Source organism: Anopheles gambiae, chromosome 3 (assembly GCF_943734735.2).
Source record: "Anopheles gambiae chromosome 3, idAnoGambNW_F1_1, whole genome shotgun sequence".
In the NCBI taxonomy this organism is placed as follows: domain Eukaryota; kingdom Metazoa; phylum Arthropoda; class Insecta; order Diptera; family Culicidae; genus Anopheles; species Anopheles gambiae.
In genome coordinates, this window is record NC_064602.1 from 59014225 (window position 1) to 59302582 (window position 288358).

The following is a 288358-nucleotide window of genomic DNA, read 5'->3' on the forward strand; positions in this document are numbered from 1 at the left end:
AATTCCTTGCTAAAACTAAATTAAAACTTTGATCGTAATTAGCAGCGCTCGTTAGCAGCTAGGAGCAGCCGCACTTGACTCACTCAGGCTATGCTGCAATCTTCGTTTATCTGCGTTGATGCCTGGCAGAAGGTATTTTCTCCACCGTGCAATTAATTTAACAGTAAACTCTTCGTCACTGGCACAGAATTGGAGCTTTACTCTTCACTCCATGGAACACGTGGCTTTAGAGCGATCACTGGTTGTATTTATACCCGTGTATTGGCCGGGTTCGTTAGCATTCGTAATGGAGAAGCACTATCGAGCAAAGTTGTGTTGCTCAGAAAGCACCAATCCATTTCATCGGATCCTCGGAACGATTACACGGTTCAGGGTAAGAGAGGAGCTTGCAGCTTGTGGTAGTAGCGAGGATGGCAGTGGGAGCAGGTGGCTTGTGGAAACCACCAAAAAGCAATGAATAATTCTTTACTGGTTGCATTTATCAAGCGAAGCTCAGAAATGGAATAAAAAGCCGTCGCTTTCGAAACCCGCATGCTTCTGTTTTCATTCGAGATGAGTAAATCATTACCATTTGGAAATGCCTTTCAGGCGCTAAGCTAAGCAGCTGTGAATGTGGAATGGAGCCCATCGTTCTATCAAATTTAGTGAAACACTCCCCAGCGTAGCGAAGAGTAATGACCCATGAAAATGATATTTTAATTGACGGTAAAATTGAAGTGCTTTACGTTTCGTGCATGATAATTGAACTATCACGTCTAAAAACAGTCCATTAGTGTATTCGTTTAATGAAACGTTGTTAATTTTAAAGCGTAATGAATGTGTTAAGCTTTCCAATTAACTCAGAATGTCATAAGGAAAATACTCGGTTTCGCATCGTACTAAGTTCGGTGGCCCCACAAATGAATAACATAAGTTAATGGATTGAAACTTTATTCAATTGTTTCTCTATTAGACAGAAGAGAATGTAAGTAAACTGCAGTGGAACCCCGCATAACGAATTTAATCCGTTTCAATGTCTCACTCGTTATTCGAAAAACTCGTTATGCTAACAAAACTAAGAGACTCTTTACCATATAATTTGAATGAAAAACGAAAAAATTGTTTCCAGGATCTAAAATGTGCTGGTGAAAAGGTGCATGCAGCTGAAGGATATGCAGCTGAAAAACTGAAAAGTATCTTCATAATACTAGCAATTGATAGATAATGTTTTTATCAAATATTAGTATCCAAACGCAAAAAACTCGTCAAATTACTACACTCTTGTCTTGTGCTAAATTATTCGGCACTTCTCCTCCTGGCAATAGTTTTATTATGAAACAAATTCGAAACTCATTTGCCTGAGCGAAAATCAAAATTCTTCATTCATGTTCCCGGTTTACAAAAATGGAAATAGAAATGATATACGTAATTACCGTGGTATTTATATGTTATGTGCAGTCAGCAAAATTTTTGAGATCACCATTTCGAAACACCTATCTAGTGGTTTTAAAAATATAATCTCCAATGATCAGCACGGCTTTCTACCCAACCGCTCAATTGAAACAAACCTTCTCTCTTTATTGAGCACTTGCTATCCTGCAATGGACAATGGTAAACAGGTAGATGTAATCTACACCGACTTCAGTGCTGCCTTTGACTCCGTAAATCACTCAATGCTAATTTCAAAACTATCAAGCTACGGAGTAAATGGGGCGCTAGTTCATTGGCTCTCCTGTTATTTAAGTGATAGGCATATAACAGTGAATATTTCCTCCTCTATATCTGCACCATTCACCAACACGTCCGGGGTTCCACAAGGCAGTATTCTCGGACCTATTCTTTTTAACATTTTCATAAACGATGTTATTTATGTTATACCAGATTGCGAAAAATTGTTTTATGCAGATGATATGAAAATGTTTCTACCGATATCAGATCAAACCGATTGTTTTACCCTTCAAAACTGCTTAACTCGATTTAACTCATGGTGTAATTCAAATTGTATGCGTCTTAACATATCTAAATGCTCTGTTATATCCTACACTAGAAAAAGAACCCCCATTGTTTACGATTATAAAATTGATGATAGATCAGTGCCGCGTAAAAATGTGATTCGCGATTTAGGCGTCCATTTAGATAGCAGACTAACGTTACAGAACCACTATGAAGCAATACTTTCAAAAGCCTTCCGTTTGTTAGGATTCATTTTGCGTGTTGCGAAAGACTTCAAAGATCCATTCAGTATAAAAGCTCTGTATTGTGCAATTGTCCGTCCTACCTTAGAATTCGCTAGTATTATTTGGACTCCGACACAGCAATATTTAATAGATAGGCTAGAATCGGTTCAACGTAAGCTCACTCGTTCATTGTTTTACCGTCTCCCGTGGTCTCGTAATTCTGTTTGTCCCTCTTACCGTACAAGGTGCCTGTTATTTGGACTAGAACCACTGCAACATAGAAGAAAGACGGCACAGTGCTTATTTATACACAAACTTGTTACCGGATCTTTAGACGCCCCGTCAATTCTGAGTAAATTGAACTTTCAGGCCCCCAGTAGAATCTTAAGAACCAGGTCATTATTTAACATAGAATTCAGATCGACTAATTTTGGATCTAACGATCCTTTATTAAAAATGATAAGTGCCTATAACTTGCTAGGAAACAATGTCGACTTGAACTCAAACTTAAACAATTTACGGACCTTTTTACATAGCTTAATATGACGCTTCCACAGTTTATGTTGTTTTTTTATTTTTATTTGGTTGATTGACAGTTAAACTTGTTATGTTTTTTGATGCGTTTTTGTTAGCACTGTTCTTTAGCATTAACTATAGAAATAAGTTTGTTATGTAAGCTTATGCCAGCTGGATAACTTTCGGAATAAATAATAATAATAATAATAATAATAATAAAATTAAAGAATTGTTCAATATTAACTCATCGTGATCTAGATATCAGCTTAGCTCCTAAAATAGATTTGCTAGGCACGAATTAAAATACTCATATGAAGTACTTGTTATTGAAGTGTTCTTCAACATGAAGCTGTCCGAATTACAGCAATTACTTGGAGGAAATTTTTAAATCAGATTGAATTGTTGCAAGCATTAAGTAGATATATGCAATCGTTTGGCGGAATTTATCAACCGAATAGCAGAATGGTGCAAGTTTATTATTGATTTAAACTTTCATTTGCGGGAATCGACAAAAATTGTTGACAGTTGTAAATTATCCCGGTAAACGCTGTCTTTTCAATAGATTATATAAATACAACCGAGGATAATATTTGAAGTAATTTCTTCAATGCCATGTTCAATGTCAATGTTTACAATTATTGAATTTTGGTTTAAGTATCATACCAAGTGTGTTAAATTTAATTACTTAATTAAATTTAATTAGCAGAGACGGAGTGTCTCATTTTACCAAATATAAAACACATATTTTACATACATATAAACAACATAAACAAACTCCAGTTTATTTGTCTGTTGTCACTGAGAAGCTTTATTTTCAGTTTCGTAATGTCGTGTTTCGTTGCGGAGAGTTTTTGGTGTGTCTGGTAGCGATCCCTGAATCCATAAAGAGGGTAAAGTTCGAATTAGCAGAACTCACATATGGAACCTCTGGAGCATCTTATTTAATGTCAAATAATACAGCATTGTATCTCATCCTCCCTGTGAAATAAATCGTAATACTGGCTAGAAACTTCATCTTGACAAACCGCTCTACGTGACTTTACATATAAATGGAGATAGATGATGAAAAAACAAACAACATTGGCATCAGCTTTCCAAAAATCGTTGCAAAGATTTCATTTAGTTAGAATCATGCCTTAAAGTTAGTTTCATAAAATTCTTGGAGAGCTACTAGGATTTCATAAAGTTTTTCAAATTATTATAATACGAGTAAATTTCTTTCGATTTAGCAAAGTGTTATTTGCATTTAAAATGAAGAGATCTCGGCAGGTAAGCTAATATTGCAGTTTGATTATATTTTGTATTGCCATAAAGTACGCTCTTGTCGTCAGAGCTCGTATTATAATGTACTTGCAAATTTCTACGGCAGACTTTTTTTTATGAAAAAAACAACTGTTCGAAAACTTTGGACCCATAATGGAAACGTAAACGTATTGCGACCGTAAATCGGAATATCGTACTATTTCGCATGTTGGACTGCAAAACGACAAGACATAAAAAATCATTTATTAAAGCGATATGTCAACCAGCACGACTCTTGATTCGTATTCATATCGGAGTGACGCATTGAGTTTGTGTACGTACAGCACATACCACGGGCCTAAATAAGATTTACGAGCCTACCAGCGATGTTGACACGTTGGAAAATGTCAAGCTGCGTTCGTTACCTTTTCGGTTCGCTACAGCGTGTTACCGTTTTGTCGCTGTAGTGTTCCTTGCGGCTTTACTCCTTGTTTCTGCCGTGTGCCGAGGTAGGTTGTTTTTGTTAGCAAGATGAAGAAAGAAAGAAAAAAAGGTCACGTCGTCCTGCGTCTTATCATTTCTCCAAGGATTCTATGTAGCATCGGGGCAGTATGTATCTATCGCTTTGGTGGTTGCCAGATGTGTGACAGAGGGAGAAGGAGAGGGGGGGGGGGGGAGATTTGTGAAGCTATTTCCGGTAATTTATCGGTGTTCGTTTTATTTGATGCAAACAAATTTATGAACGGAATGGTGCGTGCGTTCTTTCAAACAAAGGATCAGATGGTGATGTACTATCGAAGACGTTTTAATTTTTATTGTTTCTGATACAATTCAATGATTTATTATATGTGAGGACTCAAACAAATCGCAATAAATCAAATATAAATAGAAAGAGCAATGTTCGTCAATCGATTATGATAATCAGCTTGGTTTAAAAAAAATTGTTTCTTCCAATTTTCAAGTTTTTTAGACTTTTTGAGAAAATTGGATCTAAATGGAGGATCTGAGATTAAATGTGAGCATCAGTGAATACAGGTTTATTGTGCAGGTTTCGTTTACATCAATAAATTGACTTCGTAAATGCGTTATAATGAAACACCATTATATTGCCATTTTAATTCACAAAGCATTACAGCATTCATACGTACTAGGAAAAATAATATTCGGAGTCATGGCATATATTACAGAATAGAGATAACACTCAATGGCCATTAGCGAAACTATCCAGTTTACTTAGAACTGCACTAAACTTATGGGCCCAACATGCCACGGAACCCATAGCGATGGGCATAATTGGGGATATGGGTCGATACGATCGTCTTCGTTCCAGTATAGCAGTAATGTGCACTGAACTCGTAAAAGTTCATTCGTGACACGGAAATATTATCTAATGCCGGAGGTCATAAATCCTTGAAGGCTTTTATGCTCAATTTACGATAAGATACTTATCCTATCCGTGCGTTGAGAAGGTTTTGGGGATTCATGTTCCTGTGTCATGTGTGCTTCTACCGGCATAGATTTTCACGATGAATTTTTAGATATTCTAGCCGGTGCTTCGAGCATGTTGCAAAGTTTCGGGTTTTGTATGGTTGTTTAGTTGCATTGTAGGGTTAAAGTTTAACAAGTGAAATGAGTTTATTCTGTATTGCATATCTGTGCACCGTTTGCTTTTGTATGGTAATTGTATTGCAAAACATACTTTCAATTGTTCAATACAACTGTAATTTTCATAATAATAGTACATAATTTTCAATAATCTTTATGTTCAAATCGTTATTTTTGAAATTATTTTAGAGTAATTAATATACATATAGTACCAGATGTTCTTTAGATTCAAAAAAGCATGAAGCAAATTTGTTGCATAAAGTTTACATAAAATTAACGATAAATCAGAGCAAAGGTAAAACGCCATAGCGCAATAATATGAATAACATTACTTTGTCTTGCTTAAGATTGTTTTTGTCTTTGACTCTAACTTTTGGCTTGCATAAAAACAGCCCAAAAAGAAAGCAATTGTTAGGTAGAGTAGCAATCAGAAGACGAGAAGAAGTGCGAAACCCTCAAGGTATATTAATCAAACAACAGAAACATTTTGTTAACGCTACGCATGGCTCTGTCTATGCTCTATTCAGCCGTTCGTGTTGAGTGACAGCGTGGACCGTGTAGTACTAGAACCACACAAAAAAAAGTCACAATGACTCTTAAAACTGAATTCTTGAATACTGGTCGTGTTTTTTGTTGTTGTTGTGTGTGTATGTGCGATGTCTGTGTTGATTTCTCTTTTGATTGTTCTTTTCGATTTTTGTACCATGGTCGGAGAAATGGTACTTGATCATTTTTCAAATTCCCTCCACAAGACAACTTTAGAACCGGAAACAACCGTGGCAGCATTCGTCAACTTGATGGCAAATGGAACACTCCCGGCAGCAGGCACAAGTATCGTTATTTTTCACATGCGCATCGAGGGTGTTGTTGTGCTACATAACAGTAGTAAAAGCGTGACAAAACATTTCCCTTGAGCCGTTGTTTTGAAAAAAAAAGAAAGAAAACGGCATAAAGAAATTGTCATTGTCCCTTAGTCTTCAAACCATCCGCCGGATTCAGAGTGACGTAATGGATGGCACATTTTCAAAATGGCATGCATGGAATGTTTTCTTTTTTTGTGTTAGTGTTTGCTGTCACCATGAAGTACTTCAACAATCAGAATCAGTTGTCTTTCTGTGTCATTGCCCTTCGGATCGATTCACATACATATTCAATGCACTAGACGTCAATTCAGCAAATGGATGCTGTTTATTGAAATCTTTTCATCTTTTGTTTGGTAGTTGACAAAAGATAAGCAAATACTTTGTGGGAAATCCATCGGGAAGCTTATTTTTGACGCTCTGTGGCAGTCAAAGCATTACATATGTTCCAGTACTATGCTTTAATAACTACTCGGTATTTCAAAATGTTACATATGATGGAATCGGACCAAAGAAAGCTGATTTTGACAAACACAAACACAAACACCACTCTTCCAACAACTTGACTTACATCTTAATTCAAGAGTTTCCATCGAAACGTACAGTGTGTGCGCATTAAATGTCAATTTCTTTCCCACTAATTAAACAAGGCTCGAGCTTTTCAATTAGAACAGTACAACTCATCAACATAAATGGCTGCAGTGGGACCACTTGAATCGTGCGGTAAACGATTTTACCCCAGTACCCACCAGGCTGCTACTAAAGCATGGTATTCAACACAATTTGACTTTTCTTGGGATAGTGTTTAATTAATGACATCGGCATCGTAGGTTTGAACGCATAAAGGGTGTACCGTGAAAAACGATAATGCTTTCTCCCAGAAGGAATAGCTTGTTTGATTAATTATTGCCGATCTAACCTAAACCCGGCGAATATGTGCGATTTTTAGCAGTGGTTATTGGGGAAAGTACGAGTAGGAATAGGCTGTTTGATTTACTACTATCATTTCCCCAAACAGAAAATGGAGAGCGAAGAAAGTGGAGCAAATTGTGGGTTCCGTCACCTCTTGTCAAATCGCGTGTAAAAACAAATGCGAGTGCTTCCCTTACCTTCAGGTATGTATATGTGTGTTTGATTGCTGTTCTTTTAAGGCTCTTCTTCTATTTAGCGTAACGTCCTACGGGGACATGCCAGCCTTTACAGGCTTTCGAGACTTATTCAGTATCACGCAGCCAGATAATCAGTCTTTGCTACGGGGCGAGGTCCATTCTAGGATTGAACACATGACAGGCATGTTATTTAGTCGTTCGAGTTGACGACTGTACCATAGGAAAGCCTATATCTTCTTTTAAGGTGTCACTTATAAATCGAATACATCTCCCCATGGTCGCTTATGTGTAAAATTAAACAGCATGGTTCTTGCAAGATTTATTGCTCATACACGAAATGTCGTTTCAAAAGATAGAAACATTAGATTCCACGACAATTGTCCATATCAGCTAATTACTATTCTGTATTTTCAATTCACATGATCGTTCACAATATTTAGATAGATTAAAATGATCCTTAGATCCTTAGAACACATAGATTAAAATGATCCTTATCGTTGTTGTAAAACTTTTTATACATAGAATTAATACAAGATTTAAATATCAGTTTAAGTTTAATGAACAATTTACTGTACAATGCATTTAAAAAATACTTCAATGCGACTCCTTACTTGTATCGATAGCAATCCACACGCCTGGGAGATACGGCCACTAACAACATAGGCTTGGCTTACACTGACCTACAGGCCTATAATCATCACATTGTGTAATGATGAAATTTTAATCTTCACCATCAGAGATTATAATGCGCGGCCATATTTGAAAGCAAACTGGGAACATTCGCAGCAAGTGCGCACCAGAGAAGCATGGCCAGTTATTGACCAACTGAATGGAGTAGTATGGATCGAGGTGGTAATATCTTACGGTAAATAATATGTATTGGGTCATGGAATCACGGAGGGTGTACATTGTGTACATAATTCACTACCAGTTCTCTGCCACCGAGGCAGGTTCGGAGGTTCAGGTGCAGTAAATACATGGTGACAAAATTAATGGGCTCGCGTGCATCCGTTCCCGCCCGAAAACTGATTTACGGAGCTGGAGGAAAAGGCCTGGTGCTCGCGGGTCCATGGAAGTGTATTAAAAATTCTATTCATATTAATGAAATGCAAGTAATTTAGGCATTGGGCCAGAGCTTAAACAGCAAATTTAGATATGTTGGTCATTGCCGTTCATGGCGTACACCAATATTATATAAATAACAGAGCAGCAGGAAAGTCCATGCAGAGATGTTTGTACTTTACCTGAATTATGACTAATGATAAAACATTGTAAGACATAGCGGAAGCAAATAAAAGTTGAATTTCTAAGTTGGAGCAAATTTTCTCAATGCCTTGGAGTATGTGGAAATTGTGTCGTAAAAATGTGTTGCGCTTCTCCAAGGAAATAACATTTGTTCACCTGTTATTTCCTTGCGCTTACATGACTTGAAAATCTCTAGAGCTGTGCTTGCAAATTTAGATGTTCTTTCAGTTCGTTTTTAGGAGTATAATGGGCGGGATGGAACAAACTTCCTAAAAGTCTCTGGAGTTTCATACCTGCTTAGTTTCTGCATGGTGGTTTGGGTGATATGGGTCACAAATCTAAAAAGCGTTGGGAAACATGGTTTGAAATGTTGACCATAAATCTTTCAGTTTGTTTTGTAGTGGGTAAGCTCTTACAGTTGGGTGAATAGTGTTGGGGAATTGTCACCAGACATGGCCATGTAATGGTTCATTTTTCAAATAAAAATGTTTTTGGGGACTTTTCTAACGCAAATGTTTTGGGGAGATTCAATGCCACCTTAGAGATGAATTATGTCCAATCCGATTCAAGGTATTGATTTGTGATTGAAATATGTTAATATTTGATAGTGGTCAGCATTTTACTGCATATTGAAAAAAAGAAACCAGAGTGCTTGGTTAGGGAATCTTGTAGTTTTGAATTGGTATGCATTTTGCAAAAGTTCCTTTCCCTTGCAAATTCAATCAAGCAGGACCGGGTCAAAGATCATCTGTAAACAAGGTTTCCAATTCTTATCTAAGCACTGTATGCGGTGATGATATCGACACAACGAATGAAGGAATTGCAGGAAGCTTGATTCCTCTTTGACAGTGGCTGATGGCATAAGGATATAATACGATGAGCGAGCGTCATCGACAATAAGAGACTGTCGTAAAGTTTTTTTTCGTAACATGATTTAGTGCTTTACTGCTTCGTCGCTAATGCAGCCGGGCGTTCGAAGACATGACACAAAAATACCAACCGGTACCGTCCGCTCGGGGTCCGATTCAAGATGAAGAACCCATAAATCATAGAACAGCGTCCTGCGGACGAAGGATGAGGAAAAAACTTCTTAACAACAGTGTTACGCTTTCAAACGCTCATCTTCAACTGGAGTCTCTGGTGTAACGACCGAACGAGCCTTCTCCAATCGCGCTCGGTATATGGTTGATGCGAAAGGTTATACGCCGTTTCTATGGGGACGGAAAAGCCCGAGCCATTTGATATCCTGCCATTTGACAGGCAAGTACTGATAGATGGTTAAATACAGGGCATCATGTAGTCAAGTCGGCAAGAAAAAGTTGAAGCAGATGACTACGTGTTTGAAAGGGATTAACTTTAGTATATTCTTTTTCCTTTGTAGTGGTTTGTGCACTTTTGTATGTAAGGTAGGTACAATTTGTAATTGCTATAAATATTAAAAAAAAGGTTTTCTAATTTATTATGTTTGGTTATGCAATTTACGTGAAACTGCACAGCACTATCTTAAAGCATGTCTAAAACATACAACGGAAAAAAGGATTAGACAACATAAAAACGCTTATTATTATACTATAACAAAGTAATCAAAGCTAATTTATTATGTTTGGTTATCCAATTTACGTGAAACTGCACAGCACTATCTTAAAGCATGTCTAAAACATACAACGGAAAAAAGGATTAGACAACATAAAAACGCTTATTATTTTACTATAACAAAGTAATCAAAGCAACGCAATGAAAACATAAATACATACAAAAATTACTTACCCATTACTCATTACCCAATTACTCGATACTTGAAAATAAAGTGAAACAAATTATAAATAAAAAGATAAGTGACAAAACATAAACAGTAGCCACGATATACAGAAATATGTCCTCTAGTAGTGTAGACCTAATTTTCGTACCAGAATAGATCTAGATTCGTACCAGGATAGACCTAATAATCGTAACAGAAAAAGGAACAATAATTTATGGTTGTTTTCTCCGAATAAAAAACATTAAAACATAGATTTAAAAAAAACCATGCAAATCAGTCTTATCATGATACAGTTACTGATTAGATGATTCGTTTCCAATAAAAAGAGTTGAATAAATGAAAGTAATCAACACCTTCTACGGTATCGTATTGTTTTTACATTTACCTCTCTCTTGTAGCACTAAACCATTGGTCGTGTTTATATTTACACTTGCTGGTTTATTCCCTTCCTCGGATGAAATGCTTCATCAGTTGATAAACTGTAGGTGAAAGTTTTTCTTTCTCACACAAACAATAGGCCGTATAAAAGGTAAGGAACCTTAAACAAAAAACTCGTTACTTTAAATAACAAACGATACTTTTTGATCCGCTTTCGCTAGCAGCACCTATCAGGTGTGGTGTGGAACCTTGCTACGTGTTTCCAGTGAAGCGGGTGTTTAAAAAAAGAGGTTAGGCGTGTGCTTTATCAGTTGGCAAAAACAAACACGCTGCCTCATTGTCCGTCAAGTGCGTGCACGGGGCACATGCCGGAAGTAGTACTACAAAGCCCGTCACCGTCATGATGAAGGTCGCCTGACGTTTCCCGATCGGCGTCGTTTGGATGGTAGGACTTGATTGAAAAAGTTTTTTCATTATTATTTGCGCGCTATCGATGACGGCTTCCTCTCGTGCGAATACCGTCAAAGCTGGGCTGGAATCGGGCGAAAATGATTACTGGCATAGCGGCTGCAAGTAAATGATGTGGAGGGCTTTGTTCGTGTTGGGTAGGTAGCATACTTTTTTCATTCTTTCTTGTGCGTTAAAACAATTCGTTCGTACGCATTGTTACAAATTGTGAGTGTAACCTTTGTTCTCGTCTGACCGTTTGTCGGTGATGGCTGTGCATTGATTACTTCAGACAGTAGATGGTGTAGCTTTTGAACTTTTACTTGTACTTTCCTGGTCCTTAGTAATGAACAACTTATAATGGAGTGAGTCATGTTAAACTGAGCCCAATTTAATAGACTGTAGCAGACCTATTTAGGATCATGTGAATGAGTGGTAAAAAGTAATACAAACGAATACAGCTCATTTAACAACAGTAAAACAAGAGTAATGTTTAGGTTTTATGGAAATAAGTTGTGCCACAGACAGTGTTCCATACAAAACACAAAATAAAATAAATCATGTTGTTACAACTTTTACGTGTACTTTATAAAGATTTTAACCTTAATCTGCGACTTTTACAATGCTGTATTATTATTTCCGGATTTCTATGGTTATAAAACTTAAAAAGCTTTCCGTAACCAAGTTACCTGGTCAGAATCATTATGCGATTTGTTTTCCCGTAAAGAAGTATTTCCAAAGAACTTTTACTTGGCTGTTGCTCTACAATTTAAGGATTACTTTGCATTTCTTTCAATCGTGACTCTTTCAAGTTTATTTTTCTCCACTTTGATTGATAGCCTTTGGCAATCATAAGAAATCGTAGCGCCGGTGAAACTTTTAACCGTTAATTAGCCATGGCCGGCGCCGTCTCCTCTGCAGCGGAGTTATTACTTGCCATTTTAGCTGGCAGCAGTAAAACAGGTTATATTTTTTTTCGCTTTTGCCCTTTTTTAATTCTTTTCCTCCAGAAGGCTTATTCATCATTGGCACGAGAGGCTAGCGATCGCAAAGTGCTGGTGCAGTAGGTTTTACGTCATGGCGATGAGAACGAATTGTGGGGAAGTTAAAATTAAACATTTACCAGCTTTACCATTTCTGCGCATCCGTCCTACGACATTCGACGAAAATAGGTTAACATCGCTTCTGTTCAGACCTAACCTCACGACCTAGCCTCTTCCTCCTTTCTTCCCATCCCCATGATGGAGCTGTAAGACCAATTGTAAGCTACAATGTACTTAAGCGATTCAGTTCACTATGCTGCCCTGCGTCCAGTATTGCCTAGCTCGTGTCATGTGATGAAAAGGGCGAGAAATCGGGAAAGGTTTCACTGCTTCAGATATATTGCCACCTTCATTTTCCATCCGAGTTTCCGACGGTTTCTTCCGTCTTGCGCTAATTGGATGTCACAGTCGGGTTTCCGGGTGGTAACAAATGAATACAATTAGCAAATCTGCGCGATAACCACGGACGGTAGTACGGGGGGCTTGTGACAGATGATGCCCGGAATAGCAACTCGTTGTCGACGCTGTTTTCTGACCGTCCTGTTTCGTTCTGGTCGGAAAACGGAAATAACAACAATTAGTAAAATTGTCACTAAGCGAGAAATGGAATGTATCATAAGAAAGGAAGCTGAAGTGACTTTTTCCATGTTAGAAATTATTCTTATTCAATATAATTAAAAACCGATAAAAAGGTTTTACATGTTTGGTGATATGATAAACGTTTTCATGATATTTAGTGGACATTCGTTTGTTAAGTTAAAAAAAATTAATCGATAGCCTGTACATGTAGTACTTGCCTGCGATTGACGAAAAAATATTTGTTTTTAAATAAAATATGATATGCCTTTAATGTTTATTTTTTTATTGCAATTAATGGATTATTATTGGGTACAGATGTATTCAAGTGCTATGACGATTGAAAGGAAATACGGAAAAACGAACTGCTATTACAGATTCTTGGATATAATAGAGATCTTACTCATAGTTATACTGTTGAGTGATGAAAAAAGTTTTTCAATTTATCCCCTAGCCCCGTTCGATGGAATGTGCGTTCAAGAGTGCACAGTTTCACCAGTTTGACGTGGGACTAACACTAACACGCAATTTCGTTCGATGACAGTTCGGAAAAGCTAGATATGATGATGAAGGTACAGTCTTGGCAATTTTCAGCTAACTTTCAGAAGCTGGCGTGAACGAATAAGATTAAAAAGAGCCTATTGCACGATGGACGTGACGGGTTGTCACTTTCCTTTCCCCAAACCCATAGACCAATTTTGTTTGCTCTAACTCAAGCTGAACCCGTTTTTGAGTGCTGTGTATAGTTATCAACCTTGTCAAACCTGGCGAAGGCGTAAAAAAACTGAACTACCCTGTTGCCCTTAGCCAAATTTACGTTAAAGTCAAAAACTTTAGGACTGCTCGTTAAAAAGTAGCGGATAGCACGTGTTTGGACTGGTCTAGTGTTGACCAAGGCGAAAACGTATTTTTTATGGCGATGTGAGTTGGAATGTTTGATCGCCAAATCATGATGGAGGATAATATTTTGATAGTATTAATGGATTTAAGCTTCATTAGTGAGTCCATGAAGTCTGCTAAAAAAAAGGCAAGGAAATGTTCAGGCGTGTTAGTTACTTTTAGTTTAAACAAAAACAAAATACCATCATTATCGGATACGTTGTTGATGAAAAACTCAATCACAAAAAGAGGAATTTACAGCAATTGTGTGTGAAGATACATCAATCACGAATGGAGGTGAAGAATTTAACTAGTTTTGCTGCTTTGATAAAAACTGACATCATTAAATGCTCGTTAGTGTTTAATCTGCTAGTGTCCATTGGGCTGTTTTTCGTTTTTACTTTCTATTCATTATGATACGCTGATCATGTTTGTAGAAAGTTATACGGTTTAAGATAATTATTTAATTTAATGTGATTTAGGTTTTGGTTGTATTTTCAAATTCGGTTTCGGATAGTTAAATAAAAAACGGACAAGCTAAATGGACAGTTCTAGCGTGACTGGTATTTCTACCGACACAATTGTCTGAAATAATTGAATAATTGAAATTTTATATTTTCCATTCTGGCTTGTTACATTTTTCGAACCAGCTGCATTCAATTTTTCTGCATTTAAATTTTTCTTTGTCATCATATGTTGCTTCCTTTTCACACCTCATACAGTACACAAAACACAATTTACTGTGTAAGGTGTTTGGAAAGCATTCCATGTTGCATACCAATTCAATAGGAGCATTGAATCGAAGCGATGACCTTTCTCTACCGTCGGTAAACAAGAATGAGCTTGTTGACCAACGAGCTCAGTGCGCTGCTCTTGGTGAAACCTTAGATGAACGAACGATTTATCAGGCTTTTAACAGAAACCCGAAACCGAAACCGACAATTCTTCACCGATTCAATGCTAGATCTCGGACGCTACACATCCTACTTGAGGAAGGTTTAAAGGGCAAGCATGTGAAATAGCAGCAATCTTTTGCACTTGTCGAGCAATACTGTGTGCCTGTAGAAATTGAACCCGTCTAGAAGGAATTCAGATTCCTACATTCACATTCACATAGGTCTGGTTCCTGCACATATGAGGGCATGAAACCGTAAGATGCATATGATTGTTTGATACACGATTTTGCTTACGAATGGCATTGAGACTGACACTGTTTTGCTGAAGAGATCAAGAGGCTCTCTTTGCTGTATTGCATTCGATTTGAATGGACAAAATAGAATATTGGCTAAATGCTGGTTGATTTTCAATCCGTTGAATCGGTTGAACAAACTCATTCAATTGATCGCTTCACATGATACTGGTGTTTATTTAGAGAGGCAATAAAAAAAACTTTTGACAAGTTTGATGACTGTAATGATACATATGTTATTCTTTCGTTATTTAGGTACACCTTATTATCTTAGGATTGATTTTACCTTATGCACGTAATAATTGTTCGATGTTATCACTAAAGTTTTAAATGAAGATCGCGATGGTTTTTGAGAAAGCGGATCAAATATCTTTCCAAACAACTAATTTCTTCTTGTTGGCGTAACGACCTAGGTGGTCATACAGGCTTTCGAGGATGATTAAGTACCAAGCAGGTGGTTAATTCATTTTTGCTACTAATTAAACTCCTTTTTTTAATGTAAAAAAAGTTTCGCTAGCTAGGTTATAAATGGTAATAATGAATATAAAATTCTAAAATGTATTATCCTTACATTTTTTGTCAAAAAAAACATACTCCCTAAGTTCCTGCTATAACAACATTTTTATATCCACTGAATTATATGAACCGGATTTCAATTTATATCGATGTTATGCACAATTCAGCAAAAAACCACTCTACTACTTGTTGGTTTTACTGGTGGCAGTACCACCGATACAACCGAACCACATGAAGTATCAGCAGATAGCAGAGTTCAATTTTCATTAGCCAAAAACAAACTACAAACATGTTCATGGTTTTGCAATTACCTTCCTCCTGTATCAAACCAGGGGAATAGAATGCCTATGACATGAACGGTAGGTGGAAACTATGTACATACTAAAGAAGTGCTTTTGGAAGCGTTGGCACTACTGCCGGGTTGTTGCTTCGATAATTTATGCAAAACTTGCTAGAACTATCATCATCGACATCATCGTCAACTGCGGCACCTTTAGCGAGTTAGTAACCACAACGCTCTGTTCATTTCAGTCGCTGGAACTTAAGGGAACAGTTCGCGGTGTTTCGCACGGAACTAAAGACCCGGAAGAAATAATGCTCAAGACATGATAGAGGGAAAAATGAGTAGAGAAGGAAACTGAATTACCAGTATCTGAAATTCGTCGCACGTTACTTTCCTCGCGCCTCAGTCACATTTTACCTGGCCTGGTGCTGGTCTTTAGTTTCATATCACACGAGCGGAAAGCAAACGTACTGCATATGATAAAAATATGCTAATTTAATTCATTTTCCACTCAGCCGTAAACCTTTCGTTCGCTTCTGTTGATATCGAACGCTGTTTGTCGTTTGGGCTGATTCGACTTTACGAATGAGAATTTCGGTTTGTTTTTCTGAGATGCTTTCCCTCTGAGAGTTTAAATTCTCAAAAATATTTCTCATTTAAATGCATGGGTGGCTTGAAGGCTTCCGTTTGAATTGGGAACGGGGAGCTTCCGTTTGAATTGGGTTCCATATTTATATTGAACGATTATGGCACCTGTTTTCATCATTTGCTTATAAAAGGTATGTATTTTATCGAATATCAATAAAAACGAAACGGATCACTATTAGCGCGCATGGCTGTATGTTTACCATTTTTTTCTATTCTGGCTGTATACAAGGCATGTTTTTTCTTAAATATGAAACAGGTTTTAGCTTAAAATATGATTGAACACACAAGTAAAATGAGAGGACGAACATCTTCGTGATAGTTGTATTTGTGTGAGCTAGTAAGTTATTTTAAGAATCGTTTGGAATCTCCAAGATGTATTCCCGTCTTTATGAAATTGAGACATCTCAATGGTATTTTATAGAGCTGGTAACATTGTAGTTTTGTACGTATATTTAAACATTGCTTTTGTTACACGTATGATATGATAAAAGTTATGTGTCATAAATTGAAAATCCGATTTGAAGTCATTCATAAATTGATTCTTTTGCCTTGTATGTAGTGAGGTCATTTTTACGAACATTCCAGTATGCTACATTGCTTGCATTCCCCATACACTACGCTCGCCGTCAAATGTGCAGCTGCAAGCAACCCTACACCATCAGAACCAAATTTATATTGCTATAAATTTTACCCCAAATCCTACCAAACTAACAGAGCCGTTATTTTTGTCCGACTGTGCCCAATCTAAGAAATGCCGGGCTTCTTTACTCTTTTCACTTACCAAAATGGTGGCAAGTCTGCACATCGGATGCTGGGATACTTTTTTTTATTTCCAACGCTCTGCTTACCTTGGCTTACCGAACAAACGTACACCATGCCATCTCTGGGTGCATATGGCCAGGTGTCCGAAAGGAATGCATGCAATTCTTCTGCAATGCTTTTAGCACACATTATAATCCAGTTCCCATTACTAGTGGTGATTGCAGGACGGGAGCAGAATATTCCCACTGGGTTGGCAATACTCAGATTGCTTGGTGGGAGCTCTGTCAAGTGTAGGAAGAGATCGTTACAAATGGCTGTTCAGTTGGTGAAGTTCATTTCTATTGCATGACAAGAAAGAGGATTCCGCTAGAGGTAAGATTTTCGAATGGAATCCAGAGGGTAGATAATCAAGACACACTGAACCACTATCATTCACAGATAATAATTTTATGCTTGCAAAGAAGCTTGCTGATACGCTTTTTCAGAGACATAGGTACGCGAATAATGCTGTAGCAGTCTATGTAAATTATAAATTCGTAAACTTGTTAATTAAGATTATATTAGTTCGCAAATATTGTGAGGTAATCAGAGCAGTAATATTTATACTGGAATCAATTATTCAGTGTAGTAGTATCAGTTCATATCACAAATGCTTAAAATGTCGTCTTATATTGTCTAGCGCAACTCTAATGAAGAAAGAGAGAAATTTATTAAACAAAAATGTAGCAGTTTTCGTCTAATTGTATCATAGGGAAGCTCACTTATAACAATAGATGGTAGTTTGAATTCTTGATAAATTATTATGGTTCTGCATAATTCATTCATGCTGTACTATGGAATTAACCCGTTGCTTTTTATCGTACCAATATCCATAAAATCTTCCGGTTGAAGGAATCCGTTTCATTTATTTACCTTGCCCGGAAAAGCTGCTACGAATAATAATACATTCTCATTACGATCAATCCAACCGCTCGCCGAACGATGCAACATGCGTTGGGTCTACGTCCATCCATACGAAATTAATTCCAGTCCAATTAATTAAGCCATGTATCACCATCACGATGAAACAGATTTACCAAAACGCGCCAATGTGCAATCTATATTCATTATTTCCACTGTCCATGGTTTTGTCCATCGAGGAGAACGAAGGATCTCGCCGTTAACGGAAAATTTGTTAGAGTGAGCAAATTCTATGTGCGAAGGTCTAGAGTACACAAGGATTACGTTGAATAGTTATTGTGAAAGATGTGAATATGTCCGTGTTAGGAGGCCTGTTTAACGGATTGTCGGTAAAAGCTGGCGTTATATTATCGGAAACAATCTGTTAATTGCGAGCAAGAATGCATTGGCACACTTACCTAAGTTCTAAATAAGTCTTAAAGTCCCGTAATGGTAAATGAACTCGTGATTTCATTTTAATTCATTGTGCGTTCATATCAACCAGCGATAAATATATTAATATTGTATTATTGTGCTTATGTAATAATACTTCTATCGTCGATTATTTAAACTTTCTCAGTTTTAAACCGGACCATAGTAATGGTATGACGTATTAATTGATCCATAACATTAATAAATTGTATAATGAAAACACTTATGTTTCATCTTCTTTTCTTTTATTTGGCGTATCACTCATGTTTCAATGTAATATTTTTATGTTAAAAGATACATATAGTTAATAACAAAAAAAAAATATTTCCTTCTAAGATTCAATAACATGTCCGTCATAAGTTCAAGACCCATATAGACCGTCCTCTTCTAGCAAGGACTGACTATCCTGCTGTGAGTAATCAATAAGTCACTGAGAACTAAGCTCACTAGTGGTACAGGCATGTTTTGACTGATAACGGTTGTTGTGTCAAAGAAGAATAAGATACACACAAGAATGCCTATAAAAAAAGATTTTCGATGTATTATGAAAGATGCAATTTAAAAAAATCATGCTCAACACGTACAGTCTTAAAAAATAGAAATGGAGATGCCCAGTAACTGTTATTGTGCTTTTTGATGGATGGGATGCTGAAGATTCAGCTTGTCAATGGAAATAAGTTCATTACTCAATTCACTGTTGCAAGATGCTGCTGAAAACTTCTAAAAATCTTTAAAATAAAATGCAAAAGCATTTTTTACCGCTAAACAGTAATACAACGTGTAACACATCTTAAGGCATCGTCACAAATTATGTTTAAGTAAAAAATATCATGCATGAATTATGTTTTAATTTGTTACAACCACAAAAGTCTAGGCTCCGGGTCTAGGTCCTAGTCTAGGGGGATAATTGGTTTACCTAGTTTACCAATAAGCGTTGTTTACCAATAAAATAGCCAAAAGACTTCAAACGAGAGAAAAGCTATTCAAATATTCATTAATCATCTCTCCAAACATTTTATGAACGATCTGAATACATTTCAAATCAGGTATGAAGCCCGCTCTACAAAATTATTTAACTTAAGCTATAGTGGTAACTCTAAATCACTTATGCAAATTTCCGTTTATCTTAGCTTCAATGTTATATGATTTAAAAATTTGTAAAAATTTAGTTTTACCAAAAGCAACTACATATAGAAAAAAATAAAATCAATTCTCAAATAATAGGCTTCCGTACAAGCCAGCATAACATTCAAATTTATCCTTTGTCTCATATTTTAGACGCATTTTTTGTTATTTCCTTTTCAACGTAACACTGTACACAAGTGTTATAAAACAAAACAATTACCAGCTATGTTCATGCTTTGTTTGGTTCTTATTTAAACATGCACAAATTTCGATCGCTGGATGAAAGAAGCCATACGGTAGCTTTTACTGCTCTGGCAACGCATTGGAACGCTAGCCCCATCAGGCGTAGGTTGTTTGTAGCCGAATATAATGGTGGACCTGAGAACCACAAATTTTATGTTCGCGTTCCGTAGTTAGTACTGTTTTACGACCAGGAACGGATACATTCATATAGTAACAACCGGTGATGCCTGCTGCTTATGCTTCTACTAAATTGCTTTTCGCAGTTTTGCAAAACAAGTTTCTTCCGAATAAAGGAAGTGTTTTCCCCATTATAAATATTTATTTATTTATTTATTTGTTTATTTATTTATACAAAGTAATGATGAGTAATGATTTATACAAAGTAAAATAAGAACTTTGATGAACATATTTAAAATATATATATTTCCTTGAATGCCATACATTACCGATTAAGTAATAAAACACGTAATGTTTTATTAAAAATATTTATCTGATTTTTCGTTCACTATTACATGAGTGGCAATTATAACTAACAGTGTTGTTCACCTGATAAGAATCCGTTTCACAGCAAACTCATTTCTTCAATAAAAGTACCTCGTTACCGTTAATGAGGTCGAATCGATAACCATCGGAACATTAATTACCATTAGTATGATCCTTGATGAGCTTGTGAAATAGGGTGTTAAGATAGGTAAAAATACCGATATTCTACTTACATGTTGACGTCGACCGTGTGCGTACCATTAAATAATGAAAATAAAACGAGGGTGTTATCATGTTAGTTTTATCACTGAATAAATTCAGGTTTATTATATTTATTTAGAAAAATAATAACTCTTTGATTGGTTGGAATAATATTCTTTATTATATTACATTTGAAAACTATTTGTCAATATTTAAAAGGTTAAAGTGTGATTGAGTTTTTGTTTAAGGCGTAAATTACGTAGTTTGTAGCATGCTTTAGATAAAGTTAGATAGCTAAGATAGCTAAGCTAATATGGATAGCTATGTCGATGATAGCAATGATTAATCGAAACTCAAACATTCTTTTGTATATGTCTCCAGATATTAAAAAAAAGAGAACCATAAAGTTAGGGTGAAATTACCGCTTTATATTTAGAACGGCTACAGCAATTTTCCTTATCACATTTCAAGCACTTTTTTGAAATTTTTGGACTTCATGTATGCAAAGGATGATGGCTGGTGGATGCTCACTATTCATGAAATAGTTTAAACGATTCACTCTGCTACATTGTAGAGTATTAAGAAGAATCTATTATAACATAAAAAACATTAAAAAAGGAAGTACAAGTAGTAGACAATATTACAAAACAAAGTAAAATATCATATGTCCGTCAATGTATATAACATTTATCCAAAATCAAACGAAATACCAAAAACAGCGAAAAATCGATGTCAAAATTATCTCGAGTATTGAGTTGAAACAGATTTGATAGGCATTTTACCGAATATAAATTGACAGTGACGAATGGCGTTTGCCGGACAGTTGATTTTACGCTGATACCTCGACCAGATTGAAATTACAGATTTAGCAGCAGAAAAGCAGGATGTTTGTCATGTACGTGTCGTTGTTGTGAACAAAATGTGAGTTTGATGGCGTAGAACGAAATATTTACATTTGGGCGAAGATTTTTGATCATTTGATTGCCGAACAAATTCGAAACATATTGATTCAATGCGTTGATTGCGCGCATGTGTCATGTGAAGGTTCTGTGAGCTTACTATAAATGTTTATGCGGCGCCACATTGGGTTCGGGCACATTATGTGCGTCTATATTTTTGCACGTATGTTAAACTGTGTGTGTGTTTTTTTTTAATATTTTGTTTAAATGATGGTTTTAATGATGTTTTAATGTTGCTGTTGATAACTTGTGAAAAATTGAGCACGCAGTTTCAGGCAACATACAGACTTTCGTGATATATTTAGTACCAAGCAGCCGAGCAGTCAGTCCTTGATACGGGGAGACGGTTCATACGAGGATTAAACCCTCGACGAGTATGTTGTTAAGTCGTGCAAGTTGACGATGGTACCACTGTACAGACCTTGAAGCGTAGAACTCGTGCAAAAAAGTAGTAATAGTATGACACAAAAACATCCGCACAAATACGTAATTAAAGAAACGGGACATACGGAAAACTGCCAGGAGACCACTCAATGCTTGTAATGTATTATATTCCGGATGAATCATATAAAAGAAATGTCTATGTATGTATAGAAATAGGATTTTGTTTGAACAAGGGAGTCACCTCATTTGAGACACCCGATTCTAGTACGGGTGTTAATATGGCTCGATTTGTAAACAATGGACCAAATCAGGCAATGCAAACATGCACCAACCTCAAACAACATGTAGAACGGAGGCAACATGTTGCATTGTCACTTGAGGGTGACAATGTTGATCTAATTTGGTGACGACGTACAAATAAATCAAATCTCACTGATGTTTGCTATCATCGCTAATTGATAGCTTTGAGTCGGTATTATATGTTTCGCCCCATTACATCTACAAACCTGCCACGGAGAATTTGTTGTATCTGTTCACACTGATACCAAGCATAATAAATTGTTATACAAAAGTACTTAGAATGTTGTAAATGTTATATATAAATTATTTTTGATTTGTTACATTGCTTCGAATATGATTTTATCGAATCATTGTATCAGAATAGAAATGGCCTGCCTATCAACAGCAATAATCCAAAACCCAACAGCAAGTTCTATTTTTAAAGCAATAGTTAGTTCTTAGTTGGTTAGCAGTCAGTCCACAAATAAATAAAAAATACAGCAACATAAACTGGAATAATGTATAGCGTAACAGAAATGGCGAGCAAATTGAATTCTTAACAAAAAAGCTCTATATATTTGTTAGCAAATGAAAAGATATACACGAAGGAATAAAAAGTACAAGTCAAGTACAAATTAGCAAAAAGTCTAAATTGTGACAAGTATGTCATGAGAGCTAGTGACACTGTGCAGTAGCAGAAGAGCTTAAATTTAAAGTACTGTAGATAGAAGTAATTAATAAAACCAGAACATAAAATGAATAGCGATGAATGAAAAAAACTGATAAAATTATTGAGCAATTACGTGATAGGTTTAATGAAAAATGAAATTCGCCCGTAGGTAGGAAATGAAACAAGAAATGAAGCAATTATTAGATTTAGTTTAAAAATATTAAATAGATTACATTTAAGTGAATGTTATAATAAAACCGGAACAAATTGATTTTATAAAAAAGTGAACAGTTACCGTTTCTACCGAGCTGCATTTTCTTATTTGTGATTACATTTTCAGGTCTTTTTCCAGTTTTTAAGCGTAGTTTCTTTGTCAATCGATTTTTAACGTTTTTTATTGTTTCTATATTTTACTCATTTACGTTTAAGATATCTAGACCTGTGTATAAACAAAGCTCTGTATAAAATCAAGGGCATATCTATATACTAGTAACCGTCCCTGGCTCCCTGGGCAATGTCTAACGCGCTTTCGAATGGCTGCGTCTTGAATGCAGCTCCGGAATACATAAACCATACCATTCTCGCAATCGGAAGGTTAGTTCAATCGTTCGCTCCCTGACACGGTCTGATTACGGCATCAATTCTTCCCTGTCATTAGCTTTCTATCGGATGCCATTCGAGAATGAAATCATCCGCACTGGACGAATACCGATTTCATTATTCAATTAGTGCCTTCAATTTATTGGCAAAACTCTTCCACCCTCGACTCGGTGCCGTGCTTTATCGTTCCTCATCTGGTGTAGGAATAGCGACCCTCAAAGTTCTGTATTTGACTTGCTGTCCACGACGACCCCGAGCAACACAGCGAGGTAACCTCGTGCAGCGTCATACTCTTCGGCTTGCGGTTCGGTGTCACATTGCGCTCCGACACAATGCGATACACGATCCGTACCGCAAACTAGCGGGAAGAAAACCTTTCCTGAAAACTGAAAATACCGGCATTGGTACGAGCTGCATTTTGTTGGTGCTTCGATTTTTCTGCACTTGCTAACGTGGGAGCATTTGTACATGAGCGTTCATTGCCAACGGCTGTGATCTACATAGCACTCCGGATACCCGATTGCGAATTTCACTTCCCGATTCAATGTCTGTGTTTCCCGTAGCTGTCTGTTTCTACCTCCACTGCCCAGACTCCATGCACCGTGTCTCTTCAATGGTGCAAACATGATACAATTGGGGTGGATGGTAAGGTGGTATTAGTTCTTGTTTGCATAAGCAATCCCATTTTCGGGCTACCCCTTTCGTGCTAGTGTGACAAGCTGGAGAGCAACTGTACGGTATGTCCTCGTTTGAGCGCATCTACACTGAGCACTCGAAACACATGGAACTATGGAATCCGGGTCCATACTTCATAAGAACATACTGACGCACTCATCCCGGCAATCTCATGCCATTATGCGCTGCCTCGCCCATCGCTCTCCCTACCACTCTGGGACACAGTGGTGAGGTTGATTCAATTATCCTTGGACACTTCTCACAAGAAGGCAGACCCACAGAAAAGCATAGAGTGGAATGGAGTAACAGAAACAGAACTCGAGTGCTTTGCTGGTGCGGGTGAAATCAATTAATGTGGTCTTCCTTTTTGATTTACTTTTTTTGCTGGCTTTGGGTTTTTGTTTGTTGCAGCTTTTTACCATTTCTTGTCATGTAAACAAAAATTAATCTCACGTTTCTACCAGACCAAACCGTTAAATAATAATTCAAAGGGAATAGCGAGACTATTCCTGAATACAAACAAGCATATACAACGTTTTTGATGATTCCGGTTGTCGTGTGTTTCGTTCAGTTATTCTAACAATCTGTAATTTGTGCTATGCTATGATTTCTTGAAATCACGCTCCAGTTCAAATCGTTTCTGGTACAATCAAACAAGCAATCAAGAAAGAAGGTCACGCATTTTCTCATATACAACATTATGTGTATTAGCAATTTTGTTTACGAAAAAGCTGCATGGTGGAACTTTACAAATAGATAAAATATAATCCTAAATTGCAGTGAAGTTTCGATTATATAATTTCATTTTTGCAAATGAAAATTCAGCAAGCATATTGTGCAAATGAAATTAACAGGAATTTTACAAAAATAACGCATGAATGTTATTCATTCCTACTAGTGGTGAAATCTATTTGAATCGGTATAATCGCGGTATCGCTTTAAACTAAACTATGCTAAACTTTCTCAATTATCCAAACGAAAGAGGTAAAGTTTTTGGGATTCGATAGTTATTTAGCCAGAAATAAACTTGCTATAATCCAGCAACAAATAGTACGTTAGGTACTGAAATAGCTTCAGAAATTAACTGACATCCGTACCATGTTATCATGTCACTAGTTTTTTTTAGAAATAATACTTGGCAGCTGACTCGAATCAGACTGTAATGCTTGCCCATGTTATAGATGGTAAAAAACAATAATGAAGGCAATCTTCATTAAACATGACCGTTTACTGAAAATGAATCTCACATTTACATCATATGCCTTTTACATGCGTTATAAAATAGTTTCACCAAGTTTTTAGTGCATTTCAAGGGACATATTTATAATGATTTTTTACAGCGGTTCCGTGGTACAGTGGTCAACTCGAACGGCTTAATAACATGCCCGTCGTAGCCTAGAATGGACCCCGTCCCCCCGTAGCAAAGACTGACTCTCCGGTTGCGTGGTATTGAATAAAGTCTCGAAAGCCTGTGTAGGCCGGCATGTCCGCGTCGGATGTTTACGCCAAATAAAAGAAGAAGAATGATTTTTTTTACAGTTTGATAGATTTCAGTTTCCTAATTGAATTAATTGTGACAGTGCTGTGGAAGAATGTTTTATGAGAATTGTAGATTTTTTTTCACACACACTGCGTGAATCTGCGCAATCAGTTCATTTTATTCAGTTTAAATTAACAAAAATAATTGAAGGTAAAAGAATAACATCATGAGGGATTTAGGAATTAAAATACAAATTTTCTTCTTTTTTAACTTAAAGTTCAATTTTAATAACATAATGGTAAGTATTCGATCTTGCGATGGTAAGTGCACCTTGCTGTAATGTTTGGGCAACCACCATATCATATTCTTTCTATTAGATAGAGTGTAAAATCGGGGAAATCCTAGGAAGCCTGTTTAGGCCGGTATGACGTTATACGTTTTTAAAACAAAGAAGCTGCATATTTAAACAAAATAGGAAAATTATGTAACGATTAAATGTTACACTACCGGCAAATCATGTTGATTGATCATATTGATGGTTATTTTATCTATCTATCTATGTCTATCTAACAAAGTAAAGGTGCTAATGTACAACATCTTTTATTTAACAAGAGATGTACTTGTTTGCCGAGTCAAATTCCCATACTTAAGTAATAGAGTAATAGCTTGAAAACTAACACACATATTAACGTTGTCAGGTGGTCCAAATTTCGCAGCATTTGGACCGTATCCTCAACCAAGCACCGTTCGACACGAAAAACCACTTCCCTTTAACCTTAACCAAACAGACAATGACTATGAAAACAGTCTTTTGAGCTACAGTTACTAAGTTATCGTTAATTTTATGATGATTTTTACTGTTATTTTTATGTGCTACCAAAACTGCTACCCGTCGCCAGTCTTTTCGGTTTGGTACAGATCCTTCCCTCACTTCATACACCACGGTTCATTTGTCCTTGCTGGGAGGACGAAAAAAAAGCTTCGAACGATGTACGGAGATGGAAAATCTAACGTTAGCAATCTCGAAATAAAAGCAAAAACTCGCCAGCACGATATGGTACCCTTAACGATCATTTCCGCTGAGAAGCGCCACTTTGACGATGCCTCAGTGAGTGCTTAGCGAAGCAACTGGAGCGTTGAGGTGAGACTAAAATCACCTCGCTAGATGGATTTGGGAGAGGTTTTTGGGTCCCATTTTTATACCAACTCAATCCAACGAACATTATCTTAATCGACCGTAAAGCTTTCGTCCGCCACTTCGAATCTGTCATCACTGGTGATGGTGATGTTCGGTAGGTAGCTATGTTCCCATAACTACTAGGTGTATTCCCCGTAGGCAGCGTTGTGAAGCAGAATGGCGTTGTACCTGCTTCTCGGCTAAATACCCTTGGGAGATTATTTCATACAACTCACCTGTTTTTTTCTTTCTTGAAAGTACAACCATACGAGCAGCAATGTTGGCATAGAACGATCGATTGTCAATTCAAGCATTTCTAAATAGCTACCATATCTATAACACCTTACCTTCGAACTGTAAAATTAACTCTTTTGCTATTTTTTTATATTTTGTCATATACTTAACACACCAAATGCAATTCGCATGTCCCTATCCTTAGTCGAGAAAATTAAGCAAATAGTTTATGAAAAGTGTATTTAATGATACATTTCTATTGTTTCTAAACTGAAAGATTCCTCAACTTAAGCAATACAGTTGTTTTTTTAACATTTGTTTTATATGTTATATTGTACCTCGCAACAGTTAAGCAGCATTTTTTAACCATTTCTACACGCGTTGAATATTTTCTATCCAATTGAGTTACCAAAACTTCATCGCAAACTTTACTCTGCGTAGTTACAATTTGTCGAAGAGTTGCAGACAAAAGCTATACGAAAGCCTAAACTGTGCAGAGCAAGTTATGGGAAAGTATACGCGTAACTTCGGCCAAACGTGACCATGGAGGACGTGGGCTTTCAATGTATGCAGCTTTCTGACAGACCATGTTTGCCCATGTCGTACGTACTTGCCGTTAACTAGCGTGTCAACAGAAAAGTTGTGCTGCGTATTCTTGGACGAGGTGGTAAAGGCCATACTGTACACACGCACATACTGCTGCCCAATTCGGAGAAGCAAGTAAGTTGTACCGTTCGATGCATCGGTTCTATGTGGCCAGCGTTTTGAAGATTTTATGGCAGCCAACGTCACCCACTGAGTCGACTGATTCGTTAGACTTTGTGGTTATTCTGTTCTGCTCATCTTGCAGCAGTAGCAGCAGATGCAGCAGGAGCTAGCACGGTGTGATAGGGCGTCACAGAGTTCGACATGATTCACAGGTAGGAGTCGATGTAGTGAAAGTTTCTTACGCGCGCTATAGCAAGTTGAGAAGAATTTTGTGCTACAATTAAGATTCGGTGCTAACTGATCACAACTACAGGTGAACAAACTTTACAACGAATGGTAGCTATTCTGTTCAGAGTGGCAGTTCCCCTGACTAACTAAGTTTCAGCCAATTTTCTGTTCTTTTGCAAGCAAAACTACATTACCCAACAATGGAGTGTAAAGGCAACACAATTTCGTTGAGGTAACCGATTGGAAACATCATTTTCCAAAGTAATGGTATAGCACGGTAGAGAAACTTGACAATGCGATAAAACTTTGCATCGAAAATCACCTGCACAAAAGGTAGCAAAGTTTCATAACTATACATTTATTATCAAAAGAATTTTGCGTATGATGTTCGACATTCGATTTACGGCATGATATGGAAGTTTGTATCATATTATATATCAAAATGTTTATCATGTTCGGTGCATTTTTATACAATTTCATTACAGGGAAAGTTGTGCTTGATTCATATCAATCGATTATAGCACTCATAAGACGTATTGCAACAGCTAAATTTGCTATGAATATCTCAGTGCATCGAAACAAACAATGAAGCATAATCAAAACACATCACGAGCTACAACATTCAAGTAAATTTTGATTTTCTTTAGTATTATTCAGAAATCATACCAAAATCAGACCGTATTTTATTCAAGAAGGCAATATAAAAACCAATTTATATTTGATATAATTTTCGCTATTCATTTTTAAATTTGCTTCAACGTTTTGATTGCCTTTTCTAGTTTTGTATAATTATTGTATTGGCTCATTATAAACTGTTGAACAAAAACTCAAGCATTGATGTCATGTATGATTCAAGAAAACTAGCTTGTCTTTTCTACGTAGTGCTGATTAAACAAGCAATGATGCGCATGATATCCATTAATAGAAGCATATTCATTGCAGAAAGCTAGAAAGGAACACCATCCGAAAGCATATCCGTCAGATAAAACAGCGACCGTCGATTGCAAATGATGGACGTGTTCAGTCATATGTTGCCTTCGTTTCGGCCTTGTTCATTCGAGAGAAATAGGATCGTTAGTATTCCCTAATCACTCCACATCGTCGGAGATGGACCGGATTGGCCGTGAGTGAGAAAACTTGTTTACGGATAAAAGCATCATTCCGATATTTGACCTATAGTGAATCATTGAATAAGATAGTGAAAGCACCATCCGGGTTATGGTTGTTTGTCAAAATAGCCATATTTCGGAGAAGGATGACCCATAAATTCAGAAGGCAAAGAAGTTTAATTTTAGATTTACTTAAATGAATATGTTTGAAGAAACTAAGTAACAGGGAGGTAAAATAATAATCATTTAATATTAAGTCCTTCATTAAATACATGAATCATTTTCTAGCTCTCTAAATCATTTTCCATATATATTGGATAATATTTTGCATATATTATATTCATTAACCTCATAAACCCACTCGATATATGCAGGTTACAATACGATTTCATTCATGTGTCTACTACCTGTAATCACGTAACTTTTCGGCCAACGTAATATTCGAGTCACATGCAAAATTAAACTATAAATCATGTGATTTTCTGTCTCGCACAAAATAAATTGCTCCACGTAATGAAAAGCACAGCTTTGAAGGCTTTGAGCGTATGTTGTGCTTCTTAATGTGAAATCGTAATACGAAATCGTTATGCGCTGACATTTGAACGCATACTGAATGCCATGTCACGGTGGTGTGGGAGACCATCACCAGAAAAGCAGTTATGAAACATCATGGTTCATCGCTATAAGGTCGTTTCTTTTGATAAGTTTGTTTTGCCCTGCTTCGTTTACGCACTTTAAATGTCGTCGTACCCTTTCATGCAGGACGTATCAAATACGACGCACCGTTGTGATTCGGTTTGGTGGTGCTATGTAACGATGATTTGTGAAATCATTTTACATAATTTATGACGTGCCGTTTAATTTGATTGTTACAAATTTATTTTCATGATAAATGTGTAGCGTATTTATTTTTGGTACCAAAGTGTAACGACAATTTCATATATGGTGCTACAATAGCGGGAGGCTGAGAAAAAAACTGATGTGGAAAAAGGGAAAAATTGTAACAGGATAAAACAGTTATAATGTTCTATTGCTGTATTTATAATTTGGCGGTCCATAATTCAAAAGATAAATGATAACATGGGCCGTTCTGGTGGTACAGTCGTCAACTCGAACGACTTAACAACATGCCCGTCATGGGTTCAAGCCCCGACTATCCTGCTACAGTAACAAAAAGTCACTGAAAGCCTTCACTAGTGGGTACAGGCAGGCCTTGACCGGCAGCCTGTCTGTACCCGTCTTGTTGTGCGGTTGTTGTGCCGGCAGCGGTTGTTGTGCCAAAAAGAAGAAGAAGAAGTGTTTAACATTGTTGTAACATGTAACATTGTTTAGCTAGCCATACTTACGCACGGTTTCAGTGTTTCTGATAGTCGCAGAAACTATAGCAATAAATACATCAAATATGCTAATCTGTTTATAAAAAAACTACCAATCAATCAAAAATTGAAATTTCATTTTACATATGTATGTCAAGTGTGAAATATAGTAACCACAGTTACTATTGTACCGTATAGAAATGTACAAAAGGAACAAGGAACATATAAAATGTATGCATATAACGATGAACACGGGTAGAAGCATTCTTGTCGTTCTGCTAATCGAACTGGCTGTATGAGCTACATTCCTTTCTTTCCGAAGCATCAGGTAACATGTTTTGAGTTATTTCACATTTTCTCTGGTATGCTGCCTCCCCCTCCACCCCCCCCCCCCCCCCCGATGCTGCATATCGCAGACAAAAGATTCTTGTTTCCAAGAGTTGAAGTTGTTGTCTTTTGAAAATCGTTGTCATTCGTACAACGGTAGATTCTAATTCCGTTCATTAAGAAACAAACATACCATGCTCATGGCATATTAAGGAGGATATATCTGCTAGCATCGAAGAATACTGTTAGATCACCGGGACTACAAATTACCCGATAGGTCTAACGGTTTCATTGAAGACATTTAAATCATGCCCTAAAAATGGCTTACATCTCTTTCGGAGTTATTTGTTCCAGGAGTGTATTGTTGAAATTACCTACAATAGCAATATGATGTGGTTAAACATATTAACAGAAAATGAAGACAACAGAAACAATTTGGGTATTGCAATGCTACAAACAATCATTTAACCAACGCAAAACTTTCTATACCATGTTGTTTAAACAAAAAGTAGTTGTCAATTTATTTTATTTAAGATTGGAAATAATAACATTAGATAGAAATATAAAAAAAAAACAATCGAAACAATACTTCTTTTTTTGTATCAGCATTCACATGCTATTTCACTTTATTTTTCACCGTACCCAACAGGGTTCACCGACGCTCACAATCACTACATACTCAATTTAATAACATTTTCGATCTATTTTCATCACTCCACCCATTAAACAGTTCATAGTTCCTCACTCCAACAATGTGCTACGCTGAATATATGGCATTCCGTTAAGAGTTTGTTTTCAATTTTACTTCCCTCTTCGCTCCGTTGTATATAGTAATTGAAATTGATTCATAATATTCCCTAGATTTGTGATTTTACTACTTCCATTTTTTTTGTTTGAATCGTGTTTCCTTTACGCTTCTATTTGGCCTAAGTCCACTCTGGTTCTTATTTGTTTGTGAGTTTTGTTTTGTTGTTGTTAGGATTCTTAGTTTAAAGTTTACTTATGTACAAGTTGTGCAAAGATTTGTTGTTTTTTAAATTTTCTTTTCATTATCGTAAAGAATTGCCTTTTATTTGCCTATAGTTTAACTGCATCCAATGTCTGCACTGCGCTCAACAACAATGTATGTTTCGGTGAAACGATTGTTAAATATCGCTGTAATGCACCGTGTACAAGCTACCCTGCAATACTTTCCGATGCACTTTCATTTCTGTCTAATAGAATCCACCACCACCTCAAACACTACTTGCTTCTTTCAATGTCGCTCATGAAATGGGGCTCTTTCGTGTAATGTCAAATAACAAAGAATCTGAACTATTGTTTACTACGGAAAAAAGTAAAGAAAATGTTCTCTAAACTAGTTTGCTTGGTGCTCAAAACTTTGTCACAGTTCATACTAATTTTGTGTGTGCCATTTTTCTTGTGATAACTGCTTTCTTATCAGTGAGAGGGATTCATTTTCACCATAAGATAATTGCTGTAATACAATTTCAAAATTTTCAAAAATCAGTGCATAAAGAAAGTTCATAAGAAATGGAATATTTCTGTAGTAGTAAATGGTGGTGAACGTTACTACTCCAACCCTACATGCTGTGTTACTAGTCCTTTGCTATGTTCCTAGTACCTTTGCGCAACACACAATAAGCTCGCTCGTTGCGTCTACCCATGCTGATTAACTAATGAAGGAGCGAAGAAAACGGTGTCGGGAATGTGAAAAGAGTCACAAAAAAACCTAACAACTTACCTCATCAGAGATAGTCTATAGAGCGGATGCAGGGACGCTACAACCAACGCTAGTGTGGTTCCTCTCATTCGTAGTACTTCTGCCCGTACAGACGGCAGTAGATAACGAACGCAAGAATGATTAGCGCACTGACGATGATGCCAGCGACAACCATTTGCACCACCGGAAACTGGAAGCACTCTACCACGTCTGGTAGCTCGACCTGCCCAGGCCGGCTGCCCGGTATGTACTTGGTCCGGCAGAGCTCCAGCGATTCGTCGGTCAAATACTCGATATTGAGCAGGAACTCCTTATCGAAAAGCCCGGTGCGTAGATAATTTTCCTCGATGTACTCGTAGTTTTTATCGATGTTGCTTTCTACTACGCGCAGGCCAGTCACGTTGGGACAGTTAAGCACGCCGTTGCACAGCAGATACTCCGGTATGCAAACGTGCTGATCGCCGGGACAGTAGAAATCGCAACTGTCCTTGAACATTGCGGAAGTTGCCAGCGTTCCGTCGGCGTTGCGAGGTAGATGGAACAGTTCTGTCCAAACGAATTTAAATGCGTTCTTGCCGATGGCACTGTCACCCGTGTACTGTATTAGCACTGGTAGCGGTTCGTTTTCGTTCTCCACGGCACCCAGCTCGGCCGCTGACAGAATGGGCAGATCCCGCGCAAGGCTCACATTTTCAGGGCAAATGATAAAGCGTGGCTCAAGCCGACCGGCGAGATACACCTCGATACGGCCGTGCTCACAGCTTCGCTCAGCAAACCGTGCTTTATCCAGGTGTAGCCAGAGGTCACGCTGTGCCGCTACCTTAAGCTCCCAGATGCACTTTTCTTTACGGTTTTCGGTCAGCTGGAATCCCAGTGCATTTTTGTAAGGAAAAACTAGCTCTCCATCGGGCGAAGGACCTAACGTTATTGGTCCACATATCGGCCCATGTGCAAACTCGTAATTCGCCTCGAACAGAGTGTTTGGATTTTTAAAGTAGCTTGTCGTGGCGTGCTGTCCTTGAATGATAAGTTCCAGATTCATTTGATCCCCCGAGGATATGATACGCACCGGTCGGGGAATGTTGTCACAGAAGCAAGCCAATCGGTTTTGGCTCTTGTCACGTTCTTCCCATAAAATTAGCTTATCCACTCGCTCCTCGTGGCATCGGGTGCACGCGCTTACCGAGTAGGGTACTTCTTTGAATGTCACCGATGTCACCTCTACCACTACACGCGAGAACAAACGTCGATCCGTGATGAACTTGTACTGACAACGCACATCGCTACCGGAGGCACGCTTGTAGATGAGCGTATTCCGTGGCGATTTAAGCTCGCCCCGGCTGTACTTCCAGGCATAGAAGACTTCATCGCAGAGCGTGTTTGGCACGGGATCGCCAAACCTGGTGTTGTTGAAGAAATCGTAATGAGCCCAGTAGTATAACGAGCTGCCACTATATGAGCCGGTTTTGCTGAGGAACTTTACATACAGCGAACGACCTGTGCTAACAAAATCGATCTTTTCCATTGGCCGGGAGAAGGTATCGCAAAATGTTTTAATGATACGGGCCGGATCAGGATTGTTTGCATCATAGATCGTGAGCGATTCTGCGCAATCCTCCTCATGCTTTATGATAGGCGCTTCGATACGGTTTATTCGGAAGCTGTACAAATAGCAATGAAATGTGGAATAGTTTGAATAAGCAAAATAGCTTACAATGTTTAGGTCAAACGTTTGGCAATGAAATATAGTTACACGAACCTAGGAAAGTAGAGCCGAACGACCTCGTCCTCGTTCCCTTGTATATGGTAGCTGCAGGATGTGTTTGGTGGGTACCAATGTGCTACACTTAGAAAAATGCCTTCGGACGCACTGGTAGCGCGTAGCGCATCAGAACTAAGTAACCAATCGCATGCGCCATGTTTTGTTCCAACCGTTTCCACATGCCCGGGCCAATTTCCCACATTGAAATGGAAACCCGTGTTCAGTAGTGGCCCGGCTGGTGACGATACAAACTCCACATACATATGTTGCGATGTTCCTGGAAATATAAAAATAAATTTCACACAGCTGAAATGTAATGCCGCTTAACCCCGTTGCTCACAAGTAGCATGTGAAACCGAACACCAAAGGTAGGCTGGCTGCGGTATTGAAGTATTTGCTCGGCAAAACTACTTGTTTGCACTTACCAATGATGCTGAAGGGGAATTTCCCCATCCCACAGAACTTTCCAATTGGTGGTGCATGTTCGTCTCGTCCATCGTACACCGCCAACCAATCGTAGGGGCAGTGTTCGGAGCCGGACCCTATCTCCTTCATCGGACATGTCATGATGTTTTCACACCTGGGGTAAGGTCGAAACATGAAAATAGAGAGGAACGCTCAATACATTATCGACATCAAAGATCAAAGCTCCACAGTCCCGACCGATGAAGAATTCAGAACTCGTGTTCGGGCAAACTGGTCCATGAAGCCACTTACCTCTGCCCGTCCACGGCAAACTGTTCGTTCTGGATGTAGAGCTTGATGAAAGGAAGTCTCGTGTGCAACCGATAGCGACACTTCAACGCTCGCGGATATATCCCTGGATAAGCGGGTGACTGCACATAGCACGTCTGTAGTCGACAGTCGCGAAATTCTCGCTCACAGTACGACCTGGTGCAGCAAGTGAATTGTAAATAGTTGCGGCCAGCGGCACAGTCGACCAAAATAATAAATGTATGGAAATGAAGCATGGAAGAGAAAGAATCATACATTAGCACATCGCTTTATAAGTGTAACAGAAACCCGGTAGAGGTATCGAATGATTCAAACAGAAAAACAAACACGACTATCGGGTAAAATACAAACCAATGGAAAGAATTTAGCATCTCGCGCACTTTCAATCAACTCTTAAGTAGTCATTTATATTCATTGAATAAATCAATTTTGGCGATAGTTTTGAATAAATGAATGCACTTCCACTAAATCCCCAACGGTCCGCTCAATGCAGACCGGTTTCGGTAGCAACGAGTGTAGTGATGCTGCACATCGCGCATATAAGCTTCTGCCAGCAGCTGGTACTTACCCTTGCACCACTTCTCCCCGACGATTTGGATAAAGTTCCGGGTGCGGGCCGTATCGGTTGAATACCTCCATTTGTTGTTCTGCGCCAGAGTCGAACGCGAAATATGTCTGCAACGAGCAGGGGCACACCCCAACCAACATACGCCATTAGTGACAGGTATTGATCGAATGCGTTGTGCCAAAAGTGGCAAATCAGGTTTCCACTCTAACGCAGCTTCATTTCGCAACTGAAATGAGCAATCCGAATGGTTTGCAGGGATTGATTGAATGCGAAACCGTACCATTTCTTTCATTGCCACCAATATGCTCAATTTGGTGAAATCAAAGTGCAATCGACCAGACTCATTGGCATAATTTGTTCATATAGATAGCATGGGATGCAGAGAAACAATGATGAAAAACTGTGGCGTTTTTTTACATGAAATTTAAAGCTTCTACTAATAACTTTGCACAATTGGTACTATATTATTCGATTTAACTCAACGATTTCATTGAATCATGCAGCCCACATTTCTGCATTAAATAGTAACGCAATCGAGGTTTTATCGAATGAACGAAAATTGAATCATAGTTAATTCATTTAATGTTGTGATTTAAAAAAATATAAGTTGCATTAAATTTTAGTAATGAGTATTATTTTTTCTGTCTCATTAAATTATCGAAAAAATAACTCCATAACCAAAAAGATCCAATTGCATGTAAAATTCTAGTAAAATGTACACTTGTAAAATTGCAGTGGCTTATTAATTATCATAGCAGGATAGTCAGTCCTACGTATGGGGGCACGATCCATTCGGGGATTGAATCCATGAGCATTGAGCATTGAGATCTCGATTTATTTTGTTACGTTAATATTTATGTGCGATAAAAATTAAGAGTTTACTCAGTCATATATATAATATAGTCAAGTAAAAGGAAACGCAAAAAAATTGCAACAACAATTTAATAAAATAATAAATTATTACAAACCGAGTAGCACTTTCAATTGTCCATGGTCTAAACCTTTTGGTGCAAATGGTTTGTATGGTTGATCATTAATTATTTACTATCTTTAAGTAGAATACCTTGTTTGCTGTCTATCAGGCAAATGATATACTCGGCAACACACCATCGACAGCATACATACACTCCCTAGCACTAACAGTTCTAGTCTAGTATGAAAAGTATCGCCGATTTAGTGTGTAGGTGCATCACTGGACGATGGACTTTAAAAGAGTACGGCTAGCCGCTACGGCAACAACAAATTCAACACTAAAACAAAAATCGATTACGGTTGTGCTTGCAACGGTATTTACCTGGTCGGTGAAGTTATCGGTGTGAAAGACTATTTTGACGGCACTTGTTTCACTGATGAACGTTTGCGGTTGCTCCGATTCGCCGCAGAATTGACCCGGTTCTCGACGGTTTGACACATCGGTTTTGGCATTGCCATCCACTATCTACGAATGAGAAAAGAAAATAATTACGTAAATTCGTTTAATTAACATGATCAGCACAATGTAGCTGGACGTGGTTGGGATTATGGATCCTAATAGAAAAAAAAACAATACGAAATTCACAATGTGTATGATGTTGATTGAACTTTAAAGATCGAATGTGAATGATAAAATTTTGAATCTCAATAATTATTATATTGAAAACCAATCAAGCTCAAATGATTAAATTGATGCCTATCTGGACTGCCATTGCCTCACAAACAGATTATCTAATTATGGGTCAAGCAATACGACCCTGTGAGTATTAGCCAAATGATAAAGATTAGGCATGTTATGAATAACATGTTTGGATTCTCTTACTCCTAATTATAAAAAAGAAAGTAATTTGTAAAAATTCATTATGAGTATACAACCAAGCTAGAAAGTAAAGCGAGGAGTTGGGTAGGAATAGTTTATATGCAAAACATAGTTCAATGATGAAACTTATGCGGGATATTTCGAGTTTTTTAAAAAGTTATTAAAAATATTCGATTTGATCGATCAACTGATGAATAAGTGGCAAATATACACAAATATACTGCCATTAATCCATTTTGTGTTATATAAAGTCGATGAATGCGATTTTCGATAAAATATTCATATGATACAATGAAGAGAAATGCAATCACCTATACATTATTTAAAAGAAGAATGCTGATTTGAAAGCTGACAAAGATTGAAATAAAAATGTAACAATGATTTGAAAATAGAAACTGTGTGTTTTTATTTCTATCGTCTAATGCAAACATAATATAATGCAAAACAATTGCTATTGGAAAAGAATCGCTGCGTTTTTGCGTAATTGCTGCGTTTATAGTACCTTAAAATTGATTTATCAGTATGGGCGTATTAAAAAAATATAATGGTTTTTTGTTGTTACTTTTCAGAGTAAAACCGTTAGGAAAATATATCCTATATTTTTTAAGCTGATCAATATATGTTGAAATTTATTCCCAGCAGACGTTTTATTCGTGCAAGAGTCTCCTCTTTAACACTGAATGTATAATTCAAGACGATGGTATCCAGTCCTGTCTTGAGCATTTCCAATATCGACTATTATTTTCCGAGAAAACGGTGAAGGAATATGATTTCGCTAACGAACCAAAATTGGAAATCAGGGCACCGTTTCGTAGCGTCGGGGAATTGTTCATAATTTATGAAATAATTTCATCTCATTAAGAGGATTATCCGCATTTCACCGTCGTGAAATATGCCCGCACCGTCGGTGTCGAGTGAGAATGCAAACGAGCACCGTTCTGAAGCTGCGGCAAACGATGACGAGGTCAATCCGAGTACATTTGCTTGTGCCATTTGCGCATATCACATTGCGGGTGCAATGATCCCGTTTTTACGAGCATTCAATACAAGTTTTTTTGTGGGGTTTTGCGACAACCTCAACAAAGCACAATAGGTGATTGTTGGTTAAAGTGTATAGCACGCTGCATACGTATTATCCAACAAAGATTTGTTTAGTGATAGTTAAGCTATTTGATGATATGACAATAAATTTGCAAACAAATTATCTTGAGATATGTGTACTCAACCGCAATGCATAGTGCATTTCATAGAAAAGAGTTCCGATCGTAGCTCTATCGTAGTACGTTAGTTTAAACCCCATTTCGTTGAACTACAACCATATCTCTATCATCCTAGAAACGTCAGTGGCTACGTTGAGAAAGGGAATTTTTCAACTGTCATTTTCAGCCACCAGCACACCAGTCATTGGTGGTGTACTGCACCGGAACTGAGATTACAGCGCAAGTAAAACGACAACTTTCGTCATCCAAAAAAGGGAACGTTATTCTGATCCATTCTGCTTCGCACTGAGCAAAGCGGGGAATCCGAATGGAATGCTTCCACCAGACTGATGGAACTTTTGGCACCAAATTCCACCATTCGATTGGTCGTGTTGCACGAAAACGAACGATGCAAGTTGAATTGGACGGAGTAAATCGGATGTTGCCGTTGGCGTACGTGACAAGTTGCTCCAACGAATAAATAATGTACAATCCATTGGATGAAAATTCATTTCCTGGAACGAATGCCAAATCGTCGCTCCGAGCTGCCAATTCATCGGTTCCGGTTGTTTTTTTTTCCCGTTCAACTATGTATGTAATGAAGAAAGATGTACCTTTCCTAGCAGTGTTTGGGTTATTTAGTTGCCCGTCAAATTGGGAACGAAAATTTGTTGTTTGGTACGCAGGGTTTTAGAAGCGAAAAATGAAATCTGCTTTGAGCGACATAAAACTATTTTGGGCAGAAAAAGGATTTTACAGAAAAGTCTGATCGATTAGTTTGTTTTTGGTTAACAATCTCACCTGCAAGTAGCCTCCATCGCAGTGTGTCGCATTTAGTAGAGTTCCTACTTTAAACTTTTTGAAATTCAACCGTAGCACCCAATCGCGGGGTGCACCCCGGAAGCTGCGAAACCGATACCAGCATGTGAGTGGTCGGTTGCGATTAAGGTTTGTAACTTCTGGTGAAGAAATATCCTCGTAGATGTCAACAGTTTTGTTGCAATGGTCTTTGGCACCGTCGGCAGTGTTACCGGCTAAAAAGAAAAAAAGTTAAAATGTATAACAACACCTATTAATTTGGCTATAAGAAACATGGTGTATAGCACAGAAATGTAATTTAAGGAGTATAATTCAATGGTATAAGAGTATATTACTTCCAAACATAAAACTGTACGGTCATACTTTTGGATGTGCCTTTGAAATACAATAAAAATATAAACTCCCATATTCATGAATTAATAACGACCTAAATAAAATAAACAATTATGTATGATATAAAAAACATAAAAGTAAAGACAATTCACCTTGAACCACAGTTGGACTACAGCTATACAACAAACTGTATAAAAATTAAAAACATACACAAGAGCAATCATTAGACACTTTTGTCGGAGCTTCAGATTGTTTCAATAGTCATTTATAATTTTCAAAAGCGAACATAATTGCATTATTGCACGTAGCCTGAATCTACAACACTAACATTTTAAAGCATGTGCTTCACACTTGTATAAGTTCAATGTTTGTCTTAAACTAGGCGTGGTTAGGAAACCACTTTTTTTGGGATAAAATCTGCCATCTCAAACTCCAGGGCTCTGTATAAGAAACGAATGGCTTTTCCGACTTTGAATCACGTCACGTGTTCCGTTTGGTCCGAAATTTGTACTTCACTCGAGCTACACTGCCCGCTGTGTTAGAACAATCTACAAGTTAGTGTGAAACGACGAATTTTTCCAACGCTCAGGTTAGCTTAGATTTCGCTTCAGGACACGTTCCCTAAACGGGCACTCCCAGCAGGCAATGAATATCCGATGAGGAGCAGATTCCGCAACCGGAAAACCATATTTCACTAGGGATTTGGGAGTCCACACTTGCCGCAAGCGAGCAACACAGCGAAGCACAGATGCCATGTGCACCACCTCTATGGTGGCTGCTCCTTTCTGTGTTTCGTATAAATTTAATTACCAGCCCAAATTATGTTTCGCCTTTTTATGAACGTATTAATAATAACAGGAAGTATAAATCATACACAAACGGCCGATATATACGTGATCCTTAAATTCGGGACGGTACCATATGCGAATTAAGCAGAGAGAAACAATCTAAAGCAGCGGAGACGTGAGAAAGATTCTTGTAAAAAGTACAAGCGGCAAGAGCAAAAGGGAAATTGGTGGGGATGAAATTTGTACTGAACCAAAGACACTCGCGCTATAATGGAGGCGCATGGTCTTTCACGCTTAGCCTGGTCGCCAACGCCGTTCGACAAGCAGTGCCTGTAGGGTGCAATGATTTGTAGCGCTTCATGAATTTGTGGGGCGTAACACAAAGTTGGTTAACGAATTTGTTGGTGCTGAAGAAATTAACTTGGATTCTCTCGTGCATTTAGTAACGCCAGCATCTTGACATACAAAATTCCTTAGGGAACGATAAATTTATCTGTTATTTAGAATGTAGGTGTTGGTTACACATGAAGAAAAAAACACAACACTGAAAATGATTCTAATTTTATTTTTTAATTAAAATGAGAACATAATTTAACACTGGACCTCAAAGGTTAATTCAATAGTTAATTTTGTTGTATGTTATTGCAGGAGTTACCCAAGTAAATCTTTTTCTTCTTGTTTCAAGCTAGCTAAACCATCTAAACTGAAACCATCCATGGTTTTGACTATACGTGACTGAATAGTGTATCTATAGCAGGACAAAGCAAGCATAGTCCATAGAAGGCTTGAACCTATGGTTTCATCGCTATAAGCTCTAGCAATTTGGCTGTATCATGGCACCGACCTTGCCAATAATACTTTCAATTTAAACTTGATCATCACTTACTAATATTAAAACTAAACAACACTAGTGAAAATTAAAATTGTTCGAAGATTAAATAATACATTTATGCATATGCTATTATAAAAATAAGAAAATTAAAAAAATAACAAAAATAAACCACTTTATTTGTAACCAATAAACTCGTTAATAGTATTACTAAAAAACAGTATGTTGGTTTAATATTTTTGCTATTTTTTATAAATAAGCATGTGTTCAGATACATAGCCGTGTCATACCGTAATATTCGATGAGAGGTATGTATATACAAACAACCTATTTCACGGAGAATATTTTATCACAATGTGTGAGCATGTGATAAATATGGAATTTTCGCGAATCTTGTCATACCCTATTGGGTGCCCGTTGGACATAATCACACACATAAACTGTATTTGTATGTATCACTCATGTTGATTTGGATACTTTTTCATGCTTCGTGGCGTGAAATCGTCTATTATTTAGTAACTTAAATTATAAGTGTATATGTATAAATAAAACATTTTTGTAGACCTGAGTAAGACTGACAAATAGTTAATAAACTACATCCCTTGTTCCACAATTTTTCTCTTACATGGTTTCCTACGACTTATTGGTCGGATCCCATCATTTTTTGGGCTCGTCTCACGATTTGTTCATCTTATCCCAGAGACTGTTGGTTCGTTCCCATATATTATTGGTTACGTCCGATTGAATATCAATACAGTTGAAACAAAAGTCTCTGGGAAATGCTCAAAAAATCGTAGGAACACACCAAACAAATATGGGAAGCAACCAACAAATTATGGGAACCAACCAATAAATCGTGGAAAACCCTGTATCATTAATGTTGTTTCACTTGTACTTAACTTGAAAAGAATTGAAATTAAATCGATGAAAATAAGTATTGCTTAAGTTTGATAAAAAAATGCATGTTAACACTTTGACGGCCGCACGATTCGCTCTCGTTTCTTCGAAAAGCGCCGTAGCTATTGTTAAAAAAAACTGTGCGTGTCGCCAGCTCGTTTTGATGGTACATCGCTATGATATTTTATTTCTAATCCTGTGTGTTCTTTTGTTCTACTCTGTTGTGAGTAATTTGGGCAGGCTGAAGATGTAACATTCTAGATGTAACAAAATGCCATTAAATAATGAACAATTATCAATTAAATATCCTGCGCGCAGTGAAAACGCCATCGCACCACTGGGGTGCGCTCGGATGTCAAACGATACTTTATTCCATCGCACCACAGTGGTGAGCACGGCCGTCAAAGTGTTAAAAATGTTAACTAAACTTGTGCAGTATCACCAAAAATTACAAGAATAACTAAAAAATACATGAAGCAAACAAAATGGTTGAAGTAAACACAATCGTATACTGAAATTCATATGTATCGAGTTTCATACTGCGAAGTCGAGTAGATCGAGCATTTCGTACTGCAAATAATTCCTGTATCTGAAGAAATATGTTCAATTTTTTTGTTCGGGTCGAATGGTAAGAACAATGAAATTCCCTTTGAATTGATTCCAATGCACCCTAATTGAAAGATATGCAAACTAACGATAAACATATCAAATATTTACATATTTGTTTTACTTTACACCGTTACAGCGATTTTTTTCATTTAATTTCACACGATCCTGTTAGTATACATAATAGCACAATATTTGTAGTAAAAATCCTATTTTTAACACTCTGTAATTAATCTATTTTCAACAGCTACTCTCTGAAACGGCTGTACAGTAATGCTATGAAAGTAAAACAGAAGGCGTCACGGTCTCATAGTAAACATTATCTCCCAAACCAAAATAATTGCAATGCAGTGAAGTGCACAAAACACAGAAGAAACAGATTCTCTATCACCACTACCACCGCAATCTATCCTTTCGGGCTTTCTTGTTTTTATACTACACGAGCAAAAAGTAGAGGGCAGTAGATCATAATGAAAGAAAAAGCAAAGTTACATGGCAGCACAACAGTTTTCATCTGTGCATGACCGTTATCTACAAAAGAGATTGCTGCGTTCATGGAAGGACATCAAGCAGCGAATCATGCGCGTGGTGTATCCTGCCACGATGCACTAGATTACTTTTCCAAGTGAATGCAGTGCTCTCGTTAATTATTTTTTCATCATTCAACCGCAACTGCTTTGAAAACACAAGGACACACTCAGAATGGAGACATAGGTATCTTTACATTGCACAGGTGAGGATGTGAAGTAACACGTCACACTGCATTGCATCGTGTTGGTGACCTCTACTAACCGGTCGGAGCTTCGTATAAGTCGTATCATTCTTGCATGGTTATACCTTCTTCTTACATGTGGTAAGCTGTAGATAAAGCAGTTTTGTACAAATGTTGGCATGTCGTTGCACACTTCTTTAAGAAATTTAGGTTTCATTTAGCAGAAGTTTAACTCATAAATTAAGTTTAGTAAATGAATTTTAGATTAATAAGTTAAGTTTAATGCATAAATATTAAATTTTAGCGAGGAAAAAATGTAACGTAAAACGTATATTCCTTAGGTATAATCAAAAACATAGAAATGCGTTTTGTGTTTGAGCACTACATGATTTGTGAAACCTCATGCATAATCAGGAGTAATAATTTTTTAGCTCAATATTTTTCACTTTTACTCATAACTGAGTATTTTACTGATACATTAAAAAAAAAGAAGTAATGCACTATTTTTAGTAGGTTATATTAGTTAGTTTAACCATATAAGAAAAGTAAATTCCATTCTTGGAGGTTCGTCTGTTCGTTTATGAATTTGTATCTGGTATATATTTTGTTTATTCGACTTCACATGCCACAAAATCATTATGTTTATCATATTGTTTTCGAAAAATAATGAAATTGCACTTATTGAATTCAATACACTGTGTATATTGTTATTGAAAATGTTTTGTCGTTGATGATGCTTTGGATGGACCCAAGATACAGTCGTCAACTCAAACGACTTAATTACATGCCCAAACCCAAATGGGTTCAAACCTCGTATAAATTGTCTCCCGCGGCAAAGACTGACTATACGGTTGCAAGGTGATTGTCTCTTGAAATAATAAGTCTTGAAATCTAGTATATCCTGGTATGACCACGTAGGTCGTTACGCTAAAAAGAAGAATACCTTATGGAATCGATCGGCAAAGTCCGTCGAAACATTTAATCCGGCCCGCGAAAGAGTTAGCCTGATTAACAACTGTTGTCGGTCAAGGCCTGCCTATACCACTTGTGGGATTGACTTTCAGTGACTTATTGATTCCCCCCAGAGCAGGATAGTCAGTCCTACGTATGGCGCCACGGTCCATTCGGGGCTTGAACCCATGATGGGCATATTGTCAAGTCGAACGAGTTGACAAATGTATCACGAGACCGGCTACCTGAACCCGTCTAAATTAGGCCGTATGGCCCGTTGAAGATTAATCAATAAATAATAATAATAACAATAATAATAATTTAGTAATATGGAATGACGAATTATTCATTTAGGGAAATTATGTGTTACAGAAAAAGTGTCAAAAATGTTGATTTTGTATTATGATGCGTGTTAGACATTCGATTTGTCTCCTGTTTGACATATCTAACTGATCAAAGGATTTTGTCAATCATTTGCATTGCCTAACTCAAACGACCCTGACTCAAGCTACGGAAAGTCTTTTATCTACTAGTTTACTATCAGTTTAATATCAACTATATTAACCACACTAATAGCAAGTATTTTTATTCAAAAAGGAATAATTACCATTTATTTGAGAAAAAAGTGTGAAAACAATAAAAAACACTGAAAGTATATAAGGGAAGGTAGCTAAAGACGGACACTGCGGGTAAGATGGACACTTCTCATAAATGCATGAAAAAGGTAATTTTCGAGTAATTCAACAATGTAGAATCCAAACTGAAGGTAAAACAACACATTTGAGAACATTTTTTTCATAATATATATAAAATTGGTTAAATCCACGAACAAAACAAATTTTCAATCTTGTGCACCCTTGTGGATCTAATCTGACTACTGCCGATCTTAAGCTCTACAACTTGTATTGTTTATAGTTCCGGAAGTTTTATTTCATGAATGGGTTGTCGCAATCATTAATGAAAAAACTTTCGAAAGAACGAGAATGAAAGCTGTTAAATATTAAAAGCAAATATTAACGGTCAATTCGATGGTACAGTGGTGTTTTCCGTCAATCCCGATAGAGGACACTATCGAAGTGGAGTCGTGCTGATAACGATCGGGCCGAGCAATCCCGATAGCACGCAAATTCCCGAACGTGGCAAAGGTTACGATCTTTAGCCATTCTTTCACCGATCCCCGAACCAAGCGACTGATTTTTTAGCTACAATAAACTAACGTTGCTTAAAAAACGCTTGTGTATCTAATATTTATTGTACATTCGGGTGAAAGAAAGAATCCTGTTGATAACGTCTCAACAAAAGCAATACAAAATATTGTTTTCTGGTGGTTTAAACATCCTGACACCAAAGCGGGAAAGACGGACACTTTGCTGTAGGGAAAGATGGACACCGAATTTATTGATTTATTTTGCTTCGTATATCAATTGGTGATGAATAAATTTCTTCAAATACCTTAAATATGGGTATTTCGAAGTTATAAACCAATCAACAACTTGAGAAAATATTGAAATAAGCGAGAAATGAAACACCGGTCAAAATAGTAGCCACTCGTTATGCTATTACACGCTCGACGCTGATGAGGCGCTTCACGAAATCCAATATCTTATCACGACTTGGACAACTTTAAGCAATAAAAAGATGAGAAATTGATACGACATTCTTCAGGAAAAGATGAGAAATTCTATGAGATTACAAAAATCAAATGTTGAATTTTGACATGGTGGAAATCCAAACTATTAACATGTCCCTTATAAATACTGGAGTCGTGGGCTTTTGCGGAGTAATTTCCTAAAAGGAAGTTCAAGACTGTTGTTCTGTACACTGGAGCAACTTCAGCTGTAAGTGCGCGATATGTCAATAATGCTTTAGATGCTGCATTCTACGATATATTGCAAGCGCCGTTTACAATTCCAAAATTCATGGCTGAATGAATCGCCGTTGCAATAGGCCAAGAATTGGTTTATAAACGTACCAGGACGTGGAAAGCGATAGAATTTGTTAAAATACTGTAAAACTCTTCACTTTCTAACCTTTTCTACAGGTGTCCATCTTTCCCATATCAGGTGTCCGTCTTACCCGAACATTTCAAAACTGCACGAAAAAAACCATTTTTTTCATTCATGAAAAAAAAAACGCAAAAATCGATGGAAACTTAAAAATTTCAACACATTTTCTGATAAAACATGAGTGTAAGATAATGTATGCACATTTTCATGGTCGTTGCACTTATATATCCCTAGATTTTTACCATTTCCCTTAACGTGTCCGTCTTTACCTACCTTCCCCTACATTATAGAACCGTTCTCATCCAGGATAGGTTTCTAAAACCTAAGACAATTTTCGAGCTCAATGTTAAATTTCCCGTTACACTAACATTGTAACTAATATTATTGTTGTTCTTAAGAGCACGACGATTGCACACTGTTCTTTTTTTACAAAAACAACGATTGTCAAAGATTTTTCATTAAACGGAATTAGTTTTTACTTTTTCTGAGAAGGCATTACTTGTTGGGGAAGCATTTTGATAGTTACAAAATATACGTTTGTCTCGATAATTTTTCGCCCATAATAGCCTTTGTACCACCCTCTACAATATCACCAACAATAGTCCAATAATTTTGCGTCTTGGATGGAGACGACATCGCGTGAAAGGCGATAAAAAAGCGATATTGCTCTTGCTTTGTTGTTTGAACTAAAGAAACTTTTGCGCACGCTGTTCCCGATTTTTAACTGATGAATCTTTGCAAATAATTTTAATAATAGGATTTCCTATTTTGAACCTTGCTGGATTATTTGGCCTTTCAAAAATTCAAAAGATAAATCCAGCAAAGTGACGCAAACGACGTGGTGGAGCTCTGTATTGCTCTGTTTGCTAGTATTTTGATAGATCCTTTGCAAGTTAAAAATGTGAAACTAGAAAACTCAACCGTTGAGGAGTACAGGAGGAGGAGGAGGAGGATGCGATACATTTCTCCAACATACTGTTCCACGCTCAGGAAAACGAGCGATAAAAAAGTGTTTTAAAAAACCAAAAAAAAAAACAGTCTTAAGTCATTTATAACTATAAAATGTACAAATGTATAAGTTATAGGGTAAGTGTACCAATTATGGCAGTAATATGTCATCAAGATACCGATTTCACCCCTGTAACAATAAGTACTGCGAAAAATGTCAAAAATCTATATGTTTTCTTGCTGCCTACAATGTGTAGACAATGAGAGTATTTTTTATTTTCACTCAGTATTTATAAAAATACTTGAAAAATTCAATTAAAAATTGCATCTCAAGGTACCAATTCTGGCTATAGTGTTCCTAGCAATTCGCCATAGCTGTACCAATTGTGGCTGTATTCTAAAACTCGTGGATATTTACACCAAAAATTACATTGTGACATTGTTTCTACTCAAATCAAGTAAAAAAAAGTTCAACACACCAATATAAGTATGTAGCCAGCATTAAATACGTAAAATTAACATTTCCATATATCCTGCAGTCCTGCTCTTAGCAAAATGACAAGAGATACCAAAAATCTTGGCAACACATTTTAAAAGGATGATATTTAAAAAAACAAAAGTTGCCAGCACGGAACTAATGAAGCACAAATGTTGAAAAATGGTCATATTTGAAATGAAATATCCGTCCGTGGTTTTAGAATGCAAATAGACTGTTTTAGAGCGAAAACAGTGTTTGTTATAGCCATAATTGGTGCTATAACCACAATTGGTATACTTATCCTATTAATAAATAAATAGCAATACGGTTGAAGCCACTCCTACTAAATAAAAAAAAAAACTATTATATTTTGTATAAAGAAACATTTCTTTTAAGAATAAGAATTTGCTATCCAAGTTGTTTAAGTTTACACCTTTATTTAATTCGTTACGTGATGCATGAAAAATGATTGAAATCACAGTTTTATAGATGTTTACAAATCTTCTTATCCCACGGTCCAAAGCTGTAACATGGTTTGGACATGTAGTCCTGTCCAAACGGTGGCACAGTCATAACATTCTCTTTGGTGTCCATTCTTTTACACGTGGAAAATGTCACGTAGCTGCGTATCGTGGCCAACTTCTCCCTTTGGGCTTATTTGGCGCAATAAAAATAAGCGATACGCTTAGTTGACTTGAATGCCTTGTACCTTGTACATGGAAAACAGTCAGGTAAACCTGAACAACTACTGGCGTAACACGCCGTGCTCTCATTCTTTAAAATAATCTTTGAAAGGATGTTGGTAAATAGTTGACGGTTGCGATTTTATTGGTGACTTTTATTTTACAGAAAAGCTAAAACGATAATTTTGAGATTCGTTTAAACAGGCTGTTAGAACAAACATGGTTATACTATGTACTACAACTGTTGAGTGTGTAACGGCAAAAGATGGTTGGGAATATTTATTTATATTGGATACATTTGAAATATTTATTGTTTTCTGTCTGTTTAGCTTTTTCCTTCAGCGACGACCTTGATTTCGAAATTAAATTACTTCTTCATAAAGAAGTTCTTCACAAGAACCAACATACACAGAGTAGAGAATTTTAGAAAATTATTATAACTGAAGCTAGCAACAATTTTGCTGCTAGTGTGTGGTTAACCATTTTACAAAACAATGTTTTAAGAGCACTAAATTGTACTTGAAATAAAATTGAATCAAGATTAATTTACAGACGAGCTTATTGTCAACTGCTAATCTTTTCAACTGAACAGACGCTGAGAATGACTCTGCTGGTCATGTAGGTCTTAAAACGACACAAATTACCTACTTAAGATCAATTTCTTCCATTGATTGGCCTTGTTATTGTGAGTTGGCTTCAGATATTGTTGAAGGTTTTCAAATCAACATTATGACTACTTCAAGACATGTATGACTACTTCTTGCTTGTTTCCAATAAACATAAAAAAATAAAATAAATAACAGTCGCTTCAAAACCAAACAAACCAACGTTGTTGTAAATCAAATTATGTTAACGATATGTTCAGATAATTTAAATCCCGTTTGAATTTCCTTTTTTTATACAATGGTATTACAACCAAATACGGATGTATTTTGTGCAAATTTATGTTGTTTATGCATTGTATCTCGTATTTCTTGTATAACTTGTTGTTGCATTGTTTGTTACATATAAGTAGTTTTTATGAACAGAAGTCAGTAGTTACTATCTAATTACACGAAAAGTCCTGTTTCTATTGGAAATACTTAACATTTCATTGTATCTGAGCATCATTTAATAAACAACTTTCTTACAGATGTGGACTGTTAACCATCCCGTTGAAACACAATTACGAGGTCATTATGGGTAGTTTATGATAAATGTGTGATAAACTAGCGAAAAACTACAGTTTTGTTTATTTTGGAGGGCCATTATTTTACTATACTTTAGACTAAAATAATGTTTTATCTATACCTACTATATTTGATATCTTATGTGGTATATTAATAGATAGATAGATAGAATTGATTAAATAATCTAATGTTCTTTGAATAGTTGAAACTTATAAAAGTGATGATTGAGAAAATGTTTTTATGATTAAAAACTTGAATCTAAAACTTCAATTAAAACTGAAACAGTATAAAACTACGAATGTTCCAAAGGATGTGCACAAACACGGATTTAGTATTAGCATAATTTTGTACGGGTTCAAATCACGTACGTTTTGAGAATTTTGTATGCTATACACTGTTCTACGGTCGTAACCTTTCAAGGCAACGAGAAACAAGAAGGTTGGGAGAGTCCTGGATACTCTGAAACAACAATGTTTTTTTTTCCCAGCAACCTGCAACAAACGTGGAACGAGATGTTTCGGCAGTGCTTAAGATGAATAAAATTAGCATACGCTTATCATACGTTATGGCACTTTCGATGGAGATGCACAGTAGCTTTGTTTCATGCCTAGCAATGGTTGATCTTCCCATCTCTTTTGTTCATTTTTAGAAAGATGATCTAAAACCGCCACTACTTGCACGCATCGCTTCAGGGATACCGACCGTTTTTATCTTAAGCATTTTCCATGAATTATCAACACGACACCTAGCATACGGAGTCCGTAAAAAGTGCTTCGCTCGTTTAGAAACGTACAAAACCTCTACAAAAGCGTAGGTAGTAACGTTTTCTGCCAACGATTAAGATCCGTATTCAACAGACGGCTGTCTAATTATTTGAAAACCTGTTTTGCGATGCAATGTGTCCTTACAACACCTTTAGGATGCCATTTCTCTTTCAAGTACGATTTCAAACGTGTTTTAAATTCCTCAATCATAGTCCCATTCTCGTTAGAGTGTGTATATCATGAATAAAAGAAAAAATACGCCTCATCCATTTACAGCACATCAACCAACCAATATACCGGGCATTTTGCACGAGCTGGAATCCTTCTACTATTTCTCTAACCGTGCGCTCTGCCAGACTACTGTGCGTAGTCAATATTGGCTTCTATTTCGGTCCGTTCCATCGACCCAATGGCCATCCGGATTGACTTTTCCTTTTTTTGTTTCCTCTTTCCTCTTGGACTTCAAAGCTATATCGACATAGACGAACTGAAAACTGGTTGCGATTCCTGTCTCATAGAGAAGCAAAGAAAATTGGTTAAAAACTCCCGATGAAAATAAAATATCAGCTTTCTGGCGGACGACAGCCAATCACAAATGGACTAAGCGTAAGTCTGACAGAGAGATAGATAGAAAGAGCGAGAGAGAGAGAGAGAGAGAGAGAGAGAGAGAGAAACGAACCATCAATATGTCCAACAGCGTGCGGTGCGAGATCGAAAAGCTTTAATTGAATTTACCGTTGACGAGGGTTTGATGTTTGGTGCCGTTTAGTAAAGGGTTTGTAGAATATAAACTATCTCACAAAATTCCTTGAATATATTATCTTAGGAAAATACTTTTGCCATCATTGAATCTGTCAAAGCACAATGGATCTATGTTTAGTTGTTGATATTATTTAACAGTTCATAACATAACAAAATAATAGGGCACAGAGTTCGGTTTTGTATAATAAATTTATTTTACCGTCAAATATACGTTAACACGACTCGCTAAGAATTAGAACAACGACATGTCCAGTTATATAATGTGTGCTATATAATCTGCCTTGCATAAACTAAGAATAGGGGACGGTTGCGCGATACAGTTCTCAACAGTTCAAACCTCATATAGACCGTTCCCTCGTAAACGTCGCTTTAAACGTAGCATGAAATTGAACGTGTTTTTTTAGCTATATTTCATTGAATATTAATCAGAATGTGGCTTATCGTACATCAAAACAAAGGATATTAAATTCCCCAAACTATTTAGAATGTAAAACATATTGTAATAATTAATTAAATGCATTTCCTTGTGATTCCCCGTTGACCATTATTTTTTCACCGTGAACAAAGCGGGAAAATAAAAATAAAATAAAAATAAAATGAAGCATAGCTTAATAAACATATATTACCAATCGATACCAATTCCTGGCTTAGTAAACCAATTTAAACTAACCAACCAATTTCAATTTAATTTCACTTACACTGCCATACATAAGAAGGAGAATTTATGGTTTCAATCACACTGGTTATGATGCACAAACTCTTTTACCCGTAAACTCTTTCGTTAATCGTTTGCATAAAATACTCTATTTTATGTACCAATCATAAAGTCATGGTTGCTGTGCTCATTAAACAGCTAAGCATAACAGTTTGGAACTGTTCATACTTGTCCCATCTGAAGTTATACAAAAGTGTGTAAATCGGATGAAAGCGATACTTATGTTTCAAGCCGCAACATAACTTGTTGCTGTTCATTAAACAAAAAAAAAATCTCTTCTTAATGGTCAATGTAAAAAAATCAAAGAGATTCGCAATAGCAAGGCATCGTCCTCACACCGTACATCGTGTGCTTTAAAGGCGTTTTTGAGTGCCTTTCCCACAGAAACCGCCACCGATGGGTGGAGGTATGTCTCATCAAAATTTTCTCTTGACAGCACTTTGATTTGCATACGAACATATTCTTCTCGGACGAGGTAGTAAAGAAGTGAAAATAACGGGAGTACACAACAAAAACTACACTTTTCATCAGGTGGTGAAAAAAAGTGCTCACAGCCATAGCAGAAAGGTTCATTCACATTCATAACGTTGATGCAGTGCAAGCCAAACCGTGGAGTCGCTCTTTCCCTGCACTAGCCCGTTTCGTGTATAGTTGCTCGAACATTTTTCAGTCTTCGAACACATTTCATGGCAGCAATTGGAAACAACCGAGCAGCGGAGATGGAGTTTTTATAATGCCTGATGGTCTTTTTTGCTGCTGCGATACTGTTTTTACGCCTTTCCTTTCGCTATAGCTTGCTGGGGTTAATTTTTATTTAAAAATGCTCCATATCAGTCGGCAAGGCTCTGTTCTTTGATTCCCCCGCCCGGTATAAAATGCAAAGGAAAAGATACGCACGCACAAACCCAAACACATGCGGTACAGCGAACAATCAGTGTGTATGCATACTTCAAACAGCGCTTCTCCTGAACGCTTAAAATGTGTGTCAAAGCCAACCCGTACGACTACGAGCGTTCGGTGCGGGTCGGAAAAGCCCGGAATTTTCACACGAGCGTTTTCCTTTTAACCAACGAGCAAACACACTTGGCTTACCGCCTCGGGTAAGCATCCTGACAGCAGTGTGATGATGTGGTGTTTGGCGGCGGGAATGTGCGTCAAGTGAGGAAAAATGAGTGTTTACCTCGTTTTTGCGGTGATGGCAGGTTTGTGGGCAAAAGCTGCTGCTGTTGTTGCTGCTGTTGATGTTGCTGATGTTGGTGTTGGTGCTGCTGCTGCTGCTGCTGCTGCTGCTGCTGCGATGTCACAACAAGCACATGCGCATTCAGCACGAGTATAATGAACAGAGCTTTTATCCATACTTTTCGCGACCTGTGTAAATTATTCACTACACCTTTCGATTCTTGGCACAACATATTTTTGTACCCTGCTAGCACTGGCTACTACCCGCACGCACGGACACTCGAATGCTAATCGTACGGGACTGGCACCGTGGCACGAGATATCAAACGAGCGCTAGTCCCCCCGAAGCGCTCCAACCCGACAGACACACACACACACTCTCTACGTCACTCGAAAGGACACCACCGTTCACGGCAATGGATCACAATGCTGGAAAACACAACCGAAGGAGCAACTGAACAGCAATGACGTTTACGGTGATGACATCAAAACACCGTATGTATGTGTATATGCGCTATTCCGGATGGAAAATGGAGCAATGCTTCTCCTCGCCAGCAGTCGATTTTCCACACTCAAAGAAAGAAGCATGCAACGAAACGAGCGGTCGTGAAAACGCTTCCACTGACGCTGGTTAGACTAAGGCAAGCAACTGTAAACATTCATTTGGAATTCACTTTTTACTTTAGAAAGCTGTAGTGGAAGGTCACACACACACTTCAATTGGCAGTATTCGCTTTTTCCAAAATTTTCACACACTACTTCCATTTGCTCTAGTGCACGGGTTGAAGAAATATATTTCGCAAAGACGGTTTCACACACTCGTGCTGAAAATATGAAATAAATCCAAATAAAGGATTGATTTTGCTGATTTTCTGCAAATACACCATTAATAGGCACACTGTATTATTCGTCACTTTAAATAAAAACTGGCTCGAAAAACAGACACAATGTTAAGCTGCACTATTCATCGTACAAACATAATTTTCCCTGCTTGGGAAAATTGGGACGATACTGCGCAAACAATATTATTTGCGTTCTGTTGCCGTACAAATAATCACAAAAATCGATTGAAAAGCACTTTTTAGCTTTGCGAATTGAAAACTTTTCTTCATTCGACCGACCAAAGTGAAGCTATCGTACAAGCCAGATGGTAAACAGATGTGTGTATCCTTGCGACCAGTAACTGTTCAGAACCGTTCCAATCCGAGAACAACGCGACACTGACCAACGAAGTCTAATCGGTTTCAATTGGAAGTGTTTTGCGCTCGGCAAAGCGAGTGGAGGGGATAATACAGCCACAATAACATTGCTGATTGAAGCAGTGCGCATGATTGTCTGTTTGTTAAGGGGAAGATAGAATAATGAATTCCTTACAGCTGATAGAAACGCTTGGATTGTTCGCATGGAGAATAAGAATAACAAGCTGGTTGAGAATGAATAGCTACAAATAACACTGCGCTAGCCTTCGAAGTCTGAGGTGTTTGTGAAAATGTGTACGGTTTAGTTGACTGGATGATTGACTGGTGGATGTAGTACATGGTGATAACAATCTTGCACTTAATGGTTTGCATGATCTTGCTTTCTGCCATACAAGTTTGTAAAACACAAAATCAATGACATTACAATTATGGTCATGCTTTATACGTTAAAACAATTTAGAATATTGTAGACCCATGGAGAGTTCGAGCTTGCTAAATTTTAGCATGGCGATTGAAAGTAAACTAGGAATGAAGGAGGGAGATGGCGTTGATGAGCGTGTAGAAGCTACGTCTTACTCTCAGATCAAAAATAGATTTTGTGAGTGAGTGGAAAGAAGAAGGTAGTGCTGTTCTCTTTGGAACACCTATTAATCTCGAGGGCTTTTTATAAACCTTCTTTTTCCTTACTTCTCCCTTTGTAGCTAGCCCGTGGCTTCATCATACGGTCCCGTTTGATCCGCTTATATAAAAGTCTAGATATGATTGATTTTGTATAAAAATAATCATCTACATCAGCTGTGTCAAACTCATTTCATCAGAGGGCCGCAAGTACAGATTTTCAGTGATTCGCGGGCCGCAAAGTTGAGAATAAAAAATATACCTCAATATTTATATAAAATACTGTAAAATCATTATTGTTAAACAAATTGACTTTTTGTACTCCTCGCTTCAAATCTGGAATCGTTTCTTATTTAAAAATTTGCAATGTTAGTTTTTATTGGGCTCTTATTTTAAATGTTTAATATACTTTTAAAGTCACATGCAATTTCTTTTATCCTTATTATTGAAATAGGATATTTTTTATTTGTCGCGTTCTCACACGGCAGTTATGTTAAAGGTAGGGGAAATCTAGCTGCCTGTTGCGAGTTTTTTTTATAAGCAATCCGAGCTATCCATCGCTGGATGAATAACAAAAATATTTGCCTGCAATTTTTTGACAGTTCAAGAGAAAAATTGTAATAAATCGTGTTTAAACATTAGTTTTCGCTAATTTCCAAGTCCCAAATGTTCTGGTGGTATATTCATTTCTTATAACAAGAACCCCTTGTTTATGAATAATTTTGTTAAATTACGATAATTTTATCCGACGCAGATTCGTGGTCTCGGTTGTTCTGTACGTACGTGTAGTATAAGTTTGTTAGACAATATGGGAACATTAATGTTAATTTAGAAAAATATAGCGACACAATGGTTGTTCTTCTCTGGAAAATTGAATACACTTCGACAAATAGTAAGAAGAGATTTTTGGTTTGCAGTTCTTACAGCACTTCTCAAAATATTCTCGCGGGCCGCATTCATTGTCCACGTGGGCCGCATGCGGCCCGCGGGCCGCCAGTTTGACATACCTGATCTATATCATCTCTGAAGTAACGATATTTTTTATTGTAAAATTTGGAAACCAATGGGTCATTTAACTATTGTTACATGTGTACATGTGCATGTGCAGGATTCAGGAACACTATTAAAAATAACGAATAAAACAAAAACGGAGACATCTATGAAAAGCATAAGCACATGTAAGGGCAACTTGGAACCCCTTATATCTCACATTATCTTATGGCTTGGTATTTGTTGTATAGGAAACGGAATCCCCACAATCAGCAACAGAAATGCAAGGTAGGAACTAAAACGTGCAGAATTAAATTAACATATTTTCACAGTCCAGTAGGTAAGCTGGGTCGTGCGAGAATCGACTTGAAGACGATGGCAAGCTGCCGACTCATGCCTCTATCTTCAGCCTGTCGGACAACTTTGACATGGGTTGTAAAAAGTAGACCAAAGAAGTCAGCACAACGGAGACGGCAACTACGACATGCTCGACAGTCCGTTCGATTTAATCTAATGGAATCGAGAAGATTTGTCCTGTACCTGTGGTTTGCTACAAGCAGATAAGTCTTGCCTCGTGGTGCTATGCTTAAGAATGATTCAAGTATTCAACACTTTATGATAGAAAATCATGTGGCTTTAATCAGTAGCTGGTTAATGTTAATGGTTAATGGTTAAACATTATATTTAATAATTTTTGAATTCGAAGTCTATAGTATTTGATATAAACGAACATTAGCATACTGTGCACAAATTATCATACTGTATAGACTGTATCAAGTTTTGAAAAGTGCTTAAAGTGCTACATCACGATAAAATGTCGATTTAAATGGTGTTTTACTACAAAGAACAACGACAAAATGTTGTGTGAGACGGTTGCAGTTCTAGAACTAACTTTCACCCGAGCTGCAAGGTCAGTGAAAGTGAAATAGATAACAGCTGAGCCATTTTATACGGCGAGTCTGAGATTTATGCACTTTATTTAGATTAATGTGGCCCAGCGAGAAGTTAATTTGGGTGGTAATTAAATTCATCGCCATCATTAGAAGCGAACTTGCCGTCGCTGCTCACGCTGGTCTCACCCAAAATGCCAAACGAACTTGAATGCGCTAAACTTTTGAAAGCAAAATGGATCATCATCAGCAGCAGAGTTCACGCCGTAGTAGTAGCCAGAATCAACCGCCAGGTATTCGGTGCTATCTGCGATAGTAGGTCATAAATCACGTTTGCTGCGTTACTGTTTCTACCAGTCAGACTAAAGTCACTTGATAAGAGAAGATGTACGTTACGATTATCGTTTGTATCCAGTACAATAGGTTTCATTCTTGAGAATGTTTTCATACCAACGATGGATTAACTGTTTCAACACCAATTACTCGAACTACAGTCCGAACTTACTGGTTGAGCTTCGATTCCCTGCCAACTATTGAATATATGCTTTTTATTTGGCTCGTTTTTCCCTTACAAAAATTTCTGAAAAATTTCTCAACAAGCCATGAGAAAACCGGGGTTTCCATACAAACGCATGCTTTTTAATTGAACTGTCAGCCAACTATCGAGTTCAACTAAAAAGCATGCCAACTAAAAAGCGTTCAACTATTAAATTCTGACTGTACTGTACAAAAGTTTTGATTTCATACATCTTGCTTCATGTCGTTCAATAACACAAAGTCCAGCAATGAATGCAGACAGTAGTTGAATGAATAAAATAGTACAAAAACACATTAGGTAGTGTATCGTTGATGTTTCGAAATTATACAAAGTCAGCACAAAACAATAGCTTATGAACAGATTTACAACAATTGTTTAACCAAAGCAATTTTTAAAACTTGCATTTTACTCAAAGAGCGTATGAGTGTTCTTTAATTAACGGCTTTAAGCATTATACGACACATTGTTGTACGAAACCACCACTCATTCCGTCGGCAGCGCTCACTTGCTGCTGTCTATTTTAGTGAATTCGTGGACCGGGCAACCGTTTGTTATCTGTGTATGCTAACTGTAAGCATGCCAAAGTCGGTGGTAGTTCACAACGAATCAACCAGAACCCCACCGGGATGGAAAGCTTAGCTGACCATATCGAGCCGCAACCGCCCAGTGGCGGTTGCCGTGTTCTAAAAATCAAGCGGTATGGAAGTAAATAAATTAAACTTTTATTTAAATTCTACCTCAGTTTTTCGTTGCTTCCCTTCCACCCATGGTCGTTTTTTGCACGCTGGATACGTGCTGCTGGCGAACCACCGGAAGGATATTGTTAGCTAAACCAGACGGATTTTTGCCACAGGGAGAATTGGAAAAGCTCGTTATTTAAATTGAATTAAAACACCACAAAACTACACATAAAGTTTCAGCTGGCCTTCGGCTGTTCTTGTGCTCGGCTGGTCAGTTTTATCATTTTCCCTCTCTCAGATGCGTTGATTTAATAGGCAAGGCTCATCGCCACGCTCGGCCCCGTTTATCGATTCGTATGTGTTGCAGTGGACGCAGCATTTCATTATTTTTGTTCATCATCATAATCACCACCGGTTTGTCGTATTGATTTACAGGAGATTCGTCAATTTAGATTGCAAAACGCGACGTCATGGTTTTGAAGTATGATTAGAAGTCGATAAATTATGCTCTTCACTATCTCAGGAAAATAAACGGCTCTATTCAGAAGAACTACATAAAAATCCTATAAAATCATTTTTCCTTCCCTGAAATTGAAAACAAAATGTGTCACATTTCATTCTATACAAAGGATTTTGCACCTGGCCGAAAGAGTATGGCCGGCGTAATTCTACGGCTAAAGGCGTACAGTTTCTCACATTGTACTAGCTTAGATTTGGAACCAGTGCACACCTTGCAAACTCTTCTCCACAGGTTGACTTTCGAATCCTATGGTAATGGTCGCACGACATTGCTAAGACGAAAGCAATAAGCCGACGTCGATTGTATGTTGACCATTATATTTGCCCCACAGAGAAATCGGTTGTGGAAACATGGATTACCTTCTGCTTGCTGTACGTTGGTTTCAGCTGTTAGGAAGCAAATATTGGCCCGCTCTTGTTCCACTGTTGCTTCCTTCTGGTCAGGCGTGGTCAAGTCAGCGAAAGAGTCCTGAAGGATTTGCTTCCGAGCTGCACCGTACTGCCGGCCCTGCACAATAATGCTAGTGCATGCAAGCACCGTCCAAACGATGCGGTTGGTGTCGTTTTCTTGTTAAGCTTAATAATAAATCGCACCCGTTCCATTGTTGCCAACCATCAGCTCAGTGCACTTTCGGTTTAATTCTATTTACCACTCAGCCCCAAAGACCCCGACGACCCAATCGAAAGCTCTCACCGATGCCGAGCTATGCAAATGTGTGTGCATTTGATTTCTGCTTGCATTTGCATGTTTCAGTCAGGTCGAGTGTGTATGGTAAGGGTCGACTTTTCAATTTCCTGCCCACAGCGCATATTTCAGTGCTACTGCCCAAAACGCACTGATCGCCACGCACCCAACATATCAGCTACACATGTTTGCAATGAACCATTCGGTTAGACAGCGTAGGTTTCACTACATGAAAGCGAATTTTACCTCTGCGCTTCATTCTACATGATGTTATCGAGGGAAAATCAAATAGCTTGTTTATGGGTTGAATTGTTTGTTACTAATTTCCCTCAAGAAAAAGTATTCCTCGTTCATACAATACATTAACAGCATTCATCGCTGTAGCCCATTGAATGGTTCTGCTTATGCTTAGATGATGTTGGCAGTATTAGGGCAAAACAAAAGATATACAAAACACTCGGTACGAGCTGTCATCGACCCACACATCGTCATTTAATCATTTATCTGGTTGTCTGGCATTGGATGTTTTAGTAGATGCATTGGCTCCTAAAGGGAAGTACGTGTTTCAATTCCCATTCAAACGACGGTTCTAAGAATATCATAATCGTTTGATGGTACAAACAAAATCTGGCTCCATGTAAGCTAAGAATATGTTATCTCGAGGACACTATATACAATAGATTGCTTCGGAAAAGAACCCCATTTTAACGAAACGGAAGCGAACGGCCAAGTTGAATGGCCAATTTAATGGCGAAATGTAACATTTAGCTTACTGATAGGTGTTAAAGTTTGCTGCTAAACATGAGGAGAAAATAAAAATATCATCGATAAACATATTTAGTGCTCACTCGTTGAGGTGAGAGTTTCGATACAAAGTAACGATGAATTAATTAGATACGTGGCTCGAGGTATTATGCTGTGAGATATATTGCTGAGTTGTTCCTGTATTCGCTCACCCAGCACATTAAGATTGGTTTTAGAACCATGCTAGGAAAATTAAATGAACTAACACTTTTATTAAGTTAAAAAACAAACATATAATCTAAAGATTCATTACAAAGAAAGTGTGATTGATGTTGGAGTAATAAAATGAAGCAAATACAGAGGTACCTCTCATAACGAGTTCAAGTGACTCACTAGTGATAGGAAAAAGTCGTTACGCGCGAGGTTCTTTTGCATGTGGTTTGTATGAAAAGTGAAATAATTGGTTCCAGGACCGCAAATTTGCTGATAAAAATGTGTAGTTCACATCGTAGTCGTTATTAAAAAATTGATCACTGGCGACATTTGGCCCTTTGGTCTATTTTGTATAACTTTGTTACTAAAAAAACGCAAAAATGTATTCTCCGTATCCGCGGCTCTCGATCATTTACAATATTTGGCCCTTTACGTACAAAGTTTGCCGGACAATGGTTTAGTCTTTTCTTTAATATTTCCCAAATACATCGCTTTTAGAAAGATCTATTTTGTTTTTGGGTTGTTCTAAGCAGGTTTTGTCGTTCGCAGATAGACATTTCCTGCTATACTTTTTTCAGATAAAGCCAGTTTTGTCATAATTGTATTATTTTTGTGTTGAATATTCTTTAGCACGAATAAGGTTCTAAATATTTTGTTTAGTCATTAGCATCAAATATTTAACCCACTTGCAGAACACATATGTAGTCACAAGAAAGTCATCGAAGTGGCAGTGATTAGCAGAGGAAACTCTCACTTCATGAATAAGTAGATCCAGAACTATTCTTAGTATCGAAACTTTCATTTGCCTGAGCGATAATTCACATTAAAGAAATGATCAATGTTATCACGATCTTGATTCCACTTCGATGCCGAAAAATACCAAGACCGAGTACCGAGTTATGAGAGGTATTTGTTCAGCATTTAGATTTGATCGTTATGCGAAAAGCTCATTATGATGGGTACTCGGTAAGGAGGGCTTCGCTGTATTTATTACCATACATATTGCATTAGCCGGTCTCGTGATACAGTCGTCAACTCGTGCGACTTAACAACATGCCCGTCATGGGTTCAAGCTCCGAATAGACCGTGCCGCCATACGTAGAACTGACAATCCTGCTATGGGAGGTAATCCAAAAGTCACTGAAAGGCAAGCCCACAAGTGGTATAGGCAGGCCTTGACCGACAACGGTTGTTGAGCCATAAGAAGAAGAAGAATATTGCATTACTTTTAGAAACTCCATTATATAGATATATGATGTATGAAGCATTGGAACGAATTGATCATTTATTAAGTTGGTAAAAGCTACGATATTAAGTTTTAGTAGTTTATTTTAAATCTAGTATCAACATTCAATTTCTCACAGGCTCATATTTTGTAAGAATCAATTTAAATATTGATACAAAATGTTGTCTCGTTTTTATGCACACCATATTCAATACAACCAGAGACTCCATAGCTAATCAAGTTACGGTGTTTTATACTACAAGTATAATAAAAACGAAATATCATCGCTTATGAAAACGATTCTGCCCCTCGTCGGAAATCTAACCAAACGCCAAAAATGCACAATCCGTACCCCATCCAACATGCTAGAAAGGGAAAGGGAAAGGTTTTAGTGGTGATACGTGCCGTCAAACCGGGACCGTTGCTCCCGAAGCTCAAGGATAATCGTAAAATGTGCCCTGTGTAGGATCATGATACAGGTGTTGACCGGGAGGTATAACGTGTTATTTTACGACGAGCGCGAGTACGCCCGTCGTTACAGTCCCATGCGAGTTAAACCTTCGCAAAACTTCAGGTCGAATGGAAAAAAGCATCGTTATAGAGATTTGTGGAGGCATTTGAGATAATTTATCGGCGTATGTTTTGCTTGATTGAAGTGAATTTATTTTATCTTGTGCTGGCGCCTAAGTTTCAGTCAGGAGGGATAGCAAATACGTGTGGCTGTGTATGAAGAATCACGGGGTCCTTTCGGTACTCGGTCAATATTTTATGCAAAACTACCAAATCATTGCTGCAGGTGAGATAGCATATTTTTACATTATGTGTAGTTATTACATACGTTTGATTTAATACGTGTCTGTTTAAATTTGAAGTTACTTTTTTTGTTTCGCTTGTACTTATCATTAATATCTTGCTGTTTTTATTCGTTGTTATTAGAAATATACTGATATTTTATAAATTGAAAGGAGACGCCCATTCTCATTTGACAGCATTTTAGTTCAGTCACCCCATGTAGAAGCGAAAAGACAAAATAAATGAGAAGATATTACCAAATGGCGTCAGCCCTATCAATCACCAAGACCTAGCCTCGATGAAATGCGCATCGAATAAGCTCGAAATGGTGTTGGAGTGCTTGATTTATGTGAAGGCTTGGTTGTATGTACCCTAAACCAAGCGTATAAGATCGTAATCTGTGAAACGAGCAAAATTGACAAAAACTAAAGCTTCAGGACAAACGAGCAAGAGTAACGTCATTTTTTTCTAGCCGATAATGTTAACAGAATGAGTCATACTTCGCGCACCATAACGGATGAGTAATTTATTTTATTTGGTTTTTCATTCAAGCGTAGTTAATAAAAGTTGAGGAATCAACATGCTCTTCCAACAGCTGAACGGCGGAACAAGAACAATCGATGGTTTATGGCAGATTTTCAGTCAATTATTTTTGCCAATCATCATCGTCACAGTTACTTTCGTCAACTTCTCTGAATCCTACATCAATGAGAAAATCAATTAATTGTGTTACGTTTTTTTTCGGCAAATTGCAAGCATTTGTTACTTACTATTGTTTGGCTCACATTTATTGTGACCTTCTAGTAGACATCTGTTGGAAAAATATTTAAAATTTCGTCCATCAGTCGCACACACCGGGTCAAGTATATGAGGACAAGCGGCGGTACATTCATTGTCTTCACCAGCCCCAAGCTGCAAAAGCAAAAGTACAACTGCAATGGAAACACAATCGAAATAATAATTGTAACTCATTTCATTATGCACTTCATTCACCTCCAAACCTACCGATTGTACTGCAAAAAAGTTTCTTTTCCATGTTTCGATTATTGTATTCGCTTTTGTTTTTAGCCACTTAGTTAGTTAGTCACTGGTAAGAATGCATCAGTGTGGTTTGTTTTTATAGCTGCGAATGCAAATTGGCAAACGTTGCACCGCAACGTTGCTCAACAGGTATGCTAACGCTCACCGATAACGAACAGGTTATTTGAGTTTTCAAGCGTTGGGTAACTTAGTAGTGATTCAACTAAAAAGAAGTTATCTTTTGAGTATAAATCATGTTATTATGCTATCTGAATGTTGTTCGCATTCAAAAAGCAGGCTACAAATATCATTTCACTTTAATGGTAGACAGTTTCGACTAACCTTAACAAAACAAAACATAATGTGAATGAATATTATACACTCGAGAGATTATCTGTAGCAGGCATAAGCAACCAGAGGTACGTGAGCTACATGCAACCCGCGAGCTTCTTCGATGGGTGCTACAACGTCTAATAGAAAGAGGTTAAGCACTTGTATGAGTATTAGCGTCAATGTTAATTGATCATATGATCAAAGTTAATTCATTAATTTTTTATGTCGAGAAAAATTCGGTTTGCGGGCGGCTCTTTCCCATATACCTTTTATAAAAGTTACATAATTGGTTCCAAAACCGCAAGTGGGCAGGTATAATGGCAAAAATGGCAAATTTATAGGAAATTGGAAAAACAAAATTGGAAAGAAAAAAAAGGGAAATGAAAAAATAAATAATTTCGAATATCTCTCTTTAGCCTGAGGAATAATCCAAATAGGAGAAATGCTCAATGTTAAACGATCACGATCTTCATTCAGATTAGCTTCTTCAAAATCTATCAGTAACATAAATGACATTGCTCTCGTCATAAGGGATACTTGTTACGAGGATTTCCATTGTACATTCAGTTCGTGAGATTTTATGTTATTCAAAGTTTTTGATTTGATCAAAAATATTACTGATCGCAATAGATGCGATGCAGGAAACACACTTTTAAGATAGCTATTTGTAGTAGATTTGAATTTGAATTTGAATCTGAGTGACATAAAAAATCGCTCAAACAAAATCCGAAAAAAGCAAGCACACGTGTGCTACCTGAGTTGTGTACAGCGGTACTAGTTGCATGTTTTTGTACAGCGGTTCACAATGTTTTGTTCGTATGGATTATGCAAATGTTGTACAGCATTAAATTAGCATTAAATTAAATTAAATTAGCGCGTGGCCACGGACGTGACAAAATGTTGAAAATTTTTCAAACTTTGTCAACATTCCATGTCAACTGTAAAAAAGAGCTTTTCTCGTGGCCGCACCAAAAAAATACACAAGAACGACAAAAAGCTCCAACGTCTGAATATGATCGATATTTTGTTTAAGAAGCACGAAATAGGTACATAAATCAATAAATCAATCAAAAGCTCACGTTTTGAAAAATTTGTCAGCATTTTGTCACTCTCATGGCCTTTCGCCTATTGATTAAATTTAAATTGTCGCGTTCTCAACAGTGCTCCTGCCGAAATCTGCCAATATAATCTGGCCACAGTGGCAAGCAGGGCAAAAGCTCGCTCGAAAGGTCAAAAACCGTCGCAAATCGTCAAAAACGACCGTCGCCAGCGCTTTCAAATCGTTGCGAGTTTCCCTCGCTGGCGACGTCAGTTTTCAGTACTTGTCCGTATTAATACACGATGCGCAATCTCAGATTGCGCATATATTCGTTTTATCAAAACATAAGTCATTTCGCGTAGCCAACCCTGAGCTATAAACGTCATTTCCATACATTTTCAGATTGCGCCAAGATTGCGCATAAATTTTCAAGATTATATGTCCGAGATATATATATATTTTTTGACAGATAAATATATCAAACCGACCCGTTTGACAGATAGATATATGCGCAATCTGAGATTGCGCATCGTCTATTGCTACGGTGTGACGTCGGTTTTGACGTTTTGCGACGGTTTTGCGAAGGTTTTGCGACGGTGGCCGACAAAAAGCTCGCCTTGACCTGTGGGCAAAGTGACCAGAAATACCGATGTATTTAGGGTTTGAAGAAAAAATCTCAATTTTTTCAATCATTGAACTATAAAACTCTGTTTGGCCGAGTTCATCAAATCAATCTAAATAATCCAGCGAAAATCAAATGACAACACGTACGATAAAATCGTATCCAATGGAGCACTGCTGCGGCCCTAAGCGGTCGCGTGGAGCCCCGAGAAAAGAACTTGCCACCACTGAGAAAAAAAAATAGCATCTTAGTCCTTCTTTGACTTAGAATTCCTAGTACAGTTTTCAGATCGACACTTCAGAAAGACCTTCATTTGTGTAACCACTGAACCAAATCTAATCCATGTCTTAGGTAAAGGATGCATATTCTCGTGAGATGGAACTTTCATTTTGCGCATTAGCACCCCCCCCCCCCCCCCCGCTTAACACTTCGTTCGCTTTCACTTCTTTTAACTCAATTAAGTTTCGAGTTTTAACCTAGGGTAACTGTACCACAAAACATTTTTCACATAAACTGCTCACACATAAACATTTTTTTATTATTTTTCATGAAAATGATGTTATTCTGGTTGATAAACTATCATACCCAAGCGCCACAGATTAAGCCTAAACGACTGGAAAATTGAATATCCATAGAAAAAAAATTAAAGCTCCACAGATTCAGTGGTTTGATCAATAGATGGCGTATTACAACTCATCATTATATTGCTATCCTTTTCTTGCAATGTGTTTCGACAAGTTTCATCTTATCATGACCTATATAGCCTTCTAACTTTCTAAGCAAAAATCTATGTGAATGGTCGTGTGGTCAGATACGTGGGTATCAACACCAACGACCATTACTCAAATCTCACTTCCTTCAGTGCTGGTGGTTTCCGTTGGAGTTTAGTATTTAAACAATCGTATCGCCGTTCTAGTTCTAGCGATGCATAACTTCAATGCGAAACCATACAACAGTACAGAGGAAATGAGAAAGCTCTCCTGCAAGCGATGAAGCTCAACTAGTTAGGGTATCCCACCAACAGAGAGCGCCACCAGCTTTTTCGCTATTTTTAGAATGCATGAGTCGTTTGCCGTCTGCTAAACGAAGTCTTTCTATATTCCGTTTAGGTAGAGAACTTGAGTCGTTTAGAAGCCGTTTAGTGGTCGTTTAGTGGATTTGTGGCACTTGGGTTGGCTGACAGCAAAGCTGCCGAAAAAAAGCACAATTTATTTGATACAGTAGAACGTCGATTATCCGGGAAGCTCGGGACCGGACGGTTGCCGGTTAATCGATTTGCACGGAAAATGGTCCAAGAAATGTGAAATTCATATCAAAATTATAAAATCCACTATTTTTATGATTAATTCACCTTGAATCAATCGATTAATCGTTAGCAGAATATTATTTTTAACAATAACTTTTTTTTTAACTAACAATAACTAACAACAACTACAGTCTTTCCCCGAGTTACGCGACACTCGAGTTACGCGAATTCGAGTTACGCGAATTTTTTATTTTTGACAGTTCAGATGTCAAATCAGTACAATTTTTTCCATCAATTGTCAAATGAAAAATAATTAGCAATATTTCAAAATTTTAATTCACTAAAAAGTCAGAAATAACTGAATTCTCCACACCAATTGAATCAAATAAGTATTAAATTACATAAATGAACTAACTTCAATCAAAAATTATGATAAATAAAGTATATTTTTGCTGTAACATGTGATATTCGACTTACGCGAAAATCCGAGTTACGCGAATGTCTCCGGAACGCAATATTCGCGTAACTCGGGGAAAGACTGTATTCATGAACAAAACTGAATTTCGAAAATACTACTAGACACTACAGAGCTGCAAAAAACTGGTTGCCCATTTGACTATCGCTGCAAACGTTCGCCGTACGTTCGAACAGCTGTCACATTTATGCGCACGGTTAAGCCGCCCGCCGGTTAACCCGCCCCTGGATAATCGACGTTCTACTGTATTTTGAAAAATACGTAATGAAATGGTATGAAACTCTGTATGTGAATAACAAATAAGTACACTTTCACTTCAAAATTGTGTTTTGTGAATTTTTTCCGCATTTGTGCAGAATTTCACGTTTTAAGCTACCCTGCCGAAAATAGGTACACTGCCGAAAACTGGTACAGTTACCCTACCGATAAAATTTTGATGCGCCTACCGAAAACCGCCAAAATAATCTGGCCACACTGGTGGTGCTATCGTGAAACTTCGTCAGCAGCTGTTTTCCTTCGAAACTTCTCCTGCCGCTCACATTGTTTACAAGTATTTTTCCAATCGCTCGTAATTCTACCAATTTACAATGGATGATAATGAAGATTTGGATTATGTGGAGGAAGATTACTATGCCACCCTAAATTTACCTCGTAGTGTAAGTTTGTTTCTGTTATTCATGTGTTTCTTTGCACCAACGTGCGGTGTGTCGTCATCCGGGCATCCGATTACATCAACAAACTAACCTACCCGGCATGTTCCTTTTGTTTTGATTGCAGGCTACGCAAGAGGAAATCAGTAAAGCGTATCGTAATTTGAGCAAAATTTTCCATCCCGACAAACACGGCAATGGCGAAAACAAGCAGAAAGCCGAACTCATGTTCAATCGGACCAAGAAGGCATATGAGGTATTGTCCGACCCACACCAACGTGCCATCTATGACTCGCTCGGCGTTAAAGGTCTCGAAACCGAGGGATGGGAAATTGTGCATCGAACGAAAACACCGAATGAAATTCGTGAAGAATACGAACGGCTAGCTCAAGAACGTGAGGAACGCCGGCTGCAGCAGAAAACGAACCCGAGGGGAAACATTTCGGTGCATATCAATGCGACCGACTTTTTTAGTCGCTACGATGATGAATACTACGATACTGGATTGCTACCGTCGATCGAGGTATCCGGCATGAGTATGTCCCAATCGATCGAGGCTCCATTATCGCGAACAGAGATTGCAACGTTATCCGGAAGTCTCCACCTGCAGAATGGCGTGGGTAGTGGGAATTTCCTGCTCTCCGGGAAAAGGTTGATCAACAAGGGATGGTTCGAAGTTGATTGCGGTGCAGGCAATGGGCCAGTGTTGGGTGCGAAGGGCTCACGAAACCTAACCAATAGAATATTCCTTACCGGTGGAACAACGTTCCATTTTCGACCGAACGCTATCATACCAGGATTGAGCGGGAGTAAGTATATTTGTGTCTCATTGAACGTGAGTTGATTTGAGCCCGCTAAGAATGTTTACTTTCGTTGTAGCTATGGCTATTCAGCTCGATAAGAACACTTTGGGGTATCTAACGTATAATGCTGGCCTGCAAAGCTCTATGTCGACTGTCGTGGAAAGGAACATGGAAAAGTATCATTGCAATCTAACAATTACGCTGGGTATTCCTCACTGCTATATAGCTGCCGCTTACACGAGAAAACTTTTAGAACAAGGCCTAAAGCTGAGAGTGGCACTAAAGTGCGTTTTACTGTGTGATGATGTATGGTGTGATATTGCAACATTCTAACAAATATGTGTTTTTTTTTTATAATTTCAGAGGTGGAACATTTGGCTTCTTGTCTGAATGTGGCGCAGAAAAGAAAGTATCTAAGTACAGTTCGGTATCGGCGACCGTATGCGTTGGTGTTCCATCCGGTGTGACGCTTAAAATTAAGTACGTCCCTTTTATTAACCTTTGGCACTATTCTACTGAACACATCAAAAATGTGTGTGTTTTTTTAATATTTCCACTCTAGGGTCGTTCGTTCGACGCAAACGTATCTGTTTCCCATCCACCTTTGCGAAGAAATTATACCCGCTGCCGTGTTTTACGCTACTGTAACACCGCTGGTAACGTATTTTGTTCTGAAAAAGATGCTCTTCGATCCAATGAATGAGGCAACGAAGCAGAAAAACATTGAACGGGTGAAAGAGACCAACAGTGCTCGGATGGCGGAAAAGCGAAGGGAGGCAGAATCGGCCATTTCCCTGATGGGTGCATTGTTTGAGCGCATTCGCAAAGACGAACTGAAACGGCAAGGTTTGATTATCGTGTCTGCATTGTATGGCAAATTTTCGGACGCTGAAAACGTGTCATTAGAAGAGGCAGACGATATGGGTTTTGTGCACCAGAATCCGCTAGTGATTGATGTTCGAATTCCTTTGCAGTGTTTGGTGAAAGATTCGCAATTGACTTTGTATTCGTCTAGCAAGGTAAGGTCGACTCAAAGCCAACAAAAGCAAAAAAATATATTGTTCAATGTTGTGTAATTATTTTCGTTTACTATTGCAGAGCGAATTGCCCGGATTCTATGATCCATGCTTCGGCGAAGAAAAGCAGCTTAAAATTGATTACGAGTTCAGAAATAACTCCTACAGCTCAGTGTTTTCCGACACGGACCCCGTTCGTCTTCCGATAGTAACGAACGAGGCAGAACAATAAGCCAAAAACTTTTAAAGGCATCGAATGAAGTGAGCAATAATGGCAACACGAACAGCTTTGTTTACGATTATTTAGTCTCCACGGTAGAGATATGGATTGCGATTTTTAGTGCGTCGTAGATACAAATTTGTTGTTTAACCAAACAGAGAATAGCAAACGAGCGGCTAAAGCTTACAAGAGTGTTAACCAAAATGGGTCTTGAGCAGTCTATGAAATCCGAAAAATGTTTCTAGTTTTATTGACAAATATGAGATATTCAAATCTACTTGAAGGATATGGTATCAGTTTTTGTGAAGATAGAAAGTAACAGAAGTGAAATGGTGTCAAGAAGGACATAAATGTTCTACGTTTGCTGGATAAATGAACTCCTGCTCAATAATACAAATGTGTGAAACGGTCGTTTTTGATTTTGTTCTGGCACATGTATAACAATTTTTAGTACAAATATTTGATATCCGACATGAATTTCCAATTTATGTCCGTTTGCACGGAAACATTGAACGAAATCTCACTGTGCTTCGACTTGTCAAACTACTGTCCAGAAATCTTTGTTTATTGTTTTGCTGCCCTTGCAATCGAAAGTGATCGGGAAAACATGAATTACGTTGAAAACTTACTAATTTACGCAAGAAATCTTTCACCTTTCTATATCTTTAGCATGGTGATTTCTATTTGTGTTGTACTGTTGACTGCCTATTTTGGTTTTACGGGATGTTCGGCCACACTTGACCGCGACGAGCAGTCGGAGAAAAACGAAAACAACAATTCTTCAAAATCGGTAAGCGATAAAAAAATCATCTCTAAATACATTTCAGGTTCTTTCGTGCCGTGGAAATAACCCGAATAATTTGTTGTAACTTTCACAGAAAGTCAACAAGCAGACCGATGATTCAGCGGACGAACCCGACAGCGAACTGGAGGAGGAAAGTGAAAGAACCCGAAGACTGCACATCGAATCCTTGGGACAACTGAAGTCTGCTAAACTTAAATCGATTGAAAAGTCTCTAACTGAAGAACAACGGCAAGCGGAAAAAGAGTAAATAGATTGCAGCCAGAAGTTTTCGTGCAGATGAATTATTTTTCATTGTATCAATTGTTTCAGAATTGAACGAGCGCAGCTGGCTGCTATATTTGAGCTTTTGAAAAAGCAAGCCGATAGTTCCAATATCAACGAGGACGATTTGAAAGAGCAGCTTAGTTTGTATCGCTAAAATTATCGACATAGATGCTTTGTGGAAATATGTCGTATGCTAGTCAATTTTTAGAATTTTACATTACATAATTTCTACATTGTGTGTCCATCCGATAAAGTAAAATTTAAGAACGAGCAAGATTTTATGTTACAGGGGCCATTAGGGGAAACGGTAAACAATCACATCACCATATCGAAGCAGATGCATCGTTTGCACTCATTGAACTTGCGCCATACCCATGAGTCATCAAACTCTAAATGTAACTAATTTTAAACTAACTAAATGGAAATTAGTACGTAGAAATACAAAATTTTATTTACACTGACTGATGAAGCGATAGGCGGTTTAATCTATTTTGTAATTGTACGCAATATCATAGTTACTAATAAGCATCTGCAGAATCAGTACGTTAGAGAAGAAGAAAACGATGCTCTGTATCCAAATGAATTCGAACGTGTTCCAGCCTTTGAACTCCAGTAGATAGGCGGGTAAGAGCCATCCACCCTGCGAAATAAACCACATCACTGGAATGAAAACTGCTTTGCGGATGCCGATGTTACGGAAGTTCTTCACACACAGAGGCAGGAGAGACAGAAACCAGACGAAGTACTGCGATGTAACGACCGGATTGTACGTGACCATTACAAAGGCGATGGCAAACAGTCCAAAAGACAGCGTCTGTCGATGTTGGCCGTATCGCACGGTTAGCATCAGGATAAGTATAAGCTGTGGTAGAAAGGTGAGAACCTTTTCGAGCACAGTCACGTCGAACGTGGAACTAAGATATTGCAGATAGAAGTAGAGTGAAAAGTTGTGTCTCGTGTCCTTCCGCACCAGATGGTAGAGCATTGATTCGTAAATGAATTGATATCCGTACAGCCAATAGAATAAGGCGCTTGTAGAACCCAAGGCAACAACTGTTCCCAGCACGAGGGCAATTTGTTTTGGATTCGGTTTTAGAATGCTGCGGACGATATCGTGCCATTTTTCCAGCGTTCGGTTCTGTGTGGCTAGATAGAAGGCTAAGCAGAATCCGATGGGATAGAGTCGGAAATGAATTGAAAGGCCGAGAAACAGCCCGGCGACAAAGTATTGCACAATGGTTTGTTCATTCTTAAGCAGAAAGTAGATCGATAGAAGAACTAGCGAGCATGATACGCAATCGCCATTACCGCGTGTTGCAATGATCATGGTGAGCGGGTTGTACAGCCAGCAGTAGGCACTGATTTCGGCCATCCGGATGTACTTAGGAGGCAGCGCTTCGTTGTTGCTGTTTAGAATTTCATTTTTTCGCTTAATCAAATACTTGTTCCGATTGTTCAGGGTTTCCAGCTTGAGCAGCTTCGTTTCGATCGATATTTTGTTGCTGCGGTAGCAATTCAGCAGGATCCACTTGATCAGCACGCCAATTAGGATGTCAAAGAGGGAAAAGATGAACTTTCCAAAGCTCGGATGCACCAGCAAGTTTGGCAGCACCAAGTAGGCTAGCAGCGGCGTATACCGATAGGTGTGTCTTTTGAACGGAGATCCCAGAGCCAGCACATGGTTAGCACCGTCAGTGACCACGCGGTAGTCCACATCTGTATATTGCACGTCCGATAAACTGTCCTGCACCTCGCCGTAGTATATGAGGAAAACACGTATCAGCGTACTGATAATGAGATGCTTTTTGAATGACATTTTTATGCGCACTTCACAGTTGGTGGTGTGTTTATGAAACTATAACCTAGGTTAGTGTTTGCGGCATTCGTTATCTAAACTGATTTCTACGTTTGTTAGCTTCGTTCACACAAGTCAACTTTCTACAACTTTGTTTTCATTTCGATAGCGGCTTTCCTCATGCACTCTTTGAAGTTGTTAAATTCTTTATCGCATGAACGATGCGCTACATTAAGATCGGTTGTCACGCATGTAGCGTACGCGGCGGCGGCCACTGAGCACTTGGCCATTAACAGTGGATAACTGCGAAGCCGCTGGTTGGCCCGTTTCACTGATTCCATTGCGAAGCACGGTACGGCAAAAGGAGCTAACAACACCGCGATTCTCCTTCACTGCCTACTTCGGTCCAATGCGTATCGAACGAATTTCGCGTGGCGGCAATGCACCCGGTACGGGATCGGCAATAAACGCGTCGTATAGAGGTTTGGAAAAGAATATCAGTAGGGCGGTGCCGGTTAGAAGGGAACTGAACGTACGGGGATTTCTTTGGAACCAGTTTCGTTTCGGGACTCGAAGCGGTCGTCTCGGGTCAGGGTGCATTTCCCTTGCTGGTTGCTTCTCGCTCCCGTAGGATGCTTTCCTTTTCGGCTTTGTAATCACGATCTAGTTGAATGCCGGAACAGCAAAGTGATACCTTGTGCCACTTCAGACAGCATTGCCTCATATCGTCGATGACATCGTAGCACTTTACCTCGTCGTAGTTGTGTTCTAGGGACCCGGGAGAAAATTCATGTTACGTAAGCATTACTTCTCGTAACATCGCGAAATTAATGCTACGATGACTTACCTCTCAGACAGGTTTGAATTTTACAGGCAGCCGGTTTGCACGGATCTTTGGGTTTACTTTTGGACATGAAAAAGTATTAATTTTCCACCCTAGAAAAGTTCCTGTTTGCTGAACTCAAAGACAGATGTCAAATGAAACACAGTCGGCATTTCCCGTACAACATGGCGAGAGTTTTTGACGTTGAAGAATCGCTCCATCTCGCTCATTTTCTCAACCCTTTTTTTACTTGCCTACAGTGCTCGTTTCAAAGTGAGCCCTCTCCCACTTCACTTCAAACACTTCGTCCACCTTTGTACATATGCTTTTCGTTGTGTTGGTGACAATTTACGGTCATCATATACCGATGTGTGTATGTTTCGCACGTTGTGTTATGCCGTCTCTTTCGCGCTTGTGAACGTATGGAAAATGTAAACAAACTTGGTGGTTTTATGCACAAGTGTGTTTAGTTTTTTACATTAAAATGAATTGAAATTAAACCATTTTTTCAGATCTCCAATGATCACCCATCCCACGCCCTCATGCACGTATATGCAGATCAACGAAATGCAGCTAAGCAACCGATCGGGGAAGAACCATGGCCAATATATTCCGTAAGTATTGTTGTGTGTGCGGCGAGATGTGAAATTATATATAAGTATGACCGAGGCGAAAGAACTCCGCAGGAGCCAAAGCCTCTCTAAACCATACTAACAACAATATAAGTATGAATTCGTTTGGTTACATGTTTGCTTGTTCTTCTTTTTATGTGGACTGCTCCCGGCTGACCAATAAATAATCAGAATCTACATAGGCGTGACGCACAGATAAGTGAACGCACTTTTGAAGTCGTACAATTCACCTATCTTGGGTCAAAGGACAGCAACGACAATAGCATAGAAGCTGAGTTGCGCGGAAGGATGCTGGCTGCCAACCGGTCATTCTATAGCCTGAAAAATGAAGCTGGAACTATATAGTACATATATAGTACCGGCAATCACTTAGCACCGGTACGCCTCTGAGACATGGACACTGTCCAAATCTGAAGAAACCCTCTTAGCCGCGTTCGAGAGGAAGAAACTCAGAAGGATACTTGGCCCTTTATATGTGGAAGGACAATGGAGGAGCCGCTATAATGACGAGCTATACGAGATGTACGGCGACCTCACTGTCGTGCAGCGTATCAAGCTCGCCAGACGTCGGTGGGCTGGCCATGTTGTATGCATGGAAACGGACGATCCAGCCCGTAAAGTCTTTTTAGGCCGGATGAGGTCTAAAAAGAGTCTCTGTTTCACAAGAACAGAGGAGGCGTGGTAGGCCCAAACTGAGGTGGCAAGATGGCGTGGAGGCGTCCACCATTAAGGCCGGGATAACGGACTGGCAGACGAAGGCGCGAGACTGTGAGCGGTTTCGGACACTCCTGAGGCATGCCAAGACCGCAAAGTGGTTGTAGCGCCGGATAAGTAAGTAAGTAAGTGAGTAGCTAAAAGTAAGGCTGAGCTTGTCGTGCTGGCATGGTCAGGATTCCAATCATTCTCCAGGTCTCTCGGCCCAGACATGTCTTCCTCCATCCTCCTCTGTTCTCGATTTACGATAAGTGCTATTCCACTAGGAGCCCTCTAGCTCCCTGTGCGGTCCTGCATGTAGTGTCATGCGGCAGATTAATGCGTAGAGCGCTCAAGCACCTTCTTGGCGCGGCACGCGGCCAATGTTTTACTTGTCCTTGTCTCCGTCAGGAAGATCATCGATCATCGTCAGGACGGGTCAAGTTAGGTACAATACCCGACCCTAACTCGCTGCACCATCGGGTCGTTCCGAAGAGCGAAACTGAGCGAGGAGTGCGACATTGATGATGGAGTGCGACACTGATGGTAAAGTGTGGTATTGATGGTGCAGCGGAAAATACAATATGTGATCGACGAAACGTATAGCGATGCTGGGAACTGATGGTGTAGTGTGTGTTGAAAGCGTTGCGGCGTAAATCAGAGCGGGACGCTGATAGAAAAATTCCCTCAGCGGGATTGCGATAAATACGAACTAAGATACACGCGCTTGGCTCTCTGCTCTCAAGTATTGACTGGTTATTGATAATTATACCGTTATCTTTGATACAGCGTGTTATCACATCGGTTGATCGGTGAGAGTGTGTCTATATTTGGACCGTTATCGTTCGTTTGAATGAGAGTAAAGAATATGCACGTTGCAAATTGCATGTCTAGTGAATAAAGTTCTAGACAAGAGGTGAGCAAAGAGCCACATCGAATGAAAAACGGGAAAGCTCAGAGCTTTAAAGCTCAATTTAAAGATTGAAGCCCTCCGTAGTAGCTCTTGCTCTTAGAGCACAACACTAATAACGATCATGCATTTAACATGTCCACATTTTTTTTACTTATTTGAGTTCCACCTACACCTGCGCTTGTTTGATATAGCTTCGTAACCATCATGTCACCACCGGATCAGCTGATGCGATAGCGGAACATGTATGAGCAAGTGAGCCGGCGGAGTGCAGATGCTAAGATGCGTGGGGTCAATGAAGGAGAGGTGGAGGAGTGGTGGAGTGTTTTTTTGGCCAATTAATTTTATCCACCAACACAACATCACACCGGCCCGAGCTTTTTATTTATCTTGATCCCTCAAAAACCCTCACAACGGCTATCAAAAATGATCGCCAGCGAGGGAAAATCGCACCGATTTGGAGCGTTGGCGAGCTCATGAAAACAGGTTTTTGATCCCAGGAAAAGTTCCTAACGATTAACACCGTAAAAAATTGTATGATGAAATCAACATTAAATTGTTGGATAAAACAAAAATTTCAAATCGAACGAGCGAGATGGAAATAGCACAGATAAATGTCAAACAACTTTCCAATTTAAACAAACAAAGATAACAACAAAGTTTTGAATGTGTTCGTTGTAATTATTTTGAACCTACTTATTTTCAATTGCCCTACAACATGGACTGGAAGTATTGTGCGTCGAATTGTAGCTTACGATGCAGTTTTCAAACGTGGTAATTCGGATTAACATTAATATTAACATATACTAAATATTTGCTTACAAGACTTCTAGCAATCGCAGTGCATGCCTTCAAAACGTTACAGTATTGCCATACATTACTTTGATTCATATGGTTTTCAAAGGCTAGAAGGTAATTCCTTACCGGATTTGCCTCTACCGGAAATGGTTTAGAAAAATACACCTAGAAAATGTCTTGGTAAAAGCGGTGTGCCGTATTGGGGCAAAACTCGAAGTATTTTGCGTATCACATGTCTAAACATTTGTCTTTCCAACCGTTTAATTGCACTAGCTACTTTCACGAAAATATCGTTGTAAAACTTTAGTCTCGTAAAATAAGCATCGTTTGAATTTTATTTTTTATATGACAAGTGATTTGCCGCGTACGGTTTATGTACAGAGCGTGATGGTGTAAAACACAGTAAAAACTCCGTCATGTTCAAGTGTGATATATATTTATTTAGTGATTTTTCCACTAAACGTTACTTTTTCCATCGCCTCAATCTCTATGTCTGCGAAAATTTCCCTTTGCTTATGAGTTAAAAATGCAGTCACAGAGTTATACGAGAGAGAAGTCAAACAAGTGTCCTTTTTGTGGTGTTTCATTCAACAGACTATTGAATCTAACGTATTATGTTTCACGACGTCACAATCTTAGACAACCACTCATTTGGGAAAGTAGTCAATTACTGAGAAAGTATTTTTCTTTACTACATTAAGATTGTCAATAAATATGACAGATATTCGAAAGATTGTAAATAATACACAAAAAAGCTTCGACAAATATGCACAATATCATTTGCACAAACGGCAGCATGTAAAACGTTACCAAGTTAGTGTGGTATACGCATGGCTCAGTTGCGTGCTTTTGAAGATTAGAAAAATAGTCAAACTGGGTAAAAATATATAAAACAGTATATAATAAAACGCTCTTGCGAAATTCGAAGTAACACATCGATCCTAGAGCCAGTTCCGTGATACAGTCGTTAACATCCACGACTTTACAACATACCCGGCGTGGGTTTCATACGAACCATGCCCCTCCATACGTAGGACTGACTACTCTGTGTATTGAAAGGTAATAATCATAGAATTGCTCTATATAAACCTAATATTTCTAATTGATTGATGGAACACTGTAATTTTTAACAAATGTCCAGAATACTATTTCTTCATATGGAATGTAATTGTTGTTAAAATTATTTTTTTTCATCTTGAAGTTTGGTTATTAGAAGTAACTGTATAAAGTTTTATGACACTTACAAATCGTAAATTGAAAAAACGAGGCTTTAATAATGCATGAATGCGTTTGACCTGTTAGACCAATAGGTACGTCTATTAAATAAATAAATAAATTTAGAAATTTATAAATTAAAATATAATAAATTAATAAATCTAGAAATTGATAAATTAAAAAAAAAATTAATAACTTAATACATATCAATAACAAAAAAAAAAGTTCTTGAAGACGGTCAATAATTCCTCGTGTATTAAGCGAATGAAAATTTAACCGTAATGTGAAAAATAATACTCATTCATTCATGATAATAATGATTCATAATCATCATTTACTCATAATGTAGATAATGTGTTTTTTCTTCTTAGAGTCAAATATGTAAAATAAATTTTAGCTGTAATTTTAATTGTTCATAAAACTCCATATTAGACAATATATAATAATAATAAGATGTTGTTTGGTTCAGTGCTGTAGGTGCTCTAATTTATTGAGAAAGTATTAATAATTACTATTCCTAGTTATTGATTATTTATATGTCACAAAGAAAACACCAAACAATTGCTACAGGTGCAAAAAAGTACACGCAAAACCGTTTTTAAAATATAGTACAACAACAACACAATCACACAATTAAACTTGTAACAGTAAAGCAACTCCAGCGAGCGTCCATTTGGCTGGTTTGTCCTTGGTTTTAAGATTAAAGGTCCAAATGTACGTTGGGCCACGTGTCCTGGTTTTGTAGACCGGACATTCATACATGTTACGTAGATCCTGTTTGTCCTGGGTGAGTGCCTGATTGATAGAAAAAAAACACAGCAATATGAAGGTGAGAAATGTGTCTAAAAATATAATGGGAAGGGAAACAAATCGCTGCGTTACGCTTCCCTAGCAACATTACCCTAATGTTTATGACCGGCATTTGGGGATACAGTTCCTTCAATTTCGATTCCATAATAATGCTCTGCTGTACGTCCCAGCGTGCACCTTCCATAAATATACCATGAACGTACGCGCCTTCGCGAGGACCGGCAGAAAAGTCGTCCTTTTGCTTTTTGGTCACGTCACAGTGCAGGCACATCTTGTCTAGCGGTAGCTCGTTCTTACGTGCCGTCGACTGCATGATGGCTGTTAACAGTGACTGGGGATTAAAAAATCCGGCCAACCATACCGAAATGGGCAGCTGGAGAACGGGTGTGAAAAGAGGCGATCAATTGTAGGGAAGGATGGAGAGAAACATGTACGCTCAACTGACGCAGTACTTACCACAAAGTCCGCCGACCAGGTTTCGAGCTCACGCAAACGAAGTAGCAAATCTACGAACCACCCGGTGAGGCCTAACAGCGAAGGATAAGCACGAGAAGCCCATACGGCAGGCACCTGATCAAGGAAGAGAGAATTCTCCAGTTCTTCCATATCGGACGTGATGGTGAGTTCGCCCTTCATACCAAGGTCAAGTTCTTTCAAGCTTCTCTTTATCTCACCGGTAAGGTAGTTCATACGTTCGCACTCTTGAAATGCTACGATTACGTAAGGCGTGCGCTCTTCAACTTTGCCCATGATTTCCGCCATGTTAAATTCTTCCGGTAGCTTCTCCATGATTTCATCCAGCACTTGTTTCACTTTGTCTTCACGGGTAACGGTGGTGCCGGATCCCGATCCTGCGTCACGGGGCTGCATCTCAAACACCGTGCGGAAGAGGTTCTCCGACGTGGTAGTTAGGAAGCCGATTTCTGCATTAGGATGAAGCCCATAGAGATAAGGTGATTCCGGAGGCATAGCTTCGTCGATATACGCATGGTAACCGGCATAGTCAGTGTTGGGAGGTGCAGCGAATCCCGGCGCCAGGAACAGCTCTCCATCGACCAGATCTGGTTGCATCAGCTCCTCCAGATAGGTAATACACGTGCGCCGATCCCAATCGTCTGTGATATGCCCGCCGTACATGATTTCTCCGAACAGGTAGCGCAGATCCTCCCAGGGCACTTTGGTGTTAGCCTCTAGGTAGTTGTAGAGCACGGACACCGAGATGTTGAGATCACCTACATTGAAGGGATAAATTTTGTTCCATCCTTGCGGCCCAAACTTGCGTCTCTCCGCAACGACTGCGTGGAAGTAGCAGAGAGAAAACAAGATCACTTTAAATTCTGCCTCCTTGCCACACATTTCGAGTGTTTCCTGCGTAAAGTTGTCCAGAGCTTTGTGTATGTTTGCCTGCATTCCGGTTGGCGGTTCATTGGTGATTTTAATCGACGACTCCAGAATGCCCTGGGGAATGATGTGAGCCGATGCTGTAGCAGCCGGCTCCGCACTCATAAACACACGATAGTTATCGTGTGATCCTTCGGAATAAAACTCCAGCTTCTTTTCTAACGCTGGCAGCCACTTTTTAACTAGATGAATGTTTTGCAAAATAACCCAGTGACCGGAAGATGCTGCTTTGTCCATAGCGGACTCGGCTACCACTTCCTGGCCCTGACCTAGCGATACATTATAGAAGTTACCATTATCCGCCGAATAGCCCAATTGTTTCCCCAGCGTTTCCACATCCTTGAGAGGATTAACGCCGGGAGACAGGATGAAGAATATCGGTGTCGAAGGGCTGGTTTCTTCGAACGATTTGGCAAACTCCATCGTTCGATTCTCCACGTATCTTGCTCCGAGTTTTTCCTCAATGAAATCTCTGAAAGTAGCAAATTACCCAAAATAAGATCAAAAGCATGTCTACTGTGTCGGTACTTACGTCATGGCATAGGTCATGCGATCTGGACGCAAAGCGCGCATCATACACAAGCGCTGAAGTGCAGTTTTGTTCTTCCACTCTTGGGGGAACTTTTCCTTTTCCGGACATTCCGATTCGATGAGTTTTTTCCATCGCTTGGAGGATGTTTCAATGTCACGATCGAGATTTCTAAATTCATCCTTTGATGCCAAACTGCAAATCCCTCCCCAGGCAGTATTTGTAAGAAAATCCACCGGCGATGTCACATGCGGTTTGATCGGAAAACGCAGCAGGAAGTCCAACTCAGCTGGGGTAATTTCTTCGTTTATCAATAGAATCTGTAAGCGAATGTGAAGGAAGCTAGTGGATACATGCATCGAGTAACTCTATATTTGGCTCACCTGAAATGTCATCTGGGACATGAAAATCAACTTGTCACATTCGAACAACCCGCGCGTAGTGTACTGAAACACTGAGAAGGAAATGCAATCGATCAAATTTCGCACACGCATTGGCACTTCCTCCGCTGAGTCCGCTTTTGAAATAGCCTTTTGAAACACAACACTGAATGCTTTGAGCGAAAACTGGTAAATGGGATTGATGGTGTTCAGATCATTTAGAATGAAGTACAACAAGCTGGCCCGGGCCGCTGCCGGTCGGTAGTGTTCACGCGCTTCGTCGATCTCCTTGGAGGTGACTTTGGCTTCAGACACTTTCTCCTCAATTTCTGCTGCGGTCTTCTTGGTCGTCTCGAGATTTTCCACCAGCGCAGTGTCGCCAAGAATGTTACCGCCGGCCGATGACAAACGCGATAGCAAATCGTCCTCAAGCCGTTTGAGCATAATTTTAAAGTCATTCTGTTGCTTGGTTAGATCTGCCTTCAATTCTTCCAGGTCAGGTCGTTCGGCCTTAACCACCTCTGCCAACAGCTGATCCTCTAGGCCGTCTCTGGTGACGGTAAAGTTGATCAAAGTAGTTTGCGCTTGCATCTCCGGCTTGTAATGCGGATTAGCCAATTTAGTGTGCAGGATAAGTCTAAATTTGTGATTGTACTCGACCTCTTTGTCTCCGATTTTGATCGCTCTGTAATTTAAGACAAACTTGAACTTAAATCGGTTTCGTAGTTTAGTTGAAATGGCTTACCGTCCCTTTTTGATGAGATTGCGTCCAAGCAAAGAGTCCAGCACTGGATCAACATTTTCGCTGATGTTTTCAATCAATACCGTACTGCCTTTGGCAAGCGCCTTTTCTAGCACCTCCAGGTATCCCTTCGAACCTAAGCGTATAACTTTCAACACATCGCCATACTTTTGCTTGATCCATTTGATACCCTGTAACTGTGGATCGATCATCAATGGCCAGCGGTCCGAGTTGCTCAATATAGTGGCGTTTTCAATCGACATCCGATCGCTTGGGAGTCCTTCATTTTGCCATGTAGCAATTTGTGTGTCATCAGTGAGCAAACGCAACGGATCAAGACTGTCGGTAATGGGAACGGGTGGTTCCAGTGCTCGCAAGAACGGGAGCCACATCTTATTCATCATGTCCAGTCGGAATTGCTTGGTGAAACAACCGACATAGGAAATAAAGGCCGTTACGAGTAAAATGTCTCCCGGGAGCGTAGTGGCTTGTTGCATGAACCTGTTATTTGGGAGAAAAAGTAATCACTCACTACATGTTATGCCAAACAAGTAGTATTTAAGGCTTACTCTGCAACTGCTTCAGCCCAACGAACATTTTCACTAGCCAACCCTCCGACAAGCCGGTTAGCTAGCTGGATAGTGGCTTGCGTGGCATCGGCTTCCTGCTGACAGCGTAATTTATCAGCAGTTGCTTTCTCGAAGTCGGCTGTTAGTTTTGCCAGTTGCTCCTCGAGGGACTGTACAGAAAAGAATAGGAAAAAAAGTAACAAAACAGTGGCGATGCATCTTTCCGGTGCGGTGATACTTACAGCAACTTTTCTCTTAATGTTGGCCAATTTTTCCTGTGAAGCCGTAAGCTCAGCGTTCGCAGCCGCCAAAGCTCGCCGCTTTGGCTCCACGTCGCAATAAACGTCGTAAAATTTGATAATGTTGATAACCCAGGCACAAAGGCCGGCTGCAGCAGCAGATTTGGAACGTACAAAGTCGGGCTCAAACTCGGAATCTTTTAAATACGGCTGAATAGCCTTTATGATTTCCGGATGTATATGTTCCTTATCGTAGTTGATCAACGCATCTAAGAACGTATCAACCTTAGCCATCGTTATTTTTGCTGCTTTCCAGCTCCGATCCTTAGGGATTTTCCCATTTGGTGCCAACAATACCATGACAGCGGCGGTGACATTCGTCACCACACCCGGCGGGGAACCGAACGATTTCAGCTCAGTCAGGTTGGCCTTGTTGAGCGTGTTTAAGGCTTCCTGAGCTGCTAGCAAAGCTGGTTCAGCTTTGACTAAATCTTCCTCACAATCACGTTGCTTTTTGGCGACCTCTTCAGCGATGATAGCCACCTTCTGTTCCTCTTCGTCAGCGATCGCTTTCTCCGTCTGCACCTTTTCCGTCTCTATGCCGACAATTTCGATCAAGGCGTCGGCTGCATCATTTTTTTCTTTCAACTCAATCTCCTGGACGGCCAACTTCTGCTTGAGGGCCGCCACTTGGTCAGCGGTGTTTCTTAGCTTCTCCAAACCATTCTCCAGACGTTCAACTTTTTTGCGCAACTCGCCATGCTTTTCCTTCAGCAGTTTGTCGTACAGGCTGATCTGCTCCAGGTATGACTTGGGCGTGGTATAGTTGTACCGTCGCTCGTTCTGAAGATAGACCTTCGACATCGAATTGACGGAGGTATGTACGTACGCCATGAAGCGTGCAATCGAATCCCTACACTCAACAGGTAAAACTGTCAACTCCTGTAAGAACCTCAACGACACCGACATTAGGGCTTCTTGTGGCCATTCGTGGAACCAGTTGATCTGAGTGCACGTGATGATGGCGGGGAATTTGCGTGAACGTACACGGAGCGTGACTCCGACCGGCGAGAAGCAAAGCACCACTTTCAGCTGTCGTCGCACGCGATCGATGAAGAACTTCCAGCAGTTTTCGCGCGAATCCACCAATCCAGCACCCTTGACTTCGTTTCGCACGCCGGATATGATGTTTTCTACCTCGTCGTCCGGGAACAGATCCGGTATCTCACCCGAAGAAAGCAAATCATTGATTATGACTAGGAAGATCTCGTTCGATATCTGTGCGTCTGTCATGAGGAACATAATGCCGACATTTTTCATTCCTGCTTTCAGATACAGTCCGGACAGCTCGTTCTGGAAAGAATCCGGGAAGGAAAGAGCAAACAGGATGATGCATGTTAAACTGTTGTGAAAATAAAAACAACAAAGAACTTCCTTTGATAGCACTGCAGTACAGGTTCAAACGGGACAAATGTCCAAAAACCAAAACGCCCGTTATCTGAAATCGCGGTTTTTTTACCAACTGCTTCGTTTTGCTTTATCAAAAGGAAGTTGGGGTAGCTGTAGGATTAGTAGATTTTAGCAAACCTTTAAATCGAGGACACTGTAGCCTTTTTTTAGTTGAATTTGAGCAACTTCCAAACTGGAGATGAAGGCGGCCAATCGACTCAGGGATTGTTTGCCACTGCCACCAACACCAACCAGCAGGGCGCTACCTCTAGGCGACTCCAATATTCGGTTGATTCTGGGTATGAGAATAAAATCGTTATAGCCTGTGGGTTGATGTGAATGGGTTCTAAAAGCTCATGCTGCTGTGTGAGTAGGTAAAGGAGCTGCCCGGAACATAAACGGTGATGCCGATCCTATACTCCCATTACCGCTTCACACACATTCGTGTAATTCGCCAAGTATAGCCTACCTGCACACGTGCATCATGGCGTCTTCAAAGAGCACCAAGTTCATGGCCGAAATGAGATCGTTGTACGACATCATCGCTTCCTGCAGAAGCTTAGTCAGCACGCCCCAGTCGGTAATGGGCATGTACTTAGGTTCACCAATACCGCCAGCAAAGTGGCAGTAAATATTGGGCTTATCGAAGACGATCGATTCGTCGATCTCTTCGAAGGATTTTTTAACGAGATCGTTTTGCATTTTGGTGAAACTGTCAATATCCTTGTCGTCTAGCAATTTGTCGCCATACACGCGTTGGGTCTCATGAAGCCACAGTCGGATGAAATCGCTCGACGAAACCAAACAATCATTGGTGCTAAATAGCAGCCCCTATGATAGGATGAGCCAGAAAGGAGAGAATCCGTGTTCCAAGGCAGTTGCAGCGAATGGAAGGTAGGCGTTGTGGGGGAAAGAAATAATTCCAAAAAAATCAGTTCGATCGTTTGCTCGTGCTCCCGCGCAAGATAGTAATCAGCGGACGAATGCATGAGCAATCCAGTATTCTAACCTGAAAGACGTTCGTCAAGTCGCGCAGATTGAAGACATAGTGAAACTTGATGGCCGTCGGTAAAAACACTTGTGCCACTTTAGTGTGTAATGCCAAACTTGCTGCGACAATATTTTGTGATATTTTCGTGACGGCTATGTTGAACTTCTGCTCAGCATTCGTAAAATGCTGAACCAAAATCGAATGATAGATCGTTGTAACGGCGTCGGAACCGGGGAAGCTGACCGCGAACACGCAAAAGTGTCGCTGCAGCCGGGGATTGATGGTGAAACTGCCGGAAGTAGGGTTCATGCAGGACACGTACTGGCAATTGTGAATGTCTTTAAGCGTTAGCTTGTTCCGATCGTACCAATGGTTGTAGTCGAGATGTTGTCGAATCAGCGTGTGCGGCTGGACAGTGCCGTAAGCGTCTACTTCCGGCATGTTCATATCGTCGATGAAGTAAATTAGAGTCTTGCTACCGGGCGGACCATAGTTCCGTCCAGCTTTCTTCTCCAATGGTTTCTCCATCACTTTCTGCAGCATCTCCGAGGAGGTGTAAAAATTGAACGGAATGTTCGCAATGGCGTAGTTCTCCGAGAGGCTGCCAAGCTTCTCGTTCACCACGACGGTCTTCCCGCAGCCGGCAATGCCAACGAGCATCACCGGATGCGCCCTGTCCATAAGCAGGTCGAGGAAGAAACGCAATCGAATTGACTCGGAGGTATGCACCAGAACCGCCTGTAAGGGCTGATCACAGTCCATCTCGAACTTGGGTAGAATCTCCGTCCAGGGGGTCCACTGTTTCGTTTCCGTGTCGATGAAGTAATCGAACACGGTTCCATTCGGTGGGAACTTGACGGTTTTGAACTCGTTCACCCACCATTTGCTAAACTCGATGCGGTAATCAATGGCCGCATCCTGAAACATAGCCGAACCGAATGCCCAAACGCACGAGAACACAAAATATAGGTCATGCCACTCCTTGGGACAATCTGCTGGAGTATTGGTTGGTATCAGTAAACACTCCAATAAGTGACACAGCATTTGTATGTGGGCCATCTCGGCAACGGGTGTGATTTTTTTGAAGCGCGTTCGAATATTGTCCAGGCACGCTGGGATGTACTTGTCGAAGAGAATGACCAGGTTGGATTTTTCCGCAGGAATGGTCCTCGTTTCAATCCAACTTGTAACATACCTGAAAGTACACATGTATAGTACACTCGTTTTAGTACGCCGGTACTATCGATCGGGGGATGTAGCAAGGGAGGCTGCACAGCCCCCGAACTACAGCCGGCCTACTAAAAGCATTTAGTTCTCACGGATTCCATCCAAGATCCTGTGGGTTAATGTAGAGAATGCCCGCTCTCGATACCGTGGCCGGGGTGGCGGTGCGAAGGTTTGAAATTTCAAAGATCAACCGCATGTAGGGTGTGAGCGCAATGCGCTCGTTCGAGGCAAGCGTCAGCACCTTGTTGTCGTCCATAACCGTATTGAGACTCTCGATCCACATGGGATCAATATCACCGTCCAAGATGATCCATTTAGGATTGTCCCCACTGAGCGATGCCTGGTCACGCATAATGACCGAAAACAAGCCATCCTTCCATTCGCGCGTTGCGGGATTAATGATACCGAACAGTTCGTCATTCGTTACTGCCTTTGGATTAAGATCGTTGAATAGTGGTTTTTTCTTAACATTTTGGTAAGTTTTGTAGAGTGTCTTCCAAACTTGTGTCTTGCCCGTGCCCGCATTGCCGACAATAAAGACGGAATGGCGGACTTCTAACAGTTCTTCCAGCTGAACAACCTTCAGTATGAAATTATCTTCCGGCTGTAAGGCCAAATCTAGCGTAGCCTGTTTGACGGTTTTCTCAAATTCCAAATCGCGCTTTCTTGGTACGTCCAGCGCTGGGAACAGATCACCGATCAAACCCATAAATACAGGCATATCGTCAGTCACGATTTTGGGAATGTTGAAGTCACGAAGAGCTCGCATCAGCACTTCCTCCTCCGGTCGACCAGGATCACCGCGCTAAAAGTATAGACGTAGTAGAACGATTAAACATGGCCATGAGGCTGTTGATTGCACATAGTAGTGTAGAATGCAAAACATTACTTACTTTCAAGGAACCAGCAACCACTAGAACAGATTTGATTGCACGTAGACCCCAATCGTAATGATCCTGCTTGGAGAGTAACTCTTTGCACAGCGTGTACAGCGTGATAAACTTCCGTGCTAGTACTCTGGCATCTTGGAAACCTTCAGCAACCAACATAATTTCGCAGATAAGCTCGAAATCAGGGACAACCATAGCACATGGGCTGAAAAATTATGTACAACAAAATAGCTTACAATTTCAACTTACCACACTGCAAAACTTACCGAAACAGGGCTTTTAAATTTTCCGGCAGCTCAGTTCGTCCAGCATAACCTGGGTTCATGGTAATAAAGATACCAACGGTTGGAACGCAGGCAATGAACTCTCCCATAAAGTCAAACTTGGACTTTTTGTCCCGAATGGCATCCTGCACGGATTTCACCTGTACCGCAACGACAGATAACACTTCCACCGAAATTCGGTTGAATTCATCGAAACAACCCCAGGCACCGGTTTGGGCTAGTCCTTTGTAGATGTTTCCGCACGATTTGTAGTCCATCTGCTCGGAGCAGTTGAACACGTACACCATGATTCCAAGAGCTCGTCCAAGATCCTTGGTAGTTTCCGTTTTCCCCGTACCAGCAGGGCCAGCTGGACCACCTCCCATTACCAGATGCAGCGACTGGGTCAACGTAATGTAGCAACGATCGGTCAACGGGGTGATCACTAAACGTGGAGTATTGCCCAGATATTCGTGGCTGTAGCAGAACTGTGCATCACAAATGTTAGCGAAACAATCTTTTTCCATGTCGTCCCAACGGTGTCGCAGCTGCGATTGCCACTGAAACGCGGACGCAAATTCCACCTTTGATTGAATCAGCTTGCTAACAACGTCCCGTGAATGGACGTCGATGGTGCAGATGGTCATAATTTTTTGCCGATCGCCTCTCGTAAGCTCCCCGAGCAAGAGCGTAATGAGTGTGCTGAGTTGAGAGATTTGCTTCTTGTAGTAATCCTTGATAGCATTATCGTATCCTTCCTCGAGCCGGCTGAAGGCAATGTTTACTTCCGTTGACCACCAGATTTGTGTGCCACACAGCGATACCTGGGCTGGGTAATCGAACAACCAGTGCTCGCGTTGCTTTTCTTCATAAGCTACCACGGCTTCTGCAATATAGTTGCGCAATGATGTTCTCATCGCGATCTGGATTCGATTTAGCCACACTTCCACCTAGAAAATACATATACATATACCCAAACCAATGGTTAAGTAAGGTAAGTAAATGTACACAGCCGTATATGCACTTACAGCTCCCGTGCAGTTACAGAACTCGAAAAATTTAACATATTCAGTATCTTTTGCAATCATTCCCAATGCTTTCTTGCTGTGACCATCATCATTGGGCTCTAGCTTGAGCTTAGCTATCGAATCGAACAATTTGGTCAAATGTTTGCACACGACTTCCGGTCGATTACCGTTGCTAAGAATGTCCAACAGATCGGCAGCTGACACAAAATAAAATCGGGGAAAGTAAAGTCGCTTCGTTTCCAGGTACTCGGCCAGCGCTTTCTCGCACAATGCCAGCTGACTCTGTAGGTTGTCCAGTTTGTCGACCAATCCCTCCCGGTTGGTAGCATGAATGACGTTGGAGTTTTTAGCCATCTCCTCCATCATTATCTTAAACTCTGCGTCGATATTGTCGAAACGTTCTGAATCGACTGGTAGTTGCATTCGAATGTCATCCGAGCTCATGAAGATTGATTCGAGATGGGCCCAGGTACGCTGTACCTCAAACCATACCGTAATGACTTGATCAGCGGTTGTTAACTTCTTCTGCCACTCGGACACCTCCTCTAAGAAGTGTGCAATGAATTTAGATGTAATTAAATTCTGTAGCACAACCTGCGTATCATAAGATATTAGTTAATAGCCAAAAGTCTGGAAGCAACATATAAATGAGATCATTACCTGATTTTCCTCTAGCGTTTCGATCAACTCCTCGGATGCTTTTAGCAAGGTGGAACCGGTTCGAAGATGAGTTTCGTATTCAAATTCCATCATTTTGGTGTTTGGACTACCATTCCACACAGAATGTAGGTCGCGTAGAATTTTTTCCATCGACATTTCTTTTACAGCCTTGTCGACGATATTTTTCACCTCTTCTTCACATTCGTGTAGATTCAATGCTAGCAGATCAGAAAGGGTTGTGTTTTTGTCCATGATGAATGTTACCTGTCGTGTGTAAGTTGAGTTCAAGTGTACAATTATATCAGTGGATTTATTAGCAACGGCGGGCAATACAGTTGCATTAATATAACACAGAATAAAGTAAGACAGCTTTTGGAAGCTTATATACATCGCTAAGAAACTTACTGTAATTTCAGGTGGAAGATTTGCTAAACTCTGGAATACAAGCAACGATATGTACAGAACAATTAATATTTGTGTATATACAGGGTACACATTTTGACATTTGTGTAATGTGGCTGGATTAGCGGAAAGGTAAATAGTGTAACACCGTTATTTACAAAGCAATCCTGAATAATTAGTACATACTCACATTCAAGGTTGAAATAAAAAATAGAAACATTGAATCACAGTAAAATAATCAAAATTAGAAACGCGAATCGCTTGGAAATTGCTTCATAGCGGTGCAGTTGTGCGAGCATAATCGGTGTTTCAATCAAAAGCGAACTACGAGTGTTTGTGCTGTGAGCAAAAATGGTACCAATTTTTAGCACAGCAATCAGCAACCATGCAGTGGTAAGTAGTAAAGGTGTTATGGTTTCGCTTTGCATGCTTTTTTTTAGTTCATGATCGGTATAACCTTCGATCAGCACATTGTAATAAAGAGCCTGTAGACGTTTCAATTTTCTATTATTAGATTTATGATCTTTTACGATACGGTAACGGCATGTATCAACATTATGATTTGAATGTGGTTGACTTTTGATTGAAACATCGCACTTGGCTCGCTTGGTGAAAAGGAAAAGAACACACAAATGGTTTAAAATGCAATTTCAAAGTAAATAATAAAACCCATTGATCGGTATCAAACAATTGACGACATTTTTTCCATAGTGAATTGTAGTAGTAACCTTTGTGGAGGACATCAGTTGATTCCAATGCCGCTCACGGATGGCGGGATTTTGCAGCTCGCCGACGGCACGCAACGAAGTAAGCATGTTCTTGACCGTCGATTCAAGTGTAATGTATGTATCCCAGGGGCGCATTTCCTTGTCGAGGAGGCGAATATCCTTGGCAAACTTTTTGCACTCAATGTCCATGTTTTCCACGTCCACCTTACGCCAAGGAGTCGTTTTCCAATCCTCGATACTGGTACGGACGATAAATACATAATCCCACAATTGCTGTAGGTGAGGGTGGAGAATAAAGGGGTGAAGTTGGCAGCGATTGGCAACAACAAGCGTAATGATTTTAATTTCACCCACCTTGAGCATTTTCATTTCCTTGCGGCATTGGCGCAGCAACTTAAACTCTGGTACAGATACTTCAAACAAACTACCCGATTCCTGTATGTCTGACATATCTTTTTCCAACCGATTGACATCGCCATCGATACGATCGAGAAGAATGTACGGTTCTAGGCAATCATATTTGAAAAATTCATATGTACGAAACACATCACGAAAAACGGTAATATGAACATCGAACATGGCAATCCGATTTCGTATGCCGACGACCTCATTAGCTTGCAGTGGCGCTACCTGCTGCTTGACGGTGAGTGCAATTTTCTTCGTGTTAGCCCACTGCTCCGGCAGTTCCTGAAGGTACACGTTAACCTCTTCTGGAATATCCATATCATAGTACTTGAGCAGCTCGATGGTGTCTTTCATCGGTTCAAACATTTCATCCGTAGTTGCAGTTCGCTCCTTTACGTGCAATAAATAGGCCATGATGTTAACCAATCCTTCATAGTCACCTTCTTTCACGATCTGAAGCAGCCCTTCGTCTGCCTTGCGAATAAAGTTGCCAAGATCGGTGAGGCTATGGGTAACGTTGTTTACCAAATGTTCTTTGAACATGTTGCCCCACTTGCGCACGATATTCATCAGAGACTGCCGGAAAGGACGCACGTCCACTTGAAACCATGAGTTAAATATTTGGAAAGATTCAATTTTTTCTATTTCCTGGTAGAGGGACTCGTAGTGATCAATTTGCTCTCGGAAGGCTTCAATTGTTGGCGGGCACGGCTTGGGCGCATCCGGATCTTTATTGATGATCAGCTCAATCTCATCCGCTTCCAACTGGCGGCCATACGCGAGGAATGTTTCCATGCTGTACTCGCGATCCTCCAGCCAGAGATAGGAGTAGCGCTCAAAGTCTCCGCAAAACTCGGCTGCTTCTTGTATTACTTTATCAACGCCTTGCAAAATTTCCACTTTCATCTCCTGTATATCGTTGTTCTTAGTGATGATCTGTTCGTACGTTTTGTTGGCCGTTTTAAGCAAACGCGGAATCAGCGAAGACATGTACGTTATATCGTTAACTAGCCCAGCTAGCAGTGCAGTAAAACCATTAACATCATTTGGATTCAGTGAAGGTACAAACACTAGTTGGGGCTCTAGTAGCTCTAGGCGTGATTCAAACAGCGGTGCAAGATTGTTACCTACGTCCATATTTTCGGCCAGATAGCCAATGCTAATGCCAATCATGAAGAGTAAATTTTCGTACACTATGTTATCGACAAATTTCACATATTCAACCCAGTTGGGATCTTCCTGGTTATCCTCCATTCCGAACAATTTCAAGTTCATGTCAAGCAGCTGATGAACCTTGACTGCCGCCGCCTCCAATTCTGCGTAGCGTTTAGTTTTACGATCGTTACGCTCCTCTAAGCACAGCACCGTGTCCTTCTTAGAGTCTTTCCGCTCAAACAAAGGTAGCTTTGCCCAGGCAGACATGGTGGTACGAATATCCTGTAAATTGTTTTGAATGCTTTGCATTCGCTTTTGCAACTGCTCGACCGGGTCGCGTATTTGCATCATGTAGTCTTGAATGTCTTCCGAGTTCCAGGTAAGTTCGTGAATCGCCCGCTCCAACAGAGCATCGATGTGTTCGATTTCACCCTTGATCAACTCTAGTTCAACTTTGGTGCAATTTTTACGTATTTTGTTATACCAATCGACGGTCTTTTCCAGGTTAAGCGTGTAGGAGCGATAGATTTCACTTCTGTCCGAAAACTCAAGGCCTCTCGGTGGGATGTCTTCCTTTTCCATTAGCCGTAGGTAATGCACTTCCCTCAGGATAGCGAACAGCTGTGGGCTAAAGTTAAGCAGAAGCTCGGGAGAGTTTTTCTTCCGTATAATCAATGGCGTGTCTAGATGTGCTTCTATAGTTTCAGGCACCTCCTTTGCCCAGCCATCGAAAATGGATCGTTCAAACTCTTTCAGCTTAGCAATCAGCACATCAAAACGAGCAATCAGCGCTGCACCTTCGTCGGATTGCACGACTCTGCAGAGGAAAGGAAGATGGGTGTCAAAAATAAAAAGCAGATATGAATATAATGTATCTTTCACTGTACGAATTATAGGCATTAGACTTACGGATGCTGCAATGTTTGGAATTGTTTGATGGGGGAAGTGATCCGATTCGTGAGCTGCAACACCCAACGAAGAGCAGCAGTAACCGGCGGTGCACTACGATCAACGAAAATGTATCCTTCTTTGCGGTAGTGTTCCATCTGCTGAGCAAAAATATTTTCACATGTGCTGAGCTCTTCATCAATCATTACCAAAATTTGTCTGTATTTGTTGGTGAACTCTTCTTTAATTTTTGGTCGATCCAACACAGTTCCAACGATGCTAATTAGCTGCAAAAAGAAGCAATGTTGCATTTGGAACGTAATAATTTTACCAACTTACCTTAAATACACTTTCCAAGTTGTGACAATCGTCAAAAGCTTGGCATAGGATTGCAGCAAGCTTGAGATCAAGCTCAAGGATACGATCCTGGAACTTGAGAAAATCTTCCTTGAACGTTGGATCGTCGGGATCGAGAACGTCATAGGTTTTCGAAGCAAATAGTGAAAAACACTGATTGAACTCAACAGATACACCTGTAATTCGCGCACTTAACGCCCGTCCTTTAAGTCCACCGATTTCAACTTTCTCTAGTTTGAGAAATTCAATGACGGTATTGAAAAACCATTGAATGGTGAATAATCGATCAAGGAAAGCATTATACCGTTCGAACACGGCATTAGGATGGAATGTCCAGTTTACCACGGGACGTTCTTGAAAGAAGGGAGCAATGTTGTCCTTATATTCATCGTATACTGTGCGAAAATATTTAAGAATTTGTATCGACAGGGATATTCTCTGCATGGCTTCGTCGATATCAGTATGAAAGATAGAGGATGGGTCCAAAAAGCGTTTGGCCTATAAGAGATGCAAATGAAATAGTCAAAATAGTCGCGCCATCGAATCGAAGCGACATTTATCTTACCTGTTGTATGATTAAATTACATATTTGACGAAGGAGTACTGTTTTGGAATAAAATAATAGAAAATGTCTTGACACTGCTCAAGACACTGCTTACCAATTGCTAGTAGAACTTACCAATCAATTTTGCGGAATGACAATAGTATAGAGAATTAGACCAAATCAAACAAACGACGTGCAGCAGTGGTTTTAACAAAACTTTGCACTCTGAAAACTCGGTGTCTTCCAGTTGCTGGAAGTGTCTCGTGAGAGGGTTTAAATAAAGTGTTATATCACGTGCTTCAGCCAAAGCTATACAAGAAAGAACGACAGCAAAGTAGAGGATGTAATAAAAAAAAAGAAATATACTTTAGAAAGTAGACACCAGTACGCTATACAGGACTAACCTGTTACAACGTTCTTGAAGAGTGTTTTAAAGCAGGGATAGTATGCACTATCTGTGTATTCTAGAATTAGTGCCATGCTGCGAATACGTTCGTGGCGTAGTTGCTCGTAAATGTATGTAAGATTTTTAAGACGATTGTTCCAAAAGTTTATTTCTGTAATGTATAAATATTATACGCAAAGGGGATGTAAAATTGTTTGGGAGAAGTTTTTTTTTTCTGTAATAAATGCATGTAATTTATGTAAAAGTAATATTACCGACAGAGGGAACAGGATTTTGACCGCCATTGAATGCATTTGCACTAGACTCCAGCATGACATCATTTACTTGTGTGGCCCATTTAATAACAACACCTTCGATTGCGCTCTTCAGATAAAGATTAATCGAACATTCAGAGTTGACAACCAGTTCTTTGGCCGTCTGCACACATTTATCAACTCCCACGGGCATTGGTAGAACGGTCTGTCCACTAACTTGACCCTGAACTTGATAAACCGTGCTCTTAAGACTGTGAACTTGCTTTTGTACGTCTTGTGCTACCATTTCAGGCCATCCGAGGTGGTTGTCTGAGTTCGAAAGAAGGGGAACAAAAACTTCATCGACCAGACAGGACAGCTGGTCGATGGTTCGCGTAGCAAGATCACCAACAACCAGCACATCTTTGCAGCCATCGCGAGGCACATCAATTGGGTTCTTCTTAACAAAGTAAACACCTGTAAAAATGAATCAAAATCGTTGGTATTGCAAAGTTATACGTTATTGCCATAAATAGCATGGTGAAGTTTACCTTTATTTTTAAGTTGTTGTATTGGAAAACTCACAAGTGGAATCAACTGTGCAGATGGTGTAAGAATAATAATCATAACGACAGTCTGTGCATTGTCAAAAAACTCTTTCAGAACTGCCTTGTGTTCCTCTCTGCACAGAATAATCAGACAGGTGGCAAAAGGGGAAAATGGCAAAGAAAGAAAGAAAATAATTAATTGAAACGATTTAGAAACTGTTTGCTTCAAATTGTTGGGAAAAGCACTATCCGTACAGTGTAACTAATCTGTGCCATTTTTCTGGTTTCAACTTGAGCGTTTTTTGCACAAACGATCCCAGGAACTCAAATCGTGGATCAGAGTTGCTACTTCCTCCGGCTCCTTCCATGATTGTAGGTGTTGGTGTGTAATGTTTTTATATTTGAAGCTCTATACAACATGAAACGAAAGGAAATCGAAAACCTTCTTATTATACATGTTTAAATCATCCAACAGTAAAACTTGTAATTTTGTGAGTTTTCAATGACTGCAATTTGTGGGTATGTGTGATTTTTTAAATGTTTTTAACAAGCACGCTTACACACTTCACTTTATATCTATTGTAGTTCCACTGTCGACGATTACACATAATTTTTAATTTTGGCCGTAAGATACAAAGATAACGAATGATAAAACGAAGCACATAAAAACAAACTGATTGTACACTTATGCCCAACAATTGTAATTCACATCCTGAGCATCTTTGGCTATTTTTTTAGTTGAGCGAGTGTTTTTATTCTTAGCTTTTTCCGTCGGTTTGCATAAATTATATCATAGTTTCATGGTCGTAATAAGTTTATTGAAACAGAACGCTTTGAATTGAATTTATTAATTGTTAATAATAATTATTAAAACAAATTAATTATTTTAAATATTTAATTAAACTTGAAGTTTAATGTGTGAAACATATTATTAAGGATGTTCTGATCGATTGGAAAAAAGAAAAAAGAAAGAAAAGTAATGTGTACTTTCAAATCATAAATAGAATACAATATAAAACAAAAACAAAAACACAAAAACAATATAAAAAAAACTTTGCAGCTTTTTGTTAAAATTAGCATAGAAAAGTTTTTACCTAAAATCAAGCCAAAGAGGAAAAAAACCCCTCTTGTTCCTGAAAAATATCATAATACTACGATAACCTGGTTAATGCACGACGCTTTAATTGTACACAACGCAAATTCCATTTATTTTCTGCTTTAAGTAACACATTGCTCCTCAGCCCGCTGTATGTATCCGAGAGATTGGATGATGATTAGCTCAACGATCCATTAAAGTCACGAATTTGATTAAATCGAGTCAACAAAATGGAGCAGTTGGATTTTTGTAGCATAGTTTCGTACAAACTTGTTGCTGGTCAAATTTTTCTGTTGCGTGTTTTGTCTTAGTTTCAGGGTTAATAGAACGCCCCGCTCCGTGTGCTGGTACGTTTAAGCTTTGAAAAATTTCGACACGCGATCTGGCAATAACGTGATCTAAGCCACGAGCTACGGCTGTATATCTTTGTTGGCGCGGCAAAAAAGGGTATTCGTTAGTTTTGTTTGTTGGTGAGCACCAAGCACCATACCAACGATAAACGGTGAACAAAAGTCGTAAGGATCATAGTCACATTATGGAGAAGTATAATATTAGCATAGCGGATTGGAAACATCGCCATTAAGGGCACGCTGCATAATTTTGACACGCTAGATTGTTTGTCAGTTGAGTCGCTAACGAATCTTCCAAAAGAACTGCTATAAATATTTCAATCGATAAGTTTTCCGGTTAGTATGTCTTTGGTAAAACTATTACGGCGCAATAGTTTTGGCCAAGTTGATTGAGACTGATGTTTCGAATTGAATGGTTAAGAATACGTAAAACCCAGTTATTGGAACCATATATTGCACTGCACTGTTAATCCTTTGCATTTTATTCATTGTAAATAATTAATTTCACACAATATTTTATTCTTATTGATAAAACGTGTTTTATTTGATTAGTAGTTTATGCATTTCGAATATGTTTAATTTTTGCACAATATGTAACTTTATACACTTTATTTTGAAATATGGTTTTGAGCCATACATTTTTCTATAAGAACTTAATTACTTGATGATATCAGTTACAAAAATATGAACTGTATTTTTTTTGTATCAGCGTAACAACCATCAGGTCTTATCACTTCGCCACAATTTGGTTATAGGTTTAAAAAACTGATATTTGATTTATTTGTTAATGCTTACACACTTTTCAAGATTTTTTTATAGTAAAACCGTGAAGAGGGTTTTGTGCACTACGATTTAAAGATATGAACAAAAACTTTAGAGATATCACACACTAATGACACATTTATATATATAAATAGTTTAAAATAACAAATCTTCCTTCAGACACCCGCGCGCGAAGGTTTTAGTCTATGCGAGTGGAATTCTGGTAGCCGACTGATCAGATCGAATGCTTCAGGTTAAAGCTTTGCAATAGATATAGGAGGCTATGCTCACTGATACATTTATATACACCTTACCCATCTTCCCTCGCCTGTAAACTTCATGCAAAGTGACACGAGACATGATAGCTATTCTTTGTGTCACCAGCAAAGCATGGTGAGCTTCGTGGCCGAGGCTTTTATAAATAAATTCGTAACTAAGATACTGATATTGTTTTGTTGATAGAGCCCAACATTATCTAGGGAAAGTGAGATAGTCGAGGAATGGAATCGTCAACCGATGCGAATTGTTTGGTTGGTTAGTTTGGCCTCTGCACCTTGTTTTTGATATCGTAAAAGCTTTACGTACTGTTTAGAAGCGGTTGTTAGGTCGATCGTGGCCTAGAGAAGGGTTTCTCACTGTCAGTTTAAATTCTTGACATATTTCAATAAAGTTCCTGTTTCTAGGTTGGTTTGTTGCAAGCAATTGCATTCGGTATAGAGCGACACGAAAGCGAATTACAAAACGGTGTGCAGTGGTTGCTTTCAAAGGCCAATATGCTCATTCATGCCTGAAGCTGTGTGCAAATTTTTGCGTCTGAATGAATTGTGATACCTTTTGAAAAGCTTTGAACGGCTTAGGTAGTCCAATTTGTAAATGGCATAAAGCATATTAAACAGTAGGAATTTACACCATCTGCAAAAATATTTCGAATTTTGCTATTACAAAATTGCAATACGTTGTGAGCCAACGTTTAAATTACGATGTTTAATGGTAAGGATGTGTTTTTATTTATTGTAAACCTTAACTATCTAGAAGAAAATAATTTATCGCATTGGAACACGCTTGTATGGTTCATTTAAGCTCTAATACGTCAATACTAGTACTATTTCTACGCTAAGGCTAGAAGCTTACTCAACACAGAGCTAGTTTGAGCTTGCCTATTGATATCGTTTTTCCCCGTGATTGATTTTGATTGGTTCAACTAGGTTGATGTGAAGTGTGAAAGCTGTTCGCACTAACTTTAGATTACAAGAATTAATAGCCAATTTAATTTGAAAGGCAAATTGATTGAGCGTCAATTGTCAAACAATACTCAATGAAGAGTTTAAGCTGTTTTCATCATAGGATGGTTTGCAGAAAATACAATTTTGAGAAAAAAAAGTATTGCCTCAAGCGGTCAATCGGACACTTATGGATTCTCTTACTTTAAAACAAGTAATACACGTTATCCTTAATAACCATATTGATGTTTTTCAACATTATTGTAAAATTGTGATTTATCACCCCATACTGTTCACACAGTAGTAAAATACAAGTGAGTTAGTTTAAAATTGTTTCGATACGTATTTTGGTAAAATAATACAAGGACGTCAATTTAATCTGAGATCGGTCCTTATGTTTGCTAATGCTTACCACAAGTGTTCTACATTTCATTCAAAATTCATTGAGAAAGTGTAAGTTCATTGACAATGTAATACCATCTACAAAATGTATTACGCGTGGGTAAAAGTTTTCTTTAACATTGGCAAAATATCAGTTTACCATTAACCTGGGTGTTCTTGGGTACGAAAGACAGGAAAATTGAAAAGCAAAAGTTTTCACATTCTCTGAGGACGAATAGTTTGTACAAAGTTTTCGCATAATCAATTGCGGTACCTCGTGGATGGCATCCACCAATATGTACGTAACAGGTTTGTTGGAGGTTTATTTTCTTGTTACCGAGGATGTCATCTAGTTGATAGAATACATTACAACGAAATAGATATTACTAATATCTGAGAAAGATACTTACTACTAGTTACTTATTACTAACATCAATATTATATAGAATCAAGAACAGTTATTAATTGTAATGTGTATGATTCAACATACTACTCAGTCTTCTTCCTAGCGGTGGATGATAAGACATATATCTTTTCCTTCTTTTTCTAAAAAAGTTAACTAATTTCACAAAATTCCGCTTAGAGCATTGTACACAATACGCTTATCAAATTTTGAATCTTGAGGTAGCGGAGAAACTCAATCCACACAACTTTCAACACAAACGCTCTGCCTATGAATGATATGGACGTAATGTGATATGGACGCAATATGAAAAAAGGCTTTATGAAACGTTGCGTGATGTAATAATGTGGCCAATCCTCCAAAATCTGGCAAATTAGAAGCGCTGTAAACTTGTACATCATCATCATAGTTTAATATTTTTGTACCCAGCTTCAAGATAAAATAATTTGGTAGCACTACCTTAAGCTGTGTGTTGCTTGTGTTTATTTTGAAATATATGTTTGATAAAAACTTGCATGATGTTGTTGTTATTTGTGCAATCCAAACACTAAAATTATATCACTGTAACTGGGTGTAGGAATAATTCGCTACAAAAAATTTTTTTTAAATATTGTATCGTATGTTTCTTTTCTGAAATTCAACCAGCAAATAAAAGTACAAACTAATGGATAATTTTTGATTAATTTGTATTGAATTTGTATGCTCAGTTGTGGTGCTTGAATGGTATGTATTAAAATAATGCAACTGCAATAAAAGACTGCAATAAAATAATGCGTGGCGTAAAAAAATTAAAAAATAATTTTATGAGACAACCTTATGGAGACGCCCAGTATTTGATTGAGTTGTTCATTTTTTATATTTTTTTCGGATACTGAGCTATTTCAATAAGTATCCGAATGTCTATATTGTATCCGTCGGATATGTTCGGATATGTATAAGTATCCGAATGTATATATTTTTATGAAACATTCGTACCACGACTGTTATTTGTAAACATAATGTTATGCAAGGTTTTTTGTTTTTGTGTACATTTTTAAATAATTTTTGCATTTTTTAAAAGCTTTGTGAGATGTTTTACAAAGATCTTCTCTTGTCTAATATCAATTGTATTGTTTGGTATTTAATGTGTTGATATTCTTTGGAACGAATTTATGTTTAAAAGGGAAATTTTTCTCGCATTATATTGAATAGAGTTCTTCTTCTTCTTTTTTGGCCAACAACCGTTGTCGGTCAAGGCACTGAGCAATAGTAAAAGAAATGGATGTATATTGTTAATTGTTGCTTGTTGTTGTTAATTGTTACAATTTGCTTCGTGCGTCAAACTAATACATGTAATTGAGTACTGATATCTTTTTGAGTACTACCTTGTTAATATTTTAATTTACCTAACTGTACAACTTACTTCATTTGTTATATTGAATTGGCTCATTGGCTCCAATACCGCATGTGGAGCTTTGATCCATCTGTTTTCTATGATAGTGATTGATGTGGTAACAAGTTTTCATAAAGCTGGTAATTACTGGCAACAAATTGAGTTTAAGTCACTTGATCGCTTCATCGACGGTGTTAAGTCAATCATCGACAAAGTTTGTGATTGGAATCAGATTGTCAATCATTGAAACACTACTTCTTGACTTTCATTGACGTAGTTGAACTGTTTAAATCGAAACATAAGTTTTCTATTGCATGCATTAGCAGCTCCCTCGCATATTTGTGTGTGTATGTAAGTGAAATGTCGGAACCGAAGAAACAAGTTGTTACAGCATCCCAAAGATACTGATTCCAATTGTGTAATTTCAAAGTTTATTATTTTTTTGTTTGATCAGCATTTGGATAAAGAATGCTTAGTTTGATATTAAAACAAATACATGAGTAGGAAAAGAAATGAGTCGTTTTGTACGTTAATACAATTACCTTTAATAAAAAACACAATTTAAACGACAATGTTTACAACTGCGTCATATTATAAAAAAAGTTATAAAATTGTATCTATTTGTATTGTTTTCGTATTTAATTTGCAAAAAATAACTTTGTTGAGGCTGTAAAGTTTCATGAAAGAATAGTGACCACGTGTAATGTTAATGATGCGGTTTGCCTTCAGCAAGATAATCGAAATATATTGCATTTATGCCGTGGAGTGTGTCAGATAACAGCTCTGTTTTTCTAAGTTGATAATGGTTTCGTACGCATTGTCATATTCCGGCTTTACTAAGCAGAGGTTTAAGTGGTGTATAGCAGACAAAAGGTTCATAAGGGAAAAAAGCTTTCGCCGATGGCTAAAACCGTAATCGCATTTCTTCTCACATGTTAGGGGAGGTTTTATCGTGCGATATAATTCTGAGTACGGTGGTGCTTTTGGAGCTACCCAAATATTTCTTGCACACGACCATTACAGTTAGTGTTACAGGTGTGGAGTGCATTCCAGCTAAAAAAAAATAATAAAAACAGCTTTGGCTATACTTTTTGTTGAAGTTTATAATCATTAGCCGGTTACGGTGAACTTTTTTATGATTTTGCTACTTAACCAATTGTAGGAATTCTTATTCCCTATTTGTCATCTGTATAAATACGGAAAAGTAAGGTGAGTAAATAGCAACATATATCATGGTACCTGTGACGGTTGAACTATGTATGTGTTCTATCTGTACCATTATCCTGGAACCCTCCTACATTAGGGTAATGGTGCCCTCCAAGATATTGCCACGAGTAAAATTCCCTTGACATTGGTATGCCCTTTAAGAGCGTCCTCGTTTTCAGGTAATAGAGCAACGTAATGGATTCACTCTGTCTTTAAGATGAACAAAATATATTATACTGCCGTTTCAGAGTGGAGTGATAAAATTGGCGTAATAGAAAGGCAGTGTGATGGAGATTTGTTCTTACCTTACGTTTGTTCAGTTTCTTTCAGCACAAGGCACTTATTGGCGGAATAAACAAAGTAAATGAAATATGCTTGCTATTTCACAGAACAACATCTGACTTTTATAAAGGTTAAATTTATTTGGCTTTAGGTACAATGGAATCGAAGCATAGGTTGATTATGTATACAGTAATTTCATCTAAAAATTTCTTCAAAATAATAAAAAAGCTCTAAAAATGTATTTCCGCGGTAGTGTATTTGTGGTAGTGATGAAACAATGCAGAGAATGGAGTCGATGGAGAAACTATGGGAGTTTTACATTCTATTGTGATAAATGATTGCAAAACTGCAGTGCAAAGTTGACACCAAAGCTAAAGACTATTTTGCCACATATCGAGATAACCATTATGGTTGTTTAATACCTTCATAAGGTACGTAAATGACCAAACGTAGCAGATTACGAAGTTTATGTTTCTATGCTCAATTCTATTCTAAAATCGCATCGTTTGTTTCGTAATACTGATTACGACGTTTTGTGTATGTCTTTGGTGTACGTTTTTGCATGTAACTACAACACTGTCTTTTGGCACATGTTATTTAAACTACGCCTAAATACGTTCATCAAATGGTGTTTTAACAAAGTAAGTCGTCAGAATTCCTTTGCCTTTGACATGAATAGGTCCTCGACAATCGCACGAATAACCTGCTGCCATAAGGACTTTGGCCGTGTTTTCTGTAACCTGTGGATTTTAAGAACGAATGAAAGATATTACGAAATTGAGGCAAGCTAACATATACCATTGGGGTAAATCTTTATTTGTTTCATAGTAATAAAATTGATTCTGCAAAGAGCAAAACATGATTGAAATAAATTCAGAAAAAAACTAATAATAAATATAATTTTTAATATAATGAATACACTCCTGTTTAGAAAACAATACCTCTAATAGTAAACCTTATCTTTCGTTAGAATGTCCATTGAACTCTTTCCACATGCACTTGAACGGAAAAGTTAGCACATAACGTTATATTACCTGTACTCGTCCCATCACTCCACATGAGTCCATACGGGACGCCACGTTAACTGTGTTGCTCCAGATGTCGTATTGTGGCTTTTGGGCTCCTATGACACCGGCTATCACCGGACCATGGTTGAGGCCGATCCGCAACCGGAATCTTTGGAACGATTCACGATTTATTTGATCCAACGCCGTCATGAGAGCAATGGCAAACTCCACTAGCACGACCACATTGTGTTCCTCGGTACGTTTTTCATCCTACACGGGCGGGCGGGAGTTCATCGTTGTGTTGGCCACACCGGAAGAACATTGTTTCCAGTGCGAAGAGAGGGAATAGATAATGATAGACGGATGGTGAAAAATAATGAAATTGAAAAGCTGCTCTAAAAGAGCGCTTATAATGCAGAGAAAATGGCGAAAATAACGATAGGTCATGATGTTGCTGGACGTATAAAAATTGATGGTATAATAACGTCACCGTCCACCGGAAGCAAACAGTAGGGAATACGTGGGAAACACTTCGATCAGTTCCATTAGGGAGTAAAGGTGAGTTGGGTGTAAGTGATGTGCCTCCCTAACGTCATTTAGATGTTTCAACCGTTTACTAACATCCTGGTGGAGGTGACTAAAATCAAAAGTCTAACAAGGTCTACCATTCCAGCAGTTGGTGGTGATACGTACCAGCTCATTATTTTTCTACCGGGTTGGACGTGGAAACAAATGCACAATCATGAAATGGGAAACAAGTGAGTTAGTAAACATAAGTGAAAACAATTCAAACAATTTGTGACTGTTAACAATAACGCTTGTTGAGGTGGTTAACAAACAAAACAAAACACATTTTCTATAAAATTTGGTATACTATACAACGATGTACAAATTCTTTAGATATAGTTTCAGTTTGTTAATTTGGCGAGCACATTACCTAAAATAGGAAGCAATAAATTGGGGTTTCGTAGAAATAAAACTGCCACATAAAACAGACAGCGCAAACATTGATTCTAGGTAATGAAAAAGTTTTATGCTTAAAACGTGGCAGCCATTTTGCCGGGTCGATTTGCATGCGATGGATAATAATTTCCAATTAACTTAAGAAAATTCCTTGGGCGTCGCTTTGCACACGTTCCAGTAATGAAACGAAATGTGCAGAGAGCGGCGACCCAAACAAATAAACCAATCTGCATATTGGCCCATAGCGCTGCGGTTGGTGGTTGTGGCGGTTGTTGGTTGATGAATCAAGCAAACTTCGGAAGCCCTAGACCTTTATGTCCCTAGCCATAGATAGAAACCATTCTCAATTAGGACTCAGTATGAATCCATATTGGTATATATTGAGTTGGGTTGCTATGGGATGGTATTAATGCATACGATTCTAGTGCATCGTCAATTCTTGAGAAAATATCATCAACTAGCATCTGTTTTTAAATTTTACATGTGCAGTGGAAGCACATTTCATAGGGATGTTTTGATATGTTGAGGTAAAGAAATAAAATTCATGCAAAAAATATTTTTGCTTATTGCTATTCATAGCTCATGCGGTATTGAAACAAGCATGCATGCACAGTACAAATCGACTTGGTAACATCAATATAGTACAGTTTCGCGATCCAAGTACGTTGGTAATAGCACCTTTAAACGTGGATGGAAAACAGTAGAATGTATTATAGATAGGGAGCTTACCGTGGCACCCTCTTCCTTGCCGGGGCGCAGTCCGGATGCAATCATGTAGGTACTTCCGATGGTTTTTATCTTCTCGATACCGCTGAACTTAGGCTTGAGCAGAAGCTTGTCAAAGTCGCAGATAATCTCGTTCAGTAACCGTAAGCACTCAAGCCCCTGCTTGTTCACATCCGTTTCGTCGTAGAACTCCTTGTAGTTCGGAATCGAAGCAAACATGACCGCAACAGACGAGTAACTCTCGTGATAAAGCTCCTGCACGGCACGTTCCTTCTTGAGAAAGTGCTGGGCGACGTGCGCGGGCAATATGTTTTCCAATAAAATCTACTCAACCGAAACAGGTTGAGCATACCGGCAAGCAAGTGGAAAAGGGCAGAAATCGTGCGTTGTTGGTTTGTGGGAAGAGCAGTCAAGAATCGGAATACGGTGAGCAGCAAATGTTGCGGTTGGTTGTCCAGAAAAAAAGTGGTGGAAAATGAGCAAACGATTCAGGTTGCATGTGGCACGTCCCGGGCGAATAAATGCATCAGCCACAGGAACGCGATTAATTTATAGTTTTTATGACTCCCGCTGCTAGTAAATAGTTACCTTATTGATTCCTCGCATAGTTTCGACCTCTTCTTGCTCCACCTTTAGCTTGGCTTTCCACAGGAAGTCGGTTCGAGCGGCATATTCACCTTGGCGATCGAGTGTATGCAACACAGCACTTATCAGTAATAGGAATAGCAAGCCTTGAAATCCTAAAGGCCACCTGAGGAAAAGCGTAGACAGCTCATTGAATTTAGCATGTTCTGGGAGGTGGGATTATGTATCTACCAAAGATTACATATTGGAACCATTCTGATGTCGAAATATTATTAGTAAACATTATATTTTGATATTGTTATTCATATTTGCTATGGGATAATTTTTGAATCAACCCGTGAAATTGTCTTGTTTTTGGAATTGGCCTAACAAATTTAACATGTTTATATTGTACCTGTAATTTCTTATTTATTAGTGCAAAGATATTTGATAAAAAAAATCTAATTTATCGCGTTTGCTTTTATAAAGCAAAAAATAGTAACGTCTTGTTGCATTGTTGCATAAAACTTACGAATTGCCCAACGTCCCGTAAGCCTCAAACAGAGAGCTTGTCCATAAGACAGAAGACTGGATAGCGACGAATATTGCCATCAGCATTCCTTTGACAAGAAAGCCCGCTTTCAGGAAAGCGGAGACTGCTGCCAGGCTGATAGCGCACATGTAGAGGTAGACGGGAGCAACAGGAGCAAACTCATCGTCGTACATGATATCCTCGGTGGTGTTGTTCACGAAATGAATGTCGGCTATAACTAAATCGTCAAAGTTTATCTGGCATGGAATGAATGAAATATGGGTTAGTAAGAAAAAAAACACGATGAGCAAGGTATTTTGTTCCGCTTACGAGCTTCAGGCGCAATTTTCGACTTACCACACTGAAAATGGCACAGCTTGCAATGAGTGCTGTGGTAATAAGGAATATTGCTAAACGAAGACCACGGCTGGCAGCTATGACCTGTCCTGGGCCGTTGTTTCCCGGCGGCGAAAGGTTCGACATCTGGTAGTTACTTAAGTATAAAAACAATCCTAAAGCTACAGCTGTTGCGCTGAGTGAACCAATAACGACTACATTGCTGTGAACGTATACCGTTGGGATATTACAGCGCAATACATGAAATAAAATAAACCATTCGATTACATCTATGAAACTAAATTGCCATAAATACGTGTTTTCTACCTTTTAAATACTATGATTTGTATCAGTCCTATCGTCAGGAAAAGAATGAAAGAGCAGATGAGATCAAAGCGAAACGTTGGCTCAGGTTGTGCACGAAAAAGCGTCTCTCGAGCTGTATTCCGGTACCACATAGTGACGGGTTGGAGCTCCTTCGGTGGTCCCCAGCACTTGCATTCACCGCAATACCCATCCTCCGGTAACAGATTCGACTCGATCATCGCGATGCTCTGGAATGGAGCGGTATCAATCAGTCATTGCAACCAGAGGAGAATGTATATGCATCTTCTCACACCTACCGCCAAGCCAATGTTCTTAGCCATTTTGGAGTCGGTGATGTTTGCGAAGGGTTTGTCAGCGCCCCAGCACTCCACGTACTTAGTCATCTTTGATGAAGGGCGAGTGCGTAGCAAAGGTCCTCCTGGTGTGGCTACCATGGGCGACCGGAGACAGTCGATGTTGGAAATCGACATTTTGCGCATATCGCCGAAAATGGAACTCGACGATTTTCGTCGTTCGGCAAATGCAATCAATCCTATCGAAAGCCGAAAAGTAGCGAAAATTATACGGTAGTATTCGGAAAGTGATTGAACGAGATTAAGTCCTTAAACAGTTCTTCGAATTAAAACGAATGGAAAACAAAACGAAAATCTAAACGAGGTATCATGTTCCCGTTGCAATGTTATTCTAGGAAGAATTTACCAAAATTCAATTTAGTTTATAATTGTCCTGTTCCGGGCTTGATTTCAAGATCATTTTTCCCTTACTGACTAATAATACCGACGTCTTGTAGGTAAGCAAAACCCTTACCGATGGAATTAATTCTGTTTCCTATTTGAAAGTAAAGAAAGGCACGAACACAAAGCATTTCCATTGGTGGTTCTGGACAGCCAAATATATGTTTTGCTATGATGGCTCTGAGTAACTCTGAGTATTCTACTGATTAATGCTGCAAAACCGGATCGTCAGATTACGCAATTTATTTTCCAAAATGGAATCGAACCATAACTTGCCTTTACAGGAACTAACACGTCTGCTATAAGACCAACCGACTGTATTATTCGACTCAAAGTTTTCAATTTTCATCGTTTCAACTATTCGATCTGTCTTACACAATAATAACAAGAAAGCATGAAAGATTAAAGGATAGAGCAGAAGAATGCTGCTGGTATCTGCGGCGTACCTTGTACGGAGAGCTTGCGACTTCCGACACGCTCCGGAAGGTGTCCGTTGGTGGTAATTGGTTCGACGGGAAGCGTCAGGCAGGATTTCTTCCTCGATTCTCCCTCATCCGCTTCGCCGGTCTCGTCAGCTGTACCATCGTTATCCACAGTCTCCTCGTTAATGGTGGGCGGGTTAATTTGCACAGTTTGCTTGGAGTTTGGAGATGGCGGTGGCAACAGCCCGTGCCCACCGGATGCAATATTGGCCGGAGATGGTGGCAGCAGTTGCTCCTGCTCCTCGGGAATAGTTATAGGGGAGATGGAAGCGTGCGAGCGCCGAACGTCATCCGGAGTTTTAGGGGCTCGTGGTGTTTTCGGTGTCTTCGGTGGCTCCAAGGCCGGAAGCAGGTGCTCCTGGTCGGGCTCGGTTATTTGAACCATGGTTGTTGGGGACGGGGTGCCGATGTTGGAAGTTGGTGTGTGCGAGTCGGCGGTGGCTGGTTTACCCAAATCGGTTGGAGGTTTCTGTGGCAAGGTTCATGATCCGTTGAAAAACCGGGAAGAGAACAGAAAATTTCATTTCATTAGCCACTCGCCAATCGTTCAAACATCCTTGAGCGCTTTCGGGGGTAGCGACACAAAGGTAGAATTTATGTGCCGCTCTCCGTAATCCCAGGTTTAAGGTTCTATTTCTCGCTTCAACGAAGCGGTCAACCTGATGAGAAGGAAAGTGGGATCACAAGGGTTCGTATTTACATTGTAAGTCTATGTGCTCGGGTTGCGAATCGGGTTGAGCTAAGATTGGCTGGATTTTGTTTAACAATTAAGAAAGGTACGAATAAACACGATTTAATTGCGCTTTCAGAATTGTTTGATTATTGAGAAAAGAATCGCTCTTAATACATTCTTTTATTTACGAGTGTATGATTTAAACTACTGTTTAATGAATATAATAAATGTACGTTTGCTTTATATTTCGTGTAGATGGCTCTTTGTGGCCGTCTCGTAGTACAGTCGTCAACTCGTACGACTTAACAACATGCCCGTCATGGGTTCGATCCCCAAATAGACCGTGCTGCCATACGTAGGATTGACTATCCTGCTATGGGGGGAAATCAATTAGTCACTGAAAGCCAAAGCCCACTAGTGGTACAGGCAGGCCTTGACCGACAACGGTTGTTGAGCCAAAGAAGAAGAAGAAGAAGGCTCTTTGTGGCTCATCTAGGCAAAGATCTTTCATCGCAACAACATTTATATTTAATGTGTTCATCTGGTACATATTAAAATGTAAATAGTAAAAAAAAAAATAATGCAAAACATTGCAGTCAGTTTATAAAGACTTCAAGGGACGAGTCTAGCTACCACTTAATCTTAGAATCGAGGGAGAAAACTCTGTAACCTTTGTAATGTCTGTATAAAGCTAGAACATCGGAAAGGTTCCTTACCTTCGGTGGTACGATAAGATATGTTTCAATTTTATGATCCGCCAAGTAGGACTCTCTGGACGCACCCCCGCCCGGTTCCACCTCGAACATGTCGCCTAGGTAATCCAGCGTTGCCTTTGTGATGTGCACCCGGCTGGAGCGATGCAGATAGTATTTTGTGTGTGTGTGTTTTAAGTCAAAACCGGTACAGTGTTGGGGAAATGAAAGAAAAACAAAGTTAATAATGGGTTAGGAGTAAGGAATCCTTTCCCGGGGCGGAACATAGCAAAACATCGGGATATAAGTTGTCCAGGAAAAGCTGGCGACGAGCGCAATGGGAGCGGCTAGAACGGTAGAAACGGCTAACGATTATGGTCTTACCCTGCAACTCCACCGCTTTCCATATGGTTTGCCAGGGTCACGTCATCACTCCAAACGTCGAACTGCCATTTCCGCAATCCCAGTACACCGCACAGCACGTTGCCAGTGTGGATGCCGATCCGCATGTCCACATTGAAGCCGGTTGCCTCCCGTACGAATCTGGAACGGGAGCAGTATAGAAAATATGATTTCGTGAAGGATTGATGGTTTAGACGTACGCTATAATTCAATTTGGTCTTGTTAGTGTCATTGCGATGAGGTGGAAATGGCACAAGTGCACGGTGAGTGAATGACACTGTATCGATTTTTAAGCCTTTTCTTAGGTTCTAGTCTACCTGAGGGAAAAGCTAATCCTGTGTATACGCTTCATCAGAATTGGTATGCCAATTGTTTTTGCATAGCTACTATATTGAATCACGTAACTGGCAATGTAAAGGAAATCATATAGGTGTTGTTTTATTTCGCACTTGTACAATAATATGTTTGAAGAAATCGAGCAAGGTACATAATTAAAAAAAAAAATGCAAAGCTGCAGTAATATGAGATGGGTTAATAAATCTCTGTATCGAACATTATAACATTGGAGTTGGACAGTTAGATAATAATATTTGAAATATACGTCAAAAAATCTGCCGACTGACCTGATGGCGTCTATCATTTGAAGTCCCATGTTGACACAGTTAGCAGCATGATGTGGTCGTGATACTGGCAATCCGGAAACGCAATAGTAACAATCGCCAAGAATCTTTATCCTGAGACATTGGTTTTCCTTAAATAAAAAAGACGAATAAAATGTACTCAATTCTCATCGAACAAAACATTCTCATATCCTATAGTAAAGAGCGTGCATTCGTTTGGAGCGACTGCGCCTGTAGGGGTAAATATTTGTAGAAAAGACTACAACATTTAATTGAAAATGTGCTAATCTACACATACTTACTTGAGCGATCTGATCAAACCGTCCGAATAACTCATTTAGTGTCTTAACCAGATCGGATGCTGTCAGCTGCTCAGACAGTGGTGTAAAGTTGACGATGTCGGCATAGAGAATGGACACGTTGTTATGTCGCTGCACGTGCATTTCGTGGAATCTCGTCTGAGTTTGTCCGCCGGCTCGCTGGCAGGCGTCAGCCATCTTCAGCATTATGCTGCGCTTCACCTCCGCCGCAATGTAGGCCGGTATGACGCTCAGCAGGAGCTGCTCTTGCTGTTCCCGTTCGCATTCCAGCTTCACTCGTTGCTCGATCCCCGTTCTCGTACCGTCAACTGCGTCGATGTGGGCCGCATCAGACATTATACGGTAGTAGAGACTGGAAACGGAAGCTGACGCTAGGAAGACAGTTTCCGCGAGCAGCTGAGGGAAGAATGTGGGTGGAAAGTCGTGGACTTGCGATAGAATGCGATATCCAATGTGGACGATGCAGAGCAACACAGCCAGCACCACTGATACCGGCCAAGATATTGGTAGCATCGTGTGGACACCCTTGAGTTTGAAAAAGAAACACCAAAAACTTTGTGAAAAATCCGGCATGTTACTTGTTTTTTGCTGTTTTAAAGTAGGGGTTTAAAGATAGGAAACCTACGGCGAGCAGAATTGCTGCTAACCCTTCTTGGTTGATGTCAGCCAAGCACAACGGCCTGGCACTGTGAAAATTTCGTTTTTGTTTGTTTCAAAAAGAACTCATGCAGAGCTTGAAGATATACACTGGATGTAGTGTAGAATTAACGTCCTGCTGTGTGTGTTACCCTCTTGTCATGGCCACATGCTGCGGTTAGAGGGAGCCGTAGTGTCAGGCAGAGTGTGCAGCACTTTGTGACACGAATTGGAATTGGGTATGCAAATGACAGATGAAATTGTACGGGCGTAGAGAACTGTGTTTGCGGAGTAAGAAGAAACTATTTGTAATGAGTAAGTGTTGCATATTAGTTGAAAGACAAAGAACCATAGTTGTTGAAGCTCGGACTGTATGATGTAGAGAGAGAGCGAGTAAGAGCTCTACTGTAAGCTTGTTGAACTTTTTTACATGTGCCGTGTTTCAACGGCGACTAATTAGTCGCTGTTATTCCGTGCATTGCTATGGCATGGTCTTATTCACATCATTATTTGCCTCATGTTGTAACAGGCACGTGAGGGAAAAGGTGTGCTCAGTGATAACGTTAAAAAAGCGCTGAACAATTATGTCATGCATGTCATGTATGAAGAAGTTTGTAGTGAATGTTATACAAAACTACCATTATTTTTAAGCGTTTTATATAAAAAAGCTTTTGCGCTGATTGCAAATAATGAGCCAATAATGCAATCCTAGGAAAGAAACTTGCCGTAGTAATTTTACATGTAATATTTGAATTAAAATAATCAAAAAGAAAGTTTAAATATTAAAACTATCAAATAATTATAAACTATTCTTGTAAATGAAAATCAGACAATAAGAATATATTTAGTAATTTAAAAAGTATGAATAATAAGCACCAACATAAAATTTGTATACTTACAAGTATCAATGCAAACAGTGGCAAAGGCGCGAGCTGTGTACCGACGAACGTGGATATGGCACCAATCGTTCCAGTGGTCAGAATTGCGAAGGAAAGAGCAGCCAGGGGCGAGTTCATCACTGCCGGGAATTGTAAAGCCACCAGGATTCCACATAGCACTGTGGAGGCACCAGCCAGCAGCGCTACATCGGCCAGAATCTATAAATCAACTGTTTTCAATTTGGATCTCGATTTTTCTTTTTCCATATGGTTTGTGTAGGTGTATGGTGTATAGATTGGTGAATAGTGATTCGGTTGTCATGTGTTGCGTTATTCAATGGCGATGAAACATAAGCGCACAGTTATGGTACATGGACGCGTAGGATTACACACATAGTTCATGCATGTGGTAGCACATGAGAAATACAGAAAACAACAAAAAGTAGGTAGAAACAAACAGTGTAAGAAAGAGAAAGAGAAAGATAGATAAAGAGAAATAGAATATTCTTAACAATCGACTTCTTCAAGAAGATTCGTTCGGAAGGAAAGTGTACGATAAATTAAAGGAAACAGTTGATCATGATTGTCAGACATTGTGGAGAGGAGTAGGAGGTTACATTCAGTTTAACGCATAGAAAGAGGAAACGTTTTGGAAAGAGTGCAAACAGGATAACAGGACCACATCAAGAAACACACCGATAAAACGTTGTTACGCCATGAAAAGAAGCTGAAAGTAGCACCTTACCGCATCATGAAGGGCACATAGGACGATTGACGTGATGCAGGAGAGTATCGATATTCCCAGGCCAGTGATGAACAACGATCTTCGCAGTCGTTGCCGATATCTTGTGTAGAGGTCATCTAGATGAGAATTTTCTGTAGGGGTGAGAAGAACGGATGTAATGAGAATTTCAATTTAAATCTATCATTCTAGGAAATGAGTTCAACAAGAGGAATAACGATAGCGAGAAGTTCACAGTACGAGATGAAACTTGCTGTTGATAGGTCTGATGGTTGGTTTGGTCAAAGATCGAAAATATAGAGTGAGGGGTCGAAATTGCCATCTGAAAATGTTATTCAGACCGGTTCCTGCTTCAGCATTCGAAACAAAATTGCCTATTGAAGTAGCAAAGTGAAAGTGACAATGCAAGGAATGAAATACTGAATGTTCAATGGGATATATTGCCTTATACGTCATGGTCAATCAAACGATTGGATTTTTCTCATGATTGAAACCTAATGACCTTCAGAAAATTGCAATGACAAATATCCTCTTCTGAACTGGCAGAGAGTGTCTACTTGATATCTTTATGAATAATTAGGACAATATCTATCTATATCTATCTATTAAGATATCTTTAAGTGTACAATGTTCGTCAATCATCTCTTCGATGTTTCATTACATATTTTATAAAAAAATCAATATGTTATAACCAATAGTTTGAATTCTTTCTGAATAAAAAAAACCAATAGTTTGAGAGCTACAAACCCTACACAGCAAATTTTCTCATCCTGCTTCAGTAAAGTTTTTTACTGAAACGGTTCAGTAATAGAATATTTTACTGATTTTCAGCATGAATGTCATGTTTTTACTGACTTTCAGCTGAAGACTGAAAATCAGTAAAATCTCAACTGAAGACTGAAAATCAGTAAAATAAGTGTCAAATAAGTCGTTTCACTGGATATCAGTAAAACAAATGACTGAAAATGCAGCAATTCATTCTGTCAAATCGACCTGTCAGTCAGAACATCAAAACAAAACAATGCGGCACCTACTTGCTCGTGATGTGCAAAAAGTTGATTTTGTAGGCGCTTACAGGCACCCTGGTGAAATTTCAGGTGATATTACGGCTTACGGGATTAATTTAAAACAATTGGCAGCCGTGTTGGTGTGTAAAATGTTTGCTACAATCCACTGTGCTTGCTGAGATTGCGTGGTGTCTGTACAGTATAAAAACTGTATAAAACAACACAAAACATGTATGAATATGAACTGCGGGACTGGCAATATCAGATCTGGTCCTCCACGGTACCAGGCAACCGGATACTCAGTCCTTATTATGGACAGTATACATGAGGTGTGAACCCATGGCGAGCATGGTCTTAAGTTGTGAAAGTTAACGACTGTACCACGGGACCACCCCCATTTGAAATGGTATAGTGAACATATCAAACATTAATTGATTTATAAAGAAATCGCAAAAAACTCAAAGTTTAGTTATGCTATGTATGTGCACATTATAATTCAAAAGCATTTGATGGAATAAATAAACAAAAAATTATAATAATTTAATTTTTATTTTGTTTGATATGAGTATTGAAGATATTGATTAATGAGAATAGAGAGTTTAGCACTGCACATTATGAACTATACCGTGAAATCTGATTACTTCAGTTGCCAATTTTGCATTGTGTTAGATCTTTGGAATTTTTATGATAAATAGTTTATATTAAGGAATTTAAGCGACGTAAATTATTCATTTTTTTCAATTTAAACAGTTCTTGCAGTACTTTGGCCAAACCTACTAAAAAATGAGAAAACATTGCATAGAATTGAGTTCTATGCAAATTGAGAAGAATTTGAGCTGATGTTTGGAAAAGATTCCATTTTATAAAATGTGCTTTAAAAAGTATTTGTTTTTATAATATCGTTGTTTGGTGGTACTGCGCAAGGATAATAAATAACGAGTTTGTGAATAACATGTTAGAAATCTAAATGTTGAGATTGAGAAAAAAAGTTTATTTGGCCAGTTATACCAGGTCATACCAAAGAAGACCAGAGAACATTTCATTATCCTAAAAAACTTACAGGATTTCTCTAGCCAGTTCAACACTGTAGGCTTCATTTCCAATCCGTTAAATCTCAATTCAACATTGTGAAGTGCTTGTTGAACGTACATAAAGCAAGTAATGACAGATCATTCGAGCTTCTATTGTTATTGTTATTGAATTGTTTGCTTATGGTGTTGAGCTGGCTACAAAAACCCTGTAATTAATTATGAACTATTATCTCGAACAAATTTTTGATCACTAACAACATTTTTCATAACGTGAAGAACGATTGTCTTATTTATATTTTAAATACTTCATTAAAGGCCACGTTATATGTCAAACATGGAAAACTAATTTATTTAATTTTAATTTAAAAGAGTATTACTGTATCTAGAGTCTAGAGTCTAGACCATGCTGCTTGCCCTAAATAATTAAATTGATTTACGTCATAGATGAATGAACAGGTTTTTCCATAAAACTAAAATAGGCCCCGCGTAGATGGTTTGTTTACCGATCAGAATATCAACAAAATTGTAAGAAAATTGAAAAAGTACGAAGAAGTATTTTTGCGCGCTAAAGTTTTTGTTGATATCGAGATTTTTTGATAACTGACACGCTGTTTTTGTTGAAGCACTCATGGTTCTTGATGTCGAGAGCAACATCAATATTTGCTGAGGTTTATTTCCGAATCAGCTCTCAAGAAATCTCGTTATTGCTTGGCTTGGTTTTTAGGATGAGTTTAGGTTAAATAATTGGAATTGAAGATCAATTAGAATGATTTATGTAATTTAAATCATGACATGCTGTGACATGATGATGATGAACAACAAATTTGATGAAAATTGGCAGAACCGCTTTATTTTTGGCAAACCTTTATTTTTTCATTGGCAAAGATGAAAACTATCTTAACTTAGCAATAGTTTTACTAGTTTTTTTTACGATTTAAATATAGCTAGGTTTGTTTTGCAAATCGAAATCTTTCTTCTTTTGATTAGCTCTTCTGGTCTTATTTAAACATTACAGTTCATATCGGTAGTGTGCACATATGTTCTTCGCGGGATTCACTCGATAATTTTTTGAATGTTTCGCCTAAGCTTTTTTATTCAGGATAAACTGTCCGTGTTAGATGCATTGCTTAAGTTCTCGTGATATTTAAAAACGGGACTTAAAGGAACTTCTATAAGGGATTAAATCCTTATTGATTACTGATATCGGTTTGATAAGAGAGTATTATATGTACTTGTACAGTTACTGTCTGTATACTGGTTTCCATACCACTCTCAAATATACTACGACTTTAAATATTCACTTTACACTGTTCACATCATGATATTTACATTATAATAAGAGAGTCTGTGTTCTTGTTAAAAAGACCAGCACAAGTAAAACGGTCTGCACGTTGATGCTTTCTGAGCCATTCCGAAATTGTTAACTAGTCTTAAATCTCAGGAGCAAATATGCACCGACTCATGTTTGGGTACCGTAAACAATATGCAAATAAAACTCAGTCAACAACTATCTTTAGCATGTTTTAAGTGGAAAACATATTTGCATGGTTAGACATGCCGGAGGTTGAAAGCATTAACAGAGGTTAGCCTGCAAAAAGGGAAACTTAGAGATTATTTTATTATGGTCAATATTCTTATGCTGACTTCATATAACTTATAAAAGGATATTCTTTGAGGACTAGCAGCATAAATATTACAGAAGAGCAATTTTAAAAATCATAGAAGATTGAGCTGGTACAGTTGTCAACTCGTACGACTTAACAACATGCCTGTCATGGGTTTTACTGTAGAATGCTATTGTAGAATGATTAAGTCATTAGTTTTTATAACATTGAAGATTTTATAACATTAGTTTTTAAAGCAATTTTCTTTTTTTTCTATATTTATGCTGGTTTATTCCACACAACATATTATGTTTTTTCAGCATTCTAACATTTTATGCATATTGCAAATATATAGTGTTATGAAGGTGCATATTCAGAGATTTAGGAACAAACAATACAAACATCGATTTAACTAGCCTAGTTGTATATGTCTGTGAAGTTAGATTCCTACTTATTCTGTGCATACTTTGACTGTCAATCGCTTCCAATAGTTTCTCATGCCATCTTCCATGAAAATTTGGTTACAATTTCAGGCTATTGATTTAAAAATAAATATACATACATACATACAAATTATTTGTAACATCCCATCTGTGGATGGATGTCTGTATAAACAAACTCTTCATTTTTCATATAAATATATTGAGAGTTTAGAATTGCATCAAGTAGGTTCTAGAACAAAGAGGCAAAAGAGATCCATGAGGCCCAAAACCTCTATAATTCTACAATAACAACAACTACAACCTATCGAACATAGCATATGCGAGAATGGTGAGAACGGATGAGAGCCCGTACATCTACTAATAGACACCATCATATTTTTGGGGTATGGTTTCTAAGATTATTCGTTCATAGACAGCAATATATATTAATAGCTATAACAACATGCTTAAAATATAATTGACAGAAAAAATCAACGTCTGATGTAGTTTTATTTATTGTTAGTCCTGCAATGACAGGGAGGTATGGCAATATATTTTCTTTAAAAAAGCTTGTTTTAACTGATTAGTTAGAGTTCATTAGGAAACTGTAGTGAATGAATGAACTGGTATGTATTGTTTGGTTAATAAAAATAGAATGATTGAAATGAATACGTTGGAGTTCAGATTGATGTATACAGAGTAAGATTCATTGTGAAGTGTAAAATTGATTGTTTTGTTATTATAAATGCGAACAAAGTAATGTGTGTATGTGTTGTAAAAAAGGAATACAAAGTTTAATATTTGAACGGCTTTTTTGGATCCTTGCGACTGATTTTTTTAAAATAATTTTTTGTAGATTATCCTTTGTTCAAAACAGTCCTGTTTATTAAATATATTATGCTACGATTATTCACATACTGATAATTTCATAGCCTTATGTTTAGGTAAACTTTGTTTGTGAGAACTAGAAACGAAACTAGCGCTAGCTAGCCATAACGATAAATTCGTTTGATAAATGAAACATTGAAGCATACCATTAATTACCTCGTAGAATGAGTATGTTCACTGTTACACACTAAATATGAATACGTATCTACATAATACGCAAAATATACTATTTAACTATCAGCGGATTATTAAAACATAGTAATTGCGCAATACTAATTATCGATGACATGAACACGTGAACGCATATGAACTCCGAAATAGACACAAAAACAGTTCAGAGCTTATATCATTCGTTATAATACTAACATCTGAATAATTTTTTCACATGTGTATGTGCAATGGTAATGGTGTCCCTGAAGTGTAGGTACATGATTAATTGTGGAAATGTGAACCCTCCAAATCACAGAGAAAAGATATCTTTAGATTTGGGACAAATTTTCAAGAAGCATTGCCATGGCCATGATCTTGCGTGAATTCATATTTTTGGCATCGCTTTCGGCCATTAATGTCATTATGAAATGGGGAACGAAAATTTTCCGGAGAAAGCCAGATAGATTGCGACATCTGGTAATTGCCTTTCGCTTTTTAGTGCGTTGGTAAATTGAACGCATAATTAGATGTAAATTGGACCTTTTGAAATGAAGCATAGCCTGTACAGCCACTTTTGACTCGCCACGGCCTTGAAATAATGTAAGGAGTCTGTTTTAAAATCTTTTAAAGGCGAACTATTTTCTTCATTTTTTTGTAAAAACAATATAACCATCTTCAATAAACGTCTTACACTCATGACATATTATAAACAATATGTTATAACACAGAAATAGCTTATTTATTAAGTATCATTCAATTTACAATATGCGTTAAAAAGCTTATTAACCTGTAATAACGTCCTCTGCTTTATCATCATCGTCATCCTCGTTCGGTTCTATTTCTAATTTATCCATTGCACACTTCCTGATTGAACCACTTAGGTAAGTATTGAAAGAAAGAATCACACGCTCTGCAGCTTAATCTTTTATCCAAGAGATGCACATGAAGCGATGTATAGTAGAATGACTGTATACATAGTGCACTGATTTCTTCACAATAATAACACTTTTTTCACTGATTTATTCACAATTACTCAACGTTTTTCACTGTTTTCTACACTCCTACATAATCCTACATATGGTTAATATGAAACACCAAGAAACAGATCATTGATGCCCCATTTTGCATTGTAAATAATCTCATCACTATTTCATTAAGCAAAACACATTTTGAATTTTTCTCTCTTAATAAAGTTTCTCTTTTATACTAGAAATTTCCTAGTACAACGTTACACTTCACATAATTAATTCTGACAAATATGACCAAATATGGTTTTGGAGAGTATTTTATAATTCACAATATTTATGTAATACAAAATGAACAAACAGGAAACAGCACTTCAATTGGATTTGTTTTCACACTGTAAAAACAAGCTAAAATGATAGACATATTGATCCTTGCATAACAAATAATTGATACCGTCGTGGGTATAGTTGGTAGAGCACAAAAACCAATCATTCCATTAAAATGAAGAGTGTCATGCCTGAATGGTCGAAGCAATTATGCAGTTGTACTTGCAGATTCACTCACGTTTACGAAGCGTTTGATTAGTGCTATTATCATTTAACTCGCAGGACGTAATTGTTAATTTAATTGCAGGACGTATCAACAATTATCCTATCAACACAATCTTCCGTAGCACTGTAATCGAACGGCAATCATTCACTTGTAGTACCATCGTGGTTCAAATTATTCCAATCCATAGGCAGGTTTGACTAGTAATAAATCAATATTGATACTATTTTTATTTGCGTTGCTTTTAACATCAAGCACAACACATTCACTTATGTTAAGTAGACTCTCTTATCGATGTTTAAAAATGTGTCACTTTATGTCACTTTTTTATATTTTGTGTAACCGAAGGCACAATGCTGATTGGTACGTGCAGAATAGAAATTTATTTATTTTCTCGCACTCAAAATCTACCCTTGATACAACATAATGACACAAGTGCCTGCACAATAGAACTGGAAGCTATAAATATCCTGTTTGAATGAAGCAGTCAACTTGAAAACATGTCAGTCATTGTTGGCACGGCCAACGCGTTGAGAGAGGCGCAGTTTGGTACATGGTACGCCGGGAGTTCTGGAGAACACAAACTGAGAAATCTCACGAGAAATAAGAACCGTTTAAAGTGGCGGATTTTGCGATATGATACTGCATCTACGACTGGGTGCACACTCGCCTCTACCATCGAGCGCGTCGATTTGTAACCAAGCTGTCAACAGCACTGCTGCACTGTGCACTCGAGCTGAACGAACGTACTGGTCCAATTACAAAACTCATTTAAAGCCCTTTGCCTGTTACGGACAAGGAACGGTTGTTTGACTCATCGTTGCGTTCCTACCCTCGAATGGCAAGTTCGAAACACTTCCGGTAGCCGAATACGAGTGTAAAGTACACCGAAAGACTGTCTAACACCACATCCAACGACCTACTGAGCGGATCCCAGTACGAAGGGCACAATTTTTATAGATGCACAGTACATGTGGCACCGCAAACAGGTTCGTAAACCCGAATGGAGAACCAGACATTGCCGAGGAACTGTTGCACGCTGGTTTTTGTGAGTGGTTGGGTGGGTATAACGGTTGCAGAACGGGCTTCACATGGGGATGGTTGGAAGGGCTTCGTATTTTACGAAACTGCTCGCCTGCGCAGTTCGTGCCGCAGCGAGAACGCGACCCACCGTGAGTTAAAATAATGTACAAAAGCGCACTTCGCAAGCAACACGTGCTTGGGGCAGTTCGGGTTTGTTTTTTTTTTGTTCACTCTTTCAATCTTTTTCCCTAAAGCCACATTGATTTGTATTGTACGAAAGGATAAACAAACTTGTGTTGTTTAACATCAGCTACAGTCGAAATACCTTTGGATCAGCCTTTGACAGCGCTGTCAGCGAATCCTTAGCACAATCACTGCGATGAGGTCACTTTAAGGTCGCTGGTGTACAAGGCCAGGGTCATGGTCTTGCTGACTTGGATACGTTTCCATTCATAAATACTGTTGAATGGCATAAACCCAAAACCATATAACATTCTTCAAAAAATGTGAACTACTTGAAATAGATGTTTACTGTACTATCAATTTGATATTATTGAAAATATGGGAAATAAGTGTTTATTGAAATTGGAACAGGTTGTATCAAAAATTACATTTTCCAAATGCTGCAGATAATAGTATTTTTGGTGTTGAACACATGTTTGAAACTTTTTTTTCTTCTCCAGAATACAAATAAACGATTCCACGCTCTAGAGCTTACATTATGAAAACTTTGTGTGCGGTATGTGTAGCTCCATTCACCATAATCAGCAGTCGGTGGCTAATTAGTATTATCTATGCAAATATGACTACTACCTACGCAACCCTTTAGCGATATTTACAGCTTCAAACTGGTGTTTATATTGTACCCGGCTACATAATGTAAATGGAATGATTTTTTCAATGTTGTATCACGAAGCCAGCCATTTTCTTCTAGTCTAGTAGAGCTCTTTAAACAACACCACGGTGGTGGCTTCATAAATTGAATCAATCCCGTCGAAGGTGCGCTTAAGAGAACTCTTAATCTAGTATCGCCGCATTCATAGCATGATAGGGTAAAACTTTGTCATTTCTCCGCTTGGCATCCTACTTCCAGCAACCACTAACTGCAAGGGTATATCTAAATTGCCATTGTTGCATCCATTTTGCTCGTCTTGCATCCAAAGTGCGCGTGACATAATCAACTTTCTTGCAGTATAGACGAAAGAGAATCAAGTTTTAAGGTGAGGTTAAAACACGGAAAGTAACCTTGGTTCACCTTCCTACTGATCGTTTTGTCCATTAGGGTAATAACTTTATTTATGAGCCAATAGATGAATCTAGGATCAAAATGGCCTACTTGTATGTTATTTGAGAACGTAATTTAGATTAGGTTGTTCATTAAAAAATAAGATCATATTATATGTTTGTTATTGGCAAATATGTCAGAAAGTGTTTTAAGGCTATAACGGACTGTCAGACCTGGCGATGTTTCGGGGCGAATTTTAGGAGTAAAAGGGGAAAAAACAGATGGGAGCACATATAAATAAGAGTGAAAAAAAATGTTTTGGTGCACCATGAGTGCTAATGTAGCAATTTTTTTTTATATTGTTTGGTTATAGCGCCAGTTTCTAACACAATATAAATGTTTTTAGTGAATAAGATTGGAAAGAATATATTGTTAGTTATAAATCATATCTTAAGGTCGATGTAGACCCTGCGTGAAAGTGAACGTAGAGTTTTTTTGCTGTGCTTTATTAAATATTTATCAAAATATGGCTTTCGTTACCCAAAAGAAAGGATATTCAAATCTCCAACTATTTGAGCTGTAAAACATTTTGAAATAATGAATGAAATACATTTCCTTGTGATTCCCGGCTTACCTTATTTTTCATCGTGAACAAAGCGGAGAATCACTAACAAATGCATTTATTTTATCAATGTATGAGTTTAATTACACAACATACATAACATACTCAAAAGAAAACTTACCAGAAAGGATATCATCTTCGATTCGTTCTTGCATTGTTCTGGAATATCTTTCAAACGTCATTGCTGTAGGCATGTTTAGTTCGTATATCATCGCTTGATTCTTAAGTTGAAGTTGGTCACTCAGTCACAATTCAGCAACATACGAATACATTGAACACTATTCTATTTCAACCGTTCAAAGACTGTTGCAACACTCATCATCTGCTATTTGAATTTGGTAGATGAAATAAAATTATTATCTCCTACTGCTCGTAGCAAATGCTGCTTTTAGAATTTGCCATCCATTGAGTTCAATTGATTTGGTTTGATATTCGTTATAAAATCTCCTCGTCGAGTAATTAATTTAAATAAATAAATAAATAAATAAATAAATAAATAAATAAATAAATAAATAAATAAAATGAGTTTTATTGGTTTGGTTTGATATTTGATATAAAAATGTACAAGATCATATGATAGCAAAGCGTAAATATCGACATATTTACTTATTAGAAATGTGCTCTCAAAGTTTCTGTAACCATCTTGAACCTTGGTAAAGATCTGTGGTTGAAAGTGTCATCCGTTCTTCCTGCTAATCGCGGCAAATGACGGAACTGAAGGAGGCCGTTGAGCCCTTTCTACCGGCCAAAAATACCCAAACGGTGAACGGCCAATGGATTATGTCTATAGACCATGAAATTTCCGCTAGACCACCATTATGGTTTAGATTTATTCTAAAACCACCCGTTTTGCTTCCAACATCCCAGTCTTCCATCGTCGCTCGGACCGTGGAGAAACCACGGTTTTGCACTCGATTACTTATGACGCGCGACGAAAGAGTAGGTGACCAAAAATAGATCCAGAAATAAAATGTAAATGAAATAGGGAAATTATGGGACGCACACGGAAGATGCGGTTTTGGTAAATTTTTTCATATTTTGTGTTGTTGTAATAAATGGCAGTGTATTAGTAAGTTCATGAGTAGTCATTCAAGTTTCGTATGAGCAGAGTCGATCTGTCGTTTATAAATAGAAAAAAAATGTAAAATGGTTGCATTACTTTGAAAATAATTCAAAATATAAGCAGTATGACTATTGCACAAAAGCTGCACAACATCATTGGCGAGAGTCATTACTATACGGTGAGCGGTTTCAAGCTACACGGTTTTCAAAAACACCGGCTCTTAGTTTCTATCAACATGTAAATAAACAGACGTAATGGAACACAAATGCAAATAAAAACGTAAACAGTAAACGAGAGCGTATTTCCTTCACTGACTGTCTGAGACCGTAGCAAACGTCACTAGCATTTTTTATACCACCACCGCATTAGTAGCAGCTCTGAAGGCCGCAACATGTGGAACTCACACTGACACACTGGTTTATCATAAACATTTCCGCTGCACGCGATAAACATGGATTCGGGTGGTCGTAAACGATTATCAGCTTGCCATTTTTGCTCAGCTGTTTGAGTGTGTTACATTCTTTTTATTTTTTGCACCACCAGTGCTAAAAGTAATTCACAAGCGAGATTAACTTATGCTTTGAATGTTCCACCACCTCAACGCAATTGGTGCAGAAATACGCTAAATTATCACCACTACAACTACACAACACTCGGCGACGATATTCGTCTTTCATCAGCGAATGATGCTCAGAGCGGACACTTCAACGAAATCTTGTGATCTGTGTTGCACCGCCCGAAGTCGGTTGAGCGCGGTAAATTATTCGTACCATGCTCACTTTGCATCACTCCCATCGAGCTCTCGCTTTCGCTCAGTAGTGGAAGATCTTATTTGAATTGATTACGCGCCCCCTCTTCGAAGATCGCCTTAGTTTCGCTGAACTACCCCTTGCTGTTTTGAGCGTGTTGCGAGTAGGGTCTGGTTATTTTGGCACGTTTCTGTCGCGTCATTTTGCAGCATCGCACTGATATTTAAACACACTATCTCAAATCACCGATCGCCATCCAGCGCTTCCTTATCTGATCGCGAATATGAGTGGCGGTAAGACTTCACTGCCAAGTTTTGATTTTTGACGAGCGTCAATTTCATGCACATAACTGGTAGGGAATACCTCTGTTCAATACCATTAACGCGACCGCATCCAAAACTGTTAAAACGATCACACGCGACAGTGGCGGTACTGATCAAGTCGTGATTAGATTGCTTTTTTTATTTCAATAATCGCGGATCGTTGGCAATGGTGGACTAAAATACATTTACATGAGTGGGGGAATGGATACAAAGACAAGTAAACGGCCTGTTTGAATGGCAAAAATACTGCTACCATGAGTTATTGCCTTCGCAAGGTTAAATGATGTATAATTCAGTTTTGCATATGGTTGTAGTTTTTTTCCGTGTTGTTTCCTTTTCATTAAACGTTTTTGTGTTTTGGCATGTTTGGTAAGAATGTATCAAAAATAATAAATGGTGGACGGTCAGCAGTTTAGATAGACATAACGTTTATATGAGATCAGCGTTGCGCGATTCGTGTTGTCGTTGTTCGCTGTTATTGTTGGTGCACGTGTGCCGCACAATTATCCAGCCACAGAGCTGCAAACTCGTTTAGTACCACAAGCCTGATATGATTTGAGCCTCTACTTGACAGGGTGAAGGGACAAGTCGAGACATACGGCTAGAGACTACGAAGGTGATTTGTTTGAAGTTTTCATTAATTTGCTTTGGGCAGCTGATAAGGTTGGTAGACACAGTTTGTGGTTTCTATTTATGATTGGTAGAGAACAGCTGGATTGATTGCAAAACCAATCATAAAAAACGCGGTAGATGTTGTTGCAAAGTCGGCTACGATCAATTGAGACGAGAAACTTTAATGCATAAGCTGTGTAAACATTCAGAAAAGTTATAAAACAAACTCTGCTTATCAATACTTTGTAGCATCTAGACATCTATCCCTTAACGTCTGAAGTGTAATCGATAAGCACTTTGATTATATTCGTATCGCGTGTAGTACGGTACAATTCAAGATAATATTGAACGAACGAAATGAAACAGGTAGAATAAAAAAATGTTACGTCCGCAATCAATTTTGTTCCGGTACATTGAAACACTTCGCTGGTCAGCTTTGTGCGATGGCCTAACTCGTTGTTTATTACGCTAATTTTTTTTCTCAGTTTGAACCATACAGCCGACGACGCACGATGCTGCTATTTTCACGAGTTGCGCACGACGTCGCATTCTATCCTTTCGTTAGCAAGTGACCGTGAATGATGAAATATGGAGGCGTGTTGTGATGACGCCTGGCGTCATGTTTATTAGTTTTTATCCGGCCTATCCTATCACTTGCAGAATTAACTTCACTATAGTTACGAGTCATTGACTTCCTCACGGAACGAACGATAAGCACAAGGTTCAGTTAGGACAATCTAATGCACACGTGATCACCAGTGTTAGGTTTCTTCGAAGGATAACTTTAATCTTACTGTTGTTTCTTTTTAATTGAACGAACGAACGCGCACAGCAAACTCAGTGCCAGGTTTCCGAGCTGGTCGCGAAGCAACTGTCGTCCTCCATCCTAATGAACCGCAGCAGCAACGGTGTAGCAGTTTGGCGAGATAGCTGCGCGCATGCGGTAGCTGCTTGCCGCATTACGATAGTGAGAGTGCGATTAGAGTACAGTGAGTGCGCAGTTTTAGCATCACTGCTAGTGCAATTGTACAATCGAGTGTATTAGATTAAAAAAAAAATCATACTCAAACTACATGTTCAGTAAAAAAACTTATTCTTCAATATGTAGAAGCGTTGCTTTTGTTATGTGTTTTGGATATGAAATATATTATCGTATAAATTGGTAGCGCATAGTACTTTGATGTTGCTAATGTCTGTCTCCCCACCTTACCACTTTGGCGTATTCTTTTTTTTCGCTTTGGCTCGAGTTCAATCAGCTTGCTCTGCACGCAGCATCATTGATAGTTGGCACCCACACATTGAATCGTTTGGGAATTGGGGATGGAATTTTTACACCTTTTTTAACTTAAATACATTTTCTTTTTTTCCAGTAATCAGAATAGATGTAGCATTCTGTTTCTGAAGCACACTTTTGACCATTTTTCACACTTTCTCAACATCGATTCCGTTATTTGTTTTGTTTATGTTGCGACATATGCGCCCAGCTGTTTGTTTCAATGCGGCTCTGCAATTCTAAAAACAAACAACAATCATTTTTATGAGATCATGGCGTGAAACGAACGGATATAATTTTCTTTTTAAGCATGATCGTTCTTGAAACACCTGTTCATCTTTAGTAAATATGAAGATTTTGGAAGAAGTTGTATAGCTCCGTAACTTTGTTGTTCCGTAATTCCTTTATTATTTTTCTTATTGGTTTAGTGCAGTGGTCGGTAAACTTTGCAACTGAAAAAGCCAAATTATTAAAAAAATGTTCGTAGAGATTGTCACGAACCAAATTGTCAAACTAAGAGCAAAAATGGGTGATTTTTTTTTTATTAAAACAATACAATAGCGTGAATGGTCTATGGAATATACGAACGGTTAAGACCCGCTATCTCTCTATCAAAGTACTTTGCCGATCGCTGGTTTAGTGTATACTGCAGGTATCTTTTGGCGCGGTCCGTATATTGTTAACATTTTAAACAACTTTGTATGCCTTGAGTTGTGTTCTTCTACTATTTGACACAACGTCTTACGCGGACATTCCGGCCTATACATGCTTTTGAGACCTTTTCAGTAACACGCAGCCGGATAACCAGTCCTGGCTACGTGGGGATGGGTCCATTCTAGATTTGGACCCACGGCGGGCATATTGTTAAGGTGAAGTTCCTAGGACTCAAACAACTTTAGAACAGACATCTTAAGCTTAAAACGATTGATAATTTGATGCATTTTTAGATTATGTTATGCATCAGATGTTATGCCGGTCTCGTAGTACAGTCGTCAACTCGTACGACTTAACAACATGCCCGTCATGGGTTCAATCCCCAAATAGACCGCGCCGCCATACGTAGGACTGACTATCCCGCTATGGGGGGGAATCAATTAGTCACTGAAAGCCAAGCTCACAAGTGGGTACAGGCAGGCCTTGATCGACAGCTATTGTTGAGCCAAAGAAGAAGAAGTTATGCATCAGATAAGAGGTAAAAAATACTAGAGTAAAAACTTTGCAAAATAACAAACAAATTTAATTTATTGTTTCAATGCATTACGTACTAATGAAAAACGGGTTTTTGTAGTGAAAATTGAGTTGTAACCAACAGGCTCAATGAAAATAATGGTCTCGAACTAAAGCATATACAATGCAGCGGCAACATTATTCCAGTGTATGAAAATAAAATGAATTAACGGATTGATGATGCAAACCAGCACTATGCAATAATTGAATTATTCGTTCCATTGTGTTCTCGTAAATTATGCCATTCTCGAGAGCATGCTTTTATTTTTAGCATGTCACACTGAAACCTTTTTTTGCTGTTTTTGCTGGTATTAGGAACTATACATTAAACGATTCCCCCACAATCCAATTGCTACAATAAAAAATATTTGCTATATTCAACGTTAATACATATTTGAAAAACTATTCGTTTTTTTATAAATCTATTACAAGGAGAAAAAGTGTTGTATAATTGTGCGAGGTTTAAATGTGTGGTATATTGGCGAAAGTTTCCCCTGCCAATTGCTGTCAGTTGAAGGAGTTTCGTATTACTACATATGTGGGTGTAAGTGGGTTGTAGATTTGATGATTGATCTATTGAATGTAGTGGGTGTGGAATATAAGTAGTTGTGTAAGTTAAGTGATTGCAAAAATAAAATTCAAATAAATTAAAATGTAAGCATTCGGGTAATGCAATTTTCTTAAAACTCCCAACAGTGTGATGTTTTAGTAAATAAAACCCGAATGGAAAAACTTGCCAACTGAAATATTCAATTGATATTCAAAAGTGGAAATAAAATCGACATTCAAAAATGATCCTAATCTTATTGGTCGTTTTAATAAATAATATTATGCTAACATTATTTGTCGTTTTCATTTTACTGCTTTTTATACAAAGTTAGCCGGTCTCGTGGTACAATCGTCAACTCCTACGACTTTACAACATGCCCATCATGGGTTAAAGCTCCAAATAGACCTTGCCGCCATACGTAGGACTGACTATCCTGCTAGGGGGGCAATCCAAAAGTCACTGAAAGCCAAGCCCATAAGTGGTACAGGCAGGCTTGACCGACAACGTTTGTTGAGATAAAAAAAAATATAAAAAGTAATATAAGGAAGTAACCTTGTTTAGTTCACAATCTTTCAAATGCGCTCTACATATTTTGCAACATTTTTACATTTTTATAAAAGAAATGCTTTAATTGATTCGAGTCACTAGCTGATTTATTGCTTAGCAATTCGTGTATATGTAGTATTTGGCCAGTGTAAATGAGTTAAAAGCTAGATAGACGAATACTTTTAGTGCGCCCATCAACAAATTTTTGTTTTGTTTTGTACGTGTTTAATATCAACTATTTCACTATTTTAATTGTTGTTTTAAGCAACACTTATTAACACTGATTATCTCTTAATAAAACGTTATCATTACTTTTACCGACCCATGCCAATTGCAGTCATAATACGCCTTGTTCTATGACATATTCAGCTAGTCAAATTCCTTTTATACTCACTGTAAGTAGGTCGAACATTATGTGCAAGGAACGTGTCATAAGTGAATTTTGAATGTTTGTTCTCCTAGTTCCTTTGTTTTGTGATTTTTTACAGCAGCTCCCATGAATTTGCTTTTGGTACTCAACATTCTTTTTCAAACGTGATTTAACGCTATTTCATTGTTATTAGACATTCATCTATTCATTTTCAACATACACTCTTAGGCGGCGCTCTAGCAGCAATCGAACACGACATCCGAAACGAACAAACCCATATAATCATATGGAGGTGCACTGTCAGACACAAACAAACAAACAAGACAAACGTCGAGTCGAACATGTCAGTTGATTCTGTCTGTGATGTTCGATACCCACCTGTGCTGTGAGTACCTTGGCTGTCAAACGCTTCACAGCTACAGTAGATAGAATTCAATTCGGGACATTTTTAAGTTTGTTTGCGTATTTTGTCTCTTTTTCTTCTTAAAATTGCGTGCAAAATATTTAAAATAGCTATCAATAATTATTGTTAAACTTTTCAATCAATTATAACATCAAATATAAAGGATTGAAACGTATTAAACTATTGTGTGTACATAATCCATGTGTATGCACTGTATGTGTTTTGGCATGGACGTTTGTTTACATTTTTCAATATTAAATTTGAATGATTTCTATGTTATTATAGATGTGAATAACTAGTAAATTATGAGTTGAATCTTCCCCCTGTAGGTGGATATTCATTTAAACAATGAAAATGCTTCATTTTCGAGACGAAAAGAAAGGCGTATTGCAGTGCATCATGACAGGTCTATAAGACATCGAACAGCTGACAGAGCACCTATCGAACAGAGTCGTGTTTGTTTGTCTCGTTCGATTGGTCCCAGAGCGCCGCCTTAAGCCGCCGCGCCACGGGGCTTTTTAAAGCAGGGAAATATTTCTCAATCATTTATTAATTGAAGCAGAAAATCTGTTCATTTTTTACTATTTGGCGCTTTTAAACTTTTAGCAGGAAATTAAAATAAATTAAAATAAATTACGTTTGAAAATTCCTGCAAATGCTCGCGGAAGGATTAATCTCTTTCCTCGGAGAGTAACTGCTAACGGTTCTCAAATCGCTCAAAAAAGACACTCATTTTGCCGGACGTCACCTTCCTTAGCACTCATTTATCTTAACTGAATTGTCAATAGGGAACTGAACTCAAATGTGTACTCAGGTCTCAAAGATGAGTGACCAAAATTCAATTGGATAAACCTTGCGGAATTGGTTTATGTCTTGACTAAACTCTCATGTGCCCACAGTGGTAATTGTCCGTTGCAAATTATTGCATGCAATGAAAAATCTTTCAAATCAAGGATATTTTTTAAATAGTTTCAAAAGTTAGTTCAACTATTGTGTTAACCGGCATAAACGATTTTCGCGAGCTCGCCAACACTCCAAATCGGTGCGATTTTCCTTCGTTGGCGATGCTTTTTGAAAGAAGTTGTGACGGTTCGAGCGAGGGTTTTTGAGGAATGGCCGCCAAAAAGATCGCCTTGCCCTACTCGAATCAAATTTACTCACTATGTTGGCAATCGGTATACCCGGGTATTCCATACATACGTTTTGACGTATACAATTAACGGGTTTCGTCGGTAAACAATGCTTTCTATCTTTATATATCTTTGCGATTCTTTGTAAATCGTAATGTTGAATAAATATAGAACTATGATGCAAAATGATATACATTTTTTATGACACATAATATAACATAAAAAGAAATCAGTAATAAACAATGCATTACATTACAACAGCTGCGTCAAACTCATTTCATCAGGGGGCCGCAAGTAAACATTTTCAGTGATTCATGGGCCACAAAGCTTAGAATAAAAAATATACTTCAATATTTATATAAAATACTGTTTAAGATCATTATTGTTCAACAATTTGACTTTTTGTACTCGTTGCTTCAAATCTCGAATCGTTTATCGTATGAGAAAAAAATGTTAATTGTTCTTTCAAAATCACATACAATTTCCATTATCCTTATTATCAAAATGGGATATTTTTCATTAGCCGCGTTCACACACGGCATATTCTGCTAGAAAACATCTGTCAAAAACAAATTTTCACTAAAGTAGGGGAAGTCTAGTAGCCTGTGGCGAATCGAAAGAGAAAAATTGTAGTAAATCGTGTTTAAACATTAGTTTTCACTGTTTTCGAAGCCCAAAGTGTTTTTGGTGATATATTCATTTCTTAAAACAAGAATCCTTCTTTTAGGAAAAAATATGTTGAACTACGATCATTTTATCCGACGCAGATTCGTGGAGTGTGAACGCAAAAAGATTGGCGAATTTTTTTTGGACACTTTAAGGGGAATGATTCACAAATTAAGGTTTGGAATGTGTGAGGCATTTCGATTATTTTAATCATTAATCTGAATCCTTTTATCTTAAATGTAATTTTTTAATCATGGTTTTCACTTTTGGGGAGGATGGAAAGTACATTCGTCTTGCAGTATTTTTGGTTCGAATAACTTCAAATTGGCTACAAACACTTTCAATGAGTCATACATATTCGATATTAAATGATTTTTATGGTGGCATGATTATGAAAAAAAAAAAAAAAAATACAGAAGTGGTTCCAATCGACATCAAAGATGTAACATACTAGGTCAAAGACGTGCATAGCCATTCGGAGCAATCCAGAGCCGACGGAGGCCGCTACACGGCAGTCAAAGGCGTTGAGATCGTCAAAATCGATGGGACCGACCGGAGCCAGTTCAAACTGCAGAATAGCCGCTCCGAGGGACAACCGACGACTCCAACGGTTCCTAACGGCTCCGGCGGCATTTGACGGCACCGAGCGGAACTATCAGTTTGATTTGACCGGATCCGAAGTCGGAGTAACGATGATCGGAAATGGTTATGGATGCGATTCTGCCATTCCTTCAAAATTTTGTTGCGAAGTTTCCAAGTGTGTGTAATTATTTTCATTCCTATTTCGTTACTAGACAGTTGACGCAAATCTGGTTTTCCATATACAATGTGCAATCGAGTCTACACAAAATTTTGCTAATATTCAGGTTTTAAACGAAATCTAATACGACAGAGTTTGAATTCGATTTAATATTTGACAATTGATTGTAATCAGTACATTTCATCATTACATCATTTAAAATGTTTAAGAGTCAATATTGTGTTGTTAATTATATTTCATTAACTAGTTTTTCCTTTTCTTGGTGTATCAAACTATTTGGAAATGCTGATGTATTTCATTCATTCATTATGTTTTTTGTCATCATATAAACTAATCTTACATTTGAAATTTTATATCGATTGCGATAACAGGTTTTGCCCATTACGAGCAAATTTTAACGCTCAACAAATATCTGTTTTAACGCGTAAAATTTCACCTAACAATATTGTGTGTGTTTTTGATACATTTATCACTGCCGATATTTAATCAAGTTCACAATTATTAACAAGAGAATTTCTTTAACTTCAATTATCGCCCTAGTAAATCTAAGTTTCGATAAATCGTTTAATATAAATATATTACCATGAGGAGCAGTGTCGAAAAATTATGCTCAAGTGTATGATATGTTACGAGTGTTTCTTGCGTATCGATACTAATATTTCATCAACGCATGATCTGCCACCTGCTTCGTTAATACGTATGACTACATGCGTATTGTATATCTGCCAATGAATTTATAGAAATCTTAAAAAAAAACATTCGTGTTGAAGAACTGTACCAAATTGTTTTTGTTTTTTTTTTTTATTCAGGAGGAACGGTTCGAAAAGTTTTTTTTTTTTTCATTATAATGAAACTGGAAAAACATTAAAAATACAAACGGGAAATATCTAGCAGCTGAAAGTCAAAATGTTTATTACATGCTCTATGTTTTGAGCGACTGCTATTAATTTATAACATTTGTGGTCGTGGAAACTTTTCATATAAATAATATGGAAAAGAGTCTCTCGCATAACCATATCTCCGTTTTTGACACTTTTTCTCACATAATTGCCCTTTACATTCGAACTGAATTAAGCAGAACTGAATAAAAAAAATGAATAAGCAATTGAGCAAATATATAGCAAAAGAAAAGTACAAGTTCATAAAACACTGTGAAATGATATTTACTCATTGATGACAAAAACAAATAAATAAATAACATAAAATGTAAGAAAATCAAAAAACTTTCTACAAATTACCATACGGTTACTTGTTTACGCTACCAAGATTCAATGTACATGTAATACTAATAATTTTCCTTTTATCTGTAAAGCTTTAATGATTTGGGACTGTCCTTGTCAGCTATAAACAGTTGTGTCAAAATAAACGCCAAACACCCCTTCTGTTGTATTCTTCTACAAATCACTTCACTTCCCTATTCTCATTGTTCCTTTGTTCAAGGACATAAACCGGGTGCTGGGGATGGGAAGCTACAGGTTCTAATAGGGTCGAATACAGTAAATGTACCACGGATCGAAATGTGCGCTACTAGAAATAGTTGATTAATGGACATTTAGCCGATATTTATTAGCGTCAGTGATGGTGTAAATGCTAGACGACATTTTAGCCTAAATGGCGTTTCACTTTTTCTTTCTAGTCGTTGGAGGGCTGTGTGCTGATGGTTTGCAGCCGTAGTTTGTTTGCGTTGTTGGGACGCTAATTCTTGTCCAATCTTTCGGGCGGAGCTATCAAAAAGGCGTTAAACTGCACGCGTTTAGGATACGTTAAAATTTATGTTGACAATCTAGAGAATCCGGAATATCCTGTCGCATGGTGAGTGTGAAACTGTAGAAACGCTAGAAGTGTTAGCTAAAAACAGCAAAAACTTAGTGCTGGGGATGTGCGTTAAGTGGTTCGTGTTAGCCAATGTTTAGCATTAGGGAATATCATTAGGGACTTATGCGTGTTAGTTTGATTTATAACTCGAGTAAAACTGGATTCACAAGCCTCGAATGGATTTAAAGAAGCTCTTTTGAAGTGCTATTTGTTCAACTACCATCACTAGCGTACATTAACATTTCAAGCATCGGAATAATGGTCAACGATGAATTGATAACAAATTCAAATAAAAAAAATGTACGAATGTGGTTGCAACCTGCAATATGAACGATTTTGGATACGGTTTATTATTGCACATGTTACTTATTTGCATCATTTGGAAGGCACACCTTAAGGCATGGGGAGGATTAATGACACATGGTAAGAAATAATACGACTTCCTGAAAGGCAAGCAACGTGGAGCTTGAAGCTGTATTTGAGGTTATCACCCATTTCGACTGTTGCTCTTGTGGGGAAGATGCCAAAAAGTTGAGGATTTTTTTTAAGTTTCGTCAAAAAGGTAAAGAATTTCACAAGTGCACGATGCATCACACCGTTCCCGTAAAATGTACGAAACATGACCAAAGCGTCCGTGAGTGATAGTGTTATTGTTCCCATTATTCTTGTTATTAAAATTTCATCGCGTGAGCATTTCGCGATATCATCTCTCCCGCTTAAATCACAACGGGCTACGGTGTACGACAGCTTGGCCTTTTTTCGGGACCCGGTTCGTTCATTTGGGTTGGTAAATAATTTATCTTCGTTTTATTTTATTTACCGTTTTTGCCACCTTTTGCTTGAGACCTTGCCGGAATGCTCATTATAAGCAAATTTGACATGTGAATACGTGTCGTTGACACTTGTGCTACGCTACGCTTACGCGTGTACCCCTATCTGGAACGAGACGTTCAATCGAAAATGATGATCGACTGCCTTACCGAAAAAAAGATGCTCAGATGATATTCAATTCCTTTGACCCCCTTTAAAATAAGTGACCCACGATGGAAGAGCAGTTGTTCTTGTAGTTTTCAATCAGTACAGAGCGTGTAACAATGAGCAGCATTGACGTAAAAGTAGTGCAAAGCAGTGGCATCCGCATGATCCGCTTAAAATCTCAGCTATAACCGGTAGTGTAGACGGATCATGATGAATATTCCCACGCTGATTCATGTGCTGGCATGAGCAGGTAGATGAAAGAGTTTCCTGTGAGCGTTAACTTTCTGCAAACTGTAACGTTTTAATTTAAACGGTCGCACTTGCACGTGAACCATTTAAGAGTGCTCTGTACTGGATCTAGAGCTGCGTATATGTTTTATATGTGCCCAGCCTGTATCTCCCTGTATCTTATCGCGCTAATGTAAGGTGATGATACTGTGGCGGTAACGCATCGCTAAAAAATCACAGAAAGACGGTGGTTGTGCTTCATGCCCATTAAAACGCCACCAGCGTACAATCGCCCTAGAGACCATTTTGTGGTATTTTATGGCACATAGCAGATAGAGTTGTAAAGAATCTTCAAGATTTAAACAACATGCCCAAATCATATCGTAGTGTTCATTTTCGTAACAACTGCTGAATCAATATGAATAATATTAAAGCTAATTTCAGACTAAAAAATCTTTTTTTCTTGTAAAATTAACATTAACATTTTATTTATTTTATTTATTTAGTCAGTTTTTAGAGTGTAAAGCGTACATTGTATGAACACATTTTCCACTAACGGGGGTGTTAAACCCACCATCAGAACATAACTATGTCGAGCATTTTTCGAGGGCACATACCGGACACATTCGGCCTGAACGTTTGGTGCACATCTCCATCATCCATGTTGAAGATTCGGTTTCTTCTTCCCATCATTCGTGAAGCGGTCAATAAATAGAGCGTGTTTATGGTTCACGTGAATTCATTAATTCAGAAACACTGCGACCAACTCGAAAGATGATCTGGTCGTCACCTGACTGAGTTCCTGAGAGCAGATTGTTACCTTAAGGCTTGTCGCAAATATCACTACAGGCGCATAAGCACATAGGGTGCTCTTACGCTTTGGGTCGAACGCATCTCTTAAAGTTATCTCGTTAAATATATGAATTTTAATTGTACAATTAAGATAGATAGCGTTCTTAGTTAAATTCGTACATTCCTCATTGATAGTCAATATTTGTGGTAGAACTTGTAATTAGCTTATTTTTAATATTGATTTAACTCGATCGTTTCTATTCTTCGGAGTTGAGTGAATGTAAGAAAATAAGAATTGGCGTATGTTTGTAATAATGTTAACACGACAATGCCGAGTAGTAACTATAGAACGCCATTTTTCACCAATAGCATAGAAGAAAATAACCATTATATCTTCTTCATTATTATAAATTTGATGAGCTACTAGATCAAAGAGCAGTACGATTTGGTTTTATCATTACATTAGGATGAACGTTAGTTTTCATACTATGCGCCATCAATCAAAACAAAAAAAAAGCAATTGACAAATGAGACATCTACATTTCTAACTGCTTTATATTGAAATCTGTTTTTCTATTTCATATGTAATATTGTGATCTTGGTTCAAACTGAAGGCCGGCAAAGAACGGTCCAAGATTCGTTAGGTTCATTTGTTACATGGTTCGTGAAACATCTCTCTTACTCTCGAATAACGTATATGCGCCAAGCTTGACTGCGAAGTAAATTACTTGGACCGCTAAAAGAGATAAAATAATGAAGAAGAAATGTGCTGGTAATTCAAAGTAGTAGCAATCAAAGTTATTAAACTAGATTCTCGCTAATGAAACATTTCAGCATCGTAATAATTTTCATTTAAAATATCACCTATCACTATCGGCCGTTAACAATCGTCCTCAGTCTGTACAACTCATCGTTTGTCTAGGTGAACATTCGCATCCCACGACCTAGTTGTGGCAAATATGTTGTGGCCCTGCTTATGTATGAATCAGCACAGGTTCACCCTGAGAAAACGGAGGAGCCTATACCTCCCTCAGCATGGTCTATCGAGTTAATGGATCGCCTCACACCGATTGATTGGCCACCTTTAGACCAGCGATCACGTTGGATCGCACGTCAAGCTGCAAACAGGGAAATGATGATGTTCACGATGATTGAATCTAACAACAGTGAGGTCCTAGTTAAAGTAAACGGAAAGTTTCTAAATGCTTTGTTTTGTGCTTAGCATGAAGCGCATAGATGTCTCCATCGGTAACCTTCCAACATAACGACAATACCAACTAACGGTATGCAGTCGACGGATGAAACGTAAGGTGGTTCAATTGAGAGTTGGAAGAGTATTCTGTAGTGATTAATAGAAGTTATGTGTTCCTCTCAGTGCACTTGAATGTGCAATATCGCTGTGCCGTTTCACATAGTGAATGTACAGTTTAGTAGTTGTAGAAGCAGGTGTTGATAATGTTTAATTTTAATAATTTCATATGATTTACCCAAAAATGTTGATGCAATAAAGTAAATTGGTGTTATATCAAGCATTTTTTTAAAGATCGCAGCAGCTTAGCTACATAAAACAAGTAAAAATTATACAGAAAATAAATAGAAAGAGTAGCACAGCAATCAACTGGACGGCAAGACGTGTTAAAAAAGTTGCGCTGAAGAAATAAAATCATAAAATGGTTATCCTTATACCCACCTCATTCCCACCCAGTATCGTTAGTTGATTGATCATGGAAAGATTTTCTCTTTCATTTTTTGCACCACCTTCACGTGAGGGTGCCATTCCAGCTTCCGAACGAATCAGGCAGAGGTAGCAGTCTATGGACGAATGTGAAGGTAAATGAGAAAATCTACTTGCTGGCTAGATAGTAGCTCGTAAAACGATCTGGATAACATAAAGTTTTGATATTATTAAATTAGTTACTTTTAATGATTTAGATTCCGATACGGGACGTAGACCGGCTGAGAGTAGACCGTCCGAATGAAGCCCTCCTCTGAGATTGTATGCAATAAATTCCCTACAAAAAATAGGGTTTTAATTGACTCGCTAAGATAATAATATGGATCACTAGGTAGGGGTATAAAGTTGGAAGCTGGTCCTTTGCTTATGAACGTTCTCTCGAAGCGGATCATCATACGTGGGTCCTACAATTCAAGCCCACAATTCAGTGGTCTGAGGGTTGTGAGACAGTTGGCGCAGTTTTGCGTATCGGGTGCAATAAATCTGCTTGCTGTCGTCACTGAAAGTTCTGCCACTGACGAACTGAAACCGGTCAGGAATCCGTCTCGGTTGTGAATGATTTTGGTTTGAAATAGTTATTTCGCTCGTTAAAAGGCTTGCGACGCATTAAAAATCATGCGGATTCGCTCAGAAAGGTCAGTTTTATAGCCACTGGAATGGGGTTGATGATAACAATCTGGGCAGTAGCATTGACCCTGACTAGCAGACTTGAAATTGTTGCACAAGTCAGCAAAAAAGGTATCTCACAAACTAGAGCACAAACAACCCGAAAGAAGCTTCGACTCGTTAGCAGCGTTTTTGTATCGTCTTCCGTTTTGTGCTCTCTTACCGAACCTTAGTGAATGATTAATCACTGTTCGATGTTGGTGTATGTGTGTTTATGCGAGACGCTGGTCAAAATCTATCCAATCATACATGCAGCTGAATGTGAGTCGCAGTGATTGTATGCGACGAACGTCTGTCCTTTTTTCCTTTACGATAATTCGTCACAGGTATAGGATGGCCTTCTGATGAACGGCAGCTTGGTTATCGAAAAATCATTGAACTGTTCCGATTCATCTTTGTCGGTCGTAGAAGAGAAATCCTCTGCCGAATCTTGCGCTGACACAGCGGAACCGAAACAATGCAAATGCACTCGAGAATGAGTAATGACCGGTGCAAATATGGACTTCGTGCTGTGGGACAACGACCGCTCGCAAGACCGTATCGGGCGAAACAAATGCATCATTCTTGGATGCAATTTTCGTGCTTTTTGTCGCTTTCGGTGATCCGTTGGACGCTCCTCTTTATTTGCCCTCAATAGAACAGCTAATCGGTTCTGGTCAGTAGGTATTTGACATGGTTAAGGCAGGGCATTTGTGCACACTTTCGGCACCAATCACCAAGAATGTCCTGTTAATGATCAAAGAATCGAGGGTAGCGAATCGAGAGAATCACACAACGACCAGTTGTTGTGAAACCGCAGACGGTTTGTTTTTGTTTGGATTGCCAGGTTTCGCACAGCTGAAACAAGTTAGATATTTGAAAATGTATACCACGTATAAAATATGTTGAAGATGCAAAGGTGTCTTGCATGACGTTGTATGAAGAAGTAAACTTCTTTGCTAAGATGGATTTTTTTTATCTAAGTAAGAACAAACTATTAATGAGGTCAAAAGAATCTGTCAGTATGACCCAAATTGCACAATATGCTAAGAATATGAAGCAAACGTTATCTTATTTGTTTTGGTTACTGTAATTCGTATATTATAAACAAATAAAAATCATAGAAGTAATATGTAGCACAGATAGTACAGGTGGATATTGTTTTGAAAGTTACACTTCATTAATATTAACTCACACGTGAGATGGTTGCAATGTATAGTGAACAAGTTATAAATTTATTGAAAAAAGGTACTAAAATCCGTAAAACTTTGTAAAAGGAATCTGTCAGCTAAAGTTACGATCTTTTAAAGTTGTAATTGCAAAGTTGCATGTCACATGCCGTTTGGTTGCCCTTAAAATAATTCACTCAAATTTAATACCTTCTCGATGGACACGCTTATGCCGTCATCTTGTTGATCTTTTGAAGATCCAACAATCACTTATAGTGCTGTTTTCGGTAATGATGGTAATGAACACCGAAAAAAAAGTTTGTTTTTTTTTTGTTCAATTCGATATTATTTTTTTTAGTATAAAAATGATGAGGTGCATGGAATACGTGCGTGCATTACGATTGGTGAATGGCGATTCATGAACTTATCGGAATCTCGAAAAGTTACAGTTCACAGTTTCCCGTGCGGGGCCTGGGATATAGGTACTGCAGAGCGTAAAGTGGATCATGAAGTGTTAAGCTGTTAAATGTTGCTTGCTGGAAATTTACATCCCTATAGATGTGGATTCAAATTTTAAACGGTGCACAATATTTACCAGATGTTGAAAAATCAACATACTTTTAGGTATTTCTCATATAAACAATGTTTTGATTGCAGCCATTACATGTTCCTATAAATCAAATTGTATTACTTAAATTGTATTATTTAATGATGTTACACAATCCTATACAACATATTGATGAGCCGTGATGGGATGATTTAATATGGGTCAACATTAGGACAGAAGAAAAGATCCAAGGGATTTGACAATTTTGCATTGATGGAACGCATTGCCGAGACTAAGACAGGATCGATCCCTTATAAATAATCTCAAACCATCGTCTAGATCAGCTTGTTACAAATTGTTTAAAGATTGTCCGTTTTTCTTTTTTGGGATAACGATATAAGCGATCTTGTTGATCTTATCCAAGGTTATTAGATCTTTTTATATTACGTAAAAAGATAGTAAGTACATACTGAATGGTGCTGACGAATTGCACTTGGCTGATCTTGTAGGTACCGATGTGTTTATCCAATAGAGCTCCCGCCCTATTTTGAGGTGATTTATTTCATTTATCTTGATTATCTAGATTTATTTCAAAATCTCGTTTCGGTAAATAATTTACTCTCTTGTGCGTTAAGTGTTTCACTGATTTTATTTCGTCGCACATTATACTATATATTTCATATTTTATTAATTACTTATTAGTATTATTATGTGCTCAATTTTGAACCCATCACTGGTTGAAACCTCGAATGGACTCTGCCCCCATACGTGGGACAGACCATCCTGCTATGTGTAATTAGTAAATCACTGAAAGACTAGCTACAGAAATCTAGTCTTATTATTGGTTGCAGGCTAGTTCTGCATATCGCATCGTTCTTTGATTTAAACATGTTTATATGGTTTATGTTTTTACAAGTACAAGATAGTTACATTTGAAGTGTAATGCAACTGTTTTTGAATTGGGCTTACACATTTAAAAACTTCAGTTTATGAGATTATACACTTCTTCAACCAATATGAAAAAGTTGAACACTTACAGAATTGTTTTGAATAGCAATACGGCCTTTTTGGACCGTTTCTCCTGAATAAAAAAAAGAATTGTTTTGAACATGTTTTGGTTTAATTTTAATATTTGTTATCTGCGCGTTCAGAAACCGTATTTATGAGCAATTAAAAACATTGGAAGAATTGTTTGCCTTTAAAATGTCCCTCAAAACTAGATCGATTGTCATATGAACAGTCACGGATCAATAGAGCAAATTACTCTGTGCGTGCTACGATTGCTTGACTAATATTTACATCCCAAGTGCCAAGGTCCATTACTAGACGGCACCACAAAGTGCAAGGCAACAAAGGCAAGGCCCACGTGGAGAGCTGGGCACAAGATGAGCTGGTTCTTATTCGAACTATTTTAATGTTATGCAAATATTTGAGCAGAGCCACGCACTCGATTCCCGATAGCTTTTTAACTCAAAACGGTCTTTGGTTTGACTTACGCTTCATAAGATTAGGCCAGATTCGTTGTGTACAGTATGCTTTCAGACAAACGGTTTGGGACTGTTTGATCGCAACGCTGATGGAACCGCATTCGCTGTTTCGCTCTGCACTCACTTACTATCATGCGCACCTTTCCACCAAAATATTCAGCATTTTTATCCACCTTTTAATGTGGGCTGAAAGAATTTTTGAAGGGACCTACAAGGATATTGCACAACCGTAAGTACACACCGTCCCTTCCAACAGCAACCTCACATATGGGCATGTGAAAATTTATTAACCTCATAAAAGTCGCTCTGCTTGTCGGTCAGCATACAATGTTGACTGTCGTGCGTTAAGAGCATTGAAGGCAACGATTTGTACAATGATTCCCCTAACATTCTTCGTACGGAAGCCCGCACTCGAGGCTTTCATTTTAGAAACACAGTACTGCGATCCTGGGTTGCCCTGTGAAAAGCCTAAACAAAAGTCAGACCAACAAGGGACCATGCGAGCAACACATCAAAACATTGTTAGAAATTCATAATCAATGCATGCGGCCGAAGGGTGCTGTACTGTTTCTCTCTTGCCTGGCTACACACGAAGAGATCATTTATTGTATTCTTACCTTTTGGGTATCCTTTTCTTTTCCAAGGGATTTTTTCACCACTGCTCTGTTTGGTGTTTCTGCGGGTTTCAGCTTGGTCGGGTTTCACAGTTGACACTTTGGGATCATAAATTATGCTCCGTTGAGTAATGAAAAATTGTCACGATGTCAAATAGAAGAGAGGTGGTATCGCTGAATGGTTCAGCTTGCTATCCCGAACAGCGGTTCCATGACGAAGGCACTCGTAACGAACTAACGCGTTTTGCGAACAATGCTATTTTGGTGGTGTGTTCGAATATTTGTAAATATTTACCCATATGTTAAGATACAATGCTATCGTTTGTTTTTGAGCTCGGGTCAAAGTTTTATTCCACTTTGATGAACTTTGAGCCTACCTACCTCAATCTGGTTAGAATGGATTGACTTTAAGTTGAATAAAGGTTTATTTACTTGTAGCAAATACGAATTATTCGAATCGTTGAAATTGAACATGTGATTTGATCGTTAGTCTTGTAATGTAATTTACAATTATCAATATGTAAAAAAATTGTAAGAAAGTCATACTAACTATTAACTATCACATTAACATAGCAAATACGAAACCTGAGTCCAACGGTAGACGCTGACTCCATGAGACACCAGAAGTACAAATGCAAACCGTTCCTTTGAAACAAAATTGTGTAAAGTGTAAAGTTTACATAGTTTGGAGGTAAAACAAGGCTCTTCAAAATGGAACTTATATTCAAACTTATATTTATTTGAACAAATAACTTTCGTTTTCAATTTAAGATAGTGATTATCTAATCCAACCTACATTTTTTACACTTAAAACTTTATCAAAAAAAACTGTTTGCCATGGTGGTGTTAAATCCATTCAAAAGTCTCATTTCCATTTAACGCCTGGTAAAATTGATGCGAAGCGATATTGTTGTTCAGTTGGCTTGAAAGAACAAAAAAAACATCAATAACATGCATTCAGATTGACCCATTACACAAAACAAAGTGCACCATCAAGACGGTGTACGGCCGCTCCTTATTGTTTAATCCTTCAGGGTTACTTACTGCCACGAAAACAACATAAATTAGCGTCACAGTTTATCGTGCTGCGTATATTGTAGAATTAATTGGAATACATATTTTTCAGCTTCAAATTTTCTACTTTCCTTTTTTTGGGTGTCCACGTGTCCTGCAACTTTTCTGCAATGGGATCAGATTTTATTGGATATTCAATTGAAATGCTCACGATATCATATGAATGTTTGAGTCAACTGCTTACGAGATCGTTCAAAAAAAAGTATTTCTGTTTAGCCTTAGGCACAATTTAAATAGGTGGAAAGTATTGCGTGATGTTTGTTTTGTTGTATTTTATTCGTATGCTTTATGAAACTGTATATTTTATTTTTTGTGTTAATTATTTATCTTAATCCTCCCTGAGTTGCTCAATGGTTGCAATATCAAAGAAGCATTGAAAAAAGTATAGGTAGAAACACATTCTGTTTAATTATGTTTTCATTATATTTCCACACAGAGTGGGCAAAAACTGAATTGAAAGTGAATCATAGTAAACTTCTATTTGATTATCAATAATCAAATTGTTTATGTCATGGACAATCTATATTTCTCCTGTTAAACCTTACAGGCTTTGTATGTCTTAATGATTTTAAATGTAGTGAACTATGCACTGTGCAATTATTTTGAGGGTTGATCAATGTTGTAATAGAATTATTCATATATTTCTATGTGTGTTAATGGTGCGTAAATAAAAAACGACAACACACACACGCGCAGCGTAGCTCAGCATAAGTAAATAAATTACTAAGTAAGTAATTAAGTAAATAAGTAAGCAAATATATTATATTTTATAGCAAATACAAGAATTTTGTAAACCTTCGTCCTTTTCCATTTTTGCCAAAAACCTTGTGTTTACAAGCTCTACAGGTAGCAGCTATTATTTCGACAGTGTTGAGGCTCAATCAGCTTCCGAAGAATTTATGTACTGAAACTGTTTTAGAACAATACATTGCTTCAAATATTAGAATGAACAGCGGTAACCATAATATAAAAGCTACGTTTTCACTGCTATAATATTTTTTATATGAGTTTATTATTTGATTTAAATATGTTTACCATAAAAAACGATTAAGTAATAGAACGGTTCATTAGTATGTACTCTTTAAAACATCCACTAACTCATTTGGCTATAGACATCTGGCTGTGATTGTGCCGCTTAAAAGAGTTTTTCAGCTAATTAGTTTTTAGCACTACCTAAAATAGAAAGCAACAAAACTTACTATTAAATTATGACCCAAGAAATTTCAAGTGACAATTTCAACTTGAAACCAGCCGATTTGATATGCACCGGAAGTGGTCTACTTTCGTTAAGTACTTGGTGGTAGGTTATAAAAAGCACCCTTCTGCAAAAGTTTGGGATAAAGTTGACGGTGATGGAGAGTGATGGTGAGAAGGCTCTTTGATTGACGCTCCATTGGACTATAATGCATTATCTTTATACTGGTGCTCGAATCGTAAACCTGCTTGTTTGGGACGAACCCTGGATTTTTTTACAGCAAAAACTTGGTGATGTAAGATGATTTTAAATGAAATGCGTTTGTCGCTACAGTAGCCTAAAGTATTGTGGGAGTCAACATTAGTTTGACCCTTTATGATTTCTCACACTCGCTCGAGGTCGTCGTGCTAGTTGAGATAAGTGGCAAAATATTTCAAATATTTTTGTAAATAATTGAGGGAACCAGTCGTGTGCAGTATCACGATTTCGTGATTGCGTTAAATCATTGCGTCCTGTTTGGTAAGGTGGCGAATGTCGATAAACATGAACATAGTTTTTCGCTGATAAACGCACTTTCTTCTCGTGCATCTTGACGTACGATCATTCACGAGCGTCGCTAAGCTGAAGTCCTAATGCCCGTTTTTGACTGTAGGTATATTGGAGGAACCATATCTCTCCCGTTCGGGAGAGAAAAGCAGGAGCTGCCTTTCCAGGAGCTGACCACAGTCATCTGGGCCTGGTAGGCGCAAGCCAACCGTAATCACCATTCAATAACTAATCGCGCCAACTTGAAAGTCAATTTGACCCACAAAAATAAGCAGACATCAAAATGGAAAAAGGCTTGGATCCGTAGCGTCGATCCGAAGTGAAGAGGAAGCTTTCGTTCGCAGCCACAATATCTGCGTGAAAGGGACTCGTGAAGCATCATTCGCGGTACTCGCTGTCGACGGAGCAGAAAACACGCCAATACGCTATCGAGGAATCGCCAACAGTCGCCAAAGTATTCTGGGATGACACCGGTAACTAGGATAGTGGCGGAGAGTTGAAATGTTGGCGTAGCGCATACTGCTTCATTGCGAGGAGGCGACAAGTAGCCGCTCCGGTGGTGTCCAGGCTCCATCGCACACGACTATCGTTTTCTTCATCGGTGCAGATTAGTTGAACAATCCGAATGTCCAGTGACTACGTTCCAATGGCTTCAGAGATGCTTTCGTTACAAAAATCGGGTTTGGCGGGCCTGCTGGTGGCATGGTATAGAGACGGTGAGAGCAAGGTATGGTATTGGCGGGTAAACATGAGAGACAGGTTGCTGTGTGTATCCGACGTTGGCGATGGCCCCGGGCAATCGTTTCTTGGTGCCTTACGGGTATAGCAGATGCGCTAGTGTTAACCTGCGCCGTGACCGCGGAATGGTGCGCTTGAATCTGAAACGGGAATGAGCAGCGAAAGGAAAGGACAAATCTTTATGGAAATAAATACATTCGAATGGCTTACTCTTCGCGGCACAACGTTGAAGAAGAGGAAGATGTAATGGTTGTTTTTTTTATATTAAATTAATTTGTCTAGTATATGGGCTCTTTGAAACATTCCTTTGAAGAAAACCAAGAACTTGAAAAAGCTAAAGTATAATTATTTCTTTTGAAATATAAACTGGAATTTTTGCAACATTAATTTCGTTTTATTTAGCAAATATTAAAACAAGCATTTTAGAATTTTCCAATGAATGATACAGTGTTGTAACTAAATTGGACAAGAAAAAGCTAATGGTCGATTCAAACAATTTAAGAACGATTTATGCATTAAGAATGATTAACTACTCTGCAGTCACCCGAAAGGTTTGATAACTTTCAGCCATCGTTAATGTTGGACTGAAGTATGCAAAATAAAGTATGAATTAGTACAAAAACAGGCATATTACGTGAAACTATGTATACATTTCAGCACACAATTAGAAATAACACGAATTGATTAAAATTTATATTACAAAACGGTATGATAGAAATAACTCAAAAGTAGCAAAAAAAGTTTGCAGCATAGTTTGATTGATTTCGTTTAGCTGTTGCACATGAGTTTTATCGAGATGTACTTAAACAAACGCTAAGATAACAGCTCGAAAGTGTCAAACATGCGCATCTCGTGCTATATGAAACAAGAAGCACACATTATTCCACTGAGACCGAGTCTCCAAAGGCACTCGTAAGTCTACCTCGGTAGCCGAAAAGCAAAGGGATCGGATGCTGTATCTCACCTGCCGGAACTCAGAAGATGATCTCTTGTTTAGTTTCACGTGCGCGATACAGGTTCGTCGTCTGTGAAGGACAGAGGCTGCGACTGTTTGGCTCTCGCACATTGTTGTTTAGCAAGCCGAGCGAGTGCCGGGTTCTCACGGCTTCGCGGTCTTCCTATGGCGGTTGGCTTGCGCATCCGCACGAGGAGACGAGTGATGAGCTCGATGGCCTACGGCGAGGGCGATACCGAGCGATGGTGAGCGACGTAAGCAACAAAGCATCAGGGAAAATAATAATATGGGTTTACCTTGATTTTACTTATATGATTCCCCCAGTCGTGATTTGACTCTTCTCCGTTACACATCTCATCAGCTACGGTGCTCGCTTGTGTGTTCCATTTGTTGTGCCGCTTTTGCAACTGCTATTGGCCGGCATTGCTTCTGCGCTTAGTGTGTATCCGGTTCTGACGCTGGTTCGATCGGTCACCGATTCGCGTTCCGCGAGACCCGATTACGAGTTTGATGGTGTTCTCCTACGTCGTAAGGGTTTTGCGGTAGTTCGCGGAACAGCGGCGAATGTGGAAGACGTACCTTCGTCAACATACCGAGCCGGTGAATTCACATCGGGAATCGTTAGTATTATGATTCATAGTCATCGGCAGCTTCTCGATCTCTCGATTTCAAACACCTCTCAATAGAATTGCGTAGGTTGCTGAGATTGTTCCTGCAATTGTTCTGTGTGTTAATTATAAGTGTTCTATGTAATGTAAACAAGCTGAAAGGGTGTTTGTGATTTGTTGCTACTGGTGTGGTGTGTGCGTAAATTAATTTCGATCCGTCTGCAATTTGGAAGTCAAATTTGATTATATTTTTTTTGACAGTGGAGTGATCCGAAAGAACAACAAGCCAACATTCATATAGGACAGTATTTCTGAATAATGAGTCAACTGTTATGCGATACTAAATAAAACGCCCAAAATTTGTTAAAATACGTGTGATGTGAACGGAAATGAAAATAAAAAATGAATGGTTTATATTAAACATGTGTGTTGTTTGAGATAACAGTTTGAAGAAAAACAAAATAGATCAATGATCACCTTTGTTATGCAAAATGCTATAACTTGTGGAGGAGCCACATAAAATGTGCTGTTGGAAGAAACAAATGATTTCACCGCTACAAAAGTGACGAACCTGTTTGAATTTGAGCCAATTCGTGTGTACATATTTGTGCATTGTAGTGCGTGTATTGTGATACGAAAATAGATTGTGCCGTAATCTTAAAAATGCATGATTGTGAGTGTCTTATTTTGTTCTAGTAGTTATGAATGCTGAATATTGAAGTGAGACACTCCATAGTTGAAATCGTTAGCTTTAACCCAAAAAAACAGGAGTTCATCACTGCATACAGCATTGCCAAAAGCTTAGATGTAGCCTCGGAATTGAAACAACTCGGCGCTATATTAATAATCTGCTGAAGAAAGGTAAGCATATCCAAAGCTACACATACGTACGCATATACAATACACTTGTTGATGAATTTTAGTTCAGCATGAAAAAGAAAACATGCCGACGGGGTTTGCCCGGAGATATTTACACCGTAGGGAACACCATCGTTGAACAGGAAGAGTTCAAAATTGACGTGACACTTACGAGACCTCCAGCGAAGACGTTGGACGGCATCGACATTATGGTGTTATGAAGCCTTCAGCAATCCAGTTTCACGCCTCGCTTGTTTAGCTCGTGCGCAGTGATCTTTACTTGCTTCATTTTTGGGTAAGATGTACCAAAAAGAGGAGAACTTTTATGCTTATGTTAATTACGTTGCGAAAAATTATACCCATGAGCAATTCAGAGGATGTTTTCTCTTTGGTCGAATTTTGTCAGTGGGATTTGGACCGATCCTTCGTTTGTAGAGCTGTTTTTTGTCATTGGAACATTCAGTCATCGTGGTTCGCGGTAACTTAGGTTTAACGGATTTATTTTCCTTGAACCCGTTTACGTTGGGTCAACCGTTCTGCGAAACTATTGTCTCGGGTGCCCGCTTTTATGGGTGTGTTTATTTTTGGTGTTAGCATGTGATATTCTTCAAGACGAGGGTCAGAAATCAATTGCTTTAGTTTGGTTTCCTTTGAACCGGATAGGATGGTTTGACAAAAACTGTCCGACATAAAGTCAAGCTTCGTGTGAAATCGGGTGGGTGTTCGGGCTATAATTAGTTGATAATAGCTTTAATCAACAGGAAAGCATGGGCCATTTTTCGTACAGATTGTTATACTTGTTCACCTACACGTAAATCTGATCACTGATAATGGTGTAGCAGTAGTATGGTATTCTTGTGGGAGCGGTTATGTTAATAGACGGTGTAGCGATTTTTCTTATTTTTGAGGATGACAAAATGTTAATCTGGTTGTTGAAAATGTATGAAGAAACAATTAATAACTGTCAAGCTACATTTTCTAAATGAAATAAACGCCAAATAGATTCAAATGAAAAGTAGTTTTCAATAATTGTATCAATTTTAAGAGGTATCAATTTCTAATTGTACTGCCATGCGATTATGGTATATTGAATGAATGTACTGCCACGCAATTATGGTAAAATTAATGAAAGAAATATACTGCTATTAAAAAAATCTGTGATAAATTTGATTTTTTTTCGATTCGTAGATTAGTTCAATCTATAAGAAAATAGGAATGTTAAAATTGAAAGAGCCAATAGGTTGTATAAACTATAAATAAATTGCAAACCGTATTTCGATATTAGTACATGCGCAAAAGTTAAATGTTCCAGTAGTAGCCCATCTAGGAAAACGACAGAAACATCACTCCCTGTGGTGAAATGAGCATCCAAATCACAGCATTCCTAAGATCACCAGCGGCCTAAGTAAATGGGAAACCATTATCTTGATCTCTTGATCACCTGCCGTTGTAAAAGCAGCGGTGCGCTCGCAGGGCTGCAGTTCACTTTCAAAAGTCAAATTCCTTCGCGATCATCTCGCACAATGTGCGCTCGAATGAGATCAAAATGTCGTGAGACGGATTCCGGCTCCAGTCTGCAACTACACACGAATCTAAACTGCACCGCTCTGCAACGTTTGGTGCCGTGGTGCACTACAGCTTGACTTTGTGTTTTTCTGTGTGTTTTTGTGTGATTGTTTACACTTTGAGAAATGCGAGCTGGTGCGCGCGAGAATGGGAAAAAAGATTTATCGCATCGATAGTGGCAGACGACATCATGATCATAAATATCGACAAGCGTAAAAAGGCGGATCCAAGGCGATGAAGGAAGCAACAACCAGCGTTTGCATTGGGTGGTAGGGTCGTAGGAAGCCGAGTATTTCCTTTTCCTGTCGTTCCCCTTGGCAAGTGGTGGCTGCGATAATGCGTCATGGTATTAGAGAAAAGCGAAAGGGCAGAAAGAGTAAAAACTGCCAACTTTATCTTTCACTCTGAGCCGCAGAAAGTGACTGTCAACAAATGTGTTTTCTCGGGTTTTCATGCATCGTTCCATGCCGTTTGGCTAGGCGTCAGTGAACGCAGTCTGGTGAGGGGAGGGTCAATTTGATAACCTAGCAATGGAGACAAGCAACAAGGCAACCATGGTAGCAAAACCGTAACGCTCGATGCATTTTTCTAATGGTAGCTAGAAGTAGGGGCAAAATGTGTAATCATTAGCACAAATTGATTCGTGTTCACAAGCTCCGCCCATTGTTGGCTCTAAATTATGCTTACGTGAAATACTACAAAGGAAATTGGAACGTGAATTTAAACGACATTTAACGTGATTAGTGCAGGGTTGGAAATTTAAATTTTGAGCATTAGTTTTTTTTTATTTTAAAGGCATTTCAAGAAAAAAAAGATACCCATTATTTCCGGGAGGCTTAGTATTAACTGTTTCATGACATCGTCGATAGAAACGCAGTCTTATATTTAAAAAGACATATACTTAGTCGCATTACTCTTAACTAGAAAATAAAAAGAGTTATTTAAAGATTTTGAAATATGCCTACGCTCAATCGTTGTAATATACAGTCAAATCTATGATCTCCTTGATTAAGCGAATAATGACAAAGAACACAGAATTACGTACAAGCTTCTGTATTTGAATTGCCCCTCTGTAAGCTAACCTGTTGGCGCGACCATGTTGTATCTCAAGCCACTTGTACCGTGTAAACACGGCACAGCAAGGACGCCGCATATGAACTAGCTGGGCGACCAACGTGAGAGCAGTAAAGTGGCTGCCACTGATGGATGAGACAAAATGCAAGTCTGGGCATTAGGTCAGTGATGCTAATTTGAGTGCGTAAACGAATGCGGAATACTGATCAGTGCGCTGGAATGGCAAATGATTTACGATCTTACGCGGAAATTGGCTTCGAGTATGCTATTCAGTGAAGGTCTTGATCGGCGTCAGAATATTCCTACATATAGAACACGCGACTGGAGATGTACAATCGTATTTGATTGTTAGTATGATAATTATAATAATGAAATAAATAAAGTCTATGAATCTCAGGAAAACACGATTCGAAAAGATCGCCAAGAGATTTAAGATGATGTCTTTTATAGGACGTCATGTATGACCTTTAATAGTTGATCTTAAAATCTTTTAGTCGATTAGACATCAGCATTGTTTTATGTATAATGGCAATGAATTTTATTGCGAAATAAAACAATACATATAATTATTAGAATGCAATGAATTATAAAGAATTTGACATAAATGAAGGTGATGAGAAATATGTATGAGAAATATGTATTGGTATTAGCATTATGTTATGATGATGGATAGAAATATAGATATAATAATATACTAAACTTTCTTAATAGTAGAAACGATCGTTAAAGATCTATTAAATAAAATGCACTTGATGTGCAATTGATAAAATATGTAAATTATATTTGTAGGATATGGATCTATCAATTACCATCAAATTAAGGTTAGACTTATTTTGACACTGTGATAGATTCAAAAGGACACTTTCCGAATACATGGTACTCTTTTATAGGTGATAAATATTAAATAATTTATTGCTCCGTTTTCACTGACATTTGTACTATGCAAATGCAGCCTATGTCGTTTGGGCAATGTAACACATTGTTCAGTTGACGATACCCAGCTCAAACAAAAAGCATTCGGATGAGCATCAGGTCAGGAAGGTTCTGCTCGAGCCGGCTGTTGTAAGGGAAAATATATTTACCATACTTCGTTCCTCCTTTTTGGATCGTTTGTGTTCATGTTACGACGTCTGCGAAGCCGCAGCTGCAAGCAAATCGATGGGTTGGCAATTCATTGGAAATTATTAGTGATACCATTTTATATGCTCACGATACGAGCAGAAACGTTACGACGAAGAGCCTTATGGGTAAAGAACGGCATTGGTATGATTTTTATTCCTTTCGTTATTATGCAGGGAAACAGCTAGCATTTTCTGAGACACATCCGCTGAATGTTTGTCGCTAACCTAAGTGCCAATCGGAGGAGCTACATTATCATATTCTTCCGTTTTTGCAGGCACGAATTAAAACGCCCTCAAAAGGTTGGCGCCGTTTGGTGTTTTTCGTAGCGCAAGGTTGAGCGAGTTGATTCTTTGCCAAGGCAGTACTCATGGATATGATCTTAATCTGCAACAAAACGGCTTAGGACGCAGAAGGGCGAATACGAAGTACGTGGGGGGAAACATTACGAGATGATATGTTTTCATTCAAGAAACAGAACATGACTTCTGTTTATGATAATTTGCTCACCGAACATATCATTGCTCTACGAGTTACGATAGAGACGGCTGGTGTTGAGGTTCTGGGAGCAAACTTGTTCACTTGTGGAAGCACTGAGCTTTGTGATGAAAGGAATTCGATCGTGTTCGAACGATGACATCGATCGAGGCAATGTTTCGCCCGGTAGCGGTGAAATGTGTGTATCCCTCGTGTCGATTGTTGTGATCAGGCTTTGGTAAGCTAGTTGATGGTGGGAAGATCAGCTACGAAGCAATGTTATTCAAATATATTTGTCTGGGCCGGGGTTGTAACAAGATCACGAGTTGATCGGTAGCAAAAACCAGAAGCTAAGGAGCATCGCTCCAAAAATAGTGTTCTGCTTTGTTCCTTTTTACTTTTCAAATTCATTTTGTTTAGATATTGCAATTTCTATAGGTCATAAAGTTGCTATATTTTGTAATATATTTTTTTAAAGAATTGTACTACTTCTTATTGGATTATATAAAATGTTTAGCAATACGGCCGTTTTGAACCGTTCCTCTTGAAATTACAAAGAATACTATATTGTACGAGGAATTCAAAGCATTATATTTTATGGGATTGTTATGGTGACGACCTCCATCTATAGTTAATACAGCGATGTGATATTTGAATAGTTCCTGTACATAATTGATGTATACTATAAAAATAAGCAAACACAAAATTATATCTACTTTTTTACTGAAATACATAAATTGATTCATACGCTGCCTTGATGGTAAAATTTGCTAGCTACATGAGCCGCTTTGTAAAGCAGTATATAGACGGATAAATTTCTCCAAAGTTGACGTGGTTTGAATCTCTTTAGGTTTAAAATCAGATATTTCCTTCACGCTAATAAAGAGAATGAAAAAAACCAAGACTGACATACTGCTTGATTTTGCTGAAAAAAGGTTTCGGACAAAAATGAAAAAATAAACGAAAAAATAAAACCGTGTTTTTAAGGCAATTTCATTTCGATTTAAGTGCATTCAAAAAGTGATGGATTTTTTTTGCAGTTTTATGTAACAAAGTTTGATATTTCTTTAATCAGACTCATCCTACAACACATATCACCAGAATTTGTACCGTTTATGACGTAACCGTATTAATACACGATGCGCAATCTCAGATTGCGCATATATTCGTTTTATCAAAACATAAGTCATTTCGCGTAGCCAACCCTGAGCTTTAAACGTCATTTCCATACATTTTCAGATTGCGCCAAGATTGCGCATAAATTTTCAAGATTATATGTGCGAGGTATATAAAATTTTTTTGACAGATAAATATATCAAACCGACCCGTTTGACAGATAAATATATGCGCAATCTGAGATTGCGCATCGTCTATTGCTACGGTAACATTTATGGTTCAATGTACATGGTTACTTGGATCATGTTAAGAATATTGCGCAAAATAAAACATGGAGAGAGAAATAAGAAGCAAAAGAGAAAGAAGATACGTTCATCTTACCAACGAATAGAAGCAGGGGAGACCGAAATTTAGAGCGAGAGCTGCATTTGAGAGAACTACTAAGAAAAATGCTCTCAAAATGTACCGATGTGACGAGCATTACATTTTCATAGCCAAACAAGTAACATAAAAAATGTGTAATAATAAAAATGTGTAATAATAATAATGAAATTAAAAGAGCTTGAACCTTTTTACAGGAAAATTATAAATAATAATCAGGATTCGACAATCCGTTATGCATGACAACACTGTAATGTGATTCTAGAATTGGATCGATAGTTTGGTGCATTAATGCAGAGCCATACGTAAATAGATTTGAGACTCCATAAGCCAATATTAGCCAATATTTCATTTCAAAATTAAACTGGAGAGATCGAACCAATTTCCAAAACTCCAGTGAACGGATAAGAACAGTTTGACGATTCTGCAGAACAAATAAGTAGAATATGTGTTTATTGATGTGTAAACTATTTATTTATATTATTCATTTCAACGGTACAGCTCTCGTCGATCTTGCATGGACGATTAAGTATGATAATTAACAACAAAAAAATCAAACAATAAAAACATTTCCACTAACATTTACACACATTTACTATTTCCATAAGAATTTATGTTCGACTTACTTTTATTAGTAGAACACCTTCAACATTTTTCGCACACTTTGGTTTTGAAACTTTGGATAGTTCATAATCTCTTGTTATACATCGTAAATCGGAAAGAGATGTATGATGATAGTGCAAACGTAATGAGACAGCAATGTGCAGTGTGTTGTTGATCGCCTCAAGTAGATCATAATCTCACAAATTTTGACATCAATACCCTATGAGGATTAGGCACACGAAATGCAATCATGTGTGTACACTTTTTCTTGTGCCGCAATGTAGCAGCTTCAGCTCTCTACAAAGTTAACTGGATCTTTGCTTCCATCCCGGTTGGATCTATAATTAGACGAACGTTTGCGTTCGTCCACCGGGGCGGGGCGTTAGTTCACAGTAACCAGGTGCAAATTGTGTGTGGATTTGAAAAATTCATACTATGGAGCCACACCATACTACATTGCCTGCCGTATTGCGTCGAGGCGAATACTTTCGCCTTCCACCAGCGCTAACGAGCTGAGAGCGAGGACTGTTATGACATCTTAATAATAGCCGAACGGTATCAATTTCGTGGATCAATATTTGCTTAGAGTTTGCTCCATTTTTTGTTCGTCTCAGAGATCTTTCTCTTTTTGATTTCTAGGAAAAAATAACACTCCTACCTATCCACCACGTTGCAATTTGAAGTATCCCAACACCAAAGTCCGATTGAAAACCAAACACCGAAAAGTGTTCTGTTTTTAGCTCTCGAGAAGGTATCTGTTCGAAGAAATGATGGGTTTCTCAAAGGCTCGACGTGTTAAAGAAACGACCTAGAGATTCACGCTAACCGCAACGCTGTGGATAAAGTTGAATGAGTTCGTGATGTTGACCATGGACACACGCGATCATCGACGCATCGTCCACGTCGAAAGTTTTAAAGCTAGCAAGCACAGATCCCAACTGTGGGGATCCAGTGGCAAACGGCAGTAGATAGCACGTCAACAGCGTCATCATCGAAGCTGTCACTGAAGATGCTCGTTTTCACATCGGTTTTTTTTGTACGAAGAGGTTTTGTTGACTCAGGCGTTCAATATCACCAACAGCAGCCAGGTTTGTTGCATAGTGTGCTTATTTCTTTTATGATGATAACTTTGGCTCAAGTACTAAAGGATTAAACTCTGTTTTTTAAGGTTCTTCTACGTAAGGCAGATTCGGAAAACTTCCTTTGCCGTTATGTGTTTCTAACAACGTAATACTTAAAACACCTATTATAAGCATAACTAAATTTATTTTACTTGTACTTCTATACCATAGACGGGGAGGAAAACAAATGCATTTCCACGTAGCACATATGGTGCAAAATAATATTTGCGATTGACGTGAATACACGGATGGTTTTAAAGATTTAAAATTTGAAAAACAAAATTGATGAATATGTTATCAATATTAAGCTCATATTAAGTTAAAAACAATCATTTGATACCATTGTTTATTACGGTCAATGAGTTCATCCAGTTCATGTTTTGGAAGCTGATAAATTGTATTTAAAAATGGAAATGGATCGTTGTATTTGTAATTTAACGCACATATTAACATTTCTTCAATTAGCAACCTTGAAACGGTAAACGTAATATACGTACATGCTCGAGGTTATGTTATGGTTGATCCCGAATACTCTGTGCAGTTGCAAGATAGAACATCTTAAATTTGTTTTCACTCTTATTAAATTGATCGATTATTCATCTCCCAATGAAATCTTTCAAAACCTTAAAAAAAAGTGAGATAGTGAACATTTAAAATTATAATATTCACTGATGTCTTCGTATTTCATCCTAAGAGCGAGTTTAAGAGCAGACTGACCGGTTCGTAATTGCTTTCCCTATAAGTATTTGGAAACATTTCTTCAGAAGCCCATGAGAAACGTTGATGTTGAGACAATTGAATTCGAAGAAAATGTTGATTGAGGTATCTCGAGCATTCGTAATTTATTGGGGGATCGTGAAGAATGTATGTCATCCATTCTCGGCTCATGATTGAAAACTTAGTATACACAAAAGGATAAATTTAAGGTGTGGCATGTTTATCAACAGTTGTAACCACTCGTCTGCAGTCGTGTTATTGTAGCGCAATTATTCGCTGATGAATATGTAAGCTTCACATCCAGAAGGAAAGATGGATTGTTTAACGAAAACCGCTTTTCACCAACAAATACATACGGATCGTACTTGGTTTAAAGTGCTATACGAATCAATCCAGTATCTTATTACCATCTTATGCATGAGATGCGTTGAAAGTAACATTCAGATGTTTTAAAATATATTATTATGAACTATTGTCGGAATATAACCAAAAAACCAAAATATTATTATGTTTAATTTTAGTTCATGTGTAATTGTTGATAACAGATATATGTAAATAATTACAATGCGTTTAAAATTCTGTTGTTAATTCATGACCAACCCAAGTATGTTTAACGTACGAAGTTTAAAATGTCTTTTGGTTTTATAGAACACAAAATATTAAAAAGCTGCCTTTAATCAATCAGCTGTGTACAATTCTGCTTTGAAATCAATCAAAATAAAACATGATACAGTAGGTGACCGCTAACTGGATGTGTTTTACTGGAGGTTTTTAACTGAAAGTTCGCTAACTGAAGTGATTCTCAGTTAAAAAAACACATAAATGTCAAAACATTAAACTTCAGGAATCTTACAAAGAAAAATTCATAGCAAATGTGCATTTTTCTCACAAATTTTACATCTCAGTCACCTACTGTATTTTGGGTGCCGAGGTTGGCACAGTTTTTTTTGAATTTGTTCCGATCTGGATTTTCATTTTTTTTTTCATTCTTGACTTTGACAAATGATTCCTCACCGGGAAGAAAAGATTTTTTCTTGATACATTATAAACATATCGGCTATTTTTTTACTCAAAGCCATGTGCTTCTTAATATTCGTTTTATTTTCTAATGCTTGACTTGGCAGCACATGGAGTAACGTGAAAAGAAAAGGCAGATGGGAATGAGACCACGAAATTGGTATCCTCAATGACTGAATGAATCGTTCTTTGCATAAGAAATTTTTCAATCTGATTAAATAAATTCCTGAGCAAATGTTCCGCGCCACAATCGGTGTCACCAATAGGCCCTATGCAACAGGTTGCCGGAGCGTCGTGAAAGAAATCTTTCGCTCCATGTTTGGGAAGTGTTCAAAGTACAAAACGATGGTCAAGTTTTCGAAAATTCAACCCGAATTGGAAATTTTTTAAGAGTTTTAAGAGCGCTTCGCTCGAGTCTTTTCGGTGGTTTGGTTCGACGGTTGAGCGTGGAAGACATTTATTTAATTATAAGCCTGATTTATGGAATATTTTCATATGAAAAATGACGTCACGTGCGTTGTATCAAGATTCTTTTTTTCATGCGTACTCTTTTGAATGAAGTCCTCACACATAAAAGGATAAACACTTTTGCTTTAGGATGTCCCGATGAGAAACGGCGCAGTCATGTCTGGAAGGAGGTTTGTAAGGATTGGAAGCTGAACCAGGGCAAGCTGGATGGATGGTCGCAAATAAGTCCTGAGATGGCTTGCAGCACCCTCATTGGGAAGGGAATGCTGAGGTGGTACAGAGTAATCAAAGCCCCTCATGAGAGTGATTAATGAGTGTGCTTCATAACGTTGCACAAGTTTGTCACTGAGGTACGATCGGGTATCATCATCAGCTGAGGCTCTTCTTCACCTCAACCGCTTTGGGATGCACTTTCTTACCGAGATGCTCTTACCTCGTCAGTTGGGCGTTTTTGCTGCTCACATTTCAACCAAAATCCAGAGAAGCTTACCAAACGAACACACCCTTAATCGACAGCAATGAACTGAACCGGTTCAATGTGGTGACCCTTGCGTAAGGATTGTGCATCCTCGATAACAAGGCAAAGATAGCCGGAAGTGAACTGTTTGGATGGCTTCGAAAACCTGAAATTTATTTTTTGTAGCGATTGTTCATGTTTGCCCCGATCGTCCTGCATTTGCACGTCGTTTTTCTACTGAAAAGCGGTCATCTTTGCGCGTTTTAAAATTGCTCATCTTGCGGTCGAATGCGTAGCTCTGTCACGAAAGTTGATCATTATTTAACAGATTTTTTTAGTGTATTTCTTCTTTCTTGCCCTCATTGATCTCGAACGTGTCCAGTTGAGGCATCTCAAGCTTTTCGAACAGTATCTTCCAAATAATCTTCTGGAAGCCCTGGTTGGTCTCCGCCGAAGCGGAATGCACGATCGTAAAATATCTTCCAATTTACGGAATGTCGTGTCGGGAAAAATTGAAATTAATTAATTATGAACATAAAAATCAGCAAATTGTTTTTAAATTACTCTACAAGCGATATCGCATGTTGATTCCGAATTTTACTGATTTCAGCACAGTGGGCGGTGGTTTGTAAACTTTAAAGATGATCGAACGACAGTGCAGTTGTTGGGCCAAAAATACATACGTTCTGGCGAAAACAACAATTAAATATCTAGCTGCTCTTCCAACACATCGCAAGAATATGAAATTTATGATTTCAGGTTGTGGAAATCAAAAAATTTAACAGAAAATCAACAATAAGAAAAGTTTGCAAGTAAAAATACGTCCAATGCATTGTTATTGAATGAAAATACATACATATTATAGTGATTATTTTCATTTGAGGCTATACTTATAGAATCAAATTACTTTATTTCGACGAATTTAATGTCTAGTTCAATCGATAAATATCTCTTTATCAAAGCGAGAAAGAACTACTCAAAATAAACCGATACAAACCCTGCGCAGAAATAGGAGGTGCAGGAAAAGTATGGTCGTTGGCTGTCGATTTAAAATTATTAAAATTACCTCAGCAAGGGTGTGGCCGGTTGGAACGGCGAAGCAAGTGGTGTGACAGGGCTCAATTAGTTCATGGGTGGTCGAGCTCACCGTGCTCTGTATTACAGACGACTCTTGAAATGCTTTGAATCGGTTCCTTTAGAAGAGGATGATGCAGTAGGAGAAATGAAGTCACCAGGAGAGCAGTTGGGCGACTATTGCCGAAACTACCGACAAAAATAAGTTTTAAAATGGTCAGTTTATGTTCTCGCTCTGGAAACAACAGTGATACGTTCGATAGTGAATAAACCGCTGGAAGTGTGTCAACATCTTCGATGATTTCTTTTACTCTGTTTTTTTTCAGGGTATCGTTGTTAAAATTATGCGAACTTTTTTTTGCAAAACAAGCACCGTTCAAAAACGGTTGCGATCAAGAGTGGCAATTAATCCGAAGTAAGTAAAGCAGTGGTAGCAGGTCTTGTGGTACAGTCGTCAACTCGTACGACTTAACAACATGCCGGTTATGTGTTCAAGCCCCTAGTAGATCGTGCCGCCATACGTAGGACTGACCATCCTACTATGAGGGGTAATCCAAAAGTCACTGAAAGCCAACCCCACAAATGGTACAGGCAGGTCTTGACCGACAACGGTTGTTTAGTCAAAAGAGGAAGAAGAAGTGAAGCAATGGTACCTCAAATATATCTTAAGAAAGGTGTTGTCCATCTCTTAAGATACACATATATATGTGGGATTGTCGATTGTGTGGTAGAGAAATATATATTCGGGGCATTTAATTTCGTGTATTACGATGGAGATGACTGACTATCATAATGGCAACTAACGGGAATTGTGATATGTTACATTTCTTAACAGTTGGCTGATGGAAAAACACGTTGCATTGAATGGTGTCTTCTTAATCTTAAACAAGTACCGGAACGTGTGAGATACTCTTAGTTTAGTCATTTTTGTTTAGCGTGTATTTCCTTATGTGATTTGTTCTATCGTTGATCCAGCACGCCGATAGACACAGGAAGACATTCTAGTGAAACTATCGATTGCCTAACCGTGTGTGGTATGTCTATTTTCCGGTTTCTCATCTTTTAGACGGATATGTGTACGTTTTTATCATCCATTCTTTGCAAAGCATAGATATGAGGCTTTCATCCAGGTACACTTTCCAAGCACGACATATCATTGCTCGAATCGATCGAACTGAGACTATTGAAATGTCGCTTGCTATAAATGACAACGATCGCACTCGCGATCGCCGTGGCCATTAATCTTTTTTTGTGTTTAATGTGGGACTGAAAGATAGGACCAATAGGATAGGACCCGCTATCACGCAGTGGTAACGAAAATTGCTTTACTCGCTTTATAAAGCCTAGCGTTTCGAAATTGAAATAAATCACTTGTCCTGGTGGGTTCGTGTGCTCGTACATGCTGGTCATTGGATACGCAGCAATCTTCTATTTGCGATGGTTGGTCGATTCACGATAGTAGATGCGCATTTCGAGAGCATAATCATGCACACACATGGACGCATCCCGGACGGTGAACACCTTACGATGAGATTTGCACAGAGGACACATCAATAGATAAATCATACATTCATCATCTCTCGAAAAGTAAACCAATCAAGTGGAATTGAACGGTGAAACGATTGAAATTACTTTTATTATCTCTCGAATCGATGGAATATTCATGCTGGGAACTGCATCTCATGTTTGGCGACGTCATCGACAACAAGCACAAGCAGGGGCATCGTTCGCCTGATTCCGGAGGCTTAGTCCTACGATGACAGATCGGTGGTTCGTTGCAAACGATGTTATAGAGTTGTCGATGTTTAGGTTGAAATGAATTAATTACAGATCAAACATTACACGCTTGTGCATCGGTCAAGAGCATAAGAGCATACTACTGGAGCGGTGTACAGCTCTGCCATCTCAATGCTATGTCCAACGTGTAGCTCAGGGGAAAGAAAAACTGTGGGAAAAATTGTGCCACGGCTCTTAGAAGACAGGGTCAGAAAAAAAAATCCCAATGGCAAGACAACGGCCGTGCAACGACGTTAGAATCTCTAACTGAACGCGGACGAACGAAGTATGTCGAATTATGTTGAGTGATTTATTGCATTGTTCGAGTATGGACCACCGTTTGCATTGAAAGCCATATTCCACAGAAACAAATATGCTATGGTGAAATCGTTTAACGCTGTACATGCAGGAACCCCTTTTATACCTATGCTTTTATTCTCATTTGTCATCTTGGTAAAAAAATCCTGAAATAAAAAAAAAACCTTCTTAAGATTCAAGGTAGCCCTCAACCGACTTTCCCCTTTGTTTTTTTGCGACATATAGATACAAAGTTGATATTCAAGTGTCTGTAGAAGAGTCATCAAGATTTAGAATCATTTGCATAAAATGTTCCTCATTTTTGCATTTGACGTTAGCTTGTGTGAATTGAAGAACTCGTATAAATTGAACGTTGAAATAAAAAAACAAAAACAAAAAACTTACAGTACCTTAAAGGGTGATATATGCCAGCGGCGCAAATAATTGAAGCGCGACGAATTAACAAAACCCAAAGGAGCTGACCAGAAAAGGGTTGTTTCGATAAAAGGTGTCATACAACAACAGGGATCGAAAGGGTGAAGTGTTGGTTTTATGACATCATTAAACATACTTTCATTGAAGCTATCCGACATCCTTACCCTCTGTTGTTATCAGTGATGGATGAAGGCTGTACGATGCCGGGCATTCTAAGCAAGTATAGTAAAATCGAGGTGTTTTTTTATGAATATTGATGCCTTTTCTTTCTGTTGATTCGATTAAGAAGATGAGCTAAAGATGTGCACTTGAGAATATGTAAAAAAAGAGTGATCGTTTTTAGCTTGTAAATGAAAGTAGTAGGATTTTCTAAAAACATTTGAATATTAGTATAAATATTAAATAAAATGTAGTAATTTTGTTTAAGCAATATTCAATTGAAAGAAATGATGATTTTAAATATTTAATAATTAATATCAATTAATTAATTAAATAAATAAAAAACACATCTACATCTACTCATAATTTTTATCGATCACCGTTTTCTTACCGGTTTAATTTACCAGCTCGCATTTAATACTCACTACTCAGTCTCTGGTGGTGTTTTCCTATAAATACTTAACTGTAAATATTCATAAATATGTATATGTATTTCACGTGCATACCACCATGTTATTTGCACTCGAAGAGGCACATAGCATATTAAATAAATATTTTCTGATCCCAAAAATGATGGTTTTATAATATATTTGAACTGTATGTACATTTTGTATCGCTTTGCTTTAGTTTAAGTTTGCTTTAATTGTCTATCACATTAAGTTCAGCCGTCTTGTACTAATCGTGAATAAGTCTCATGAATGATAAACTAATGGAATGTTTTTCATCGACAGTTTAACGAAACGGTACAATAACATAGTTGGTACTTGTCGATGCATAAATTACTATACACAGTTTTTATGTAGTTGCATTTATATTTTCTTTTCGCAGACTTTCTTTGTAACCTTCCCAGTCAATACATCGCGATTCGTGGATGTGCTTTCCCGCAGTAAACCCTCTAAAGGTAAGCGTTTGCACTTGTCACGACGGCAGCATACAGTTGCTGAGCGCCTTAGAAACAAAGATGCTTTCCATCCCGCATGATTTATTGACATCTATGCTAGGCATTTGCATGCGGCATGCATTAAAATGCGTATGAGTTGCGCACGGTCGGCTTACAACAAAAGGCGCTCCTTCCTCCTTGCGGGGCAATTATGACACTTATGCGTACAAACGACACGCAAGACAATTATAATCAAAGCCTGTCTCCATACCAGACACGAACGTCAGTGTTCGAGTGTTTCTTGCACTTGGAACATATTTGAAATGCATTTTCTATGTTTTCTCCATGGTTTCATGAAGCAGCAAGTAGCGTGTTCTGTTTGTACAGCAAAGTCTACTTTTAACCACAGCCACATCCGCCGCGTTGACCATTAGCTGTCGTCGCAATAGGTCGCTTAGGATGGAGCGTGTTCCGCCCTCTTGACACTTGTGACGACAAATTCCAGCGGGATAGATCTTGCCACCGATTTAGGAACGATACACAGTCCATTCAAGCGCAGGCCTGGCCGGAAATTGTCGGCCCAAGACGGACGATGGATGCGCCGCAGTGTCTAGGATGGTGCCAATTCCAAAAGAAAGAGCGGCATTTGAAGTCTGGACCACAAAGTTCAATTAACACAATGCGGCAATTAAAGAAGCCACCATAAGATGAAGCTTTATGCGGGAGCTATGGTCTCGTGCCAATGTATTGCGCACGTAAGGTTCGTCGACCATCTTTGGAGCATTAAGTGTTCCGAGCAACGTCACAACATTCAGTGTGGCAGAGTTTCACCGTACACCATTTATGATCGCAGACCGCGTGTACTGGGCAAGAATATCAAGCAAAAGCTACAAAGAACGGTTGCGTTTGAGTGCGCACGCGGTGCTCAATTAGTTCCATTTGCATTGTAAGGCCAAAACAGTCCAACGAATGGTTCCCTTTGGGCTGACCCCAATGACTTCCATCCGTTACAGGTTTGCTAGTGCTAGTGTGAATTGCATATGGAAATTATACAAAGAGATGCGTGCGTTTCGTTTACAGATACATTAAATAATCTACGGACTGAAGGCACCCATCGCTGACCAGCATCTCATGTCGTACGAACAGATCAGATATCGATGCCATGTCCACAGGTAGTTTGGTAAGGCTTGTTTGGTTGCAAGGCTTCTGTCACTTTCAGTAGTGACGTTACCATTTTTCTTATCGTTGCATAAACAAGATTTTACACGTATGGCATCTTTGTGTTTCTAGTGGAGTTAAACAGTTTGGAACGCTTTTGGCAAGCAACCACTGCAGACGATGGCAGAGTAGATCATGGATAGGAGTTTTGGTGCGGTGCACCTGCGATAAACTTTAGCCGATTCGAGACCAAGCAAGCTCACAAAATCGCTCCCAGGCAAACCGACACCATTAATGCTAAACGGATAATCCCGTTCGCCCATTTGCCAACCAGTACTGTGACATGCGCAGTCATACTGGCCACAAGATTTTATAGTCGTCGCCGAGTGGACGGATTTATGGCTGTCAACTCGCTGACTTTCGTCCTGGTTGCTGACCTGCAAGGCGCTATAAAACAATGTCCATTTACGCCAGAAGATGTTCCAAACGTTTGCGTGAATGGTGCGTTTCATTACTGGAATGTGTCACTTTTAGCGTGCTAATAAAAAGTTTGAGCTTTAAGTTGCACTTTTTCTGAGTTGCAACAGATTGGCCGCATGGTTTGGTAAAAGGAAGTTTTCGTTTTAAAAGCTGTGTTTTTGTTTTCATTACTCTTCGCTCAGACGCTTTGGGTGCTGGTTGATTTGTGGTTTGGTGGTCGGTAAGTGAACAAGGTTGTCAGCGGGAAAATAAACTTAATTTTAGGTCACTTCGTCGTTCCAGCTTGGCATGATACCACTGAATGCTTTGTGCGACAAATAGGGCTGAAAACAAATCGAAAACAAAGCAACAATTAGACCCTGCAAGAAATTAACCAATTGTCAAGCAACCATGACTCTGAAACGATGAAATTTATTTATTTATTTATTTGTATTTTGACATTTTTGCATTGTATTTATTTAATAAAAACAATTATGAAGGTCGTTTATATGCTAATGTATAGAATGGATACATGAACAAAGTTTTGTGTCATTAGTCATAGAGACATTGATCGAAATATGCGACTGGTGTGCGAAATTGGTAAAATATATTAAGTATCAAACCCGTTCCACTGATTAGTGAAGAGCAATTCAACAACAGAAAAAAACTATTTATCATCGTACGAGCAGTTCGATGCGCTTTGTGCACATCGATTTAGTTGTTTATGATGATATTTAATAGTTAACATTTTCGTTTGGCTTTACTGTGCTTCATCGTCATGTTGGCTCTTTGAAGGTTTACTCCTCAGTGCCCGAGGCCAGAACCGGTGCAGAAAATCAGTACAATGAAAAGCCGCTCATCATCATGCCGAATTAAACCGCATCGAATCAAAAGTAGACCTACTTGATACGTGTAAATGATTTTAAATTATCGCTTCACATTCACGCAATCTTTGAGGTTTTCATTTGACGCTCCTTGGACATTGGATGGGTTGGCTTTTGACTCAAACCGGCGGTGAAATTTCAATCAAATTTCATAAGAGTAGCTTTTGTAGTGACCTCCAATGTGTCGTTTCATACTTGTACACGTTCACACGTACACATACATCCAGGAACAATTTAAAAAAATAGTTCTTTTGACAAAAAAGTATGTAAATTATTCGGCGCACGTGGCCGGCACCTAACAACGTTGACAAAGCAACCAGATTAATCTTAAGCTGGAGCGAAAATGTGTAAAGATAAATAACTAATTTTTCTCTTCTGAAGTCCAGTGGCTTTAAAAGATGCCTTCAAAATCAAGATAAATTGGCTTCAGAGAATACCGCAACAGTACCACTGCTGTCCGTTTAGTTATTGTACGATTAATCTACAAAGGATTTTCACAACAAAACAATTTTGACCACTTGTTTGGTTTCATTCTCCTCGTCTTAATCAAGACATTGTAAAAAAAAGCTGTGAAAAGCGTCAAGCTTCATCATCCCTAAGATGAACTCTCAGCTTTCTGTCCACTGTCGCCCACGACGTGCTTCTCATGTAAACGCGTTCAACGCCCACAAAGTTGCGGAAAAATACTAGCTCAAAAACTGAATAATTTTATCATACTCCCATCGCTCATGTACAACCAATGTCATCCAATTGGGACCCCTGGGATAACTGTGCCCGGTCTGAGCCCGTAATACAAGAGGGTGGTTAACCTCTCCAATACTTCGGAACTCCAAACAACCCGAAGCTTCTGCATGTTGACGGAGTACTTGCACAGCTCAATCTGCGCTTGACAGACGAGCATCTCAAGTGACTGTACTTAATTTACCTGCAAGCTTAAAGAAGCAGCCGGTTGCCATGGCCGGCGATACAAGTTGGCACCCGAATCCTACATGCATTGAAATTAAAGTACTCAACCTCACAAAAGCTGAAGATGATCAGCGGCGACTGCTGTACGACCTCCCAAAAACGGCCCAAACGACCGGCGAGAAATCCGGGATGCTCCGGTCAAAAAGAAGCACGTCCTTACATAAGTTACGCTTAATCTGGGTCATTTCATCAGCAAACCCGAGAAAGCCAATGTGCAGAGTTAAACGGATATGTTGAAGTTCACCTTGATTCCAAAGCCAGTGGCCAAGTGGCGATATTTGTAAGTAGTGCGTTTCATGGGTGCACTATTGAAAACAAGTATTTATTTTAGTCTTTACTAGTCTTTAATTATTAATGAGTCGAATGGGTTTAAAGTAACTTTAATATTTGAAAGCAATTTAAATTTTAAACAAATACTAAGCGATATTTATGGTAGATTACAATTAAATCGACTATTTAAGCTCATCAAACCAAACAGGTGTTGTTTCTGATAGTATTAGTAAAAGAATAAAGCAATATTTTAATCAAAATCCCCATTCGTTAAATAAAACTCCGTAAAACGTCCAACCGATGGCTGTAGCAGATTTACAAAGCAGAAAAACGGCACTGTATAAGAATAAGAAGAACAAAGTCTTTGCTTCGTGATTTCATGTTCCTCTTTTTGCCGTGTCCTTCAAACGACAGCCGCAAACCGCTGCGAGGGCAAATATTTTTCAGACAGTAGGAAACCAAAGGCGTTGACCAATTAATGTTTTCAACCTACTGACTTAGTGACGAGCGTAAGGAAGGAAAGGTGTATCGTATCTGTGGCGTCATTCTGGACCACCATGTTTCTCAACCGTACCATTATGCAGTATAGGTAGCATCTCGTCACTGTTGACACTTTGCAGTGCAGGCGTGTTTTGAGGAAAAGACGGACGCTTTTCATAACACGGTTTTAATTATTTGTTATGAAGCAATCTATCGAACAGGAACAGGAATGTTTGGGAAACGAAAAGGATACAATAAGCTGGGAGCAAAGATTTCAATCAGAAAATTGGCTTTTTGACTGAGTTTGCAGCTGTGTGAGAGTGTGTATGTAGCGTAAAGAATTAAGTGGCACGTGATTAATTTTTTGGCAAGTGAGTGTGAGTTACATTAGTTTGTAAGATATAAAGATTCCTTTTGAATCCGAAATGTCTTTCGATATCTTATTTTGTGGTATATAGCACCCAGCTACTAAAATTGTCAGAGTATAGGACTTGTTTGACACAGAGTTTTTTTTAAAATAAAATGTTTACATTACATGAAAAAGCATGTTGCTTACTAGGTATAACATAGTTAACATAGCTTTAACATGCTTTTGAAGTAAAGTCAAACATGACACTCACTTTGAAATATTGGAAACTCGCGAAATAAGTAAAACATATTGTTTTAAATGTGTTTCACAATAAAGCTGGGAGTTTAGTAAGCACAATGGAAATAGTTAAAAACGGTATGCTTTATTTACGATTTTCTGATTTGTACCATATGAACCACCTTACGAATTGCCATCTGTGACAATTGTGATATTTCCATACTTTCTCAACTGAAATGGTGAGAACAAAAAAAAAACGAATAAACACAATGCAATATAACGAAGTAAGGACTTTGGAAGGCTCTGCAATAAGCAATTTGATTAATCCACTGTAGTGCAAGTGATGTGTGTTTTAGCGAGCACAACGAATGGGAATATGCATGCAGCATGTGCAGATTCGTTAGGATTAGTGTTTTCCTAACTGACAGCACCAATAATCCTGACAGAAATCTGCACTTCCAAGACTTACCATTAATATCAACATTTTGCCCTTTAAGATTGGTAGGGTTATGGAAGAAAATGGAAAGGCATACAAATCTTGATGCACTTGTGGTGCTGTGTTAATCAATACATGTGCCAAAATGTTTCGAAACTGAACAATTTAGGTCCCAACGTACCTAGTATAATTGAGTTTGATGTAGACATACTGCTTGATCGTTAAGTCTATTCCATATTACTATACAGACACTTTTATTTTCTTTTTGAGGCGATACTTTCAGATGAATGTTTTTAGAACTATGACGTCTTACTATTTGACTTTTGTTTGCTGATTTTTCTGTCTTGTGTTTGTATGTGCGTTATACATGAGTTCTGGAGATATTTTTATCGACTTTTTTCTAATGTTTTATCTAAAGCAGACTGCAACTTCAAGCATCAGATATACAAACAGTGTACTTTTCAAATGAAAGAGGTTAGAATTGAAAGATAAATTCATACAAACCAGACAGAAATCGAACATTTAGTACGTAATCTTGACTGTCGCTATAGGAAACTACGAACACGATTGTAGATTGGATCATTGGATCATGGATTCAATATTCATGGCAACACCATACACAAATAAGAGGGATACAGATTTCAGATTTTTTCAAAATTAGAGGAACAAAAATCTACTGAAAATGAAGGGACTATCAAAAATGTTCAAATTAGAGGAGTTTTTCAAATTGGAGAGGTCTCAGATTAGAGAGAATTCACTGTATCTGGTTTTAAGTGATTCGGTAAACAAGGCCGTTCTTACGAGAAATCCATATCCATAAAAAAGAGACAAAAAGCAAAATTGCATTTTTTAACTGTGTTTATTTTCTTGGTTACATAATCCTAATGGTAGGATGAAGGTAGGAAATCTATATAAGAGTAACAGAACAAAATTGTATCGATGAAAAAAAATGTAATCAATAAAATGTTGGTTATAGAGACTTCTATCCAGATTAATATACTTTAATTAGGGTGGGATGGATTTTTGATGGTTTCATAACTAGAACATTAGCGAAAAATATTTAGTGCCCTTTCCCACCGGACGAACTTGATAAACAAAGCCCATTTCCAAATTCATTAAGAAAAATGTGGCAGTTCGTGATGTGAGCGCATGCCGCAGGTGTGAACGCGTCACGAACTTTGTGGGTTTTAATAAAAATTTGAAATTTTGTTAAAAACATGTGTTTTCGGAACGGTTCTAGTTTAATGTTGTGTTAATTGTTTTTTTTTATTTTCTCTCAAGCAATGACAGATATTTGGTAGTTTTTTTTTATTTTTAAAATAAATCATATTCATCTTCGTTTCGCATCATGACAATAAAGTTTCACTTCTTTATGCCTTGTTGTGAGTTTTGAATCGGTTAATCGTGTGATCGGACACTTGAAGAAATTTAAAAATTAAATTTTATTTTAATAAAGCCATTTATCACGGTTTGGTCTGCAGAAGAGCTGAAATTGGTGCGCTCAACGGAATGCAAGATCAGGTTGAACCGATTTCATTTTTCGGTGTCACTGTTTCCCGTTTCGAGGGAGTTCCGACAGCTAGAACTCAATGAAAGCACAACATCTCTTGCCTTTGGGACCGGTTTAGGATGATGGTTTGCTCCACTTAAGTTTTAAATTTATGCATCATTCTTCGATTTTCTTGCCTCCTACCATTTCACGGCATTGCACGAATGGTCATGTAGGATCAACGCCCATGTATTGCTGCCAATTCAATATCGATAGAATTTCAATTTGTTATTGTTTCCATGAGTGTTGCATCGGTAGTTTCCTGGAATCAAAAGCGCCTTATGTATTGCTTTGAGGCGGTTTATCGATGCGTTGGGAATATTCGGGGACAAGGAATGAAAATTTGCATCATTATTCATTTTATTTTCGAGCTTGTATTATTTTACAGTTAGTGCATTATATGTAGGATGGAACTGACTCTTTTCAATGATTTTTTCAAATTATACAGTTGTGTAAGTTTAGAGAAAGGAACATGTATCAAATAAGTACGTATGATAAATTCACACTTATTTATTCTTCGAACTAAAATGTATATTTGAGTGTCTCTCCATATTGTACTGTTTATGTAGGTTATTTTTTTCGCAGGGCATGTTATAGATATGAAAAATATATATGGATATATATTGATGATAATAATCATACACCCAATCTTTGTAATCAATCAATTATGATGCTCCTTGTATGTAACAGGTTGTTTGAAGAATGAACGCTTCATTGTAATTATTTTGAAGTGGTATTGAAAAATACAGTAAGCAGCAAACAAGTTTTAAAAAATTCACAATACACAATAACACGGCAAGTGTTCTTAAGTTGCAAATATAGGTCACATTAAACGATTATGAAATGTTAAGCCATCTCTACATTCGAGGCTAATATCCATTTTACATCAGTAACAGGTGGTTTAACTGAAAAACAAATTTGGAAACTATTTAACTTGTTCATTCTTTATAGGCAAATTGTTCCATTCTTTATAGGCATTTTTTTTAATATTTTTAATTCAGTTTCGACTTCTTTTTTAACTTAATTTAGATAATTCTTTTTAGCCTATATTTCTTTCGGTGAATTTTAGCTTTTTTATTTACTATCATAATTAGTGCGGTTATTTTTGTATCGAATTTTTATGTGTGTGAGGATTGTCAAAGAAAAATGTGTTGTTAGTGCTTTTTCTTTACGCTTTAGCGTCATTGGTTAATTGATTTCTCACGCATCAGTGTTGACAGCTACTGTGCGCATTGGAGCTAGGTATCGATTCGGGCATCTGGTCGATATGCGAGTGACTGACAGCTTTAGTCGTTTATAGCTTCAGGGCTCAACGGCAGTCTTTTTGGATTGGGATCGTTGACGGCCTAATTAATTATAAAGACATGGTTGAAGTCGAGACACAAGAGATTTCCATCGCGTTTGAATTAGATTTACAACTTTTTTGATCAGGTAGGGTATACGGTGTGAATTGTATAGCGGGCTGTGACGGTGTTTGTTTTGTGGGAACGAGTTTTTCATGTTACTGGCGCTCGAGGTTGATCGTTTTCTTTGCTGAAAAGTGGCGTTAACCGCTCATAAATAGGCACCAAAATCCTTCTAAAACGCGAACAAGCTTCAAACTACAGTTTTTGAAAGGAGTCGTTAACTCAATGCGATAGAGAATGAATAATAATCGTATCATTAAATATCTATAACAGCAACCTACTATGGTGGTATCGGCTAAATTTGATACAATTTATTTACCACTCTGAATGTCCACGCTGATTGGAACAAATTGGCATCATTTTCGAGAGCAGCGCTTGTCTTGACCAATTTTTGCACTTATGTTTTGCCCAACATGAAACGACTACGCGAGGCCTCTCCATCTGACACAGCGGAACGTACCGGTTTGACAAATTTCGAAGATGCATACACGAACGAGGTCAACTCTGGAACGTACAAATTATTGAATTTTAAGCGAACGCCATATTTCTTCATTTACATCGTAATTGTATGCAAATTTTGTGTGGTACAAAAAACCATACCACATTTTTCAACTCAGGATGCTTTATCGAAGTAGCAAGATGCAGGAGATTACAACGAAATTTATCAGTCTCAATGGATGTAAGATTCGCACGAAGTAAAATAGTGATGATACGCTATGTAAATGGTGATAAGGAAGGTGCTTTGTGAACATGAATAAGGTGTGACATACGTTGTAGACGAAATGAAGAGTCACTGTGTTGTGAAGTTGATGACGTAAACTCTTGAAATTTTGTTTTGGCTAAAAAAACTTAACACGATTAATTATTTTCAGGCTACTCTACATTGATGGTTTATTATCTTTATCTTTATTATTCTTATGGGAAAGAAGCGCATAATTGAAAATTAAAGAAAACAATACCAATCCACACTAAAAAAAATATGTTGATTATTTTCTATTTCAGATATTTTTATTTTCTATTAATATATGTTTTTGTCTGGTCGTGCAAATTAATGATAAGTGAATTAGAGCACTTTCCCTGTATGCCACCTCATGTGTAATATAACGTGTGATATTGAATGTCAAAATAAATACTTTATTTCTAAACATGATAGTTTGTGCATCATAATGTAAGTGGAGGAGAATCATTTCGTTTTCGTAAGTATGGGATAAAGAGAAAAGGCGCACAAATACTATCATGGCAAGCCAAATGCCAACAAGTGACTCTACAGTGGCAAGCGTTTGACATCTTCCTGCAACTGCAGAAGCAAGAGTTGAGGTTAAAAATTGGTTTGCAGCAAGCACAGTGTGACAGCACTAGAGTTGAGCTCTGATGTCGTTCTAGACCGCCGACTGGCCGGTTTCATTTCCTCTGTCAGCCCTTTTATGGAGTCTTCAATACAAATTGCTTTACGATCGTGTAAGGAGAGTTTATCAAAGCGTTTGCGATCGCATGGTCGGTGTTGAGCGTGCCGGTAAAAGCATAACAGAAAACGAGACTAGGTTGCGGAATGCTTGCTACACCATTCAGCCACAGATCGAATTTCCTCGTTTCAGGGTTCCGGCATCGATTGGTCTACGGCAACATCAGCATGAAAGTACCAACCATTGTGCCGCACGCATAGATGGTACACCAGCCCATAAATTGCATTATAAAAGTGCTAACAGATTGTCGCGACGTTGGTAGTCACAAAAGAGGGTCAAATTGGTAGCAGTAAAATACGGATGTGGTCAGCGATACTGTGAACTAAATCGAAACGGGAGCCGATTATTCTTAGTTTCACTGTTCAGTCGTGTGTAGTGGAAAATGTGTAATCTCTCGTTTCAACTTCCAAGAATAAATGCTAATAAAACAAATAGGGTATCGTTATTTATGGTATTCGGCACACTTTTACATCTTAACAATAATATTTTAATTGAAAATTATAATTGGAAAAAATGAAATTGAATATTTTTTTCTTTGTAAACGCAAATAAAACGCGAAATGCAAATATTTTATTACAAACAGCACAGCTCAAAATGAATGAACAAAACGTACACCAGAATGAAAAATTCACGATTCAAACGTGTTTGCCAATGAAAGTAATGTTTCAATGTTATACAGGTATCATTTATCTGTTCCTGTTTGTAGCAGGTAACGTTCTTTGTAGTGCAATATGAAGCATCTTAAAGTGAATGTCGGAACACGGCTCATCCATAGGCATAAAGGCGATGTCGTCAACATGCCTTTGACTGGCGGCGACCTGCATGCGCTCCAACAATAATCTAATTTACTACGAAGCAGAATAAAATTACATGGAAATGCTACCTCCCAAGAGAGTTTGCTTCAAGCTCTTAGGATGTAGCAAAAAAACTGTCGCACTGTCGCATTCCTATCAATCGCTTTTACTGCCAGCGTTGTACTGCCAGCTTTACTGCCAGGTGCGTTGAGCTCGCACTATCGTCGATAAAGCTCAACGTTGAAGTAGTATCGTTGATACAACGCTGCGCTGGTGCGAATGCTGACAAATGCGCATCACTGTTCACGACTGCGTGCTCTCATGAATGGTAATGAAGGTTTATTGATTTGGTCTAGGATGTAGCCTGCTGTTGACAGGCGAGTTGCGCTTGTGCTTACGCTTTCTGATAGAGTGGCGAAAGGAATCATTATTATTCTATTGCAGTGAAGTAGATTTTTTTGTTTGAAGTATTGTATTTGTAGGACTACTGCAAACTGATTATCGATGTTATAATTGGTTTTAATAGCATAAAGCAATGCGTTAGTACGGTAAATAAAATACAGCAATGACATTTGTATAATTTTACTTGTTGTGTATCAGTTGACCTTCATAAAAAAAATTGCTTTATTTGTTGTGGGATATTTATGAATTGCGCAAATTAAAACAACAAAACAACACAATACAACACAAACATAATAAAGTACATAATAAATTCAAAATGTTGTGTGTAACTATTTTTACCTTTTTTCATTTTAGATGAATCAACAATGCAAAGTATGTGGTGAACCAGCAGCAGGATTTCATTTTGGAGCATTTACATGTGAAGGATGCAAGGTAATATTTAATCAATAGTAGCTCAAGAAAGCAATTTTATTTTTTTATTCTTCAAACATGTTTAAAAATGTTTTTTCATTGCATAGATGTTAATTAGTTACTTTAACCTGAGTATAGTTAAACAAAGTATATCACCAACAAATTTTCCAAAGAAGAGCTACAGGTTTGTTGTATACAGATATTTTGGTGTGCTATATGTGTGGTTTCTTTAAGATAGCACCATGGCATACGTGAAATATAGCATTGAAACTTGTGAAAAGAGCTATCCGTAAAGATTTTGAGTAATGACTTTTCGAAGCAATTGTTGACGGATTTCGGAAACATCAAAAGTGACGAGCTTCATTGGACGATAAAATCTGATAAAAAGCTATAACAGCGCAGTACGTTGTAAACAAAAGGCCAGAGAGGAGGGCAGGCTGGTGGCAGGATGTATAATCAATCTCTGAAATTGGTTCAATCATGAGTCGCAATCAAAATAAAAAGACTACACGCTAAAACACAAAACACCTGCAAATAAAACGGCATACCCAAATAAGCTTGTGCAGATCAGAAATTCGGTCTGAGCTTGACTTCAGAGCGAAGTGAGCTATCGCGTGAATTGCATCGCACAAATCGCACAAAAACAGTGCCGTCACTTCAACGCCTTGAAGGAATGGCACAAGAGATACAGAAGAAAACTTGCGTACCAAAGCGGAACCCCAAGTTCGAAGCGCAAATCTCGTAATAAAGTTATAAATTTTTATGTTTACTCGAAAATATAACTTTATAAGGATTTACAACCTTTTTATGGCGAGGGTCCAGCGAGCACCTTCAAAACCTTCGGCACTAAATGGTAGACCACTATTTAGGGTATTCAGCACTTCCACTCGAAGAACACCTTTTTCACCTTCATGACGCCATCCGGGGTGCTCGGACGCTTGGAGGGCAATGGCAATGAACAAGATGTCCGTGGTAAGAAGCAAGTCGATCATCATCATCATCATCGTAGACCTGCGTTCGAACATTTTGGTCTCGGGTCAGACTCTGCTCTCGATAATCAGCATAAAGTTGATATTGGTCAGATGCATTGGTGAGAAACAAAAGACGAATCGTTTGCAACAATATTTAGCCTTATGGGAGGCATTTTCCTTTCTGGTGAACATGGGGAGGTCAGTCCAGCGAAGCGAAGAGGATCAAAGGAGAAACTGACAGGAAATGATAAAATGAATCGATCACAAAAGATTGTCTTAACACGCCAACCAGGGAAGCGTATAATAGGAAAGCATTGCTTATTCAACGTCAAACATAGGACAAACCAAACTAAACATATGAATCGATATACTTACAAAATTACAGAGTCTAGTAATGTGACATATAAATACAAGACATCAGTGAGGGACAATCCTCACATGACATGGAGATGAATGCAATGCGACGTGCGATAATAATTTAATAAAGCTTTACAGAAAGGCTGTAAAATCGGCACTATATCGGAAACACTATGGGTTGACGGCGTGCTCATGCATGGTTCATTTCAGAAGAGCAGGATGAGTTAAACATATACATGATCGCAGGGGCATCGGGAACAGCTTCTTTGCGAAACGTGCCAGTTTAATAATAATAATGCCATCAGTTTTTATGAACAATCATTAGAGAGAGACAGAGAGAGCGAGTTTGAGTCTTATGGAGTTCTTTTTGACCGGTGAGAATCGCGCGAAGGTGAAATAATTTTATAGTTATGGAAGACTTTCACGTGATGCTGGTTATAGGTCTAGCGGCCGTAACGATATAGTTTGGACGGAATGTTTCAATCGGACGGATGCTCGCTCGCGTTCCACTATCCTCCGTTCAGTGGCGTGTTACGATCTGTGGTATTTTGGATTCGTTATGGTACGATCTTCCATCTTGGTTAAGGGTTGCTTCCATGTCACTAAGCATAATTTCCACCTTTTGTTTTCACCGTTCCAATGGTTTTGGGTAAATAGTATGGTGCAAAACAAGTGACACCAGGGATCTGAAAAAGAAATTGCTTCACTTATGTGTCTTTGAAATGACTAAATCGTGCGCGCCATTTATTTAAATTTCCTACATAGACGATAACGTTATGAGATTTTCTACCATTTTTAATGCGATTTAAAACTGCATTCCAGGTGTGTCATAGGCTTTCATTTGCACACATTTAGTTTTGCAAACACTTTACCCGTTTTACCCGGACTGAAATCATAGTATTTTCACCACAAAAGTATTAAAGAAAGTAATGTTCCCAAAAAAAAATCTATTTGACAAAAGGAGCTTTTATGGACTGTGAAAAAAGAAGAACACTAATTCTCCACAGTTTTAAGCAAGCTTAGAGTTGTTGTTCTTATTCTTTGTCGTTTTAAAGCTCTTCCATTTGAAGGCTTCCGTGTTGATGAAGGTGTTATTTGAAAATCTATAAAATTGGCAAAAATTCAGCGATTCCGTATACAGCTTGATGGTAATTGCTTAATTAAGGAGTCAAAGAGTACTATAAACTGAAACTTATGTACCTAATCAATGCTATGTAACATATTATATGTCTATCATATTCTAATTCCGTTGTTCAGTTTCATACAAATGGTCCGAAATGAAAACCATGAATAGTATGAATGTGGCACAGTTTCATGTGCTTAGGGCCAAAATATCTGTACCACTGTCTTGATACATTCAAGGTAAACAAATGGTCATCTTCTCCTCATCCTCAATCCTCAACATCAAAAAAGCAACTTATTCGATACTCAGCAACAGGTCGCATATTAAATGGGAGGCTCTGAAGAATTATACACAACAGCATGAGACCACCGAAATTGGTGGCCCTGTATTGACCGATTTGCATAGCCTGGTGTGAGCTCATCGCAACCAAGGAAGTACGTACTGGTTCGAAACTGTTTGATTGATGATGTTTTTGATCCAATTTATGGTCGAACAAATTACACTTTGACCACGCAATTGCCGACAGCGGGATGAACGATGCCGAAGCTTTCTTCAATCGTACAACACGTTGATCCCTTGCTGACGGACATTGGTGGTAGCGCAAGAGGCTTGCAGTATTTAACCCAGGGTCGATCGTACTAAGCTAGTGGTGTCTACTTAAGCTTCCGCGATGGTTGCGTGACGCAGCATACACAGTCAGTGTGAAGGTGTACTTTTTGTAGCATTTGATGAAATGTGTGTGAATAGTTGGATCATTAAATGAAGCAGTGCAACCGATTGATCAACCATGGTTGGTTTTCAAACGATCGCATTAAGTTTCAAGAGCAATGGAAAAATGAAAATACTAAAAACTTTTTATCTTTTAATATATTTGTATTCGCCAATAAAAAGATGTTCAATTTACAGAAATGTGTTTTTCTTAGGTAAACAAGTAAATAATAAAAGAAGAGTTTTCAGAATAGTTAAAATGTTACATGATCTATTTTCTATTTGTTTCATTTTTAGTTTTTTTTAAGAATAACATTTCATTCATAAAAAACTTATCATCCAAGTTGTATAGACCACCTAGAGTGTCTAATTAGACATTCCACAATTCAGACACAGCACAATAGCATGCAACAAAAGGTAGCATACGGTAGCGCTGATATTTTTTTTACTTTAATGATTTATGAGCGATACTTTGATGTTCGTTAGAAGCTCACGGAGATCAAGGTACTATGTTACGTCAAATTACTCTGAACAGCTACTGTTCGAATTGGTGCATTTTGGAGTCTGTACTTTCTGAGCTGGCTCTACAACCATGATGTTTGCTTTGGCTTATAGTGATAATTATCTTTTTCTCTGTTGTGATTAATGGTCCTTCTGAAACCCGGCTGGTAAACATGTAAATGCTTCTCAACACAATATTTGATAGTAAAATAAATTTTGAAATGCTAGAAGAAACGTCATATTATGTACATTATTTAACTTGTATCATAATGTTAATCATAATTTATATGCTTGGTTTGATTTAACAATTTTGTATTTGTATATAATTCTTGTTTGTGAATCTTCTTTTTCTTCTTTGGCTCAACAACCGTTGTCGGTCAAGGCCTGCCTGTACCACTTATGGGCTTGGCTTTCAGTTACTAATTGATTTCCCCCCATAGCAGGATAGTCAGTCCTACGTATGGCGGCGCGGTCTATTTGGGGATTGAACCCATGACGGGCATGTTGTTAAGTCGTACGAGTTGACGACTGTACTACGAGCCCATTGCTTGTGAATAGTGTTCAAAAATGCAATATTTAGCTCAAAGGTAATCGGTTTTATACATTTGAGTTTCAATAATGTTTATGAATAATAAATCTAACCGATACTTATGACTTATATACAGTCACTGGCAACGAAAATGGAATTGAAGACTAGTAGTTTGCTGCATCTGTTTAATACTCTAAGTCGATTGATCTAGTTTTGAGTAGACTTCGATAAACGATTGCATTTAACGGATGACGAGTAGCAGCTTAAGATGTCTATCGAAGTTTAGTGCGATCGAACGTTGTCAAGCGTCCCTCACGGAGACTTGATTTGAGCACCCAAAGCGGGTGAAGGTGAGTTGAAGACTCTTCATATGCTGGAGAGGAAATGAGAGGCTTTCATGATCTTGTTTCGTCGGTCACCATACGTATCGTAGCTGATCGATCGAATCCAGAGTGTCAGCAGAAGCCAAATCGCAGTATCTGCTGCAGGTGGTAGGCTGATGTTTCGATTTAGTACTTCTGGCCGACCGCAAATTGACGTGAGAACCTTGCTCTTGAGCTGATTTACCGATGTGCCATGGCTGTAGCTGTAGACGATGATGGGGATCTTCGCAATGGCATTGGATGTTCAATACAAGTGTTCTGATTTCGAAAGGTTAGTGTGTCTTTATGATGTAGCCAAGTGAAGGTAGATCAGCTTGTCGATCGGAACAAGACCGTACATTAATCGTTTTTATCGTTGCACAACATCCGCACCGAGTGTTATAAGTTTGATGCATCAAGTAAAGGGGGGTTTATTCTTTAAATAGCTGAAAAAATAGCAAATGATTAGCTTTTTGTGAGATTTTTATGAGTAGATTAAAATATGTTTAAGTTAGAAGTTTTTTCCATGCATTTTCTATACATCATTATTTTTTTCATTTGTTATTAAATGTTGTTGTTCCAATAGCTTTGTGAAATCAGAAAAATTAATAATGTATTTAGACTGATCAAAATTCATTGATATTCAAATCAAAACTCGAGACTTGCGATGTAAAACGAAACTAGTGTGAGTATGTATAAGAAATAACAGTTGAGCAAAGAATACTGCTAAAAATCAAACAAGCCCGTGATTTAATTGAATGAATAACCTAAAACTGTTTATTTGCTACTTTACGTATGTACGGAAATTAAACGGGAAGCATACTTACGTCTGCTCCTCTTTGATCGGTAAGTTGGTCAAACGTGCAGAAAACGTTCTAGATTTCTAATTTCCTCCATTTTCCCTACAACAAGAGCAAACTTTGCAGCTAGACCGGTTTACCAAATTGATACAATTTTGTATACAACCGGATGCATCAATAAATCCGTTTTGCGTTCAAACTGGGCGCCAGTTTCGCTATCGACTCAGCTCAACCGAGACGTATTGGTAATTGTGGAATAATGGGTAAAATTAGAGTAATGATCATTATTGATGAGGTTAGCGTTAATTTCACTTTTGATTGCAGCTTCTCCAGTCGCTTGCTCTCATCCATCTTCAGCAGAAAATTTCACATTCGCTGGCTTCAAAAAGTGGTGCAAGGGATCTAAGAGTTTTTTTAGGTTTTGTCTGTGAAATTAGGTCCGTTTTAGTAAGCTACAACGGCTGCCGCAGCAGCACCAATAACATCACTTACTCCTAGGTCCACAAATAGCTTTGTGCGCTGATTACTATCGTTTTTCTGTACTTCCAAATACATTGGAAGGAAAATGTCGCAACATTACCAAGCCAGCATGGTCCAGTCCGATCGTTCGCCTCAGCGACATATTGTCTAACACATGAAAGCAGCAGGTTTTTACACACCTGCTGGCTAATGAAACGTACCACACCAGTGGATTGTTACGAATAAAATGATGTAGATCATTTACGTGGACTTTCCTGAGGTGGACGCATCACTTTCAATCAATGCTATTTCACTTGTTTACCCGAAGGAAAATTATTGCGTTTGGTATATGCTTAAGGGTGAAGCGTGATGCTTTTACAATTGCATTTGCTTCAGGTTCATCAAAAAAACAAAACAAGCATAATTTATCAATATTTAGGTTAAAACAATCTTGGTGATTTTGTAAGCCTTAACATATGTATGTGTCTTCACAAAATTAAAACCAATAAAGGAAATGAAAAGGAAGCCACAATCGATATAAATCTACAGATTAAATTAGACGAAATGGCCAATTCTCATACAAGTATAGCTTTTTTATGATGACATTACGGTCAGCATCAAGTGATGATTAACGATAAATGCGCTTGATGTCTATATCTTCAAAGTATGTCATGATATGGGTTGACCCTTGTATTCTGAATGACCCTCTCTAGCGTGACAAGCAAACCCATCCCCCTATCGCAGACCCTTTTTGTAGGATTTCTGCGGTTTCCTCGCTGATAAGTGATACTAACAACATGCTCAATATCTGCTAGTAGAGACTTTAGTTGTTTGTTAAACTGGTTGTTGAGTAATTTATCAAATTACCGAGCAACACGATGGTAACTAACCAGATCTTTACATATGCTGCGACTCTAGGTTATCTTGGGTAGAACGTTGTGTCGGTGACCTGATATCGTTTTTACGATTTTTTAAAATAATTTATGCTATGTGAAAAAATACAGGCATCATTCCAAATTACTTCAGTTAAAAGCAAAAAAGTATTTGATGATAAGCGGCCTCAGCACAATTTTTCGATCGAATTAATTCGATCGATCTGGCTGTCATTTTGGTTTCATTTGACACTCATTTCGCCGCCGAGGTGTTTTACTGGTTTTTTTTGAAAACTGGTAATGCATAAATTAACGGATATCAGAAAAAAATATGTTTTTGAAAAACGTTATGCAAAAGAAAGTTGGTAAATGTTTTGGTTCTTTTTCGACGTTTTGGGTGATAAAAATCATTTATTAAACATAAAAAATGGTTTGCCTACACTCAATACTAAACTCGATGGGAATCGACTTCATCTAGGAATATTGCCGAAATAGTTATACTGCCAGTTTTACGTAATCGCCTATCGAATTTTTTCGAGCGAAAAATTGTGCTCAGGTCGAAGGTTACATTCATAGAATTTATGATTATGGCAATGCTTTTTTTCTTAAAATTTTGTACTACAGCCATAAATTTATAGTTGTTGTAAGTAGTACGAATTCATACTTATTACACGTTAGTTTACTTCTTATTACGTGTTAGTTTTTTCTGTTGCGTTGGCTATACCCGAAACATTGTCCACATTAATTACAAACAGCATAATGAAATAATATCTTCAAAATATTCTTATTCTTATTTGTTCATATGGGCCGGTCTGGTGGTACAGTCGTACATCACGTACGACTCGTACGACTTAACAACATGCCCGTCATGGGTTCAAGCCCCGAATAGACCGTGCCCCCACAATACGTAGGACTGACGATCCTGCTATGGTAACAAGAAGTCACTGAGAGCCAAGCTCATTTCACTATTGGGGAAAGGAAGGCCTTGACCGACAACGGTTGTTGTGCCGATGATGAAGAAGAAGAAGATTAGTTCATATGAAAAATAAATAAATATTTATTTCTAATCAGATGGTGTAATCATAGCCGTGCCGACTGCTGTTCGATAATCCCGGTTTTCACTGAAACTAATCAAATTAATTATTCAGTTACGTAGTCAATTTAAATCTATCATGTCTTTGTAAGAGATGACCGCACATCAACGGAATTAAATATTACTTAGAGAGGGTACTTGGGGCACTTGGTAGTTGATATTCATTCTAAAATTATAAAATCCGTTTATTAGATCCGAAGTAAATATCAAACGATATTATAAATAAGACTCTACGAACTTTATGCCTTTTAAAGATGAAAAATGAGCATGTGTGAAAATGAAATTTAATTTGTTTTTGGACCTTATGTGGTAACAGTATTTACCACGATAAATGTTTCAAATATGGTAGAATAGGCGAGACGTGAGAATCGGCCGTATGCTGCTCTCGCTATTCTCGATTAATTGAATAATGAATTAATATTTCCTAACACTACTGCCCGATTACAATCTGTAACAGATACATTATGTATGCTGAGAGGCGTTCGTCGCTGACTAGATAAGTGCCATGGCATCACAGCGTGGCCAAAGCTTTGCGTGCCATGGCGGTAGAAGATAGTACGAAAGTATAATCGTCGCTTTAACGCAGTACTATGGGCAGGACGGTAGGAATGCTAAGAAATGCTAATGGAACTGCCCATGGCTCTTCGCTCGAGTCAGTTGCTCATGACTCCCGGGTCCCGGATCCTGACATCAAGCCCATCGGCAGCCCACATTCACAAGGGTGTTATCTGCAGCACTTAACGAGAATAAATTGTACACAGCAGCTTCACGCTTTGCTGTGTAAATCAACCGGTGAAGAAGTTGTACGAACGCTTGTTCAAACAAATTGATAGCTGATAGCGTCATGCGATAGCGCAAAAGTGGATCGCTGCACAGTGCTCAGCACCATTCACAGGTGCACTTTCAGTTACGCCCCTTTCCACATGCTTGAACGGCTTAGCTAGTTAACAGATTTCAGATCGTGTTAAAGATTGAACTCGATATGTTTGTGTGTAGAAATATGTGCTTCAATACAGTGCGCATACTGCATTGTAACGATGGCTCGTGCACTTCATTGTCACATATTTCTTATGTTACAATAGCCCTGTTTAATTTATTACAAATGGTTTTTTTGGAGACCACCTTAACAGCACAGTGCCAATCTTCCTAGAACCCATGTAAACACATTGCTCTTTGGAATAAAGAAAATGAAGATTAAGTTAAGTACTAAGTACATTAAGTACATTGAATACACCTTGTCTTGAACGCAAAATTAGGTTGGGCAGTATGATTCACGGTATCACAGTTGCGACCGATCTTGAAATGCATCACTTGAGCATCATGCATTTGGCAGGTGATGGCAGCACTAGCGTAGATCAATTAACCTTTCTGCGAACTCTTTTGCCTAGGCGCAGTTAGTAATGGTATGGCTGCAGTAAAAGCGATGAAACGAACGATACATGTAAGGTGCGACGCTACGTTCGTGTCATGACAGATCATAAATCACATTCGCTATTTCGCATGGGTCAGTTAGGTGCCTAGCAGAGGGATTCGGTCAGGTTCCTTCTATATTCTGAGTCAATCTTAATACAATGTGTTGTGTAGCACAAATTGGCACTCTACCATCATTGCTCTCGCAATCACCCGTTTAGAGGGTATGCGTAGTTGAAGGGCAGTGATGCTGTAGTCTAGTTTTGGAACAGAAAAGGCAGCTGCTAATCAGTGGTATGGAATAGATGTTTATAAATAATCTTTTATTGCATCGTAAAATGTGTACTTTGCAGTACATTTTATGCGTGATCTCTGGGACAAATAAAACCAATCAATGGGCACAGTTCGCTGCGCGTTAGGGAGCAATGTCCTTTCTCCCATTTGCCGTTCATACTTTAACACATGTCGAGCGCCGGGAATGGACCATCGTTATACACAGAGCAGCTAAGGAACTCCTCGTTCACACAGAAAGAGTAGCAAATGCAGTTGAGAAAAGCGATCGCCTGGGCTGCTTCCGTGAAGAAAATGCGACTATTCAAGGGGTACGACAGGTTGAAATCGCACTAAAAGTCGTTCAATGGCAACGAACGACCATTTGTTTCATCCTTAGGTCTTGATCTCTGCGGCACGAAAGGATCGAGGCATATGCGGTGCGCTACGGAACTGTTTTAATTTTATCGATTATACCCATTTTATAGCACTTGTAACCTTCCTGTCCGGAGCCATCCGGGACTTCGTCGGAGCTAAAGCAATAAAAGAAACTCTTAATTTAATTGATCTGCTTTGCTATACAGCACATAGATCGCCCGGTCGTGCAATGTAGGCTCGCCGTACAACGCAAAGCGTCACAGCGGACACACCACCAGTAACTTACTGTTTCCTGGCAGACTCGCCGTTCGTCTGAAGCAACGGTCTCCGGTTTGTATCACAAAGACCTTTCGCCAGGGTGGTAGCTTTCGTACAGAAAGCGCGCGCAAGGCGACAGGTCGATTGCCAGACTCGTCGTTGCTGTCAATGCAAGTCCGTTGACAGAAAGATAATTGTTCGTGATCATCTTCACTGTGAGCACCAGCGAGCGCCGGAATTCCCAAGCTACCCATGCAATGACTTTTTTCTCCATCTTAACGACGTACGACTCTGTTTTAAAATTAATAGTCTAGTTAACAAGTCGTATGTGCATTATGGGATTGTTCATCCTCGAACGGTACCGGATCTGGTGTCCGCTCATGTTGTGATGATGTTGTTTCGCTTAAGAAGAGACCGTCAAGGCGAATGGTCGGTGCTTGTTCTACTAAATATGTGTTTGAGACGCTGTGAGTGGTACATTTTCAGTAATATTACATATTTCAGTGATTACTACTTCAAAGTTAGTTTAAATATACAATAAAACAATGAATTTTTTTGTATATAGGAGCATATTTATCATATGCCAGATTCTTTCGATATGTCGTTGTATCAATCACAAATGTAATCACTATCATTACCGCTTAGTCGTTCTTTCTGAAAGAAAAAAGTGTAATCATTGTTGCAAATCATCAGAGTTTCTTTCACTGAGATGCGTTCGCGCTATCAACTGCGCGACGCTCACTTATCGAGACGCTCTAGCCTCGGTTATCGCCTGTGTGGCATTTTAAATTTTACGAGCCATCATTAAGCTTAAAGATTATCGAAAATTAGTGCTCACCGCGTTATTCTCTCCGAAAGACCGACAAAACGAACAAGCGAGTGGTTTAAAATAGCAGAAAATATCGAAAGGTAAGAAAACAACAACGATATAACCCGTCCCTTCAACATGGACAAAGAAGTTTGTGTTTGGTGAGTACGGAAAGTAAGAGGAATAAAAACTGTTGCTGGTAGGAATCAAAAGACAATCCAAAAAAAAAAACCCAGAAAAGTCGCTCCCGAACCCACAACAGACGGATGCTGAAATTGAAATTTTTACGATCCAATTGAGAGCACTCTTAAAAACCGATTCTCATTCACCGAAATGGGCCGCCCGGTGATCGTCATGAAACGCACGAACGAAGGCAGGTGGTTGGACCACGCAACTTCGGGCGGTGGGTAGAGACAGGAAACCACAAAATCATGCTGCTTAATTGTGCTGCCTCATGCTAATGCTTCTGTGTCGCACTTCCCTGTTTTGCGATCTCGTACTCACCCTCTGCGAACCGGATCAATCGCTGACATCGCCGTTCTTTCGTATTGGCAACACACAAACATCCGTGGTTCACCGTCCGAACATACAAGTGCGAATTTTATCTTTTGCGAGATCTGTTTTCCCACCGATTGGGCATCGACTAACTAAAATCAGTGCAAATCATCTGTGTTGAAATCTGACTGTGGCATGTGGTTTAGGGAGCACATCATCAAAATGCAATCGTCATCGTTATCATCTGCAGTAGGATGCAGTGAAATATTATTGGAGCTTCGATGTTTTGTAATGCACGTTTCCATTTTAATTTCGAGAAGATAATACACTTGCTCAACTATTTGTAGCGTTTCTTGTTTTCTTTTTAGGTTTCAATCAATTAGACTTCCAGTGCTGAAACATAAAAATAAATCAATTAAATCAATTGTTTTTAGCTCATATGCTTGCATACATAGAAGAAGAGACCTTTGAATTTTGTTTTGCTGTTTTGATATTCGTGTTCTTTAAAATAAATTTTTTATATTGCATGTTTAAGCATGTGTTTCAAATGATCTTAGGTTTGGGCTGATGGTTATCGCTAGTTGCATCCGTACTGCATGCTAGTCACGTGTCTGCAGCCATGATCTGTTTCATTTTTATGAAAAACACGGTTAAATTTATTGCCCAATCAAAAACATAGCCCTCCAGCAACGTTTGTCCGAATTGCCAAGTGTAAGCTATTTTAAGCAGTTGGTGGTCAAAATAACCTGATCCTGTCACCACTTCCGCTGAGATGCGGGTTGCTGTATTTTTTTGAGAAAACGTAAACGCTTAGTTCACATTTTCTCGGATTATCTTTGGAATCTATCACTTTCTTTGGGCACCCCCAAACTATTTGAATGACGCGACGTGTGGTCTTGCTTCAGCAGTAACCTGTTGGACGAGATCATTAGACGCGCCATAGAGAAAGGTTTGAACAGTCGACTACGCTACGTGTAGCTTTAGGCAAGCATAAGCAGTCAAGGTTCGCCCGATTACGTTAATCAAGTGTGAAATTTGATTATATGCTTTAATTTACTACGAAATCCTTGGAATATGTAACAAATGAATGTTGTTTAGTCATCATCCTTACAAAATGTGTGTTATAGCGGAAATCAATTAGATTAATACTAGTTTTAGAAACTAAATCCATAGATATTGTGATCTATGGAATGAACATTGCTTTAAGTTATGTTATTTCAATTGTTTCATCAAACAAAAGGAATGAATTAGTCCTAGGCGTGTTTATACATATCTAATTTATATAAACTAATAAGAAAGTTAAAAAAAACATATTATTATTTGGTTTGTATAACGATTTGGGATGGTAGTTGTGGCAGTTATCATCAGGGTGTATCTTTACACAATATACTCACACTTTTTTATATCCACCCAGCTTTTTCATGTTGCATCTGAGCGTAGATTTCGGCACTACCAAAAGAAATTGATTCACTTGTCACTGACGTCAAGATACAATTTATGTTAATAATTGTCATGACAAAGAAAGTAAAAAACAGATTCTCCATGCGTTCGAAAATGCAAAATGTCGAAAAGTATCTAATGATCCATCGCCATATATCAACACTTTTAAAACGCTTGTACAACAGCATGAAATATGTTCGCCCAGCCTTTTGTGTGCGATGTGTACGCAGGTGCAAAATTCGAGATAAACAGCTTCTTTTATAAAGCAACGCGAAGGGAACTGAAGTGCTTGCTAGCAATTGGAAATCGTGTTGATGTCGAAGATGTCTAACTGTCACCATCATGCTGACGAGTTCCTCTTTGCTGCTTCGCCCAAAAACACTAACCACGCTCTCGGATGACCGGTGGCTGACACTGATGATAATAAGCTGATGTTTCAATCAGTTCGCTGCTTCAGCGTTACGGTCTGGAACAACGATGAAGCTTTAGATATTTTGGAGATTTTTTCTCTACTGTGGCCTACTTCACTAGCTCGCGAAGATGCTTTTCTACGCCCCGGGCAATCAAGTGGTTGGCGTGTTTTCGAAAATTTCTCACGCTTCGAAAACACCCCAACAGTGCTTGGGCAATCAAATCAGAGTGTCCACACTTTTTTTCTCTGGTACTATTTCCGTACCATACCATGACTATGCGGTGCTATGTTTTGGTGTCTCTGTTCACAATCGTAGTACCCTGGCAATTTTAATGTGGTGGAAGCGAAAAGTAAGAAGTGCTGGTAAAACCTGGCAGAGGGCTTTTGCCTTCCTTGTGTTTTATGGCCAATTTGCTAGATTTATGATTCGTGATGGAATGCCACGAATAGTGTGGTAGTCATTCGTAAATGGAAGCGGTCCACACATCAGGTCAGGAAGTAAGGTGGCAAAACATGATGGATGTTTCAGCCGTCCCGAATGGAATCTGATTAAAAGTCTGTTAGCACGCGACATTGAAACCAAAGAAGAACTCAAAAGGGCCAAATTGAACTGCCCTAGTTCCTGAGGAACTATACCTACATAAGTGCGCATATCATGGATAGAATCAACACATTTCATTTGCTTGGTATTTGCTGTTGCCTAGTATCTTGAGTGTAATCAATCAACACCTCACCTGCTCCAACGCCGGGTTAGTGAAGCTGGAAATCATGATCTTCGACAAATTAATAAACGTGGCTTAATGGTTTACTGAAAACTCATGGTGTCATCATGGCTTAACAGGACGATCACTATCGAATATGGTCGTGTGTTCCAGTACATATTTTGCTTGTGTTGAAGGTCGTTGTCAGTACAAATGCACCCCTTTGTCGCTGAGTATGCCAAAAGATCGTACAGTAAATACCGTTCACCTGGAACAAAATTATTGCGATGATGCTCTTCAATGCCAAGTGCGCCTTGTAGTCTATGTGAGTCAAAGTATCTGTAGTTCTAAGTGTCCTTGATATTGTCATCTTTGTCAGTAGTGGGAGAATACCAACCAGTCGTTATAAATGCAACAAGCACCGTCATACCGTAGTTGATTGCGACTGATTAAATGGTAGGATTTACGGATTTGTTAGAACGGGAACAGAAAACGCAACTGCATGGTAGTACAAAAGCGGTATAGTACACCACAACCGTCAATAGCATTGTCATCATCGTCATCTACTGAGTATAGGTAGGGTTAAACTGTTCACTTTCATATTTGTACGTGATTTCAGCGGTAGCGTTTCATTTAGTTAACGTTTTCTGAAAAAAAAGTTGAATCAATAACCGGTATTTATGAATACACACAATCGTGTAATGATAGAGTACATTAAGAAAATTAGATTCCGTAACAGTTCCGTGATCATTTTTTATGTAGGATGTATAAAATTCGATTCGATCGATCAGCCGACTCCTACAAGATTGAGAGTGTTTCGGAAAGTGTCTATATTGCATCGTTTAGGTCGTTACGCCAAACAATGTTTCATTAATACTATTTCTCAATATGGAACGTTTTTATGTTAGTTTAGCTTAAAATTGAGTTGTCACGAATTAAATTAGGACATAAATATTATTTAAAATAACTAAAAATACGGTGTTTTACTGAACCGAAATAAAAGAAATGAAAACACAACTCTTAAACACAAATCACTGTTTAATAAGCTACTTTTATGGTGAGAAACTACTTTGTGTTCAAGCCTAGCTGATGTGAAAAATCGAGCTACTGATTTCAGTAGCAGTACATTGATAAGATATTGATGAAGTACTCAATAATATCTGCTATGTTGATCGATCGTGACTATTGGTAGTGTGAACACTGCGCCTCGAACCAGCCAAGAGGTGATGAGAGTGCACAAATATGCGAAACCCTTAGATGGCAGGGAAAATACAGCTAGAGCTACCAGATTGATGCAGTTAAAAGATTTATCATCTCGCCGACGGGTATCGCAAGGACGTATCCTTGGGAACCATCAAAATGCAACAGTGCCTACATGGTCGCTGTCGGTGTTGTTGAGCGTAACAGCAGGATAGATAAAATAGCTCAGATAAGATTAATGTTTCAGAGAACACATTTCATGATTGCATCGAATATCAACGATAAAAGCGATACAAAGTTGACAGCTTTGACTTTCACACATACACTTTGCCCAAGCTCATTCTGCTACTTATATGCTTAATGTATCTGTGCTGAAGAATTTTAATTAATTTTCAAAATCATAAACAATTATCTAAAGATCAATCTTCTCTTTATTTTTTCAGTCTTTCTTCGGGCGTACTTACAACAATTTGTCATCAATATCCGAGTGCAAAAACAATGGAGAATGTGTTATCAACAAGAAAAACCGAACTGCCTGCAAGGCGTGTCGTCTGCGAAAGTGTCTTGTGGTCGGAATGTCAAAGAGCGGCTCTCGATACGGCCGGCGGTCAAACTGGTTCAAAATCCATTGCCTTCTTCAAGAGCAACAACAACAGCAACAACAGAAAGCCTGTAGCAACAACAATAACAACAGCAACAGTAATAGCAATATTGCCATCAACAACAGTACTAGCAATGAAAACAGTAGCAATAGTACCAGCTCTCCAGGCTTGTCGATCTCGAATGGATTCATCCCAAACAGTTTTCTGTCGAATCTGTGCAACAATAACAACAACAACAGCAGTTTGAATAATAACAATCTTAATAACAACAGCATTATCAAAAATAACAATACAATTAAAAAGAACACGAAACGAGCAAGTACTCCAAGCGATTCCGGCGCATCGTCCGCTGATCCAGATGAGAGCAATGGTGTTGGTGGTGGCGGCGGCGGTGGTGGGAGCAGTTTTATCGATGGTAGTAACACTTACAAGGATCAGCTGGTAGGAAGTGTAATTCTAGAAAATGGATTCAAAACACTAGAACACGCCGAGGTCAGCTTACCTAAACTACCAATGAAAGTTTCCCGCACTCCACCCTCTTCATCGGCACTGCAGTCACACGCCGACACGTATAGGCCTGCTTTATTGGATCGAATGTCACCCTACCTACCGGCAGTATCGTTTCGGGGCGACGGTTCTCCTTATTTCCCAGTGGCGTTTTCGATTCCACCCGTCTCATTAGCCATGCTCTCCTCTGGCCATGCTGGATTTCAGCTATGCAAAAGAGACGAGCAAAACGAACCAATTGATTTATCTATGAAGTCTTCTAAGTCATCCTCCAGATCTTCATCAGAATCTCCGCGGCGGATACGCGACAGTTCGCCAATATTGCCCACCCCTAGCGAACCGGACGAACCATCTGCGACGATGGCAATAGCTACCAAGACAATTCCTCTCGATCTTTCAACGTTTGTGCGTAGTAATACTCTCCCTGGGTGAGTTTAATTGCCGATTGCTAAGATGGTGCTCGTATACTATGGAATATAGTTGTGAAACCAATATTCACAACAATGTAAAGTCCTCGCAATAGAAGAATGCAGTGAATATTCCAACATTCCTAGTGCATAATGACTAGATGCAGCCAGACTCAAGTGAAAATGACTTTATGCAGCCAGTAAGGGACCCATATGCCAGTAATGTTAATTTTTTTCTCTTAAATGTCTGTTAACACAATGCAACGCGAGCAATCTGCGAAAAGTGGTAGACACGTGCGAATATATTAAGTTTCACATTTAATCGCGTTGTGTTTCGGTACAGTTTTGTAAACATTGCAACTACGTTAGGTCTATTTAGTTAACACATGGTGCCAGATATCAGTGTACAAATTTTTCATTAGACTTTATTTGGCAAACGGTTTAACAACTGCCAAGTTTTTCGTAATTTATTGCCAAATCATTCATTGTTTTCTCAGTTTTACTTTGAATATTCTTGTAACGAATTTAAAGAAATAACAAAATCATGATTGCTCGAAAAATACAAACCATTTAATAATATACCCGAAAGACGCAAAGCTAATTAAACCGCGTATATTTCGCAGTCTTTGTCATATGTGAAACTGAAACAGAAAGCTAGACATTGAAAATATAATTTATGAATCTCCAACTGTAGATAGCATCCCGTTGTTTAGCGAATTTTTGTGTTTTACTTGTATTTAAGCTTTAAACATTATTTATAAACTGAATGCATTTGTAGTGAATAATAAAATTTGTTTGTTTGATTGTGCATATGAATCATTGGTGTATTAGCTATTCTTATGATGTTCAAATATGCTCAAGAAACATCGAAATATGCAAAATTTGAAAGAAAATTGAACCGATTGTTTTGAAGAAGGCCAGATTCATTTATTATTTATGTGACCATTATCCTGGTTGTACAATTCTTACGTACACCGCTATCCACCTGACTGTGATCATTCATTTGCATTTGTATCGTTTGTTGATTTGCTCAAGTCACGCCTTGTGTGTTGTTGATTTGCAGACTCGTCGGCGGGTGGTCAACTTAAAGAATCGTTACGATCGTCAGGCACACGTTAATTGATTGCGTAAAATAAAGCTTTCGTAAAGCTTCAATTGATCTTGTGCGTGCGACGCTCTCCCAGGGCTGGAATGACTCCATACCAAATACGTCCGCACTGAAGATGTCTCCTCATCAATTTCCTACAGGTGTTCTACTTATATCGAGTTTCCTTATACAGACTCTAGATGGAGCGCCATAACGCAGGGACGGAGGTGTATTCGGGGCCGGAATGAATCGCGTCAAAATGACAATTTATTGTGTTCGTCCACCGGGTCAATCGAAGATGGCTTTCACGAAACGATGTATACAGCAGAAAGAGGAGAAAAAATAAGACAGTTTCTCTGAATTCGGCTTGCAGTATGGAAGTAACGGTTGAGATGTAGCCGTATGGAGCGACTTTTAGTTTCAATCTACCATCATCAGCCTCCCACTGTGCGGATGTTGCTGATGACCCATGTATGAGTTTTTGAGTATTCTGAATATACAAACATATTTGTAAAGCGTATGTGAGTAAAATGGGAAGAGTATTTTGGTTTTGATTGGAATAATCATTCAGAATTTGTTTATGAAATCAGTACTCAGGTCTTATCCATATTAAAGCACAAATAGATCTGTTTGGCAATTTATATCCTATCATTTGTTACATTTTATTTAAATTATCCCCTAACATAGTTACACGATGCCCATAGATTCAAGGGTTAACACATTCAGTAAAATAGTATTCGTCAAAGAATCCGGCGTATAGGCCGTAATGCTAAAAAGATAAAACTTGTGAGCCATATACAAATAATATACATATTATCATGATGAAGTATTTTAATCGACTTGTGCAGTTAAAACAATCATAAATATTATGTACATAAAACAAGACAATAAAATAAATACAGCAGCTACCATAACTATATAGACAGTCGTTTTTTGCGATTTGTGGAAAATCTGGAGGAGATAAATGAAAACAGCGAATTGTGCAGAATACGATTTTTCGTCTTTTATTTTTTTTAAATTTTAAGAATCTTTACTACATTACATATTACAAAAAAAATGAATTTAGGGTAGGGTAGGGTTAGATACCTTGACAATAAAGATACATAGAAAAATTAGTTTTTTATACTAACTAATATATTTAAAAATCTTCCAAAAATACAAATAATGAATTTTATAAAAGTTTCGCAAAAAAATATTGTTTGACGATTTTTAAAAAGTGTTTTTATAATATTTTTAAAGATTACTTGTGTTTCATAAGGATTGTTATCAAAACTTATTTTTTATTAATATTAAAAATTGTCTAATTTTTTGCGGGAAAAAGTGTTTTGAAAATACAAAAAATCTTATTTAAAAGTATGTGAAAAGATTTTCATAAAATATTTTTAATTTGCCCTAAGAACCTTGTGAATTTTGTGAATAACGGATCAAAACTGATGCGATCAAACAAAAGTGACACAAAAACCTCAACAACGAATTTTTTTGCAGAATCTAAATGTTTGCTGCTGTTACATACATAGTTAAGAAATGTAACCCTAACCTAGTATTTTTTCCTCCCATCACCCACAAGTATTAGTAAAATATACTAATATCGGTAAGAGTATGTAGAAAGTTTATTGTGGTATATCCCTTGCATTTGAATATGGTATTCGGCTGCGCTTCCTCCAAAACATTTACGGGCGCCTTTGTAGCGGTCTAATAGAACATCGATGGCGAAGTGGGAGGGGAAAAATCAGATTTTGAAGATATGACAACTTTTTTTTAAATTCCAAAAAATGTATTTCTGTGAAACTTTCGTAACGTATGATATTTATATCTTTGGACGAATTTTAAATGTATTAGTTAGTACAACAAACCTGTTATTCCAGGGGTCTCTGAAATTTCCGCAAATCGCGAAAAACGACTGTCCATATAGTTATGGTAGGCGCTATATACTATTAGAACCTAATCAGATATAATTATGCTTCATTTACTTAGGATATGTATGATGTTCATATCAGTATCCTTAATCCTCATACTCGCATATAGTGGAGGAGTGTTAGAGAAGGCTACCTTAATTAATAAAATCACACTACTAATTAGTCTGGATGTTCAGTCACAAAGAAGGATTCAGAAGAAGAAAAAACAAAACGATTTCATGCTCTTTATCCATCTTTTTAATGCTATTTATCAGTCTGTTAGTACATGGGTGGCAGGAATAGCTGTTTTTATTTCTTTTTTTTAATGACAATTAATGTGTATCTGAGGAACAACGATGATCATCAGTCGAAACGAATCTTATACTTAGTTGTTTAGAAATGGATGAAGAAACGTACACTATAGCACTATAGCAACATCATAAGACAACACAAGTAGGGAAGATATTCCCATGAAGTCATTAATAGATAGAGTGTCCACATTCCATTGAACGTTAAAAGAGAGTCCATTTCAATGCAAATTCTATACATATAGATTTATCAGGTGGTCAGTTTTCATAGATCAGTTTTCCGATATGTCCGATTGATGGCAACTCGATTCGTAACGACTAGCCTTTGGATACAATGTTTATCCAAGCGTGTATACGAAAACTAGTAAATGCAGGCTAAGTCATAAAAAATAATTGCATAAAAAATCATTTTTCACACGTTTGATAAGCAAAATTTTGTGTATGGCGGTAAATATAAAATGTTATACTCAACATTTATAGACAAAAATGTTATAAGTTAACAAACAAAAATAAACATACATGCATACAAATTGTGCAGATTTGTGACCTTAACAATCTTAAATTGTGACCTTAACAATACATCTCTTTCATAACCGGTTCTTTTTTCATTGGCAATGTAGGCAATACCACTGTGAACGTTATATTTATCTGTACTGTTTTCCAGTAAAGTACAGTTGAACATGATATCCCCATTGTCCACAAGTGTCGTTATACAGTACCAAACGGTTTTATGTACAGAGTAATTTTATTGTCGACTTCATTGTTTGGTTTTGCATAAATTTTCGTTGATCTATGGGTCTATCGACATCAGGATACCTTTGGAAGTGAGATGAGGAAAAGTCCATCCAAAAGTAGCAAGGTCTCAAAGTCAATATCGCTACCCATCTATGCTGACATCAAGTTGATGGTCATTTGAATACCCTGCATCGGAACGGAATTTATCTGATTTATCACCTGCTCAAGATAGCACCTTGTTCACATTCCTGACTCCATACACGTTCGGCAAACGGCGATAAATATCATCTTTTGGTATGTAAGTCCCCCAAGGGGATGGGTCGCAAAATATGTGTTGCATTGTGCTACTGTTTCTATCTGAACGATATGGAATGACCCCATACATGGTGCGGGCATTTTTGTTCGCTTTTCACGTAAGCAAATCGGTTAACATATCCAAACAAAGAACATCATTTTCGTTGAAAAATTGTCTACACAAGCTTTATCCAAAACATTATAGATTTAACTTTTTCTTTTTGAGTCTGTAAATAATAAGATATGATAAATTTAGTACGCATGTTAGTATTATTTATTTATTTATTTATTTATTTATTTATTTATTTATTTATTTATTTATTTATTTATTTATTTATTTATTTATTTATTTATTTATTTATTTATTTGAATCAAAGTTATCGGGCAGTATGCCTAAATAACTTAATGCTTACTTAGTTAACCAGGATTAGTGTTATGTTACTTAACATCTTTGAACATTAGCTAAATGCAAATGAACTTAAATTGGAAATTATGGATGCATTTGGAATATGGATGGAAATGAGAAATGCTGAGCACTTTGGGAGACAAACTAAAATTACTCAAAGAAGTAAATTTTCGGTACTTCAATGTTGCTGGGTATTTCATCAGTTTCAGTATCAGAATGATGCATATTTTAGTAACACAATAGACTGAAAAAAGGTTTCAGGTTTTCACCAACATAAGACATGACATCAGTATGCACACAGTGTCGCCGGAACGCGACAATTCTTCAAGGTGCGATCGTTAGATGACATTGTTCGAAATGTGTCTCATCTTCTTGCTGCTACAATCCACCAAATCTCGACCATTTAGAGCCTTTGGCCAAAGGACATAACAAGCTGCATGACGCGGAATGTGTGGAACAATTATTTTGTTTATTTACCGTCCGAATCGCCGGCCACATCGCGACAGCTAGAGCGTCAAAACACATTCCTGTCATGCCCAATGTCCAGAGATAGTTGACGTAGAGAAGCATATTTTTCGATGGCATGACACCACAATGCCAACTTCAGTTCGTCCAGTTTTAGGAATGGGCGCAAAGTATTTTAATTTATGAGACATTTGTGGTTCATATTTCAAACACCATTCGGCAAGGATCGAAGTCACAACAGCAGTAACAAGAATGCAGAGTGAATGAAGGTGTTCGCCTACCGCCATGGGAGCACGTTTGTGGCAAATACCGATCAGCTATGGTACCCTGCTCACCGGACGGAATTTTGCTCTGCTCTATGACACTGACATGACACCATCAAGGGCGGCGAAAGAAGAAAAGAAAGAAACATATGGCTTAGGAAACGGCAGTTCGGGAGATTCCGATGAATAATTAATGAGCAGCGGGGCTATAAGAAATGGAACATTACCTTCCTCCGACTAGCATGCGAGAGCAGAGGGAGAATCCATAAAATGCGCAAGTGCAGGGATAGCTCGACGCGCCTATGGGCAAGAGGCCGCAAAGTTTGGTTTCTCGGGCAGAATCTTCATCCTTGGGCGCGATCGGCTATGGTGGCCCTTACTTTGAACATAACGCTAGCTATTTAGTCTGTTGGTGTCCGTTACCGGTGTCATGAATACTAATTTCGAAATGCTCTTAACGGACTACGCATTGCTTTCATTCGAATTGATCTCACTTCTTGTTCTTCGTGAGCATCTTCCACCGTATCGAATGTGATCGAGTTTTGGACATCGATGCCGCACGACGTGCGCCTGAGCCGGTTAGGGTTGGGTCTAATCAAATCTGTGTTCAAGTCAATTTGTAAAAAGTGGAGCAAAATCTCTGAACCCGCTGCAAACGACGCAACAGAGACAGTAATGACACGATGGAGGTGGGTAAAGCTTTGATACAATGTTTATCAATATTTATAATTAACGTTCTGTAAAACCTGAATAAATTATGAATAAATATGTGTTTAACAATAAAATGGTACCTCATACACTATGTTTGTTTGTAATACATACCATGTTTATTTGAGAGTAAACTTCCGTATTGTAGTAATGCGAACACAAATTTATGATTTTTACCGTCAGTGCAGCTAACAAAAGTCGTTGCTAAACTTAAAACAAAAATCAAAACTGTAAAAAACCTCTGAGCTTCATCAAACCTGCTTCAAGCTCCGTGAGCTTGCGTGCGTAATGGGAATCGATGTATTTTATCGAATGGCGAGAAAACGATGTGCACAAATAGCCACCTTTGGGTGTAAAAGAGCGGCACTATTTCTTGCACCCCGATTTCCCCCGAAATGGAGCGGTTTTGTAGCGAATGAAATCTCTTTCCCTTGAAGCGCGTACCACATTTCCGCAGGGACACGCATGAACTGACATGTCGATTTTGCCGCATAATAAGGTGGTTATTAATTTGGAGCAATTTGTCTCCATCAGTCGAAAGTGTGTACGATGCCAAGTTGTTTTCTGATCGTATGCTATCCTGAGTTGGTTCATACCCGGTGCAGCTCCAGTCGTACTTCGTCATCGCAATTGATCGGCTTTCCTTTCGTGGAGTTTGGCTTCGCTGCAGGAAGACGGACGACTTGCTTTTATGCACTTGTATTGAGTGAGCAACTGTAATCGGGTAGTTTTATTTTTTGCTCTGCCTGCTTGCTTTGAAGCTCAACAGGAAATCGAGCAATGATCCGATCGGTTGGACGAACGATCTTCGTCTGTACCAATCAATCGTCAAGCTTTGCCGCCTAGCTAGCGACAGAGACACACATTACGAAATTATAGCATCACAATCAACACGAACCGAGAGCAATCATGTGTTGGACCGTAAGAGGTGCCAGCAGCATAAGTGGAAAATCATTTTTTATCAATTTTATCATGTAATTGAAATTATTTTAACGACTCTTGTTGCGGTTACCTCGTGTTTTAAATTAACCTTTTTCCCATCTGCACCTACCCTGTAAAGGCTTTAGACATTTTTTTAAATTTTTTCATCCGCAGTTTGAAGATGCTCTAGAAAGCCCAAATCCGATTGCCGCACGTTTGCGTGACCGTGCAGTTATCGTGTGTAAATATGGTCGAAATCAACTCCTCGCGCACCGACAACAATGATAAATCGATGCACCCGTCCGGCTGCATTCCAGGACCATGTTAAAACTGTCGAAATGCAAAGTACTGGATGCCGTTTTATGCTGGCTTCAAGCCTGCCACCATTTTTCAGGTATCCGATTTCTCTTGCTTCTTTGAAGTCCATCATATTCCTTCTCGTTCGATTCGCTACATATTTTTGTTGCAAAAAGTCTTGTACAGTGTTGTTTAATCAAACAAATGATCAACAGCTTGAAATAATTTAGTTTTGTCGTGTCCTGCACGGACGCATTGAGTTCGGCTGCTGAAAATTAATTATATCGTTGATGCTGTCCAGACCGGGCTTGTTTTAGCAAATGCAGTCGGGTTGTTAGCTACCAGTGACAGTGACAAGCTTTTCATGTTATCGCGTCAATTTCAATTCACAAAGAAACTGGTTTTATGGCACAGAAAAACAACTAGATGATGTTAAAATTAATAATAAACAATCTTCAGTATGGGCGCAATAATAGCATAGCATTTTCTACGATAGAGTAGGATTTTTTAAGGATACAGTCATCTGTGACTTTTCTCAAACTAACAGTAGGATAACACGGATACTTGTGCATGGTAGGACTTTCATAGTGATAATCAAACTACGTCGAGGCTAGTAGGAGGAGTAGCTGTGATTACTCTTAAACCATTGGATGCGTATATTATGCACCTAACAATAATTAACATATATCACTTAAAATCATTATACTAATTTTTAAGAAGAAATTAATAGTACAAAATATAAACAAATTATTCAATGTCTGTAAAAAGAAAGTATTTTCAATGCGTAACCTATTCAGAAAAAAAAATGTTATACAAAGTCTTGTAAGTGGTTTTTTGCAAAATTTAATTAAACCAGCGATATGAAACGAATTTCAAGATGCACCCTATTGTACAAGCGGCCAGATCATAAGCCAGTACTCAGTTTTCCTATCTGTTGATGTAACGATAAATGCCGCCACTATTGTTTGTACAGTAAACATACAAATTGATTTTTTATGCAAATAAAAACTGGTTCACCGGAGCAGGCTTGCGTGCACCAATCGTGCTAGCAACGATCGTGTGGCTGCGGACTCTGATTACAAGTTGGGGGACCAATTTCGGGAAGAACGCCACGGGCTATCGGAGCTTAAGATGAAACGCAAGGACTTCCAGTTAGCGAAATAACATGCGTACGTACGGAAAATATTATTTCTTGTATAATTAATTTCTTCTCCAGGTCCATGTGCTGGTGCGCGATAAGCGGATACAACCAGCGATAATGATAATGAAGGGGTTTATGGCTTTTTCTTTTGCTTGAACGCAATTTGCACTGAAGCTGTCAAAAGATAGTCATTATGGAAATGCATTGTAACATCAACATTACAATATGTTTTCGCATGCTTAGTGGAAATTTTGAAATGTAAAATATTTGGTAACCAGCGACACCACAGTAAGATTGAGTATTATATTCTACTGTTATCAATGATAAAAATACAGTATTTGTTTGGTTTGAACCATGCGTCGAATATTACAATATAAGTTAAGCTGCATACAATCTCCCTGAACCAGCACCATCAACTTACCCATTCCAGGTTTGTTGACTTGACGTAATTGATTACACTACCATGGTGGCAAAGAATCACATTCATATAATCGGCTTTCTTGCTGAGGATGCACTGTCTTTAATTTCTGCCCAAGGTAATGAAACTGCAATGAATTCCTTAATTGAATACATCTTGACAAAAATATATCTTTCCCTTAATCGATTTGATACAGTTTTTTCTTGCCTTTTCACCAACCCGAAATAATCCATCGAATCAGGCCATTGCTTCAGAGTCCGTTGCGCATCTCGATTCGTTCAACAGTAGCTTCTGTTGCGTGTGGGATAGGATGTACTTTTTATTTCACGAAATACCTCCTCAATCAAATTTATACGTTTCATTAGCAAACACACTTTAGGCCCGTTGGTAGTATACTCCCTGCAACGTGGGATAAATTTTTCGAATTTATTACCCAATTTAAGGCAACCACACCTTTAAGTTGCTAAGCGATTAAAAAATCGAAATGACGTGAAAAGTAAAAAACATGTACGCGATTGCCAAGAAGCGCTTTCATTTTGTATCGGTTGCAATATCGGCGAAGTGATTCAATCTTGGCTTTGGCGAAAATTCGGGATGCCATGCAAACATTAATAACGATCATCAATTTAGGGCACTTCGGTTGAAATATGTAACGAATTTTGGAAAAGTGTGATTTAGTTGTATCTTATGTATCTTGGCTTAACGGTACATATATACGACTATGTTGGCGTTACAAGCTTACTAGCCCGTACCACGCAATCGAATCAGTCCTTGCTATAAGATGACGAACCGCATGAGGGTCGTACCACGCCCGCTACACTACCTGGTTGTATAATCTTCCAATAATGCCTAAAGAAGAATAGAAATTTTGCAATAAACCTAGTACCCAAGCATCTAAATTACCTTGAAATTGTTTCGAGGCTCACGATTTATTTAAGTCGAGCCAACTGATTTTATTCTGAAAAACTCATCTAGACTGCTTGTGTATTTAAAAAAGGAATAATAAATATACTGAATCTATACTGGTGATGCAAATACTAGTATTTTCTGGTGATTTTGATGTCCCAATTTAAATATCTGTTTTAGTAGTCACATTGCTCGACCGATACAACTCATATTCATTACACAAAACATAATAACAATATCTAGTAACTAGTATTCTGACCTTCCTTCGAAATGAAAAAAAAAACTGCACAACTTACACAGAAAAGCAGCGTACTTCTTGCAATTACTTAAGGGCAAGGTGGATGTACCGGATCGATGTATCGGCTGTCGTCCGATCGTTTGATAACGAAAAAATGCAGCACCCGCATCGGCAGTCCAAAGCCATCCCAAAAGGGCATTAAACCATTTGCCATGTGCAACCAGCTTCAAAGTGCGGCACTTACCTATTGCAGAGCAGTGTGGTACTGTCTTCATTCCATTCGATTCTTCTAGCTTCTTCCGTTGCTCGTCTATTTGATGTTCGATGCAATTTGTTGCATTTTCCTTAAATAGAGCGACAAAAGCGTTTTGCCGCAAAGATCATCCTATGGGAATTATCCGCTCACTCAGCACGCAGCAACCGCAGGCGTACCGCATAGTTTATCCCATCTAGCATATTTGTCTTGTTGGCTGAAATTAGAACATATGCGATAAAGAGCATCAAAGTACGCTCCTCGAAAGCATCAGACCGTAAGGCGTTACTGATGAAAGGTTTGATGATTTCATGGGTACAAAATAAGGCACATTTCAATTACAGTTGTCAAAAGTGTCATTTGCGTTGATCTGCGTTTTTTTATGAAAGAACATTACAATCAATAAGTGCATAAAATAATTCATAAAAAGCAATTATAGCTTAATGATCTTTGCATTAAAGAATCGTGTTATTTTTTCAAATATCTGATAGTGCTAAAATTTTGCAATCGAAAGATAATAGCATAATAATCAACGTTTTATTGCCTGTAAATTTTCGAAAAAATAAACGGACACGCGCTTCCTTTTGGTAATAACTTCCCAAAATATGTTTAAAAAAATGCTGAACCGATCAAATTTCATTACTGTTTCCGAATGCAGTCCAACACAATCAGTTCAATCATTTGGGTTGAATCATCAGGAGGAGTGCTGTTTTGATTACGACTGACGACATCTTCAGTCACCACCGATGTTCACACAGGATACATACAGTCATGATTTGGGCTCGCACGATATAAATACGTTGCGCTTGCCATTCGCTTTTTTCATACTACAAGCCTTGAAACACTTGTGATAATAAATGAAATTCTAGATTGAAGCCATTAATTTGGATAAATTAGTTTTGGATTTCCTTTGGTCGCAGAATTGTCACTGTGTCTTCTTGAGATGCTTGTAAATCTTATTCTTGCGCTCGAATGCTGTCCAAATTTATTTCAGACGATTTGTATTCCGGTTCCAGACATTGGCCATGTGCCTTCATTGGCCCACAACTCTGGTATATACAGCTAGATATATTTGGCAGTGAACCGATCCTGAATTATTGTTGTATGCTCAGCCCCGTATGGAAGATAGCTGCAGCGCATCTTTACTCACACGATTTACTTCGTCGTAACGATGTTTCATCTCCTTATTTACTAAAATTTCATTAAATTTAAAAAGCAATATTTAATCACGTTGAATAAAACCCCACATAATGTTTCAAACCCATTTATATTGTTATGTATTTTTATTTCGGTTACAGAAAAATATGAAACCTGGTATTAACAATTAGTTTTTGAACTACTAAATCCACAGAGGAATAACATAAGTTTCAATCTGCGCTAAAACAACATTATAAACATTTGTTGACGAGAAGTTTAGACTTGAATTCCCTATGTTAGCTTGTATTTCTTGCTGCGATACTCTTTGTTATATATTTTGTGCTGATGTTACATTGTACCGTGATGCTTTATGTTATCATAAGTTTAGTTTATAAGATCAGTGATAAAGCCAATGATGGCTAATCACTTAACAAAGACAACAAAAAAACAAATAAAAAAAACAAATAAAGAAGTGTATATTCACATGTGTAGAAGAAGTGTATTTAAAAAAATTGTTATTATATTATACAGCTCACCGAAAGTTCTTGTGACACTAGGCTCTACAGTTATAGTTTAAAAGCAAAGCAACTTTGCTATGCTCTAACCTTAGAATTAAAAGATTTCAAAACTTATATCCTGGAACTTTAAAACACTAGGTTTACGGAACCCGTCAATTTGACAGAATTTAAACTTTCCGGTGAAATACTAAAAATACGTTAATCTTGATTTTTACTTTTCGTAAATTTATCATAACATATATAGTTTTAAGCACAAAATATATTTTCATAACTTTCATATTTTTTTTTCATAAAGACACATATGTGGTATACCTATCCTATTTTTCAATAAATGTAAATGTAGAAATGAAAGAGAACTATGAACCACTTATTATTATCTTATTATTATCATAAAAAATCTTGATAAATGATTTAAATAAAGTGGTCTCAAACGGAATTGCTGATCTACTTATTCTTCGTGTTTTTCGAAACTCCCGCGAATATCGGTCAAAATGTGGCATCGAAAAGATATCGGTTCATGTGTTCGGTGAAACAATCACGACTATTATAAGAACTAAGCATTGTGCAGATATTTTTATTAACAAATGCAGGAATTATTACTTTCATGTATTGAATCAAACACCGTTGTTCTATTGTAATCAACTTGTAATTATATTGCGTTATGAGCCAAATAATGAAATGGTTCAATTCTACTTCTCGTGACCCAAGACTAGCTTGAAAAGCAATCAACTGTCCTGACATTTTTATTCAACCTTCTGTATTGCTGTACTTTCACATTTAGTTTGAACCGGACACATCATTCCATCCAAAGCTACAGTCTGGTGCCAGCGATGGTGGTCCTCGCAATAAAATGTTAAACATAATATTTAAATACTTAAAAATTACATTGATGACGAAACTTCGCTACGATACCCACTTGCCCTCCAGGCATTATCTCAAGACCAACAGGACCTTTATTGTTTTATACGCACCAATGTGAATGGCAAAAAAATCACTTATCCTCGATGCAAACAACTTGAAGATGTTCAATGCGAAAAGTCGAGCAAAATTTTCATTTAAGAAAATTACATGCTTTGATAGTCACGTTCAAGTGAGTAAAAGAGAACAAGCTATGATCTGCACATTTCATCACCATCTCTGTGGCGAACAATTTTTGCCGGGGACTCGGCGTGTTGATAAACCAGATCAGTTGTGCTGAAGTCTTTCGTCGCAGATGATCTTGAACGCAGACAAAAGGGTATTGCATGTACATGGGTGCGGTATTCAGGGCTGTGGAAGTGCAAGTGGTGCAATAAAAACTGGTCGTGTGAAACGAAACCGCGTCTTTTAATTTGATAGTAACTTTCCAGTGTTTAAGCGTGCAGTGATGCCTACCAACACGCACTGATACTATTGTGGCTTGCGGTTTACTTATTGTCTACACTTCACTGCGACGAAGAGCGATCGATGTCTGGAAGATCTTGCAATATGCTGGCCGTAAATTAGGATATGAAGGGTACCATTGGTTGACGCGTAATTGATCGCTCCTCAGTTTTGCATTGACGATTTAATTTTAGGTTTTACTTTGAAAATAAAAGCCATCACACTAACCATCATTTAAAAATCAATTTCCTTCCGAAGACACGCACTGTTAATGTTTACCTGAGTAATGAAAATAACATTTATTTATGTTTTCATTGAGTGAAAACATCTTGACGCCTCTGAAGCGAAAATTTTAGAGCAATAATTAAGGACCAACTTACATTTCTTACATTTCTTTTGTAACTTTCACAAGCTCTACGTTTGAAATAATTCATGTTTTATTATCGTTTTCGTGCAGTTATTTTGTATTGATATCGAAATTCTGAGTACAAAATAAAATATAATATTGTTTTCTAATTGTTATTTATTTATGTTTTCATTGAGTGAAAACATCTTGACGCCTCTGAAGCGAAAATTTTAGAGCAATAATTAAGGACCAACTTACATTTCTTTCATTTCTTTTGTAACTTTCACAAGCTCGACGTTTGAAATAATTCATGTTTTATTATCGTTTTCGTGCAGTTATTTTGTATTGATATTATATTTCAATTATATTGGGCCACTACAAAGGCCTTGCAAAGATTGCGTGAAATATATAAAAAATTAAATAATAACCATTTAACGTGCTTACATTAAATGGATTAAATGAATATGACATTTTTTGTACCACAAAACAAAAGAAACTTGCAATTAATTTAAACCAGATAAAGCAGAGGGCGTTTTCACATCAAGAAATGTATTAAATTTATCCTTTCCTACCCTTGAGCGTGTTCAAGTTATGAAGCATAGTTTTACGTTGTCAAGTTGAAAGCAAATGCGTTGTGCAGAAATGTGCATTGTCTATGGATGCTGGCTGGTGCAAAACCTTATGAAATATTTAAAATTAAATGTCTTTACACAGGCTATATGAAGACACTATACCGTAGTCCCATTTTATAAATAGATAGATTTGAAAAGTTATAAAACAGTACATATGTTTATGAATTGTATCTTCTTCTACTATTTGGCGTAATATCCTACGCGGACATGCCATAAACGCTTTCGAGACTTAATTCATTACCTTACAGTTGGATAGTCAATCCTTGCTGCGGAGAGACGGCCCATTCTTGGATTGAACTCAAGACGGGCTTTTATTGAGTCGTACGAGTTGACAACTGTACCACGGGACCGCCTCGACCGTGGTGATGGATTGTATCATGCCTCCTAACTTCTTTGCATAGTTTAATCTAAGTACAATATTCTATCCTTGCGTCGCAACTGTTGTGGTACTAGTTTTACTATTATTAGACTATCATTTTGTCTGTTATTCCTGTGTTTTAGATATATTTTATATTCATACATATAATCAAATCAAAATAAATATCAGTTTTTCGATGAAATTTTGATATTTTAATGTTATATTGTTATGTTGACCTTGAGGTATTCTAAATCAAAAGAAAACATGTCAGAAGAATATTTACCCTTGTTAGATGTTATGTATCTCTTTACAAAAATAAAAGGAAAGATCACCTTCGACAGTTGCCTCAATGTGTAATTCAAGCAATGAAAAAAAATACGACCAATGTGTACTGCTTCAAACAAGCATTGCGTGAAATCCATTTGCATTCACGGAATGTAAAACTGCGAACAGCAGTCGTTTTGATTTGTTAATGTATTCTACAGAAGAAATTTAATTTACATTAAACATATGAACGTTGCATGCAATTTTGAAGATAACAGTCAACTGAATGTATGACCCAAGCTCCGGCTTTGGACACAGGTTGGCGAGTTGTTGTCGCTACACAGCAATAGAGGCCAAACTTTTGAAACCCCAAGGATGTTCGTGTTACGCCATTGAAAGTATCGCTTGCTAGGTCATGTATCAATTCATACCTGTTGAATGCAATCACCTTGTTATCAGATTTATTTAATTTCAATTCAAATGTCTATAATTCATGTAATGCGACTATAAATATCAGTGCTGGCTACCCCTGTCCTCTTCTCTTTCATCTTCATGTGCCTGCAAACGCTGTGGATAACTGTTGGGAAATGGTACAGCTACAGTCTGGTTAATTCTCCTTTGAATTGCTGGAAAATATGTGCATTTCTGAGGCATACTGATCTAAACCTGTATTCCAACATCTGCACCACGGTCAAGATGTACCATGACAGTGCTTCGCTTCCAGCAACAATCTGCCACCATGCCGAGCCAGCTTCAAGAGGATCAGCCGCCCAATCATTCCCATTGCGCGTATCATTGAATTCGGAAGCTGGCTAGACTGATTGTCTGCAGATCGGGCTGAACAAGGGAGATAGCAGAGCGCCATCGAGTGATCTGAGCGGAGGTCCAATTCTGGACTATTAATTTATTTTTTGTCCATTCAACTGACAATATGTTTCAGCATTAACATTGTTGATATGGAAAAATTTATGGGATAAAAGTCGAGTCTAATTTGAGATATGAATAGATTATAATTTGATCGTTTGTTCACATTGCATGAAGAGCACTGCTAGAATGGAACGAGCGGGATATTGCGAGAAAATTTTCCCATAGCTGTTTTGCGACCAGACCAAGGAAAGATGTGTCCGTACCGTTTCGTTGCGCTATCCATACTTGGTCTTGGATTGGATTGCTTATCTCGTTGGAGCAGCAATACAGACAAATAGTTCCATAAGGTGTAACAGAGCATCAATAAATATATGCTATAATTTTGAAACAAACATGAAGTAGCATTTATGTAGCGAATTAATGTTGGTTGCATAACGACTGTGAAGAAATAAAAAAAACTTGTTTTTATATGGGTTGATATTTGTAATTATTCTGAATAAAAATAAAAATAGAGTGGGGGCAATTTTAATGTGTGAGCAATTGTAATTTTTAGTTAACACATGGCAGAATCATCTCCATCTTACCCATTTTTCAACCCACCATCAAGTAATGTAACACTCTTCTATTCTGTGTATCATTATTGCGCTTATTTGCTTTATGTGTTTATGTTTCAACAACTCGTTCTACCATCTAACAATTCGGCGATCCCTGAGGAGATTAATGCGTTTACGGGACAACGTAAAATAATTTTGAGGGTATATGTTAAACCCCTGCCATTCAAAAGTTGGCATCTAGAGAGACTAATTCTGAATCATTATCGAAAGTGAAACTGATGCCTCATACCGGATCTGGATATCATACAGAACTCACACCGTGCCTGGAACTGATACCATACTCAAACCATTTCTGGAATCAACTAAGAGCTTATCAGTCCTCAAACAACTCCCTTTTTATTGTGGTTCAAATGCCTTAGTACACATCTCGCGTTAAGCGCTCTTAACACTAGAACCGCCAATGGGACTTTTTTGTTCTATCGCACTCAAAAAGGTGACAACCTATTGAAATTGTATGACTTTATTTTTAACGATCTTTTGAGTGTGCCCACAAACAATTGTGTATCTCATATCGTTCTTTTAAAAACATTTCCAACCTAGAACCGCCATATGGGAGATTTTTGTCCTATAAGCAAAATTCGTTGCGCACTGGGTAGAAAGTATGCGTAAGTACTTCGTGAAAAGTGCTAGTAGAAGATTACTTTTTATTCATTTTTTATTCAAAAAACTTGCAAATGAAAAGATATCTAGATTCTATTTTCTTTTCATTTTAAATAATATTTATTTATTGAGTTGCTACTAAATCTTTGTTATACCTTATTATGACATTTATTAATCATTTAGCAACAAAAACCCTTGGGTAATAATAAACATGTCGAAATATGTATACGTAACGAATGGGACAAAATTGTCCCAAATGGCGGTTCTAGTAAGGTTGAAAAGTCCGGTAGTTCTAGTGTTAAAACATGCAAGAATATATTTCCCAATTTATTTTCTTAGCAATTTAATTTTGTACTTTTTGTGCGATTTTGTATTGAGTGTTGACCTGATTTCAGCCGTGAACTATCAAACTCCATATAAAAATACTTGCTAGTATCGTGAAAGGCCCCATGGGTAGGATAGATCATGTATAGAATAAAGATACGATTTTTGCCATCGTTTTCTTTAACTCCGCGCGTTTAGTGCATCTCAGACCGTTCGAAGTGCAATTGAAACAACGGAAAAACGTTAATTTTGAAGTCGAGGTGCAAATAGATTGATATTAATACATTTGATTTGTGTCTAAGTAATGTTTGGCCATCGTAGATAAGTCAAAAGCTAGGAATACGAATACTTTTTCCTGATTGACTTTTTTTCCCCAAAAAAGGTTACAATGCTTAATTTTTAACAAAACGTGTTAGTTGATGCTCTGTATAACAAACCTCATCATTACTTTTTGAAGATATTTTTTAGACTCACTGTGTATGGAAACAGTAACAGTAATACCGATTATTCACAATACAAGGAGTGGATAAACTGTTTGAAATAAAAATCATTTTAGCAAAATGAGAAAACCATGATGGAATAATTTTAAATCCCCAAGATTTATTTTACAGTTTACCAACTTTACCATATGTGGGGGTTTTTTACAAAGCTCTCTCGCGTTTCTTGTATCCCATTTTTAGCACCTGTCGTTGGGTACTTTCCGGAGATAGAGGACAACAAAATTATCACCACTGTTAAGCACATAAATTGTAACAGGTAATGTTTTTGCAGCTTCTAATATCAACTTTTTTTCTCTAGTACTAGTAGTATCGGGAAAATAAATGACTGCTTTCATTCGTCGCGGTAATTGAGCAAATAATTATTTTCATAACTCAATCCTACGTTACAAAATGTGGTACGCAGGATAAAGAAAACGAAACATCTGCGCAAAAGAACGCAATGAATAGGCATGCACAGGGTATGTGCTTCCTAGCAAGTTGCTTTGCTAGCATCAAGTCTAGACCAAACACGAAAGGAGGTGGTAACTGTAACTCGCTCTCACTCTTTGAGGTGTGGAATGAAAGAATGAATAGTACGATTAAATTGACATTCCCTTCGAGCACTGATTCTTCACATTACCGTCGGTAGGTAGCCTCAAAGGAAGTGTAACATTCCTGCTCAGTGAAACAACATTGCTTAATCTAATTACGATTTTATAATCGTGCAATTATTGCTTCAATTAGATCCGATTAGTTCCGGACATCAGGAACATCCGTGAAGGATGCACTCTTGTTTTTTTTTCAATACATACAAGGACACAAAGATGCTCAGTTGTATGTGTACTTATTTTTGCTTTCTTGTACATACCCTTGTAGCCGACTTGTAGTGACTTTATTGAGGAAATGGGCCAAGCAAATTTCGAATACTGCTGCCACTGATGACTGATCGTGTAATGGACCTAACCGCGTTAATCGATAGTACCCCGTCGTGTAAGCACGTGCTATGTAAGTGCCACAGACCAGCAAGGCAACCTCGAAAAAGGTACCATTCCTACCACACGACATTTCAACTGTGTTTCGTTATTAAACGAGATCGCACTCACATTTCCACAGCTGGATACAGTCGGTTGCACGCATTCATCACGCTTTGGAAATAGCGCAGCAATCGCCAAACAATCGTGAAGTTGTGGCGCGCGTTTTTCACGCTGAGAAGCATAATTTGCTTAAATCAAGACATAATCTGAGCAACAGCAGTCAAAGTCATACTCTGGATTTCTTTGATTGTAATACAATGTTTGTTTTCCCTGGAAATTGCCGTAAATCATCAATACGTTTCTATTGAGCTAACGTTCTCGGCACTGCCTATTGTATCGGAAGCAAGGGTCGAAGTACATTTGTATTTTGGCTTAGTATAAATCCATCACGGTCGCGATATAACTGTGGCAGCAACTGAACCTCTTTCAATATCTAGCTCAGTTGAAAATTACGCTCGTTACTGTACGTCAAATTTCAGGTCGTGACGACGAAATAGTTTCGCTGGATCATTAATACTTTTCTTCACAGGGAGATCGTAAACACATATCTTTAATAAAATAAACAGGTTCTGCTTTGTGTGATTGGTTTTCAAGATTATCTATGGTGGCTTATGTTTTTTTTAACATATTTTAAAAATGGAATTTCATGGACATTACATTTTACATAGATGCGGTTACTATCTTCGTTGTTTTACATTGGACTGCTTGCTGAATGAACCTTTAACAAGAAGGAATTTCATGGACATTACATTTTACATAGATGCGGTTACTATCGTCGTTGTTTTACATTGGACTGCTTGCTGAATGAACCTTTAACAAGAAGCACATATTGAAATGCAATTCGTTTCGTGATCCCAACATGATTATGCTCAAAAAGTAATTTGTTTCTTGGATGCTTGGTTTTGACCACAAACAGCAATGAAATTATTGCTCATGACAGAACCAGCTTACACTGTTGTTTCCTTCGGGTTGATTCTGGCATAGCAAAGCCTATGTCAATCCTAGAGCACAATTATAGAGAGCAAAGAGCTACGGAGAGCAAAGAGCTACGGCCGCTGTGTAAGAAAATTATGATGAGCAAAATGGAGTAACTAACAAATAAGTATTAAATTGGTCATACATAGCGGCTTCTTTGCTCAACATCATTAAACTTCTGTGTGGCCTTCAAATGGGTGGTCGCAGAATAGTCGACTGATGAAGATTTTACTGGATTTGTTTTTTGCTATCATCTGTACAGTAGGCGAAAAAACCATGCAGAAATTTACTGTAGCAAGACGATCGTGTCGACCCAAATGATGATACTAATTGAGGGATCTATAAAACAGAGTAGCAATCGTGAGAATTAAGACTGCCTAGGAGATGGTATTTTTGTCACTTGCTTCTACAGTTCATTCCCATCGGCTAGCCCAACGATGTACCTGACTTAAGGAAAACATTGAATTGTGTACAAATTCTTTTGCAAATTGTGACACGAGTGTACATCTATTAAAAGTAGCACATAGAGTAGCATGTTTACCGTGGGACATGCTTAGAGAGCTTTTGCCAGCAACGGATCATTTCGAAATTGAATAATTAAAATGTATACTTTAAAGGACACAGCATGCCTCTATACGTAAGACATGTGATACCGCTAAAACCAACAACGTCCGACCACGATCGAACGTGATCTGTTAAGTGCGAAGAAAGCTGCTTTTTGCTACTGCTGAAAATAAAAACTCTCTTTTGCTGCTAGACAAAATTGACACAATCTTCGTGACGACATTGCATTACAATCTGTCCCTGGTGAATCATTTGAAATTGTGGTGGTGTAAATGGAGACGTTGTGGATGGGTGGTGCAAAACAGAGCTGCAGTACAAACCTACACGATAACATTCTTCTCTCTCTCATGTTGAAGAACAAACTCCGAAAACAGTGTGTGCGGCTCTTTAAATGGACATGCACACAAATTCCCATGACTCTCTTTCCGTATGTAAACCAAAACTGATAGCTTTGAAAAGGGGTTTTGGTTATAAGACGTTTGCATTTCAGTAACTGTGTCCATTTGTTTTATTAAACTAATGTGTCGTTTTTAGAATACTTTGTTACGCAAAAAATGGTTGAAAAATATTGGAGGTATACATTGGAGTTAAGGTTATACATTGAGTAAATATGCATTGCTTGTTCCTTATAATTCTTGCTTACTTTTTTTCTGGCCTTGATAGTACCTAACAACTGGAACAGCTCCATCCCACAAAAAGACGGTCCAGAAGGAAATTGGAACAGGGTTGACCTTCAAAAGATCTCAAAAAGGTCTTCAAAAAGGTCCACCGATGTTGCGTTCTACATTCACTAAATTTTTTTTTTTAATCTAAAATTCAATCTGCTTACAACCCAATGTACATTACTCAATTGTAACTCGCCTCTATGGATTTATTACCCTAATCAATAAATAACGTGTCAAGAAATGAATATTATACCAACAATGCTGTGCCTTTACCATGTGCACATATGTATACATATTTAAGTTTTACTATTTGTCGAATCACTAAACGAAAGAATCATGGTAGACAAAATAAGAAGAAGCATAACTGCGAGCTTTATCGTAGCTTCGTAGTACACCACCTAGAAAGATCAGTGGGAGAGATATATCAAATATTTCCATTTCTTCTCTTTCTTCCATCATGCCGCTGCACTTTGTTCCATTCTTGCCAACCTGTGTAGGGAGTGCGGTTTGTAGTGATGAGTTAAAAGCATCTCGCCGACGTTTTCTCATCGGTAAGGCGAACAGCATAGACGATTGTTTTGTGTTTTCGAGCTGAAAAGACGGTGGCATCGCGACAACAGTGGCGGTGGCCGTTAACATTATTCGCATCTACAGGATCCCGCAAACCAACTGACCTCTTCCCCACACATCATCCCACCATGAACGGTGCATGAACGCATAGCTTAGCTACCTGGTGCAGCGTCGGTACGGTTCCATGTTTTCGTATCATCACATTTCGTTCGACTTCTGTCCTTCCTCGGTGGCTGGTAGACCGCACCCTGGGCGAATAGTTTGCTTTTTTATTTCGCGGACGGACCGGTGCTAAGCGTAACAGTCGATCCGGATGGCGGCACGATCTTTTAAATAGCTTTGATTTTATTGCAAATATCCATTAATGTTTGAGGAAATTATTTACAGTACCAATTAACATCAAGATTAAAGATGATACTGGTGTTTAGTCCATTCTTGAAAACTATCTGTAGGCGAAGAATGCGACCTGAAAAGACTCGGCAAGGGCAAACAATTTCTCATTTTATGAATGTGTATCGCACATTCACTGCTGCACCACGGGAGGAGATGACTTCTTTTAAGATTTGAGCTCCCGCGATCACTATCGAGCCCGTTTTCCGTCAGGCTTATTGCTGTAAGTTCTTGTTTTGCTGATGGTTTATACCGGCCACTTCAAATCACTTAGCGTATGTGCATTTCGATTCAGCTATTCCATATATTCCTTTATTCAGCCCGTACCTAGCATCTTTTAAGCAACAGCTTTGCGACGTTTTTACTATTTTGCCGCGTTAATAGCCATAGTGGTATATAACACATTTCTATGCTTGATATTAGTGCTGCAATTATTCCCTGTGCTGAGAGGATTTGGGCGATAAAATAGTGTTTCATCGTTACAAAGTAGCTTTGTGGAGAATGGAAGGTGTTAGTTTTGATTTGCTTCTTATAATGTTGTAGTGAATTTTGAATTCATGAAAATATCCAAATTGTCAAAAAAATACATCCAAACTATCCCTCCTTTAACATATAAAAATAATAGACTATTGATGATTAAAATGATACCACATGTTTTGCTAAAAGCATGTTTTTTTTTGTCATAATGAGTTATCTGAACAAAAACGAAAACCCCTTCCATCGGTAGAAATGCTTCATGAAACAATAATGCAACACTCGACTTAGAAGGTTAATTTATTAAGGTCAGCCTAAGGCATTATGGAACGCTTATATGTAGTCTTACATTCGATCGGCACTTGATGTGACCGCCCTCGAAGACACCGAAACAAAAAAAAGGAAAAACGATGCATTTGCCGAACCTGTGCAACGAGCCTGTTTTGACGAGGCTGATGCTGCCAGTCGCGCAATGACGTCGGTTCAAAAGATCATCGAAAAGCTCGTAAAATGGATGATTTTATCAGCACACTAAAACGTTTCTCTCGGAATCACCGATGCTTCGGAGCAAAAGTTCCACCAGTAACGGCTACATTCGCAGCACCGATCGCTCCATTCTGTGCACCAAAACATAGTGAAGATGCATCCGTTCGAGTTGTGTGCTCGAAGATCACCCCCAGGATAAAATTTACCAATGGGGATGGGGACAAATATGTGCATACGTGGATGGTCGAGACCAATACGCCACGACGATGTGGTGTGCGCTATTCGCCTTCCGATATTCTCAACCTAGTGAGGGCAATGCTGGGATTGTGTTCATTTTCGCTTGCTGCTCAAAGTAGCGTTGCCTGAAAGGTATGCTCGCGGCCCACGTGCTGATTTGCTCAGGATTTTCTGGCGCGTTTACAGGTTCAGATTTGGGTTCCGGTAAGTGAAGTTCATTTCACTGGGAAAAGAGAGCTGTAGCTGTAGCCGGAGGAAAATCAATTATCTCATTCTTGCCTCGTGGCCACAAAGTATTGCGAAACGGCTGAGGTCAGACCCATAATGATGCAACCCGGTTCCTGCAGTGCCGCTTGCAGACATCTTCACCAGTGAATGGATGGGATTGTTGGGAACGTGTTCGTGCAGACGGCACTCGACTAGAGGTAGAAGTAGAATGGTGCCGTTTTAGGCATACACAGAGCCGGAGCCTTGTAATCATCGAATCAGGTACTCCGTGCGCTTTGACGGTCCCTTTCGCGGGTGGTAATGTTGTAGATGAACATGATCCAAAGATGTCGAATTGGTTTAATTAGATTAGAAGAAAGCGGATCATTACCGGGTTTGGAGGTATAGTATCGAGGTTACATAGTCTTAAGTTGTCTTACAAAAATGTTTATCGGTGCTGAAGATACAGTACAGCAGCCACATTACTAGCTGGAAATATCTTAGCGGAAAAATAAGTCATTTTGTAAATATCTTACACTACACACACAAAAGTTAGAAATCGATGCATGCCTTTGAACCTCAACGTATATTTGATTTGAAACATTCTTGCAATACATTCGATTACGAAAGTAGGTCAACCTAAGAATGGTTTTGTGTTCTCCTTTTTGTATCACAAAAAAGCTGCTAAAATACGCTAATACGAATACGCGTTATCGTTGGCCAAAAACGTTACATTTAACCAAATCAAGCCGCTGGGAAAACGTTCCTTAGCATTTTGCATTATCATTAAAGATAGAGGAAGAGCTTTCGCGATATCGTATGGAACGAATTTGCTAATCATGATCACCATTATCAGTAGCGATTACACGCGAACCTTCGCGTAGTTTGCGCATCTGTGTTCGTTGATTTACCGGTAAGATTAAAAATCAATTAACCGCAAAAAGATGAGCGCTTTCGTTTACAGGTTTGAAGTCCAGTATGCCACTGGGGAAACATTTTTCATGTCAAATTCAATTAGCAGAAGCCAACGAAGTCGCTACAAAACGGTACGACTGTGCGAAAGCAATCGAAGCGTATCGCGTGCGGTACGTAAGGTGTGAAGTGAAACCAACTTTTATCGACTCCCTTTCACATGATCTGTCCCATAAGTTGTACAAATTTGGAATGTTTTACAAACGGCGCTCGAGCAGATCGGCGTGTAGCGTTTCCCTCTAACCGACCGCTCCTTTGGTATCGCCGATGACGACGAAGATAGAGGAAAGGATTCACTCAATCCCGCGGCCGTTGCCGCTCATCTGTAACTGTATCCAAGGTTGTCTGTATCGAATGCCCCCGGTTTGCATCCCGTTTTGTATGGCATACGCATCAAACAAAACAAACCAAAAATGTACCAGAGTAGGAGACGGTGCCAGTGAAGCAAACCTTCGTTGCCTACAACAACATCCATCCAAGAAAACAGCGGTAGAGCCATGAGCTGGTATTGCTGGTCAGCATAAATTCCCAATTTTCACGAAAAGAATAAAACCGAACAATATATAGTAGTGCCACGCCAGGGGTCAGGACTTAAGTAATTTATATTTACCTTTTCGCGCATTGGGTACAGTCCTCAGTTCCTTATGCCTTTTCTCGCTCGTATCAGCCTTTTGCAGAGATTTAATGTGCTCAAACACACATCGAAAACGTGTTGTACGTTACGGATCATCTGCCTTTTATTTCCAGCGCGAGTGGCAAGGTTTGTCGCTTACTGCTGGGTGTGTTCTTTCTGCTGTCTGAACTGAAGCGAGTGTCGCGCGTGCGCATTCATTTTATTCGGTGCGTTACAAATTTTGATTTTTGCGGTACATTACTGTTTATTGAAATGTTTATTGATAAGATACAGCCGGCGCGACGGTCGGTGATCCGAGCCGAAGGTGTTGCGTACACAACCGGCAGTGATCGTTGGTCAGCAAGAGTGGTGGACCTTTTTCGGTGAGTTATTCCCAGCCAATGACCCCTTTCGGATCGATGTACTGGCTGGACGATCGGGGATTGGTGGTTGATTTCTTATTTTTCGATTGGCTTTCAATTAGGCAACGTGGACACTGGTTTATCTGAAAGGTGTTATTTTTCATTCGAGTTTGAGGGGGAACACGTCCGGTAGGGGAGTGAAGAATGCATTATCATTACAGCATGTTGAGCTCATCGGTCGTGTTAATTGACAAATACAGACGTGTACTTGATCAAAAAGGAGCAAACTTATTTGTATAGGTTTGTAAGGTTAGTTTGAGGTGATTAAGAAAGAAAAAATGAATTGGATGATATACCGAGGAGTAAACCGAGAAAAGTTCTTAGTACAGCAATGATCTGCAATACGCAATATTCGATACACGCGAAGCAGTAGTATGCGATAGCTTTTAATTTGACAGCTTTCGTTATTTTATGTGAATGCTTTAGTTTTGATTTTGCCTAATATTTAAAAAGCATATTATATCCAAATCCTGCTAAATACATTTATTCGTTGATTAAAAATATTTAATTTTACCATTTCTTAAGGCACATTTAGACTTCCGAATTAATAGTATAAACACTTTTTTCTGTAGCAATTCGCTATATACGAAAATAAAAGATACGCTAAAATACTTGGTGTTATTGTACGGGACTAAGTATATCGTATACAAACAATTATTGAAAAAATAGCGCAGGGAATAAGCCTAGACCGAGTAGTGAATGAAGTATTCGTTTATCATGTAACAATATAAACCGGAAAAATGAGTTTGTTATTATTTGGCACTCATGATTGGGTACCAAAAATCTTAATGTTAACCCGCCAGATCAACTTGACCAAAAATCTGTCTGTCCAATCAGCTGACCTTTCGGGGCAGGGAAGTTTTCATAATCAGGCCCCGTAATAGCAATCAAAGCCAGCTCTTGAAGTATTTAACGTTTCATGTGCGCAATATATCATCATTTCATTGATTCGTTGCCAGGCCGGGCCAAAATGTTATGGGACGTGCACCAATGGGGCTTAACTTGCGTGCACATCTTTAACACATTCACTGATATTGGTATCGTCGCAAGAGATGAAACACAACAAGCTCGGAGCTTTGTAGTCCTTACCGTTTACACATTGCTTGGCGCGATCTCATTTCACGAAGAAATGACCCTTTTTGCATTTTGAACCTTCTTGCTATGGTCAATCGCTGAGCTATAGCGATGTTTATTGTCGAGTGTTGCTCGTACGACAAAAAGGGAAGCGCTACATTCGCAAATTAAATTACATAAATCATAAAAATTTATGTTCATCGGCCGACTCATTCGCACCGCAAGGGTGACCGAATTTTTTGATGCACTTTTTAGTGTCGGTGCATCTTCTCGAGCGCACAATCAACCACGAAATCTGCCGCATGCAATGCTCCTGCAGGCTTTATTTTGCACTCTGAGCAATTTTACACTCAATAATATGCAATGTAACAACGACACACACATCACAGCGCAGTAGAGCGAATGAGGTCCTCACTCGTTTTTGCTTGATGCAGGCGAAATCGAGTGCAAGCGCCCAGGCAATTAAATTTACGATTTGGCGAATTATTTTGATGATGATAATTTCGGGTACATCAAGCCGTCCTTTTCCGGCTTGATGTACCCGAATCAACTCTCCTTTTCCGAGAGGTGCGTTTCCAAAAAGACCAGCAGTGTCGGTTAGCTTCGTCTTTATTCTGGCTGCCTGAATTGTGAACCCTCGAATCGAACCCCTTGTGAAGCTCGAATTAACACTTTAAGCTGCGTAAATGATCGTATCGAGAACGCCCTCAGTGAGCTGTTTTGGCTACCCATTTGATTCACTGGCCGGTCGAGATGATAGCGAAATCGAGCCCCATAAACCGATAAATTTCACTCCAAATCAAGCCCGGGAACAGGCCAATAATTCAAGCATGTGACATGATAAAGGTATAATTTTCTTCTGTCGGTTGAACACTGGAGATGGAGGATTTTATATTAAGTAAGACAATTTAGCAGGCCAATAGGCTCTGAACGCCTCGAAGCTCTGATGTATGAAGAGAGAAAGTTTATTTTATGACTCTTTCTGCAACTTTAAAATAGGTGTCTGTTTATGAGAAAATATGTTTTAATTATGCATATCGTGTGGAGCAAACTGTGACCGATGCCGATGTTGCTGCCGCATCAGGATACGGTAATTGTACAATTTCATTTGTTTGGTATTCATGTCCACCGTTCGGCATCAGTAATTTATTCATTTTTCGGGATAGCTTCTGTTGAAGTGAGACACAGTAAGTCATAACGTATACTAATTGAAACGTTATCGCTATTTACTTAGTCACGACGCTTGCGAAACTAGTGATCCTTTTTTATCGTTAATTGATTAGGTAAGAAACAACAAAACAGGCTGAACTGAGAAATAAATAGAATGATTCAAAAAATATGTACTGATGAGCTCTTAATTACATTTTGTGTAAGCAATTTGAACAGTAATAGTAGTTATAGAAACTGTAATTGAAAAATTGTATTTCACTTAGTAATTTATTATGTCTGTCTTAATTATAGGAAATTCGAAATCCATTTCATGAAAACATTATTTGATTTAATTGAAAATTCTGAATACTTCACAACGGCTTCGCAATTATTTATTTTGTCATACAAAATAAGCTACTAAACGTGTTATTTGCAAATGAAAAAAAAACAACAAATAATTCAATGATTACATACAGCACCAACCGTTTTATCGTCATTTGAACATGAAAATACATGCCGGCAAGTTGAGCAAACTGTTAAATAAAAAACAATGTCTTAAAGATGTGTGAACGATTAAAAAAAGTAATCGTGGCTATAGCCTCTGGACACAAGTGAAGACCCGTTCACGAACGCGTATTTGACCTAATGACATTGTCTAAAACTTCCATATGTTGTTATAAAATAGTAGAATTTACGACTCATTTTAATCTTCCTCCCGCTTGTGCGGTCCATTAAATGTGAAGCTAGCACCCGAGACATCGATGACCCGGCTCAACAAGTTTACCGGCTCTTGGTCTGAGTCTGTCGTGTCGTAGCAACCGGGATGATTTTTTATGCCCTGTACGGTCCACCTGTTGTGGAGCTTATTTTGCGGAATTTTATAATGTATAGCCAAACCACACCCATAACATCATTGAGGTGTTACACATAAAAAAACAGTTCAGAACTGTTTTGATTGGAATTAAAGTATACATTATATTACATTATACATTATATTCTGATTCTTTTTGCAAACATTTCTTTGTTTTTAATGTAATAAATATTTAATATAAAAATACATATTTTATGTCAAACAAGAATCAAGAATATCAGCAATATTGTGTTCCAATTAAGCTGTGCAGCATTGGTACATCACGTATGAAAAAGCATTCGTATTCATTTTGTTACGTACGTCACATATCAGGTTCGACACCCTTGCTATTTGAGTTAGAAGATCATTGAATTGCATAATTCAAGGCGCTTATTTTAATGAAGGGATAAATGATCATAGTTATTGAAACGAGTTTTTTCACGAATGTTATTTGAAAAGTAATTTAATTATTATCAAAATTGTTTTGATGATGCAATGAAATAACAAACTGTTACCGTCCATACGGTTTTTTTATACCCGTGTATAATAACACGTTTTAGTAGTTTTGATTGTAAATCACTTTTGGATCTTTTATTTTGATTTGTAAACAATTTTAGGTAACAAATATGTAAATAAATCTAAAAGGCAAGCTGGTGCTATTAAAAGAAAAAAGGATAAATATTTTTATTTTCCTTTCCATTTAAACGTACTACAAGATCCGATATGATCCATGTTTTCTTGTGAAATCTGTACCTACAAGCTTCGTAATTGTACCACAATGTTCACTAATCGGCACAACAAGCAACTAAATTAAAGTAAGCTACACCGCCATAAGAAGACGGGCCATGCGACAGATAGTGATTCAATCTACCGGTTAAACGAGAGCAGTAATTTCATACAGTGACTGGAAAGGGTTGCTGCTGACTCGGGGGAGAACGTAGCAGTGCAGGTTGAAGATTATGGTAGCGTTTGTCGGCGGGTGCCGTTTTCCTATGTTTACTGCAAGCATGAAACCAACAGAAGAACTTCAGGTGCAACTGCACCATAAGAGCAAGATCATTTCAACGAACAAGCATTAGACCAGGTCGGGCATGGTGATTCACTACAGCTATATTGAGCGCTACCAACGACAGTGAAAGCCCGGCATTTTTCGATCAGGTAAAAGAAGAGTCGCGAAGGTGAGATAATGTTTCGATATGCGAAGAAGAAACATTTATAAAACATACTATGTACCGGCTACGATGAAGACGGTGGCAGTGGCCGCCAATTGAAGACGTTGTTGGTGAGTGGCAAGAAAAATTACCTCCAATTCCGTGCATCGACGAATTCACACATCTACTGGCGGCCGCCCGCAACTGCACGGCATTGCGCCTTTTAGGTTTTGGTTTGAAGTTTGCTTTATTTACTTTCTGGCCGGATGCTCTCGTTGAGCTTACACTCATTGAATAGAGTGCGGTACCGCTCGATCGTGCTGATAGCTAGGTGCAAATGGGGTGCCCATGTAGCTGTGTGCTTGTGGTAATGCTGATCCACTGAACCGATCGGGCGTGAGTCGATCTGGTGAACAATCAAGGGTGAGGGCTGGATCGGATGGTCAACATGAGGTACAACATGAGATTCGAAGACAAAGTAATAATAAAACATGAAATACGAAGGCGTCAAATAGCTTTATTTCTCACGGTTCGTTAGACGAACGGTGCTCATTTGTGGCGGCTTTCGCCACAAGTGGAATGGCTGGCAAGGTGCTGTGAATGTAGCATTATACGGTAAGCGTGAACGAAGGCTCGTTACATGGATGCCGATTGGGTGAAAATGAATATCTTCGCGATCGATATGTGTCTGTGCGAGGTTTTATTGGGTGGAATTTGTTGGCAAAATTCGATTTTGCACAACCATCCTGTGTAACTGGACTGCCAGAAGCAAAGAACAATAAAGAGTTGGTAAGGGTTGATTGGGTAGTGATTAAAATTACTGTACTTGTTAGAAGCATTACCAGCCGAACCATCTGATGAAAATGTTCGGTGTTTGAGATCTAAATAAACTAACTAATCACATGTTATCAATTACACTGAATTGTAGTGAATTGGATTCTGAATCACATGCGTTAAGTTATTGACCTTTATGTGTTCCCAATAAAGCGCATCTGGTTTTTATTAGTACAGGTACAAAATAACCAATAATCCTTGCAATGAATCTCTTGCTAATGTTGCTAATTTTTAAAAACTGCCGTATTTTTTTAAAATGTTTTTAAGACAATGTTCGTTATTAAAAGGGATAAGAGGAAAAAAGAAAATTGAGGTAAACCTTTTTCTTTATTTAAATAAAATTAAAGTTTGTTTTGTTAAGTAAAATACACCTCTTTGATTTTAATGGCTATGAAGGACCGCTCAGTTGTTCATTCAAGTCTAGTCTAGTGTAGAAATTGGTAAATATATTCAATTACCAAAGACTTTGAGAATTTTCAATTTTAGATAACGGATCAGTATTTTTGTGTCTTTCTACGAAGCAATTAAAACCAAGAATATAAACAATACAATCCAAAATGACACCGTTTGTAATTAAAAATTACCGTGGATAAATCATATCTCATTGAGACCCTACCAAACCTGCTGTCTACTCTTAGACCTTGAAAATTTAGAACATCACCAAAAAACGCTCAATCCTATTTTGCTGGCTCTTAAGGAGGATCGACTAACGCTCCAAACATTTTTGAAAATATGTCGATTTGCTTCCACTGATAGAATGAGCAGAATCGTTCATTTGTAAAGAGACTTCAGAAATACACAAAACGGTGCCAACGAACCCATTTCGGCTTTGTAATTCGAATTAATCAAAGCTTACATCTTTTTAAATTTTTACGAGTGGACCTCGACATTTGTGGAGCTATTACCTTTTCTGGACACTTGACAATTAGCATGTAAGCTATAATAACTTTTATAATAGTTTACACTCGGTATGTCAATGTATGTCGGACAATTATTCGCAAATACAATAAAAAAAATTGAGCAAGGATTTCCGTACATTTTGGCACCATTTTATTTTCAATAATATGATTATTTAGAGTCATTTTTTCGATTTATGGCTTATGAGTTAAGGCTCCACTTGGCTTCAATACAATAATAGCCATTGTAATTGTTCTATTTTAAAACGTTTGTTTGGTCAATGGTTAAATCAACTAAAAAAATAGAGAATGTAATTTTTTTCATTTACATTAATAAAACATTCAAAAGCATTAATACCATTTGGTGCATTCGTGTCATATTGTAAGTAATCGTTTCTTGTTTCGAAAAAAAAAACATTTAAAATAATATTATTAAAAATTGTTATATTAGACATTTCATGATGATCGTAAAGATAGCCATATATTCCAATGTCATTATTGTCGCACAATGCATAATCTAACCAAAATTAAACATATTACAATATTATATAACCCAGGTAAAAAAATCAACCATACATTCAGTTTCCGATGCAACTTGCATATTGTTCGTATTGGCATGGTCAACAGCTGTTTGTTTACCAGTTACGATCACATTCTACTCACTACCGGAGGAACAGGTTTTGTGACGTCATCTGTTTATTTTTTGGAGCAATCATCTGACAGAACATATTTCAGCGCGTCTCGTATCCAAGAATCAATATGGCGAGTGTGAACGAGAAGCACATTCGAAGTGTAAATGTGAGCGAAACAATCTACGATGTATCTCAATAATGATCGCAGCTCTCGCATTTTTTTAGAATAAGTACATTTAATTAACATGCATTTAATACTACATGTAAAAATTATACATAAAAAAGGCCTTTTTAATTGCTTCCAGCTGAGCTGAAGACTAAACTGATGCATTTATTATTTAAATTATGTTTATGCAGTATTTGAAAGAAGCGGTTTTTTGTGTATGTCCGACTGTTTGTCCATCGTGCAAGCGTTTTGCTCTGTGAAACGTTACTAAAAAGGGGGAGGAGCCTATCAATATCTCTCTTGAACTTTTGAATTGTGGTGGGAAACCAGAAGGGGAAGACAGTTTGCACACCACTACCAGTAAATCTACCCGAATTCGTAAATTGTAAACAATAAATAAGCCAACAATCGAAATGTAAATGTTGCCGGTCAGAATCCAACATTCATGAACATGTGGTTAGTCATTTCATTGAAACGTTCAGAACAGAAGCAACACGTTTGACGTCCTTGAAGAAATACATGTTGTTATAAATTAACCTGTGTTAGATTGATTCTCATACCTTTTATCAGTTATCGTTTATATAATCAATGGTACGATAAGCAAAATTGTAATGTTAAGTGTTTTTGAAGTGAATTTAAAAGTTCAATAATTGTTAGGTATGATATTTATCATAGATATGGCAAACGTAGTTGATATAGCTTCTCTAAGCTTAAACATACCATTTGACAAACTCCAATCCCCATTTTCCGTAGTTTGAAAATACTACTAGTTTAAAATATCTATCAAAATAGTCCCTAATTCGTGGAATTAATTGCCACTCTACAGAACTCTTGTCTACTACTAGACTTCGATACGCTAGAACTGGAAGTGGAAAAACGCACAAGATCATTTTTGTTTTAGAGTTTAAAGATTTAAAGAGATTCCATTCACGCCCCAAGTATTCTTAAAAAGGAGTAGATATTCATCCATAGAAAGTATTTTTCAGAAACACACAATACGATGCAAACCATCTAATTTTGGCTTAATCACAAGGGTTCAACAACGCCATCAAATTGTTCGATTTATCCGACCCGATCTCGGCGAATAAGGGAGCACTTGCACTATCATTACCTAGTTACTATTTAAGTAAGAGTAACGTTATTATTAGTTTACACTTGCGAAGTCCGGGTAGGTCCCGTGGTACACTTGGTAGCTTGAACGACTTAACAACGACCATCACCCCCGTAGCAGCAAGGACTGACTAAATCCAACTGCATGATACTTAGTCTCGAAAGCCTGTATAGGCCGGGCATGTCCACGTAGGCCGTTACGCCAAATAGAAGAAGAACTTGTTCAGCCAAAGGTTGGCGCCGACAAGTTTACGTAAATATACAAATTTCTGTTATTTGATTTTGATAGAAATACAAGCACTAGTTTTGTAAAGGAGAAGTACAATTAGAACATGAAGATATTATTAAACCCATTCATTTCACTCCACCCTAAGCATCGAGCGAATGTGTTGGAAATAAAATTAAGTAGCTTGTAAAATTGATTAAGATTACTTGTAGTTGCAAGTGTAACGTAAATTCGTGGCCTCTAAAGCTGTTGACAACCTATAAGCGACCAGCCAAGTGACGACGTTATTCATACACTAATGTCGTTCGACGTTGCCTTCTAATCTGTGCTGCCGTGGCCTACAGCTTCTCCCGAAGAGTGAGTTGACCATCTGCCGCCATTTGAGTCTATATTTCGCACTGCCTTCGGGACCAATCGACACCGCGCGGAGTGTTAATTTGCGTTTCAGAAAAATGATCCCCACCGCAGCCTGTGCGCCATGCGCGGCCATTTATTGAAGCAAAAACACTTAATTATAGCGAAACTATCTAATTTCAAAATAAATAATCGTTCACGGTGAGTGGTCGGCTTCTCGTTGGCAAGTGTGCCGAATGTGCTTACACCGGGTAAAATAATGTATATACATGCGTCTCCCTACACAGAACCTGCTAGATGTGCAATGTGATAGAGAGTGAGAAGCGAAAGAAAGACAGAGAACACTTAAGTACGATAAAAGATAAACATTGGACGCGTCTATGGGATGGGTGGTGGGGAGACGATTGGAAAAAGTAGAGAAGCAGTATCATCACAACGCTGTGACAACAACAACACCAACACCAACAAAACGTCGTGTGCAAAGTGGTTTGACGGCTCTGGTGGAATCGATGCGGTTACATAGCAAGTGTTAAAAAAATTGCTCCCAGATAGGGTGGTCTAATGACAGCGTTCATCTTCTGCCTGTGTTGACGATTTACTAATGGGGCTGTTTTTCCGAGCACAACCCGGTCGCAACGCACCGCATCTCGAGCTGTGGCCCGGTCTGTGATACTCTAAAACTTGCACCTTGTGCATCTGGCTACAGCTTGATTGGATGTCAGTCGGTACCGAAGGTGAGTGAGGCCTTAGCCAAATTGCATCGCAGTGTTAAATCCGATGCAATGATGTATAATTTCTGGTTTCTCCTGTTCGGATCGGTCCTCCTGTTCAGCCGGAAACCTATGGTACCATGGCATTGGAGTCGTGCCGACTACGAATGGAGTCTATCTGCTGACCTGGGAGAGAGGGAAGGTAACGTATGCTGCGAATACCAACGACGATGTCAACCGTACCCATCGAGCTTTATGGAGGTCGCTTTGCAGAGGGCGAGAGAAAAATCGTCACATGATAAATCAAAATAATTGTTAATGAGATCTTCGCTTTGCTCCACTGAGCGAATGCATGTAGCGGATGGCTAAGGCGAATGCCAGTTGCCGTAGTCACCGATAGTGCACCACCAGCGTGCACTCTATGGGAGAGTTGGTTGGAAAAGTTTTTTCCTGCCGGTGGTGGCCGACACTGGCTTTCGATTCCAATTCCACCAACGTTTGGCCGATCGGCCAATCTCGGCTGGCAGATGCGCCCTCATTGCGGGTCCGCAGCAAGCGGTTTGGTTGGGAAATGGCAACAATTTACCGACCAAGCCTCCCCGGGGCATACGTCGCCGGTCTCACGAGATCTTTATGCTAGCACGTAATTAAAGCGACACCGTGTCGTGGGCGTGCTGCGACACTATGATGCTAGCGAGCCGTGTACGATGTGCCGTGGTGGAATGAGATCTATCGATACATCTACCACACGGCCGGAAGGGAATCAGTTAAAATAAATACAACTGTGCTCGTCGTTCGAGCGGTTGTGCAGCGCAGGATACAGCACACGTGAGAATATATGCTCATGTTTTGGTTTTGTTGCTATAAGGAAGTGTGTGGCGACAAGACAGTTAACATTGGTTTTTGATTTAGATAAATTTAATTAACACGTAAAGGGAGTGTGGAATGGCTGGAATTCGGTTGGCCTGTTGATGGAATGAAAAGTGTTTGGTAATCAGGTTTATCGTCAGTGCTAAGATGTGCCAGGTGATTAAACCGCTGATTGTCAGTAACAGGTTGTTAAGCATATATTGGAGGAAATTTCAATTTAAAGTATGCTTTTTCAAAAACATGAAAAGAAAAATCAGTCTATTTCATAGCTGCAGTGAACCATAACTACTTCTAAAAGCTTATTATTTATCATCGTACTAACAAGCCAATCATGCGTTTAGCCAATAATGATTTTGTTCTCATTTATAATTATTTGGTGCTACATTTTCTTACTTGGCGCAACAGCGGTGGAGCATGACTACCCGTAGTAGGATAATTGTTCCTACGGGGGCACGGTGTATACGCATTTTGATCCCATGTTGATAATTCTTGCATGTTGACGAATGTACAACGGAACCGACACCAGTTCATAAAATATATAGTTTACTTGCTTAATTTCGTCTATAAAAGAAATTTTCTCAATCTTCTTAAAAAAAATTAATCCCAAATATTTACTACATTTTTGACAATTAATTCAAACAAATAATTTACTGATCGGTCACTTGCTGACACCAAACCGTGTTGTTCTAATCATTTTTTTTTGTTTGTTTTCAATACATGGAGCTAGTTCAATGTGGCGTGTTCGGCAACTTCAAGATTTCATCTCTATTTTTGAAGTGTGCAGTGCAAAGCCATCTGCACCAAGGATGCAACACTACCATACAACGATCTGTTTACCGGTTTAATGCACTTGCAAAACGTTCAAAACGATACCTGTGCATCAGTACGGGCAGCTTACATAGCGCTGTTGCAACTCTGGTAGAAATGCTGCAAGAGGAAACCACAATGCATTCAATGTAGTAGGTGTAATCGGTTTCGTTGAATGTCAGCTTCGAGAACAGGGCGGCCGGCGCCTGCAACACAATCCCGCGTGTCGCAATATTGTCGACATCCGCATAGCAAACGAATCGGAACCGCTGCACCATTGTACTGATGTGCACAGGAAGTTTGCAGATGATACTTGTAAGCTTGATAAGTTCTGTTGAAATGTGCATCTAGGGGCATTAAGCTCAAGAATGGCATTGGCATATGTGCGATGCGATATCAGTGATTTGAGCTATGATGAAGAGCGCAACAAAACATATTGATTTACGTAAATTCTGTGGCTCAACAGGTGTAATGAAAATCAACTTTGCTGAAGATTTAGTTTTAGAGAGTAGAGAAATATTATAATCATAAAACAATATTAGCGATACTTATTCCATTCTCATGTTATCTTTGCTGTTGCTAGTCGAGACGTTTGCGCTCTATTATTTGGGGAATCTATAAGGCATTTTCAAGTAGCCAGCAAATTAAGGGCTCCGTTTGATTCACCGAACCCTGTAACCCTGAGGTCAGAACATATGACGTTAATCGTGATCATTAGGAGCTGCACTAATAGATATTTCTTGCGCAGTAGTTATCCACGATTTTCCTACCGTGATTCATGCCGATCGCATGCTTATAAAACACAAATTGTAGCACGAGGAACACGATTGCATGCACTGCACCAAAGAATGATTATTTTATTTCTCTCAAAACGGCTGGTCCCCAGCAGCCGGATCGTGGATGCACGCGCCACATAACAGCCGGAAAAGATGGCCAAAATTTTGATCTTATCCATTTATCGTATCTTTTGTCGCGTGATACCGCACGCTCTGTTATTGGACGAGGTCAAATGCAGACCCGTTGTGTTTTATAAGTCGTGAGGCAAATGCCCAGAAGTTAGTTCATTTTTACTGGAATTCCATAAAGAAAAAAATCCCGATTTTCTAATTTATACTTGCAACTTCAAGGTTCGGTCAAGGTAGATCATGCGGCCTAAAAGTCGTGGCTAAATGGTTTGCCTTTTAACGATATGTTACAAGTATTGACGACAAACCGATGTTTTTAAATATTAAAATGGCGATGATAAACTTCCTATTGAAAGTTATGTTTGTGTTTTTGTTTTTTTTTTACTTTATTAAGAAATAATGCACTACCGTGAACTAAAACTTTGAAAAACATGTAACACATTCAAAGTTTGACGTTGAACGCTTTTGAAATGATTAAACTTGTTTGTAGTGATATTTCCATGCTTTCGGCGAAGCTTTATTGATTGTAGACAATCAAGCAAACAAATGTCTCTACCAAGGTGAACAAAATATGCCTCAAATGGTGCCAATTTCCATAATCCCAACAGAGAATATGATTTTAAATTTCATTCCTTGCATTCAAACTTTAGCAGATCGATATATCACGTCAGTTCAGGGGGGATAGAGAATTCAAAGCTACCCACAGATGATTATTGGTTTGATATGCTCACGTTTCAACCGTGATCTAAGGTGAAAAATTAATCTAAAAGCTAAAACAACATCAAGCTGGTAATTTTCAACTGATTTAAACAAAGATGCATAAAGTACTCCAAGTATTTGGCCTTTTCGTATTATTCGTATCTATAGTCACATGGTGTCATTTACTAACTGCTCACGGGTTGCCGTTTTGCGACATCTTCTCAAATGATAATATATCAATGACATGTCTAAGTGACATCATCCTCTCATCTGTGATACTGATTTCAAGGGAATAGAGGTCACGACATATTCAGGATTCGTACATCACGATCGGAATCACATTACTAACAACTTCCTGGTGCATGTATGATATCACATGCGAAAAGATGTTAAAAACGACACTTTGATCGTTTGAAGAATGTGCCCTGTGGTATCGTATTCTGGATTTTGTTTTTCTTACTATGATTAGCGCGTCAAAATGATTGCTATACATTTCACATTCTTATCATAGCTCACCCTGTTATTACTTAACATCCGACAAAAAGGTCCAATTAAAAATCTGCCGGAGAAAATAAATAATATGATCGCAACACGCTGAACTATTCCATAGAGCTCTGCATTTTAGATGAATTGCTCAACACGAACCAGTTGCACACAAGTACCGTTTACGGAAAAAATGATTAAAACTTGATATCCACCGATGAGACAGCTAACTGTCACCAATCTGAACCGTGTAGTTCTGGAGGATACTACCGCACGGAATATGAGCTGCCCGGGACGGCACCGATAGGCCATGGAAGGTAAAACTTGAACTTGCACCAGAAGTACACGAACAAGACCTATAAATGAAGAGATGACCCGTTCAAAGTCCTCACCTTGCGCAGTAGGGCATTGAGCAGAGCAGCGACTTTGGCCGGAGCGCATATATCACAGATAGTATCATGCAGAGATAAATTGAGGATTAATTCAGATGTTTTCCGCGTTATCAGATAGGAATCACCGTGTCTCGTAGTTAAAGCGCTCCATTGCTTCCAGTGCAATCGACCCCTGGTAGGGTGCAGCTAGATCACCACATCTGAAACTGCCTCAGCAGCATCCGGTAGTGGTAATCCTTGGGAATCAAAACAAGTTCACCCGGTTCAGCTTCGTTTCGTTGATGAGCTTTAGTAACCGGTGTGTGCAAGACGTGTGCGAATTCAACGGTAATGCGCATGCAAAATACATGTCACTGATGCTAAGAGGCTGGGAGAGCTAGCGAGAGTCAAATTGAAAAAAAGGAATGCCTAATTGGATTTCGATAAAGCTTCGTATCTCGGGTGAGATGATAATTACAGCAGTGATGGTCAACTGTCACAGTGATGGTATGATGGCAAACGAATTCAAATATGGAATATGGATATTGAAAATGAAAGAAGGTTAATTGTTTTGTATTAAATATGAAGCTTACGAACGTTTTTGTTAGAGTGTTGTATGAGTTTTTACTTTATTGTAAATTGAACAGCAACATGCAATATACGATGTATATTATTTGTTTATCTACTCTGCCAACACCATTTCATGCAAATCATCCATTGAGAAATAAAACAAATTTAAATGCCATATTGAGCAAGCATGATTTTCGAGAGCATCTTTCAAGATTTCCTTAATAGAGGCGGTATGGTAACAATATGGTCTTTCGGAAGAATCAGGAAGAATCTAATTGAACTAGAACAACGAAACGGCAGACAGATGCAGGATTGATGAACCTTCTTAAGATCACCTTCAAAGATCAATGATTTCCACTCAGCCGGTTTGAGGTACGCTCGTTCCAGTGCATTCAACTCCAGCCGAACTTACTCAAAGAGCGATACTGTTTTAGACACCCGGTACCAACTTTGCTCGCAATAATCGGCCAGCTTTTCATCGCACTGCCGAACGACTTGAGGTTCGAGTGAGGACGCTTGAGCCATGAATTTCAATGAGCACCCTATCTGTAGGGCGAGTTCCTCGAAAAAAGCGAGTGTTCCTGCATTCCAGATTTTATTTGTTCATTATCAATCGATTTTTAATGGGAGCCATAAAACACTTCCATTTCCATTCCAGTGTCTTGCGGTGGCTTGCGGTGGCTTACTTCGGTAGCAACTGAGTGTGTCGTTAAAGAAGATGAATATTTGTCATAAAATTCAGCAGATCGACTGCGTTTGACTGGGCGTGTTTGTGCTACCCTATGGCTGTCATCTGATAAGGGATAGAAAGCTTTGGCTTTTTGTTGACATAAAAATTCTAATCACTAGTGTGTGAGAGGAAGCTTGCGGCTTGTTCAAAGGTAAGGAATGCTTGAAACTGTTGTGTGTTTCGTATACAACAAAAACAAAGTATTGGTTACTGTTTTTTCATTAGATCAATAATTTAGACAAGAAAATTTGTTTCAATAGGTGTGGTTTTAAACCTAATTTTAATGAAGTGAACTTGTGTGAACATTTATGGCTAATAGCACTTTGTAAATAATAGGGAAATAGATTTGCTATGCTACTGGTCAATATTAATTCTTGTTAATAACGCCATTAAACGAGTAGCAAGTATACATCCGAAACGGGAATAGACTTTACATTGATTGGTTGTTTAACGATCCATTTATCTTTTCAAAAATGACTAAATTACTAGAAAGGGCCATTTCAGATTGGGACAAGGTGCAGCATACCTAACACAATCCCTGCAATAATCTTATGTTTCAAAAAAGCTTCTCTCAGTCCCAAACCTTTCAACCTGACAGTATTATAGTGAAATACGTACGGCTCTCACAAGTACAACAGGAGAAAGTAGCGCCTATGCTCAGTTTGATTTCTCTAATTTCTAAAAATCAATGTTCCTTATGAGTGTAGCATCCAATGCAAACCAATAACATAGTAGGCGTTTTATGTCATTTTCATTGATCTTTCACCAAATAGAGCTGCCATAGATCTATATCATTACTGTTCGGCATTATGGGTACGCAGCTTGAACGAGCAGTTCGTTCAAGGACCGCCAGTGTTGACGGCATGGTGACATGAGTGACAAATATAAATAAAATAATAGCCACAGGCACCAAAAGGATACGGTAACTTTTTACGTTCAAGATTGTGCTACGTTTGAGAGAAAATAAACTCAGGCACGTACTGATTGAAAACTAAGTTAACGCGATGGACTTGACGTTTTAGGAACACTCTTCCAATCCTCGCCCAAACAAAAAAGAAAAGAAGATCGCTCTAAGCCCCCATAACGAACGGCACCGGCAGAAGCACCAGCATCGGGCTGAGCTGATAAACCAGACGACCATTCCAGTTGATGTGACATCAAGACGAAATAAACACCGAAAATCGGTTAACAATCAATTCAGGCGACATGCTAAATGCAAGACAAATTAGGTTTGATTTGAAATTCAAATCCATACCAAACGAAAGGGAGGAGAGCGAATCACAGCCAAATTTATCATCTTTCAGATCGCCATTTTTCCGTCACTCCGTCACCTCAACTCTGTCACCATTTGCACGCAGTTGTGTCATGAGTCGCTGGAAGATGAACGAAAGAGCTAAATAAATAAATTTGATAAAGAAAAACGATACCGTGCAGGCGCAATAGCTGATTTTCGGAGCACCGAGCGGCACTGGATGGATGATGCCGGATAGTTTAAACAGCGCACGAATATCACAGACTGGTCAAGATTCATGCTTCATGGTTGGCGCTACAAGCTGATCGGTAGTTTTGCGTTGTGTTTCGTGTGTTTCGCCTTTTGGACTTGCTTGCCAGTGGGATGCGTTGTTGTTATTTTTAGTTCACACCTCTGTTGCGATCACAGTTCGATGGCAAAAACTACTTGGACGTTGAATGACGCGATTAACCCCGCCATGGAGGAACACGGTCGGGACGAATCGGTTGATAGCAGAATAGTTGACAAATGATACAAAACGCTGCGATCAATCAATCCGGATCTACCGAAATGGCCTCCGGATTGGTGCGAAAAGCTCTGGCCAGTTTGTTTATGTGCTCATCTTGCTTGAGTTCCTCTCTGGGCATATGTTCGTGCGTTCTGCAGGTTGATCGTGCCTGGTGGGCAAGCATCACCGTGCGGTATGTTTTGGACGTTTATTGATTCGTTATGGTTTTCATTCGACACTGGTTTTTGTGGACTTTGTTTCCACTTAGCACTCGCAACAAGATGAAGAATTTTGGGTTTGATTTGTTTCGGAGTGTGAACCAGGTTTAGAAAATGATATGCATTTATCATGCCTAATAAGTCTCCTTGAAGTAGATAAAGCCTATGACTGTGGGCCTTGGATGGATAAATATTGTATTATAATATTTATTCAGTATTAGATTACATGAGCTCTAGCACGACGGAAAAGAAATAATGTTCGAACGCGCCCTATCGTGACATAAAGTGTGAAACGCAAATGGGAGATCGAGCAATTATAACTCAAATGTGAGCTATTTTATTCGTCTGACTAACTCGGGTTTCTAAAACAAAGAGTCGTATAATTATCCATGCAAACTTAGAGCAGCACAACTGTACGAAGCGTCGCGAGAGTTGCACTGTACCAACAAAGCCAATGACGATGCGGTCAATGCTTGCTTGGTGGATTTGCTCATAAAAGCAAGTGTATAAATCATTTATCATTTAAACACACAACTGAAAATACGCTGGAACAATGCGCGGCCAACCAAGCCGTCTCATTGCACATGTGTACTTTGGTCGGTATGCGTGTAGATGGCTTGCTTGTTGACAGCAAGTGCAACGAAGTTCAACGGTCTTTAGAAGCAAGAATATTCTCAAGCGCATATCGTGACTTCCAAATCCCTTCATCTGCTACCGGATGCAGTGCACAAAGTGAAACCGGCCAGCAAAATCTCACGGAAGACCTTAAACTTTGTGCGAATTTAGTGGCCCGTGCGGCTCTTGCGGACACGTTCGTATGAAAATGGGTGTTTTTGTCATATTTTTAAAAAGCCCCCGTGCGGTAAAGCCCGTTCAGCGATTTGAATGATGAAGGTATGATGGACCATACGAATATGGATGGAAAGAACTTTGGTTGGCGTGTATCGGCAAGGTGAATTGTTGCAGGTTGTTGCACTGTGAGACGAAAATGCAACAATCTAGCCATTGTACACTCGATGCGCTTGAACTGGGCATTGTTCCTTCTCAGCCCATAGCTGTACGGACGGTACAATGCTCTCGGCAAGGCTACTCCATTAGTCGAACCTAATGGAACTGCACCATTGTTTCTTAGTGCAGGTAAAGAGCTAATTAAACGATATTCTTTTGCAGCTGCGATAAAGAAAAGATAGACGATAACCAATCAAATTTGAGATCATTGCATGGATCATGAAAGATTGTCAGTGCTTGGAACATAAGTTGATATTAGCTTATGTGTTGAGTTAATTTCGAAATGTCGTTTACAGTTTTGCTCAAAACGAGCACCACATATAATACATGAATTTATATGATTTTCATTCCAGAGCAGACGCACGTCTGCCATGTATTGAAGATTTAAGCATGTTTCTGTTAAGGTTAGGTCAAGAATGACCAGCAGATTGTGACGAAAAGATTACGTGCTTGAACACACCTTACACAATTGAAATATTTTTATCTGTTTTGGTGATGCCGCACGGAGCATGAGTTGCTCAAATTTAGGTGCTATATGGATCGAGATAGTCAACACATGGGACTAATTGATCAGGCTACAGCGCTGGGCAGAGTAGGTCCTATTCATATGATTTGCTAGGAGATGCGTGGTCTCAGTGTTACAATTAGTTCACTAATTATTACAAATAAACCGCGTGTTCAGCGTAAATATCGCGATGCGCACCTCCTTTGACGAAACGAAACAGCGGACACATTTTCATGAGAGGCTCGAAAGAAAGGAAAAGAATGAAACATCATATCAACGTCGGTGCCGAAAGAAGATGCAGCCCAAGGCAGAAAAACGATACCCTCTCAAGCCCGAGCCCGGCAAACTCCCCAGGTCAACACTCACTCATGGCTCGGTTTCGAAGGAATTCAATAACGATTGCATCGTATCAAATCGCTTCGGGCTCATCTCGAAGAAAGATGAACGATCAAACGGGCTACGGTAGGTGTGGGAATGTATGTTAGTATGCTCGGCTGGACAGCCCCGCAGGAGAAAGGGAGTCATTGGGGCCACGAACACAACCGTCGAGCCCGTGGCGGCTGAAGAAAATGCAGACTCAGCAACACGAAAACCCTCGGTGAATTGTCATATTTCAATTAAATGATGTCCCATTAAGCACCATCATAAAGAAAACAGTATAAACGTTTTAACAGAACCGCAGTATCGGTTCAACAGTGATAAAAAACATTAATATTTTTGCCCTTCTTGTGTGGTCGATGGCTTTCTGGACACTCTTTGGCGTATTAGAGACCGAACAGATCGCACTTGGTTTTGTCACTGTGATCGATCGATCGTTTGTTGTTGGCGTGAAAGACATTCACTAAATCTATCACCGTGAGCCGGCACCTGCTTTGAAAAGCGAAAGAAAATGTACAATACCGTGAAAATCATTTTCCGCCATACTCACAGACATTCACTGGAAAGCAGTTAAAATTGAAAACGATTGGTGAGTGTGCAGTAGATTGACAAAGAGATTGTTATCACTAGTATGCTTGCTTTCTGTATTTTGGTGAGAGGCCATAACACAAATCTATGAAATGAAAGCAATCTCTCCATAGCTGTGTCGATTTTGCAGCTATAAGGACTTATTGAGAACGTGTGTGCTTAAATGGAATTTTAATGGAAATTTTTCATGCAATATTCATTTACTCAATAAAATCAAAGACCCAATTCAATGCGACCACCATGAAATAGTTTTGCCTAGACACTTCCTCTCCAGCAGTACGTGAATATCAAATCAACACGTTCGTGTTTAGATGATTATCTAAACAGCTTCCTCAAACGCTATCCTTACAACAACACACTCAACTGTCACCCGGTAAAACTACAACAGTACGGTAACAAAGATATCCTAGCAAACAGATACAAATCAAAAATAGGATCAGAAGGATGTCGACAAAGTACATGGAAACGTGTTGAAAATCACATAAATTTGGGATAACAATCTTTTTTACAAAAGAAAACAAGGAGCAGTAACGGTTGAAATTTACAACCACCAGAAGCAGTGGGTTACATATGGTGTCACCTGGGGTAGAAACCACAATTCTGAAAGGTATAACTTTTGTTCTTACAATAGAGCGAATCATTTCCAGGGATGATGTGGGTTTCGCTTGTTATCAATCGAAATAGACAAAGAGGGATATTTAAAAGAGAGAGAGTAAAGAAATGTTTCAAATGTGTCAGCAGCCAACCGTTGCTTAGCGGGCAAAACAGACAAAATATACTATCCTTCTTTATTAACCATTGGAGGGTTGAAGAATGAGCGTTAGATCTGATCGAATCCCATCTCGTTGGTTGATTAATTTTTTGGTGATTTCAAAAGGGCAAAAATCTTGAGATTGCATCTCGATCGGGCAGTTCGATCGGGCTCGATCGATTATGATGTGGGTCTGCTGGGCTGAAGTGAACGCACGACAGGCACAATGTGTGAGCTCTTATGACTGCGGACGTTCACTTTCGATTAATTAAAACAATATTGAAACGGGCCGCACACGATTATATATGGTTCCTCCATCCAGCAAACCATATATCACACTCGAATCCCAAGTTCTTCCCTTTTCCTGTAACCGGACGGACAGCGATGAGCAACAAACTGCGCGTGCAAAAGCGGTTTACCGATTTGGATCGATTGAGGCTTACGCTTGTTCGATTGCCGTTGTTCGAGTTGCTTAGCAGCAAAACATGAGAAAGGTCGGTACATGGAGCAGAACGATATCGCGCAGAAGAAAAAAAACCAAACATTGCATATCTTCCCAGGATTGAATTAGCCTGTAAGATATAATTATTCCCGCCTTCTTGAACAGCCCATTTCGCCGTGGGCGGTTGGTGAGTTTAATGTGTAGGACGGATTATCTGATTCATGTAAGTGCTTTAGTAAACCGGCCGGGAAAATGAAAAGTCATACAATTTCAGAGTTCCAATTCTTTAAACAAACGCAAACCTAGAAACAACCCCAAAATGAGGCTGGATATATAGATATATTAAAGTTATCAGACAACATAAAACTCGAAACAACTCTAAACTAACAAATGTGGCATACAATGTATTCTCATAGGGTGATAGGTGAATGGTGTTTGAGTTTCCTTTAGACTTTTAGATCTAATTTGTCTTCTATCCTCCACAAGGCAAACTTTCCATCCGTTTAAATCTTAAACCAATACCCACCCCATTTGTTGACTGCGATTGTGAATGTTTTTCGATTGTTCAATCCAAAGCAAAAGCAAAAGTTGATGTGGACTAAAGTGCGAATCATTAGTCAATGTGTAATGCTGAAATGAATTTAGCTTCAAATACTCAATTTATTATTTATGTTGGTTGAGTTTTAATATATTGTTTAAAAATGAATAGCTAGCCTGATCCACACTTTAAAACACTACAATCAGTGAAGCTCCTAAATTATTTAAACATTGCCAGTTATATCGTTTGTGTGTGTTCTGTGCGTGTATAGTAACATTTTTAATATACTGCATTTATTCTGTGCATTTTTCATAACTCATCCACAAATCTGAACTTGAGAATAGACATTTCATCGGTATTAGAATGCAGAAAATGCATGGCAAATTAAAACGCATCAGTCATTCCCACTTGATGAAACCATCCGCATAGCCGTACTTGAGCGTTTGCCCTTCAAATATGAACAGCTTTCCTGGGTCACAATCCAAACACACAAACCTGCCCTTCCAAAGCAGACCTCCCAAAAGCTGTGCCTCATTTGCGCGAAGTTCTTTGATCTCCAGATCTCGTCACCTGGGTGGCAGACGAGCTCGATGCTGCAGGCGTCGTTTGATCAATATTTGCCTTAAATTTCCTTCACTAGCCTGATTGGGTGCAAGGCTAACAAACAAACATCGACCCAAATTCCTCCCGCTTACAGCCGTCGACGGCAGCGCTCTGTTCCGTTCGGAAGCACTCGAAGCAGGTAGCAAATAAATCATAATCATCATTAGGCTAGGTCAAATTAGAGTTGGTGGTTCATTTTTCCGTTCTCGGCGATCATCATTCTTACGAGACCAAAATATTTCTCTCGCTCACGAATGAAACGCAGAAAAGGGAACCCAAGAAAATGAAGCTTGGGAGAATTAAAATTGCATTTGCCAGCCCGACCTCTTGACTTTTGTATATAGTCTGCATTCGGTTCCAAGTGTGAGCTAAAAATGCATAAGAGGAGTGTTATATACTATAAATGGTGCAATACGGTATTACTGTAACTAAGCAATTGAATACTATGTATGTACAAAATATGCACCATGCACATCTACTTTTACTTGGTGAGGCGTGAATGATGACAAAAAGATAACATTATATTATTTGTTTAAGTTCAGCAGATGCGGTGACCCAGCATAATACATATGAGTTAAACTTTAGAGTTAAACTTGTTAACGTTCGCGTCCCAAACAAAGATAATTAGATTAAAACTACCTCGAATGAGAGATATCCAAAAAAGTTGTCCTGAAATTAAGGCAAAACTAAAGAAGAATTTCATCCTAATCATCTCCGCACTCGTATCATCGACAACAAAAGGTAAAACAATATGACAAACGACATTTGACACTCTGTAGATGTCATTTTCTAAATTTGTCACATAGAGATTGCCACAAAAAAACGAGACCACCCTACACGTTCGCGCTACGGATATTATTACACATTGCCTACAAATCACACATTACCCACATTAAACTGCCACCAGCATTGTTGTTGTCACAACAATTGAACGTGACCTTGTGCATTGGTTCTGAGTTTTTGTCCACACTCGCGTGGTGGTTGCGCCTCGAATCCCGTGCGCTGTTCGTTTGCGTATTGTTTCGGAACTAGGCGGAAAATTTGCTTCCGAAAGCGAACTGAAATCTCGCGCGTACGTGAAACCGACTACCACAAGACAATGTGGTTTCGTCAAGGTCCCAGGGTCCCATGCCCAACGTGCGGTAGTTGGAAAATTTCCCTAGCTAATCGCAGAGAGGCAAAAAAACAACGACATCTTAGTCGCGTTTGCCGTCACTCGTTAGTTTTTTTTTTGTTTGCTGCTTTTTTCTCTCGCCCATACTCTCAGCTTTGATCAACTCGTCCGACGTACTCCAACGCATGTGTGATTTTATTAAATTATCGTAAGGTGGTCTAGCGAAACAGGCGCGTTTTGTTTCGCTGGCTGCACAGCGCTGCCCGTCCCAACTTATTGCATAGAGAGAAAAAAAAGAACCCAAGAAAGACACGGAGCTTGCTAGTGCGGCCAGCATTTCCCGTGCTTACAAGCATGGGCTCGGCGTATCGCACGTAGCCACACTTTTTGTCACGATCGTTGCCCACCTCCGTTGTCGTTCAATGCATCGGGCACGGGTTGACTGGAAACGGTTTTGAATGAAATTTGCACGCAACTACCGCTAATGAACAATTTGTTTCTTCAAACCTTGTCTGGGGCTCGACCGAGCTGATGCGAAAATAAGTATAATTATGATGCAATGTGTTTTTCCTATGTTTTGCTACAAGGTTTCGTACCTTCGCTACTAACTTCCAAAATCGCAGACTTAAGGGCTGAAAGACAAACGGTGCGGTAGTTGACATACCATGATTGTGACGACAGATTGTGCGCAATAGCATTAAGGGCTTGGATTCATTTTCAATTGAGCAATTGTCGCGGTGCGTGCATCTGATTCTAGGTCACAAAGACAAGCGATGCATGCTTTACTCGACCTAGTCAGTAGAACTCAATTTACCAATCGAAGAGTTCATCATTTCCCCGTTCCGTTTAGTTAAAGTAATTTAATCGGCAAAACATGAGTTGCTTTTAGCAACAAAATTGTGTGACAAGTTGATGGTAGAAATACTTTTTGAACAAATGGAGCATTGAGATTGAAATCTTTGAACCCCAGAGTTGTGAAGATCGAAATTAAAAAAAAAATGCTCTAAAATGAGTGTATTGTGTAATGTGTAAAAAATGTGTAATGTACTCTCAACCAACAGGAAGATACTTCAACTGCAACGAGAATGTATAACGTTATAAATTATTGCAGTTTCATGCTTTGTAACAATTAAACAAAAGAGTTGAAATCCTCATCTTTTCTGCTCATCATCCCCAAAGTACTTCATAAACAGCGAGTATCGACGAAGCTAATGTGATTGCATGCTGGCACAACAATGTTGAATCGATCATTTGATATTTTGCTGCCATTCCTTCTGGTAGGATCGAACAATTAAACGTAATTTCACGAATCTTTGCCTGTTTCCAGTCATTCGTCAACTGTTCCGTAAACAATCGAGACAATTGCTCCACTTATGCAACAATCGTGGGGTAAAAGTTCAAGTGCATCATCCAGCGGGGAAACGTTCGGGGCAGGGAAAGAAACAGTGAGTGCAGAATGGGAAGCAAAACAAGAGATCAGAACGCGCACACATACATAAGACAATCAAAACACCTTAGAATCGTTCACCATTATTTTCATCAATTCTACTTATCGTCAATCCTCTTGAAGGTTGTTTTCATACAAACAGTGCAAAACCAGATGCAATGGACGGTGGTGGGTACAGCACCCATGCACAGGTGGCGTTTGCATGATTTGCATAATCAGTCTACTTTACGGCACTTTGTTTTATGCTGCATACTGGGTTTCTCAGTATGTAGAATGTATTGTTGCGGTCAAAGGTGTCTTGCCAAATCAGGCTGACGTCACTGACATTTTAAACAATGGTGTGGATAAGATTCCTGAAGCGTTCTGTCTAAGAAATGTGTATGTGTATCTTAATCTTGTAAGATGATTTGCCTTTTCCTATTAACTTTAGTTGATGTCTTAAAAAGTGCAATTTCTCTTGCTATGAATCTTTTAAGGTAGTCTCATGTAATATAACGATATTAAATTTCATTCGGAAATTTTGATCTCGTTAAACTCAATCATGTCAAATAAATTCGTATGAATCGTTTTTCTTATGTAGCTTACTATATTTCCTCAGTGGTATGTGTACTCGCCTGAGTGCGCCAATTTCTGTGCCAGTAGTACCGCCGACCGAGTTTGCGGTTTGTGCAGCGGTGCGTGCTGCGGGAGATTAAGCCACCGCGTTGTAGGAGTGATTTAAGATCTGTTTACTTTTGCTCCATCTTACAGTACGGCAACGCTTTTGCTCGACGCGACCTTCATACATGAAGCATTGTTTCGATACAATTGTTTGGGGATAAATAGTGTGAATAGAGTATTTCATATAACTCGATGCTTATATGTGTAACGTTGTCGGTCAAGATACAGTGGTGGGATGTTTAGTTCTTTGGTTTCCATGCTATCTCACAAATAAATGCAATGTACGAATCGTGGTACTATTTTTGTGATCATGACCTTGGCTTCTTTTTCGTAGACATATGCTTCATTCGATTCGATGAAACAATTATACTCCTTGCTGCCACGTAAGCAAATTAAACACCTTGCAAATTTCAACGTAAGGAACTAAGCGAGGCAGTGTATAAGCTAATTCATAAGGGTTCGTCGCTTTTGAAAAGCCCTTCAAGTCTTTGGTACTTCCTAGGTGTCTGCAAACGTTAATTAACAGTCAAAACATGAATATAAGTTGGAATGTATCACTTCTTTAATGAATTGTTCTGCTTTTCTTTCTATTGCATAGAAGAATCTTGTGGTGAAAGTTAAATGGATTTAATTTAATTTTTGTTTAAATTTTCATAACACTGAATATCTTCTTTATATCTTCTCGATGCATTAAGATTCATGCACCACGGGTGCATAACCTATCTTATATTGATTAAAAAAAGCATTGCGTCCAAGCTTTAGAAATACTTTTGGAATGCTTGTAGGCTGATATTACTAAGTTTTTAAGGTAAAAAAGTGTATAAAATGGTAATGCAATTTCAAAAAGATTTTTTTTTTAAAGAACGATGTTCATGTATGGTATGCATTATGAAAGTACAACATTTCGAAGCTCGCAAACAAGCACAGATCATCAGAATAAGCCAGCATAACGCATGTGATTCCGATATTACAGAAATCCAATATACGTGATGTGCAACCAAATGTGGGAGTAAAATAAAAATCGTCGTAATTTGTGCTTTAAAATATGATGCACAGTGATGGTATTTTGTTGTATCCATGCTGTAGAATGTCCATTTCTCGGGTTTAAAAGAGAATGCATGAATGTTTTTAAAATGTGTTTATTCTATTTCTTCCATTCGGCAAACGACAGGTACACCTATTGATATTCAGAACATTCTTGATCGAAACCTTCCTGTTTGCATTGAAATACCAGGAACACAATTGAGCAGAAATGCCGGCAAATGCTTAGAAGTTCGGTTAAATTTGCTGCTTTTTTTACTTTTCTTTCCAATCAAAATTCTACTAGTGACCTGTGTTACGATATACTGCTTCTTCCGGTTCGGAAAGCTTTGATGAATCATAATGAAAGAGACTTTAATTCACTGTATACAATCGTACAGCAAAATTTAGTTCAGCAAAAAATGGGAAATGTTTCATAAGAAGTATGGTTGTAGACATTTGCTTCACTGAACAGATTGTACACAATAAAGGGGCTAATTTTAGACACGTGGACCAATGGTACAGCTGTTAAATCATATCACTAAACAACATGTCCGTCATGGGTTCACTTTGAACTGAATCACTCATATACTGAACTAACTATCACGACATGAGTATACTAATAAGTCATCGATAGTCAAGCTTATTGGAGCTTAACACTGCCCTAATCCAATTATGATTGTTGCACCAAATAAGAAGAATTTAAAGTACTTAAAATCAAGCATGATACTTATAACTATACTTTAAACTATAAATAATTAATTGAAGCTACAGATTCGATAGCAGAATTAAAATACGCAATGCACAGAAACAATACTTCAACACGACTGTAGTATCTTTAACTAGAGTTTGATCAATATGGTAAAGATAATTTTCTCAAATTAACAAAGCAAACTTGTATAAGACAAATAAGATACACCTGTTCTCACTTTCCTCTGAATCGTTATCCGGTTGCTATGGATCGCAATCCATGAGAATGGATCGCAATCAACTACGTCTGAATCGTTTGCAACTACGTCTGAATCGTTTTCAGCTACGTTTAGATCGCTCTCAGCTACCTTTGGATTTTACGGTAGCTCGCGCAAATTTCGTTTTAGCGCACCGTTTATTTGGTGACCGCGGGACACATTTGCACCCCAAGGAAAGAACTGAACAATTAATGCATTCAATTATAAAATCTTATCGTATTTTTTATATGAAGCTTACATCACCATTCATACGTTTTTGGTTATTAGACCAAGTTTTTCAAACAAACCAGCACAATCTTCTTCTTTTTAGCGTAACGACCTACGTGATCATTTAGTCTTGTTCAGGGTTTCGAGGTATAGCCGGATATTCCATCTTTAGAATGGGGGAAATCTGTTCTGATGCATAGAAGCAGACAAATCTGTCAAATGTTGTTTATAGCTCAAAAATGGGTTTTTAACACATATTCTCAATTGGGTTCAAACATAGAACAATAAGAAATTGTTGCTTTTCAAATTGTCTGTCATGAGGAGAATCGTGAGGTACGCCGAATGGTCACTAAATAAACTTTGCGCTGCAACGAGATTTACGCGAGCTACCGTAAAATCCAAAGGTAGCTGAGAGCGATCCAAACGTTGCTGAAAACGATCCAAACGTAGCTGCAAACGATTCAGACGTAGTTGATTGCGATCCAATCTCATGGATTGCGATCCATAGCAACTGGATAAAGATTCAGAGGAAAGTGAGAACAGGTGTAATCTTCTCACCTTTTCGAATTTTTCTATGAATGAGCAATCAATCTTTCGACTCCACATTTTTTATCCTACCAGACAAAACAGTTGTCTGGCTGACTGTGATAAGCTCTCAAAATGTTATTTTATGTGAAGTGCTGTCTTGAAATTAATCAACCAGAATCAGAGCATAATCGGAGGTGTTTACACTGGTAACAGTTTGTGGCACTGCAGGAGTCCCACTCAGGTGGCACGGTAGGATATCGCCATCCGACTCCATTCGTTCCGAGATCACTGAATGAACGAAATTCAACGATATTAGGTGTCAGAGAAACGTTGTTACATTTTTGTTCCCTACACGCTATTCGTCCCAACCCATATTGAGCATAGATGAATGTTGAATTAGCCTATGATTGGATGATACGCGTTTGCACTCATTTTGACTGACATTGATTAACGACGATCGAGATCATATGGTTCAACATCATTAAATTTATTCTCTTTCGTTTCGACTTTTCAAACGAACTCATACAGTTCGTTTCAACGCTCTGCACCAGAATCTTTTTTTGCCGAAAAGTAACAACGATCGCGTGTCCATTGCTGGTTAGACTATCTGTTCCAACGGTGGTGACGCACGCGTACTTTGAATCGAACAATTTTACAGACTTAAACGTAACATAAACAGCCGCGAAGCATTAGGCTTGAGCTGCTCTAAATCATCCCAAAACGATAGCTTCAGCGGTTCACTCGAGCTAACATCCCCACGGGATATCGGGTTGCTGCTCCAGATACGGTGGAAAAGAAAGAGAGGGGTTAAAGGATTTGAAAAATGTAACACCAGCTTGTCTTAGCTGTCCAACCTCCTGCTCATACTAAAAGAGTATCCCTAATTTAAGCAGCTAATGTGCTATTCAGCTCCGTCAGAATTATTCACGGTGGAATCGTTGTGATTGATATCTACTGTACTATACTGATGAGATGAATGATTGATCAATTGGTCGGTGATGGATGTTTTGTGTTTGTTCGATGCATACTAGCACAATGGGCAAAAGATACATTCCGCGTTACAGGAAGCTACGTTGCAAAATGTGTCGAATCCAAAGGGAGGAAATATTAATAAGCACTTTTATTAATAATTTGGTCATTAAAGTACGCCGTGCAGCAATGCAGAGCAAAACGCAGTGCATGCTTCTTTTTTAAGTTAATACTATAGCTAAGCAAATTGATTTTTCACTTTCAACAAGTGCAAGGTACAACTGAAAGACCTATCATTACAACGTTGCGCATTAAGGGTGATCGCTGCCACGACACGCTGCCAGCCGTGGCCCCTAAACGATATTTGTGCTTATTCCATTCCATCGTGTCAGCCCCGGTATCGGGTAGAAAGAGAGGCCAAGAAATTTGGTCACAGGCGATCGATCGTTTGTCGAAAATTCCAAAAGCAGCAGCAAAGCAAACCGGGAGAGGCTGAGCCGATAAATTCGATGCAAAATTTATTGCTATTTAAGTACACATCGAACCTTTGCTTCAAAACAGATATATCAGAGATAAGTTTTGAGCTCTTGAATAAAATCTCAATGTATGTTTATTTATGTTATCGGGTAATAACAGTTGCTATCTTCTAGAGATGCCAATTTTGTCACCGTTGCATATTCCATTACCTGTAGTTGTTTTCAATGAATCATGGAATATGGTAAATTTGCTTTGCATCACACTTTTTGCTCTAGGATAAGTGCCAATATTGAAATATACTAAATTGTAAAACGTAATGTAAAGCTATCAAAAAATTGTTCAAAGTAGCATTATCTTTACATTACTCCTATTAAATTCTCTTAGGGGGATTCGTTAAAGTGTTCAGTCTCTTAACTGCACACGCACTTACTTGGTATACGGCAGCTCTACCGTAGCTATGTGATCACTTGCATGGTATGCATCGCAAACATAACGATATATAATTAAGGAAGAGGTAAATAAGGCTGTTTTGGGGAAAGCCAAGGGTTGGAGAAGTTATCGAATAATGTTGATGATATATCTTGTGATTTACGATCTGCAAAGTGTCGAGCAGCAACCAAAAGGGGCGTATATTGTTTTCTTTTTTGCCGAACCTATGTGTACCTACCGCAGCCAAAAATCCGTCATGTATGAATTTTACTTCCAAGTACGAGAAACAATATGTCCGGAAGCACATGTGCATTAGTCTACATTTCCTTGAGATCGTGCGCGCAGTGGAAACACACTGCAAGTACTTCCAATAACACTTAAAATGTAATAAAACCTAGCGAGCGGTTGAAATCTTCACAACCTGTGCGCTGGATGAACTCGCAAAGTCGTTGCATAGAAGGGCAGCGGGATCCAGATTACCCGTCATTAAGCTTCACAAAAAGCCGACTGGAACGCTCGCTCTCGGCTTTCAATGGTGCTTGCAAGGGTCTACACAAAGTGACATATGTGAGCCATAGTTCTCGAAGCGCTGATGGTAATGATCATTACCCGCTATCGATTGTAGTTCCTGGCCGTATGGAAACCGGAGCTTCTCGCCGAGCCATTACGGAAGTCGGTGGCACTGGATGGCCGTTAGTTTTCGCTCTCACGTATCAAACTGTCCGATGGATGGATTTCATCAAGGGATCGACCGAAAGCGGTGATGATCACAGCCACCTGAAGGGTATTTCTATTGCATGCCATAAACAACACTATCGAACCGGGAAGGGCCGTTGCGTAGCGACTAATTATAGACCTCACATGGCGATTTCGTATAATTTAAGTTCTTGTTTTATACTCATCGGAAAATCGAAATTTATAGCCGGCTGTTGAGCAGACAGCTGACGATAGTGATCGATAAAGCTTCCATCATCAGCAATTCGGGCAACTCCTTTCAACACGTCCAACACTCTGATACACATACCGCCGCATTGCGTAATCATTATGGTCGCAATTGCCTTTTAGCTTCAGCTTTAGTTCTTCTTACACATTTTATTGGAGTCACTTTAAATACAGCGACGGTGCCATAAAATCAAAAGCGTTTCTCAAATTATTGGAGGTCTTTCTTTTGAACTTTTACGCATCGGTTTGATCGTGTGTGATGTACTTTTGACTCATTTACTATCAAACGGGTAAGCAAGTTTGATGTGATCGCTTGTTGTTTTATATGTTTCTCTAGTCCAACCAGCCTTTGATATAAGATGCTTGTTAAACGCTTACGCTGTCTTACACCTTACACAAGAAACGTAACCAAACACAAACATGTCCCATTTAGTAGATTTTTTTTACGGCTAATGTTTGGCGCAATTGCAATTGAAAATTTTAATTTTTAATTTTTAATTTTTTAATATTTTAATAAGTATGCAAAATATTAGTTAGTATGAAAATAACGAGAAATATAAAAACACGAATATTTCTGCTATTCCTAAGAAATGCTTTACTATTTGTTTTAGCAAAGTGGTTTTTGAAAAATAAGTTCAATTTTCATTATTAATTAATTATTATTACACTTGAACACAATTTTGAACATACATTTTTAGCACATTCATTGGTATCTACAAAATCTTGTACCCATAACCTAGTTTTCTCAGTGATTCTGAAAAGTTATTTACCCTCTTTTACAACGTAGTTTCGTTAGAATATGCATTCGCCATGATATTCGTGGCTCCTTCAGATTCAATTTAGAGATTCAGATCAGATCGCGGTTTTTGTTTCTATTTTCAATTCATAGATCAATGAAGGCATTTCAGCCGGTCAGCAAGCGGACGAAGAAAAAGGTTGCTTACTGAGCTGTCTTGTTAGGCTGGTAACGAGGAAAACGAGAGCTTGGAGAGAAATGTGTGAATTATGGTTCACCGTGCGGCCTCGAGGCGTCAAATCCGCATGATCTCTATTTCGTATCGTGAGTGGCGGTCTGGTAAAAAGCGAATTCATCCGACGATTAGTCTCTCCCGGATACTGATATTGTTTTTAATAATTTCTTCACGAATTTGGAACAGAACCGGAGGGCATCTTGCGCGATGTCCGTTTCATCGCACCGTGTTTTCAATTATGTTTCGAGCTACATGGCGTTCGTTTGCCGTGGCAGTGCCTGCTATCGAAATTGTAGTTGTCTAATGCGGCCACGATTATCCCACTTCACTGTGACTGGCATCATTCGCGCCAGTTTTATGCCCTGGTGCTGGATAACGTGTATCGTGCGGATCGTAGTTCTCGATACCGAATGCACACGAGTAGACTAGTGACTTTCCCAGGTCGATTTTGCTTCCTGACAAACCCACAACAACCACAGCGGCCCACCGGATGGATAGCTTCTACCGCCGGCGACCTCCACACCTTTCGAATGCCAGCAAAGGCGGGTAGAGTTTTGCATCGCATCAACCGCCAGTCGTTGCGTTGCTGTGAAAGAAGGGATGACCACGACAATCAGTCCATATTTCTCACGATCTGATGATCGCTACGTAATGTTGGTGAATGCCGGAGACTAAAACTATAACAATTATTTCAAGCGAAAGAAGAAAATTACGGCACACCGAGAGAAGCCTAAATTTATATTAAATATAATTATTTTACGTCCTGCTACCAATGTCCGCGGGCGACTTGATCCGGTAGACAAAGTGAGAAATAATCTTTCCACACGGAAAGGGAAACTGGGCCGTGCTATTGTCGATGGCGCTTGAAAAGGAAATGCTACCGCTCACTCGTTTGCAGTGCTTATGCGTGAAGAAGAAAATTTCGTGGGCAGAATCATGCCATCACGCGCATACGAATGCGATCCGGCCACTCGAGAAAAGGCAACCAAGCCAATGTCGATAATAATGATGATGATAGATGGAAAATGGCGCACTCGAAAAAGACGCTCAGCACACAATTTTGGCTGGTTCTATTTCCTGTCTTACGCTTTCTATCCAGCTAGCCAACAATCGCCTTGTTGGATGGCAATAGGGAAAGAGCTCGACTATGCTAAATGATATGCGAGGGGAGATTGGAACCGACCTTTTGCTATCGTGGTCGATGCTTTCAATGTTTTTTTTTAACGTATAGCATCGGTGGGAAGTGAAGCAATTGGGAACGCCGTCAAGATAATTGTTTAACTGTCTTGTGTAAAATTACGATAGTACCTCTATCAGGAGCCAAATATGTAAATCAAATATAACGCAGTGAAACACACAACAAACCTGAGAAATTAAATAATTGTACTGGAGCAATGATATATATTTTTTTTTTTGTCAATTGGATACTAACAGCTAATTTATCAATAACCTGCACCAGTACACCACTTTTGCAAAACATAAAGTCGAATATTCTTCAATTTCTGAAAAATGTGTTGTTTCTAAAGTATGTGAAATTACTTGAGTAAAGTGATAGAAATAATACAAAAACTTTTATTGTTGATAAAAAAACTGTTGTAATTGATAGATATTTAAATTAAAAATAAAGAGCATACACCTTTTGATTTTATTATTCAGTACAGAAATATACTTATCTTGTCGTAACTTTAACATAACATAATATAATACATAGCTACTGCATAACAAGGTCCCTGGCTATTGCCGTCTCGAAGCCGGCACTGCATTCCTCACGAGCAAACCTTTTTTAAGTCGATCTTGCTCATTTGATTAGAATTATAAAGGCGTAAAAATAGGGCTACATTTATCAAATTATGAAAACGTTCGAATTCCACTTTCGGTGATAAATGTTTGTAATCAAGAAATTAAAGAAATCGTTTTAAATGTTTATTTTTATTGGTGGTCATATATTTCCCACGATGATTTTGGGCTCCAGACGTCGTTCGAGATTGTCATGGAAAACGGACACCAGCACTCAGGACAAGCAAACAAGGTGTCACGCTCTTTTTTTTTCCTTTCATCCACATGCTTCACTTCCTTTTTCAGGCAATCATCTACCGGTGTCTACCAAGCTTTTCGTTATTTTCTTCAACGATCGTTTGGATGGGCGTCGGTGGCGTTGAAAGCTTATTCGTATGCTCGTGTGCTGGAGTTTGATAGAATTTGTTTTCTGTTATGACAAATTCCAGCTCATTGTTGCCGAGGTTTGAGGGGGCAAACAAACAGAAAAATCGACATGATAGCACATTTTGACGTCGTGAAAAATGATACCCATAAAAGTAATAAAAAATATATTAAGCACAATTTCAATAAAATGTTACGAGTTTTGAAACAATGCTTAACGAAGGGATGAACAAGCAGTCAAGGAAAGATTTTGTAGCTCATCTTTTCAGGTGTGGTCAAAGTTACTGGTTAATAGCATTGTATGTGTATGTGTTTTCAATGTTCCGGAAGCTCTAGTTTTGTTCGAAATGTGTTGTTATAGGTGCACATTCGAACAATTACAATTTAAATTTTGCAGCTATATAATATTGTTTAATAGCTTTTCTCACAATATTCATAAGTTATGATACTTCATGCTATATCATGAAAAATATCATGTGTGAATACGTCGTAAAAGTAAGGATCACTATAATGCATATTTAAAAACCACTTAATGAACTCCATGCATAAGCTAAACAGTTAAGAAAGAGCTAAACACCTGGACATTTTTGTTACTTACAGGTTGTTAAACACGTGTTTGTTAAACACGGGTTTGGCATTCTGCAAAACTTTTTAATCGTACTCATCCTTTGGTGTTTGCCTGCAGTGTGTATATTCGTAAATGTTTATGAATCTACATAAGCTGTTCTAAACGGTATCCCTAATCATCATTGATTGGTTTGCGGTTCGATTATGGTCTGAAACCCCTTTCATCCGGATTTGGAATAGGTTGTACGTTGTCGCAGTCAAAAACACTTTCTGCTCTGATTAAATGTGTTTTGAACCGCCCAGCAGCACGTTCCTGCTCATAAGGTAGTAGTGAGTGGAAAGCACCACATATACCAACATTTGGGATCGCCGGAAGGTGGGTCGAAGTTATTGTTCCGAAATTGGAAAAATGGCCCCATCCTATTGAAGCCCGACCAAAGATCGTTTGAGCTTTCGGTGACAGTTGGTGGCGGATCAAAGCGGGTGATCCTTTGAATGGTCCGATCGAACATTCCATTTCAAACGAAATTCAAATTTCGTTCACGGCCATAATGAACTAGAACAGCGTGCGGCGAACAAATCGATAGTGTTTATCAACCGAAGCAGCCAGTGGTGCCAATAACCATAACCATAACCGTAACCATAATTTAAATGAACTGAAAAAAGCATGTTGCGATGGAGAACTGTTTCTTCGGGTTTATTATGCTAATGTCGTCCGGTGCTCGTAAGACGGGTGATAAGGAGTGTCTTTTGATGCTAGACTGTGATGGTGTGCTTCTTAGGTGTGAAAGCTACTTCGGCATTTGCAATTGACCACTTTTGAATTCAACGTATAAGCTAGTCTGAATCATTCTTTAAAGGATAAAATGTGGAAATGTACTAAAATATCGAAAAGAATAAGTACATTTTATTTTAACATGCCCACGTGCCCTACCGTTTTCGTTAAATTTGTTTTCTAAATATGAGTTTCCTCACATTCTTGTGTTCTTATTACTTACACATACACGTACACATCCATACATACACACATATTCACATACAAAATGTCTCTACGACACACTTGCACCAACACGTGCTTAATTTAAAGTATTCGTCAATTTTGTTAATCCTTTTTTAAGCCCACAAGTGTCGGAAGATGTGTTAAAAGCTCTAACAAAGCGACACTTTCGATGATCTGCTTACAAGGAGAATCCGGAATGTCAAACAAAGCAGCTCAGTAGAATCACTCGGTATGCTGCAACCCCTACCAATAGTTCCACACAAAGGTAACCGGCAGATCAATATCGGTCTACATAAAGAATCTGAAGAATAAAATAAAACGCACAGACTCTCGAGAAACTCGAACGGACTTCGGCTTTAGCCGGATCGAGTCGATTTCAATTATCTACGGCTCAGGATCATTTACACTAAACTTGTTATTATTGCCGACAAATTGCCCCGAGGATTATCGCTTGTCTCTACCTTTCGACCTGTGATCTGCATCGTGCTTTGCAGGCTGGATTGAGATCGGAGAATAATCCGTTATTGAAATATCGACCACAACACACCATGCATATGTATGCTCGAGCACGTTCCCGAGATTAAACGATGATAAAAGGACGCACGTCCAATGTTCCAATGTCGGTTTCCCACAGGTCGTTTTGCTTTCACTTGATATTAAGGAAAAAAACAAGTTCAGGCGAAAGAAAAGTCTTCTTCATGACCCTCACGATTTGCTGCCTGAAATGAGACATGGTGGCAAGGTATCGCTTATGGGTCAGTGCTGGAAATGTATTTGGATCAATTGATGGGCATGGTTTGATCATTACAAGATGTTACACGCTGAAAAGCATGCGCTATGGAACAGAAGATAAAGTTTGAAAAAAGTTATAAAACTAGCCGTTGCATTGTGGATTTCACAATGAATTTGCTCAGACCTCACCATTTCTCACAACATATTAGTAGCTTGTGTTGTAGCACTACATGCTTACGGCGGCATATTCCGGTTAACTTCTCAATCAAATATTATGCGGACAAATCATTGCTTAGCCAAAGTTCGAACAATTAAGCAAGTAATACCTAATCCAAGCTGTTACCATGTGAATTCACAGTGAATACAAAATATTGCTTGAGGGGTTCGCACTACGTACACATAGCACAGATATTGGTGCGAGGGAAACCGTTAAGGTGCAACTGAAGCCAAAAGGTGATTTGAAATCATAAATCAAGAAAATAACTCATCGACGACTGCGGTAATCAGTAGGATAGGTACAGCTTCAAGCCAGGCAAGGGAATAGGCGGGACGATAAAGAGTCTCTGTTTCTGCGTTATTTTTGTTTTGTTTCTCCGAGTTCATTGGGTTGCCCTGCGCCCTGTGGATCCGTACGACCTCCAGAGGTCAGTACGTAGCAGAATATGCACAAGCTCTATCCACATGTGTGCTGCCTCGCTACTTACGGCGGTATTTGTCCATTTGCACAAAATCAACTCATTCTGAGGGGTATTGCTTAAGCGTGCTACGTGAAATCGCATTCGTATAGACATTTTTCATCTCCGTTGCATTTGACTGGGAAGGAAATCTGTTGCATACCGCACTTCGTACCACCAGTATCACGCCACAGTGGAAACACTCGATCGTGAATGGTAATTGACGTCTCAATTATCATGCACGGCATATGCAAAAAACGGAGCAGAGACCGCAACAGAAACAGCACAGCACCTTGCAAGGGAATCTAGGGATGGTAACTCAAAACTTCGCTGATCATAATACTACCAGCGTTGATCAGCGCGCAGCTCAGTTTCACTCGGTTATCGCTACACACAATCGGAAGTCAAATGGGATGCTTTCCAATTAATTCGTTCCAATTTATGTGTCTCATTGTTGCGACGCGATATGATTTAATGGGAACATTTCAATTAATTAAAATTGAATGCGTTTCTGCTTTTATTAACAAACATGCGTTTATGCCTCTCCTGTCCGGAGGTGCCTTCACAACTGTGCCACCGCTGCTGATGAGAAGGATCAACAAGCTCACTGGAAAAGGAAGCGAAACCAATAGCGCAGGTCGCTCCATTTCAAGCACGGCATGAAACATTTCGATGGATTTGTGTTATTTTCATTTTTCATTAGTACTGCAGTTTCAGGCCGATCACCTGCAGATCGAGAACGGTCAAAGCCACTGGCTTCGAGCATGATCCTTGATTTGAAGTAGCCACGATGGTCGAGCGCGGAGCCAGCAGGACGCGTTTCATTAAATTATAACCATAATCGCTCGTAATAACCTTAAATTTGGCGAGCGCTTCATATAATATTCCATGCACTGGCACCGCGGTGGAAGCTACCGCTGTCCATGATTCCAGTTTCAGGAACGTTCCTACCACTGGGATTCAATTGCACAGCATGTAGTTTCTTGATTCGTACGGTTTCATTTCATTGCACCAAATTCCAATTCTATTTAAAATTTCTTCGTCTTGACCGATTTGGAGAAGGTTTGATGGGGACGGTGCATGGAGCGCTTTTTATTGATATCTTGCATTTGGTTACTATTTCGGGCGGAGTGGTATGTTTGCAGCGTATGAAAGAATACCCAAAAATGGGTATGGTATATTAATCACTGCACCGTTCCGATAGTTAAGATAATTTGGAGAATACATACATATGCAAAAATAAATCGGAGTGATCAGACATTATCCACGGTTTATTTTGATTCAGACAGACAAAATAACGTTTCGAGACAGCAATGCCAATAATGGCCTTGAAAGGAAGTATTTATTTCCCAAAAACACATAATAGGTTCCACTCTGGCTTGAAATGTATTGCCTTGAAGATTATTGATCGATTTTTCACCGTCTTCATTGCAACAGCCACAACATACTAAATGGTTTTGCATATTTTATAATTGCTTTGCCATTTTGTCATAAAAATAATATAACAATTTTTATTTAAGACGTTGGATCGATATTTGTAACGTTACTGAAATAGTGCTGAGTATAGGAGTTTTTAAAAGTGCGCTGGTCATTGCAGCACTTTGTCACCTGATGGGAATTTCGCGAGAAAATTTATAGTAAACGATAGCGATCGGCTAATTGATTGATGTTGCCACTGTGACTAGCATCGATCCGTGGAGCAGATTGTCCATTCTGTGGACCACATATTTATTGCATGCCTTGCGGAGCCTGGATCTTACGTCTGTTTGTCGCTCTCAGCTGGTCCACTTCTGCCGCACTGGTTGGTTTGAAGTTTTTCCGCACAGGAGAGTAAATTCACACATCATTGTGATTCCCGCCATTAGTTCGGCCTGTAAAGAGGATTTGCAAGTGTGCGCTTTCGTTGAACCGGGACCGGGTATGAAAGTCACCGCAGCCCACCAGGGAGCAACTCTTCGACGTACTGTGGACGCACACGGAGCCGTGTCCGAGATCCATTGGGGCAATAAATCCGATCACAGCTCGATAAGAATTCAATAAAAACTCGTCAAGAACTTGGCACACAATTTGCACCAGGCATCAAACGAGAGGAGGCAGCAACCGGCAGGCGACAGTTCAATGCTCAGTATTATCAACGAGGAAAAAAGATCAAAGAAACGAATGTGTGAAGTCTTGCTGGCGGGCGAAGAAATCATTGGCCGTAAAGAAAGACATTAGGGTTCGGAATCATGCGATCAAGTCCAGAGCAGGCCATTGAATCGTGCCCATGTGTTCAGTTGGTGTATGTATGGGTACGTGTGTGTATGTGTGTGTAAGCAGTAAGGGATGGATCAAAAGCGGAAGAAATCGCTCCCCCTCCTGGATCATTTTGTCGGATATGTTCAAGCAAAAGGCTACTTATTTGTCTTAAAAGTCATTTAGAATCACTTAAAGCGATTGATATTTTCCTATTTTCAAATGCCAATAAAAATAAAATACCTCTCAAGTGACGCTCCCGCGTGATCGACGTTGCTACGCACATAGCACAAGTTGCAATCATTTAAGCGATGGTCATTCTATAATAGCTATTGGCTGGCTGGTCTGAGCAGCTAGCTTTCTTTAAATGAACTATAACAGTCAACGATTCTTTTTCTTTCGCTCATCCTATTTAATTATATCAAAGGGACCGCCATGTGTCGGGCTGCTATCTAAAACTTTACTTCACTCGGACCGTTCGCCACACATCGGCACTTGTATTATCCATAGTAAAACGCTCAACAGGTGCCGGCTACAGTCACATCATCCAGGGATCAACCTTGCAAGTGACACTCACAGCAACGAAGATCTATGTTTTGTTTGTTCCTTCTCTTACGAACCAACTGGGCAGTTTGCGTAGTGTTGTCTGGAATGACAAAGAGACTAAGCTTCATCTTCTGTCGTAATCGCAAGCAAACATTGTTTGAATGTATGTTTAAAAATTAGAGTGAACCATTTATGTATTGTGACACTATTTCATTTAAAAAAATTGATTACGTGTATTGGTTTAGTTTGGTGGAATTGCGGATTATTGATGTGTCCATTAACGAGTAAAAAATTTCCAACAAAGTGATTGTTTTACAATGAAACATTTTAAAAAATTTATATCACCAATAAAATTTGAGTGTGTTACAAAAAGCGCGTAACTAATGTTGATATACGTAAGCGCAATCATATAGATAAAAAAGTAACAATAATACTAAAATTATTAGCATCATAACATTCAAAACTATAACTGCAACTTCTCAGACCAAAACACAAAAATCGAACACACCATTGGTTCTTCCGTACTCGGGCCCGTGTTTGTCGCGCTTGTGTTTACTTGTAGATTTTAATTTAGATTAAAAAGTATCCCCCCAACAGCGAGACGACGCTCGGAGCGCTGATGCGTCCACTTTGCATGTCTTGTGACCAAGAAGTTATAACTTTTGAAATGATTCAAGATTTCGAGAAACCATCAGATCAACGATCGCTTTACATTCTATCCCGCAGGTTGAAACTCTACCTTCGTTAGGTGAAATGATGCTAAGGGCGGAAAAAATATTTCACATTTCTTCATTTCCTAACCGACTGTATATTCGCTTTTTAGCACTCTAAGATTTTGCTCTGATTTCAGGAAACGGTCTTCGCATCAGCATGCATGTTTTGAACAATTTATTGAAATCGTTTGAGAAATATATATTCAGTTTGGTTCTAAATATAAGGCTTCTAATCAACCATACTTAATTGTATTTGTGTATTTACCAAGCTACGCAGTAAGCTTACTCTCACTAAGATGTATGGTGGCGACATACCGGATAAAGCCTTTTCACGCCTTTTTTTAACCAGTGACAATCGTTGTGCTAATTACCTTAAAATAACATCGACCAATGAAGTGCTCGGCATAATACAGGGGAAAATAATGCAATGATCCCAACCAAAGCGTGTCGGCATCGGTGCAGTCTGCTTTGTTGCAAACGGTAACCTTCTTTATCGCAACATCTTAATCAGCCCTTTTTAACACGTACTGAAATTCATCCATGAACTTGCTCTCTACCTCGGCTCTGCAAGGGATACCTTTCGGTTAGGGCAATGGGAACCATGCGACTGAATATCACAAAAGTCCCGATAGTAATCTGCCTGTAATGTGTGTACTCAAAAGCATCTCTAATATGATTCTCAATTTCACACTGGCTTTTGTCGGCAGATGGCTGGTCGCACGAATAATAAGAGTCGTTGGGTATAAGCAATAGCAAAGAACGAGGAACCACATGCAGAAGCAAAGGTGCACACTGCTATCGTTTGCACCTTTGTGTGCAATCGCAATTGAAGGTTGAACTGAGTTCTGCGACATGATTTGCTTCTACAGCTCTCATAGACCTTTAAATAAAGTCGAAGTATTTGGTGGAGTTGTTTATGTGGTTGCGCTGTATATGTAATGAACCGTATGTCCTGACTGGGCTAAGACCCGATTAGATAGAATGGAGCAGGAATGTAGCCAAGCAACCGGTATTGCCGAGGCATTACTTTGTCCTCGTGATGTACTTGTTACGTAAATTAAGTATCTGAATGCAGGTAAGAGAACCGCGATTAGCGCAGCGATTAAGACGGCACAATTTTCTCCAGCCCGTATGCTGTTCGTTTAAAGTACAGGCAAATTATCGCTCCCAAAAATCACTGAGCTGAGCACGGTCCTGCTTACTTGGTGCAATAAGTGGAGAAAGTGTTACAACATTATCTTCGAACCGACATCGAAACAAAGCTGCAACTACTCTCTTTTAAGATGGTTCTTTTATCGGTTTCTAAAAGCGTTCCTTGATTCTAAGTACACGTAATTACAATGCCCACGAAATCTATCCGATCTATACCTCGTTATGCGATGAGGTGTAGGTTAACGGTGTTTTTGAATCGCGAATCCGGGAAGAGGTATTTAAAATATTTGATAGTTTTGTCGCCTTTACGGGCGTCTAGGCGATTGTGCATGTTACACCTCGCAGTTGACAATCCTGAGGCTAAGGTTGGTTGGAATTGGTAATGCTCGATGAACCATCCAGTCTTCTTGGACGTGTAAATTCTGTAGTAGATAAGCATCATAAAGGCGTCAGAAATGTTTTCCTTCTGCGTGATTATAGACGGCGCTACGCGTAGAAGCGCTTTGCCCTGCTTTACCTCTACGGGAAGTATTTTAAATATTTGCGTTTTCCGTGAGATAAGTGTAACATAAATAAAACATACTCACGAGTCTAATATCCCGAAAGGGAGGCTTTACACGATCAACTTCACATGAATAGAAAGAGATAAGCGATAAAGGTGTAAAATCTCAACGTGTAACAAAGAAAATAAGCTTCCATACGAAATGCATCAATTGCGTACGTTTGTGTGTGTGTGTGTGTGTGTGTGTGTGTGTGTGTGTGTGTGTGTGTGTGTGTGTGTGTGTGTGTGTGTGTGTGTGTGTGTGTGTGTGTGTGTGTGTGTGTGTGTGTGTGTGTGTGTGTGTGTGTGTTTGAATTCTTGAGGTTAAGAGAACGTACAGCGCTAAAGTTGTCCAAAGCGGCTTTCCCACGGAATACTCAGTTTAAGATTGAGATGAAAACAGTTCAGAGCATTTATGTATGTTGGCATGTTTTTGAACTCATTAGGTGAACATAAAATGTAGACCAAGCCATTATCCTCTTTTCCATGTGTTTGGTTGTTGTGCATCATTTAATCGAAAACTAGAGCAAAAGAAAGACATGTCAAGAATCAGATTCTTTATTTGCTTTTTCGTGTAATGTTTCCATTGCTAAACGATCTGAAACAAGTTCAATGAACAATGTTAAATCGTTCGTTGTGTACCTCAAATTAGTGAGAAAAGAAGGCTAAAATAAGTTTGATTTTTTAGGCGTCTCATCACTTTAGCCAAACCTCACACGATTGTTGCCAAATCAATCATTAATCGATTAAATGATTTTATGTACAGATTTCTCATATAGCAAATAAGTTTAAAAACATAAAGATCTAACGGTCGATATGTTTCTTAGAATTTTTGTCCAGATGTTATATCACACAGTTGTGAATTTTGTGATTTTAAAGTAAAATTTTGAAAAGTAAGTAAGTAAGGAATTAGGAGTAATAATATCATTTTATTATGGATTCGAGAATTCAATCTTTATTTTTAGTTATATTTCACTATTTATCTTTACTATTTTAACGTATAAAATGTATGCAGCTTTAGCATTACATTCCGTATAAAAATTTGATCAATCAGGTTCAGTATATTTGGAACACATACACTGCGAAGCTTACAAATGCAAACAACGATATTCCTTGTTCATAAACCTCTTAACATGGAATTTCCTTTTACATGCTAAGCTATCTTTGCATTATGGAATACGGTTCTCTAGTTTGCATTTGTGTGGTACAAAATTATGATCGTACAGCGACTCTATTTCATGAGCAAATTAGCTATTGAACTATCATCACTATATTTGTGATCGACAACAATGGCCTGCACTTGCTCTCGGTGTGTGGCGGTTGGCAGATGATACAGCACGCGGTCAGGGGTCGACCGGGATATTAGAAGCTGAAAGGGTTTGCCGAGGATCGAGGTCATTGAGTGCGGGCACAAAGCAATCATCATAAGTATTCGTTCATCGTTCTTAGCCAGCATGTTTGCCACTAGCAAGTGAATGCGTTAAGAGATACACGAACGAAGTTGGTTAAATGATCACCGACCAAATTGTTCAGCGCATGGCTCTGAACTTTGCAGGCTTATGTTGGCTACTTATTATCCGACTGTTTTTTGCTTCCTGCTTGGACGTTTCTTGCTTTTTTAAACACTGGAAAAGTTTTCTTAGCTGAATGTTAAAATAGTAAATCAATATTCTTTACCATAATAACAATGTTTACCATGTAACAATCTGAATATAAAGAATAGTCGTTCATGCTACGTACAGAAAAATAAATTATTTTGTTGCCTGAAACTATCAGATTGACTCAAAATCATCCCATATCATACAGTTCTAATGAAAACAGTTGCAATGATTTGAAATATACTATTTTATTTTTTTTAACAGTTCAGTTTTTTGTTCAAATAAATCTGTTAAATGTTTCGTTCACATTCAATCTAGAAAAAAAACTATGCATGAAATTTGTTTAAGGTTGCTTACTTTATTTAATGAATTTAAAAACTGCTTAATAACATACTAATATTTGTTTATTTATTTACTTGTCCATGCACAACAATTCACAAAAAAAGTTAATAGTTATGTGAAAACCATTGCTATGCATTATTTTCACTGACCTCCTGAACATTGTTGATGGCGGTTTGACAGGTAAAACAGCAGGAATCGTTTATTATATGATTTAAAGCAGATCAGCAAACGGTACCAACCGACACAGTCATGCAATGCGATTGAGCCTCAAGCTGATATTCATCGATGTGAACGAACGGTCGTGTGGCAGAGTTTTGAACCAGTTGAAATGTTGTACGTTGAAAAGATCGATCCACCTAAAACATCTCCTGCTGTTGTACGACAATGTTCTCGAGCATAAAGATAAATCACTGATAGCGAAAATGTTTAAACAATATCATTGATTGAATTTGCAACCATTTTGCAGAGGTTGCTTAATGCATTTGGTATTTTTTAAATGTATCTTTAGAGTCATAGTATCAGAAACCTTTTCGCCATTTCTCTACTTTTGGTAAAAACCGTAAAGTACGAGCTCATGCTACTGTGCCGTAGCACAGTTTGTTCGAGGTTGCGTGTGAAAAGTGAGACAATTTCAATGACTGTTATTAAATAATTTTCGTGAAAGTTTCAAAGAATTCACACATTTCCAGGTTTCGAATTGATGATCCAAAAGATAATCTCCATGCAATATATGTTGCAAGTGGACAAGGCGGGTGTGTCCCGTCAAGTTAGTGGTTTCGCTTTCGGTTTTGTACTGTTTTGGGGATAAAAATAAATGCAAAAACTGTAATTGATTCATAAATGCATGGCGTGCAGAAAATGGGTACAGGTTTTTGCATTCTCTCATTCGCATTCGCGCGCCGAACGACTCTTTCCGAATTTTCTTCTGCATAAGCTACCGAGTGCAACTCAATAGGTTCGAGCACATATTTGGAGGCTGATTCTTGCTTGGGTCGACGGATTGAGTTATTAACTTATTAAAATTTTCAACATTAACGAAGATCCAAGTGGCAGGCAATTTACTACACCTGAACCTGTGTCATTCACCAGCCTATCACACGAAGCTTTAGCAAAAACTTGCTTGATGATTCTGTGTTTGTTCATCTGTATTCCAGCTAAGCAGATACATAAGAAATAAGAATTTCGTTGTCAAAAGTATTTCTGGCGCAATTCATGAAATCGCTTTATTTGAACCCCAAGCATAGTGAAATATGATTTGATTTTTTGGATTTGTTCTTCTTTTTTTAAGTAACAATGTACGTGACCATGCCGGCTAATGCAGACTATCGAGATTTATTTAGTACCACGGCGCCGAAAAAGTCAGTACTTGCTACGGGGGGATGGTACATACTAGGTTTGAACCCACGACGAGCATGTTGTGAAGTCGTGTGAGTGGACGTACCAAAGTACCGTTCTTATTTTTTTAAACATTTAGCTAAATTTATCATTCAGGCTGATGTTCAGATACTCATTAATTAGAGCTGAATAGAGCTCAATTAGAGCTCTAACAAAATGTTTGGCTAATTTTATTATGTTGCGTTGTTTGGGATAGGTGCTACCTTTTTGATATTTTAGTTCTTTTCTTCGTCACTGTTCTCCAATATACAATATTGTGCTAATGATTAACCACCATGATTTGTTTCGTTATTATTAAAGTATTTTTGTCTAGTTACACAAATCAGCCTTACTTCTCTTATAGTTAGAGTGGAGTGTTCTGCAATCCGCAAAGTCATTCAGGCAAAAAACATGCTTTGCTTGAATACTCATTCCTATTTGCCAGGTTGTTTAATGCTCTATGATTGATTCGTTGGTTTGTGCTAAGGGGCCAAAATTTATGAGCCGTAAATCAGTTGTACTAACCTGGACAAATAGACAGACTAAGTAGAACGAACTTTTTGCACCATTAGTTACGCTTGTCCTATGCAGCGAAAAAGTGCTTAATGCAGGTTGAAGAACATCTAAACGGCTGAAAAATCGTGGGAAATTTTGAATTCTAGCATTACACCCGCGCATTTGCTCCGAAGCTACAAAGAAACCCTTGCTACGTATGCTTCCGATTGCGACTATAAGGGCTAAAGGCTACAAGCACTGCTACTGTGCCTTCAAAGAATCAGTAAAAAGGATGAATTTATCTGTTGATCTGTTTGACCGAAGAACCGTTGGCACAAAACCTATGGACTAGAATTATAGCAGTTCATAAAATATATCACGATGCAGCCAGGTACCCCGCCCGCAATAGCGTTGAAATATAAGCCAACGCAAAAAGCACTTCTTCCCCGTACTATATGATGAGCAACTTCCCATAGCCACACCATTAGATCAGTCAGTGTGCAAAAGTCTCAGGTACGTTTTTAATTGCGATTACACCAAAGGCCATGCGAAGGTGGATTTGCCAAAGAGCAAGTTCTATAACGCTATTTTACGACCACCATTTGGGTCGGTAATTTACGTTGCAGCTTCGCGTAGAAACCATAAACCACATCCAATAATAGATACCACTAGTTCGTATCGAATCGTTTGCTTATTTTATTCGTTTTAATTGTGCATGTGCGCATCAGTGCATGGTGCGTCAGCTAGATCGAATATCTGTCTAACCGATCATCAGAGCATCTCCGGGTAAATCGAACTAAGTGATCCGTACGGCCTACAAGCGTAATGAGTTCATTGTTTTTTTAAAGACCTGGCACGCCGCTGTGCCATCTCGGGAATGCCACCAGTGCCCGGTGTAAAGCAGAATCCCCTACATAAATTACACCTCAATCGTAAAACTGTGAAAATTATTTAAATTAGTTTTACTTGCATCTCGCTCAACGGGTCCACGAGGTGACACTTTTGTATGGGTTAAAAGGTACAAGCGCTGCCCCTTCCGAACGCAATGAGACCGCCGTTCTGAAAACCGTTCAACAGATTGCCTTTGGCTGTTGTTTTACAAGTTGTTTTATCTTTGGTATGCTGTTTGTTCTTGCAGGAGCGATCGTCAAGATTGCGTACCTACGACGCGGGATAAACCTGTAACGTTATACAAGGCATTTAGCTCATTAGCAACCAGTGGTTGCGCATCATCTTTCGCTTTATAGGAGCAATGGGGTTTATTTGCAGATGTGAACTATTTCTACGACGATGAACGGCACTAAATATGTCACCCATCTCAACGCAGTGTCGTACGGAGACATCTTATAATATGAGCAATTTTATTCGATTACCGTGTGCTACTGAACATGTTCTATTTATATGATTGCTTAGGTAGATTCTGCTAGCTATATGGTCACATTAAACTTTTGTGTGGCAGACACTACTATATACTAAGACGCAACAGCTGGCTACTATTATTATTCACAACGATTAATTTATTCAATGCAACGATTAATTTTCGTAATGCTACTATTATTATTTTTGTTGTTGTTTAATTCCAAATTATTTAGTGTTTCGACATAACTCTGGTAAATAAGTGATTTAATTTGTAACATTTTATAAGAGTCTTAATTATATGAATTACAACTTTCAATAGGCAACTTCGGTTTAATAGGCAACACAATTGTTGTGAAATGTGATACCTTCAACTAACCCATGATTTTTTGCAAGTTAATGTGGTAAAACGCTTATTTATCTTTTTTTGATAGATATAAAAACAAAATGTTTGATTGGATATGTTAAAAATTGTAAAGGTATTCTTATTTTGGCTCAACAACCGTTTGTCGGTCAAGCCCTGCCTGTACCACTTGTGGGGTTGACTTTCAATGACTTTTTGGATTACCCCCCATAGTAGGATAGTCAGTCCTACGTATGACAGCACGGTCTATTTGGGGCTTGAACCCATGCCGGGCATGTTGTTAAGTCGTACGAGTTGACGACTGTACCATGAAGCCGTATACATATGTTAAAAATGTTTGGCTTAGCTTTTCATAATTTTGGGTAATACAAGTCAAAACTGAATTTCAGAATATAATACATCGCTTTACATAACAAATATCACATACGATTGTCAAACGTAAACAATTTACATTCAAAGATAGTCAAACGTTTACGTGTTTGCATATGATCCATCACAAAATAACGTTTACACAAATTATGAAGTAACTTTTATTTTATTCATGTATATTCCTGCAGGTACGTTTTTACAAGAATCGTTCGAAGCGCTTAAGATTATTCATCCTAGGTGCCAAAGGATTAACATTAAACAAGGTCAATCCAAAGCTAACATGTGAAAACATTTTCAAGTAAAGTCACCAGTCATTGCTCTGAAATTTTGACCTTTAAACTTTATTACTGCTATAATGTAAACTGATCGTCGTGATTCAGTGAAAATAATTTCTTCTGTGTCATACACTAAAATTTGATTACTTAGCGTTTTAGATGGATCGATTACTTCTCTCTAACATTCTGTGGTCCGACTACGACTACGAATCCTTTGAACATGTGATGCTCATGTACGATGCGTCAACAGCGCCAACGCATATAAACTTGAAGAAAAGCTATCAGTAGAACTCAGAAAAAGGGAACCGCGTCAAATGTAAAGAGTGTCATAAGTTTTTGATTTTTATGTCCTTGTCCAAATAGAGTGCAATAAAACTCCAAACCTGGTACGATCGATTGGAAGAGTGTCACAAATGCGTGCAGACGGGGGAACCTCCCTCTTCCGACGCTATAGACCACACGCATCGAATGTTGATCAGAACCATAATTTATTATAACAAAACACAAGACACCTTAAAAACCACCGATCTGGATGAAACATCAGGTATGCCGATCGAACGCGATCAGGTTCAGCTATTCATTTCGATTGATCGTGAGCGTTAAGAGCGTAAAATACCTGATAGTAGTGTGACCCGCGGGGTGTGACGATATTTTGTCGTCACCCTTGTAGGTAACATTTGTAGAAAGCTTAAATTTTTCCTGGGAAGATAGGGCAAGGGAGAAGATGGAACTGGAAACCAATGCTCTGATCTTTGATTTTTCCATCTTTGATCGATTTTTATTTCACCATTATCTTAGACGGAGATTTCATTTCCAGAGCTGAAATCCTAATACCAGCACCACTACAGGTTTATTCTATAAATCTTGCTTTCTTGCTTGCGTTTCACACTCCTTTCCACCTTGCAGGCAATGATATCACGCATTGAAAATGAAATCGGCATGAATATTCCACAGTATAAAAATTGATCATCAGACAGATGAGCATAAAACATCTGACAACAATTTTGTTACAGGTATGGTGTAGAGGTTTATATATATATATATATATATATATATATATATATATATATATATATATATATATATATATATATATATATATATATATATATGTACATACATATATATTTATAGTGCTAGGTATGTTTGCAGTGTTAGCAGTGTTAGGCATGTAGAAACATGAAATGTTATATGCTTCAACAAGTTTAAACGTCTTGTTTTACTAGATATGAATTTTATTTTTAATTTCGCTTTAGATTTTCATACAAATATCACATACATAATAACAATCATGTATTATCAGAAAATAAATCAGGAGAGTGTATTCCGATGCGTTTGATAGACAAGAAGAAAACGATGTAAAATACCAGTAGCACGGGCGCTCTTTAGCGAATAAAAATAAACAGAATATTTTCACAGAAACTGCCCATCGGGTATTAATGTCAAAGAGGCTGTTTGAATGATGGTATGGAATATATTATCACAGTTTAATGACTATTAGCTCAGCTAACGCAACACCAGACGCATGGAATGGATAGAAGCAACATCATCCATCCAGAAGATTACCACGAAGAAACTACCCATTTCGCTATCGGCAGTGGTGAGCGACGATCGCTCCGGAATTTGTTCAGTTATAAGATCTCATCTGCTGCACCCGCCAAAAAGTAAAAGAAGCTCAAAACAGTAATGGAAAAGTAAGATCAAAGCCTTACCTTATAACAGCCCTGCATAACTGCACGAAACGTGGATTATAGTGCAATAATAAATGCTTTTTGATATAATTTATGAGGTATTTAAATGGTAATACAACACTCATTTCATTGAATGGTGGGTGATCGAACCAGTTCTACGTAATAGATTGTAAAACATATAATGTTAGCCTACTACTGCAGGCTACTGGTCTGGAATGTTAAAATACTTTCAATCTTGACTCATTGATAAGAAACATTTAGTTTTATTTGCCAGCTTGACTTATTGTGAAATTCGTTTAAGGTTTTATCATTAAGTGTTGCAATGGTTAATCCATCCAGAAAATTAACATGAAGGAACTACCAATTTCGCTATCGATATTTAAACGTGTTCAAAAATATTCATTCAAACATATTGAATAATCTAAATAATACATAACTGTACATCTTTAAAATAATTGCAAATCCTGTTAATCCGTCTTGATATTATACACTGCGTTTGACGTGTTGTTTGTTATAGTTATTTAAGTTCTAGTTTTTAAACAAGGTCGCTTATTTGCTCAATCACCTTATTGCAACAAACAGTTAAAATTTATCAAAATTGTTAACTAAATATAAATAATAATTACCTTTTTTACAAACATGCTTTCAAAATATATTGAAAAATTATTGATTTATTATTGTTTTTTTTCGATCTAGATTTTATAGGAACAGTTCAAAAAGTTCGTATTACTATTCCAAACTGAGCGCAACAAAGAATGCATAAGAACGACATCACACAAAATATGCGCAAAAGTATTGAGAACGAAGCAAAACGTTGCTACCGAGCATGCGTGTTAATTGTAATGGAGGCTATAAAAGCTTATTTCATATCACTCGGAAGTCCATCGTACGCGGGTATGTTTTCAATTACTCTGGTGATTCTAAAACCAAGCTTGACCACGCACCTTTCAGGCGCGTAGGGAACGAATTTTATTTATTCTGTCCGAGTAATGCCGCTCCATTTCCGCTTTAAAACGCTTTCTTTTGAACGTTATGTTTATGTGCGAACGATATTAGTTGCATTGAACCACCTCTGGTACTGTGAATAGGAAATATCATTGTGACGATGGTGCTGTGATAAATTAAAAATTATTCAATCCATTCCTACCTGAATCGGTGCTGTTTTGAAAGAGTGTTCTTGTGGCAGCTCTTGAGCTGATGTGTTAGACAAACTGGTCTGTTGTTTGTTTCGGCTACCGTTTACACCTTTGCTGGACATTTCCTCCGCGGGTGGAGTGTGTTCAATAATCCTAACGATCAACGGTTGTTCCATGTCAATGACATGAGCAAACGCATCGCTGTTAACGACTGGCAACTATACAAGTCATGTTTTATTTATGTATTTTATGTCCCTGTTTCACTGCACCGACAGCAACCTGATTCAACCTTTGCTTTGCTTCCTGTTTTGTTTCGTTCTTGCCTTTTCGGATGCATGTGACGATGCATGGTATAAAAATCTGAATAGATCCGATTGATAGACCTGAGCATGCGGACAATTCTCGTATAGAAAATAACTGAAATGAAATCAGAAATATCAAACCGTGACCATATTGACAAACATGTTGAATAGCTTTAGCTTTGTAATGCAAGTATCCACCAAGATCGCATGTGACGCATTATACTTGTATTACTCTATCCTCTACTATACATCCTGGTGATAGTTTAATCCATAAAATATTGTGAAATGTATACTCTGCAGAATTATTGGTTCTGCAAACGTTTTGTGTAGAAGTTTTTAGTATCACATTTACAGTAATTTTGTACAATCACACGTCTATGGAAAGCTACATTTGCAACTGAAACATGCATGTCAAAACTGCACAGGTGCGAATCAATATGAAACTATCGGTAGCAGGTGAACTCTTACATGCATTCATGCATAAGCCGGATGGCTGGTCCAATACCACACGCACAGAACAGCTTATTGAAATTTATGATAAAAATATTCAAAGCAGTAATAGTTTTAAATTTATGAGCTCAACATAATCGCCCTCTGCAAAAACGGGAGCTGCGAAATGGACTGCAGTTTAAATGTAGAATTTCGGCGTAATTACGCATGTAAATTTCACTTTCCGTAAACGTGTACCTAGCATCAAGAGTGCAAAAGCAATGCGGATCGAGGATCCGTTGTCACGGAATGAAGTTTTCGAATAATCACGCTTCGCATTGTACAAAGCGTACAGTAAATGGCGATGTGAAAGAAAAGCAGAGCAGCATTTTATGTAAACTAAGTAGTGATTGCACATTTTATACGTTTTTAATGTACCTTGGTACCAGCATAAAACAAGAAAATGACCATCATTAAAGGTAACAGGCTGAAGCTGGAAGGCCGATGGCTAAAATGTGGTGGAACGCGATGAAAAACATCGTTCGTTGCGGTGTCTTCTTTGACTTCGGGGTAAGTTCGGTGCTGAGCTGCCGTTGAAAGTTGGTAGCAGCTCATGACGGTCGACACTCATGGCCAGTTTTGGCTCTTATTTTGCACTGACATGTTATCACCGAAAATCTGTGTAATTTTGATACAACAACGCTTAAAGTGTTGCATCGAGCTTCCTGACTTCAGCAGCCATTCGTTCATTCATTCGTTCCCTTCGTCAGATCATTGCCGAGCAACTGTTGGCAATAAACTAACTGAATACAGCTGAGCCGAAATTCCGCTTGATAAAAAGAAACAGCCTAACTGCCGAAAATATTCCGCAACTCTTCTGCTTCCACTGGCCTCACATTGATGCGCTGGGACGGAAGTAAACGAATGGAGGAAATAAGCAGCAATCAAAATCAAACCACATCATTAATTTCATATATAACTTCTTCAGATCTTCCTGAACCCCGGAAAGCCCCAAAGGACAATGTCATCCTGTGAGGTCCTGCACCTGATACAGTCGTATTAGCGCTTTGCCAGAAAATGCTCCCTAATGTGTGAGAGATCGTTAATGCTGTTGAATGCATAGAACTTATCAAGGATACGAATACCTTTTCCAATGTAATTAGAGCGTGCCGAAAAGAATACAGGGCCTGAAGATAAACTGTGCCGAAAAGGGCAAGTAAGGAAAGTTGCCTTTGTGTGTGGTGTAATTTGTTCCCAAAGGATCAAAGTTGTGGATGGTGATTATCATCGTATTTCTTTTGGTGCACTAGTTTTGGCCCGCTTGAGGTATCCAGTTTCCGGTACATTAAGAATTGTTATATTTTGTTTTGGAGATGGCGTTCTGAACTTTCACGCTCTTTGATTGCCATAAATTAAGATATTCAACTTTTTTCAAGAGTCATTTAGTTTTAGAATCAAAAAGGCGAATGAGGCCAATCCTCTCAAAAACTCTATAAAAAATGTTTTAGAATCGAAAGTTTTATTCAAACTCTTTCGATTTTAGATCACTTTTAACAGCCATTGCATGTATCTACTACATCATCCAGTTGCCCTTCAATGGACTATAGTGCTGCTATACGATTTTTTTAAAACGATAATTGCATTACCATAACTAACATTGTTTCATAAGCATCATTATGTTATCAATTAGGCAATCAACCATTTAGTTAACCATTTTTGCAAGGAAGCAACAATATTTTCCTAGAATCGTATTCCTTATTCCGTTCATTGGATATGATCACTCTTAGGTAAAATAAATACAATCTAGCATACCGAAACGGTATATACGATTATGTGCCACACCCGTCCGTGCCGTATGAACAGATAAAAGCAACATGCTATAGTTCCCCGATAGTGCTCCGACCTCATCGAGATCATTGTACAGAGTACCGGGCAACAAATCACTGTTGCAATGTTATTGCTTGATTTCACACTGTCCGTCTTTCTGACGCATTAGACCTGCGACCCAGCTTTCTTGTTCGAGACAGAAGGAATAAAAAGAGTAATTTTCTCATGGGAGAGTTTGAACATTTATTAACAAATTGTATCTGACATTAGAGTGCAGTGGATATTAATCGCTTATCATTTGTTTCTTGCTCTTGCATGTAGACTTACACTTTGCAAGTTGTAGCTTCAATAGAACCTGGCTAAGAATTGGTTTTTACGATGACTTTTTGCTTGCCGTTGCTTTAACTTGTAATAGACATTGATAATTCAACGTTGAATAATGTAGACTGCAAGCCGCGCACTCTCGCAAATGACTGACAGCAACAATTACTGTGTAAGCAAATGTTTTCTGAGACGAATTGTTGTTTTAGGTTTTCTCAAAACACGTAAACACTTGCATACTTTTTTAGTGTTTAGTAGGTGCTCAACCATATTATGTTTATAAACTTCAATACATTAAAAAAATGCACAGTATTTTTGTCTGTAACATTGGTTCACGTTCTTCTCACCCCGAAGAATTTGCACCTGGACTCTATTTTTGCAGTCATCATAATTACAACTCTTCTTGCATTACACACATCAGACTACTTCTTGTCAGATACAAGAGCTGCCATCAAAGAGCTGCGCAGGAGCAAATGGACACAGACCGATCAGTTATCTGATTTGCTTGGTCCAGCTTCACATACCAGTCATCTTAAACCAGTTACAAGCGCTGTGAAGAGCAAAGTTTAATTTAATTACAACTACAGTGGTAAGACCTTTTTGTTGAACGGAATGGTGCTGAAGATGAACATGAGATGTATGAAGTTTTGACAGATTATGATCGGTTCGCTCCGCAAGTTGATGGTAGTAGTCCATTTGGATGCCAGGGTAAGCGAAGGCAAACCGTGTGCAGTTGATATCCAATACTGCTTCGAAATTGCTACTTCTCACCGAGGAAGCGAGGTATTGTCATCAACCGTTCCCTCTACAAAAACGCAACACCCTAAGCAATCAAGACGGAACGACATTGCAAGCGATGTTTTGTGGCTATCTCATGCCACGGCTGCATGGTTGCAAAACTCAAGTGACAAGCGCCAACTGCTGTTTGGAAGGCTCGAGCATGATAAGCCAAAGTGTCAAGTTGGTAAGTTGGTTTGCGAGGTGTAAAAATAATGCTCTATAAGCGATGACAGGCAGTCTATTCAGCCTGGCAGAGGTTACTGAATTACTTAAGAGTTAGATGACGAAGTGTGTGACAAATCATATTAACGTTAGTAAACAAAATATTACAATAGCTGTTTATTACAAAATGAAATATCGCATTATTAAAATAAATTTTAAAGTAAACTAGTTTCTAAAGGAAGTCATTTGTTTTGTTGATATTATCGCCGATGAGGATAAATTATTATGTGATTATCACAATCTTCCAGACTCATCAACGAGTTTCATTTTAAATTTAACAATAACCATTACAAATTTACCGTATAAAAGATAGTTATGACAAGTAGACGCTACCAAAAATTTCGTCCAGTTGTCGACTTGCAGAAGTATGTAACCTAAATTAACCGTAGCCACTTCTGCATGGTCATATATCCTTTGTTTACTTCCAAAACCAATCGTTTTGGACAGCAATACTGTAAATAAAAAACAAAGTTTTATAAATTTACCATTGATGCCTACGAGAGATAAAAGAATAATTATATTACATAATAAAATTTACAAAATATCAGTGCATTTGTATCGGCGAGTTTGGTTCAATTGACTTTATTTCATTAGACATATTAACATATGCATAAATATATTTATGCATTAATATGCAATAAACATGCATATTTTGTTATTATGCTATTTGAATTTTAAAAATTGTAATTACTATAGTCTATAGTTGTATAACTATAGTTGTAATAACTATAGGGCCGGTCTGGTGGTACAGTCGTCAACTCGTACGACGTAACAACATGCCCATCATGGGTTCAAGTCCCGAATAGACCGTGCCCTTATACGTAGAACTGACTATCCTGCTATGGTAACAATAAGTCACTGAAAGCCAAGCTCATTTCAATAAGTGAGTACAGGCAGGCCTTGACCAACAGCGGTTGTTGTGTCAAAGAAGAAGAAGAAGAAGAATAACTATAGTACTCTTCGATTAGTAAGAAATCAACATTGTCTTGATCATCTCATTTTAAAGTCTAACGACAGAAATGTTCGGTTTAATTGATTCCAAGAAATCTTCTCCACTTTTATACGGAAAGATAACAATCAAAATCAATGACAACGTGTGACATTTTGTACATAAAATAGAACATTCAATGGTTTTCTAGGCTGTTTTATTTTTTATTCTTATTTCACATCGCATATCTTCATATCGTATCATATTTTTACAGATATTATAAAAAAAAAGTTGTACTTAGCTGATTCGCTATAACAACATACTCGATATGTTATTATTTTATTGTATATTATTATTGCATTGTTCTTTGATATTAGATATTTGTTGTCTAAGTACTTATGAAATATAAGATGAAAAGTTTTCGAATAATTAAAAATGTTTTATTAGCAGCTGTTCATTAATGGTTGATAACGATTAAATTTATAATGTTATAGAAAAAAAGATTCTATTGGATAAACTCTGTCTAATAAATGCATTAACGAGTGAAACTTGACTCGATAAATAAAAATCGGTCACGGTCATTGTACATCTCTTAGTTCAGTGGCACGTCATGGGGCCGTTTAAAAGCTTGCGAGAATATTTACATAAAAATTATTGTACAATTATGCCTAAACTCGAACTCGAAATCATCCATCATTTCTCCAGACATCGAACCGTGCATCCTATCCTCTGCGACGATAAATTGCTAAACAGCAATACAATTCTACGTATTTGATGACGATTAATCGTTGTCAATTTGTTATACGTTTCACGAGCAAAGTTTTTGGATCATACTGATTTTTAAGGGTTTTTTTTTATTGAAAATAGTTAAAGCCATCAATAAGTTTTGTATGATTAGCAAACAATGGGTTGGCAAAAAATGATTTACTGTTTCAAAGTGAAAACTATTCTAAAATTCTGCTAATACTGCATTGCTGATTTCCCTGCAGTAGATCTAGTTTGTGATTTTAAATATCTCTAAAATAGCGTTTAATGTTACCGAGCTAAAGCCTGTGAGCAGATTGTTGGTCTAACTTGTAAAAGAATCATTTTTCATCTCCTCAAAAGCTAACCAATGATTGATATTTGTTGAACTATTCGCCCAGTCTGAGGATTTCACATCATTGTTGAACTGCCAGTTCACAGGGATGTTCACTACCCAAACAATCTGATTCGTATGTGTATCAATAGGAAACTCTTTGAATTACGTTCAATCGAACACCTTCAAGCATCAAAAATGTATCGAACCAAAAGTGAAACATAGCGTAAAGCAAATAGTTATTTTCCGCTGTGGAGCTGGGCGTGAACCATTTCATTCCAACGATGTACTCCGTGAAGGTGCGAAGACTCGCAAAGTTGTTCCAATATTCATCGACAAATGTCTTAATAACCACTTGACACGCACGAACGCTGCAACGTACATTCCGTCCGAGGAAGGTGTTGCGTTCCTCCTCTTTTTGATACCTATCCAAGTATTTGAGCTGGCTAATACTAGTCCTGCGTTTCAGTCGAACACGCAACCATTTTGCACTTCTTACGATCGTTTTCCGAGCGGAGGTCATTAATCACCGCTATATTCGGGAGGTCTCCGATGGATGTATGTATGTTTTCTCACACTTGTTCCACAAATCGTCCCTTTCCAGCTGCATAAAGCCTCGCATGGAGAAGGTTTTGTTGATAATCCAAAGAAGAAAAGCTCGCCACGAGGTGCATGTCAATGAGCGATAATTTGGTCGCCCTGTGATTGGTTCCGAGCGGTTAATCGGGTATTGATTAATCAATCACGGTGACCTCGCTAAGGTCATGCCGCTCCAAGTGGCGTTGAAGCCCTGAAACGATCTATCAATTAAAACAAATTGATGATTTCCCCATCCAGCATAGTTCATCAAACAGTTCGAGTCCATGCTTTAGGCTGTCTGAACTGCTTATCAGTGACCTGAGCCTAATCTGGCGAGCATCGTCCGAGCTGGCAGATTCCAGACGGGAACAGGTGGTTTTGCGTGCAGGTGAATTGTATTGTTTTTATTTTGAAGCTTATCGCTGTCATTCGGAGCAACACATGCATCATGCAAACCAAATGTTTCTACAAGAGCCTACTTCCCGCTTGATACAGAAAGTATTTGAACGCGTGCAGTTACGAATGCCAGAAATCACCGAACCGAGCACTGCTGAACCATTTGATCCTCACGATTATTAATCACTGTCAGCTGCCTCGGGGACTATCCAATCAGTGTCTAATTCAGGAACTCAGCATACACAATGCTCAATATGGATTCTTGCTTTTCCTATGCCTTTCTTGATGCGCAGCCATACAGTTCCACGTAAGGATCTGACCGCGATCGTTTCAAAATCGAGGTGTTTTTGTACACGAATAAACACGTCCTCCCAGAAACCTTTCTACATGAGTAGTGATTGCTATGTGCCTCTGTGAGCAAGACGATTGACCCTCTGAATGATCTGAATTTACAAACCGATTTCTGTGTTTCTCAGGCTCTGTCGATCCCGCAACGCCCCCGTCGGGCGGTTTCCACCATTTATGGGCTGCTCGTGGCTATGCTGTCTTTACATTCAACCTGCTATGCGTGAAGACACTATAGATTCTTCATATTTATCATTAACCTTCGGGCGCAAAATACGTCACATGTGCGATGATCGGACTGATATTGCCAGTCCAGCACACGCCGTTACCTTATGTTTCATTGCCATTTGCCTTGGCTTAGACGACGTCCCCATCTTGTACGACGGCTACAAGCAATCCAATTTCGCTCCCAGCTAGGAAGATGAATGAGATCCGAATAGAAATGCCTATCAAAATATTTTCGTTGAAGCTTTTCTCTTTGTTGATATTGAGGGGTTTGGGAAACGTAAAACATAGTTGTAGTCAAACCAGGTAGGGTGAGGGAGAAACTCAACTCAATTTCTTCATTGCTCCTTCGGTTTCCTCTCAACAGGGAGTCGAAGCTGGAACAACGGGCAAAAGAGGTGCTCAGTGAGCGTGTGCTTTGTGTCTATCATCATTCAATGGGAAAGGGCGAAGGTGATCGTGGCTGAAAAAACGAATGAACCGTGCGCCAGAGTGTCTCATTAACATAATTTTGTTTCAACGTTCCCTATAATTATGAGATTAACGTTCTAGCATGTGTGAAAATTGATATATCTCGGGCATTTCATGGTGTGGATTACAATAATATCAATGCTCCTCAAATATCTAAACTGTATCATGAAGAGCCGTTGTAATCAGTATGCCAATTGTAATGCGCATGATACAATTGTTATTGATCTAAGCACTTTTTACAATTTTATTGCCAAACAAATGCGTAACAAGCATGTTTCTGTTTTCTACATTCTTATTGAATTAAAACATTAAAAAAGTAATTGGTAACATTGCAAGGTAAAACAAGTTATGATTGAATTATTGAAGTACAACTAAAAGCAATATACTTTTGATGTATTTGTATGTGAATTAATTTATTTATACATGTATAAAATAAAATTACTTTCGAATAACATCTCCATAAACACACTATTTTTCGATTTTACACTTGAAATATTAAGAAAACAAATGCCAATTTATGTGCTTTTTTTGCATCAGTATGTTTTGAAAATAAAGCGAAATAAAAAAAAAAAAACAAAAATTGTCAAACTTTTTAGACCAGCACTTTTTTTTCAAATTACTCGATCACTCAAAACATCCTTATCATCCATCGATTAAATATATGACTCTTTATATGCGGTCAAATTCATGCGCATTCAGACCAGTCATCGAGATTATCTGTCATGCCAACAATTCTGCTCCTTTTCTGGCTTGAACATCTTTATCCTTGACCTACTCCACCAGGCTCATGTGGCAAAATTGCTGATTAAAAAGCGCAACATTTTCTCATAACTTCAACAATTCAATTATTGATTTTGATACACAAATTATAGAAAATTAACGTCAAACGAATCAATCGTAAAGCCGAACGATGACTGACTTGCCAGAGGCATTTATATGATACTGGAATGATTAGATTCAAAATAGGCAACCGCGTAGACACAAGGATAACATAATGGAAGTGTTAAGAGTGGAAGCACCCCCGTGTGCCATGAAGAGAGGGTAAAAGACCTCGATCATCGTTCAAAGTGGTTAAGTGAAGGAAAAAAACTGAAGATAATAGTTGTCAAATATTTTTCAATAAAATTCAACACATCTATCGAGCAAGCAGAGATTCAATCCTTTGTTCGTGGTCTCAAATTTTGGGCTATGCTCTTTTTTTAAACGCCTTTCATCCGATGTAAGCGTCCATCACATCAATAGCAATACCAACAGCTCAAACATCATCATCATTTCACGCCAACATGCTTCGATCGTCTATCAGCAGGCAAAAATGGCTACACTCTTCAACCAAACAATTCAAATGTAGCATCGACAATCGTTGCTCGCTTGAGCGTTTCTAACGGCAGGACTTGAAGATGGCTCGTCACCTCTCTTCTTCTATCCATCTCCTCGCTCTCATCCTCAATACTCTCACCATGAAAGAATGAGAGGAAAATTGGAGTAAATCCTATTGTATACGTCTTGTATATTTTGGAACAGTTTCACTTGATCCGTGTGCCAAGTTTCGACAGTTCAGTCCAGGGATTTGATCAAAGAAGATCCACAGTAACGGTTGTCGATCGCCTTCCAAAGTTTTCGAGAGGACTGCAAGCCCGTTTTAGTGTCGATCAACGAGCGGCAGCTAGTGAACGATGATCTATTTCTGTGGCTCGGATCGAAGCTTCGCGCATTTTTCAGAGGGAACATTTTCAAGTGTTCATTTCAGACGATGAGATTTCAATTAGATGATCAGTTCGTTCATGAAGAGATATGTGAGCTAGCAAGAGATAGCGTGATAGATGTCGACCGCGTGGTTCAAGAGTGACGTACCGTAAGCAACTTGATGAACTGTAAGAGCTCTTCTATTATTTTCTATGTGCGTGTTCGGTCGGAAAAATCAAAGCAAAGAAACAATAAATTGCAGAATGAAATGCATGAACTCATGTACTCCTACTTAAAGTCGTTTTTATTGAGCAAATTTTTAATCAGAACAGAGTACACGAGTTGTATACCTTTACGCTACGCATTAAAAACATTTTATTCAGTACTCTTTATTAATATTTGTTTAATTGATCTATTTTGTAAGAATTTAGTGAGCTAGTTTAAGTTTACTGTTTTCATACTTTAGACAAACAACCATTGTACGAAACTATTGTTCATATGTAATCTGTAGGAATACTTATTTTACTGCATGTTTGTTTTCAGTATGTTTGCTAGATAAGCACAACATTACAATTCGAATATCATCTAATTACCTCAAAACAACATGTCATTGCTTAAAAATGATTCTGTTTTGCAACCAGACAGACAAACAAAATTAAAAGGTAAAGGTCTGACTCCCTTTAAAAACGATGATATGTAATATACATTATTGTTGTGCAGCATACAGCGTGGAATGAAAAATGCAGTGCTTTGGATGGCAAAGATCAAGTAGGATGGCAGCAATCTAGATCTCCTCTGTGCATTAATGGCTGTATGTTCCAGTTGCCTCTTATCCATCCTTGGCTTGTATAAAGCTATAGCCTTTTAATTCCTCTGCAGTAAAAAAAATATCCCCACATCTTTGAATCGTCTTAATCTCTTTTAAACTGCAGTACATTACGTCTTGTGCTTCCCTTTCCGGAAACGGTACCTGCGGTTAAATTGATCCTTTAGTTATTTGAAGCAAGAATTAATGCCTTGTTTCCGTTGGACGGGATGCTTCTTAGGACGACGAGCAGCAGTGGCAAAAAAGACTGTTGATGTCAATTAATAAATTGATGTCTCTATAGAACAAAAACCGTAGCACAAGTTCCGCAGGGGTAATCCAGAATTCTGTTATAGAAGGGAGAAAAAGAACAACCAAATCAACCAAACCGGAATGAAAACAAAACTAACGACCGTAGTAACAGAGGTGTAGATGGAAACGAAGAGGAAAGGACATAATTGCTGCAATTTTTAATGCGCTCTAATCTTTCAGAAACCGTTTCATGGTCCTAATATTACAGTGGTACAGACATCCTAGCAAAGTATCAACTTAAAGTCCTTCCTTTGTACTGGTTGACTTTTCTTAGTTGACTTTTAACGTTCGTCTACAATCGCTCTTTTGAGCGGAAATAAATGTGGAACAAATGAGACATTGCATGCTTTAAACAGATTACCTCTAAATTATTATTTTTAAATCTCAATGATTACCGTTAGGGTTTGATAGCTTTCCTCGTGTTCTATATGTATATATATTTGTATATATACTATCCAAATATCTCCAATGTTATGTGTTATGTTATGAGTTATGTCCAATGATGGCCCTTATTGTTCAACTTTTGTTTAATTTTTATTTAAATTTTGTCTAAACAAAATTTTGTTACATGAAGAACAAGGAACTATTTCAATTCAATTTTAGATATTTTTTACTTGCGAAAAAAAGAACGGAGAAATTGGATTGTTTGATTTACACATATTATGAAATTTACCTTTCCATAAGGTAAATTAATTTATTTCCCATTAAAAATTAAACATATCGCTGCCCTCATAAACAATGCTACATCGATCCCCGACAACCATTCAGGTGACATCGTAACTCATATCAGATTTATGGCTTTTTCTTCATGTTTTGTTAACTATATATCTATATTGGGGGAACATTGAACGAGGTTAAAAGAGCTTGGGTATAGATTTATTTTGTGTTGATTTTTTTATGTCCCTTCAATAGATATCTCACACAATAATATAAATCAGGACAAAGGTTCCAAACGTTAAACAGACGAGTGCTAAAAAAGAGAGTATTAATTACAATCGACCACTCAATGGCATAGCAAAGGGAAACAATTGTTAGATCTTAACGATGAGAAACTTCTTTTGAAATTCTTCAACATTGATCATTACAATAGTGTTATGAAAATATAATGTTAGAGATAGACATTTTAATCAATAAGAATATTCGTATTCTGACAGTACAAAAACTTCGTTATTTTTTAACCAGTAGAAAGAAAAATTAATGACAAGGATAATTGAAGTGAATATTGTTATCAAATAATTAACTGTATGTTTACTTTTACAATTGGCCCATGGGTCCCGTAGTACGGTCGTCAACTCGTACGACTTCATAACATGCCCGTCAGGGGCTCAAGTCTCGCATGGACCGGCACCTCGTCCCCCTTACTGACTATCTGGCTGCGTGGTAATAATAGGCATCCAAAATTCATGACTGCATTAGATCATTTTGTAGGTCTATGTGTCAAAGATTTGTCAAAATAATTAGTCCAGCCAGCTATCAGAATACGAACAGAGAAAAGTGTATGTCCTTTGTACAACAACAGCATTATCGGAACACACAATGTTGTGGTATTGAGAAAATATATCTTTAGTTTCGCTCCTTCAGTAATCTAATAAAAGACATGTACGAATGTCTTAGGTTTTCGAGCACCTGATGAAATTTATGGTTTCAAATTTACCCAAGTCATAAAGTAGCAAGGCTTATCTTAACTCAGATCGGACCGGAACATTTCATTGCACACTGACTTCAGAGAAAAGGCACATCGAAAAAAAAGCTATTTGACTTTTTTTATTGACACAATCTTATCGAAATTAAGATCGACACCCTCACATCCGACACATTTTCATGCGAGCTGTTCTTTAGAAATTCGTGTTAGGTGGGATTGTTAGATTTTTGTTTATTCAAAAATGGCTGTTCATATAGGATGTACTGCTTAAATGGAGACTATATTTACAAGATATCAATTTTATAGATTAAGCAATACGGCAAATCATACATCAGTCCCATATTTAGAACAAAACGTTTGTTAGACTGCATTTTTTTCAACATTTATTGAAAAGCTTTGAAAGTTTCATTCGAAAAGCCATCATTAATCAAATTATTTCAGCTTCCAAAACAATCAGCAAGACGGATCGGTCTACAGAGACGTTTTCATGCATTTGCCCAAGGTGCGCAATGAACAATAACCTTGACAAAATGTAATCAAAACACGACTCTACCGACCGCAACAATTTTGGCACGACACATTTTAGGGTAGTGTCATCCTTGCATGAACATTTTAAAAATCTACCGTTATCATGGCGGTGCAAGGGCTCATCAGCATGGCACAGTTGGAAGCTACCGGAGCAAATCCCAGGCCAAAAGATCGTTAACACTGCGCACACCTTGTTGATCGTTCCTGGAATGAGCTGCAGGACGAACAATTTAAACGGTATTCAATCGATTGCCATCCTCGGTAACGGAAAACCCTACAGGGGTCCGGCATTGTTTAGAATGAAGCAGTCGAAAGTGTTGCCTCTGTTCTCTTTTTCTTGCTCTTCTTGGTGCACCCCTTCGGACGCTACCACCGGGTCAAGTTCCGTGCGTTCAAGACTGGAGAATATAAGTTCAAGACGACACTTCAGTTTGAATACAGCTTGAACGGGCCTGCTTGGATCGTGAGACAGAAAGAACATAAAGATCAATATATCACCTCGAAAAATCATCTCTCGAACGCATTACCATGTAGCACCTATAATTCCAAATATTCTCTTGTCACCATCGTGCAAACTTCGCTTCTCCCAAAAGGTGTTATACCTCGACCCGAATGCTCCTCTTTTGATACTCATGCAGTTTCCTTACTTTCGGTGTTTGTTCGACATGCTCCAGGAATATTTCTACTGGCTACCATTCTGGAGGATGGCAGTGCGCAACAAGGCACCAGCAAAGTAGGGTCGCCTGGAATGCACTCATCCATGAGCTTCTGATCGAGAGCTGCTTGCCTGCTAGTCTGCACGTATTTTTATTATATTTTTATTCACCCTAAGACGTGCCAAACGAGCCAAGTGTGCGATTTAACGAGTCGATAGCGCAGCTAAATGACCTTTTTGCTAAAACAACACCTCCCTATACCGAATACCACAATCCGTGCTCACCCAATCGCTGGATCGAAGATCGAGAAAAATTCTACCACAAGCTTCACACCGATCGAATGCTCTTTGAAGTTATGTGCATAAGATATGGCTTCCACAGCCGAGTAAATTTTCACGGAAGATGCAACAGTAAACAAACAAAAATGAAAGCAAATGCAAAGCGCGGAGCTAACTTGAAGATCAAATCAGTGGAAGAGTTTTCGGTAACCCGCTGCCTCCAGTGAGATATTTTAAGGTTATGTTTACAACAAAAAAACAAGCAAGATTGTTTTTTCTAGATATGGAGCAAGGTGATCATATAACTCGAATGCTTGAAAATCCAGTCCACTTGAGTAGAAACGTAGCATCTACAATCTGTAAATTATGAGGTTTTGAACGATATATAAACGATGCCTATGGTCAAATGGCCGACAATATATTCAAATGATTCAGAACTGTTGGTGTCATTGATATTGCTGTTCAAATAATTTGCAAAGGAGACATATTTAACAGTATGATTTATTATTTAGAAAATGCTTCATAACTTTATGAACTAATACACCTTGTACCTTGGTTAAAATGCGCCCTAAAGTTGATCTCAAAAATTTAACATTTTGCTTCAGAATTATCTGTATTTCATTCTCCTGTTTCACACTTTTCATACTTTTTGTGAACAACTTTGGATACTAAACTATCTGCAGTACCTTTTGAATTGTTTAAATATGTTGCAGTGTGTTATTAACTATTAACATCAAAACCACAAAACCTCCGTCAACTTCCTCATTCAAATTAACTGTACTCTTTTGAATGCATGCAGCAGGACTCCATCCTCTGTTAATGCATTCACTCTACGGCCAAGCGTCTAACGAACCTCATTTGCAGTGGTTTGTTTTAATTTAAAGTTCAATTATATCACTATTAGCATATTGCAGCGAATCAAGCACGCTGCTGTGCGATCAATTGGTCGTTCATCGCTACACTGATTTGGGTTTAATTTTAGCTTCGTGCAACCGATACTGCAACGATGCAGTGTCCTTACCTTCATTATGTACGAAAGACGGTATGGCCACACTAGCCCATTTCGTAATTATCGCCAAGTACCAACCCGTTGCGATATACGGAAATGTAGCAATTGCGAGACTGCGACAAAGCCAACCGTAAAGCGTGTACCTTTGATTCCGATTTTCTAAACGCCCCCAGAGGACTCCTAGGTGCCTCGCGGGATTATTTATATTACGTACACTCGAAGTGACACTTTAGCTCGCAGTGCGCCAGTTTTGCACAACGAGCTGGGTTCAACCAGAGTCAAACTAAATCGAGCATAAATCCTATTCCTAAATCATCCAATTAAACAATCATAAAAAGTGAACGGATTGGAGCGTTCAAACCCGCGCAAATCGTGAGGATGATTACTCTTGAAATTTTATGTCGAGTGTTTTGCGTCGGTGACGTTCCAAGAGTTGCTAACAAAATCTGAGCAACCACTTTTGCCGTGGGAGCGCTCAACGACAGCTGATGACAGTTTAATCGCAAATATAGAGTCTTGTGCTAGAAATGCAGCCAAAGCGCACATTGTCGGCCGGACGTCTGGTTTGCTCTCATTCCAACGACGATGAAACTGGAATCAATTCGCCGAACAAGCTCGAACAGCTTCGCTTCTCCATGCCCAGGACAATATTTGCCTCACACTTCTTCCGAACGGTTTATTCGTCGACGGTGAAGAAGCAGACCCAAAAGTAACCCCCGACACACCCTTACAATAGAAAATTGCTGCTCCATCAAAAGTGTTTTGAAATTGCTGTTCAAGTACCTTAAAACGTGCCTGTCAAGGTACAAGTTCATCGAACATCTTTAGCCACCCATGTGCGTCGATCGTAGATTCAACACCTCACAACATTCCATTTACTAGCTTCGTCACCCTGGGAAGCTTCGATATGTAAACTTCAATTCAATTGACGAATTCTCGGTATAGCACCCCAGTTGTCCAACAACCAACAAATTACCCTTTCATTCTCCTATTGTTATCGCTAAATGAGCTATAAAAAAGAGTTGATAGTTTAACCCTTGTTTTCCTCCCATTATAATAACATACGGCCAGACATTCACGGAATAGGTGAGCCTTCTTTTGATTAATCATCTTTACAAAGCAAACTGTTGCATGTAATGAAAACCATATTTATAACTTACATCTCCTGATGGCCGTAAATGAATTTTGGCAATAAAACGAAAGTTCAGCTGGGACGTGAAGTATATAGTTGAACAAATGTTTAATTTAACCGAAATTTTTCTTCAATTTCCAATTACATCATGAGTTAAACTTATCCGAATAAAATATGCATTATGATCTGACAACTCATATATAAATCGAATTTCCAATCTGAAGCGACTTTACAGTTCACCCAGTTTGAAAATATGAGTATATATTTCCTAATGAATTGCATCTTCTCATTTGGGTCATAAGTGTGCAGGTGTTTTAAAGACATGCTACAAACTTGTCTTTCAAATTGCTGAATTATGTGAGAAAAAGAGAATGTGTATTATGCAAAGATTACCTTCTCACTGTATATTCTATACCTTCGCTGGCAAGATTGATCTCAGTCAATAAACTTTTCTGATGGCACATTTCTTTGCTTTAAATACTTTTCTTCTTCTTCTTCTTTGGCACAACAACCGTCGGTCAAGGCCTGTCTGTACCCACTGGTGAAGTGAGCTTGGCTTTCAGTGACTTATTTTTACCATAGCAGGATAGTCAGGCCTACGTATGGGGGCAAGGTCTATTCGGGACTTGAACCCATGACGGGCATGTTGTTACGTCGTACGAGTTGACGACTGTACCACCAGACCGGCTAAAAAAGATACTTTTCAATTATGGTTATTTTATAATTAAAGTTAAACTGGTTCAGCCAACTGCCTGATGTTGGATTTTATATTGGTTTGACGTTCTTATATTTTGTCAAATCTTTTGTAGAAATTTCATTCAAAAAACACAAAAATTAGCTCACTGAACCATGCATCTTTCGACTGCGTATGATCCAAATATTTTCTTTAAACTATTGTTTTTCTATTTTTCTATTTGCGTCGATGCAATCGAAATAATTTTTTAGAATCAACGGTTGAAACGCACTGATATTGTTCCAAATGAAATGACAGGCGGTGAAAACTAAGCATGAGTTATTTCTGTTTAATCATTTGATCCCGACAAAAATGTAAAAAGTGAAACTGTTCTGTCATTCATTTCTTTATGCCGGCCTATCCGCCTTCCTCACAGGAGGTTAAAAAATCAACACACTACATAGTGAAAAAAAAAATCAGCGGGAGCGTGAATTTTGCGCCTCAGTAGTTGTTGGAAGAATTTGTTATGCGTAAAATCCCATAGCTCTATTGATCATCAAAACGAGCTAATTCCAAGCATACGGCATAACGCATAGGGCACAAAGCAGAACATCAAAGACAGAGGAAGAGGAACCATAAAATTTTCCTTAGGCACTGAGGTCCTAAAACGTCCAATTTGGAAAGTTTCGTTCAAACGAAGATGATTGATGCGAGTTCTGAGCATCCAGACTAGGCGGTCAAACGAACGTAACCGTAGCGTTTTGTCAACTCGAAATCAAGCCCCTTTTGCGATACATTATTGGGCGATGATCAAAAAGGTTCACCACCCGGTGCTAGGCCTACGGCTGGAACCGATTGGGCATCCGGATTGGAATGGTACGGATCGACGAACTGCAGTTGACTGGTGTGTTAAAGAGATTAGCTTGGAAGGGAACGATTTGTCTAGTTCATGCGATGTTGCATGGGTACCGAGAAAGGCAAACCGTGATCAAACGGATCAAACACTCTGATCATGAGTCTACTGTCAATGGCAATGATGGATCGCCGCTCACTGTTGAGTTGTGGAAGCGAGAATTTGCTAATACAACATACGGACTGATAGATCAATAATACAAAAAAAAACGTAATGAGTGACATTCGAGCACGGATTAGCGAAACAACAGCTATTTGGTAAAATGTACTGCAATTTAATTTCAAAGTAATAACAACTGAAACTTTGGCACACCTGCGTTTTTTCTAACAACTGAATTTCTAGAGAGTGCATGCATTTTGTTTCATTTGTTGAAAAATTGTTACCTACTAAATCATAAGTTTCCTACTGTTTTTTAACTGCCTTACAGTTAGAAAATGAATTAGTATTATTATTATTAATGAATTGTATTACTTCTTAAGTACTGAACCCATTGAGCAAAGTTAAAATTTTACCAGAAATTCTAGAATTTAATAGAAACTTAACATTAACTACAATACAATAAACTTGTTGTATGAATATACAACAATACATGATACTAGCCAGAGGTCCCTCGTGCTCTAAAATCCATAATCCATCAGTTCTGCAAATTTAAAACACTAATCAATTAACGAAAACTTTTTTAATCCTGACAGGTTATGATAAAGTTTTAATAGTGGTACATTCGTCAACTTTCCAGATTTTACAACAGGCCCGCCATGGATTCAAACACCGAATGGAAAATGTCCCCATACGTTCTGCCATAAGTAATCCATAAGTCACTGAAAGCCAAGCTCATTAGTGGTACAGGCAGGCCTTGAACGACAACCGTTGTTGGGTAAAAAAGAGGAATCGATGTCATAAGTAAAAACCAATAAAAACGATCCCAATGTTATTATTAAATCGATACAATTGTGTTTGATCTAACATACAAGGGATCACCGTTTATATGGGCTCATCGGGACTCGACCCCACCCGGATACACCAATAACTGTTATAATGGATCAAAATGTTGTTTAGATCACAATTTTAATTAGCACTTTGTTTCAGGAAAACATTGTCTGTTGTTTATGAATTTCTTGCTTGTATAATGATAATATTTTAAGCAATGCGACAAAACAGTTCTTCTTAAATAAAAAAATTAAAATATTTAAAACTAGTGTGAAATTTGTGTTTTTCGTTATGGTATATGCTCTGATACCATTTGTTTTTTAATATCCTCTTCATCATGCCATGTCTTCCTTTGCAATAGCGAGGGTATATCATCAGCCGGATAATAATGCAAAGAAACATTTGGCCGTTCTTACGCATATAAAAAAAAAAATAATTATAACAAAAAAGCTTAACACAACGCATTTAATTTATCATATAAAATGAAACAGAACGTTGTGAACCAGTCCGATTAATAAATCATTAATTCGTATATATTCTTAATATTGCTAGATACTTCATCAACACCTGGTATTATCAGTTTCGTGAAACTCTGACTGGTTTTTCGCACACGTTCCATACGACTAGCACGTATATCACCATCCCACAACACAACTATCTCTATTCTATCACAATACACTAAACGGCGCAATATGAACTGGCCAGAGACCACCGACAGTAAATCAAATCGTAAAAATTTAATTAACTTGCTCATTTCATTAGAGAGTAATTAAAATTGATCTTATAGCTGGTCGCGCCCGCGCCAACGCAACGATCGAAGCACATATGTATGTATGTGCTGAATAGGATCGCATGAGATTGGATCAATTCTGCAGAGAAAGCTCCCCAACAGTCATCAGTACAGTATCATATAGTCGAATGGGTGATAGTCCTCGCTCGTGCCAGCCCAGTGCATCCATCGGGTTCCAGCTCTCACTACTGTCCGTTAGCTGTTTCATCTTGATCAGCGGCCAGAGACGCGAATAGGTATAGCCAACTGGAATATAATGCAGTTATTAAAGCAACAACGTACATTCGTACATATTGCCCTCAAAGAAGTCTCCTTGATAAAGGCAAGTATACATGAGTCGATACACATCTTCCACACAGCAAAACCAACGATGAACAGTGACCATGCTGATGAGATTCACATACTCGTTCCGTGAGCACAGCACAGCATGTGAGTGCATGGGGTTATGATTTAAAATGTCAAAGTTGAGTGACGCTGTAACTTTACCATGACAACGACGAACACTGAAAAGAAGACGCTGATTATTAGTTTAAGATAAAGCAAATGTAGTGCTTCACAAATGAAAGGATTAACATGAATTTGTACCAGTCACATATTGTTCTATGTCATATATTCCAAATATTTTATCATTACCATTTGCAGAACTGATTAGAAAAAAAAAAACAATACATAACGAAAGCTTCTAAATACTAAACAATTAAACGTTTTATTAACAGATTTACTATTCTATTGACAATTTTTACAAATTCTGGGGGGTTCTAATTCTATTTTAAAACTATTATACATGTTGTTAAGTTTTTAATCGTATTATTTGAATGTATTTATCATATCCATGTTGTTCTTTTAATAATATTATATTAAATTTTATTTTCTTTTACGTACATTCACTACGATCATTTATTATCTAGTATTATATATTTAATATTTTGCTTTTTTCATTACTTAAATAAGTTCATTTCTGTTGTTCTGTTTATTTGGTATGTACGTATTTGCAGAAGTTTGCAAACTTTTTTTAAGTTTAACCGTTTGATAAATACACACAAGGCAATTAAATGTGTCACTGTATGGTTTTATTGCAGCTACTATTACTATTTCTCAGATTTCTTTCTGGTATTTCTCAGATGTCATTTTTCCAATAAGCTCGACGTTTGCAACTACGGTCATGCTACAATTTAAGCTATCTTTATATTTTCTATTATTATTCTTCAAATTATGAATTCTTTGTCTTTTTAGCTAGTAAATATTACTTGAAAGAAAAAGTTTTTTCATATAGTTTTCATATTACTGAAATCTCAAATATAGTAAGAAACATGATACTAGTTTTAACGATCAATACCACTCCCAAATGGAAATTTAGTTATTCATAATACGTTCCATGGTTTACAGAGAACAATTTTGAATGTTGATTTATTTTAAGTTGCGCTTATTTTTACGCAAACATTCATACAAAGGAACACACAAATTCAAAACATCGACTGTACCGATGTCGCTGGTAGTGCAGTATCATTTAAATCGAAGCAATTCAGAAAATTCAACTGGTTCCTAGGGCTGTGGTCGGGCATATCATTGGATTAAATTTAAGAATGTGATGAATGGAAAACTGATCTTCGGCACGTTCTACGAGTGTCATCGATCTTTCGTAAGAAAGAACTTCCATTTCATCAATCGAAACTACTTTGCATACAATGCCCGATTGGACAGAAGGGCGGTGAATATGTGGCTGAACCATAAATTATATAACTTCTTATTATTGGTTATTAAACGTTGTTTCACATTCAAATGCATTCGAGTCGACACATGAAACGGTGTTGAATGCATCACGTACCACGCTACTGTGTTATGGCTGGTGGTTGGTGACAATTAGCATGAAGAGCATGTTTAAATAGATTGGTAAGACGGTATCCAAGGCGTACTGAAGAACACACATTCAGGAAACAAGATGTCAACATGTTTCGCACGATAGTTTTATGCTAACCCACAGTTTCAATTGTGCGTATGATGTCTAAGTCTTTAAGTTCAATTATGTTTAATATCTAATAGCATTTCTAATAGCATAGCAATAACAGGACAACAATGTCAAATTACTTAATTTAGTCTACCGATAAAAGAGAGTTATCTAAACATAAAATATCTACGGCTTAGTGCAAAACATCTTGCCTCATGCTCTCTACTTACCAGTAAGCTCGCAGTCGATTACGACATATTTATCCACGGTTTCTGCATGACATGAGCATGCTTGGCGTAAAGAAAAATAAAAATTAACATTCTACTGCAGTGCATTTCAATATTCACAATTATGTTTGTGCATTCTGTATGTTCATGCCTAGACAACCGCTAAGACGCTGTACAGTATGCCGAAGGGGAAGCCACATTTTAAACTACCCTTTCAATCGATCATTCATGTAGCCGTGTTACGGTTGTTTCTGTTCCACTAAGTCGACCCCAGGAACGGATGGTAGAATCGATGAATGACAGGAATAGCCAAAAGTGACCATCCGCCGTCCATCCGCGTACCAGTTAGACCAGCCCAGTTGGTGCGCCACCATCTACGGCATGAGTCATTGGCCATATGCGGCACAAATTAAGCCAGTTCACACTCACTGGCTATTGATTTCCGCTCCTGAAAGTTCATTGACTATGCATACTGGCTAGTGGTTGGTTGTGATCGTTTCGACCAAACAGTCGCGTTACCATTTGATGGTACTTTCTTAGGGAGGCTCAGCGTTTGGCAACCTTATTTGCATTTTCTACAGCACCGTTGGTGATCGGTCAGAATGAATCGCTGATTACTAGCAACTCCCATTCTTCTGATCCCACTTCTGTGTTTGTTTATCGTGGTAGCACACACCGGTAAAATACGTCAATTATCAATCCAACAACGTACCGTCTATACTTTGATTATGATTCTTAAAAGCCCACGTTCCGCATCGCCCTAATGTACTCGTCTTTTCTATTGACACCAGCATGCGCTATTCTTGTCGAAGCGCCTAAAGGAAGGAAATAGTTAAAAGAACATTTGCATGCATAAACATCTATTTGGTGACAATCGGACCATTTCTGAAGAAGGAAATGAAATGAGAAACAATGAGAGCTTCAGAGAGATTTATAAAAAAGTATTGGTACTCATACCTATATCATCTGTAACAACATCAAATTTCAACTAGCTAGTAGAGAAACGTTTTAGTACTTACCGGAAGCATCGTATAGAAACCTACTGTCAATTACCAAATTCAGGCAGATTGGT

At 38.4% G+C, this 288358-nt stretch overlaps 9 protein-coding genes and 1 long non-coding RNA gene across 28 annotated transcripts; 4 read left to right on the forward strand and 6 right to left on the reverse strand.

Annotated features, from left to right (window-relative positions):
• Window positions 1–31371: 31371 nt before the first annotated feature.
• Window positions 31372–54445, reverse strand: LOC1272615 (uncharacterized). Of its 4 annotated transcripts, none has more exons than XM_311516.5 (9): window positions 54322–54445; window positions 53202–54024; window positions 39363–39595; window positions 36865–37008; window positions 35571–35677; window positions 34985–35158; window positions 34693–34847; window positions 34265–34544; window positions 31372–34166 (listed from the first exon to the last, which is right to left on the reverse strand). In XM_311516.5, the coding sequence occupies exons 2-9, from the start codon at window positions 53431–53433 to the stop codon at window positions 32591–32593; spliced, it is 2901 nt and encodes a 966-aa protein (XP_311516.5). In that variant the 5' UTR covers window positions 53434–54024; window positions 54322–54445; the 3' UTR covers window positions 31372–32590. The 4 variants fall into 4 exon arrangements, with proteins under 4 accessions (XP_311516.5, XP_061513037.1, XP_061513039.1 ...); XM_061657053.1 differs by having other exon boundaries at window positions 54341–54441; XM_061657055.1 differs by having other exon boundaries at window positions 53202–54072; window positions 54322–54405.
• Window positions 54446–67482: 13037 nt separating this feature from the next.
• On the forward strand, window positions 67483–69921 carry LOC1272561 (dnaJ homolog subfamily C member 11). The gene is made up of 6 exons (XM_311513.5): window positions 67483–67684; window positions 67806–68487; window positions 68558–68765; window positions 68845–68961; window positions 69044–69500; window positions 69580–69921. Exons 1-6 carry the CDS (start codon window positions 67616–67618, stop codon window positions 69727–69729), a joined length of 1683 nt encoding a protein of 560 aa, XP_311513.5. The 5' UTR covers window positions 67483–67615; the 3' UTR covers window positions 69730–69921.
• Window positions 69922–70244: 323 nt separating this feature from the next.
• On the forward strand, window positions 70245–71255 carry LOC5668017 (uncharacterized). The gene is made up of 3 exons (XM_061660935.1): window positions 70245–70507; window positions 70596–70765; window positions 70832–71255. The coding sequence occupies exons 1-3, from the start codon at window positions 70325–70327 to the stop codon at window positions 70938–70940; spliced, it is 462 nt and encodes a 153-aa protein (XP_061516919.1). The 5' UTR covers window positions 70245–70324; the 3' UTR covers window positions 70941–71255.
• Window positions 71212–72602, reverse strand: LOC1272612 (GPI mannosyltransferase 1). The gene has a single exon (XM_311512.5). The coding sequence runs from the start codon at window positions 72600–72602 to the stop codon at window positions 71268–71270; it is 1335 nt and encodes a 444-aa protein (XP_311512.5). The 3' UTR covers window positions 71212–71267.
• On the reverse strand, window positions 71212–72922 carry LOC133393905 (uncharacterized). The gene has a single exon (XM_061660937.1). It carries the CDS (start codon window positions 72920–72922, stop codon window positions 72725–72727), a length of 198 nt encoding a protein of 65 aa, XP_061516921.1. The 3' UTR covers window positions 71212–72724.
• On the reverse strand, window positions 71212–73747 carry LOC133393904 (cx9C motif-containing protein 4). The gene is made up of 2 exons (XM_061660936.1): window positions 73429–73747; window positions 71212–73349 (listed from the first exon to the last, which is right to left on the reverse strand). Exons 1-2 carry the CDS (start codon window positions 73493–73495, stop codon window positions 73171–73173), a joined length of 246 nt encoding a protein of 81 aa, XP_061516920.1. The 5' UTR covers window positions 73496–73747; the 3' UTR covers window positions 71212–73170.
• An 8-nt stretch (window positions 73748–73755) lies between these two features.
• Window positions 73756–78106, forward strand: LOC133393906 (uncharacterized). Its single transcript, XR_009766472.1, has 2 exons — window positions 73756–74018; window positions 74208–78106. It is a non-coding gene; the product is annotated as an uncharacterized LOC133393906 (long non-coding RNA).
• On the reverse strand, window positions 75559–96962 carry LOC3291086 (dynein beta chain, ciliary). Of its 4 annotated transcripts, none has more exons than XM_061660933.1 (28): window positions 96742–96962; window positions 95057–95327; window positions 94752–94905; window positions 94500–94630; window positions 93970–94425; window positions 93714–93866; window positions 93445–93618; window positions 93331–93368; window positions 92748–93263; window positions 92430–92695; window positions 89961–92337; window positions 89236–89265; window positions 88831–89094; window positions 88171–88764; window positions 87146–88092; window positions 86883–87084; window positions 86082–86794; window positions 84781–85957; window positions 84241–84602; window positions 83910–84066; window positions 82326–83675; window positions 82084–82253; window positions 81518–82015; window positions 80776–81457; window positions 80396–80712; window positions 78919–80335; window positions 78554–78835; window positions 75559–78447 (listed from the first exon to the last, which is right to left on the reverse strand). In XM_061660933.1, the coding sequence occupies exons 3-28, from the start codon at window positions 94862–94864 to the stop codon at window positions 78286–78288; spliced, it is 13548 nt and encodes a 4515-aa protein (XP_061516917.1). In that variant the 5' UTR covers window positions 94865–94905; window positions 95057–95327; window positions 96742–96962; the 3' UTR covers window positions 75559–78285. The 4 variants fall into 4 exon arrangements, with proteins under 4 accessions (XP_061516917.1, XP_061516918.1, XP_061516916.1 ...); XM_061660934.1 differs by lacking the exon at window positions 95057–95327 and having other exon boundaries at window positions 89961–90233; window positions 90315–92337; window positions 96738–96961; XM_061660932.1 differs by lacking the exon at window positions 95057–95327 and having other exon boundaries at window positions 96740–96962.
• A 4722-nt stretch (window positions 96963–101684) lies between these two features.
• On the reverse strand, window positions 101685–125378 carry LOC1272602 (adenylate cyclase type 2). 11 transcript variants are annotated; one of them, XM_061660938.1, is made up of 18 exons: window positions 125231–125378; window positions 121811–122014; window positions 112206–112336; window positions 111482–111679; window positions 109929–110471; window positions 109630–109757; window positions 108989–109147; window positions 108629–108761; window positions 107204–107708; window positions 106320–106555; window positions 106024–106250; window positions 105718–105919; window positions 105361–105617; window positions 104853–105015; window positions 104268–104588; window positions 103269–103283; window positions 102603–102845; window positions 101685–102308 (listed from the first exon to the last, which is right to left on the reverse strand). In XM_061660938.1, exons 2-18 carry the CDS (start codon window positions 121899–121901, stop codon window positions 102177–102179), a joined length of 3684 nt encoding a protein of 1227 aa, XP_061516922.1. In that variant the 5' UTR covers window positions 121902–122014; window positions 125231–125378; the 3' UTR covers window positions 101685–102176. The 11 variants fall into 11 exon arrangements, with proteins under 11 accessions (XP_061516922.1, XP_061516924.1, XP_061516923.1 ...); XM_061660940.1 differs by having other exon boundaries at window positions 121811–122133; window positions 125231–125354; XM_061660939.1 differs by having other exon boundaries at window positions 121811–122011; window positions 125231–125319.
• Window positions 125379–146204: 20826 nt separating this feature from the next.
• On the forward strand, window positions 146205–190825 carry LOC133393907 (protein embryonic gonad). Of its 3 annotated transcripts, none has more exons than XM_061660950.1 (5): window positions 146205–146499; window positions 147184–147348; window positions 162031–162103; window positions 173290–173367; window positions 188937–190825. In XM_061660950.1, the coding sequence occupies exons 3-5, from the start codon at window positions 162074–162076 to the stop codon at window positions 190032–190034; spliced, it is 1206 nt and encodes a 401-aa protein (XP_061516934.1). In that variant the 5' UTR covers window positions 146205–146499; window positions 147184–147348; window positions 162031–162073; the 3' UTR covers window positions 190035–190825. The 3 variants fall into 3 exon arrangements, with proteins under 3 accessions (XP_061516934.1, XP_061516935.1, XP_061516936.1); XM_061660951.1 differs by having other exon boundaries at window positions 147187–147348; XM_061660952.1 differs by lacking the exon at window positions 162031–162103 and having other exon boundaries at window positions 146205–147348.
• The last annotated feature ends 97533 nt before the right edge of the window (window positions 190826–288358 follow it).

Coding starts and splice junctions, on each gene's coding strand:
- LOC1272615 (XM_311516.5), bottom strand. CDS start 53,433: ATGTTGTGCCAAGAATCGAAAGGTGTAGTGAATAATTTACACAGGTCG. Junction 39,596..53,201: donor GCCATCACCGCAAAAACGAG/GTAAACACTCAT, acceptor TTTTCTTTTTAG/CCGGTAACACTGCCGACGGT. Junction 35,159..35,570: donor CGGGGAGAAGTGGTGCAAGG/GTAAGTACCAGC, acceptor TTGCTGCACCAG/GTCGTACTGTGAGCGAGAAT.
- LOC1272561 (XM_311513.5), top strand. CDS start 67,616: ATGGATGATAATGAAGATTTGGATTATGTGGAGGAAGATTACTATGCC. Junction 67,685..67,805: donor CCCTAAATTTACCTCGTAGT/GTAAGTTTGTTT, acceptor TTTTGATTGCAG/GCTACGCAAGAGGAAATCAG. Junction 68,962..69,043: donor GGTGTGACGCTTAAAATTAA/GTACGTCCCTTT, acceptor TTTCCACTCTAG/GGTCGTTCGTTCGACGCAAA.
- LOC5668017 (XM_061660935.1), top strand. CDS start 70,325: ATGAATTACGTTGAAAACTTACTAATTTACGCAAGAAATCTTTCACCT. Junction 70,508..70,595: donor ACAACAATTCTTCAAAATCG/GTAAGCGATAAA, acceptor TAACTTTCACAG/AAAGTCAACAAGCAGACCGA. Junction 70,766..70,831: donor CAACGGCAAGCGGAAAAAGA/GTAAATAGATTG, acceptor CAATTGTTTCAG/AATTGAACGAGCGCAGCTGG.
- LOC1272612 (XM_311512.5), bottom strand. CDS start 72,602: ATGTCATTCAAAAAGCATCTCATTATCAGTACGCTGATACGTGTTTTC.
- LOC133393905 (XM_061660937.1), bottom strand. CDS start 72,922: ATGGAATCAGTGAAACGGGCCAACCAGCGGCTTCGCAGTTATCCACTG.
- LOC133393904 (XM_061660936.1), bottom strand. CDS start 73,495: ATGTCCAAAAGTAAACCCAAAGATCCGTGCAAACCGGCTGCCTGTAAA. Junction 73,350..73,428: donor AATTCAAACCTGTCTGAGAG/GTAAGTCATCGT, acceptor CCGGGTCCCTAG/AACACAACTACGACGAGGTA.
- LOC3291086 (XM_061660933.1), bottom strand. CDS start 94,864: ATGGAAGGAGCCGGAGGAAGTAGCAACTCTGATCCACGATTTGAGTTC. Junction 94,426..94,499: donor ACAACAACTTAAAAATAAAG/GTAAACTTCACC, acceptor TCATTTTTACAG/GTGTTTACTTTGTTAAGAAG. Junction 80,336..80,395: donor CGCATGACCTATGCCATGAC/GTAAGTACCGAC, acceptor TGCTACTTTCAG/AGATTTCATTGAGGAAAAAC.
- LOC1272602 (XM_061660938.1), bottom strand. CDS start 121,901: ATGATATACGAACTAAACATGCCTACAGCAATGACGTTTGAAAGATAT. Junction 110,472..111,481: donor CACTGTTTGCATTGATACTT/GTAAGTATACAA, acceptor TTCAAACTCAAG/GGTGTCCACACGATGCTACC. Junction 109,148..109,629: donor CAAATGATAGACGCCATCAG/GTCAGTCGGCAG, acceptor CTCCCGTTCCAG/ATTCGTACGGGAGGCAACCG.
- LOC133393907 (XM_061660950.1), top strand. CDS start 162,074: ATGTGCTTTCCCGCAGTAAACCCTCTAAAG. Junction 162,104..173,289: donor CCGCAGTAAACCCTCTAAAG/GTAAGCGTTTGC, acceptor TTTTCATTTTAG/ATGAATCAACAATGCAAAGT. Junction 173,368..188,936: donor TTACATGTGAAGGATGCAAG/GTAATATTTAAT, acceptor TTATTTTTTCAG/TCTTTCTTCGGGCGTACTTA.